We start from the raw sequence: 288,358 nt of genomic DNA, 5'->3' as shown, positions 1-288,358 counted from the left end.
AGGGTTACCAACAGCCCATCAAAATGGAAAATACCTACGTGGCTTTTAACCAGGTGTGAATGTGAATAATCAACTCATCAAGGTAAAGTCTTTAAGCTTTTTCTACCCGGTATCATTGCTATACCTAAAGCCATATTGCAGGAAGAACTGCCAAATGCATGTTTTCTTAATGCCGCTATGTGGCAGGAATTTAAAGTTATAATCTCTTTTCAAGGCACATCTTTATTAAAGGGGAATCATTCAAAGCCATCTGAGTGCAATTACTATATAAAGGCTAATTGACCTAATTAATCTAATGTGGGTCAATGGCTCTATACTACCCAAAGAACATTTTCAAATGAAAAGGGGGAAAAAAGCAACTCCAAAAGGGATTTCTTTAAGTGAACATCCTTAAATTTAGTGAGCCTGATTTATTCCTTGCACACAGATATTATATTGCTACATATTATATTGCTGGAGTGGCTGAGCTGGGATAAAAAGAGATAGACTAATTCTCTGAGGATCCTGAGGAATATTTTGTTTGTCACTCAGGGGAAGGCACTATATAAATTACATTATACCAATACTGCCTCTTTCTGATAAGGTAGTACTGAAAGAAGAATTCAACATGACAAGAAGTCAAATTTACTATCATACTGTTTTGATTCTCTTGGTGATGTGATAAAGTGCATGCTGATACCTGCTTTTTATTTGATTAACTTACAGCTCCTTTGAATGTCAGCTTGTTCCATTTGAAGTACTGGCTGCCAAATATAAACTGGGACTGATAATATCTGAGCCTTATGATTGAGGAAAGAATGTATAACACACGCCTGTGGTAGGCAAAATAAAGCCTCCCAACATGTTCACGTTTTAATCCCCCAAATTTGTAACTATGTCACATTACATGTCAAAAGGGACTTTGCACATGTGAAGTTAGGGATCTTGAGATGGAGAGAATATCCTGGATTATCCAGGTGGGTCCAATGTACTCACAAGAGTTCCTATAATGGAAAGAAGGAAGCTGGAGAGTCAGAGAAAGAGATATAAGGATGGAAGCAAAGGCCAGAGAGAAAGAGAGAGAGGAGAAAGGGAGATAGGTTTGAAGATGCTGTGCCTCTAGCTTCGGTGATGGAGAAAAAGGCTGTAAGTCAGGGAAGGCAGGCAGCTTCTGGAAAAGTCAAGGGAATGGATTCTCCCCTAGAGCCTCCAGAAGGAATGTAGCCCTGGATTTTAAAATCAAGCAACCTTGATTTTAGCCCAGTGACATTAATTTTTGGACTTCTGACCTCTAGAATTGTGAGTAATAAATTTGTATTGTTTTAAGCCACAGAGTTGGTGGTAATTTGTTATAGCAGCAAGAGAAACTACATGCCACTTTTGGGGCTCATGGCATAGAGCTACACTAGTGTCATTTTAGTTGGATTGAAATGACTTTCCCAAACTGGACCTATAATCCAAGACAAAGCTAGGGCAAACCAGGGAAGCACACAGCAGAAGCTCTTGCTTGGCCTTTTATTCATCACAAGCTCACTTTGTTCCCATTTATTCTGAGGCCTTTTAGAGAAATGGAGTATTAGTGAAGGTTCCTAAGTGTGGGAAGAAATCAGTCCTCTTATGAGTTAATTCCCCTTTCCTCAGGTTTTAAACTCCAAAGACATTTTCTAAAATGATTTGCATCTATAAACAATGTCTTGTAATCAACCTGGCCTCTGTTCTGGCCAAAACCTTTAGAAAGTGGTTAAGCATCTTCACTGGGAGTCACTGGCCCTGGACATGGCCTTGAGCTAATAAGGTAGAAAGGGTAGGAGTTTTGGGCAGCTGATCAAAATCTTACATGGGGTCAAGGAGTTTTAAAAGATAAATGGGGCACATGGGTGGCTCAGTCGGTTAAATGTCCAACTCGAATTAGCTCAGGTCTTGATCTCAGGGTTGTGAGGTTCACGCCCCATGTTGGGCTCCACTCTGGGTGTGGAGCCTACTTTTAAAAAATGGTAATATATACAGCCACTGTGCTAAGGAGCACTTACATCCATTAAGTAACATGTGCATTATCCTATTATCCCATGCTTATTATCCCAACTTTCAACTGAGGAAAGTAAAGCTGAAGAAATGGCACTGTGCCCACTGTCACCTATAGCAGGCTTACTCAAGGGCTGGGCTGTTAACCACTACTCCATGTCCCCTCTCCACATCAGAACTTCCCTGGACAATTCTTGGAACACTTGGAAAGTGTTCTATAGACAGAATCATGGCAGATTTGTTGTTTTCTTGATGTTCTGAGTGTGCCACCCCAGCAAATTCTTGAGAACGCAGGCAGAGTTTGCAAGAGGAAATGTATATATCACTACAACACCAAGCAAAGTCCTCTTGTCAAATGCAGTCAAAGAATGGGTAGGTTGTGCAGTGCAAGCTTGGCTTTCTCTGAGGCACACTAATTCTTATGGGCCTGATGGAAAGGCCTGTTAACTGATGGCATGATCATGACTCCATTAGAAGAAAGACAAACAATGAAAATGAGTAAGTGCACAGTTTGATTCTGACCATTGCAATGGACCCAATGAGGAAGAAAAGCTGGAGGAATCCAGTGAGACCATTTAGGTTGGATAGCAAGCTTTCCGATGAACATGGGTGAAAGTGAACAGGATGACACATACCCAAGGTCCTGGAATAACTCAAGTCTTAGAAGAAGGTTAATGGTCAGAAACAGGTAAAAATGCTAAAGAAAATAAAAAATTTAGAGCAGGAGGAATTCTGGGAAGGGAAAAGCCCCAGCTTGAAAATAATGACGATAAGTTAGTATATAATAACAGTGAGGAAAAGAACTTCTCCACTCGTATTTTACCATCTTTTTTTTTTCTTGGTAAGAAGATTGGAAGATTGACTGGAAAGTGTGGACAAGTGTTAGCAAAAGGAAGTGGCACCCCAACTTGTCCAAGAATCCACATCTGAACCATTGCATCCCAAGGGAAGGTAATATAATAGATTGGGAAAATAGGCTTTGGGGTCTGATACACCTAACATCTACTTTATTCTCCTGGCAAGTTACTCAACAGTTCCAAATTTCAGTTTTTTCCCCTGTAAAATTGGGATAATAGGCTGCCTCATAGGGGAGGGAAACAATGCAGCATAGAGCACTTTAGCCAGCACCTGTCACATAATAAATACTTGATGCACAGTGGCTACTCATTGTATCATTATTATTTTTATAGACTAGTTTACATGACATCAGAAATATTTAATTGTGAGGAATAAATATTGTGAATGAATAGTTAATAAACCTAGAACTAATTATATTAAAGATAGTTTCACCTGTTTCCAAGGTAAATAGTGATCTCCAGGAATAGTGTAGGTTCAGTAAGGTCATGCCAACCTAAATGCATTTTCCTTGCTCTAAAGGGATATATACTGGAAACCAGAGGAATTTTTATAGACCAAGATTATTTTTATAGACCAGGTATTACAGCCTGACCAAGAATCTTGTGATACCCTTATGAAAGAACTGCACTGGTTGCTACAGGTAGGAAAACTTTTAACTTGTTGAATAATCCTAACATTGCTACTTAAGAAATATAACTCCACTGGAAGATTTCTGGGAGGAATAACTTAGAGATTGGCCCCTCAGTCCTAAATTGTTTGACGTTTTCACTAACAACTTTTATGTTAGAATTTACAGCTCGCTGATTAGTGAAAGAATGCTAAATTGTAAAATTAGGATTCAAAAGATTCTCATATGGCCAAAACAACAGACTAAATATAACAATGTGGAATTTTCCCACAAAATTCTAGTCTTTGACTTTAGTGTAACATCAAACCCTATAAGTAGAGTATGGGGTACATGTCTAAGCAACTTGTATTATTTTTTCAAAAGTTTTATTCGAGGGGAACTTGGCTAGCTCAGTTGGTAGAGTGTGTTTTGATTTTGTGCTTGTGCATTCAAACCCTGCATTGGGTGTAGAGATTAATTAAAAATAAAATCTTTAAAGAAATTTTTTATTCAAAAACAAGCTGAGTATAAGACAACCATAATGTTTTGCTTCCATCCCTGGTAATGTTGAAACACAGAGAAGACAACTACTTGACAGAACTTTATTGAAGGGATTCCACTAAATTTGATGGGATGGGTTTGGATGGGATGGGTTTGGATTTGATGGGTTGGAAGCTTCTTAGGTATCACTATATGTGTATGATTTATATAATTAAGCATACAAATAATTTGGGGGGGACAAATTTCTATTAAAAATACATAGTACAGGTGCCAGAGAAGCTCCTAAATCACTCTCTACTGTAGTTGTAAATATACTTGGCAAATTAGTATTTAATCTCTCATTAAATAAGTCATTCAAAATGTGAAAAATTTCATGATGATGTCATAAACAATTATTCTTGTACATCATTGTATTAAAAAGTAAATCAATGTGTGCCACCCTACCCCTATGAGTATGATTACTATAGAAAAAAAAAAACCAAAATAAGTGGTGATGAGAATGTGGAGAAATTAGAATCCTTCATACTGTTGGTAGGAATGTTAAATGGTGTAGCTACTATGGAAAACAGTATGAAGATACCTCAAAAAATAAATAAAATTACCATATGATCCAGCAATTCTACTTCTTGGTATACAATCAAAAGAATTTAAAGCAGAATTTCAAAGAGCTATTTGTTTATTCATGTCACAGCAGTATTACTCACAATAGCCAAGAAATAAAAGCAACCCAGGTATCTATCACTGGATGGATGGATTAAAAGTGTGATATATACATACAATGGAATATTACTCAGCCTGAAAAAGGAAGGAAATTCTGACACATGTTACAACAAGGATGAACCTTGAGGACATTACATCAGTCACAAAAGGACAAGCACTTGTGTGACTCCTCACCTGAGGCATCTAGAGTAGTCAAATTCATAGATACAAAAAGTAGGATGATTATTTCCAGAGTCTGGAGGGGTAGAGGGGAATGAGGAGTTATTATCTAATCAGTGCAAAGTTTCAGACTTGCAAGATTAAGAGTTTTGGAAATGGATGTTGTGATAGTTGCACAGCAATATAAATATACCTAACAATGAAGTGTGCTCTTAAAAATGGTTAAGATGGTAAGTTTTATGTTAAATGTATTTTATTACATTTTTTAAAAGTATACCAACGTAAAATCTTAAATATATCAAGAGCAAGCTATCTCCCCCTTCTGACTCCTCCCCTGCTACATGTCACTCCTATTGGCTGGATTTTGAGGGTGTGTATATGATTTCAGTTATCTGCATTAATATCATGCTAGGATGTTGTTGCAGTTATAAACCTCTCTGCTAGTTCGATGTGGTAGCGATGTTTGTCTCTTTGCCAAGCTGGTGACAATTTAATGATAGTATTGTCAACCAGTGTCTTTGATGGTTATACACATTTATCAGACCGTATAATCATCTCTACTACACCAGTTGCTCACACACCAGAAATGAAGCTCCAGTAACAGTCTATTACTCTGACAAGGATAATAGGTCATTATTACCAAATCAGCAACACAGTGCTTTAAAAATAAATGACCCTGCTTCCCATCATTATTTATTTTTCATAAGTGCCTCAGATTTGTCTTAGCATCTAACAGCAGGAGACAATTATCCCATAATCATCTTCTTCTTCTTCTTCTTCTTCTTCTTCTTCTTCTTCTTCTTCTTCGTCTTCGTCTTCATCTTCTTCTTCGTCTTCTTGTTTGTCTTCTTCTTCGTCTTCGTCTTCTTGTTTGTCTTCTTCTTCGTCTTCAGCCTGTCTTAAATGGTTTTAAGTGGTAAATTAAATGTTTCTGTTGACCCTAAAGTAGAAACCTGGGTGGTTTTATAGGAGCATTAATTAGAAAATGGGTGGAATTCATTCCAAATGCATACAATCCTCCTTTTTCATCCAGTTCTGTTGAACAAGAATGGCCAGCTAGGAAGATGGTAGTGAGAGGAGAAAAGAGAGCTGCTGTGTGCTTATCACATGAATGAAGGCATTTTTAATGTGGTCTTAACACTGTTTGATTGGGCCAGCAGAGTGTACACACAGTCCCCAAATGTTGCCCCTTCTCTATGTAGAGTGTTTTCAAAGGGAAACTCGTAACTCCAAAAAGGAAAAATTCCTCTCTGCTGGCCGGAAGTTCTCCACCGCCACCTCCCCTCAGACAGGACAGCCCGAGGGAGCCTGAGAGGGTCTTCCCCAGCTGGACACCTGCTCTGACCGCCTGGCAAGAGGCTCTGCTGACAGGGCCACCCTTCTTGCACTGAAGTCTGGATTAAATCACAGTCCCTGCTGGAGATTGGACGTTGTCTACAGCTTCAATGGCAGAAGGCCCCAGGAAGGACAAGAGATTTGTATTCTAAGGAGGGAAGGAGGAGAACTGGCTGGGTGAAGATCGTGTTTCTTTGGCAACTGAGAACCATCCTTTTTAGGGGTGGCCACTAGCTTTCAAAACAAAAAGAAGCTGGTAACTGTAAAAGGCTACGATGGGTTTCCTGCTCCCCCACCCTTTTAGAGGCAAAACCTATTTATGAGGCTTTATTAAGTGCAAATAAGTCCCTCGGCTTCAACGGAGAAGCAGCAGCTGCTGAAGATGTGGTCATTTGCATATAAATGACATGATTTCAGCTCAGAGAAGAATATTGAAAAATATACATGTCGACAATGGAATCCTGATAGATTCACACATATTAAGGTCAGATATTGTAATTTTTAAGGCTGCTGCATGCTGATGACTGCATCATATAACACATTCAATTCTGTTTGGGTTATATGAGTTTTATCTTCTATGAAATGGAGGATTTTTATTGTGAATTAATTAAACTACTTTTTTTTTCCTAAACATGAGAACATTTAGGTCAATAAGCTAAACGCTCTACAAATGCAAAGACTTCGTGACAGCCAAAGTTACCAACTGCAAACTTGGGTTTTCTGTACAGCTAACAAAGAAGCATGTGTGCCCAGGAGTCTCCCGTGGAAGAGATTGTGTGGCGCTTTCTCTAATTTTAGTCTGTCCGCTGCAGGGACAACCTGTTTTTTGAAGGGCTAAAGGAGGCTCCAGTTTTTATATTCTAAGAAGTTTTCGAACAGCCTGACTATAAGATGAGTGGGGAAATTACTGTAGCCCAGAAATGACCACAAATTTGCCAAGTGCCCACTGTTGTTTCATTGCCCCATGACCTGTGGCTTGGAGTTCACAGCTGGCAAGAGACACATCCTGGAATCATCCGCACTGCTCCCAGGCAAGCATCCTCCAGGCTGCCTGGAGGAAGTAGATGGGTTTCTCTCAAATATGCCCCAAATTTTGGCCCTGCACCAGTCAGGCTGCTTGTTGACTCCTTCCCCATCTGCAAAACAAATTTGTTTAGAAACTGCTTGTGGTACCTTGGCTGCTGAGAAGGCCATAGGAATACACAATACTACCTTCACCTTGTAATCCAGCCCATGGCTCCCTCAGGGAGAACATTTTCCTCTAAATGATGATCACTTAAGTGTTAACTTTAGATTTGCTCATAAAAAATAGTAACTTTAAGTAACAGACTTGATTCCTATTGACTCAGTATTTGATCACTGAATTACTTATTAAATAAGTCAGGTAGCCAATTCTCAACATATTTTTAAACCCTACATGTGAACATTTACTAGATGAATAAAGTCCTTGGTCTATACACACTTTCTAAAAGAGATGACTAAAGATGACTAATAAATAATGAAATAGCTATCAAGGAACAAGGGAAATTTAGAAACTCACCATAAATATATGTTTTTCATAGAGAACCTTAGAGACTTTATAGAACTCGATTATGCTAACTTGAAAAACAATCCCAGTGTCAATTTGCTGATGTATTCAATATATTCTCTTAAAATAATTTGTGGAGATACATATGATGCTTTAGCTTTAAGAAAGATTTTAAAACTCAAAATTTTTAAAAGTTTAGTTCTGGTCATTGATCAAATTACACACATAGAAGGTGATTATATTATCCAAAGTTAGGCATCTGATTAAGAGAGAAGGGTGATTAAACCACCCAGGGGTGGAGCCAGTAATTGTGGGGCCTGAAGCTTATACAATTTGGAGGGCTCTCTTTAAAAGAATACAAAATTACTGATACAAAATTGGGTAAATATGAATATTAGGTTGAGAAAAAAAATCACAACAAAACTACAAACTAAAATCACAGCAAATTACAAACCTCACAAAAGCCACAAAACTAACCTGCCGTGATCGATTAGCTGGCTACACACCTCAACACTTTTCCCTACAATTGACTACCTCTAATATGACTGATTAAAAAAGGGTTTTTTTATTAATGCTAGTTTTTTAAAGTTTATATCATTTCTGCAACTTGCTACAGGAAATGTCACATAAGGTTTTAGGATTGTTGTCAAATTGGGGAAAACTTCTATTTCTTTCACACATGAGCTGTAAAATTCCAGGGAATTTCAAGTCTCCTTGTGGAATGACTGATCCTAAACACTTCCATGTTTTCAGAGTACCTACAGCCATAGGCCACACTGGTTTCCATGGTGATGCGCTCTCAAGCCCTTTGGTGTCCCTAGAAATAGTATTTATGGAAGCTGTCCTTGTATCAGGACAGTTGGTAATATCTTTACAGTATATGGAATTGACTGTAACATATATAATTAAATGAATTCGCAACTCAACTTTGGCACGGAAAACGAATCTTATTAGAATGAGCCCTGCTGAAAGATTCCTGGCCCCCTCTGCCCTTGGAGAGTCTCATGGTTCCTATGTACCTGGTCATTGCTGATTTTCATTGCCCAGAATCTGTGGTGAGAGAAGAGGAACAGAGAAAGCAAGCAGAAGACAGTTGAACAGTTTCTCTCAGCAGTACAAGCCCCTTCGAGGGAAAGAAAAAAGTTGTTTTCCAAATTCATGAAAACACTGCCCTCCAAACTCCCTCCTATCAGCATTCTTTGTTCACCAGTTCAGTTTGGCCAGACTAGACTTAAAACCACAAGAAATGTCACAAGAAATAGAAAGATAAGAGCCCCAAGTGGACGTCAGTCTCCCTGGGGTGTGATTGACTGAACACAACCAATTCTCTAGTGGATCCATGGTCCCCATCTTCTGGAAGAGCTTTGCTAAAAGCAGTGCATCCTGGATGAAATGGACACTCTGTTCCATCCTAGGAAGAAGATGAAGCTGGCAGTTTAGATTGCTGAAAAACAGTTTGAGATAAGCTTGTGGTTCCATAGAAATTAATCCATGCCTCTAGATAGCATGTAAGCCTATTGGAAAGCTTCTTCAATTCAAGCAGTTAATAATATATCAAGTCTTGTAGCTTAAGGGATACAATTTTCAAAATTATTGTACTGAGGGAATCATAAATTCCACCAAGAGGAAGGTTGTAGTCCAGATATTTTATTTTAGATTTCCATCTAGGGTGCATTATGACACGCCACATGAAAGTCAAATCGTCCATGTAAAATGGTTTCCAGGTGATAAGTTTACCCCAAGGGGTCCAGTAAAGTAATACATTCAGAGTTATATCTGACTTTCACAATCTATAAAGACTAGTTATCAATTTTTTGAAAGATTTGATAAGCAGGAACAAAAAAATAGCTTATGGATGCTGACATTTGTCTCATTAATGGGAACAGCATAAGAAGTACAAGCTCCTTCTGGATTTGGCTGTAAATACACCACTGACATACATTTTGGAAGGTTGCTATTTTGTGCTGGTGGGAATGTATTTGTCTAACCTTGCCCTGACTATAATAGACATAAGGAAGCAGTGATATTATTGTCAGCCACATTCAGCTTTTTAAAACAGGGGCACCCACTCTGCCAATATCTGTCAGATTCCAGGCCACTGCATATTAAAAATTATGTTCCATCAACACTGTCTGGCCTAGTGGAAGTTTTATTAGGAAATAATTCTCCTGTTGTGTTATGGGAAGGAAAGGAAAAAAAAACCCACTTCACCCAATAGGATTCAAAGGAATAATTAATCTTTCTTCCATCCTCAGAATAGGAATGCTTTAGCTTCTCTAGTGTTTCACATGAATACCTCTACCCCTTCTTGCAAGGGCAGAGCCCATATGCATGTGAGGAACAGGCAGGAGGCCCAAGTACTAATTAATCGCCTGTTTGAGTGTTGTCTGTGTATGGTAAGGCATTATTTTCATAAGTTATTCTCCTGTTACCAGGGAAAAAGAATTACATTCTTTTTTTCAAGAAGATAAGTTTGGTAAGTTTGCCGAAGATGCTTATTAAAACAATCATGGTAATAACAAAGTGCTTACACCTGCTTGGCTATGGTTACACTTTCAAGGTTCAGGTGCATTCCCAGGAGGTTGCTGCCTACCCAAACCACAGGAGAAGTGCTTTGGCTGCCTGCATTGTCGCTGGGGCTCATCAGTTGAGACACCAGGAATGACTACGCTCTTCACCTGTCTAGAATTCAGAACTAAACTCATCCTTCAAAAAACCCATCATGCATTTGAACAAAAGTATATTGCAGTAATCATTTATCTAGCTGGCACCATCAGTAAAATGGGTTGTTTTCTGGGAGGGTAAAAATCTTCCAAAATAACTAAATGATATTTTTATTGTAACCCACTCAGTGTAACCACATTGCATTTCAAATTTTATTTTTTTTTAAGTTTATTTATTTTTGAGAGAGAGAGAGAGAGAGAGAGAGAGAGAGAGAGAGAGAGAGAACGTGACTGGGGGAGGGGCAGAGACAGAGGGAGACACAGAATCCGAAGCAGGCTCCAGGCTCTGAGCTGTCAGCACAGAGTCCAACATGGTGCTCGAATTCACACACTGTGAGATCATGACCTGAGCCAAAATCGGACGTTTAACCCACTGAGCCACCCAGGCGCCCTGCATTTCAAACTTTCTAACATAACTGCTTGCCTCCCTAGCTTTTGGATTTGGGTTAGCATATATACCAACCTTTTCTTTGTGTAAATGAATTCTTGCCACTAGGTACCTCCCAGTGGCTGCCTGGGCTGCTGAGCTGCACATGGCTGTTCGACTGTGGCTTTCAGGCTTCTCCCTGGCCTTAGCATTTCCTTCTCCCATAAGCTTACCTATAAATCCCATTCATCACTTCTGAGTAGAGAAGGCAGAGTTTTGCAGGTGAAGCCAGGTGTTTTAGAGTCCAACATTCTGGAGTAAATTCCAGCTTCACTACTTACTACCTGTGTGAACTTGGACAATTAACTTTCTCTGTTTCCTTGTTTATAAAATGGAAAAGAAATACCCACTGTAGGGTTGTTGTAAGATGAAGGGCCCTTAGTACAGAATCCAGCACAGACTTCTGGGAGCTGAGGCACAGTTGTCAGGCTTCCATCAGGTACATGGGAAAGTAAGTCAGTACCAAGAGGACCTGAGGGCTTTGCAACAGCTCAGTGGACTTCAGGGGCCTTCTTTTCTCCCTTGTGTGTCGGCTCCTGGCTACTGGAGGGCTGATCTTGCAAGCATCTCACCCCTGAAGACATGGATAGCCACACCATTGTTGTGCCTCGTGATTTAAAGTGGCACCATCCAGGCTCAGTAGGTTAAGCGTCTGACTTCAGCTCAGATCATGATCTCATGGTTCATGGGTTCGAGCCCAGCATCAGGCTCTATGCTGACAGTGCAGAGCCTAGAGCCTGCTTCAAATTCTGTCTCCCCCTCTCTCTGCCCCTCCCCCACTCATGCTCTGTCTGTCTCTCTCTCTCTCTCTCTCAAAAATAAATAAAACATTTAAAAAAATTTTAGGTGGCACTATCCAGCCTCCTCTCTGGGCCTTTTTTGTTCATCTATCTGTATAAATAAAATTAAGTTGCTTTTTACTGTTTTCCCATTACATGGAAATGCTTGAGCAGATCTCACCAGATTTGGAGGCCTGACTGCATATAAGCTACACAGAATGCCCAACATTAACTTCAAGAAGACCTGGGGGCAGGGGTCCTCAGGTCAGAGGTTCTCAGGCTTAAGCGTCTATCAGTACCGCAGGAAGGTCCTGTTAAAACACATTGCTGAGCCCCACACCAGAGTTTCTGATTCAGTGGGTCTGCGGTGGGACTTGAGAATTTACATCTGATGGGTTCCCAGGGAAAGCTGATGCTGATGTTGCTTGTCTGGGGACCACACTCTGAGAATCCAAGGTAAAATAGGTGTTGTTGATTTGCAATCAGCCAGGAGCACTCGGCACTCCTGTGCTCATGATCCTCCAGAGGCTGGCTGAGGGCTCGCATTCTGCTGAAATAAAGCCTGCTCTCAGGGGTAAGTGGTGATTTGCAACTTGATTCCTAAAGAGTATGATGGAAGTGAGGTGTAAGGCAGATTTTCTTGTCGCCTTAATTCCTTCCCACACCCCATTGCCTACAAAATGCACAGAGCCAGAGCACCTCCTCTGGTGCCTGTCTTTCTCTTATTTCCTCCCCTAAATCCACAGTGGCTGATTGACAGGGGGTGTGAGTGGGGCTTGTGGTCTGAATTATTAGTTCTTGGGGAAGGTGGGACCTGTTTAAATTGTTCTTAATTTCCCACCACACACAGGGGTGAGAAAGAAGCAGTTTTCTAACTACTTGCAAGCTGGAAATCATGTTCATAAAACATTTAATTGAGATAACTCCAAACCATGTTCCTAAAATTCAAATCACACGTACTTAACTGAAATGGAAAACGGCTTCCTAAGACCTAGTCTCAATGTCTCTGACATTGCAGGTGAAGGTGTTCCAGGGAACTCTGTGCCAGACCCAATGAGGAAAGGTATAGCTATGGGCCAGGTTCACCCCGCCTGCGTCTGTGTGGCCTGAGGAGAAAAGTGGGGCAGCGAGAAATCGTGGGATGGAGGGAGCCGAAGAACTTTTAGGTTTTAGGAAGAAGGATAACTAATTTTCAAATTAATTGTTTGATGTGTTGTATTGATGCCTAATCTGAGGATGAGCCTGCTGTATACACTACTCTGTATTATTGGGGTTTATAGGGTTGTGGACTCCACAGGATGAGGGAGGAGTACAGCCCAAGTCGGATCCTGACACATGTCAGACACGGGTTGGCAGGCCCAGGAGGTCTGTGAGAGAGGTGACTCAGAGTATGTGGGCCACAGGGATTTACTGTGACCCTTGGGGAAGTTACTAGGCTTCCCATAGCATTTGGCCCATAAAACTTGAGGTGTTTGCATTTAATTAGTAAAGGAAAGGTGCCCTAGCAAGAGGACATCCAGGTGAAAGGCTCTGGGTAACCTGGCATCATAGGATTCTGAAATCAACAACTCTGATTGGTTTTGGCTCGATCCTTTTTCAGATTTCTCCAGTCTGAAGAAAAGGTGTCCATTATTAGTTCAGTAATATTTCCAAGTGGCTGCAGGGGGCCTGGCTGCGTGCCAGATGCTGAGGCCATCACGCCAGCTTCAAACAGCTTGTTTTACCGGCTATTCTCCCACATCTTCCTCCAAAGCCAGGTTCCATGACATCTGCATGCCACTTCCACCTTGCCCTTCTGTGCTCCCCCAAGGAGCCACCCGCAGAGCCTGTGGTATTCACTTACTTATAAAACACCTGTGCACCAGGCACAGGTTTGGGGCAATGGTGACTCAGGAGTGAATAGAAGTAGGAGGAGACAGACAATAAACAGGATAAAATAAAACAGAGATGCAATATATAAAAGATCGGTATGTTAGGCAGTGAGAGAAAAAGATAACACAAGGAAGAAGAGTAGGAGTCTGGCATGGGGCTGAGATGGGCCAGCCAGGGCGGCCCCTTTGACAAGATCTGAACACAGGAAGGAAAGGCAAAGTACAAACGGGAGGTAGCAGCTCACCGCCCCAGGCACCCAGAGGAAGATCCTGGCGGGGCTGGGGGGAGCTCTGGACAAGAAGCAGGAGAAGAGGTCAGAGTGGGGCAGGCTGGAAAGCAGATCAGGCAGGTCTGGTGGGCTTTTGTAAAGACTTGGTTTTGTTCTGCATGCAGAGGAAGTCACTGGAGGGTTTTGAGGCGAGGGGTGACGTGGCAGGTTGTAGTTTTAGCAAGGTCACCCTGGCAGCTGTGTGGGGAATGGCCTAATAGGAGAGCAAGGGAGAAGTAGGTGGCTATTGCAGAATCCAGGTGAGACACAGTGAGGGCCTGGACCAGCGTGTGATGGTGGCGATGGTGGGAAGTGGTCAAATCCAGGATATATTTTAAGGTTACGGCAACAGAGTTTATTTACTGATTATGAGATATGAGAAAAAGAGAGGGCCTGAAGAACCTGATACACCTCTTTCCAAAGGTCTGGTGGGCCAGTTGACTGTGGTCTCCCCAGGCCTCTGTCCTGCATTGGGGCTTTTTAAGAAAAATTCCTTTTTCATCTATTAAGATTGGTGGTGGTGGCCTTCTGTGATAAAAGGATTCCCTTGTCCTCTTACAGCCCTGGGAAGCATTTATTTTCTAACAGAATTTTTCTGGGGACTCTCTCCTCTCTGGGGACAGTGGTCTGCTCACAGCCAGTCTCCAGGCCAGGGTTTCTACCCACTTGTCCACACTATCTGGGCTCCTCTTCTTGAGCTGACTCAGCACTGGCTCTGCAGGACCCCCTCCATCACTGAGCAATATCAATGCAGAGAAGTCACCAGGCAGAAGAGAGGAACGGGAAGATAACATTCGATTTACTACATACACAAGAACGAGCACAAATGGAAAAGGCTCATTACACGGGGCACTGTCAGATCAAAAATACAAGAGCAATTAGGACACAGAGAAGAAACTTCTGTATGAATGTATGAATTTTTAATTGGAGTGTGGTTGATATGCAATATTATATTACTTCTAGGTATACAACACAGTGATTCAACATTTATATACATTAGGAAATGCTGGCCGTGGTAAGTGTAGTGGTGACTGCTGTCACCAAACACATTGTGAAAACATTACTGACTGTATTCTCTATGCTGTGCTTTTCACCCCCATGACTTATTTGTCTTATCACTGGATATTTGTACTTCTTTGTCCCCTTACCCACCTGCCCTCTGGCAACCACTAGTTTATTCTCTGTGTTTATGAGTCTGTTTCTGTTTTGTTTTTTCATTTTTTTTTTTTAGATTCCACATATTAGTGAAATCATATGGCATTTGTCTGTCTCAGTCTGACTTCTTTCATGTAGCATAATACCCTCTAGGTCCATCCATATTGTTGCAGATGGCAAGATTTCATTCTTTTTTATGGCTGAGTAGTATTCCTCTGTGTGTGTGTTTGTGTGTGTGTGTGTGTACCATATCTTCTTTATCCATTTCTCTATTGATGGACACTTGGGCTACTTCTGTATCTTGGTTATTGTAAATGGTACCGCAGTTGGCATAGGGGTGCAGATATCTTTTCTGATTCACACTTTTTCCTTTGAGTAAATATACCTAGTAGTAGAATTACTAGATCATATGGTATTTGTATTTTTAATTTTTTGAGGAAACTCCATACTGTTTTCCAAAGTGACTGCACCAATTTACATTCCTACCTACAGTGCATGAGGGTTTCTTTTTCTCCACATTCTCACCAACATTTGTTACTTCTTATCTTTTTTATTCTAGCCATTCTGACAGGTGTGAGGTGACACTGTGGTTTTGATTTGCATTTCCCTGATGGTTAATGATGTTGAGCATCTTTGCACATGTCTGTGGGCCATCTGAATGCCTTCTTTGGAAAAAATGTCTTATTCAGGTCCTCTGCCCATTTTAAAATCACATTCTTTGGGTTTTTTGTTTTTTTTTTTTTTTTGGTGTTGAGCTGTATGATATATATATATATATATATATATATATATATACATACACACACATATGTATACATATTAACCCATTATTGGATATATTATTTGCAAATATCTTCCTCCATTAAGTAAGTTGTGTTTTGTCTGCTGATGATTTCCTTCACTGTGCAAAAGCTTTGTAGTTTGAAACAATCCCAATAGTTTATTTTTGCTTTTGTTGCATTTGCCTGAGGACACAGATCAAAAAAAACATTGCTGAGACTGACATCAAAGAGACTACATTTTTTTTTTGTTTATTTGTGTTTTTTAAGGGGTTTTATGGTTTCAGGTCTAATATCTGAATATCAAATATCTAATATTTGATCCATTTTGAGTTTACTTTTGTGTATGGTGCAAGAAACTGGGTCTAGTTTCAACCTTTTACATGTAGTTGTCCGGTTTTCCCAGTACCATTTATTGAAGAAACTGTCTTTTCCCTATTGTATATTCTTGCCTCCTTTGTTGTAGATTAGTTGACCATATAAATATGGGTTTATTTCTGGGCTCTCTATTCCGTTCTATTGATGTTAGTGTCTATTTTTGTGCCAGTACCATACTATTTTGATTACTACAGCTTTGTAGTATAACTTGAAATCAGGGAGTGTGATGCCTCCAACTTTGTTCTTTTTCAAGATTTCTTTGGCTTTTGAGGGTCTTTTGTGGTCCCATACAAACTTTAGGATTATTTATCCTAATTCTGTGAAGATGCTATTGGTATTTTGATAGGGACTGCGTTGAGTCTGTAGATTGCTTTGGATGATATGAACATTTTAACAATATTAACTCTTCTGGTTAATGAGCATAATATATCTTTGCATTTATTTGTGTCATCTTCAGTTTCTTTCATCAGTCTCAGAATTTTCAGAGTACAAGATTTAACTTCCTTGGTTAAATTTATTCCTAGAGGGGCACCTGGGTGGCTTAGTCAGTTGAGTGTCCAATTCTTGATTTCGGCTCGGGTCATGATTCCAGGGTCATGGGATCAAGCCCCGCATCGGGCTCTGTGCTGAGTGTGGAGCTGACTTAAGATTCTCTCCCTTTCCCTCTCTCTCTGTACCTCTCTCCCTCTCTCTGCCCCTCTCCCCCACTTGCACATGCTCGCTCACTCTCTAAAATAAAAGATATTTTAAAAAATTTACTCCTAGAAATGTTTTTGTCGAATGCAAATTGATTGCATGTAATGGAATTGTTTTCTTAATTTCTCTTTCTCCTAGTTTGTTATTAGTGTATAAAAGCACAACCAATTTCCATATATTCATTTTGTGTCCTACAACTTTTCAGAATTAACTTATTCTAATAATTTTTTGGTGGCATCTTTAGGGTTTTCTCTATATTGTATCATGTCATCTGCAAAGAGTGACTGTTTTACTTGTTCCTAACCAATTTAAATGGCATTTATTTCTTTTTCTTCTCTGGTTGCTGTAGCTTGGAGAGGGAAAAAAAAAAACCTTTCTGTGGCCAAGTATTCTTTTTAAAGATGTGGTCTTTTTTAGTTACTGTTTGTAGCTCTGCTAATAGTACTCCTGTGAGATATTCCAGGGCAGAATGAAACTAATCACCATTATATGTTCATTACCAGCTACCACATATTTGGATCAGAGCAAGTGATTGCTGAGTTTTGGTTTTTACATTTTCTTCCAACACAGGTGCACAGAATTTGGTCATCCTGACCAGCAGGCAGCCCACCCTGCTTCTGCTGGGCTTTTTAGAACATGTTTTTTAAAGGTCAGGGAAGAAGACATCTCCTATGATGCATTGTGCATTAACTGCTTGAGTGTGTTTTCTCATACTGGACATGTTTCCTTCTTTTTTTTTTTTTTTTTTTTTAAATACATGTTTCCTTCTTAATGATGATGACAACTCAAAGCTTGAGGTACTTTAGAAAGTCATCTATCTGCCTCTGCTTCTGTGTGTGCATGTGCTGTCTACGTCTGTGTATGTGTGTATGTGTGCTCTGTGTACATATGTATGTGTGTTCTCCCGGGGTGGGGGGGAACCCTATCCTTTTGTTGTTTAAAGTATTTTGTCATGTGGGGCCCCTGAGTGGCTCAGTCAGTTGAGTGTCCAACTTCTGATTTCAGCTCAGGTCTTGATCTCACAGTTGTGAAATGGAGCCCTGCATCAGGCTCCACAAACATGGACCTTCCTTAAGATTCTCTCTCCCTCTGCCCCTCCTCCACTCACGTGTGTGTGTGTGTGTGTGTGTGTGTGTGCGTGTGTGCGTTATCTCTCTCTCTCTCTCTCCCTCCCTCCCTCCCTCTCTCAAAAAAGTATATTGTCATGCTACTCCTTTAAGAAAATAATCTGGGGCAATAGTCATGGAAGCAGTTATATTTAGGAGTTTAAAATTATATGAAATGATAAATGGATATAAAGCAACAGAACAGACTAAACCAAATTTTAAATTGTTTTAACTTTTATTGAGTGTCTACTAGCTATTACAGGCATTATATATATAAGAACTTGCTTAACATTTGTAATAATCCTGGTTAGGTAGGCATTATTTATTATTTTTGTATTTTAAGTAGGCTTCACACCCAACATGAGACTTAAACTCAGGACCCTGAGATTAAGAGTCACGTGCTCTACTGACTGAGCCAGTCGGGTGCCCCCTAGGTAGACATTATTAACCTTATTTTATATATGAGGCAGAATAACTTGCTGAAGAATATGCAGTTAACAAGAGACAAAACAGGTTTGAATCCAACTTTGTCTTACTTTAAAGTCCATGTTTATTCCCTAGGGGCTCCTGGGTGGCTCAGTCAGTTGAGCGTCTGACTTCGCCTCAGGTCATCATCTCACAGTTCGTGGGTTCGAGCCCCGCATCAGGCTATGTGCTGACCGCTTGCTCAGAGTCTGGAGCCTGCTTCAGATTCTGTGTCTCCTCTCTCTGCCCCTCCCCCGCTCACACTTTGTCTCACTCTGCTTCTCAAAAATAAATAAATGTAAAAAAAAATTTTTTTTTAAAGTCCATGTTTATTCCCCTATGTCATGTTGGCTTTCAAAGAGATCATACAGTCTATCTATAAGGTGAAAATGTCCTTTGCCTTGCAAATGACCCACAAGAGTTTGTGAAATACTGACGAGGGGAAGGAAGGGGGAGCACTCCACACATTCAAATAGGACAGACATTAATTCTCTGGAGTTATAGCTGAGTAACGGTCAGTAGATGGCACATCTCTCACTGTGCCAAACTTACTTCTTAGGAAGCACAAGATGAAACTGCTGGTGTTGTTTGTCTGAAGGAGGCAGAAAGGAACTAGGCATGTCTACACAGGGAAAGAGCAGGCATGGGTCGTGGATCAGCTCTGTTTAGGGGGCTCGGCTCCGAGGGCAGCCCTAGTTGAACTGTATTCTTGCTGGAACCACGCACATCTCCTCTTCACACTTTACCTGCCCGTCACAGATGCAAATCAGGAGCTGTCAACAAAGACTTGCAAGGGTCCCCCTGTGGGCACCCTACCCAGTGTCTGAGATTAGAATTATAAGTCACAGCAAGTTGTTCCTGTCTTCTCTCTGACAGTTTAAAAGAGCTACTGCCACATCTGGTTAAAGTAACTTTGTTTTTCCCAGAGGGAATCTTTGTTAGAATATTTTGCTTTCTTGCAGAATCTACTAAATTTAAAATAGCCACAGAATGAAACTATATATCTATATATGGAGATATAGCTGTAGATCAATATATAGATAATGTAGGTGATATAATTATTGCTAATAACTGAAAATTATTAACTACTATCTATGATATATTATGTGGATATAGTTATCTGTTATATATAGCCATAATGTATAATATATATACATTATATATATATATATATACACTCTATGTATCTATATAACTATAGATATATAGAAAAGAATACATAGATATAAGGACAGATATAACTATATCTGTATATTCTTACCCTGTTAGTGTTTTTGTTTATTTAAAAAAAATTTTTTAATGTTTTTATTTATTTTTGAGACAGAGAGAGACAGAACATGAGCAGGGGAGGGGCAGAGAGAGGGCGAGGCACAGAATCTGAAGTGGGCTCCAGGCTCTGAGCTGTCAGCACAGAGCCCGACGCGGGGCTTCAACTCATGGAGTGTGAGATCATGACCTGAGCTGAAGTTGGACGCTCAACCGACTGAGCCACCGAGGCGCCCTTAGTGGTGTTTTTTTAATGTTTATTTTTGAGAGAGAGAGAGACAGAGCATGAGCAGGTGAGGAGCAGAGAGAGAGGGCGACCCAGGATCTGAAGCAGGCTCCAGGCTCTGAGCTGTCAGCACAGAGACTTATGTGGGGCTCCAACCTACAAACCACAAGATCATGAATTGAGCCAAAGTTGGATGCATAACTGACCAAGCCACCCAGGCACCCCTAGTGTTTCCAATAATATAATTTAATGTAGAAACATTTCTGACTTATAATACTGTATCTATATATATAACTGTATCTATATCTATCCATATATCTATACCTGTCTATATCTATATCTTTTTTTATTTTTTATAAAAATTTTTTAATGTTTATTTATTTTTGAGACAGAGACAGAGCATGAACGGGGGAGGGTCAGAGAGAGAGGGAGACACAGAATCCGAAGCAGGCTCCAGGCTCTGAGCTGTCAGCACAGAGCCTGACGCGGGGTTTGAACTCACGAACGTGAGATCATGACCTGAGCTGAAGTCGGATGTTTGACCGACTGAGCCACCCAGGCGCCTCTGTATCTATATCTATCTATCTTCCTCTTTTAGGAGGCACTAGCCTCCTCTCCTGCTGGGTCTTGCTGACAAACACTCTACCTTCATGTATTAGCTACATAAGGATTCCACCTAGACCCCATTGTTCCCAGCCCAAACAAGACTGTGGGGAACCAGGGCTATTTGGTTATTCTGGGCACTTTGCAAAGGCCACTGCTACTAAACAACTTTGGGCAGTTGCCCAAGACTTTCCGTTATCCACACAGTAAGCCAAAACAAGGAAGTAACTCAGAGGCAGGGAAAACATGCCAAGACCCTGGAATTTGTTCTCTATTGGCCATCTTTCCTTGAAAGAGCCACCAGAGCAATTAAAAATCAAACAAAAGAGAGACCATGCACACACACTCCTGTACCTCAACGTTCCGGAAGAGACCCCAAGGGGAAAATAAAATTTAGGAGGTTTGTTGAACCCACTGTAGAGCTGATCCAGAATTTAAATTGATTCCATAATTTATTGCATTTTAATTAGCAATCACAAGAGACCAAGTATTGTTTACTCTCTTGTTAGGAGCTCTAGCTGGAAACAAATACCAGGGAGCCTTAATAAGGATGAGTTATATTTACTGTTTTCCATTTTACAGTCTTGTTATAATCATCACAAGAAGAGATTCATTTAGTGTTCATCTGTTCTTGGTATGACATTTGTTGACCACTAGGGTGACATAAAATCAGAACATACCCCATAAGCCAAGAAAGAGCCTCCCTACTCCCACCCCACCCCATGCTTACTCCTTCATTGTTTTCAATAATATAATTTAATGTGGAAATACTTCTGGCTCAGGTTAGATGACATGAGTTCCCATGTGCCATCGTCACCCAAAATGCATCTAAATGACTGCTGTTGGTTATTTATTTAGAGCAGAATAACGTTACAGACAGCAGACAGCTGCATTTGTATGCGCTACTCCAACATGGAAACATTAGCCACATCAGACAGCTGAGAAACTGTTTGCTTGGTGCACACCCGTTGGCTTATTAGATTACCCATCCAATGGCTTATCAGATTTTTGTTTGTTTCATTCTATGTTTTTGTCTTTTTAATGACATTTCCTCAGGGCCAGAGCTTTTGGGGTTTCCAAACAGCTCTTGCTAATCTAACTCAAGCAGAAAGAACCCTGAACTTCTCTATCTGTGGGATGGGAATCTCTGGGACAATGCATTTCTTTGGGAGCACTCTGGGTCCCTGTTCCTCCCTAGGAACATTCTAAAATACTTTTTAAATACCACTGTGTGTTATTGCAGTGATTCCCATCAGTCATCCCAGCTCTGCTTCTTGGATTGGGCTCCCAGCATGTAATCCAGCTCATTATCTCAACCCTAAAGGATGTTTCATTAAGCGAAGGAAAAGGACTTGATTCCAAAAGGCCACCCTCAAAACAGGGATGTTTTGTGTAATCTGAATACAGATACCCTTTTGAGGCTTTTCATTCAAAATGGACTTTCCTTCAAAAGTAGGTAAAGTAGGTGTCATTGTTTATTTATTCTTTTTTTTTTTTTAAACCCAGTTTTTCCACCCAGCCACAGAGGCACCAATCTGATGCTTGGGCTTTAATTAAAACTTGCTCCCTGTTAAAAAGCTCCTATTGTTCTTTCATTTAAATAGGATTCTTCTTAGATCTTTAACAAGACCACAGAGGAGTAATAAATCTAAGTAATTGTCCTTATTAAGAAGAGATTATTCTCACAAGACTATAACAGTCACCAAAGTAACTAAAGCCATTTCCAGGTAGCACTTAGAGTGTCCTCCTCCCACCCAAATACAGAAATGCCTCGTTAGTCACTTTCTTTGCAGCTCAAATTAAATTAGATGGCATTCTGTTTATTTTTCACACCTTTTGCTAACAGAAGAGGATTTTCCCTTTGATGATATTAATCAGGAAACCTCGAGTCCAATTGTGCTGAGTTCATGGGATGGAGATGACCTCTTCTTTCCTTCTTTCCTTTCTTCCTTCCTTTTCTCCTTCCACAACTGATGCCTGAGTTCTTGCTGTGCCAGACACTCTGCCAGACATTAGTGAGTGGTTCAAAGATGAAAGACATAGTCCCTTGGATTGTATATTATCCATTCATCTAATATTAACTAAACATCTTCGAGGTACAAGACACTGTAGTAGGGGCTGAGTTTTTAGAGGGGAAAAAAGCCAGACACAGTTCCTGCCTTCTTGGAACTTGAAATATTACAAAAATGTAGACGTCAACCCAATGATTTCATAATTGGTTAATTGCACCCCTGGCAAAAGTTACAAAAGAGGGGACAGGGTTCCAGGGAGTTACAGAATTAGCCTATCAGAATTAGCCACTTAGTTTTTCTGTGACCTCTGCTCTCCTATCATACAAAACTGCCAGGGAAGATTTCTCATTTCCCAAGTTCTAGGTAAGCAGTGGCTCCTGATGTTTTCAGCTTTTATTTAAAATCCATGTTTTAAACCAGCCTCCCTTGGTTAGAGAAAGCTTAGTTAACATGTCTAGAATAGAGTCATCAAAGAAAAAAAGGCAACAGACCAAAACACCCATCACAACTTTACTTCATAGACATGTGCTTCAGGTGTGCGTGCCTGTATACAGGTGAACTTGCCAAGAAACAGATCCCCTAAGGAGCTAGGGGAGGGGGCTTTACACCAAAAAAGACAAAGTATTGCTTGCCAACCTATTGGCCCCAGTCTTTGTTTTCAGATCTGGAAGGCACAGCATACATCAGTTCAGCTCTTATTCACACTTCGTGTTGAGTATACTGTGACTTCTGTTTGTGAATTGCTAATATGAACTGAGAAGTCTGTTTCCTCCAAAACTGCCAGCAACACACAAATTGTGGGTATTACTTGCAAAATTCATTCTCAGTATACAAAAGAGAAACACCCTAGAGCTGCACAGAGATGAAAGCTGAAAGCTTGCCGTCCAAAATAGAAAATATTCATCGTATGGCCAAATCAAGGGCTCTCTTTCATCCACCCAACAAGTCCAAAAGTTTTCTTGAGAAACGAGATCAGTAGTTCCATCTGCCGGGAAGTCTTGCTTTGTGCCCATCACTACCTTTGGGGATTGCCCAGGGGCTGATCTGGACTTCAGTGTTGCAGACTCAGTACTTTAACAACCAAGAACAGATCCTTTTTCTTGGGGGTAGAGATTCATTAGCCAAGTAGAGAGACTGAAGAATAAAGGCAATTTGCTGGGTCACTAGTCAGCAATGAGAAATAACCTCCATCAGGACCCCAGTGCTCAAAAGTCTCCATGACTAATATGTTCTTTTCCTGAAGGTAGACTCAGAGTCGTGAGCAGAATTGCCAGGCCGGGGGGGGGGGGGGGGGTGAGTAGAGGAAGGGTAATGGGATCAGAAAAAGAAGGGATAAATGACTTGAATATGAAACCAAATGAATATAGACTGATGCTTCCATCTGGCAAATGGATCTAGAACTAATTGGGGCTTGAAGACTAGAATTCAACTGGTCTCAACTCTCTGTGTTCATCTTCACATCACAGATGCCTTTGTAAATGAGACCCAGTGACTCAGTTTATTGAGTTAGACCCCCTTTGACCTGGACGAATCTTTCCCAAATAGCACTTTGCCATGCACAATAAAGTAATTGAGAGAGTAGCCTCACAAGAGCCTTGTTGAGGCCGTAAATATAAGGCTGTTTCCTCTTTACCAAAGAATAGTGTTTCAGGAAAAAAACCCATCTCGTCTTGTATTTGAACATATATGATATGTATAATAAAGTTAAGAATCAGTAATTAAGTAATTCCAGAACCATGACCTCAATGGGGTAAGAATCCTTTCCATGACTTCCTATTGCCTCCGAAAATACTGGTTTTTGGAAGAAATGGGTATAGTATTGGCTGTCTGGAGGAAATGAGGGAGAGAGGGTTCTAAAAATAGTTGAATTAGGTAAACAAGGGGGAAATAGAAAGGCACCGAAGACAAACATACCTACTTCATCACTTCAGGATCCAGTCTCAATCCCCTACACTGGCATTCAAGGTCCTTTGCTTATGCCATCAGCACATGCCCTTGATTCTCTCCTTTTTCCAGTCTTCCAGCGCTGACGAGCTGCTCTTCTAATGGATGTAGTCTTCCCCTGTGTATGTTACACTTTCCCTGTGTTCCTGGTGGGGTTTTACATTGCTAGTAGGGGCTCTCCTTCATGTGACTTTGCTTCTCTCTGATGTTGATCTTATTGTTTGGTACTCGAAGGGCGACCTTATTTCCTGGTTCTTGGGGGTGTGGGGTGAGGTTGCAGGGAGTACATACTGAAGCTCCAACTATACAAATAAAGGCTCTATCATCCTAATATATTTCTAACTACTGACATGAACAAGGTTTCGATTTGGGCAGGCACCAGAATGCACATGTATGAAAATGCATGTACCATCATCTCTACTTTGAGATCCTCTAATGGGAAAATCCTTTTGAATGAAGATGTGATGGCCTAAGGTGACAAAGGAGGACACTTGCATTTTCTCTAAGCTTAATAGAATTTATGATTGTAACTTTGTGTAGGATGCGTTTGGACAACAGATGTTCAGTGAAGAATATTTGCAGATAATGATCAGAAAACTATCAAGTGCTATATAGATCTAACCATATATTTCCAGTCAGGAAGAGAATGATGCTTTTAAAGCCTAAGACAGACCTGTAATTCAGGATATGCCACATATTCTGGGCTTATTTATGGGTCGCCGAAATAATAGGGTGGATTTGTCTTTCTTACCAGTTCCCTTTACAGAATTCTTGCTGCATATGTCATTACATTGCTTGTATTATTAGATCCATTTCTTGACAAGCAAAGAAGCTGTCCCCCCATGTGCTCCTTCTTCTAACACATACGGCTGTCCCGTGACTCAGAGTAGGAGAGGGGAAATTTAGAACACTTGCCTCAAAGGGTCTCTGGCTTAATGACTGACTAGCGACATATAAGAAAAAAAAAAAAAAAGCCTGCTGGATGAGATAGAAAAATCCTAGAAAGAATGGAAAATGACTTTTTAGTTTTAAGATTGTCTTCAATGGAAATGGCTCCCCTCTTGTGTGTGGCAGAGGCTGTCGGTGCTCATTCAGATCCCAGGTGTGTATGCCAGGCATTTGGGGCCTGGCTCCTAAAATGCCCAGCAAGATCTTCCCTGGTCCCTCACCTTGCCATCTCTGTGCCTGGAACAAAGGACTCCGCTATGTCAGAGCCACACGTGATGTTAGGAGCTGGAACCCTGACCTCATGACTTCAAGTCACACAACCAGCAACATGCACGTTGGACTTTGTGTGAATGAAGAATAGCTTTCATTGTTTGTTGTGTTAAACCCCTGAGATTGTGTAGCTGTCAGTTATCACACTCACCTAGCCCAACCTGACTATCAGAAGCAGGCAAACCCAGTGAGTAATATGTTACCAAGGTACTCCATGGATTTCATCATCAGGCACATGTATCCTCCTTGTTCTGATGTATGAATGCAGATGCACCTACAACCCAGGTCACTTTTTCCCTGGGAATCCAGCCAGCTCCCTACTTTGCAGCACATTTGTAAGTGATTTTCTTATGAAATAAATATTCCAGATGGAAAGCCCCATCAGACCTAATATTGCACTCAAACTTAACCTGGGGCCTATTCAAAATAGGCTCTGCTTTAAGGCTGGGTCTGAGTCTGAGCCGATGTCCTTGAGGAGTAGCCAGATCAAAGTTTGAACCCAAGTGTAAGCCAGTGCCTGGCACATATTGGAATCTCCACAAACATTGGTTGAACAGCGAGATCGTGAGGTACAATCAAGAAACAATGTCAAGGGTTAGAGGCTGGTAGAAAGTACAGTGGATGCCTGGGTGGCTCAGTCAGTTAAGCGTCTGACTTTGGCTCAGGTCATGATCTCACATTTCATGAGTTTAGCCCCGCATTGGGCTCGGGCTGTCAGTGCAGAGCCCACTCTGGATCCTCTGTCTCTCTGTCTTTCTGTCTGTCTGTCTCTCTCTCTCTCTGCCCCTCGCCCCTGCCTCTTTCTCTCCCTCTCTCTCTCTCTCTCTCTCTCTCAAAAAAAAAAAAAATGTAAAAAGTACAGTGGAGGGGCACCTGGGTGGCTCAGTTGGTTAAGCGTCTGACTTTGGCTCAGGTCATGATCTCACAGCTCGTGAGTTCAAGCCCCACATCAGGCTCTGTGCTGACAGCTTGGAGCCTGGAGCCTGCTTCCGATTCTGTGTCCCTCTCTCGCTCTGCCCCTCCCCTGCTCATGCTGTGTGTGTGTCTCTCTCTCAAGAATAAACATTAAAAAAAAATTTTTTTTAAAGTACAGTGGAGCAGGAGGCAGCAGTCTGAGAATGGAGTGCTACCTTGGCAGGAAGGCTTGCATGGTATACTGAGCTGCCTAGAGGTGCGTGTTTTCTTTAAGCCCAAATTGAGGTTCACAGCAAACTTAGGAAGTACAGATAGTTCTGATATGCCTCCTGCCCCCCACATGCTAGTCTCCCCCACTATCAACATCCCCCAGCAGAGTGGTACATTTGTTATAACTGATGAGCCTACATTATACGCCATCATCACTCAAAATCCATAGCTTATATTATAGTTCACCCTTGGTGTTGTACATTCTATAGGTTTTGGCAAATATATAATAGTTTCACTGCCCTGAAGATCAGAGGTACATTTTTACAGTGGACACAGGTAAGCGGCTTTGTCCACGGCTTTCTCTTCTGAGGCATTTTCCCAGCACACAGCCAAAAGACCCCCACGAATTCTTCAGAGATCCATGTGGGAAAAGAAAGCCCACCTAGGATCCTGGCAGATGTGCATAGAGAATGTGGCTCCATTCCCAGCATTCTCTGGAGTTTAGCTTGAGACAATAATAAGAATCCTATAGGATCAATGATCTCACTCGTTTGGACTACAGTAAATCTCTCCTATATTACTGCTCAGCCTCTGAGAATATTATATTGGGTCTCATTTTATTAAAGAATGTCATGCATACCCAGAAGTCGCTATTTAATTTTTAGCTGCAAGATACAATTTTGAAAAACCATTATCTAGAAAGTGCAATAATCAAACAATACAATCGTGAATGTTAAACCTCCTTGGAATATTATTTTAAATGCTTGCCTGCTGGAAGCAAGAGTTGACAAGGAAGTGTGTGACTTGGTCGGCTTTCTAATTTGTCAAAGCATCTACACTTTCCAACAAGATATACTTGTTAAGATATGGGTTTTTTTCCCCTCTGGATGATTGTTTTGAAACTATCAAAAATGCAAAATCCTTAAATAAGGAAGATAGATTTGCATTTTCTATTCATTCCTGCCTTAGATGTAGGATTAAATCACTTTAAGAGACACAACTGAATCTTTTCTCAGAGGAGCCAGACGGTCCACATACATCACCAATTGCCTCTGAGTTTTCTGGCTGCTCTGTGAGATCAGACTCGTAAATTTTGTGACATATGGAAAATATCAGAAAACCACAGCATGCATTTTAAAAGGGTCCAGAAAGCAGGACTCATGCTATCGTGATACATCCCTGGTAATTTACCATTGTTCCCATCACCCGTCCCTGACTCTCTGTGGAGAGGACCCAGTGGGTATTTGGCCAGGGACTGGGAAACTCAGGGGTAATCCAGTTGTTTGGGGGGGTTGTTCCCCGCTCCCCACCACATACTCCCCCCCCCCACCTCTCTCTCAGCACATGTTTCTTTGTACCATAACCCACATGTCTGTCTTTACTATTGGTGTTTAACTGACAGAGGCCAAGGCCTAGACCTTATTTTCCTTATATGCCCTGAACTTAGAGGTACTCAAACCAATGAATGTGTCCACCTGCTTGGGGAGCCTGGGGATGGAGCAGGGATTGACCGTAACTCCTACCTTCTTTTATGCACACTAGCTTCACGGCCTTAGGCAAGGTACTTCACCTTTCTACACCTCAGTTTCCTTGTCTATAAGATGGGAATGATGATGATGTCCACCTCCTCGGAGGCTGTGACTGTTGGAGGATTTATACATGTATTATACTTAAAATGGTATCTTGCAATCAATAAATCTTAGCAAACAAAATGAGCTCTCAAAAAATGTGAGCTGTCCTTATCAGTCATGATAAATGTCATTCCAAATGGCCAGACCCCCCTTGACCTTCCCACATTAGCCCAGGATTCTCTTCCAAGTGTGCAAGTGAAGGCGATTGGATTCATTTGGAGAAGTGATTCGCTGGGGCCGTCAGGGATGCTGCTGAACAGAGATGGGGGTGTTTTCCCTGAAGTGGCCTACCTTGGCTGTTTGAATGACCCAATAGTAGGAATTCGCCAACATCTGCTCGAAAAAAGAAGATCCTAAACACAACCTTCACACTTTTCCCAGACCCCGTCCCTAAGGGGTCCTTGGATGACACTGGAAAGGGTGGCAGAGTCCAGACCTGACCTTGGCCGGCACTTCAGGCTCTAATGTGCCTGAAAGTCCACAGGCCCAAGGACTCTGAAGGGAAGTGGGGGATGATGATCCATGAAAGCAATAAGTTTCACCCTGCAGGGAGCATGGGGAAAAGTCCTGGCCACCGGCTGAGGTTAGTTGGTACCTCAGAGGCAGAAACTATGAAATCTCAAACGTGTAGGCAAAGAAAAGACGATGTTTGGAGGAGAGGGAGAGGCAGTGGGTGGGGAGTGGATAGAGCTGGAAGTCTGTCCTAGACACAGAGGCGGTTCTCCATCCTCAGACCTGCCTGGTCCTCTAAGCAGGGGGCTGTGAACTGAGGAAGCAACATATCTGGGTGTTATCTGGGGGCTTTAGGGAATGGAGAATAAGAACAAGCCTCCCCAGAGCCATTTTCACTGGAGACTCTCCCACAATGGAGAGGCCCTCATCCATAAGAGGTTTTGTGATGTCGGCCCTGGGTCCACAGACGGGTGATTCAGGAGCAGGTCCCAACTCTCTGTCTACCTGTTTGGGGTCTTTGGGTGGTCACTTCGCCAAGCTGAGACTCGCCCCTCCTGTGAAATGGAGTTAATATGCCTCCTTCACAGAGCCATTGTCCATCTCTAATGAAATAAGGCTTGGGGCACCTGGGTGGCTCATTCAGTTGAGCCACCGACTTTGGCTCAGGTCATGATCTCATGGTTTGTGAGTTCGAGCCCCGCATCAAGCTCAATGCCGTCAGTGCAGAGCCAGCTTCTGATCCTCTGTCTCCCTCTCTCTCTCTCTCTCTCTCTCTGCCCTTCCCCCACTCATGCTTGTGACGTGTTCTAAGAGCTATAACATGATAGATTAATAACAGGCATTTCACTTATAATAATCAGTATTTATGATGGTTTAAAGAATCCTGGGTGGTAGAACTGAGCCAGGTTTGGTCTTTAGAACCAGCAGCCATGGCAGCAATGAAGGGAGAGTCCCCCTGGCTCTGATGCCCTTTTCCAACCTGGCCTCACTCCCTCCTCTATCCTCCACAGCCTGGCTAAGGCTGGCAATATAGGGTGGTAGTTGAAGGTATGGGGGACCAAACTGCCTGCATTTGAACCCTGTCTCTGTTACTGAGTAGCTTCATGTCCTTAGGCAACATATTTAACATTTCTATATCTCAGTTTTCTTGTCTATAAATGGGGACAATAGTGGCATCTACCTCATAGGATGGTTTCTTGTAAACACCAAATGGTTTATTACATGTATTATACTTAAAATGAGAGCTAACAAAATGATTGTGCAAAGAATGTGAGCTGTCCTTATCAGTCATGGTAATGTCATTCCTAATAATCCAACTCCATTGACCTCCCTCATTCGAAGAACACTGGGACCTCTCCACTCTGGCAGGCCACTGGGAAGCTGGGAAGAAAAACGTTAGGAATTTCTGCAAACGTGAAAATATCTTTCTAAGGAGAGAGAAGAGGGGCTGTTTGCGGATCATGCGTAGCTTATATGATTCACTCAGAACCAAAACTGGAGCTGTTGCCTAATGATCCAAGCTGACCCACCACAGAGGGAAGCTATGATCCTCTACCATCTTGGATCAGTGGGACCAGTTCTCCTCTGTTCCTCCCATGCGCCTCCGGTGAAGAATCATACACTTTAAGACTGGAAGGGAGGTGCCTGAATGGCTCAGTCAGAGGGCTCTTGATATCAGCTCAGATCATGATCTTTCTGTTGGGAGATCAAGCCCAACATTGGACTTAGTCATAGTCATGGAGGCAGATGAGGCTGGAGTCAGTGGAGGCAGATGAGGCTGGAGACCAGAGGGTATGAGGCTTCATGTGCCTTGTTAAGGATTTGAGCTTGGAGGATGGGAGCCACAGCAGTTTTGGGCAGAGGAACTATGCAATCAAATGTGTAATCTGGAGAAGCCATTCAGGGGCTGGCAGGGTGGAAAGTGAGTGGGGTGGGCAGGCCTGGAGGAGGTTGTCCAGTTAGCCACCTGGAGGCTTGGTCCTATACCTTTTCCTGGTTCCCTGGTGAGCAGTAGGACTTTCCAGAGACCCAGGGAACCAGAGTCACACTGACATTCTACATGTTGCCAGCAAACATCCACCAGCATGGCCCCCCCAGTCCCTGCCACCATGTTAACTGTTCTCAATCATCCAGGTATTTCCCTCACCCAACACAGCCCATGTACTTCAGGTGGAAACTTGACTGCTCTCCTGGGACATGAAGCTTAGGCTAAAGTGAATGATGCAATTCTATCCCCTGGTCACAGTGTTTGCTTTAAGAATGAGCAAGCGAGGGGCACCTGGGTGGCGTAGTCGGTTAAGCGTCCAACTTCAGCCAGGTCACGATCTCACGATCCGTGAGTTCGAGCCCCGCGTCAGGCTCTGGGCTGATGGCTCAGAGCCTGGAGCCAGTTTCCGATTCTGTGTCTCCCTCTCTCTCTGCCCCTCCCCCGTTCATGCTGTGTCTCTCTCTGTCCCCAAAAAAATAAATAAACGTAAAAAAAAAAAATTAAAAAAAAAAAAAAAGAATGAGCAAGTGATTCAACTCAGGCCACTGAGACCCAAGGCAGTAATTTTGGGGGCTCCAGAAGGTGAATTGTGCAGATCTGAGGACTGCAACTGCTATGACTGTTTTCTAACATAAGGGAAGGAAGCCCTAGGATGAAGCTAGCCAGGAATAGCAGAAAATATCAGCGAAACAGACCCAAGGCCTTGATGAGGGGGTGAAGCCAGATCAAACCAGACCTGAAGCACATCTCTCTCTTCTCAGAACAAACCTCTGGACTTTTCAATTACATGAGCCAATACATTCCCTTTGTTTTACATACTTTTTCCCCTTACTTTCAAAGCCCAGGGGCAATAATCTAGGGCACTGTGGCCAAAAGTGAGCAGCTTAAACATGTAAAAAAAAAAAAATCACTAGGAATTTTTCCTGACATCATTTTAGAAAACTTAAAGATTGCTTCAAATTAAAACCAGTTTGCAAAGCTCTCTGCTGCATGGGAGTTTCCTCTTAAATCCACTTTTCTGGGTACCCCCTAAAGCGGTGGTGCACTGCCACCTGCTGGTCACAAAACAGAACGTGCCCCAGGAAGCCTGAGAAGCTTTAATGCAGGAAAAGGTCTTAAAGATCAGGGTGGGAAATAGGGAAATGCTTTCTCTGCTAGTGTATATTTCTGAGCTGTCTGAGTTTTGATTCGTATGTGTTATTTTTATAGTCAGAAAAAAATCTAGATATTTAAATTGGGAAATACAGTATTTCATTATCTTGCGATGTTTATCATATCTAGCTGCTTCATCGATCCCTGCTGTTTGCTTTAAAAGCAGCAGTTACAACAACCACACATCAAAAACCCTTCTCATTCTCTTTTTCTGCCCACCTGGAAACACACACACATGCACACATGCACTCGCTTTGCCTTTATTACTTCTGCCTGAAGCACCAGCCATTTCTTCACTCCTGCTTCCAGCCAGCCCATTGCTAGCCTGCTAGATCTTCTAGGCAAAAGGCAGACCCCAGTCTAATATCTCTCTATTCAGGAAATGCTTATCATGCTCTCCAAGTATTCTTCTTAGAGTGTCCCTCTAGGCTTGACTCCAGGAGCAGCCACTAACCCTGGGAAGCACCGGATTTGACAGCAGCTCGCTCTAAATATTCTCTTTGCAAATCCTCCTGGTCTTTTCCTAGTGGTTAAGGAATTTCAGACTTGTTTTGCCCTGTTCTTGATACTACTTTGAGGTTTCTGCACAGTGAATCCTTTGGAATTTAACATCATGGGATTTAGTATTCATGCCTCAGCCAAAACTGAGATAATAAGAATCCCATCATAAATGCTGTTACAATACAAATTCCTCCTGGCCTCCATTTGAGGCGGACCTGACCAGCACCAGGAGACTAGCAGTAGCCTCAGGCTACCAGCAGGTGGCACCCCAATCAGCCTTAATTGGGGGGCTCCGCCTAGGACTAAGCCAGGTGCCAGTAGCCTCCACCATCATCCTTCTAGGCAAACCCTCCCTCCTCTACAGCCCCGCATCAGCCTGCCAATCTATTCACCTAATTGTTACTCGAGCTTTGGCTTCTCTTCTCCAGTGCTCTGAAACTCCCACAGAGGCCTAGTTCCTTGCTGGCTCCCTCCCCTCAGGATCTTTTCCTGTGTTGACCCAACCCCAACCCCTCCAGGGCTGGCTGGGGCTGATTTGGCTGAGCACTTTCCTCATGGACTTCCACGGTCATATTCTGCTTTGCATCAGAACATTATATGACCATGCCCTCTTGTATGAAGCTTGAATTTTCACGTTCCTAAGGACATGGCACCCTGGACTATAGCCTCATAGGAGTTTGCCCTATGGCCAAGCTAGTTTTCCCTGGCCCCTCTCCAGCTGGTCCAGGAGCCTCTTCCTCTTTGAACCAGTGGTGAGGCTGTCCCCCTCCTCCCCACATATCCCCAATACATGTGTATATACAGCCCCAGGCCTGCAATGTCCCATATGATCTGGCCTCACTCCAGTCACATCTCTTCCTTCCTCAGCCTTCCCCACAGGCTGCACTGACATTCCTTCTTTCCTTAAAAAGATATGTTCAAAGCTGCAGAAACCAAGCTCACACCTGCCTCAGGACCTTTGCACTACTGTTCCCTCTGCCTTCAGCACTCCCACTCATGCCCACCTCTATCTTCCCATTCAGGTGTCACCTCAAATAATGTGTCCTCAGAGAAGCCTTCCCTGACCATTCTATCTAGATTGTCAACTGCCATCACACCCTATGCTCCTCCCTTTCTTCTGAAATGGTCTCATGTACTTTTTGTTTACGTGTGTATTGTCATCTAGTCAGATAACAAACCCTACCTAGAATGTAAGCTCCATGAGGATGAGTACCTTGTCTGTCCTGTTCACTGCTGTATCCCCAACATCTAAAACAGCATGGCATTAGTGGGTACTCCATGTTTCTTAAGGAAGGAATGAAGTGTGTCCCAGAGCCACCCTCCTGTAGTGTCACATCCCTGGAACCTACAGTTGAGTTCATCTGCATAACACAGTGCCACAACATCTGCATCCATTGATGGTTCTTGGTGGCCACCCCCTAGTTGGTAGAACCTCGAGTGGCCCTTCGAAGCCAACTTTCCCACAATTTCAAGTTTTCGCCTTTAGCCCACAGGCTGCCAGGTGGTTTCTGACACTTTCCTCTGGTCCAGTTCCAGGTGGAGTGTCGGCTGCTGAGGTTGCTGGGGTCCACAAGCCCCATGAAGGTTCCCAGGCCCTGCCACGGCTGCCAGCCCCCTCACATGTCCCTCCACGTTGTGCAATGTCATCTTTTGCTGTGTCACAGCTCTGGGTATTAAGGGCTCAATGACACAGACAAGCCCCTCTCCTCTGCCCTCGTGTTAGCCTTCTCTGTGTGACCAGAATGTCCTTCCATTTTGTCCGTCTCTCATCCTTTTGGAATCAGTATTAATGATTGCCATGGTCTGAATGTGTCCCCGCCCTTGAATTCCTATGTTGAAATCCTAACCACCGAGGTGATGGTGTTAGGAGGTGGGGCCTTGGAGAGGTGATTAGGTCATGAGGGTGGAACCCTCTTGAATGGGATTAACACTCTTATAAAATATTAGTGCTCTGTAGGATATAAGTTCTATCCCGCCGACCACGCCCCCTCCAGCCCCATCCACCATGTGAGGATACATGTCTGTGGCCTGGAAGAAGGCCCTCACTGACCATTCTGGCCCCCTGATCTCACACTCCCAGCCTTGAAAAATGTGAGCAGTAACGTTCTGCTGTTTATAAGCTCACCAGTCTGTGGTATTTTGCGACAGTAGCACGAACGGACCAAAAGAACAACCTGTGTGAAACTGGCCCTGCATCTGGGGCGGGGGACACTGGCACACTTCCCTGCCTGGGGCTGCAGCACCTTACCTTGATTCGGACCTCCTCTCTCCCAGCCTCCTCACTGCTCCTGCCTCCCAAGCCCCACGTTGACCTCTGCTGGCCGGTTTACACCAGGGCTTGTGGCATCTCTATGCTAGGGGGCTGGGGTAAAGCGTACCTGGGCTCAAAACGTGATTTCTCCACTCGCTGTCACTGTGAGACCTAGGGCAAGAGACTGAGCCTCTCTGAGCTTCTGTTGCCCCTTCTGTAAAATGAGGTCGATAGAAGCATCTGCCCCATAGGGCAGCGGTGAGGCTCAAAGGAGATAGACGGAGCCCGTGAAGCACTCACTAAAGAGCCTGGCACGGAGCTAGCATTCCATAAATAGCAGCTATTATTAACTGCGTGAACCTAGACTGCTCCCAATGTCACTGTCATTTCTCGGCAGAAGCTACATTTAAAGACAAGAACTAATTTTCCTTAATTTGTATTCCCAGCACTTCGGATGGTGTTTGATACACAGTGGGTGCTCAAGTGTTTGGTGAAGTTATTTGAGAACATTAAATTCTTCTCATGTAGATTTTATCTTTGTTAAGGATAAAAATTACACACACACACACACATATAAGCATGATTTTTTTTGTGGTAACATATACATAAAATTTACCATTTTAACCGTTTTAAACTGTACAATCAGTAGCATTAAATACCTTCACATCGTTGTGCAACCATGTGTTTTTTTTTTTTTTTCAATCCCTCACAGCCTGCACTTGAACAGTAACAGAAGCTGAGTCTACATAGACTCACTCAGTACATGTGAATAAAGAAACCTTCCACCAGCAGGCTGGCTTTGTTCAAACAGCGACTGTGCCTGCCCCACCCCCACTCCCCAGCACAATTCCTTGACACAATAGGTGCTCAATAAATGTAAAATGAACCACCAGCCAAAGTTGCGCTCTGGCAAAGTTGCGCTCAGGAAACTGGACAGGGCTTTAAGACATGTTTAGGGCTCACAAAGTTGTTTTTGTTTTGTTCTATTTTTTTAAAGTTTATTTATTTTGAGAGACAGAGAATTCGAGCAGAGGAGGTGCAGAGAGAGAGGGGGGGACAGAGAATCCCAAGCAGGGATTCTCCTTGCTGATAGAGAGGAGCCCAGTGTGGGGCTCGATCCCACAAACTGCAAGATCATGACCTGAGCCGAAATCAAGAGTCAGAGGCTTAACCGACTGAGCCACTCAGGTGCCCCAAGTTTTTTTGTGTGTTAGTTTTTAGCAAGGTGTTTCGAATAGGTTGGAACCTCATGCACAAAAGTCCATAATGTGGGGCAAAAACTAGACAGCTATGGCAAGTGTGGACCTGCGCTCTTGCTTGGCAGGGCCCAGCTTTTGCTGAGTAGCGGCTGCCCCTGTGGGCAGGGTGTGTGCTTCCCGGGTCATGCTGTCCCTTAGATTCCTCTCCTGGTCCCTTAGCCATTTGAGTTTCAGAGCCCTGCATTAGAGTCAGAGGAGCTGGGCTGGAGACCCACCCTCTTCAACTTACTAATGGCTCAGTCAGCCCTTTGAGTCTCCATACCCTCATCTGGAGAATGGAAAAGACGCAGTGTCTTCACCAGGCTTCCGTGAAGGGCACTATGAGATGATGTAGGTGACAGTATGTAAGGAAACGTCAAGGCTATACACAAATAAACTTTAAAAAGGAAAAGAGAAAACGTCAAGGCTATCACACAAATATTAGCCCCGTATCACGGGCCCCTTGCACCCATCGTTTTGGGTTTTTTTTAATGTTTATTTATTTTTAAGAGAGAGAAAGAGAGCGCGCGTGCGCATGAGTGGGGGAGGGGGCAGGAGGGGGGAGAGAGGATGTGAAGCCGGTGCGTGGATAGCAGCGAGGCTGACGTGGGGCTCGAACTCACCAACCACGAGATCATGACCCCAGCCAAAGTCATAAGTTCAACTGACTGAGCCCCCCCAGGGGCCCCCACTGGCACCCCCACTCCTTTCGTGCTTGCACTGAGGATGTATGGAGGCATACTCACCTGGGAAGACACGGGCATCTGTAAAAGCTAGGGCACTACCTGGTCAGCACGCGGCAGCCGGCAGGTACCCCCAGACATCAGTCCGCCATCGGAGGGCTTGCACAAAGTCCCCGCCCGGGTGTGACACAGCTGAGAGCGAGTCACACAGGCATCTTCCGTCTGAGCGCCCTTCACGCACCACACAGCGGCCCCACAGGCATCTGACCACATTACACATCAGAGCAGAAATTCACTGTGCATTTGCCACATCTGAAAACCGGCTGCTAGGCGGGGGGGTTAGCATCAGAGCACCGCTCATTTCCCTTCTCCTCCCTTCCCTTCCCTTCAGAGCTGGGGCTTGGTTTCTGTGGTGACCTTTCCACCCCACAAGCCAGAGGAAATGAGGGCTCTTCCCCTTTAAGCCCCTTTTACAAACTCTCTCACAATTCACCTCAAAACTCAGGTCAACTGTGTTTCATTAGAAGCACCTTGATAGTGAAAAAGAACTCAAGGCAAGGCAATAAATAGAAAGGTAAGTCAGGTGATACGGTTTTGAAATAAAACAAGTTTATGTGGTAACCGGTTCCAGATTGCCTTACAGTCTGGCTTGGCAGGTAGAGATTTATTCCTGATAGCGAACCAGATGTCACACTTGCTCTTCGAAGACATTTGCTTTTATCTGCAGCAGTTCCTGATGGAAGAGACACAAAAGACTAGAGCCTTGTTTAAGTACGGAGTAGCGTGTTTGCATCCTGACACCAGAAAGGATCTGATCATCTGAGAGCTTCCAGTCTAGGTCTTAACAGCTTTCAAAAATCAAACACGTTCAAACAAAACAATACAAAACAAAAGCCCTGAGAGGCAGTTGCACATTTTGCAATCACTTGTGTAAAGAGATAGCATGTCTGTGGTACAAGAACTACCTACAATAAGGGATATGCGGTTTGGCTCTTCTAGAGGAAAACAAGCCTTCCAGAAATTGGCGACCGGTTTTGCAGAAAACATGAAGTCATTTCACAACATGTCATGGTAACGAAGAACCAGAAACTTCTGTGAGACTCATTTTAGCCGGGAGCGGCAGCCTTCTCCACACCAGGGCTCTCGGCCGCATCCTGTCCTGGCCTTTGCTGCACCTCCCTTCCCGCCTCGTCTCCATGGCAGTTTTTGGATGAGCGAATGTAAGTAAGTGCTCAGGCTCTTTGGCAAGTCAAACCAACCGACTGCCACCCGGTTTAAGTGAAACGTCACAGCCTGCAGAACCTCAGCAACACTAATCCACGGACCTTCCCTCCAGACCCCTGCCATCAACAGGAATCAGCTCCCGACTCCTGGCCTTGGGGACTCCTAGCTCAAAATCTAGACAGAGACGGTTCTCGCTTGGCTCACATGCCCGCACGCTCCAGGCAGCTCAGTCCAGGTAGGAGGGTCTCATGTGAGTGTTCAGAGGCTGGGGAATGTGCAGTGGGAGTGGGTCATGAGCTGGCCTGATACTCAGGGAGGAATCCCTCACTTTACAAGACTTGGCTTTTTTTTTTTTTTAAGTTTAGTTTGGAGTGAGTAAGAGAGAGAGAGCGCTCCCATGTGCATGTGGGGGGAAGGGGCAGAGAGACAGAGGAGAGAGAGAATCCCAAGCAGGCTCCGTGCTGTCAGTGCAGAGCCCGAGAACCATGAGATCATGACGTAAGCCGAAATGAAAAGTTGGATTCCTAACCGACTGAGCCACCCAGGTGCCCCTACATGACTTGACTTTTATGAGCGGCTGTGGTAGGGGTGGGGGGAGTTCTGTGGACTGAGTCCCAGGGAGAGTCATTAGATAAGGGGGATGGGAGATGGTATGGTGAACGGAGGGGCTGTGGTTGGGAGGAAATTGTTTTGGTTTTCTGTTGCTGCCATAACAAATCACCACAAACTTAATGGTTTAGAACAACACAAATGTGCTGTCGTACGGTTCTGGAGGTAAGAATTCTAACAACTGGTCTCACTGCACTGAGATCAAGGTATTGGCAGGGCCAAATTCCTTTCTGGAGCCTCTAGAGGAGACTACTTCTTTGCCTTTTCTGGCTTTTTTTTTAATATGAAATTTATTGTTAAATTGGTTTCCATACAACACCCAGTGCTCATCCCAACAGGTGCCCTCCTCAATGCCCATCACCCTGCCTTTTCTGGCTTCTGAGGCCACAAGCATTTCTTCCCTTGTAGCATCTTCCACCATCCTTAAAAGCCAGCAATGCTGCCTCTCTCTGACCTCTTTTCTGTTACCACAACTCCTTCTCACTGAGGACAGAAGGGAAAGTGTCTTCACGTTTAAGGACTATGTGATTAGATTGAATCCACCTGGATGATTCAGAATGCCCTCCCTCTTCTCAAAGTCCTTAACTTTAATCATATTCGCAAAGTCTCTTGTTATGGGTTGAATTGTGTCCAAATTCGTATTTTGAAGTTGTAAACCCAAGAATGTGAACTTACTTGAAGATAGGGTCACAGCAAATGTAATCAGTTAAGATTAGATCATTCGGGTGGGCCTTAATTCAACAGAACGGGTGTGTGTATCAGAAGGGGGTGGGGGCACCTGGGTCGCTCAGTCAGTTGAGCCTCTGACTTCAGTTTAGGTCGTGATCTCGCAGTTCATGAGTTCAAGCCCTGCATCGGGCTCTCTGCTATCAGCACAGAGCCCACTTCAGATCCTCTGTTTCCCTCTCTCTCTAAACAAATAAGCGTTTAGAAACCAGTGGGGGTGGAATTTGAACACAGACACCCACAGAAGGAGAAACACGGGGAGGAGACAGCCACCTATACAAGCCAAGGAGAAAGGCCTGGAATAGATCTCTCCCTCACAGTTTTTAAAAGAAACCAACCTGCTGATGTCTTGATTTTGATCTTCTAGCCTTCAGAACTGCGAAAGAATACATTTCCATTCAAGCCACCCAGTTCGTAGTACTTGGTTATGGTGACCTTACCAAACAAACGTATCTCTTTTGCCATGTAAGGTATCATATTCACTGGTTCTGGGGATTAGGACATGGACATCTTCTGGAGGGCCAGTATTCCACTTACCACACGTTTGAACAGTGGATCGTAGCCAAATGGTATTAACTTCACTTTGTCTTGGGACTAAGCTCAGTAGTTCCTGTACCATGAATGAAATAATGGATTGGACCACAAGCTTGTTGCTCACAAATGCTCTGCACGCATGAGAACAGACTCAAAACAATAGGTCTTTGCATGGGAACATTGTCCAACTTCAGGCACTCTGGTTTTTGTAAACCACAATGCAAGGTGCTGGCATTTATTGCCATTTTTGAAGGGCAGACATTGTGTTAGCAGAATCCAGTGAACTGAACATTGGTACCTTTTTTTCTTAGAACAAATAAAAACATGTGGGAATGACATCAGCAAAATGGTGGAATAAGAGTCTTCTTCTGTGTTCTCCCCGCAAAACAGCAAGTTTGACAATCACCCACAGAGGAGAATGCGTTTGTGGCAGTCCAGGAGTCCAGCAGAGAAGTTCCAGCAAACCACTGGAGCAAAAAACAACCAGATTGGATGCAATGAAGAGGGTGACAGAAACAGTTTCGTTTTACCTATGTCACCCCTCCCCCAAGGCACAGATATAGATCAATGCCAAGGTAGACCTTTTAGATCTGTGGCTTCTTTCAATGGGGAAACTGAGAGTGTGTGAATGAGTACCTGGCTTCCCAGCCGTGTGTAATGCTACCAAAAAGGCCCACTTCTCTCTCACCCCATCCAGAGTACAGAGGCATGCTGCACAAGTCAGGGGCAGAGAGTGGCTGGGAGAACAGACAGGGCTCTCAGAGGGCATCAGAAAGACAGGGATCTTACCAACCACTTTGCGGAATTCATCAGGAAGCACGCCCACAAGCTGCGGGGGATGTTTCATTTGAGGATTCCCCCCAGATGGCCCCGGGGGTTCCTGAACACTCCGTCACACCTCCCTCACACACACCGCACCCTGTGGCTGGCTGGCTGTGTGTGTTCTAAGAGCGGGGAGTATGAGCCTTTGTAGACAGCTGGCGAGCATGGGCAGAAAGCTGGCCCTGACTCTGCAAGCCTGGGAGAACAGAGGGGCGCCTGCAGGGCTCAGGCAGTTAAGACTCTAGATTTCAGCTCAGGTCATGATCTCACGGTTTGTGAGTTTGTGCCACGCGTCAGGCTGAGCTGACAGTGCAGCGCCTGCTTTGGATTCTCTCTCTCTCTCCCTCTCTCTCTCTCTCTGCCCCTTCCCCCACTTAGAAAGAAAGAAAGAAAGAAAGAAAGAAAGAAAGAAAGAAAGAAAGAAAGAAAGAAACTCAAAAAAAAAAAAAACAGATTGGGAGAAAACACACTAACGAGCATTTAGCACCATTCTAGGGAAAGCAAGAGAAGCATACACACGATCTTAAGAAATCCCCCTAAGAGGGAACAAGAAATGAGGAGCATGTATATCCATAGAAAAGGTCTGAGAAGCCTCAGAATCCTTAGCAGAACTGGCAGCATGTATTTCTTTCCCAAAGCCATTCAATAAAGACTACAGAAGGTAATTGGTTCTTCAGATGTGAAGACAGCAATGCAAGACTCCAAGGAATATGAAAAACCAAGGAAATGAAGAAAATCATCCCATTTACGATGCTATCAAAACAACAAAATACGAATGGGTGCCTGCATGGCTCAGTTGGTTAAGCATCTGACTCTTGATTTTGGCTCAGGTCATGATCTCATAGTTCATGAGTTTGAGCCCCACATCGGAGTCTGTGCTGACCGTCCAGAGCCTGCTTGGGATTCTCTCTCTCTCCCTCTCTCTCTCTCTCTCTCTCCCCCTCCCTCTGCCCCTCCCTAGTTCGCCCACATTCTTTCTCTCTCTCTCTCTCTCTCTCTCTCAAAATAAATAACTAGGCATTAAAAAAACCAATAAAATACTTAGGAATAAGTTTAATAAGGAGGTGAAAGACCTGCACCCTGAAACTATGACATTTAATGAAAGAAATAGAGGAAGACAGAGTAAATGGAAAGATATTCCATGCTCATGAATTGGAAGAATTAATATTGTTAAATGTCCACCCACACTCCTCAGAGTAATCTATAGATTCAATGCAACCTTATCAAAATTCCATTGACATTTTCAAAGATATAGAAAAAATAATACTAAATTTCATATTCATATCCACAAAAGACCCTGAATAGCCAAAGCAATCCTGAAAAAGAACAAAGCTGGAGGAATCACACTTCCTGATTTCAAACTACATTATGAAGATATAATAATTACAGCAGTATGGTACTGGTATAAAGATAGACACACAGATCAATGGAGCAGAATAAAGAGCCCAGGCAGAAGTCCATGCATATACAGTCAACAAATCTTTGAGAAGGGCACCAGGAACACATAGTGGGGGAAAGAACAATCTCTTCTATTACTGGTGCTGGGAAAACTGGACAGCCACATGGGAAGGAATAAAACTGGACTCCTATCTTACACCATACACAAAAATCAACTCAAAATGGATTAAAGACTCGAACATAAGACCTGAAACCGTAAAACTCCTAGAATATAGGAGAAAAGCTCCTTGACGTTGGTCTTGGCAATGACTTTTTTTTTTATTTGACACCAAAAGCACAGGCAACAAACCAAAAATAAACAAGTAGGACTACATCAAACTAAAAAGCTTCTGCACAATAAAGGAAACCATCACAATGAAAAGACAACTTACAGTAATGGGAAAAGATATTTGCAAACCATATATCTGATAATGGGTGAGTATCCAAACTAACAAGTTGATAGAAAAAAAAAAAAAAAAAAGATTTAAAAAAAAAAGAAAAACAAACAAAAACCAAATAATTGAATTTAAAAATGGGCAAAGAATTTGACAATTTTCCCAAATTTGACATAAAAATGGCCAAAAGGTACATGAAACAATGCTCAAGATCACTAATCATCAGGAAAATGTAAACTAAAACCACACTGAGATACACCTCATACCTGTTAGGATGGTTTTTATCAAAAAGACAACAGATAAAAGTGTTGGCAAGGTTGTGGAGAAAAGGGAACCACTGTGTATTGTTGGTAGAAATGTAAATTGGTACAGTGATTATGGCAAACCATATGCAGGCTCCTTAAAATTTACTACATGATCTACCGTAGTAGATTATAGTAATTCAAACTACTGCGAACTACTATATGATCCAGCAATGTCACTTCTGAGTATGTATCTGAAGAAAATGAAATCAGGATCTCAAAGAGAAATCTGCACTCCCATGCTCATTGCAACATCATTCACATTAGCTAAGATATGGAAACAATCCGAGTGTCCTTCAACAGATCAATGATTAAAAAGGTGTGGTATATACGTAGAATGGAATAATAGTCAGCCATGAGAAAGAAGGAAATCCTGCTGCTTGCAACAGCAGGGATAAAAATAGAAGACATTATGCTAAGTGAAATTAGCCAGACCAAAATAGACAAATACTCTATGGTCTCACTCACCTGTGGAATCTTAAAAAAAAAAAAAAAAAAAAAAAAAAAAAAAAAAAGTTGAAATCCAAAAAGAAAGAAAAGAAAAGAGGTTACCAGGGGCTGCTGGAGGTTGGAGGAGATAAGAGGTACTGGTCAAAGGTTCTAAGTCTCCAGTTATAAGATGAATAAGCTCTGGGGATGTAGGGACAGCATGGTGACTATAGTTAATAATACTGTGTTGTGTACTTGAAAGTTGATAAGAGAAGAGACCTTAAGCATTCTCACCACACATACAAAAAAAGTAACTATGTAAGGGATGAAAGTGTTAATTAATTTGATTGTGGGAATCATTTCACAAAGTATATGTATGTCAAATCATCGTGTTGGACACTTTAAATATGTGTCATTTTATTTGTCAATTATGCCTCAATAAAGCTGAAAATATGTTGTCAAAACCTTGACTTGCCAAATCTGAGTAACTGGTTATAGGGATTCAGAACTGTCTTCTCTTTTTTGTGTTTTTAAAACAAGAAGTTTTTAAGAGTAAATTAAAAGAAAAAAATCCTGATGTACTAAGTCACCCTCCAATGTGAGTTCACCATAAGAGAAGTCACCTCCCCTAACCATGACAGACTCTTAAATACAGGGAACAAACTGATGGTTGGCCGGAGGGGCGGGGGGGGGGGGGGGGAATGGGGGATGGGCATTGAGGAGGGCACTCGATGGGACGAGCACTGGCTGTTGTATGTAAGAGATGAATCAGAGGAATCTACTCCCAAAGCCAAAAGCACACTATATACACTGTATGTTAGCTAATTTGACAATAAATTATATTAAAAAAAAAAAGTCTCCTCCCCTCCACTATGCTGAGCAAATGTCCCTCACTAGCCCCCCAGCTCACACACGTGGACCAGGCAGAGCTCAGCGAGGACCTGCTCCCCAGCAGGTCACTGCTGCTGCTTGTTGGTTTAGGCTGGCCACCTGAGAGTAAAAAATAAAGTAAAATAATAATTAGACATGAGAAACAACATAGATTAACCAGAAAAGTAAATCTGTGACTAACAATAAACTAACAGGTTCATGCTCATTGCAGAAAGTGTTCACCGTGCCCCATTTCCCCTGCCACAACCTCAACACATTCTTGTCCTTTTGCACCTGGACAATGCCACACTCCTAGTGGTTACCTGTTTGCAGCCTCTTTCTTCCTGCCCTTCATCCTCCAGCTGCTGCGCTTGTAATCAGAAAAAGAAAAGAAACACATGCGCACACACACACAGAGTTGACAGTGTTATTCACCTGCTTAGGCTTAAAGGCATCCAGAGGCTCCCCATTACCCATAAAGTCCAAGTTTCTAACTGTGGAATACGAAGCCCACACCAGGTGGGTCCAGTCGGCATTTCCAACCTCATCTTTCACTGCTCTACACATCAATGTTTCTCAAAGTATGGTCGCTGAGCACCAGAATTAGCATTCTGGGGTGCCGGTGAAAAATCCCAGTCCTATTGATTCAGAGTCTTTTGACAAGCATTCAAAGCAATTTTTATGCAAACATAGCTGGAGGCTGCTAATCTCAAGTCACTGTACTCTTTCCCTCTGTCTCATGTGCCCTTCTCCTCCTTGTCCACTTCTTCTTTTAGGGCACTGTTCCTATAGCATCTTCTCTCTCTAGTAAGCCAAATAAATTGCCCCCCTATCTCTATTCCCTTAGCGCTTTACACAGATCTCATAATACAGCTTTGTTTCACAGATGTTTGCTACAGATCTGTCTCTCCTGCTGGATTATAAATTCCTTGCCATTAGGAACCATGCCTTATTCATCTTTTCCCCCCTGAGTGACTATGCAATTTCTTTGTTTTTACAATGGGAAATGTGTAACTCACCACGTTTCCCTTTCCCCCTGGCCACCTAATGTACTTAGAGCCAAATTCACAGCTCAAGTATAACGATTATACTTGGCTGTGTATCTGTGTCCTCTTTTCCCCCTAGACTTGACCTATTTTAATTTATATTTCCCTTGCTCTGAGTTTTAAAACCTGTATTTGGCCATTTTATTTTATATGTTTCTGCTACAAGCCACCTCAGATCCTTTCTGGAACAAGGTGAGAGAGAGATAAATTATTCATCTCACTATTCCTACCACCCAGGCCAGTGTCTGGCAGATAGAAAATACTCAATAACTGTTTGTTAAATTTAACCAAAGGAATAAAGTTATGTGGATTCTGCGACAGCTATCTTACTCATCACTTAGAACACTTTTTGCTTCTGATTTTGATCACAGTGCTCAAGAGCTAAAGCTACTGGAAGAATGCCTGATGGACAAGTGCCTGTAACTGTTACAAAAGTCACTTGATTTCAGCAATCTGATTATCTTAATTTTCTACCTTGATCCACGGGCAACCCTTTTAGGAGCTCACACTGCTCATCAACTCTGTAATCTATGACTAATGTTAAAATATAGTGAACAGGGGCGCCTGGGTGGCTCAGTTAGTTAAGTGTCAGACTTCGGCTCAGGTCATGATCTCGCGGTTCGTGGGTTGGAGCCCCACATCAGGCTCCGTGCTGGTGGTGCAGAGCCTGCTTGAGATTTTCCCTCTCTCCCTCTCCCTCTCTGCCCCTTCCCCATTTGCACTGTCTCTCTCTCTCAAAATAAGTAAATAAACTTTAAAGAAAAGAATAAAAGATAGTGAACAGGTAGAAATCCACCAGGAACCGAGAAGGGAAAGGACAGTGTGTCTCTGTCCTTTGACAGAGAGAGTTGTCATGGGAGATGGCGCAAGGATGGAGCCAAGAACAGGACACAGGACACTGAGGAGCGTGTCTCGGAGACAGGGAGGCACACAAGGAAATGGCGGTAGACCATGTGTGGAAAGCCCAAGGGGATATGCAAGACTTCTGCTTGCTGAAGACATGCAGTTGTCCTGTCCCTAGGAGCTGCTGCTGGAAAATGAGTGTCCTGAAGCACATTAAGACGATGTCAACATCAAAACACTGCATAATAAAACCAAGAAAGAAGCTAAAAAATTGGAGAAAGGAAAAAAAGTCACTTTTTCTACTTATGTTTCTTCCATTTACATCTCACGTTTCCTTCAGAAAAGTCATCTTTCCCATCTGCATGTGTCTTATCTGAAGAAATAATAGCAGCACCCAAGTCTCTCTAAATTGGAGATCTTATTTTCCCTGGGAAACACATGAACATGTGTAGTCTTGACTTTCAGTTGTCACCTCAACTTTCTACACAAGTCCCTCACGCTGCCAGTTAACTATTTGCAAACCCCATTCTACCGGATCTTTTTTTCTCTTGAAGAAAAATAAAGGGATGCTAACCTATTGGTGGTTACACATAACCAGCCACATGTAAAACCACGTCTGATTTAAATTTGCTCCCGACATCTTTGTTTCAGTTAGAAACATCAGTTTAGTGTGTTTTCTCCATGAAAACCTGGAGGCACTGAGATAATTCTTTGAATAACATAAAGAAAGGTATTATTATTAAACAGATTAAAACGGAAAGTTTGTAGGAATGGATTTGGTGACATTGTAACCATGTGACATGGGATGTGACAAAAATCCTCGTCCATTATAATAAAATATGGCTCTTTCCTCAAAAACAGTGAAACTAACAGAGAAACTTGGCCCATGCTCTAGCTGAGCTGATGGGCTCGGAAACCTTGGGTAAGTCATTCGTCTTGGTAACCTCCGATTCTTCATATGTAAGAAAATAACCAAACCTACACGACAGAACTTTTACAAGAAATATAAATCAGGTCATGTTGTGGTTTCTCAAGCTTTTGAAAATGTGTCTTCCCCAAAGATTTGGATTTAAAAGTAAAAACAAAACAAAACAAAAACCAAAAAAAGTGGGACCCAGGATTCTGTACTAAAAAGATCTTCAGGTAATTCTGATATACACTTGAAATAATCTACACACTAATAAAATGTAGGTTAAATTCTTTTAAATTGTTAAACTGCTATAGAAATATAAAATATCATTACTAATAAGTAATGAGGAAATCTAAAAATCTCATTGAATTCATATTCAAAGACTAGTCTTCCAGTAGCACACCCTCTTGGGCCCTGGCCACTAGGATGTATCAGACACCTGAAGGGCCAGTTTGAGCACAGCAGCCCCATGTGATTTGTCTAAGGGCCATGTCAGGGTCAAGCAACAGAAACAGGAAGAAAACCACAGCAAAACACATCATAATCACATTACGGAATACCAACGATAAAAAGAAAATGTTAAAAGCAGCCAGGGATGTAGAGTGGGAGGAGGAGTAGAGAAACAAACTAGATACAGAGGAACAAAAATAAGAATTACGGCAGACTTCTCATCAGAAGCGGTATATGCCCAAAGACAACAGAGCAACAACTTAAAAGTACTGAAACGAAGGGGCAGCTGGCTGACTCAGCAGGTGGAGCATGTCACTCTTAATCTCAGGCTGTGAGTTCAAGCCCCACGTGGGGCCTAGAGCTTCCTTAAAAAATAAAAATAGAAAACTAATAATAATTCAAAAAATAAATTACTGAAACAAGAAACCATCAGCCTAGTATTGTATCCTGGAAGGAATTTTTTTCAAAACTGAAGAGAAAAAAAAAGACTTTATTCAGAAAAATAAAGCCTGGGAGAATACATTACCAGCAGATTAGCATCACAAACTTAAGCCAGTTCATACCACTTCACACAAACTGATTGCTAAATATTTAGGAATTTTGCAAATTGACTGTTAAAATGTTAGCAATGTAATGTTAACAATGTAAATGATGGGAGAATTTACACCATGGAAATCAGCAAACACTACAAATCTGGGCTCTTTTTTATTTTGCAGAGAGCAACTTTACCAGCACGTCACTGAGGACAAGAGTATAAAAGTAATCCTTCAAACAAAAGAAACATGGTACCAGATAGAAATTTGGATCTGTACAAAGGAATTAAGGGCAACAAATATGTGAGTAAACATAAAACATTTTTCTTAATTTTAAAATCTCTTTAAAAGATAGTCAACTATTTAAGTAGTGAAAATGACTAATATTTGTAGAGGTAAAATCTATGACAAAAGTGGTATAAAGGATGGGAAGAATAAAAGAAAAATGTGCTTTTGTAAGAATCTTGAGCCACATGTAAATAGTATGGTAGTTGAAGGCAGACAGTATTTAGTTGAAAATGAATATGTATTATAAACTGTACATAAGTTGAAAGTGTGATATTGTATAAGTTGAAAATGGATATTGTAAATTGTATAGTTATCACACATAGACACACGAACTCAAAGAGTTGTAGCTAACTAAGTCAACGGTGGAAATGGAGATAAAATTATTAAAAATGCTTGATTAGTTCTAATGAAGACAGAAAAGAAGACAATGGGAAGATAGAAGAGATGGGGTGATGAAAATTTTCTATCTCATGACTGTAGTCATTACATGACTATATATGTTTGTGAGGAGTTACAAATCACACTACTTGGTTATATATAAACTATACATCAATAAATCTGATAGAAGAGGGAGGCAGAGGAGGAGAAGGAGGGAGAGGAGGAGGACTACCACCACCAAGTAGGAGAGTTACACTACCTGAGGGCAAGACACACTATAAAGCTATGGTAACCAAGATGGTGTATTGAGGTACTTGGATTGCTCAGTTAGCTAAGTGTCTGACTTCAGCTCAGGTCATGATCTTATGGCTCTGAGTTCAAGTCTCCCAACGGACTCTCTCCACATGTGCAAAAGACAGGGTGGTTTTGGTGAAAAGGTAGACCTAGAGATTGTCTGGCAATAAGGAACTCATCCCCACTAGGCCTACGCAGCATGGTGGTACATGCAATGGACCATGGATTAATATATGTTCACGACTTCTGTTTTTTAAAGGAAGAATGGGAGGGCTAACTATCACACCATTCTTTGTCCAACAGAAATAAACGTCAACGGTTTTGACTAGAAAGATCCACAGATGACAGTGATTATCTAGTTTACCCTGCAGGGGTGCTGGACATCTAGAGCTACAAGGGTATATAGGTTTATAAGGTAGAGAGCCCTCCTGAGAATGAGGTGAATTTACAGGGATGCAGAGCTAGAAACAGAGGGAGGGACAGAGCCTTTTGTGTCATATTGGACTCCTAGATCTAGCTATACCTGAATCCGGAATCTCTTTGGACTACCTGATTATTTAAACTAATAAATTCCCTTTTCTGTCTAAGCAAAATTGAGTTGTAACAAAAGGAGTCCCGAATAATGTATGTGTGTGCTCTGCGGTGATAGTAAAGAAACATTAGCTTATGCACATACTAACTGGGAGCCCTCTTTTAAAAGCTCTGGGCCCAGATTTCTCATTTCATAGTAGAAATAGTTAGATTAGGGCAGTAGTTTCTCAGAAGAGTTATACAGAGGTGAGGCACCACAGTGACCTCATTGGGAAATGAGGGAGAGGCACAGAAGGGAGCCTAGCATCTCTTTCAACTAAACCAGGAATAAGGGAATTATACATAGAGTTAGATTTGAAAAAATTTCCCTTTGCTTAAAAAAAAAGCTATGTGATCTCTAGTCCCCCAAATTCCAAAGTTCTTCGTGGCTTTCTGAGAGGCCATGCAACCTAAGGCATTGCGTTACAGCACATCAGACTGCCTAGAGTCTGAATCCAGCTCTACCCCTTACTAATGGTGGGGACTTGAGCAAGTTTCTCTGTTGCTTGGTTTCTTCCTCAGTAAAACAGGAGTAATAGTAGTACCTACTTCCAAGAGTTGTTATGAGGGGGAATTGACAATATTTGTTAAACCCTTCCAACAATGCCTGGTACCTCGTACGTGCTCAATGACTGTTTGCGTTGATGATGATAATGGTGATGATGATGGTGGTGATGGTGATAAGCCTGGAAGATCTCAGTGAATCTTGGGAATTCCCCCAAGGAGTGAGCTGAAAAAAGAGCAGAGACCCAAATCAGGTCACCTGCTTATTCCCTGTAATGATGTCAATAGGTTAAGGGACTGAAAGCTCTAGTGTCTATTCTTTGTTTTCTAACTATAATCATGCTGTCTGGTCACAGCTAGCCCAAATGATAATTTTGTATGTGGGTAAGTAAAATCTTTCCTGATTATATTAATAATGTATATGCAGTCATGAAAATTTGAAAAATTAATAGAAAAAGAAAATATTAAAGCATTTGTAATTCTACTACTGAAAGATAAACTCTATTAACATTTTAATCATTGCATATTTCAATCTGGAGTATTTTCTTCCAGGTTATCTTTTAGAGCATTTACAAAGAACATATAAATACATACAAGAAACTTTATATATGTGTGTGTGTACATGTGTGTATAGTTTTATGTCCTTCTTTTCTCAGATAAGGTTATGAGTAATTTTCCATGTCATTAAGTATTCTTTGAAAACAACATATGACTTCTTAATAATTTACCATATGGCTTCACCATAATTTACTTAATAACTTACTTATAATTGGACCTTTCAAAAGTTTTTAGTTTGGTTCTAGTATAAATAATGCTGTGATAAACATCCTTGGGTATTTGTCTTGAGACATATTTGATTAAGATGTTATTCCTAAAGGTGGAATTTCTGAATCTAAGCCTATATTTATAAGGCTTCTGACACATACTGTCAAATAGTCTTCCAGGAAGCTTACATCAATTTATTATTATTTTGATTACAACATATTACATGGGTCTTTCATGCCATGTTTTGTGAAGGACCAACATCCCATCACTTAAATAGTGTGGTCAGAGGGATTCTCATTATCACGCTAATTCTGACTTCACTCTAGTCCTTGAACAATTAATGCTTTCTTTTTGAGATCAGTAGCCTGTGGTTCATTAAACATGAACATTTGAATTTAAGTGTGAAGGACAATATGAAAATATTTCTTACGCGTCTTTCATTCAAGCCGTGGAAACTTCAAGTAGGAGAATGTTCTAAGGGGACAATTCTGTGGCTGGAATATTGAGTTGTGAAAAAGCAAAATGGCATCCTCTAGAATTCAAAATAATCTTTTTAAAGGCCTCAATTTCCCTAGAGCTATGCCTGTCCTGACTGACATTCCACTTCTCCATGAAACCAGAAAGTGTAGCTGATGTAATGGTTTCTTGGCCTCCTTTTTCTCAGTGTCTCTTCACCAGTATTAACTGCATTTGTAACCTCAAGGAAACAAACAGAGGAGTGAATCTGATCATGTCCCCATTCTCCACCCTGCTTAAGGATCTTGTGTAAACCTCAGCATAACACGCAGACTGCTGACAATCTGGACCCTACTGTTCCAACCCCAAAGACTGCCATCCTCTCCCATCCTTCTCTCAAATCATATCCATCTTCCCACCTTTTTTCAGCACCCACCTTGACCTTCCATGCCTCTATACCTGGGTGAGCTGTGTCCCCCTAGAAAAGTCTCCCCCCACAGAGCCTAGTAAATTTTAGTCATCCAATCAGATCCTTCCCCTGACTCTACAGCTCCAGTTCATAAGTACTAAGACCAAGATTCATACTTTGTTAGGTTCTTTTGGTTGTAAAGAATAGAAATCTAAGGTACCTCCAGTAATGGGGGGGGGGTTGTGGAGGGGGATTGTTCTTGGCGTATCTATTACATGGAGGTACTAGGTAAAGAAGCTCATGGAAACCAAGAAGTAGCACCTGCTCAAGATCCAAGACAGGCCTGATATCCAAGTGTTTTTGTCTCTTCTTCAGTTACAAGAGCCAAGTGTCTCCATTCTTCTCTATTGTTATGGTGACTCCTAATCTTGCTGGCCCTGTACATCTTGCAGCCATGTGTCTGCTCCTTTCTCCTTTCTCCTCCCTGCCTCTCTGCATTAAAACTGGTTCTCTCTCTGCCTCCCCATTCAAAGTTACCGGAAATGGTTTCCTGGGCAGAGCAGAGCTTCTCAGACAAGACCATTTCACAGATATGTATCCGTCCCCTGGATTGACTGTCTTTGGTGGCCGCCCTGCCTTGGTCCAGTCCAGGGCCCATGCCATGTTTCAACCCCAGCCTAAAGCCCTGATTCCTGCAACCCCAGCCTAAGGCCCTGATTCCTGCAGCAGGGGAGTATGGGAGGGCAGTTACCCTTATAAAGGGATAAAGGGAAAGAAGGGCATGTCGCTGTACCGCGTTGCTAAATTTGGCCCTAAGAGTATTACTTTTGTGGATAGAAGATAGGGCCATAGTTCTAATTTGCTTCATATGTTCTATAGGAGATGATTTTATAGTCATCCTCCAAACAATGTCTGATCATCCATACAATACAATGTCCTGGAACAATATCAGAGACTTTTGGAACTTTGTTTTATCTGTTCCTAGAACAATAAGCTGCTGCCCAGTGTGCACTCAATCCCCAGCCTTTAAATGAGGCTTATCCATTTACACAGGAAGTACTGTACCTAGAAAACAGCCTTGACCACAGCTCCAATAGCAGCTCTCCGCCCACCCCTACCTTTCATGTGCCTTCTGGAATGCCTTGGGTTAATTCTCCAGATCTCACCACTGTCCCCAGGCCATCCTCCTCCTTCCCATGACCCACGCTGCTGTGGCTCACACTTGCTGCTTGGCATAAGAGGTACCTCTCTCCTAGCCGTGATACACCAGCACCCCATCTCTACCCACCCTCTACCCCAGCCCTTCCCCTTGACCCTGAAGGGAGGAGATTCAAAATTTAGGGCAAAGCAGAGCAGTGATTTTAGTGAGCTTTTGGGTTGGACTGTGGCTGAGAAACCAACATATTCTGCTGACCTCAGAGATTTGTTTTGAGGACTAAATAAGATAACGTATGTAAAGTGCTTTGAGTTGCACCTGCACTTAATTATTACATCTTAGCATCTGGAATCTTCTTGGCAGCCTCCCGAGTTATTCTTCCTTTCAGAATGGGATCTGCTCTGTGGTGTAGTCCAGTTTATGCAGAGCAATTATATTCCCAAGTGAGGAGGGTAAAGCATTTAATTTAGAAAAAATCACCGACTATTGCTACTAATATTTAGTATTTGTTGAAAGCTTATTAATATCAGACTCTACATTTGGTGCTTTGCAATTTTTATGTAATTTATTCCTCATGAGGTAATTACTATCCTCACCCCACTTTACTAATGAGGAAATTAAGGCACAGAAAGATTAAATAATTTACCCAGGCCCTCAGTCAGTAAGTATCAGAGTCAGTAGTCAAACCAGACGGTCTCTTCTAGAGTCTGAATCTTCTGCTACTAAAAACCATGCTGTCTCCAATTAGAATAGCAAACATTTAAGCAGGAAATGGTCTTAGAAATCACCTTGCTTCTATTCCCTCATTCTACAAAAGGGAAACAGAGCCTGAGGCAAATGAAAGAGATTTTCCTAAGACAGCAAATCTTGTTAGAGGCACAAGATGGACTAAAACCCAGGACCCGGCTTTCATTTCAATGTGTTTCCCTCACTACTCCACTTTATAAGTTAATATTTTTTAGGCTAATTTTATTAGCATCTGCAGAAATGCTATCTTCAGATTCACTTTGCTTTGAGGGAGTTGTTTCTGTATCCTACTTATCAAAGTAAGCTTCCATATTTGGATATATTCTTGGGGCACCTGAATGTCTCAGGGTCATGAGATAGAGCCCTGCATGTCAGACTCTGCACTGAGTGTGGAGCCTGCTTAAGATTCTCTCTCTCTCTCTCTCTCTCTCTCTCTCTCTCTCTCTCTCTCCCTCTCTCCCTCTCTCCCTCTCCCCCCCCCCCACTTATGAATGCTCTCTCTCTCTCTCTCTGTCTCTCTCTCTCTCAAAAAAATGGATGTATTCTCAAAACTTGGGAGAAATTACATAACTGCTTTTTAGGAGCCAGTTTCTTAATATATTATGAATGATGGTTAAGTTTGATGACTGGTTTCTAGACTGGGTTTCAGGAAACAAAATTTTTAAAAACTTAGGGACCAACACAGAATTGCCATTTCATTTTTACAGGTAAGGTTTTTCTAAAACCCACAGGCAAAAGAGGAAAAACAAAGACACACTGCCATCTAAAGTACTATCATTGTTCTGAAAGAGAAAGACTTACAACCAAAAAACTAGGAAGACTATATAATCTTAAATAAAGGATAAGTCATTTAAAATAAATAGCCTTTCTTGTATGGAAAGACAATAAATTGTCCTGATTGTTTTCATTTCATCACAGACCAGCAACAATTTCATCAATGGATCAGCATTTAACAATCTAAGTTGGATGACACTTTGAAGTTCTCTCTAGCTTTTAAACTCTGTGATTTTGAGCATCCTTTTTTCCATTTACAATTATTTTAGAGGTTTCTAGCTGTTGAGTCTTTGTAAATTAATCCTTCTTAAGCCTGTCCTTAAAGGCTTTGTTACATTGTGTGTGGAATGACTATTGGAGATTTTACATTCAGAACAGTAATGCACGAACATATAATTATCTGTTCCCCATCTTAACACTGCACAGCTTCTGGTTTCCCTCACCCTGTTCCAGAGCAACAAAGTAATGATTCTGAACTCTGACCTCTCCTTTCTTCCCAGCCTCCTTCAGGGCAAAGGAGTCAGGCTTAAGCTGCTGTTAAAGATCTGGTTTTTCTACTGACCACAAGCCCTCTGAGATTTGACTCCTTCTGCCCAGGGTCCCACCAGGGAGTTTTGCCACAGAGGGAAAAATTCCTTAAGGAAAGAACACTTGACTCCATGTAACAACCTGGGGGCGAACCAAAGTCTGGCCCAGGTACCCCCTTGAATTTATCCCCTGGAAAATGTATTTGTTTTCTACTTCATATTGTCATGTCCTACCTATGTGCATGTTAGCGGTGAGGAGGAGGGGAGGGGGAGGCTAGAGGGTGCAGGACTAGACCATAAATGCACTGAGGGCAGAGATTTGTCCTTCCTTTTGCCTTTGCATCCTTAGCGATTTGCCTGGCCGTAGCAAGTACTCTGCAAATGGGTGCGGAATGCATCACGTTTAAGCACGCTAATTCATTAGCAATAACCACAGTGCCAGACACTGTGACCCATGCTTTCTAAAAAATGATTTCTTTTTTTTTTTCCTTTTTAAAGATTTTTTTTATTTTTAAGTAATCTCTACACCCAACATGGGGCTCAAAGCCACCACCCCGAGATCAAGAGTGTCACACCTAAAAATGACTTCTAATTCTCAGCGGAACTCTCTTTTGTAGGTGAATCATTATTCCCATTATATGGATGAGGAAACTGAGGCACGAAGTGGCTAAGGGACTTGGCCAAAGGCATTGAAGTAATTTAAGTGAATGCACCAGATAATCTTTGCAGTGTGAGGAGCCGCAGAGCTTGCACATGGGACAGGCTACGGGAAAAGGAGAGGAAAGGCAGCTGACATCTTCTTCCAAGCACAGCTGCTTTCCCAGCCAAGTCTCTGCAGAGGCAGAGAGGCAGCCGTGTCATCATCACACGGGAAGCACTTGTTGACCTTCTTAGACTCTCAGATCTCTGAGACCATTTAGGTCCATCAGGAAGTGAGGGATAGAGCCCAGACCAGGACCAGCTCTCCTGACTGCCTATCTGGTGCTTTACCCACCCTGCAGACATGAGCAAAAAAATAGAAAAGCTCATTGTACTCATCAGGATAGGCCACCTGCTATAAACACTGCCACAAGTATCAGTAGCTTGATACAATGAGAATTTGTTTCTTGTTTCTGTCACAATCCAATGTAAGTAGCGGGTGGGCCTTCCCCCTTCCCTCTGGGTGAGCCCTCTCTTAGGCTCTTGGTGTTCTTGGTGTCCTGTTCATTCAGCCAGCAAATGAAAATGAAAAAAAACAGACCAAGGATGGTACCTGGGAGGGTTTAGCAGGCCAGGCCTGGAAGTGGCCCATCTCACTTCCATTGTCTGGAATTCAGTCAGGGGGCCACATGTAACTGCAAGGGACTCTGGGAAATGTAGTCTGTGCTCTGGAAGAAGAGCACTCTCATGGACACTCATGAGTTCTAGAAGTATCTCTTGAGAGGAGCAGGATCAAGGGGCCTGTCTTCACTTTGTAATTTTGTCCTGAATTTACTATGGGCACTTGAACTTTAGGTCCCTATAATATATTTATTTAAATATGGTTTCCTTTGAGGTCACTGCAGTTAGCACACTTGTAAACAGGGGGGAAAGGAGGGGGCAGTGGCAGTTTTAAGCTGATAAAAATTTCATATAGCTTTTCAGGGTTGCTTGTCCTTTTTTTTTTTTTTTTTTTTTTTTTTTTTAAGAAAGAGATTGAGAGGGGCGCCTGGGTGGCGCAGTCGGTTAAGCGTCCGACTTCAGCCAGGTCACGATCTCGCGGTCCGTGAGTTCGAGCCCCGCGTCGGGCTCTGGGCTGATGGCTCAGAGCCTGGAGCCTGTTTCCGACTCTGTGTCTCCCTCTCTCTCTGCCCCTCCCCCGTTCATGCTCTGTCTCTCTCTGTCCCAAAAGTAAATAAACGTTGAAAAAAAAATTTAAAAAAAAAAAAAAAAGAAAGAGATTGAGAGTGAGCAGGGGAGAGGGGCAGAGTGAGAGTGAGAGAGAGAGAGAGAGAGAGAGAGAGAGAGAGAGAGTGAGAGAGAGAGAGAATCCCAAGCAGGTTCCATACTCAGTGCAGAGCCCAACATGGGGCTCAATCCCACGACACTGGGATTGTGACCTGAGCCAAAATCAAGAGTCCGATGCTCAACTGACTGAGCTACCCAGGTGCCCCATTTTGTCCTATTTTTGTTGTTATTTGGTTGACTGAATTTTGTTTTGTTTTGCTTTGTTTTTTGTTTTGTGAACATTCATTATATAGTTACTATATGCTAAGGGCTACACTAAGCACTTAACATGTGTTATCTCTGTTAATCCTCATAACAGTGCTGGGAGGTGAGTGGTATCATCATCCTCACTTTACAGATATGAACATGGAAGCTTAAAGAGGCTATAAACAGACTAAAGTCACAAAGCCTGTAGGTATGAAAGCTGAGATTTTAACCTGGGCCTCCCCCCATTCCAGACCCTATGCCATATACTCCGTCGGCCTGTGGCTGGCAAGCTTCTGGCCAGAGCTAGAGCCCAGTCCAGCTGAGACAGGCCTCTGAAGTCCAAGCATCTCTGCCGTGTGAATTCCATTTGTTGACACTGGGGTCACCATGTACCTCTCTCCTGTGGAAGCTGCCAGGGCATCCAGGCTCCTATAAACATTCTCACCACGTGAAGGGATGTCAGAGTTGCAGCAGCTCTTCCTTGAATATAAAACAAGTTATTTCATATTTACACATTTTTTGGTCTACATTTTGGAGACGAATTTCACCCAAAATGAATTAATTTATGCTCAGTCCTGTATCTCTCCTCAGTAATATTGAATTCAATGAGATATTTCAAAAGGAATCTGCAGCAGTTCTCTTAAACCTCTATGGTTCCAGGCTAGTCAGATCTTTCATTACATGCTTTTAAATACTTAGAACACCCTGGGAGTGAAGCCCTGGATCAATTAGGGCAAACTGACTAAAGGTTAATTTAACAGAGCCCCCAGCAGATGCTCTGCCTGTCCTTGTGGCTCGAGGGTCTAACAAGCTGAGCTACTTTGTGTAAACACCATTAAAAGCATAACTGGACCCGGGTTGTGTATCTACCCCACCAATAGAGAGTAGCTTAAAGAACCTTATTAGAAGAAAACCATTGGGTGTAAGGGTGGGGAGCAGAAGGGAGAGAAGGGGGTTGTTGAGCTATTGAACTCTAATTGAACAATAAACAAGGGCTTATTATAAGCTCTGCTCCCAGTACTCAGCCTGTGACTCCCTTTGGGAGTTTCATTGCAAGCAGAATTTAATCACACATCTGTCTTTCCAGGGCATCATACCACTCCACTTGCCTCTAGTTCAAGTACCTGAAAAGTGTGAACAATGGATTTTGAGATCATGATGCCTTAGAGGTTGACTATGCAGGGAGAACTCAAGCAGCACAAGGCTGAAACTACTCAAAGGTGGTCCCATGGCTCAGGAATCAGGCATGGAAATGGCTCCAGTCCTGTGCACTCTTCTCTAGCAGTGACAACCATCATGGCAACTGGAAGCCATGAAAACTTCTCAGGGACTCATTATCTGGTTTTCAGGTTATTCCCATGGAGGTAGGGGGAGCACCTGAGTCCCCTTCTCCTCAACTAGCCCAGTGGTTCTGTATCCTGGCTGAGTATCAGAATTACCTGGGGAGCTCTTTAAAATACTGATGCCTAGGGGTCTTATCAAAAGGATGGTATTTTTTTACAAGCTCCCTGAGAGGACCTAATGAGCAGCCCGAGCTGAGAAGCATGGGAGTGGCCTCGACCCTTCTCCAGCTTGGTTGAGTACTTTGGTCCTGGACATCTTGGATATAAAAAAATAGAAATGAGGTGGGCCTCAGAGCTGCTACTCATGGCTGACAGCAGCCACTGGGTGGGCCAGCTGTACCTAAGCCTCTATTGCACAAGGAAGATGGTAGGACTGTATGATCCTCATGGGCAGCCCCCAACTCAAGTTTCTTGCCTTTCTTCCCATCACATGGTCTTATTGCCACATGACAATTTAATGAACATTTACGGAATATTTTCATATGCCACGTGCTGGGCTGGGCAATATAGAGAGAAAGAGAAGAAAAAGACATGGTCCTTATCCTCAAAGAGTTTAACAACAACCTTCACCAGGGAAGCAAATACAATAGTATGGAAATCAGTTTCCTACATATTAACAGCTCTTATTAAAGGTTGAGATGAGACATAAAAGTAGGATTACATAACATTTTCAGAGATTATTGGTGCTTTTCCCCATTATAGAGTTAATTAACGACTTTAAAGTCTTTTCTCCCAGATCCATTCTCTCTCTCTCTCTCTCTCTCTCTCTCTCTCTCTCTCTCTCTCTTTCTGTCCCTCTCCAGTGCATACCCATGTGCACACAGACACATACCTTCTTCAGAAACAGGAAAGGGCTAAACATAGATATTTTAGATACCAGCCACAGGCCTGCTATCTTTTTTTATGGGGAACCTGTTTGTAGGAAAACCTGAGTGAACTAAAGTTTAATCAAGGCTGCAGAGTCCTTCTAAGGAACAGGAGCCCCCATCTAAGCTCAATGTGCCTTTGCACATGGCTGCTTCAGACCCCCGCGTTCATTTAGTCAACTAAGATTTGAGCCCTGTTATGCAGATACCATGCTAGACACTAAAAAATGTTATAGTGAACCCCTGACACCATCCCCCCTACCCTACTGGTGCTTAAAATCTAGTGAGGAAGACAAATGTGAGTGTAAAATTACTACTGTTGTAAGTGAAGGTACATTGAGGGATGTAATATTGTTAAAATGGAAACAGACCCAGGACATCGAGGAAGGACCCCCCCAGAACTTGGTCATGAACCTGAGCATCACATCTACAATGTGATGGGCTGGTGACGAGGTGGTGGTGGCATTTCATTCCAGTCAGAAGGAAAAGTATAAATCAATTAGTGAGGATGGGCTAGAATTAGCGAGGATGGGCTAGTGGTTCTCAGAGTGTGGTGTTCAGACTGCTGTGGGTACCAGAGGTCCTTTCAGAGGTTCCATGAGGTCAAAATTATTCTCATAATTATACCAGGTTGTCATTGCTCCTTTTCACTGGGTTGACATCTGCACCAATGACATAAAAGCACTGGTGGCAAAACTTTGGGGTGTCAGCAAGGCAGTGGCACTAAACTGTACTTGTAACCACTGTATTCCTTTTCCACGTACTTGTAGCTGGGAGAAAAGCCAGTTTCACTTAGAAATGCCTTTGATTAAGCAATAAAAGTTATTCTTTAATTAAATCACCACCCTTGAGTACACATCTTTTTAATATTCTGGGTGACAAATGGGAAGTACCCATAAAGCACTTCTGCATACAAAGTGCAATGGCTGCCTTGAGAAAAAGCACTTGTTTGATTTTTTGAGCTGTAAATGGAACTAGCTGCTTTCACCATGAAATACAGTTTTCGCTGGGGAAAAAAAAAAAAAAAAAAAAGAAACCAAAACCAAAAACTACTGACCATAAACCATAAACCATAGTTTGTGGTTATTCAAACTTAGGTTCTTGGCAGACCTTTGTTGTTGTTGTTGTTCTTGTTCTTGTTTTATAATGAATAAAGCCCATCTGTCACTTCAAGGAAAATAACTGAAAGTGTTTGTTACCAAAGATGAAACTCGAGCTTTCAAACAAAAATTAGAACTTTAAAACTTGTACGTACTACCATGAGCTTAATAGCTTCCTAATACTTAAAGACTGCAATGAGGTTGATGGTGATACTAATTAATGTGATTTTGTATATATTATATAATGAAATATGTCAACATTTGGAAGATGTGTTTAACTCGGTGAACCTGTCTTTTCCAAATAACCAATGCAAGAGGTTACAAAATCATGCCATGAGTAAAGGATCCATTCAAAGTGCAAGATAGCCCTAATGGGCTTAATGTAACAGAGTATGAAAATTTCATTGGTATAGTTTCAGACTCCATACTGTAACTCACTTTTAAATTAAAAATTTTTTTTTTTATCATTTGAGAGAGAGAGAAAGAGTGCGAGTGGAGAGAGGGATTCAGAGAGGCAGAGAGAGACAGAATCTTAAGCAGGCTGCACACTCAGCATGGAGTCCGATGAGGGTCTCGATGTGGGGCTCCATCCCATGACCCCAAGATCATGACATATCTGAAACCAAGAGTCAGATGCTTAATTGACTGAGCCACCCAGGTGCCTCCATATTTTAACTAACTTTTAAGAAACTGCCACTTGTGGGGCGCCTGGGTGGCGCAGTCGGTTAAGCGTCCGACTTCAGCCAGGTCACGATCTCGCGGTCCGGGAGTTCGAGCCCCGCGTCAGGCTCTGGGCTGATGGCTCAGAGCCTGGAGCCTGTTTCCGATTCTGTGTCTCCCTCTCTCTCTGTCCCTCCCCCGTTCATGCTCTGTCTCTCTCTGTCCCAAAAATAAATAAACGTTGAAAAAAAAAAATTAAAAAAAAAGAAACTGCCACTTGTCAAGTTTTGATGTATTATTCAAAAAGAATATCCACCATCATCAGAAAAGGCTATTAAAATACACCCCTTTTAACTACATGATCTGTTTGAGGCCAGATTTTCTTCACATACCTCAACAACAGTAACAAAACAGATTGCAACTGATTAAATGCAGGAGCAGAGATGAGAATCCAGCTGTCTTCAATTAATCTAGAAACTTGCAAAAATGTGAAATACTGTCATTCTCACTAGTTTGTTTTGGAAGCTAGCTGGTTTTCATAAAAATATGTTATTTATATTAACATGTAATGGTTATATTGTTATTTTAAAATGAATTAATATATCCACATTTTTTAAATGTCTCAGTTTTAATGTCTAATCTGGAAATATTGCCAGATATAATCCACATAAACAAAAGCTCTTTGGGATCATCAATAATTTTTAAGAGTTTAAAGGGGTCCTGAGACCCAAATAGTTGAGAACTGCTGGACTAGATTATTTTGCAGTAACAAAATTGTCTTAAATCTCTGGCCACACAGAACAAATGTTTATGTCTGTCTCATGCACAATCAGGCAACTCTCCAAAGACAGCTGTCTTCCATGCGCTGACTCAGCACCCAGGTTACTCCATCTTGTGGTTCTGCTGTCTCGACATATGGCCTCCACCATTGCTGTTCTGGAAAAGAAAGCTGGAAAATGGCACATCAGCTCCTAACTCTTCTGTTCTGTGTCACGTCCACTCACAGAACTGGTCACAGGGCCCCACCCAACTGCAAGAGGGCTGGAAGATGTGAGAAAGTTTGTGAATATTTGGTGAGCAGCAAATGGCTCCAGGTACCACAGACAAAGAATGTGTGGTGAGAAACTGAAGCTCCTTTGGGAGAAATGATAGGGCGCAAGTAGAGAGATGAAGCACAATGCAAGAAAGGGCAGGGGAGACCTGTAGGGCCCAGACTGTGTAGGCTGGCTTCATAAGCCATGGTGAAGGCTGTGGTCTTTCTTAGAGCAATGGAAAACATTGGATGGTGACAACAATCTCAGCTGTAGCTGTCGAAGGCCCACTGTAGCTATGGAAGGAGGTCAATGAAGGGGCACAGGAGTGGAAGCCACTAGGCTGTGCTGACGGATGGCATCTTTGGGGAAAAACAAAAGCCTGGATTTGTGGCACTTGTTGATTTATGGTGTGTAAATACTCCTGCCATGGCCAACTTCAAACTCACCAATTTGATGCTACTGAATGCAGACTCAGGCAGAGACATGTATGATCAACTCTTGTGAACCTGTAGAGATGGTTTCAGTGATGCTGAGGCAATAAAGCGAGTTAGAAAGCTACTCCAGAAAAAAAGATGATGGTAGTCTAAACTTTCGCGTCCTTTGAACACACAGCTGGAGCTAACCCAGTGTTCTGTGTATGCCAGTGGCTGAAACTCCCTGCTCCACCACAAACATCACCACCGCCACCAAATATCACCAAGATTTTCCAAACATTGCTATGACACATGAGGGTGAGGCTATCTCCCTATCTCCCTAGCATTCATGCACAGTCTTACCTCCAGGACAAAAGTGTGGGCCTACATCCTTTAAGAGTGAGCAAAGAGGGGCGCCTGTGTGACTTAGTTAAGCATGTGACTCTTGATTTCAGCTCAGGTCATGATTTCACCGTTTTAAGATTGGGCCCCAGGTCAGGCTTGGTGCTGAGTGGGGAGCCTGCCTGGGATTTTCTCTCTGCCTAAATAAGTAAATAAACATTAAAAAAAAAAAAAATGAAAACAAAACAAAACAAAAAGAGAATCAACAAAGAAATATCTCCTCCCCCTTTAGCTCATCTTCCCAGACCCATGTTTGCAAACACCCTCAGATATTCTGGTAACACGTCTCCCCAACTGTTCCAAGGAGGGGGCAGCCAGAAAGCTTCCAGAAAGGCCATACTTGGGTTTTCAACCTCTCCTGATTTCCATGAAAAGATCCACAAGAGTGAAAATAATTACAGTCTACAGCTATAGGTTGCAAATAAAAGTATAAAAAAACACTTGCAAGTTTGTGAATGAGATGAACATCTTGGTTTTTGCTGGCTGGTTTAGAATGGAACCAGGTGACTATCTAACAAGGACAAGGGGTAGAATGAGGGTCCCTACCCCAGGGTTCTCTTACTGAGTTACAGTTACCTGAGGCTTAAAGTAGCAGCCAGATATGCCCTTCATCTAACCCAACCTTGGGTTTAGTTAGTTCACCCAGGCTCTTTTTCCTTCTCCCTTCCCCATGCCTGTTTTCAGAGCGAAATAACAGCTTGTGTGAACCTGAAGTGGTGCCTGGGGTGCTGCTATTTAAATAGCTCTGCCTCTAAACACAACAGGTGTCCCTCACAATCTAGATCCCAAAGTTTAACTGTTTGTTTTGTTTTGTTTTCTCCAGAGGGCCATATGGATTTTTTATTTGAAGAGCTTGCCTGGCTCAAATAATAATCTCCACCTCTCACCCTCTTCTGGCCTTCCTTTCTCCCTCCCTTCCTTCCTTCCTCCCTCCCTCTCTCCCTCCTTCTCACTTTCTTTTTCCTCTTTTCTTTTCTCTTCATATAAAGCCACAGACTGAAGTCTTCCTCAGCAGCCTCATCCATCCCTTCTGATGGTTCTAGAAGTTACTGGCCCTTAAGCAGAGTGACACTACTGTCCTGGCTCTGAGCTCCCCTCTTCCTATTTCTACCTGCTGGACAAACCTCCCAACCCGAGCTAGAAACTTAAACAGATTCAGTCATAATATCTGCACCCTCATTAAAGGTCTTATATAATCTAAGTCACTAGACACTGGAGGATTCAAAGGAGGGCTACGAAGGTTGATGTGGTAGGCAGATGGGGAAGAAAATGCCACCAAAACCTGGATACCACCAAATGCTAACATTCTCTCTTGAGACAAATGACAGGTATGAGAGAATGAAGCATGGGCATACAATTTTGTTTTAGAAATTTCCATTTTTATTCCTAAATTAACTGAAACCACTAACTAAATAGAAGACCTGAATGCAGAAGAGGGCACACCCTTTTATTTCACTGGAGTTGTTTAATCCAAATACTTCTGCCTATGTAGGTACAAGTCCCAAGTAACTAGATTAAGAGACTGACTTCTTAGATAGCTAAGTAAAAACATTTTTTAAGTTTATTTATTTTGAGATAGAGAGAGAGAGAGAGAGAGAGAAAATATGAGTGGGGGAGGGGCAGAGACAGGAGAAAGAGAATCACAAGCAGGCTCCACACTGTCAGTGCAGAGCCCAACGGCAGGACTCGAACCCATGTACTCATCACCTGAGCTGAAACCAAGAGTTGGACAGTTAACCGACTGAACCACCCAGGCACCCCAGTAAAAACATTTTTTAAAAAATGATCTCATCACCATCATTTGACGAAATAAAGCACATTTTAGCATTCAGTATTTCAATGAATTGAACATGATGGAAACCCTCTACATTGTCCTTTTTCACCCAACAAAGGACTGGTGAAAAATGACAGCCCACGTAATAACATTTGAGAAGCCAAATCTCAGTGCATCCCACACCATCCAAGAGAAAGAGACTATATTTGGTAGTGATTCCCTTCAGACTTACACAGAAGTGAAATCTCAGAGGGGTTAAACAACTTGTCCAAAGTCACACAGCTAACAATGTCAGAACTAAAATTCAATCCCAAGATGCAACTCTTTGTATTAAGCCAAGGATAACATTTTCCAGCCCCAATATTGAATAAATTTTACTAGATATATTCTTCCTGCTATATCATTCTCTGCCTATCCTATTATGTTTTTGATTTCACAAGCAAGCCTACTACCAGGTAAAGAGATTCTGGAATAGAATAAGTCCCCCTTGTAAATTATTAGCTTCCTTGATTACAAATCAACCTCAGCAGAGTTTAGTTATCATAAGTCTATTTCCTGAGGCCTCTGAGGCACTATTGGGGAAATGAAGAATAGGTTGTGGGGTTTTTAGACTTGAAAAACCTGATTTTCCAGCCCTAGAACTCAGAGACAATGAACATGCACACAAGCACTAACAGGGCTGTGGGGAACTGCTCTGGCCAGGCTGGGACCAAGTGGGATGGATCCTCCACCTGCCAGCCAGATGGGTCTCCAGCCAGGTGACACGTGTACTGACCGTGTGACCTTGGGCATGTCACCGGGCCACAGCTTTTCCTCTATGAGTGGCAGAGATCTAGATAAAATCATCTTGAGGGCTTCTTCCAGGCTGACTAAAACAGCAGTAACCAATGTCATTCACAGGACATTTTCTGCTGCCAACCACAGAGGTCAGGCATTTCTCCCCTTTAAGCTACGTACAATCTGGGCATTGAGCAAGACTTCTTTCTTCATTGTTTTTCCAGTATCCTCTACTTTCACCAGCCTCCAGGGAGACGAATACTGGGCCAGCCCAAGCTGTTTCCCTCTGAGGAGTTCTCATGCAGGGCTGAGCTGTAACTCATGTAGCCCAGTAGCACATTTAGGTTTAGGTATAGGTTTATGTGTATTGCTTGATTGCCTCCATTCATTTAAAAGTGTGACCTCAGGGGCGCCTGGGTGGCTCAGTCGGTTAAGCGGCCGACTTCGGCTCAGGTCATGATCTCGCGGTCCGTGAGTTCAAGCCCCGCGTTGGGCTCTGTGCTGACAGCTCAGAGCCTGGAGCCTGTTTCAGATTCTGTGTCTCCCTCTCTCTGACCCTCCCCCATTCATGCTCTGTCTCTCTCTGTCTCAAAAAATAAATAAATGTTAAAAAAAATTTTTTTTAAAAATAATAAATAAATAAATAAATAAATAATAGTGTGACCTCAGTCCACACCCCCAAAATGTCCCCAGAGGGGACATGTCTCACACCCAAGTGGTCAGCTACTATTACCAGGCTGCCTCAGCCTTCTTCCTCCTCTTGTGTCCCATAGAGGTGACTCCCAGCCAATCAGAAAAGTGCCAGTGGGAGTGGACTCTGGATGTTCCCAAAGCTCCCAGTGCCAGTGACAGATTGGGTGGACTTTACTGCAGTGAGGAGGAGGAAGGGACCCCCCCCCCACCCCGACGCAGTGGGACTGGGCTCCAGGGTCTCACTCAGTGTCCCTCCCGTAGTTACATCACCTTGGTCTCTAACTTCCTGTCTCCAGAGGGAGCCAGGAGGGGCAGATGCCATTCATTCCATGGCCTCCATCCTCTTCTTCCTCTCTGTCCCTTCCCCTGTGGAGACTCCCCCACCTCGTGTGTGTGTGTGTGTGTGTGTGTGTGTGTGTGTGTGTGTGTATTGGGGGGTGGGACAGGCTGAGGTTATCCCTCACACATATACCCCTAGTGTTGGAGAGTGAGTAGTTCTTGGGAAGGGAACTACGGTAATTGAAGGATAGGGGAGAGAAAAATCAGTTTTCACTGTATCCCCTTTTGTATGGTTTGAATGTTATACCAAGAGCATGAAATGCCTTTTCAATAAAGTAAGTTTGTTTAAAAAGAATGATTTTTGAAATAATCCCACAGGGTCCTGAATCTTTTTTCTTTCTTTTTTAAAATTTATTTATTTTGAGAGAGATTCTGAGAGACAAAGGCAGAGGCAGAGAGAGAGAGAGAGGGAGCAAGAGAATCCTAAACAGGCTGTATGCTGTCAGCACAGAACCCAACTCGGGGCTCAACCCCACCACTGTGACATCATGACTCGAGCCAAACTGAGGAGTCAGATGCCTAACCAAAGGAGCCACCCAGATGTCCCACAAACATGCGTATTTTTAACATTACTTTTCCTCTAGTTTCTTTCTCTCTGTGGAGAAATTCCCTATGGGGAACTCCCTGCTGTCTAGCCTTTTTAACTGTTCTCTAAATCAACTAATGCACTCCTTTTTGTCCACCCATCACAACACTCTCATGTGAAGAAATCAACTGGAATGGCAAAAAAGGGAGGACTCAAAACTTCTCTGAAGTGGGAAGATGCTGTAAAGTGTCACCAGTCTTTCCTTCCACCCATTCAAGCATCCATCCATCCATCCATCCACTGAGATTGCTAGGTCTTGGATTGCAGAGTTGATCACAGATGTGGTCCTTCCCCTCAGGGAGCTTCCGGTCAGATGTGAGGAAGGCGTGAACTCAAGCCTGTATTGGCCTAAAATTTCTTTGCATTCCCAAACCAAAAGGCTTATAAGAAACCTGCATTTGTGCTCACCAAGTGCCCCTAAGATTGGGCTAAATGTACCTTTAGAACAGCCCCTTTAATGCCATATGTTTAAGAATCCACCTTAAACTCTGGTAAACTATGCAATTCCCCCCAGAGTCTATATAACATACAGTAATTTGTTGGTTTTTCAGGCTTTGTGGGCCTAAATGAAAGTACCAAAGAATAGGTTACAACTTTTCAGGCTTCCTTTACTCTCAGGCAAATGCTCACCCTGAAGGGATACTTGAGATTGAATGTGGCCAAGCAAGTGAAATGGTTTGGAAATAGCAAATGGCCATCTGAATGCAGGGCATTATTGCCACTATGGCAGCTGCTGCTGACGGTGGGAAGGAGCCCAGAGTCTCTTGAGGCTTTAGTGTGGGTTTGTATGACTGGAACTAAATGAAGTTACATCCCATCCATCAATCAATAGTTACAGAGTAGCCCCTAACTGCCAGGTGCTGGGACGCAGCCCTGAACAAGACAGACAAGGCTCTCCAGCCAGAAAGAAGTGGAGCTTTAAGTAATTGCTCAGGGCATGCTGACAGAGCAGAAGGCCTGGGCCAGTGCTGCCCAAACTTGCTCAGAGTGGGCTTGGATATGGTCTTCCTGTGTCTATGACTGTGCCCCCCTATTTGTTCACAAAGTTGATCAGAAAGGCAGCATGATGGCAATAGGGACACGGGGAGTCAGGAAATATGGGGTCCAGTCACAATATTTGAGGACACATTGCACTTCTTTCTATGCCAGACTTCTCAGTCATTAAAGAAAGGATTTTGAAAAAAGAAGAAAGGATGGCTAAGGACAATCTGGTTCCAACAAAAGCTGTGATTCAGGAGTCAGGGAACAGACAGTGGCACCACTCTGAGAGTGCTTACCCAGCTCTTGCACACACATGCATGCACACACACACACACACACACACACACACACACACCATTGCCCCCAAAGTGAGGACGTTGAGATCACTTGCTTCCAGTCATAGCTTCCCTCCCAGGACTGGATGCCAGCTGAGGCTCTCCTTTGCCCTCAAAATCCAGGTGAAATTGTACAGTGCCTTATACATGTCCCCAATTCCCATGACCTGTGGAAGTCAAAAGCCCTCTTGAATATTTCCGAGAACTCAGGGGAGCAGTGGGGTGATGTTCCATTTGCCAGCGCTCTGGCTCCTGAACTCCAAGGTTCTGAGTAGGGGACTTTCCCCATTTTCCACATTTGTCTTTATCAGTGAAGACACCACATCCTAACACACGTGCCTGTGAGTGATTCCCTCACCTGCACCCCAGCGTAAGGGATTGTTCATATTCATTTTCCTGCTCTTAGCACCAGCCTACACCTGGAATCTAGTAAGTGTTCAACATTATTTGATGAATAAATAAAAGGGAGGAACGAATGGTGTGAGAGGTGTCACTGATGTTACTTTGAATGGCAGGTCAAGGCCAACCCTGGAGAAAACTGTGTTAAAGTCAATAAAAGTTGCTTCTCATCCAGAGTCATTCCGGTCCTGCCTGCTTCTGATGCCCTTCTGGGTCCTGGTCCAATTCCAGTTTAACCACAAGCTGCTGAGATGTTAACTGACAATGAAAGTTCATAAAAGTTCAACACATTTGCTCCCTGACCCAGCCTGTTTGCATTGAGAGGCTTCCTCTGTCTCTGCCCTACCCTCCAACTGGGTCAAGTAATACCACTGTAAAGTTATCCCCGCTCGGACTAACCCATACCTAGCCAGACACAGAACAGAACTGACTTCACAGTTCTGTACCCTAACCCTTTATGCAGAACTTGCTTCCAGAAATGATCAGTCTGCAGCACTTTTGTTTGGTTCTCCAGCTCAGCCTCTAGATCGTGAGCATTTTTGTGATTCCTTCCCCAATTCCAGAGCCTCGCTCAATGCTGGAAACATAGGAAGACCTAGTAAATGTTTGCAAAACGAACAAAGAAAGAAAAATAAAAAGAGTAAGGGGGCAGCCATTTTGAGAGTCAATGAAGAAAAATAGCAGAACTTCTTATAGCAAACAAAAGGTGGGGGGAGTAAAAAATTTGACAGAGAGAAAGATGGAAAGTTCATTCAGCATTATTGGACAGATAAGTCATTTGGCAGAGCATGCTGAGGGAGGCCTGGGTTTTCTAAACCCCAGCTCAATGTTGTTTTCATACTGGCTTTATCATCTCTGTCACATTATTTTTGTTTGTGTTTTGCAGCCTTTTGGGGATTACAACATCAATTCGCTGTCTGCTGGGTTTCACAATTCTCCCTTCCCATCAAGCACATACCATGAGGCACATACAATAATTGCTTTTTATATATCCAAGAATTTAAATTATATTTTGCTTTGCAAACTTCATGATACCCCTTTGAGCTAACTGGAAATACCTGGTGATGTTGTGAAACCAGGCCTAAGAATGGCCATTTCCCAATGTGCTCAGCAGGGCTCCCATGGTTAAGAAACAGCACACAGTTTCAAGCTCACAACCTTCTTCTTTACTTAGAATTCGTGTTCAGCTCAGTTTAAACCTAGGGACAAGTGGCAGGATAATCCAGATTATTGATGAGTCAAAAATGTATGCAGAAGTGAGTACTTTCCTTCAAAATAGTCTATTAATTTAGTCAAAGAGTTTTGACTTGAATTAGCAAACTGTTTCTATTCTACACTTGGCTGTGTGGCACCACAAACTGTAACTACTATAACCACTAGCCAATTCCGGCTACTGAGCCCTTGAAGTATGTCTAGGCTGAATTTTGAAGGCTTAGTTACAAAACAAACAAACAAAAAAAAAACCCTCAGTAATTTTAACATTGATCACATATTAAAATAATAACATTTTAGGAGTGCTTGGATGGCTCAGTTGGTTAAGTGTCCGACTTCGGCTCAGGATCTCACTGTTTGTGAGCTTAAGCTCTGCATCAGGCTTTGTGCTGACAGCTCAGAGCCTGCTTCAGATTCTGTACCTCCCTCTCTCTCTGCCCTTCCCCTGCTTACACTCTGTCTCTCTCTCAAAAATAAACATTAAAAAATTTTTAAATAATAACATTTTAATATGTTGGTTTAATATAGTACTAAAATTAATATTAACTGTTCCTTTTTACTTTTTTTAAACATGGTTAATGGAAAATTTTATATTACATACGTGATCTGTATTATATTTCTATTGGACAGCACTGGTAGAGACAATGCCTAGATGCACTCAGTAAATATTGTAGCAAAAAAACCCCATGAAGATTGGATCACCAACAGAGTGAAGGGAGAATTCCTTACAGGGGAAAATAGTTCATTTTAGACAAAACCAAAACTTTGCTTGAATTATTAGTTCCATCATAATTTCCATTTCACAGTGCAATCCATTAATGAGCTAATGCCCAGAGGTTATAATGAATGGAAATTCTTTCTTTTATTTTTTTAAAAGATTTTATTTTTAAGTAATCTCTTCACCCAACATGGGACTCGAACTCACAACCCTGAGATTAAGAGTTGCCCACTCCACGGAGCCAGCCAGGCGCCCCAAAACTATTTCTGTATTACAGAATTAATGGGCCCAGTAAATACATCAAGTTGCCATTTCCTCCTTAATGAAACCCTGCGCCTAAATCTTTACATTGTCATGATTACTTTATGTGTTTTCCTATATCATCTCTGGACAGTGAGCTCTTTGAGGACAGAGACCCTATGTAGGTCATCTGTTAGAATGACCAACCATCCTGGTTTGCCCAGGACTGAAGGTTTTTCTGGGGCTTAGGACTTTCAGTTATAAAACCAAGACAGTCCCAAAAAACTTGGATTGGGTTGGCCACTCTACATGGAAAATATCCCCCAAACCCTTCAATATTCCTTGTGCTTGATATAAAATAAGTGCTCAATAAATGCTTTTAGTTGAACTTGTACTAAAAACTGTGAACTTGTACTAATGTTTTCTCAGTTGTGTATAGACACCCCTGATAGAACTGAAGTACCTTCTAAACCAAAGAAAGACTAGTATGAGATGTTTTTTTTAAACATGGTTGACCAGAGGTTTCATAATCAGGGTGTCTTCCCAGGCATTAGCACTGCAAGAACAATTTTTTGTCCCTGTCAGGGGAACTTAGGGGGCCATTGCCATCGCCAAAGACCCTACTCAGGTAGGGGAGACAGCTAGTTTCTTAAGCTCAACGAGTTCCAATGTACATTGTCTGTTAAACAAATGCAGCACAGTTGTGTGTTTGGGACAGGGAGGAACAAGGAGGATATAGGAAAGGCTGAAGACTTAAGGGAAGAAAGAACAATTCCCTGATCTGTTACTGGCTGCATCCAGGAAAAGTATTAGTATATGGTACCAGGATTCTGGGACCCCAGCTCAGAAACTTTTCCACAACAGACACAATCTCACAGTATGATTAAGAGCCTGGGTTCCAGAATCAGAGTCCTAGGTTAAAACCTGGCTCTGTATTTGCTAATTTTCTCTGGGCTTCAGTTCCTTATCTGTAAGTGGTAACAAGAATACTTAACTCATAGGCTTATTGTAAAGAGTAAATGAGCTGATGGATATAAAGTGCTTTGTGCAGTTCCTGGCACATAGGAAGTACTGGATGTGACTGCCAGCCATAATTATCCTGTCACTCAAGGTCAACGGAGAAAGTTGGTACAAAGAAAGAGCATGGACTTTGGAGCCAGACGTAGAAATATTTCAGTTCAGATCCATACAAATGTGGTCTCTTTGTGCTTCACTTTATATATTTGTAAGGTAGAATTCCACCTTGTAGGATTGTTATGAAATGGGACGTAATAAGTAAGGTACCCAGCTCATGGTGATCAATGAAGATGATTGATATTGATCAATGAAGATAATTGGTAAGATTCTTTCTCTCTCTTTTTTTAATGTTTTATTTATTTTTGAGAGAGAGCATGTGAGTAGGGGAGGGGCAGAGAGAGAGGGGGACGGAAGATCTGAAGCAGGCTCTGCATGACAGCAGAGAGCCTGATGCAGGGTTCAAACTCCTGAACTGTGAGATCATGACCTGAGCTGAAGTCAGATGCTTAACCAACTGAGCCACCCAGGTGCCCCTTTGGTAAGATCCTTTCTGTGTTCAACTCATCTTCTCTAATCTGAGTCTGAGAGACCCATTGGATTTTCTGTCTTCCAGTGTACCCCAAACGCCCAACTCCCATGCCTAGGCTTTACTATCTCGGTTCTAGAAACTGATCCTAAAATGCTAAAAGCCTGCCTAGCACTCAAGATCCAGCTAGAACCCACCTTCTCAAATGTCCTTTCCTCTCACCAAGCAGAGAAGGTAGCCTCGGCCAACTGTCCCCACATTTAATCTATTCCAATGAGTCAAGCTGTATTGCCCTTAGATAAAGTCAGCATTCCACAGTTCTTAGAAAGTGGCAACGTAGAGAAAAGTAATGGCAATACAGTGAGTTTATACATTTTACAATGTACAAACGAAAGAAGGGAGGTAAAGGAGATGAAGAAGGAGAGATGTTAAGAGGGACTGGTCAGAATCTGCAGTCTCCATGTGGCCACTTTCTGCTGAATAGGGGCCCCAATGGTCCTGGCTAGGTGCTATCTAGGCACCCACATGAAACAAGCTACAGTTAAGTATATGTTCATTTGTTAGAATCAATGAGTGATCATCTGTATCTACCTCCAAGTTGTGACAGGTAAGATTGGCTCCAGTTTTTTTTTCTTTTGTTTCTATAATTAAAAAAAAAAAAACTTGGTGAGGGGCACCTGGGTGGCTTAGTCAGTTAAGCATCTGACTTAGGCTCAGGTCTTGATCTCACAGTTCATGAGAGAACTGGCTCTCATCTGGCTCCTCACTGACAGTGAGGAGCCTGCTTGGGATTCTCTCTCTCCCTCTCTTTCTGCCCCTCCCCTGCATGCTCACTCTCACTCTCTCTCTCTCTCTCAAAAATAAATAAACTTAAACAAAAAATTTTAAGTAATCTCTACACCCACCATGGGTCTCAAACTCACCACCCCGAGAGCCAGTCAGGCACTCCTCCAATGGTTTTTAAAGCAATGATTTTCAAACTGCAATGTGCATCAGAAAGGCCTGAAAAGCTAGGGAAACTCTGGAGTGCTGGGCCCACCCCCAAGGACTCTGGGTCAGTCCATCTGGGGCATCTGCATTTTAAACCAGCCTTCTGGGAATCACTGGTGCTGATGGTCCTTTGGCTGGTGGCCAGCCAGATACTGACCATTCTGTTCTCTCTTATCCAAAGGCTCACACACCCCAAGCCTCTTTCCCAGCCTCTCTCCTGATATTGCATTTACTTTCACATATAAGCAACTCTCAGGCGTCCATAACACCTTTTCTCTTGGAACCTTAGAATAATGAAAAGTCTCTAATGGTCCCAGACGGGTAAGTTCCCCTGAATCAAAGTGAGGTCAGGTCGGTCAACCTGTTTAAAATTCACAAGTCTTGTGAGTGTCTCTAGGTCCTGACAAAACAGCAGTCCCTCTACCCGCTCCCCAATCACTGCCTCTAATCCACCTGCAGTGAAAGCAAAAGCTTGTCCTCTGTCCCACGGATGCTGTGCGAGAAGCATGTTCTGTTTCTTACAGCAGGTGCTTACTGGTTTGTTCATGATCTGCTGTCTGAATTCAGTACCCCAGGTCTCCAGATGTCACAGGAAAGAAAATGTGACTAGAGAAGCTACCTCTTGTCGATATAGAAAAAGCAGAGAGAAAAGCAACTGTGGAGACTGGCTCTTTGGTTTTATCAAAATCACTAATTTCACGGACTTCACCTTCAGCCTCTGCGTGTAACATTTATCCATTTTCTTGTTTTAGTCACCACTTAGTGTTGCTGTCAGTGTTATTGTCATCTTCTTGCAAAACTTCTTACCAATATTCATGCAAAAGAAAGGTAAAATGAAGTTTCCTGAGCCCCCCTCAGGCAGCCTGCATCCAGATGTTTATCCAGAATCATAAAGACTTTTGAAAGGACTTTACAAGTGTAAAAAGCTCTCAAACAGACTGATTGACAAAATACCAACTTCGGTCCAACCTCACTCCTCAAAAACTTGTGTTTCTGGAGGAGTGATTTTAGAGGCCTAGTAACAAAGCCTAGATTTGGTAAGTTTAGGAAGGATAAGTGAAGCAAAGAATTTCTTTGCTTTACACACAGAATAACTGAAAAAGGAGGCAAGTGAGTGAGTGAGGAGTGTGGGGGAAGGGTGTTCATTCCTGTGTTGAAAGAACAGAAAGGGAGCATATTTTGCTTTTTAATTTTTTTTTTTTTTTTTTTTTTTTTTTTTTGGTGCAAGGCAGATGGGCTGTGGATTGACACTAAATAAATCCTTGAATAAATGAATCTCTCAGCTCTGGGGAGGGAGTGGTGTGGAGGGAGTGGGGGATGGTAGGAAGTGGCATGTACATATGGAGCAGATAACTTTTTTAAGGAAAGAAGGATTAAAGCAAGAACCTCAGGGCATTTCATAACTGTGGCATTTTATTCTTGCTTTATGTGGATTATTGGAGATTATCTGCTAAAAGCAAGAGCCCAGTCTAGTGTTACTGTTTGACTCACCCTTCGTTTCCTCTCATTTAAAATCTGTCTCCTCTGTGATTTTCACTTGGTCAGAGACAGACGACTCTGGAGTGTAAAAGAAGTTTTCCTGATACACGAAAGGCTCCACACAACCAACCTTCTCTAAAGAACAGAAATGAGTTTTCCTGTCAAATGCCACGTTATAAAATCGAAAAGCCCAATTAGAAGCATTAGAAAGCAGATCCATACAAGACTTGGGCAGCCAACTGCAGGGGCCTATAAAGCTCAGAGCCGCTGAAGCTGGGTAGAGCCGGCTGGTGGCAGAAGCCGCGCCTCTATGGGCATGCGCCAGCTTTTCACTGCACCACGTGATCTCTGCAGGTTCTCGGGGACTTGTGCTTATGAACCAGGCAAACGCTCGTGCTTTGCCTCGAATGTTACAAATCACCTGAGAGAGAAGCTGTACTTCAAAGGGAAAAGTCTTTCCTTGGGTTTTGTGGAGCCAGAAAGCAAGGATGTTCTAAAGTGAAGCCCAGCGGAGGCGGGGTTCAGCCTCCTTAAAGTTCAGCTGGGGGATTCTAGACACAAGGGATCATCTGGGAAGGTTAAAAAGTAGTCATCTAGTAGTCTCAGGAATGATGACCTCATAGAGCAATGGCTTTGGGGCCAATTCCAAAGTGTGGATTCTAGTCCTGGTTCTGTTTCCTATTGATAGTCTGACCTGAGACAAAATAGTTAAATTCTTTAAGTCCCAGTATCTTTATTTGTGTGACAGGAATAACAACATTGTCCTCACAGGCTTGTTGTGAGTACTTATGACTTAGTACGCTGAGATCTCCTTCCTTCGATATTTAAATGCTCCAAACAAATGCTCAGTAAATCTTACTTTCATTTTCCTGCTGCTTCTGCCCTCCTCCCACCTGCCCCCAAACTCCTTCCTTCAATCAAAACTGCTGCCGTGCCTACCTGCCTCGGAGATTTATTTCATAATGTCAGAAGGGGATGATTGGATGAAACCTGAAAACGTTGATGAATTCCCGTAACAGACGCATGCATGGGTAAGGCCTATTGAGGGCAGCTATTCAGGGGTGACCACAATTTGCACCTGATATGAAGTATTTCACCACCAGAGAAACTGCCTCACAATTCTGGTCCAGGTCCAGCTGGAAACAAGAGAAGGTGGGTCCCCAGCAAGTCTGCAGGCAAAGGGTAGAGAACCAGCCCATCAAGAGAGAGCAGCAGATGAGGCAATGGGGAGCGGGTGGGCCCAGAGGAGACAGGGAAGTTGAATCAGGGAGAAATCGAGGCCGAGGGGTGAGCCAAGGGGGAGGACACTTTGACTTTACAAGCAGAGTGAAGTCAGGGGAGGGGAGAGACTCTAAAGGCCTTTCCAGGAATTCTGGTGCAGGGACTCGAGGGCAGTAATCCTGACAGAATGGTGATTTGAAGCTATGTCTACATAGCACTCTATAGTGACAAAGCCAATTCGTGTATTGAAACCCACAAAATGGAGGCCACCCCACAGTGCCCTGTCCCAGGTCACAGATCTAAAACCTAAGTCAGCCTGCATTTACAGGAAAACACCTCACTGCCAAGGAAACCTAACATACACCAATCAGAGCACCAACTCCGATTTGGCTAGCTCACCTTACCCTACAAAACAGGACCTGCTAGCCTTATAAGGAAATTCTCATCTTCTAGCCAATCATGCTGTTTCTTGTTGCCTCTTCCACTGGCTCTTGCCCAAATATCCCTCTGCAAGAGGGCTCCACTGCTCGTGTGAGTGCTGTACTCCCCCAACCCATGGATTGTTTTCCCTTAAATGAAGGACGTCATATTCATTACTAAATTGTTTTTGTTTTGTCATTTGACAGAATAAAAATAGGGGGCGGTGGATTAGACCTAACAGACCAGTAGGAGGGAGGTAGGGCTGGGGATGGGGCCCTGAGCACACAGAGAAACTTGGCCTAAGAATCTGTATTTTTTTTAAGCTTCCGCCAAGGATTCAATTTGGGAGCTCCTCCATTAGTGGTGTCATGTTTTGCATGACAGTGAGCCAGCACAACCATCTGCTAGATCGCAGTTCCTTCTCTCATTGTTATGTAAAGCTCATGTCTCAGCTCACGGTGGTTTCTTCCCGCAGGGACGTGAACAAGGCATTATAGGCACAATTCCTAAGGACCTATAAAAAAGGTTTCAGACTTAGAAAAAAAAACTGGCTGTAAACTGTACAGCATCAAAATTAATAAATGTTTACATGCCTGCAAAATGTAACTTTTTCAAGTACCCAAATATAACGCCGTTTCTATTTTGTTATACATAAACGATAGTCAAGTATTCAAACTCTGTTCCTCAGTTGCTTCTTCTATGTAATGGGTATATAATAATAGTACCTTTCTCAGAGGTATTTTTTAAGTCCTCAGTTGACATTGGGGGAATAAATGTGATGTGGAACGTGAAGCCCTACGGGGCCCTGGTGCATGGTGTGCCAGCATGACTTCAGCAATGGTGTTGTTAATGGTAAGGAAGATGACGGTGAGACGGTGAGAGCACACTTTTTCCACACAATACGTTTAAGAAATCTTGGTATACTAAGCATTGGTGGCGTCGATATTCCTCTAAAATACAGTGGTGCAGCAGGCCAAAGCCAAACCGTAGTTCTCTATAAATAGCCCCCCACCTGCGTGTTCTGGTCCGGCTGATGAGGATGCGAGGATGTGGCGTGGTGCTTTCAAGTCACAAAGTGTGCCAAGTGCTTTCACATCCTTAATCTTCTTTCCTCCACGTAGTGCCCTGGAGGAATCAGGGGTGAGCTCTGTGACTTTGAACAAGCCCTTTAACCTTTTCAGGCTCAGTGTGCTCACGGTGAATTGGGACAGAGAATTCCTGCTTTGAGCAACCCACAGTCTTGCAGGAATCAAAAGGGAGACTGTATGTTAAAGTGCTAAACCCCATGCCCACATATAAATCTCCGATCTGCCCTTATTTTGGGAGATAGGAGACTAACGTTGACAGAAATGACCTGACGGGTGCACAATCTCTCAGCTTACAAGAGGGAAAGGCGGGACGGGAAATTGGGTCAGTGTGCCTTCCTTCACACAGCACAGCTTCCTGAACGGCTAATATTCCCTGCAGGCCCGTCACGCAGAGGCCAAGTAAGGAAAGGCTCAGGTCACACAGACCCCTGCGGGCAGGGTTTTATAAAGCAGACTTGGCCAATAGATCACCGCACCCCGGCCCCATAGGTCAGGCCACCACCTCTCTGTGGGAAGCGTGGTTTCCCGTGTCAGCCTCGGCGCCAAGCCAAAGGCCTTTGGGGGATATTTAACTCTTTGCTACATCCCAATGTATATAGGGTTGTGAGGTGCAGTGGGGCCTAAGGTTCCTGCTGATGTGGTTATGAGTTGGCTAATGAATGTATTTCTGCCTGAATTCAGGATAACAGTAGCTCCCATTTCTTGAGTGTTTCATATCGGTACTTTACCCACATTATTTCCTTTGATTCTTACTATAGCCCTCTGAGGACATAAGCACTCTTATGATCTCCATCCATCAGGTGAGAAAACCGAGGCCCTTACAGGTTAAGTTACACTTCCAGCGTAATGCAATCATGTCTGTCAAAAGATAGGCAAGAAAGGGGACAGTCTGATCTTCAGTACCAAATGCATCTTTGGCAACATTGTGGACAACAAAAGCCAAGTCCCTTTTCCGTTGTAATTTGTTGAATAACCTGCACAGCTTCTCTTTAGTAGATCTGAGTGGGACAAGGTTGTTCCTGTTGATTGACGGGGATTTTAGTATGAATATTTAATGCGCAGGGCAGCCGGTACACTTGGCTAATGTAATATTTCAAGCTCTGTTTTCATACTGAAGGGATTTGCCCTCCCTTAATGCATGTCTACATCCTGTCCCAATCCTTCCAACAGCATTTTCCACACAGATAATGCCAGTTCAGGGAGCCTCTTTTTCCCAGCTCTCAGTTTAAGAGAGCACTTACTCTTATCTTGAGATAAGGATTTTTGTGATGACAGAATGCCACTGGGCATTGTCTTGATTTTTATCATTTCCTGTCCAGGCCCTCCTTGCCTTCTTGGTTACAACCCATTGACAGAATCAACTTGGCTGATGTCATTCACACGAATCGTTCATGCCTTTACCATTCTATCTCTATATCCATCTCTATCCCTGTCTCTGTCCCATTCTCTTTCTCTTCTTTCAGCCAAGCCAATTAGATTAGCAAGGACTCTATCATCAGGATGTACACTCTTGTTTTCTGTGTTTCTGAAAACTCTTGAGGAGCAATTGCATACAACTAACATTATATTTATAGTGAAAGATGAAATACTTTCTAAGATCAGGAACAAGGCAAGGATGTTTCCTCCTACCCTGTCTGTGAGGCAAATAAATGTATGCATTTAGATTGGAAAGAAATAGGTAAAACTGTCTTCATTCATGCATGACACAACATTGTATGTACAGGGGGTTCCTGGGGAGCTCAGTAGGTTAAGCATCCGACTCTGTTTCCGCTCAGGTCATATTCTCGCAGTTTGTGAGTTCGAGCCAAGCATCGCGCTCTGCGCTGGCAGCCTGCTTGGGATTCTCTCTCTCCCTCTCTCTCTGCCCCTCCACTGCTCATGTTCTCTCTCTCTCAAAACAAATAAATAAACTTAAAAAAAATATTTAAAAAAGCATTGTACGTAGAGAATCCCAAAGAATCTAGGACAAAATACTAGAACAAACGAACAGGTTGAGTTAGGTCCCAAGACACAAGAGCTAGACACAAAAACCAGTTATACTCCTGTATATGCACATCCAACAATCCAAAAATAAGATTAAGAAAACAATTGCATTCGCAATAACATCAAAAAATATATGTAGCAATAAATTTAATTTAACGGTGGAAGACATACACTAAAAAGGACAATACGTGGATGGGACACATTAGAGAAGATCTAAATAGAGGAAAAGACATCCCAGGCCCATGAATTAGAAGAATCAATCAATATTGTTAGGGTGACATTTCTCCCCAAAGTGATTCATAAATTCAACACATCCCTATCAAAATCCCAGCCTTTTCGTATGTGTTGACAACATGATCTTAAAGTTTACATGGAAATACAAAGGAACTGGAATAGCCCAAAACAATTGTTAAAAAGAACAAAGAGGACTTCTACTACTCACTCACAGAGTTTACTATAGAGACACAGGAATCACAGTAGTGAAGACAGTGTAGCATTGGTACAAGGACAGGCATGTAGGTCAATAGAACGGAATTGAGAGTCCAGAAATAAATCTCACAGTTGTGGTGAGTTGATTTTCAACAGAGGTACAAACACAATTCAATGAGCCAACTGTAACCTTTCCAATAAATAAATGCTGGGACTGGATGTCCATATGCAGGAATCCCTACAATCTGATATGCATATACAAAAAAGTGCACTTACCTCACGAAATACACAAAGATGATCTTAAAGACCTCACTGTCGGATCATGGACCTAAGTGTAATAGTTAAATATAAAACTTCTACAAGAAAACATGGAAGGCAACCTTTGTGACTTTGGATGAGGCAAAGTTTTCTTAGATACAATGCCCAAAGCAAACTCACGAAAAGGAAAAGCTTTGCCACTTCAAAAACACCATTAATCTGATAAGACAGTCATAGCTAGAATATGAGAGAGCTCTTATAACCCAACAATAAAAAAATAATGAAATTAGAAAATGAGCAAGGCTTTTGAGTGGATATTTCTTCAGACATACACAAATGGTAAATACACACATGAAGAGCTGCTCAGCATCAGTAGTCACTAGGAAAATGCAGATTAACACCTGCAATAAGATAGCAATTTACATCTGCTGGAATGACTATGATAGAAAAAAAAAAAAAGATTGGGGCGCCTGGGTGGCTCAGTCGGTAAGCGTCCGACTTCAGCCCAGGTCATGATCTCACAGTTCCTGAGTTCAAGCCCCACATAGGGCTCTGTGCTGACAGCTCAGAGCCTGGAGGCTGCTTCGGATTTTGTGTCTCCCTCTCTCTCTGCTCCTCCCCCACTCACACTCTGTCTCTCTCTCTCAAAAATAAATAAACATTAAAAAAATTTTTTTAAAAAGATAATAGCAACTATTGGTGAGGAAGTGGGAAAATTAGAACTGTCATACACTGCTGGGGGGAATGTGAAAAGACGCAGCCACTTTGGAAAACAGTTTGGCAGGTCATCAAAATGTCAAACATAGAGGTGTCATCTGACCCAGCAAGTCCAGTCTTAGATATCTACCCACAATAACTGAAAACATATGTCTATGCTAAAACTTGCACATGAATGAGCATTATTCATAACAGCCAAAAAGTAGAAACAACCCAAATGTCCATCAACTAGGTTAGTGGCTAAACAAAATGTGGTATATCCATGCAATGCCACATTATCATTTATTCAAAGGAAAAAAAAGGAAGTATTAATATATGTGACAGTGTGGATGAACAAAAACATCATGCTAAGTGAATGCAGCCAGTCACAAAAGACTACATATTGTATAATCCCTTTTATATGAAATGTCCAGAATAGGCAAGTTTTCAGACACAGAAAGATTCATTATTGTCAGAGGCTACATGGGAGGGGAGAATGGAGAATGACTGCTAATGGGTTCAAAGTTTCTTTTGAAGATGATGAAAATATTCTAAAATAAGAATATGGTGATACTGCACAACTCTGTAAGTATACTAAAAGCCATAGAGTTGTATGTACATTTTGAACAGGTGGGCTTTATGGTATGAAAATTATATCTCAATAAAACTTAAAAAAACTAATCACAACAACAAAAGACACCATTAAGAAAATGAAAGAACAAGACACAGACTGGGAAAAAATATTTGCAGATCACATATGTGGAAAAGAACTTGTATCCAGAAGGGAGGAAGAACGCTTATAACTCAATAATAAGACAAATGATCTAATTATGAAATGAGAAAAAGGTTTAAGTAGACCTTTCACTAAGAAAACTACACAAATGGCTAATAAGCATGTGAAAAGATGCTGAACAGCATTAGTCATTAGGGAAATGCAAATTAGAACTACAAATTAGAACACTTCATATCCTGTAGAATGGCTACTCTCAAAAAGATAGCTAATGCTCAGTGTTGGAAAAGATGTTTAGATACCGGAACCGTCATACTTTGCTAATGGGAATGTACAATGATAGAGCCAATTTGGAAAACAGTTTGGCAGTTTCTTTTTTCTTAATGTTTTTAAAATGTTTTTATTTATTTTTGAGACAGAGCATGAGCAGGGGAGGGGCAGAGAATGGGGGAGACACAGAATCTGAAACAGGCCTCAGGCTCCAAGCTGTAAGCACAGAGTCCGACACGGGGCTTGAACCCACGGAGTGTGAGAGCATGACCTGAGCTGAAGTCGGACGCTCAACCAACTGAGCCACCCAGGCGCCCCACGGTTTGGCAGTTTCTTTAAAAATTTAACATTAAGTTACCATATGATCCAGCAATCCCACTCCTAAGAATCTAGAGAAATGAAATTTCTCGTTCAGACAAAGGCATGCTTGTGAATCATAGTCCCAAACTGGAAATAATCCAAATATCTAACAACCGAGGAAGACATCAACAAAATGTGGCATACTCTACCAAAAAAAAAAAACTTTCTTTCTTTCTACATATAAGATTTTTTTTTCTATGGAATATTATTTTGCAAAAAAAAAAAAAAAGAAAGAAAGAAACTACTGAAATATTGTTTGGAGAAAATTCTCCATGTTCTAGGGCACTGATTGTCTTCATTCCAGACCATTTTTCCCAACGATGGTTGTTTAGCAAACAGATGGGGAAGATTGAGATAGTGCCTCCCTGTGGAGCAGAGGGAAGATATGTTTAATGTCCAGTATAATAAAGATAATGTCTCTCTCCAGGGCAAACGTCGAGTGGGTTTGCTTGCAGCCCATTACAAAAAAATTGGGATTTCCTAAGCTTAGAATCCTCAGCTTTGACATAAGCCCACTGGATGTGCATTCATGTGGCCCCACTTGCAGCATACCTGTGGGACTTGAGGGGCAGAGGGATCAGCACAAAAGTGAGCTCATGCTGCCTGCTGGGCCATGAGTAATGAAGTCCTTTCTCCCTGACCCGGGAGCCTCCTGTATCAGTCATGAAATTGTGGCAGGCTAAGTTGCTAGCTTGCAATTAGGGTAAAATTTCAGACCTTCCATGGTTCTTGACATACAAACTACAACATGAATGAATCTCAAAAATATTATAAGCAAAAGAAGCCAGATGCAAAAGACTACCCATTGTAGGATCCCATTTACCTAAAATAGCCAGAACAGGTGAATTTACAGAGACAGAAAGTAGATGGGTGGATTCCCTTGGGCTGGGAATGGGAGCAGAGACCAATTGCAAGTGAATGTGAGGAAACTTTTTTGGGGAAAATAGAAATATTCTAAAACTGGCTTGTGGTCATATTTACACAAGTCTCTAAACTTACTAAAAATCATTGAACTGTGTAGGGGGTGCCTGAGTGATTCAGTCGGGTAAGCATCTGACTTTGGCTCAGGTCATGATCTTGCAGTCTGTGAGTTCGAGCCCCGTGTCAGGCTCTGAGCTGGCTCTGTGCTGACAGCTCAGAGCCTGGAGCCTGCTTTGGATTCTGTCTCTCTCTCTCTCTGCCCTTTCCCCACTCACTCTGTCTCTCTCTCTCAAAAATAAACATTAGGGAAAATTTTTTTAAAAAGTCATTGAATAGTGTGTGTACTTATAAGGAGTGAATTCTTATGGTGTGGTATATTGGTAATACCAATAGGTATTTAATACACACAGTTAAATGCTATTTCTTACTCACAGATTCACAAAATTAAAAAGACTGTCTACCATGTGGATTGGCAAAGTTGGGAAGCAGCACTCCTGCATTGCTGGTCGGAGCATAAAATGGGGCGACCACTTCCAAAAACCATTTAGGAGTTTAACACACGTCAACCCTATGAGCCAGTAATTCTGCTTCCTAGGTATTTAGCCACAAGAAATGAAAACATCTGTCAATAAAAGGGGACAAGAGCAGGCCTCCCCTGCTCACTTTGGCATGAAGATTATTTTGAGTTAAAAAGCCATCAAAACCCAACAGATTCAGGAAAAGCCCTTTACCTCCCCTACGGTTGCCTAAAAAGAATTTAGATAGAGGACCTGCTCCACAAAGAGAGCTATCACCATAGAAAACAGCATTATAATTTTCTGAGGAACCTCCACACTGCTTTCCAGAGCGGCTGCACCAATTTGCCTTCCCACCAACAGTGCAAGAGGGTTCCCGTTTCTCCACATCCTCGCCAGTATCTATAGTCTCCTGATTTGTTCATTTTGGCCACTCTGACTGGCGTGAGGTGATATCTGAGTGTGGTTTTGATTTGTATTTCCCTGATAAGGAGTGACATTGAACATCTTTTCATGTGCCTGTTGGCCATCCGGATATCTTCTTTAGAGAAGTGTCTATTCATGTTTTCTGCCCATTTCTTCACTGGGTTATTTGTTTTTTGAGTGTGGAGTTTGGTGAGCTCTTTATAGATTTTGGATACTAGCCCTTTGTCTGATATGTCATTTGCAAATATCTTTTCCCATTCCGTTGGTTGCCTTTTAGTTTGAAAGACAGATACCATATGGTTTCACTCTTATGTGGATCTTGAGAAACTTAACAGAAACCCATAGGGGAGGGGAAGAAAAAAAAAAAGAGGTTAGAGTGGGAGAGAGCCAAAGCATAAGAGACTGTTAAAAAACTGAGAACATTGGGGCGCCTGGGTGGCGCAGTCGGTTAAGCGTCCGACTTCAGCCAGGTCACGATCTCGCGGTCCGGGAGTTCGAGCCCCGCGTCAGGCTCTGGCTCAGAGCCTGGAGCCTGTTTCCGATTCTGTGTCTCCCTCTCTCTCTGCCCCTCCCCCGTTCATGCTCTGTCTCTCTCTGTCTTAAAAATAAATAAACGTTGGAAAAAAAAATTAAAAAAAAAAAAAACTGAGAACAAACTGAGGGTTGATGGGGGGTGGGAGGGAGGGGAGGGGAGGGGAGGGGAGGGTGGGCGATGGGTATTGAGGAGGGCACCTTTTGGGATGAGCACTGGGTGTTGTATGGAAACCAATTTGACAATAAATTTCATATATTGAAAAAAAAAAAAGAAAACAACATTATACTGTGAAGTAGGTAATTGTAGATAGGGAGGAACAGCAAGGCCTGTTTGATCAAATGCTCCAGATCCCATTATTTCTGAGTGGCCCCATAAACCTTTGTTTACCAAACACTTACTCTTTTTCATCTTCCTGTGAATTGCATTCCTTCCCTTTGAAGTCGCCTCGACCCCTACCCCTTTCTCCTTAGTTCAGGAGGTGAATATATATATATATATATATATATATATATATATATATATATATACCTCACTTTGCCTACCTTTGGAATTTCCATGTCTATGCACATTCCCCATAGGTACACTATTAAATTTGATTTTCTCCTGTTAATCTGTCTCATGTCAATTTGATTCCTAGTCCAGCTAGAAGGACCTTGAAGGAAACAAGAAATTCTTGCCCCCCAACAACATATACTGGATGTTTATGGCAGCTTCATTTACAATTACTCTAAATTGGAAACCTAACTACATGTTCATAAACCGATAAAGGAATAAACAAATTATGGTTTGTTCATACAATGAGATACCATTTACACCATCCCTCACCTCCGCAAATTACTGATATATGCAACACCACGGATGAGACGCATAGCCATTATACTAAGCAAAAGAAACTAGATACAAACAATATAATGAGGAATATAATTCTGTTTAAATGAAGTTCTGGAACAGGTAAAATCAATCTTTAGAAATAGAAATCAAATTGGTGGCTGTGAGGCATGACAAGGGAAAGAAGGGACGTGTGGGAACTTTTGGGTGACCTGTAAATGTTTTATCTCTTGATGTACATTTGTCAAAAGTCAACTTATGTGCTCAACGTGTGTAAATTTTATTGTATGTAAATTATACCTTAATAAAGTAAAAAAAAAAAAAAGCGATTTTATTATTTTCCCTTGAAATTGTCTCTATCATGGACCAGAACATCCTCCAAGTTAACCAGGTTAAAAACTGTGAAGACTTTGTTGACTTTTCCTTCTTTGTCTTCCAAATCCAGTTAGCCGGAGGTCCAGTGGCTTTTCCCTTTGAAGTCTCTCCATTCGATACTCCCTTCCGTACTTCCCCATGCTGTACATCTATTGTTTTCATCTGTCTTGCACAGGCAAAAGCAGAAGCAGAGTGGGGAGAAGGAGAGAGTGAAACAAGAGGAGGAAGAGGAGGAGAACTAACAACGAATTCTTTGTTTGTTTGTGGGGGTTAGGATTTAAACTTAAGTTCTGTGTTGTGTTTCCGTTATTTGCAGCGAACGCTGAGGCAGAATGGTGTGGTGATTAATAACTTGAACTCTGGAGCCAGAGTGACTAGGCTCCGATGAATCCTGGCTCTACCTCTTACTAACTAAGTGACTCTGGGCAAGCTGCTTATTCACTCTGAACCTCAGTTTCCCCATTATCACTATACGACGACTGATGGGAAAACAGACACACCTTTCTACTGGGCATTTTTATTGCCATAACATAATTAAATATTTAAAAAACAGACAGACAAGAAGAACAATGTGTTGGATGCTATAATAGGAGTAGTGACAGCGTGCTGTGGGAGGATTGAAGACGTACACCACACAGTTAGACAAGCTTCCAAATTTGAAGGCATAGTCCCCAAGACTGCCCTCATGAACTCCATGTTCAGGGAGTCCCCAAATCATCTTCAGCTCCCATAATTCCCTGTAATGTCTCAGAACTCACAGAAAGCCGTCACAGTTGAATTACAGGGAAAGAATACAGATAAAAATCAAGTGAAAGAAGAAACGCATATGGCAGAGACTGAGAGGGCTTCAAATTTAAAGCTTCCATTGTACCCTTCTCATAGAGTTAGGATGTGTTATGCTCCCAACATCAGTGAATGACAATGCTCACAGGGGCACAGAAGCCTGAGCTTCAGTGTCCAGAGTTTTCTCTGGGGCTTCGTTACGTAGGCGTGGCCAGTTGATTGCCACACGAGTGAACTCAGGCTCCAGGTCCAATGACACTGCATGACCCAAAGCCCTGACCCCAAGTACATTGTTGGTCTTTCTTGTGTGGACAGTCCCTGCCCTAAACAAAGACACTCCTACCAGATATGACAGAGTGCATCCCAGAAGCTGAGAGCAAAGGTCAGACCTTCTCCTCAGATAAAGCCAATTCCTTAGTATACAGGACCTAACCCAGATTTGAAAGCCAGCTAAGGTTTATAATTAGCGGTGAGATAAATTGAAGTCTGTGGAAGAATGTAGCAAAGGCTACACTGGATTGATTTGTTACTATTATTTTCATGTGTTTTTAAAAAGAATCATTTTCTTTCTTATATATTTAAAAATTAATGGCAATATTTCTTACCCTTAGACTTCTCTGTTATCCTGGCCACCTCTTTCTTCATTTTCCTGTTACTTCCTTATGAATATTTTATGTTTTCCTAAAATTAGAAAGTTTTTAAGGGTTGTAAGAAAAACGGAACTGAAGGTTAAGCATATATTTTACTTGGAAGAAAGTAACAGAATGGCCAAAATTATGTTCAGGAGTTTATCCATTTTTAGTAATCTACACTTTAGTCTATATTGCTGTAGATAATTGAGAGTTGTCTAAGATTGGTTTTTGTAAGTGCTTTATTTTACGAGATTTTTTACAAGATAGTCGTTTAGCAAAAGAAGTTCCCAAATAATTCCTCATTTCAGCAGTGATAGGCAAGAAAAGAAGATCAAATCCGTGAACTATTTACCCAGATGAACAGAAATACCCTTTTTTGAAATAATGGATATGCAAGATTTAGCCATTAAAGGGTTGGGGTGAAATGAAAATCCCCTCAATAATAGTTGAAATCTGAGAAAATCTTTCAAGGAAATTAAACACTTGATCAAAAAGAGGAAAGGGTTATTGGTGCGAGCCGGAATTAACCAGCAGAGTTGTTTGAGAAGAGACCTCAATTATAAGAAGCAGGCAGTTAACAATATCCTCTCAGGGATCTGCGTTTCCTCAAGACATCTCTTTGGGTAAATGCAATAGCTTCATTTTCTTTTCATTAAGATAGGAAACAGTGCCTCACCTTTGAAAAATGAGAAGAAAACTTTAAAATTTTGAAAAAATATCAGCATCAAGAAGGAAGAATTTAAAAGTATGTTTCCAGTATAATCTAAGAGTAAGCACCACCCCAAATTGGGGTCTAAGACACTGCAAAAGCATACTTCCATTAAATCTTATTCTGGAAACTGAAATATTTTTTAAAAAGCAAAATAATGGTGATCCACACTTCATTCATGAAACTAACTAGGCACTTCTAGCATTTGAACCCTTTTTGGCTCATAATAAAATCCCTAAAATGAGTCGGTTATTTGAATCCTGTCTTTGTTAGCTACTCATCATGTGGCCTTGGAAAAAAAAAAAAAAAAAAAAAGACCACTTTCCCATGCAGTATTTGTCTATTGGAAAAAAAGAATGGGACTACTTTCTAGTTAAAATGTTACTGTTATTATCACTACCTACATCATCATCCTCACTACAAGTACCGCATATTAAGTGCTAACTATGTGCTTTCCATAGTTCCTTTATTTAATCCCCATGAAAGCCCTAAAGGTTTAAGCATTATTATTCTCACTTTATAGATGAAAAACCTGGCGCTCAGAGAGTTCAGTGGGTAAGCAACAGAGTGAAATTAAAACCAAGTTCTGCGGGGCTCTAAATGTCCCCCACACTTTATCCCTGCCCCTGTGGCTCAATAGTGTAGGGTTGCCTATGAGCAGTTGTATCTGTACAGCTGCTGGTGTTCGGGACTGGCATTTGCATGCTTGTGCTCGTGGTCCGCTCAGTACCTGGAAGGACAAGGGCTCTGCCATTTCTGTGGGCAAAGGTTAACAGAAGATGGGCCTTCACAACTCAATGGGGAAATGGTCAAGGTGAAACAGTTCGTTAGGTTTTGTTTGTTTGTTTTTTTAATGTTTATTTATTTTTGAGAGAGAGAGAGAGCATGAGCAGGAGAGAAGCAGAGACAGAGGGGGACAGAGGATCTGAAGAGGGCCCTGTGCTGACAGCAGACAGCCCGATCTCACAAACTGGGAGATCAAGACCTGCGCCGAAGTCTGACACTCAATGGATTGAGCCATCCAGGCGCCCAGGTTGTGAAGAGAATTCTGATGCATCTGGGTCAGAGCGGCAGACTGACCAATTCCTGAATTGAGCTAAATGAACTGTTTAGCTCTCTTTCACACTCTCTCACACTCTCCCCCAACACCACGTGTTAACAATAGATGCTTGATACTTCCTAATACTCAAAATTCTTTCTAATGTTATTTTAAAACCGGCATGCCTTTTATTACAGCATACTGCCTTTTAGGTAAGTGTACGCTCAAAAAATATTTCACTGATGTCTTTAGTCAGAACTCTTTAGTTGCGCAACACAACCCCCTAATTTGTGCCTAAGAAAATTGGTAAATCTATGGACTCACAGAGCCTGGGACGGGCAGGATGAAGCTGGCCTGAGGAAAGACTGGATTCAGAGACCCCAGCACCACCAGGATTGTCTCTCTTTCTCTTCATGGGAGGCACTGGCGGCTCCAGGCTCACACGCTCGGAGCACCACAACCAGAAAGGAGAAAGTATGTGTGAATCTCTGTAACTCCTCTTTGAAAAGTCCTGGGAAAACAGTTGCGATGTTCCAGCTTGGATCATGTGGATCATAGTCCAATATCTGGAACTGATCACTGGGGCCAGGGAGGCATCCTACAAGAAGATGGCCACTTCCGTTTAAACCATCAGGTGAGAGTGCAGGAAGGAAGAGTTGTGCTCCCAAAGAAGGGGATGATACCAACATGGATGCCAGTAGAATTATTGGCAGCCTCCCCAGTCGTAGTTGACCAAAAGGTCATATCTGGAGCATTGACTGGCTAGGTCCTAACATCAGCCTAAAACTACAATACCACACATCTCAAAATCATCCTTGCAAAATCTCTAAAATGGGTATACAATGCTAATTCTTAGTCACGCTAAAGATTAAAAAAAACCCCACGAAGCTTGATAGAACAAAGTAAATGTGCACTAGCTGATGTCTGGGCATTCAAATGAGCTTACTTTTAAGACCGTAATCCCATCTGTTTCCAAGAATGGGAGACACAGAGAAAATTCTAAAAGTGCCCCTCCTTATCCACAGGGTATACTTGGTTCTTTTTAAATATGAAGCTTCTGCTACCTTCGTGCATATCAGTCAAATGCTTTGTTATGACAGTGAAGAGATATATGAAAGTACATAGCCCAGGATCTGGTCATAGAAGGTACTTGGTGAACATCTGCTGAATTTAGATCCAAATCTTCCTTGAAAGTAAAGAGAAGTTTTTTGTGTTTTTGTTTTGTTTTGTTGTTTGTTGGTTGATTGGTTGGGTGGATGGGTGGGTGGGTGGGTGGGTGGTTTGGATTGACATCTCGTGCTGTGGCTTCTCCAAGCAGCAACGATTTCCTGCTCATTTGAGCTTGGTCTTCTGTCAGTGGAATCACATGCTATAGAAGTTTCTTACAGCATGGGTTTTGTGCCAGGAGAGGCGGCTTGATGGGTATAAAATGTTCTGGGATGCCTTGAGGAGTCTGAGCTCTCTGCTGAAATTAGCCATGAAACTAGGTAAATCCTCTCTGTTCCCTGGACCTCAGTTTCCTCACTGGCAAAACTGGGATTCTCATACCTCTCTACCAATAAAGCTGCTGGAGGGAGATTAAATTAGATACCATACAGCAAATAAGCAAGCTCGTATTAAGCACTGAAATAGTGAATTTCTTTCCTTTCTGGGAAGGGATTACGTTGTGCTGGACTTCAGGACACCAATACCCAAAGAGAACCCGGAACGCCCGTGGTCACATCTGGCATGAAATGGTTAAAGCAGCAACTTCTGTCTCAAAAAGAGAAAGGTGGCATGCAGCACTTCAGTGCCCCTCTTTTGGGCAGAGTTAGCTTCTCCCTGTTTCTATCAAGCTGCCAAATTATTATTTTCAAATATATTGAATTGTGCCTAGTGAGAAAACAATCATTTTTTATTTGGATTTGTATGTGTGCATGTGATGTGATGCTGTTGAAGATACTCAGCTATTGAGCTAGGAAAGCATGTGTTTTTTAAAAATATTCTGGACACGCTGTTGACTGTTATATATACTAAATATATATACTCATATATAGGACTCACTTGTCCTAGAAATTTTTTTTTAATGTCTTACTGCTGGTGGTTGAATATCTCTTTCCCGATTATGGCATTAGCCTCTTTAACCTTTCCTAATCAATTGCTCCAAAATAGTTTACCATTGTTCATTATACTGTGGGTCATATAAACATGTTTAATTCATGTTATGATTATGAGTACCCCTCTTGGCCCAGAGAAACCCAGATGTGGCACAAATATTCATAACACATGGCTTCTGGAAAATACCTGGCTTGGAGATCTAAGCCAATGTGGAATTAATTTGATGTAATTCAATCTCTTAGAAACATTGTCTGATATAATTGCCTTAAAATTATATTACTGATTGGTTAATTTGGATAGAAGTGATTTTTTTCGATAAGTATAAATTAGAATCTTATGCTGATTTTGCAGAGGAGATTAGGTTATTCATTTCATTTTAATGGCCTTCCAGGACTCCAGTTCAATTGTTGGTGAAATACAGTTGCTGCCCCGTAAATTGACACCCAGGCTTAATGAGTATCTTGGGGTAATCATTCCAAGATGGCATAGACCTAAGCAGCAGTCCTCATATTTAAAAACATTAAATCATGTGATATTTATTTTCTTGGGCCATGAATTTCCTATCATTATACCTCATCTCTGAAATACATATTGTCTAGAACAAATGGAACATTCCTGATCACTACATATGTTAAAAAAACCCACACACTAGAGAGAGGTACAGCATGGGTCCCCAAACCGTACCTAGAAGATGGCTTGGCACATACCCATCAGTTATCGTAGACCCACAGAGTCTGGGTACGCTAGAAAGCAGGACAAGAGCCTGCAGACATATTGATAACTTTAATACATAGAAGACGTGAAATTTGACAAGGCTGAGACCTGGCCATTCAGTATGCTAGACCCTACCACCTCCTTGCCTTGTTCATGTTTCCAAGCAGAGCAGCCGCAAGTGACTCATAATTTATTTGTTTGCCAGGCTGAGAGTAAGCAAGTAGAGCGATCAAGGAAAAGAAATCAGCAGACATAGAGACCTAGAGACGAGACAGAGCATGGAATACTCACAGAAATAAGTCGGGGAAAGTTAGGTGTGCAGATTGAGAAGAGTAAGGAGAGAGGCAGCATATGGAGAAGAGTCCAAGTCTGCAGGGGTTTCACCTCGTCCTAAGGGCAGTGGGAAGCCACTGAGGAGCATTAAGTAAAGAAGTCACATAATCTGGGGCTCCTGGGTGCCTCAGTGGGTTGAACATCTGACTTTGGCTCAGGTCATGATCTCACGGTTCATGGGTTTGAGCCCAGCTTCAAGGCTCTGTGCTGACAGCTCAGAGCCTGGAGCCTACTCTGAATTCTGTCTCTCTCTCTCTCTCTGCTCCTCCCCTGCTCATGCTCTGTCTCTCCCTCGTTCAAAAATTAATAAACATTAAAAAAAAAAAAAGAAATCACATAATCAGATTAACATGATTATACGTTGTTGTTTTTTTTTCCTAGCTATAGGACAGCAAATAGATTGTAAGAGGGTCAGGAGTGTATCCAGGGAACCCTTTGAAGTGATCCAGGCAGGGAGCTAGGTTTCCATGAATGGGAGCGGGGAGAAGTAGGGGAAGATTTGGCAATGGGTGATTGACTTGATGTGGGAATTGGGGCAGGGGGTGGGGGAGTTGGGGGAAGGAGGCCAGAAGGGCTCCCAGGTTTTTGACTTGAGCAACTGAATGCCAAGGGCCGTTTATGAAGCAGGGTGACACTGGAGGAGTGGCAGGAGTTTTGTTTGTTTTCTATTGGTTTTTTACTTTGCAAGGTAGGGAATATGAAGATGAGTTCAGTTTCAGGAACACTGAAGTGTCTGTGAGATGCCCAAGCAGAGATTGAGTGAAGAGTCATGGGGAGATGGGCTGGGGGTGGTGGGTGGGGTCAGAGAGAAGGGCTGGGCCAGCCGAAGTCCTGATCAGAGAGCCATTGGTATAAAAATGGCAACTTGAAGCTTCAGGAGTGAGCTGAAATCTTCCAAGGAGAGAGAATTTCAAAGAAAGAAAGGCTTTTCAGCATGTATCCTTAAGGAGAGGCTGACAAAGGAGATGGAGAAGGAAGAGTCAGAGATGGGAGGAAACCAGGATAAAGTGGTAACTTGCAAACCTAGAAAAAAAAGATTTTGAGAATATTGTGCTGTTTCCCTGTCTGTGGCCTGGAAGGCCGGAAATTCCCCCGAATATAGCATGTCTGCATCAGACTTCTGGATCTGACCCTGGTTCTACTTTTCTCACAAAGCCCGAGATACAACCCTCTAACAACAAACATGTATTGCAATTAGTATTTTAAAGCTCTAATATGGCCTCTGTAGAGGACAGAAAGAGTAGAAATAGATCGTGTGCTCAAGGAATCACTATCTTACAGAAGAGCCAAGAAACATTTTCATATAGAAATAATTCACTGGGCAGGGCCATGAGTATTAACTTCCATAAGGTTTATACACTGAATGTTGTAAGAGTTTAGAGAAAGCAGAAATTGCTGTGGCCAGAGAGAGTCAGAGGAAACGTGGCCTTGAGCTGGCAGGGACCAAGTCCTTACAGTCTGAGTAAGTTGGCATTTCAGGCAGATGGAAATTGCCTGAGAACAGAGGACAGAGATGGCAAATCAGACCCTGTGGTGGATCTGCAAGGGCTCCCTCCCTGTTGCTGTCTTGGGACTCCCAGGGGCTTCTGTGCTGTGGTCTCTGTCGGGGGCCCAGACACACTCTCATTCCTGCTCTTCCTGCTTGTGGTTCTTGACATATATACGCTCACACACCACAAGCTGTTTCTAGCTTCCATGTCTTTGTTGGCGCTGTCCCCACTGCTTTGAACACCCACCTTCCTCCCCATCTGCCTCTGGGGCTGAGGCAGACCTAAGCTCTCGCTGGTGTGGGGGGGCTCATCTGCACTCCACCTTGCCCCCCCCCCAACTCCTGCTCACTAGCAGCAGGAGCAACCACATCTCCGTGAAGACCCCTAACAACACCCTTGTCCAAATGTCTAATTGCTCAAGTGGCTGTCACCCCTTCCCCACACTGAGTTTCTGGAAGGCAGGAACTGGAGTTCTTGTTTTTGTATCTTAACTCCAGCATCTAACCCAGACAATACATTTCTGTTAACAATGTTAATGAGATAAATGAACTACAGATGCTCCACGCTGCTTCTTCACATTCGACTTAACTGGCAGTTAACCTTATACTCATTCCATTATGCAAAAAAATGCAATAAAACATTAGAGGTATAGAAGCACAAAGTAGCCAGGGGCAAGCTGGATCACCACCTGAATGGAAAGCGTTAGGTAAGCAACTGGTGCCACTAGGAGAGGGCCCTGGCTTCTGGATACTCGTCTGCTTAGTTCAGGAGCTCCAAGCAGTTCACGCTGATCAAATTTGGGAAGTGCCGAGTATTCATGAGAGTGCAACACCAATTTACAAGCATGAGAAATACATTTTAAAACAAAAAAGGAAAATAGTGAAGTATAAAAAACCATATAGCTAATTTTTAGTGGGGACTTACTACACGGAACTTACTTTTGTTAGTTCCCAGACCAGAAAAATTGGTGTCAGAGGGGGAAGGGTGTATGTGTGTGTTTCTAAAGAGTGTGAGGTTACCAACATAAAGTCAGGTTCAAGACATTGGAAAGAAATTATTACCAGTTTTTGTCATTATCATTTTAAATGGGAAGATATGAGGATGATAGAAGATAAGAGCAAACAATTACTGAATGTTAGACAATCTTCCAGCCATATTTTATATTTTATTTCATCAAATCATCATGACCATTTGGGATGTACCTGTATCCTTATCCTACTTTTGAAAAGAAGAAACCTGAGGTTTGGACTGGTTCAGCTACTTGTCCAAGTCCCCTGGTTATAAGTGGCAGGGCTAGGATTTGAACCTGGGTCTCAGTTTTTTTGTTTTTGTTTGTTTGTTTGTTTTTGATATAACTGAATGTAACTGTCTAAGTCTAAGGTATACAGTATGTTGATTTGATACACCTATATATTCCAGTACGTTTGCCACCACAGCATCAGCTAACACCTCTATCACAATGCATCACACAATTATCTTTTCTTTTTTGTGGCTGGAATAATTATGATCTAATAATCTCTTAGCAACTTTGAAGCTTATCATACAGTATTTTTTTTGTTTTATAATTAAATACATTATAATTTCCCAACTGAATTATCCTGGTAATCATTTCTTTTTTTCCCTTAAAAAAATAATGTTTATGTATTTTGAGAGAGAGAGAGCACATGCAAGTTGGGGAGAGGCAGAGAGAGGGAGAGAGAGATCCCCAGCAGGCTCCATGCTGTCATTGCAAAGCCTGATGCGGGGCTTGAACCCACAACTGCAAGATCATGACCTGAGCTGAAATCAAGAGTCAGATACTTAACCATCTGAGCCACTCAGATGCTCCTATCCTCATAATCATTTCTATTTGAGGTCACAAAAAGAAAATCACTGCATAAACATAAGGTACTCATTAATTAGAAAGTTAATACAGATTAAGACAGATTTATTTTCGCTGGTAATGCTATCAAACATTTAAGAAACAACATAAATCTTATGCAAACTCAAAAAGTATAAGAGGAGAGAATACTACATTATGAAGCCAGCATATCCTTGATACAAAAACTGGACAAAGATAAGGAAAAAAGTTATAGACCAAACATTTCTCTAGTATATAAACACAAATATTTTAAAACAACTTTCACAATCCAACCAGTAATAGCAACTAAAACAGTATTGTTGCCTATGGTCACTATGCTGTGCATTACATCTTCAGAACTTATCTGTTGGTTGATAGTTTGTACCCTTAAACAACGTCTTCTCAATTTCCCCATATCCAGTCCCTGGCACCCACCATTCTACTCTCCAATTCTAAGAGTTTGGATTGTTTATTTATTTACTTATTACTTAATTTATTTATTTTTTTTTAAATTTTTTTTCAACGTTTTTTATTTATTTTTGGGACAGAGAGAGACAGAGCATGAACAGGGGAGGGGCAGAGAGAGAGGGAGACACAGAATCGGAAACAGGCTCCAGGCTCCGAGCCATCAGCCCAGAGCCTGACGCGGGGCTCGAACTCACGGACCGTGAGATCGTGACCTGGCTGAAGTCGGACGCTTAACCGACTGCGCCACCCAGGCGCCCCTACTTATTACTTAATTTAAAAAAAGATGTTTATTTATTTTGAAAGAGAGAGCACAAGCAGGAGGGGGGCGGGTGGAGAGGGCAGGGCAGCAGCAGAGGAGAGAGAGAATCCCACGCAGACTCCACACTCATCACTGACACAGGGCTCGATCTCACAACTGTGAGATCGTGACCTGAGCCGACATCGAGTCTGACAGTCAACTGACTGAGTCATCCAGGTGCCCTGATTTTGGCTTTTTTAGATTCCATATACAAGTGATATCATGCAGAATTTATCTATGTTGATCTGAGTTACCTCACTTAGCATAATACCCTCAAGGTCCATCCATGCTGTTGCAAATGACAGGATTTTCTTCTTTCTCGTGGCTGAATATTATCCCATTGTATATACTTACCGTTTCTTCTTTATCCATTCATCCACTGACAGACACTTAGGTTGTTTCCATATCTTGGCAATTGTGAATAATAATTCAATAAACATGAGAGTGCATAATACGTCAGTAAAAATATTCTGTTTTTATTTCCTTTGGATTTATACCTGGAAGTGGGATAGCTGGATCATATGGTAGTTGTATTTTTAATTTTTTGAGGACCCTCTGTACTATTTCCCATAGTGGCAGAACCAATTCATTCCCACCAACAGTACACAAGGAATCCCTTCTCTCTACATTCTCAGTAATACTTGTTATCTCTTGTCTTCTTGATGATAGCCATTCTAATGAGTGTGAGATGATATCTCCTTGTGGTTTTGATTTGCATTTCCCTGATGGTTAGTGATGTAGAGCATCTTTTCATGCCCATTGGACATTTGGATATCTTCTTTGGAAAAATGTCCATTTGGTTCCTCTGTCCACTTCTAAAATCTATTTGTTCGTTTTTGTTATTGAGTTGTATGAATTCTTTATATATTTTGGATATTAATCCCTTATTCAATATGTGGTTTGGTTTGCAAATACCCTCTCCCATTCCAGGTTGTTTTTTTCTTTTGTTGATGGTTTCCTCCACCGCGCAGAAGCTTTTTAATTTGATGTAGTCCCACATGTTGATTTTTGCATTTGTTGCTTGTGCTTTTCATGTCATATCCAAAAATCATTGCTAAGACTAATATCAAGGATCTTCTTCCTTATGTTTTCTTCTAGGAGTTTTATAGTATCAGATCTTATGTTTGTCTTTAAATCAATTTCTGTCAATGTTTGTGAGTGATGTAAGATAGAGATCCAATTTCATTTTTCTGCATGTGGCTATCCAGTTTTTCAAACACCATTTGCTTAAGAGACTATTCTTTTTCCATTGAGTATTCTTGACTCTCTTGTCAAATATTAGTTGACATATGTGCAGGAGTTTATTTCTGGGCTCTCTGTTCTGTTCCATTGGTCAGTGTTTCTATTTTTGGGACAGTATCAGACCATTTTAATTACTATAGCTTTGTAGCATAGTTTGCAATTAGGAAGCATATGCCTCCATCTTTCTCAAGATTGCTTTGGCTATTGGGGGTCTTTTGTGGCTCTGTAGAAATTTTAGAATTGTTTTTCTATTTCTGTGAAAATGCCATGGAATTTCAATAGGGATTGTATTGAATTTATAAACAGCTTTGAATAAACTGGGAATTTAAACAATATTAACCCTTCTTATTTATGATCACGGGGTATCTTTCCATTTGTATCTTCTTCAGTTTCTTTCATCAAAGTCTTATAGTTTTCAGTGTATATGTCTTTCACTTCCTTCGTTAAATTTATTGCGAAGTATTTTATTGTTTTTGATGCTCTTGTGAATGGGATTGTTTTCTTTATTTTTTTTTTTCAGATGTTCCTTTGTTTAGGCCTGTCCCAGTTCTGAAAACCGTGTTCTCCCTATTATGCCAGACTTTACATAATCATAACTTTCCTCCCAATCACATCCTTCTTCTTCCTCTCAGAGCCATGGGAAACGCCCATAGTTCTTTTTACTTTTCAAAGAAAACTGGCTTTTTAAACTAGAAACATTACACTGCCCCTTTATTTCTTTTTCTTTTCTTTCTTTCCTTTCTCTTTGTAGCAGAATATTAAAGATTTATCAAAAAAGTAGAAGAAAGGAGCACCTGGGTGGCTCAGTTGGTTATGCGTCTGACTTCAGTTCAGGTCATGAGCCTGTGGTTCATGGGTTCAAGCCCCGCATTGGCCTCTGTGCTGACAGCTCAGAGCCTGGAGCCTGCTTCAGATTCTGTGTCGCCCTCTCTCTCTGCCCTTACCCTGCTTGTGCTTGTGCTCTCTCAAAAATAAAAAAATTTTTTTAGAAAAAGTAGAAGAGAGAATCACTAAATTCTTAAAAACCCTCAAATATCAGTGTCCTACGCTGGCTCATGGAGATGCTTTTCACTACTAAGCCCTAAACGAGAAAAATAAAAACAATGTGCTGAGTTTTCTATAAACTAAATGTAATCTCTTTATTCAAAGATTCTTTTCTTACTATTTATCTATATTAAAATATCTTTCTTTCAAGAAATGATAATGACAGCAACGGGTAATTTCTTTTTTTTTTTTTTTTTTTCAACGTTTATTTATTTTTGGGACAGAGAGAGACAGAGAGAGACAGAGCATGAACAGGGGAGGGGCAGAGAGAGAGGGAGACACAGAATCGGAAACAGGCTCCAGGCTCTGAGCCATCAGCCCAGAGCCCGACGCGGGGCTCGAACTCACGGACCGCGAGATCGTGACCTGGCTGAAGTCGGACGCTTAACCGACTGCGCCACCCAGGCGCCCCGCAACGGGTAATTTCTTTTTAATGTCATGACTTGGCAACTATGTGTTTGCCCTGCCTCCCGCTTCCTGCCTCTCTCCATAATTTTACTGCTCTGGGAACTGCTACCCTAACATATGCTTTTTTAAAAATAATGTTAATACATTTGCCTATTTTTCTCCTAGATCCTCCTGTTCTTGTTACTGCTTCTGAAATCTGATCAAATATAATAAAATCTCTAAATGTCTTTGTAATTGTGACTGTAGCCTGAACAGGCAGGATTTTTGCAAACAGGGAGATGTTGACAATACAGCTACTCTCTGAAATATTTTCTCTAAAAAGAGTGAAAATGCTGCCTGCTGAGGTATCTCACACCAAACATGGTTCTGAATTGCACCCAGTCACGATTATAAAAGCCAGACTGATGTCATTAATGTGTTAGCTCTTTTGTGGAGAGTGACTTTCCAATACCAGAAAAGTGTACTGCACAGAAGTGAAGCGAATTTATTCTCGTACCTGTACCTTATGCAAAGAACTTCAAAGAATGACAACAAAAGGATTTTTGTCTAAGTTTATTTAGTAAGCTACTTGAAAGAAGACACTTAGGTACGGGCATTCATTCCTATAGTGTAATTTTAGAACCAAAAAGAGCTTCCAACCCCCCCCCCCCCCCCCCCCAGTATCTTCCTGCCAACCTATAACAAAGCACAGCTCAGGGAAACTGCCAACAGCAAGACTCCCAGCTGGTTTTGCCTTTGCAGAGGTGACTTTCTTCTGACATTATCCAGGGGGCCCAGGTTTCCTGCCCCTGGGCTCACAACCACTCTCTCTGCTCTTCGCCAGCAGCGCCCTTCCCCCACTCTGTGGCAATCTACTCCGTCGGATCTTTATGACTATTTACAGTACAGTAAGAGACAATGGCCACAAAATAGATACAAACTTGGTAACTACTCCAATATGGAATTGTTTGACAATTGATTCGTGTCCCACCTAACACCTCCTACCCCTTCCCCAGGGTCAAGCTTTTTTCCATCATTTCCCACCCCCTTTCCCAGGGAACTCAGACTTCCTCTGCCAGGCCCAGGGGAGAGTCCTTCTGCCCAAGAAAGCAATCTAGTCACTTATGTCTCAGCTCCCTCCCCGTGCCCAGCCCCGCCCAATCGCTTAGAGCAGACCATTTCTTTTTTTTTTTTAATTTATTTTTTTTAATATGAAATTTATAGAGCAGGCCATTTGAACACGGGTTTTCTACAGCCAGTGGTATGCCTGCAGCCAGCTCAGGCTGATTGTAAAATTTCCAGGAGTTTCGCAAGCCAGATGTTAAAATAGTTATTATTAAAAATTAAATGTGTAGGGGCACGCGGGTGGTTCCCTCAGCTAAGGGTCTGACTTTTTTTTCTTTTTTTAATTGGGGGCGGGGGAGGAGTAGAGAGAGGGAAACACAGAATCCCAACCCAGGCTCGATCTGGGTCTCGAACCCACGAACCAACTGTGAGATCTTGACCTGAGCTGAAGTGGGATACTCAACCGACTGAGCCACCCAAGGCGCCCCACATAAGCATCTGACTCTTGGTTTCAGCTCAGGTCATGATCTCACAGTTCATGAGATTGGGCTCCACACTGACATTGAGAGCCTGCTTGGGATTCTCTCTCTCTGCCCCTCCCCAGCTCATGTGCATGCTTGCTCGCTCTCTCTCTCTCTCTCTCAAAATAAGTAAACAAACTTAAAAAAAATTAAGTTATATAAACTTACAAGTAAGAAAATTATATAAAACCAAAGGTAATAAATAATCAAAACTTTTTACTTCTTAATTATTTTACCACATTTTACTATTTTCTATGCGCTTATGGTTATTCATGTCTCTTGTATCTGTATGGTAGGAATACTATGCAATAGTGTGCCACTGGGCGTCTCTTTCCGAGTCTGAGTTCAGTGACATCCCATTGACAGCTTGAAGTCAGCCATAGTGGGATTGTTTACATCCCTGCTACAGAATCAGGGTTCTTCCCATTGCAACCCCTAAAGCAGTTGCAGAGTATTTACCAGGACCTCACTGTGCAACACGACAGGAGAACCCAGGTATTCCCTCTACAAAGCCTGAAGAAAACTACAGAGCTATACGTATCGGTGTTGGTATAATTCAGGGAAATCCATTTCAGATGGGCTCTCAGCTCTGCTCTGCAGTCTTGTGTTTCTCTGGTCAGTTTCCTCCTCCACACTGCAGATGGGCATTTTCCTTACCTTCTCCACTTCCTTCCAACATCTAACCCTCCCCCTCCTTCTCCAACCTCTAAGAAGACAATGTAAATTCCTACTTCACAGAAAAAACCCAGAAGTCATCCAAGGAGTGCTCCTTCAGCTTCCTGGCTCCAAATCTACGAGTGAACCTGTGTCTGCACCCTGCCTTTTCCCATTACAATTAAATAGGAGGCCTTCTTTCCCCTTGAGTCCTGGTCCCAGTCTCTTTTGCCTCTTCAGGAACTTTCCTCTCTCCATTATTCTCTGTCCTCCGTATCTTGTACCTTCCCCCTCTTCTGTCTCCTCTCCATCCAGCATTTTAACTTCCACACTTCTCTCTCCTATCTGAACAAACAAGCCTTCTCAATGCCATGTCCTTCTACAGCTACTGCCTTACCTCCTCCCTTTTCTTCATACTTAGACTTGAAAACATTTGTCCAAACTCTTCTACTTCCTTTTTTCCCCTCTCTTTCCTCAACGTGTTGCAAACTGGTTTCCCCACTCAGTTCCGTTGCAAACCTGTTAAAGCCACCAAGGGCCTCCAAGTTACTAAGTCAGATGGAAAGTTCAGTCTTTATTTAATCTCTACCACATTTTAATCACTCTCTTTTTGAAATTCCTTCTTCCCTTGGTCTCCAGGACATCATCCTTCACTGCTTTTCTTTGTACTTCTAGGGCCGCTACTGCTCAATCTTTTTGGCATTTCCTTTCTTCCTTGGGGGATAAAAGAAAAATCTAGAAAACCAAACTTCTTTGATTAAATCTGGCACTGATTTTTCTGTATTACTCTTCTCCTTACTGTGATTATCAATAGCAGCAAACCAGCCACCAGCCCTTCCAGATACAAATTTGATAGGATGAGGGGTCAAAAAATTCTCAAATGTGTCAGTATTATTAGAAAGTAGTTGGTGCACCTGGCAGCTCAGTCAGAAGACCATGCAACTCTTGCTCTCAGGATTGTGAGTTCAAGCCCCACATTGGGTGTACAGATTACTAAAAATAAGTAAGTAAATAAATAAATACACTTTAAAAAACACAAATTAAGAAAGAAAAGAAAAGAAAAGAAAAGGAAAGAAAGAAAGAAAGAAAGAAAGAAAGAAAGAAAGAAAGAAAGAAAGAAAGAAGGAAGGAAGGAAGGAAGGAAGGAAGGAAGGAAGTTGGGGCACCTGGCTGGCTCAGTCAGAGGAACATGTGACTCTTAGTGATGTGACTTGGGTAATGAGTTCGAGCTCCACATTGGGTGTAGAGATTACTTTAAAAAATAAATAAATACAGAAATAAACTTAAAAAAAGTAGTGGAAGCAAGGAAGGAAACTGATATTTATTGATATTTATTATTTTTTTTTATTTTTTTTTTTAAATTTTTTTTTCAATGTTTTTTTTTTTTTTATTTATTTTTGGGACAGAGAGAGACAGAGCATGAACGGGGGAGGGGCAGAGAGAGAGGGAGACACAGAATCGGAAACAGGCTCCAGGCTCTGAGCCATCAGCCCAGAGCCCGACGCGGGGCTCGAACCCACGGACCTCGAGATCGTGACCTGGCTGAAGTCGGACGCTTAACCGACTGCGCCACCCAGGCGCCCCAATTGATATTTATTATTAAACGCCATGCATTATGTTAGATGTTATACATATTCACATGTAACTCTATTTAATCTTCATGATAATACTGCAAAACAAATATTGTCAACCCCATTTTACAGATGTTGAAACTGTTTAAACATCTCACAAGCTAGTAAGTAGCAGAGATGAAATTTAAACCTACTTCTTCTGACTCCTAGGACAGTGCTCTTTTTGGAAGAAAGCTCTTTCAGATCTGCTCTTGGTTTATAGGGATTCTGTGGAAAACAGTTGCATGCTTCTTTTAAGTGTACTAACTTTGGGAAGAAATGTCCAGTAGTTGTTTGGAAGCAATGGGTTGGTGGCTTGATTTGATGGCCTCCGAGCAAAACTTCCCAGTGTAGCAATAACTGACAAAGGACTTCACAGGCAGGCTATGGTTTTCAGCCCTGCAGGCTGAGAAACTCTGCTCTTGCCACTGTACCCTGAAACAGTGTCTAGGGGACAGCTGCATACCACTGAACTCAAGATTCTCTTTCTTGCTGGAGCAGTTGAACTATCATCTTGCTAACAGAAAGGAGGGCGGGGAAACAAATGTCAGGTACCCTTTACCCTGGTTTAGTCTGGAGACCCCTAGAAAGTTCCCACTCTACAAGCCTCCAGGCTGGCAATCCATCTGCCTTCTGCTTACATGGTGTAATAGTTTTGTACAACTCAGATGATATAAATCTAGGCTGGAAAACAGAACAAATGCCAGCTTGTGGCTACAAGTTCTCACATAAGGGTCCTCTTTTCCTCCCCAACTCCTCAGAGCAGGGCAATTTTCCTCGTTTACTCTAGCAGTGAGGGTTGGGGAAGTTGCTTCTGGGTTATTCTACTCTAGAGTCTAGCACTTGTGAGTCTCAACTTTACTGGGGGGGGTTCCCCAGTAGACTCCCTAGCTTGAGTGTCCCATAAGCCAAAACTACGAAAACTGCCCCTCATTTTCCCCCCTTTTCAGCAAACACTCTCGGAGTAAAAGTAGCTTTGCTTCTGAGCTACACTCAGGATTCCTACCTTCACCCAGATTTTGGCCTGATAATGTTAAGATACTTTTAAGAAGATATTTTAAAACATTTTTCATCCAGAATTTTTAGTTGTTTCTAGCAGGAGGGTTAGTTCAAATAACCTGTCCTCACATTCCTAATATTAGCATACAATAAATGCTTAAAGAAGAGGTCACTAATATTGTGTCCAAATGGACTAGGGAGATCTACTAGGATCTGCTAGGTCAAGCTCAAGAGCCACAGAATTGAGACCTGCTTCACGGAGTCTCTGAAAGGGTGCCATTGTGCTAATTGCATCCTTTGCCAGAAATGCAGATTCTGGAGCCCATCCTAGGCCTTCTGATTAGAATCTGGGGGATCAAACCAGATCTGCATTTTTATAAGCTCTGCAGGTAATTCTTGTGTGCACCGAAGTTCAGAACAATTGAACTAAGGCATGGTTCCAAATTAAATCTCATACATTCCCAGAAACGCCTCTTTTCTAAAGCTTTCCCGCCTGGAATATGCATTAGCCAAGCATTCATTTATAAGAGAGAGATTATTTCTCAGTACATCTTTTCATTTTCTTCATATTTATAATACATATTCATAACATATTCTTAGTAGCATACTTAAATTACCATAAGGAGTGTATAAAACTTTAAAAATCCTGAGAATGCTTGACAGCACAACCTTCATAAAAATCTAGGAACTGGAAATCCAATTATCAGTTGAATGGGGAAGTTAGACCACCAAATATAATTTAAATCACAAACCTAGTATTCTAATCAGGATAAGGACTTATGCAGTTGCAACAAAATATGTAAAAGACAAAAATAACACAAAACAAAGGCACTTTCTCGATAGATGAAAGCATATGGATTATAATTTTCCATAATAGCATTTTTCTTTGTTTTTTAATACCACAAATATGCCCTTAATTTCTTTATTTGAGGTCTTATCAAAAAATTATATTCATATAACCTCCGATTCCAATATAAATTCGAATTTGGAAAGAGCTACAAAACAATGGTAATTTATTATGGGCGAAAAATATCCTTATTAGCACATACTTTTTTTTTTTCTTAGCGTTTAGAAATTCCTATGGATAGATATGTGATAAAATAGCATAGAAATATTAGTGGTGAGAACTGAGAAGCAGTATATGGGTATTCACTATAATATTCCTTCAACTTTTTTTTGTGTCTGAAAGTTTTCATGACCCCATTTTTGTGATAAAAGAGATCAATAGCTACCTATAGAGCTAATGCCACTCCATTGGTCGGTAGTAACTCTACGACGTGCCTTGCACACTGCTCCCCCATCCTGGGGCATCCTTCTCCTCCCTCATTCACCTGACTAAAGTCTCTGCTTCCTTTAACACTCAATGCAAAGATGAGGACTTTTCTGATACCCCCACCCCAGCCCATGGTCTGGTCACGGCCTCTCTCTTGGGTACTGCAGCTTCTACATCCCACACTTGTAGCTCTTACCACATTGGACTGAGGTTGTTGTTTACATGGCCTAGATCCCTATGTCACCGTGAGTTTCCAGAGGGTGCAGGCTGTGTCGTTTCATCCCTGTGTTCTCGGGGCCCAGGTGGGGTCTCAACTCAACTCTTTTCTCTACTTTTATTCTTCTTTTATCTTCTGACACCATAGCGTTCACTCTGAACCAATTATCTACAGGTTACACTGTTAAAGCAATCTATTTGTCTACAGCTAAGTGGGTTTTTGTTTTCCTTTGCTTAAAAAAATTAATTTAGATTTGGAACAATCTGAATTTTGATGTTTTCTCTGTATCTAGAGATTGTTTCAAAGTTTAGCTGTCAGTGGAAAAGCTTTGTCTAAACTTTATCTCTTATTCTCAACCAGAGTTTCATGAAAGATAACTTTTTGTTTGTTGTTGTTCTTGTTTTGAAGGATGACTTTTTAAATTATTTATTTCTTTTCTTCTTTGAACACTATTTAGGCACGAAAGATATCTGAGTGATCCCCTCAAACATTAGCCTTTATACTTAGAATTTGGTATGAAAAAAGTGACTTGTCCTATCTGGAAAATAAAGAGGGGCCTCAGGTTTGTCCCATAAAGTTTAATGGTATATTTTAAAAAAAGGGTGAAAAGCCCTTGAGATTTAAATTTTTCTTTACTTTTGCTGTTTTCCTGAAGTCTTGTTTAAGGCAGAAACTTTCCTGTATATTTGGTTGAACAATATAAAACTCTGATTGTCTACTATTTTTGACTTACAGAAATGGCAATTTCATATTGTTCAACCTAAAAGTTTCCTCATTTAATCACATATAATCTTGGTTTCTTTGAGAAATAGTTTCCATTGTTTTGTTTGTTTTATCTGTCTTTTCTTGGACACTTTCTATTTGGTAAAGTTTTCATGGCTATCAAATGTATTTTTTGTTCTTAGTGGTAAAATGAACAAGTTATTTCTGTTTCTCCTTTACGTTTATAAACCGATTTTTTTTAATGTAAGCCATATGCGCTTGTGTAGATTAAATTCTAAGAGATTACTTTTGTTTTAAAACCTTTCTTCCCTAAACAGTTCTCTTATTTTTGCTTCCTTCTCTATGCTTGAATGAGGGACATCTGTTTCTGTTTTCAGTCTTCTTTTGTTACACGACAAAGTGGAATATCAAAGTTCTCCTCCTTCAACAAGAAAAGAATGCTTTAGTTTTGCTTTATATTTCCTTTTATTTATTTTCACTGGTTTAAAAGTTACAAATATTATATAAAAAGGATGAACTGCTCCCTGAAAAAAATCCAAACAATAGGAAGTACAAAGTGAAAGCACCTCTCTCATCTGCTCTATTCCTACTTCCTAGGAGTAACCATCGATAACAGCTGGTGTGGATTCTTCTAGACTTTTTCCTATGCACATACATATGTGTGCATATATGAACATATATATGAGTATATCTATATCATAGAAATGGTATCATACTAAACAGGTTGTTTTGCAACTTGATTTTTAACCCACTAGTAAATCATGAATACATTTCCAGGTTATTACACACAGATCCACTTTTATTGACTACCATTGATTATATGAATATGTCATAATTTATTCAGTCACTTGCCCCATTAATGGATATTTATATAATTTCCAATATTTTGCTACATCAAATGCTGCAATGTACATTGAGATACATGTCTCTATTCTTTCTGTGGCATAGATTCCAAGAGATAGATTTAAACAAGTTGACAGTCTATGTGTTTAAACCTTTCAAAGGTGCTGCCAAAGTATTTTCCAAAAAGGATATTGTACCAGTTCACACTGTTTCCAACACTGTATAAGAGAACTCTTTTCCTCCGCTTTTTCTAATCACTTGTGAGATTAAGCATTTTTAAAGTATATTTGTTAATCATTGGTATATTTTCCTTTATAAATTGCCTGTTCATATCCTAAGAGAGTAATCTATTGATGTATAACAAATTAGCACAAATTTAATGGCTTAAAACCCACGCATTTATCATCTCCCTATTTCTGTGGATCTGGGCATGGCTTAGCTGAATCGTCTCCATTAGGGTTTCTCTGGGGTGAATTACTTCCCATTTTTTGTCTAACTATACTGCTGATGGAAAGTGAAATGAGTGTTCAGCACTGTGCTTGGTCCATACTCACTGCTCAATAAATGGAAAAGTGTTTAATAGTGCTACATGCTCTATTGCTTCTACTTGATTTCTCCCTTTCCTGTGCACTTATGGATTTGAGGAATATCCAATACATATGTTCCAACAATTGCCTATTGTTTCACATAATGACAAAATGCCAAGTTTAAATATTAAACTTTAACCAAGTCAGGAAGTTAGAATAAGTTAGACACCAAGAATCTTAACTTTAGGGGTGCATGGGTGGCTCAGGCAGTTAAGCATCCTACTCTTGATCTCAGCTCAGGTCTTGATCTCAGGGTTGTGAGTTCAAGCCCTGTGTCAGGCTCCATGCTGGGTGTGGAGCCTACTTAAAAAAAAAATCTTGAGGGGCGCCTGGGTGGCGCAGTCGGTTAAGCGTCCGACTTCAGCCGGGTCATGATCTCGCGGTCCGTGAGTTCGAGCCCCGTGTCGGGCTCTGGGCTGATGGCTCAGAGCCTGGAGCCTGTTTCCGATTCTGTGTCTCCCTCTCTCTCTGCCCCTCCCCCATTCATGCTCAGTCTCTCTCTGTCCCAAAAATAAATAAACGTTGAAAAAAAAAATTTAAAAAAAAAATCTTGACCCTAAATGAGGTTCTTTTTAATAATTACTCAAACCCAAACCTGTGTGGAAATAGTTAACTTAATTATCAGCCAAGAGGATCTACCACTTTGCACAATTCTGGGAAGCACGGCATTCACGTCCTCTTCTATGCAGAGGAGTACATTTGGAGTTGTCCATCACAGTGGCCCTTTAGAGTACAGGTCTGAGATAGAGTTCCATTTGTGAGAATTGTAAAGTTGTAATAATGTTTTCATAATTTTGTTCTAACACAGTATATTGTGCTTTGAACAGTATTGAACAATACCGCATTCCTGGAGAATATGGTTACAAGTTGGAGCCCCAGGAACCAGGGTGCTAGGTTTAGATCCCTCCTCTATCACTTATTATCTATGTGATCTTGGGCAAGTTACTTGCCTCCCTGTTCCCCAGTATCCTTTTCTATAAATTCAAGAAAATCAGGATGCTGATAATATTTGCTCTATGAGGTTCTTTGTGAGGATTAAATGAGCATATATATATATATATATATATATATGTGTGTGTGTGTGTGTACGTATATATATATATGTGTGTGTACATATATGTATATATATGTGTGTGTGTACATATATGTATATGTGTGCGTGTGTGTGTGTGTATATATATATATATATATATTCTATCTATCACTTGAGGGAACCATCATATAACAAAGGAGAATACAGACAGAACACAATTCCTTGCCTAAAAGGGTTACAATGAGAAGACATTCATGCAAAGACACTTAACAAGATGGTGTGATAGTTGTTGAAAGAGAGATCTCTACACAGTTCGGTTAGAGCATGGAAAAGAGTGCCTGAGTCTATATACCATCTGCAAACCAATGACTTCAAGTTTTACATTTCTAACCTTGACCTCTCTCTTGCTTCCAGGCATATACAAAAACTATTTGATATTTCCTCTTTGATGCCTAAGAGGCATAAATTTAACACAATATAAACAGAACTATTGATTTTTTATCCCAAACCTGTTCCTCTCCATGGTTTCCTTGTCTTAGTAAATGGCACCACCAACCATCCAGAACAAAAACTTGGACCAAGCTCTGGGAAAGGAATCAAAAAATCAGGAAACCAAGAATAAGGGCTGGAACTAAGGAATATTTAACAGATTTTTATCTTCAGGCTTATCTAACAACAAATGCCCTTGATCTCACTTCCAGGGTATCTTTCCAGTCTGTCTGCTTTGCTTATTCTCCATGGGTACCACTCTCAGCCAGACCTTCTCTTTCTCCCACTCAACCACTAGCATGGCTCTTCCTACTCCTATGTTTATATTTCTACAGTCTGCTCTTCACAGAGGAGCCTCATCTTGGTCTATAATTCCTCTCAGCGCAGCTCTCCCCCTACACTGGTAGCTTTTCTTTCCTTGGAACAGGCTATGTTCTAGGACCTTTTTACTCGAGGTTCCTCTGACTGGACTGCCCTTCCATAGCTCATCTATATGGTCAGCTCATCACGTCCTACAGATCTGCCTTCAAATCCTTTTGGGGCCTCCGTACCTAAAGTTACTGTTTCTGCATCAAAACACTGTCATGTCAACCTATTCATTTCCTTCATAACATTTATCAAGATGTGAACTTAATTATGTGTTTGCTTGTGTGTTTATTTTACATTCTTTCTCCCCTTCTTTCAACTGGAGTGGCAGCTCCATGAAAACTAAGACTTTTTTTTTTTTTAAGATTTCATTTTTTAATATAATCTCTACACCCAACATGGGGCTTGAATTTACAACCCTTGAGATCAAGAATCACATGCTTGGGGTGCCTGGGTGGCTCAGTCAGTTAACCATCAGACTTCAGCTCAGGTCATGAATTCGTGGTTCATGAGTTCAAACCCCACGTCGGGCTCTGTGCTGACAGCTCAGAGCCTGGAGCCTGCTTCAGATTCTGTGTCTCCCTCTCTCTCTGTCCTTCCCCCACTCACGCTCTGTCTCTCTCTGTCTCTCAAAAATAAACATTAAAAAAAGAAGAGTCACATGCTCTACTGATTGAGCCAGCCAGGCACCCCTAGGCTTTTAATTAATGTCTGGTTCACAGCACCTAGAACAGTGCCTGGCATAGTAGGTGTTAAATAAATATTTATTAAGTGAATAAAAGAGAAACTTCCCAGGAGTGTCACTGAGATCTTCACCGAGAAGGGAACTTCTGGTCAGGACATGAATAAGCTAAAGTCTGCCAGGTTGACACGTTCAGAATGTGAATAAACAACATGTGTTCAGAGAATTGGGGTATAAGAAGAACAAGAATGGGGAGAGAGGTAATGTTGGGAGAGCATGTGAGGTGGGTAAGCTGGAAACAGAGAATGCTGACACTTTTACATTATGCTAAGGGGCTTAGATTTTATCCTTTGTATGACTGGAACCACTCATTAACTTTGAACAGTGAACTCTTGTGTATTAGTTCTCTATTGATACTGTAGCAAAATGACCACAATTTGAAATGACACCTGAGGGGTGCCTGGGTGGCTCACTCGGGTAACCATCTGACTCTTGGTTTTGGCTCAGGTTATGATCTTGCAGTTTTGTGAGTTCGAGCCCCGCATCAGGCTTTCTGCTGGCAGCATGGAACCTGCTTGGGATTCTCTCTCTCCCTCCCTCTCTGCCTCTTCCCCACTGACGCTGTCTCTGTCTCTCCCAAATAAATAAATAAATACAACTTAGGAAAAAAAAAAAAAACACTTTAAAATGACACCTGAAAGTTAGAACTCCAACATAAGTCTCATCAAGCTAAAATAAAGGTGCCAGTTGAGCTGTGTTTCTTATTAGAGATTCCTGGGAAGAATCTGTTCTTAAGCTCATTCATGGTTTGGGCCAAAATTTAGCCCTTTATGGTTACAGGGACCAAGGTATCCAGTTCTTTGCTGCTGTTACCTGGGGGCTATTCTTAGTCCCTAGAGGCCTCTCATAGGCGCCTACTCTCAGAGCCAGTAACTAACAACATGTCAAATCCTTCTCTCCCTTGATATCTCTCTGACTTCCCCTTTGGCCATATCTCTCTTCTTCCTCTCCCACTCTACATTTCTCTGACTCTGGCTGGAGAAAGTTCTCTACTTTTAAGGACTACTGTGACAAGATTGGGCCCACACACAGATACTCCAGGACAAACTCCCTATAATGAGGCTTAGAGCCTTAATTACTCTGCCATGTAGTGTGACATTCAAAGGATCCAGGGATCAGGGCACTTTTCAGAGTGGTGACGGAGAGAACTCTACTTCCATGTTTTGTGATCATATTTTTTTGCTTGGCTACTCAGCAGGCTGTATGCGGTAATCTAACTAGAATAGAAGGGACTAAGACCAGTTAGTAATCAAATGGCTTTGGTAACTGATTACATGTGGATGTTGTGGCCAGGCAGACTCAGAAACGGCTCTCTAGTAGTGACATTTGGTGGAATAGGGTAGAAGAGTAGGCTTAAGGGAAAGATGATGGATTTCCTGAGGCATTGAAGATACCCTTGCATTTTTCTGCTGAGTCACTAAATGAGCAAATTAACTCAAATAACTATGTGGATGATTTTCAACATAGTATCCTTTGTGGGGATTCTTAGCATATTAAAAAGAGATTACTTTAAAGCACAATTAATGGTATTTATTCACTCCTTTCCGATGTGCTAACAGCCCCGATTTTTTTTTTTTTTTTTTGGCTTAGTCTGTAAGAAATTTTTTCTAGATATTTGTAAATGGCGTTGTATAATGTTTTATTTCTATCCTCTATTTAAGAGGACAAATAATTACAATAGCACACAAATGACTGAAGGGTACCATAGGTGCAAAGGAAAAGGCACAATCCTTCCTAGCCTTGATCTTTATCCTGGTCTTTGAGGGTCATAACAGGTTTGCATTACACAATAGCTGATTTATCAGAACATACTTAAAGCTGGTCACTGTGTTTCAAGGAAAAGCAAGACCAATCCAGGAAAGGATTGCAAGCTTGATGTGGAAGTGATGTCTATCCAGAAAGGACCTGTAGGTTCTAGCACAGGTATGTGTGTTTGTTTTTAAGAATAGCTATATTTTGGGGCGCCTGGGCGGTGCAGTCGGTTGAGCATCCGACTTCAGCCAGGTCACGATCTCGCGGTCCGTGAGTTCGAGCCCCGCGTCAGGCTCTGGGCTGATGGCTCGGAGCCTGGAGCCTGTTTCCGATTCTGTGTCTCCCTCTCTCTCTGCCCCTCCCCCGTTCATGCTCTGTCTCTCTGTCCCAAAAATAAATAAAACGTTGAAAAAAAATTAAAAAAAAAAAGAATAGCTATATTTTACTGGACATTTATTCTTTTTTTTTTTTTTCAACGTTTATTTTTATTTATTTTTGGGACAGAGAGAGACAGAGCATGAACGGGCGAGGGGCAGAGAGAGAGGGAGACACAGAATCGGAAACAGGCTCCAGGCTCTGAGCCATCAGCCCAGAGCCCGACGCGGGGCTCGAACTCACGGACCGCGAGATCGTGACCTGGCTGAAGTCGGACGCTTAACCGACTGCGCCACCCAGGCGCCCCTGGACATTTATTCTTAACAAACATCTCCCTTAGTCTTTATAATAAACCAGAGAAGTAGGGATTTTATAAATCCCATGTTCCAGAAGAGGAAACTAAGTCTGAGGTAAGTTATGTAAGTTGTTCTAAATCCCGTAGCTAGTAAGTAGTAGAGAGACTTCAAACCCCAGACTTTCTGATTCCAAACTTTCTGCTCTTTACTTGGAGCTCCAGGACCTCACTCTGAAACTCGTGGAGAAAAGGCACCTCCCAAACTTCTATTTCATATGACTTCACCTTGGGGACTCTTCCTTGATGTACCTAATGACATCATCTATTTCGGCAGAGCTCCACACATACCTCTTGGGGCACTTTCCACAGTTGTAATTGATTTGTTTAATTAATGTCTGTCTCCTCCACTATACAGTAAGTTAGGTCAAGTACTTTGTGGGTTGTGGTTTACCCTTGAATTCCCAGTTTTTAGCTCAGGACTTGGCACATAGTAGGTGCTCAAAAATTACTTGTTCAGTAACTGTATGTGGGCATGAATGAATGAGCACCAGTCACTTTTCTGGACCACCAATCTGTCAAATGCAAAATGAAGAAATCAGGACAGATTAATTCATCCATCCATTCAGAAACATTATTAAGGGCCTACAAAATGATCCTCCAGAAAGATAAAATACAGTGAAAAAACATACCTAAGTAGAAGTGTCACAAAAATCTATATCTGTTGCCTATCTCCTTTCTATGTACAACATTTCTTTTTGACCTATATATTTAGTTACCACTGGGCCATTAATAAAGCCATTTAGTATTAATAAATTATTAAATATGTAGAAATATTTGAATCCTAATATTTTCTACTCTAAGTAGCATTATCATAGTTGATTGTTTAGAAGTGTGTCTTTTTATATTTGAGGAAAATTTACAGATTTAAGAATGCAGTTGGGTTAGCTTTGTATCTTTCTCCTTTTTTTTTTTTTTTACTGCAGTCTTTTTATGTTTTCCTTATGATTGAAGCTGATAATATGAAGCATTGAATATGAAAGATACAAAGTGTTTATATTTGTTGCATCTCATTTATTTCTGTCTTATTCTACAGTTCTGTAATTGGAGCTACCAAGTGTTACATTTTATTTTCTGCAGGCTACTGCTTGCTCTTTTTTTAGTTTATTCTATCTTAGTGCAAATGTATTTTGCTTCCTCAAATAGGAAAATTGTAAAGAAAAAAATTGTTCTCACTCTGTACAATGGAAGGTTTGCTGTTGTTTCCTTTTCATTTATTAAAGTTACTTTATACATACATCTAGTATTTTTAATATATTCACAGGTAATAGCATTTTGAAAAAATCTTCCAGTAGGTTTACTGCATTTACAATTTACTTATATTGGGATTGATATTTGAGTGACATTCCTTAAATTGTCTGGTTTGGATAAGAATATGCATTTCAAGGTAATTTACTTTATCAACAAAATGCAGCAAGGAAAGTCTTAAATAATGATCTCTAAAAAAACAGCAATGTATTCACCTGTTATTCTTCTTGTGTTGAAAATACTATCATGAGCAATTCTTCCAGAATTTTCTAAGGATTTTACAATAACTAAAAATTATCGGGTACTTACTTTCTATAAGATTACATATTTAGTCTTCATGAAAACGGGCAAATTAAATGACTCTTTCTTAAAAGTATTGTAAACAAGTGGAAAAGAAGCAGAGCAGAGAAGATTTTGACCGATTGACCTCTGCAGCCCACTCACCACACTTTCACTGCATCTCTTTCTTCTGTAGCAAATTACCAGTGTCAGCGACATTCTGAATAGCTTAGAGTACTTCCCTGAGAGCAGCCTCCCCACCTGCCTGTGACACTTACCTTCACCTGTAACTAGTAGCTATAGGAGAAATCCATTCTCTTTTAAGAATATATGGTACCAACAACAACAACAAAAAGCTATTGGAGGAAAGGGGGAGAAGTGTTGTTGATTTTTTTTTTCTGATAATAAAAATAATGCACATAGATATCTAAATAGTTGGAGAGCTAGACCATGTTCAAGAATTAGAACACTAAATATTGTTAAATGGCAATTCTTCCTAGATTGATCTATAGGTTCGACGCAATACTTAATAAGTTAGCGGGTGTTTTTGTTTTTTGTTTTGTTTCGTTGTGTGTGTGTGTATGTGTATGTGTGTTTGTGCGTTTTGTTGTTTGTAGGTATTGAAACTGATTCTAAAACTTATGTTGAAAACACAAAGAGCCTAGAATAACCACAACAATTTTGAAAAAGAAGAAACAGGTTGGAGGACTTTTACACCCGATTTCAGAACATACCTTAAAGCTATAGTAACCAAAACAATATGGTTTGGGTGTAAGGATAGACATACAGATTAAGGAAATAAAATAGAAAATTCAGACATACGTTTGAGGCTAATTGATTTTTTTGGCAAGGTGCCAAGATAAATCAGTGGAAGGAATTTTTTTTCAAATACTGGCGCTAGTATAATTGGACATCTTTATAGAAACAAAACAAAACTGTGGCTCTTACCTCACTTACACACATAACTTGAGTCAAAATAGAATGGTTTGTAATATATAATACACCAAAATATAAGAGCCAAAACTCTGGAACTTTTAGAAAACATGAGAAAAATCTTTGTGATCTTGGCTAAGCAAAGATTTCTTAGACATGACACAAAAAGCACAAAGAGTAATTTTTTTCTTTTTTTAAGTAAACTTCTTGTCCAGCACAGAGCCAAACACAGGGCTTGAACTTATGACCCTGAGGTCAAGATCTAGCTGAGATCAAGAGTCAGGAGCTTAACTGCTGAACTACTCAGGTGCCCCAAACAATAAAATGTTTAAATTGATAAATTTAAATTTACTAAAATTAAGTAGGCTTATTCTTGTAAGACTACCATTTAAAAAACTAAAAGATAAGCCACAGACTGAGAGGAAATATTTGCAAGACACGTATTTCAGAAAAGAGTTGTATCCAGAATATATTTTAAAAAACTCCTACAACTCAATAATAAAGACAGACAACCCAATAAAAGACACGGGCAAAAGGTTTGTTTAGTTACTTCCTTGAAAACATACACAGATGACAATAAGGACATGAAAAGAAGCCCAGAATCATTAGTGATTAGGTAAGTGCAAATTAAAAGCACAATGAGATTTCAGTACACACTCAAAGAGTGGCTAAAATCTCAGACTGACAATACTAAGAGATGACAAGGATTTGAAGAAACTGAAACCCTCTCACATTGTTACAGCTACTTAGGAACAATTTAGCAGTTTCCTTAAAGTTTATTTAGTTATTTTGAGAAAGAGAAAGACAGAAAGAGGGGGAGAGAGAATCTGAGGCAGCCTCAGTGCTGTCAGCACAGAGCCCGATGCAGGGCTTGATCTCGCAAACCCTGAGCTGAAATCAAGAGTCTGACCCATAACCGACTGAGCCACCCAGGCACCCCCTTCCAGTCTTGTTTTAATGCATATTTTGACATAGTTGCAATTATGATTTTTTGAGCAAGATATATTTGGGGGAGCCTGAAGATTTATTTCAAATTATTTGATGAGGGGATCCATGCATTCAAACAATTATAACACCAAAGGAGAATAGTTCTGGCTAATACTAATGGGTAAGAACGTACATTTAGTCAGTATGGAATGCACTAAGTAACAAACATGTATTTCTTCTCACCAGTCCCTTTCTCTTTATGCCCGTAATTAGTGCTTATCCTAAGAAATGCTAGTAGGGTTTCTCTTTCTCAGATCTTATCAGTAAATAAAGGGGTAGGAATATCAAAGGATATTGAGTTACTACTTTATTTTAGGAATTGTGCTGTTGGATATGGCTGAGGATTTATCAGTGACCAAGAAATGAGAGTCTTTCAAAGTCTTTAACTGGAGGGGAAGCCATGCATTATACAAATAATGATAAATAATTACATTATTATAAGCTCTGAGACTAAATCTGAGCCCTGTGTTCACTGCCCAAAATATAAACCCACCTTTGGTCTTCTATCTCTATGCATTGTCATCTTCATAAGGCTCTGTGTTTTCTTGCCCCTTGTTCAGTCCTTCCCCATTGCTCATCTTCTAAATCCTTCCTCTCTGGGGTCTGGAACTGCTCCAATATCAACAAACTGGCCTATATTCCCAGACTTGTCTACCTCAAGCTGGATATTTAATATTCTAGTTCACTGACGCTCAGGCCTAACTTCCTTCTCTTCTCTATAATCTCTCCCCGGGTGAGTTCATCCATGCCCATGATTGACCTGTGTGCTGACAGCACCCAAATTTCTATCTCTGGTCTAGGCTGTGTCCTTAAGCCCCAGACCTGTATATACAGTTGCCTACTTGACATTTCCATATCACATTTTAAAGTTATCTCAAGTTCAACATGTCCCCAAATTTGAATTTGTGAGTTCTGACTGTCCCATTTGAAAAAAGAAAAGGAGGAGGGAAGGAAAGAAGGAAGGAAAGAAGGGAGGAAGGAAAGAAGGGAGGAAGGAAGGAAGGAAGGAAGGAAGGAAGGAAGGAAGGAAGGAAAGAAAGAAGGGAGGAAGGAAAGAAGGGAGGAAGGAAGGAAGGAAGGAAGGAAGGAAAGAAGGGAGGGAGGGAGGGAGGGAGGAAGGAAGGAAGGAAGGAAGGAAGGAAGGAAGGAAGGAAGAAGGAAAAAGAATGGCACCATAAATCATGCAGTTGTATTAAGCTAGAAATTGAGGAGTCATCATTGTTCATTGTGTACTCCCTCCCCCAAACCCCGTCTGAGATCTGAATAAATTAAGAAGTAGATTAAGACTCAGAAAGACAAAGATCAGCTTTAGTACTGATAAAGACCAGGTTGAAGAATGTGACTTAGGTACATGGCAAAAATGAGTTTCACAACTCTGAATCCCAGCTTTAGGGGGATTTACCTATCCGGTCCCAGGGAGCACCACACCACTGCAGCCCTCCCCTCAGAAGGACAATCTCTTTCTTATAGGACAACCTATTTCCTACCTGTTCTCCAGACATTATCCATAGTGATCATTTTCACAATGCAAATCTGATCATAATTTTTCTTCTCATCCTTTCCACTTTCCCCCTTATTCTTAGCTCTTAGTGTTAAAAACTCAAATCCCTTGCATAGCCCTGACAGTCTTGCAAAGTCTGGCCCCATCTTCTGCTTTGGGACATTTGATGGGTGTCCTCTTGCTCTTTGCTCTCCAATTATTCTGGCCTTCTTTCTGTTTTTAAATGCATCTAAATCCCTCCTCCCTCAGGGATATGCTGTCTTCAGGAAGGCAACTCACTTCCTCCATCCAGCTCACTGTTAGCTCCTCTTCAACCTTCACATCTGGATCAATCATCATTGCCTTGGGGATGCTTTCCTGTCCTGCCAAGTCCTCTCAAAGTATCATGTACCTCTATTTCGTAGCCCTTTTCATTGTTACAGTTTTACATTTACATGTATGATTGTTTGGTAATTTCTGTCTCTCCCATAAGGCTCTGAGCTATGTAAGGAAGGTACTATGTCTCTTTTCCCTTGCTAACATGTACCTTGGGTTCCAGTTCCAGTATCTGGCCCATAGAAGGTTCTTGATAAGTATCCACGATATTGAAACACCAGAGTCAGAGGGGAGTTAGACCCTAGAATGAGGGTTGTGAGGTTTCAGGGAGGAAAGTGACCTTTAAGTGAGACATGGAGGATGACTAAGCAGTCAGGTGAAGAGAAGGAGAGCAAAGCATTCAAGGCAGAGGGTACAACAAGTGAGGAAACCTATGAGGCAAGCAATACCCTGGATAGTGTGTCCCAGAAAATGAAAGTCACAGAATGACTGGAGCTTGGTAAAGAGTTTGGAATTTATCCTAAGGACAGTGAGGGGACTTTGAAGTGTTTAAGCAAGGTAGTGGCCTATATATTTGCACTTCTTGTCTGCTGTTAGAGACTGGATTGGGTGGGGTTGTAGGAGGCTAAATGTGGGGAGATGATCTGAAGGTCTAGGTAGACTATGGTGGTTGCAATGAACTTGGCAAGGTAGACTTGAGGCCCATATTGAAGGTGGTAGAAGGAATAGACTTGATGACTGATTAAATGTGATGAAGGAGAGGGTGGGGTCAGGAATGACTGCCAAGTTTTTAACTTGGACAGTACTTGAGTGGATAATGGTGCACATACTGAGATAGAGAACACTGGGAAGGGCTTTGGAAGAGAGGTAAGTTAGGGGCGCCTGGTTGGCTCAGTTGGTTAAGTGTCCAACTTTGGCTCAGGTCATGATTTCATGGCTCGTGAGTTGGAGCCCCATGTCAGGCCCTGTGCTAACAGCCCAGAACCTGGAGCCTGCTTTGGATTCTGTGTCTCCCTCTCTCCCTCTGCCCCTCCCCCAATCATGCTCGCTCTCTCTCTCTCTCTCTCTCTCATTCTCCGTCTCTCTCTCTCAAAAAAAAAATAAATAAAAACATCAAAGAAAAAAAGAGATAAGTTAGTTCTGGGTATTCTAATTTTGTGCATGTTCTAATTTTTAAGACAACCAGGTGAAGATATTCACTAAATAACTGGAAATATGAGTCAGAAATAGGAGAAGTTTATAAGAGAGACCTGACATGGATACACAAATTTGAGAGTTATCATTTGGGTGGTAATTAAAATCCTTAGGATATTATCGGTAATGGATGAGATGCCTAAGGGGAGGAGTATACAGAGTGAGAAAATCATCTCAGACAATCTTAAGGAACTCCAACATATAATGGTAAAGGAGAAAGACACCACAAAGGAGACTGAGACAGACCTACGAGAGAGACTACAGAAAAACCAGGAGAGTAAGGTGTCACCGAAGCCAGTGTTTTTAGGAGCAAGTATCCTCTTATACTGATGGTCCAATTTCTAACATCTACATCTGTTTCTAGGAAGAAATGATCTCAAACATTTTTCATTTACTGAGCCTTTTATGTCCCATCTCCCTGGAATGTCCTCTCTCTCCTCTCTGCTTTGGGAAAGAGAAAAAAAAGTTTCAATGTATTACTGTCTCCTAGGACACCTTTCACATTTTACTATTGTCTGTTGCTTCCATGAGTATCTTTCCTGGTATATCATGACCAGCACAAAACCTGGCACATCGTGGGAGTTCAATAAATGTTCGTTGAATGAATGAGTAAATTAATCAATAGAAATATGATTAAGAATATCTATCATTTAGGGGCGCCTGGGTGGCGCAGTCGGTTAAGCGTCCGACTTCAGCCAGGTCACGATCTCGCGCTCCGTGAGTTCGAGCCCCGCGTCGGGCTCTGGGCTGATGGCTCAGAGCCTGGAGCCTGTTTCCGGTTCTGTGTCTCCCTCTCTCTCTGCCCCTCCCCCATTCATGCTCTGTCTCTCTCTGTCCCAAAAATAAATAAACTTTGAAAAAAAAATTTTAAAAAGAATATCTATCATTTATTGAATATTTTTCTGTGTCTGGGAGCTGTGTTGGTACTTGATTTATAATAACTCTTTTAAGCCTTATAAAAACCCTACGATGGGGCATGACTGTTCCCATCTTATAGATGAAAAAACTGAGGCTAAGAGAGAAAAGTAAGTTCTCCAAAATTACATAGTCAGTAAATTACACAGCTGCAATTCACAAATAAATCTGCTTGATTCCAAAGTCCATGCTTTTAACCACCACTTCTCCCAAGAGAAGTAAACATTCACATTTTCCAGACATCTGTGGAAGAGACGTTTTTGAACTGGCAGCATTCCCAATTCATCTCAAATCATAGCACATAAGCAACAATATGCTCTCACTCCAAGAATGCTTTATTCTGGGTCCGATTGAGCCCCCACTGAGTTGCCCACCCAACCTGCCAAACAATAGGTTTTTTTCTTCATTCCCTCCCCTAAGCCTGCCTGCCTGAGCAAACCTTGGCTTCCCAAGCAGAAGGTCTGTCTTGGGTTCAATACTCTAATTTCATTTTTTTTTTCTTCTCCAAACAGTTCTTATCCCACTTTACTCATAGGATTACCTCTGAAGTCTTTGCTTGAAGGGCCAGAGTGATTTCTTACACATCAACCCCTTGTGTTGAGTTATAGTCAACATACTAGAGTGAAAGCTTCATGAAGACAGGACCTTGTTGATCTTGTTTGCAGAATTATGCCCAGTGTCAGGAACAGTGTGATTCCCAGCATCCAGTAGCACTTGATAGGTAATAGTTGACTGAATTCATTTGATGGTGATGTAGCCCCAAACTTGGCTGACAATCACAGCAACACAGATATTTGTACTCTGGCACTTGACAGAGAAGAAAATCATAAATTCACGGATGTCAAGTACCCATCGGAAGCTCAGCTGAGTAAGACCATTTTCATGAAGGTTGCCTAAAGGCCCTGCAGGCCAGTCCTTCTGGACACAAACCAATGAATGAGTGAGGAGAGACACAGCAAGTTGTCTATGGGAGAAAGGGAAATTCTTCACAAGTCATCATAAAGAATTCACAAAGTAATCGTCTTAAGAACATTTTAGAATTGGGGCGCCTGGGTGGTTCAGTTGGTTAAGTGTCTGACTTCGGCTCAGATCTTGATCTCACCACATCAGGTCCTGTGCTAACAGCTCAGAGCCTGGAGCCTGCTTCAGATTCTGTGTCTCCCTCTCTCTGTGGCCCTCCCTGCTCACACTGTGTCCTTCAAAAATAAAAATAAACATTAAAAAACATATTAAAAAAAAGAATGTTTCAGAATTATTTATATAAGTATTCTCTGATTATTTATCTAAACAAAAATACTAAGAACATACTTATAATAATAAACTTCTCAGAATTCCCTGTCTCAATAGTTAAGGTTTCAAAAAGCTGGGGGAAATGATGAATCCCAGCACCAATCTTCTTCATTTGGTGGGGCAGGTGGATGCTGATCAAATTACAGTTAATTCGTGGATCATCTCTTGTTTTCTGTTACCATTTCAGAAATTTCTTCTGCCACATAGATTTGCAGCAAAATATTAATAGTTGGCTAGATATGACCTTTACACCCATTTATGAATGGTGATCATCCTGGAATCTACGCAAGATTCCTTACCACAGATGGCTATGTGGAGGATTTGTGCATTGACCTGATTTAGGGAAATATCTGGTACACGATTACTTTTCCTATAAAAAAAATTCATTATTGGGGCGCCTGGGTGACTCAGTCAGTTAAGCATCTGACTCTTGATTGTGGTTCAGGTCATGATCTCACAGTTGTGAGTTTGAGCCCTGTGTCAGCCCCAGCACTGACAGCATGGAGCCTGCTTGGGATTCTCTCTCCTCTCTCTCTTTCTCTCTCAAAATAAATAAAAATAAACTTAAAAAACTTTATTGGGGCGCCTGGGTGGCTCAGTCGGCTGAGCGTCCGACTTCGAATCAGGTCATGATCTCGCCGTTCGTGAGTTCGAGCCCCGCACCAGGCTCTGTGCTGACAGCTCAGAGCCTGGAGCCTGCTTCAGATTCTGTGTCTCCCTCTCTCTCTGCCCCTCCCTTGCTCACCCTCTGTCTCTCCCTGTCTTTCAAAAATAAATAAACATTAAAAAAAGTTTTAAACTTAAAAACTTTATTATTACCCATAGGGATAAAGAGATTAATACTTGATCTCTTTAGGGATATTGCAGAAGAGTCCCCTTTTTCCACTTTGTTCCTTTGGAAAATTTTCATTGTCACAAGAAAGCTTCCCTCAGGGGCAATTACAAGACCATTTTGTCTTCCTGTGCAATTAAAAAAAAAGTTGCTTTTTTGGTCCTAGTGCTTCTTTCTTTGCAACATTTTTTTCTTATTAGTCAGGTTGGCTATCACTGCTCTTTTCCAAAACCTACTGCCAAACTCATCAATTTGTATCTTCAACCCTTGGGGATTCATTTTTCCCCTTTTCACTAAAAGAAACATCCCTTATGCATCTGTGTATATTTTTAATTTTAATTTTTTGGATCACAACAGTAGAGGAAATAACATGCATATATCTTTTTATATCTTGTTTTTTCTTTTATTACTGTTAACTGTCTCTTCTTAGTGCTCTCACAGACAGAATATTGACAGTCAGCTAGGTGACCACTGTGCCCTGTATTCTGGCCCCAAAACATGAGCTTATGTAAGATTTCTTACTCTACTGAAAACAGATTTACAAAAGTAGGAAGAAACTCTTGCTTTTCTGTCTTCCTTCAAAGCGGTGTGAAGGGATTCCTAACCCAATGTTCAATATGTCTAAATACACACTTGTATGCATTTGACTATTAAACATCTGATATCTCTCTTTTCAGAAGGCAAAGAAACTGATTTAATGTGTCACTTTCATTTTATGCAGTAGAGCCACATTATTTAATATGTAAAGATTTCTCAATAATCTGTTATCCAAACTGAGTGAGATACCAGGTTAGCATTCATCTTTGGTGGAAGGTCATTGTGAAAGTTTATTGAATTTTAAGGGAAGAAAATACCTGGAGCTGTTGCTGACAGTGTACTAGAGGGCTGTGTATACTTGCTTTCACCGTTGGGTCTCTAGCTATAGATCCTAGGAATTCGATATTGGCCATATACTTCTCCCAGCTCACAATACTCACCCTAGAAAGAAGGAACATAATTGAGTCCAGTTTGAAAATGGGGTCATGTGATGGAGTCACCTTGATCATGGATGGTCAAGTGATCTGCAACTGGTGTGAGTCCCATGGTGACCTATATACTTAGGTAGTGTGTGGTCTTCTGAAGTCTGCAAGGGATCACAGTAGAGCCTGGGGGAGCACATTGCTTATTTAGGCATGGAAGCCTGAAAGCAGGGACCATATTTATTTAGACTATTGTATCTTCACTGCCATTAGACGCCTCATACCTGAGTCAAAAGACTCAATATATATTTTCTGGGTGAACGGACGAATGAACGAAAAATGTCTTGATATGCCTGACAAAATGGTGGAACAGATGCCATAGAAATCTGAGTGCTCAAAAGATTTCAGAAGTTTCTGAAAGATGTGTTCAGAGAAGTGAGAGAACTGTTCCTTCACTTGTACTGCTGACTTGTGCTAGAGAAAATTACATAATTATACAGAAGTAGACATTCTTGTTCTCTAATATCAACGGAAACCCTGATGATGTCCAAATGTTAATGTCTGGGCTCACTCACTCTCTGCAGCAGCTGTTTCGGACTTGCTCCACTATCCTCCAGCCTTCTGCCTGCCTCCTTCAGGTCACTTAGTATGGAAAGGCTTGCTGCCAACTTTACAGAGAAATTGGATAACATCTAGCAAAAGAAATAATCTCATCTGCCTGACACCTCATGTAGAAATGTGTCAAATGGGGGTGTTATCTCTCCCTGTCCAAGTCTAATCTTAATACCCTTCTATTCCATTCCTTCAAGGAACTCACTCCTTCCATTATCTCTTAGAAAATTTTTAAAGTTTTTCATGGAATCTCTTTATTGAAACTCTTTTATTGAAGCAATAAACTGTACATCTTTAAAGTATACAATTTGGTAAGCCTCCGAAGCCATCGTTACAATCAAGATAATGAAATGAACATATCCATCACCTCCAAATATATCCTTGTGTCCCTCTATAACCCCTTACCTCCACCCTTGTCTCTTTTTCCTCTTCCATGGCAGGCAAACACTGATCCGCTTTCTGTCACTATAGATTAGTTTGCATTTTCTAGAGTTGTGCCTAAAGAAAATCATACATTAAATATTCTTTTGGGTGGCTGGGTTTATGCACTCAACTACTGATGGACTTTTGGGGCTATTACAGATAAAGCTAGCATGAACATTCTTGTATAAGTCTTTGTGTGGATGTATGTTTCTTCTATCTTGGGTAAATACTCGGGGATGAAAGGGATGAACCGTATTAACTACATGGTGTGTATGTTTAATTTCTTAAAGAAACCACCAAGCTTTTTTCCAAGGTTGTTGTATGATTTTACGTTTCCACAAGCAGCGTAGTAGAATTCTAGTTGCTATATATCCTGGGCCACACTTGGCATGGTCAGTCTTGTCAATTTTAGCCATCTTCCAGGTATGTTGTGGTATCTCTTTTGTGGTTTTACTTTGTATTTCACTAATGACTAATGAACATTTTTCCTGGGCTTATTTGGTGTCAGTATATCTTTTGTTGGCAAAGGAACTGTTAACTTTTTTGTCTACTTTTTATCAGGTTGTTTGTTTACTTATTGAGTTTTGAGAATTCTTTATATGTTATGAATGTAAGTCCTTTAACAATTAGGAAGTTTGCAAAAAATTTCTGCCCATCTGTGGGTTGTCTTTTCATTCTCTAAACAGTCTCTCAAAGAACAAAAATTCTTAATTTTGATGAAGTTCATTTTATCATTTTTTTTTCTTTTATGAGTAGTGTGTTTGGTGTCATTATTTCAGAAATCTTTGTCTAACTTGAGTTCATAAAGGTTTTTTTCTTCCTAGAAGTTTTCCAATTTAGGTTTTACATGAGGTCTATGATTTGTTTTGAGTTAATTTTTATATATGGATTCAAAGTTTGCATATGGATATTCATTTTTTCCAGTATCATTTGTTGAAAAGATGATTCTTAACTGAATTACCTTTTCTCCTTTGCTGAAAATTAATTGACCATGTATTTGTGGGTCTATATCTGGGCCCTCTATTCTCTTCCATTTATCTATTTGTCTATCACAATGCCACACTGCCACACTATCGCGATTAGTATTTTCCATGCTGGTTACATCATAGACCACTTGCCAGCCTACGAATTGGCCAGTCACTGCAGCCAAGTGTTAGAGGGAGCAGGCTCACAAAGTACAAAGGAGAGTTGCTGAGAACTATCCATGTGGGCTGAGGGCAGGACAGTTTCCTTTAACATGTGCTATGGTTATATGGGCACCACGTTCTATCCTGAAAATATCCCACTCTTTCTCTGCCTGAAGTTTTACTCCCTTCAATAAATTTTTTAAGGGGGTGCCTGCCTGGCTCAGTTGGTAAAGTGTGCAACTCTTGATCTCAGGATTGTGAGATCAAGTCCCATGTTGGGCATGGAGCCGACTTAATAAAAAATACAAAAAAAGTTTAAAACAATAATAAAATAATTTTTTTTTTACATAGTAGACCTTTCTAACCTTATAATTTCCTTTGAAAACTTCATCAGTCATTTCCTAATTGCCTTTAGGGTAAAATCCAAGGTTCTTGACCTTTGAGATCCAACGTCTGCTTTCCCTTTCAGTTTCAATTCTTAGCATTCCCCACTCTCCAGTTGTGCGCTATATTCTAACCATGTGAATTACGTGCCATTCCCCAAACATACCACCCTCTCTTGCTCTTCTTAGGTATTTTTCATATGCTCCTTCTACATAGAAAATTTCCCTCCAGCTCTTTTCCCCAAGCTAGCTTTTAGAAGTCTTGTAAATCTTAGCTTAGCTATAACATCAGCTCAGTTCAGCAAATGTTTGTTAAACAACTACTATGAGTTAAAAACTGCACTATGAGTAAGAGATACAATATGGATATCTAACACCCTCATGTAGCATAGAGTCTACAGGAGGAAAAGGACATAAACAAGTATTTATCTTGTGAGTCTTAGTAAGTAAAATCCATATCTATGATGATGTAGAAAATAACATCCAATAAAATCGTGTTCCCTGATAATGCAAAACCAGTGTAATACATCTGGCCATTAATCCTGTCCTCTGCCCAGTTTCCATTTTCAAATAAGTTAGACTAACATTCTTAAATTGGGATGGAGAGAGACAAGGTGAAGCGGAAGAAGTGGGATTCTGTATTCCCAACATTCTCTCAACCCAATCTTCCTGGATTAAGCAAGTGAAATGGGTGCCAAGTAACTGAAAGTAACTGAAAGTAACTGAAAGATTCCTAGAATCAGTGCTGTGATTTTGGAATTCCTGGCTAGTTACAGGACCTAGAATCACTCCTACTATATTTAAGCTGGAGAGGTTAAGTACCAGCAGATTGCTCCAAACTCTAGCTGAGCCGAGGATGAATTTTAATCACACAGCCAGACCTCTGGAACTCTAGCCAGCAAATTATACAGGCTCACTCCAGTTGTTTCATTAATCTCATAATTATATGAACTTGTAATTTATGAAATCGAATTTGGGGGCTCTATTTGTTCAGTCGTGGTGGGGGTTACTGTACGTAGAAGACAAGTATAACAAAGGGAAAACAAAGAGGTATGTGGGTGTGAAGTAAGGGAGTGGGGCAAAGCCTCTCTGAGACGGGGATATTCAACTGCAACTTGAAGGATGAATAGGAGTTAGACCAGGTGAAGGAGTAGAAAGATGGTTCCAGGCAAGGAGAGCCTTCTCTGATCCCCCAGACTAGCTTAGGTCCTCCTCCTTCGTGTTTCCAAGGCCCTACTGTGTGGTTACTCCTGTCTTACATTTATCACACACACCCCAATGGTCTTTTTCTTGGTTCATCTCCCTCCATTAGACTGTAAGCTCCTTGAGGGCAGAGACTGAGTATTTAGGACCAAGTAGCCTATCAATTCCCTTTGTGTGAAGTGGCAATACCAAGAAAGACTCTCTGGCAGAGAGGTTAAAAAGGTGATGCTCTAGAGGTGCCTGGGTGGCTCAGTCAGTTAAGCATCTGATTCTTGATATTGGCTCAGGTAATGATCTCGTGGTTTACGGTTCAAACCCTGGGTCTGGCTCTACACTAACAGAATGGAGTTTACTTGGAATTCTCTCTCTCTCTGTCTCTCTCTCTCTCTCTCTCTCTCTCCCCCTCCCTCCATCTCTCTTTGCCCTTCCCCCATTTTCACTTTCTCTCTCTCAATAAATAAATAAATACTTAAAAAAATAGGTGATACTTTGTGCAGAAGAATTATAAATGTGTAGTGCAGACCCACAGGTGTGAGGATTGCTCCACAAGGAAAGGCACTTTTGTAGGAGGAAAACAGCATCCTTTCCTGAAGAAAAATTCAGCCCTGCACTATGGGCACGATTTGGTGAGTGGAAAACAGGCTGGATTTTAGCCTCCACTTCCTGCTTGGCTGAGTATCTTTGTGTAGTGCACAAACTCCACAGCTGTACGTAGTGATCATGTGGATTTTTCACTACAGTCTCTGCAGTGACTAGTAAAAGGCCTGACATGTGGTAGGTATTTAAAAAAAAGAAAATAGTTCATGGAAATGGAAGCTTAGACTAGGGGTCCCAGCGCTGCCTTAGCACCATGTGTATTCCAGATTGACAGCTAGGCTATGGAGGTGCCTGGCAAAAAAAAAATGGTGGTGCTGTGTGGAAGGCAGTCACTTCCAGCAGAAGGCTCACTATAGCCACTGAAGATAGCTCGTCATATCAGGGGAGTGATGGGTAGTTGGTAGGACCTGTTCTTAAGTATCCCTTAAGGAACTTTGCGGCAGTTTTATCTGTCCTGCAGCGGAAAGTGGTAACAAAACCCATGAAGGTTACTTCTGGGTTACTTTAGTAGCAAAGAAAGTGCTTGTGTATGAACTATCCTTCAATATTCTGTATCTTTTGGGAACATAGCCCAATTATAACTGATCAAATGAATTGAGAAGACAAAAGCTTGACATAGGTTTTAAACTTAGTAAGTAATGATATACTAGGGCAACTGAGTTTATGAAAGTCACCTTACCAAAACAGAATTTGAGGAGTTTCTAAAAATGTCAGTTATTCTAAGGCATTGCCAGTTGAAAGGTATGCCATTATTTTATGAACCCCTAAAAAAGAAAAAAATGCCACTTGCAATCTAAGATTTGTAAAACATTTTGATTTCAGAGCTGTTACAATATTTAAAAGAAAGTGCTATAGAACTGATGGAATATGGATTACAAAACACTTCATCTTTTAAAAATTTTTTTATTTTTTATTAAAAAATTTTTTTGATGTTATATATTTTTTTTTTTTTTTGAGAGAGAGAGTGTGTGTGTCTGTGTGTGCACGTGAGCAACGGAGGGTAGGGAGAGGGAGACACAGAATCTGAAGCGGGCTCCAGACTCTGAGCTGTCAGCACAGAGCCCGAATGGGGGCTTGGATTCATGAACCGTGAGATTGTGACCTGAGCCAAAGTCGGACGCTCAACTGACTGAGCCACCCAGTTGCCCCTCCATCTTTTTTTTTTTTTGTAAGATTTTATTTTTAAGTAGTCTCTATATCCAACATGGGCCTCAAACTTACAACCCCAAGATCAAAAGTTGTATGCTCCACTGACTGAACCAGCCAGGTGCCCATCCATCTTTGTTTTGTTTTGTTTTAATATATTGTTATATATCTTTAAGGAAAATAAGTGATTTTCTTGGTGAGAACAGACTAACAGTTCAAGTTCCCTTGACAGGTACATCTTCATGGCAGAGTGCAGTTTGCTATCAAAGTTTCATGACACCATCTGTTAAGATCATTTTCATATCATTCCATGCTCACTGAGCAAGCAATTTGGTGTTCCTGGCACCCTTCTCTACAGGGGAGGGAATGTGTTGATCAATCTGTCTGAGAATTCTATTATGGTTGGCAGTCAAAACTTTTACTGTAAATTAATATATTAACAGGTGATTTATGCACTTGTCTCATATATTTCATGGACCTGAGCTTGATCAATTATGGTCTAATTGATTCCCAACCTGCAAAGCTAAGAGCCAAACCCTAGAGGAAAATGACTCCATGGCATTATCGTTATCACATGAGGCACTAGTTGAACAATAAGCTGACCTCTTTCTTTGTCAACTTTAAAATGCAAGCAGCACTTTGAGCATGTGACTTTTGATCTGTTTGACCATAAGGCATTTTTGAGAGTCGAGAGTGTTCTGTTTACTGTCATATCTTCCAAGGAGCCCAGTACATACCTGGAACATTGTAGGCACCATGTGAATATTAGAAAAGAGAATGGCTCTGTATTTTCAATACACCATTCAGGTCCTAGTAGAAAAGGATTAAATTCATTAGCTACCTGGAGACCAAAATCATTCTTCTATGTTGAAGTGAGGTATGTCAATCAGGAATGCATCTGACAGTTTGCAAGAAAAAATTTAATGTTCTGGAATAAAAAGAGAAATGGATAAGAAAAATGAAGATGACATTATTGTGTCATATTTTTAACCTGTATTTTAATTTCAGACTAAATTTTTCCTAAATCTATTTTTTAAAGATAGATTAAAGATATTTTAAAGGTAGATAGGTACTGGAGGCACCTGGGTGGCTCAGTCAGTTAAGCGTCCAACTTCGGTTCCTGAGTTTGAGCCCTGTGTCAGGCTCTGTGCTGACAGCTCAGAGCCTGGAGCCTGCTTCCAATTCTGTGTCTCCCTCACTCGCTGCCCCTCCCCCACTCGCACTCTGTCTCTCTTTCAAAAATAAGTAAAACATTAAAAAAAAAAATTTAAAGGTTGTAACTACTGGGGTGCCTGGGTGGCCCAGTTAGTTAAGCGTCTGACTTTAGCTCAGGTCATGATCTCACAGTTCCTGAGTTTGAGCCCTGCATCAGGCTTTCTGCTCAGAGCCTGCTTCCCCTCCTCTGTCTCCCTCTCTCTCTGCTCCTTCCCCCCCACCTGTCAAAAATAAATAATATTTTAAAAATTAAATAAAGGTTGTAACTACTGTTCTTTTCCTTCTTCAATATACTTATAAAATTTAAGTAATATACGATAGAGATTTTAAGGTTTATTTTGAAGATATTTAATTTAATTTACAAATTGAGCTAGAGGTATCAGAGTCAAAGTTCTAATTATTAGAATATAGTAAAAAGGAACAGATTTATACAGTTATATCTCCTAATTATTGATTACTAAAGAAATCAACACGTGTAATGCAATATATTGGCTTACTATTTTATGTTCATTTTCTATAGTAAAGCACGTGGGATGGCTGAAATTGCAGATGCCCTTTTTCCTTGGATGGATCTCAACCAAATATCCCAGAACATCTGGAATCTTTCACTGTGGAAAAAATAAACAATAAAGGCATTTCTCAAATTTAATGTGTGTGGAAATTTGATGAAGTCCTACTGAGGGCTTTCTTCTAACCAGGAGAAGGCTGGCTGGTCTGTTGCCAAGAATCCTTGAACAGTGGCATTTACCTATAGCCTCAGATTAGTCTGTCAGCCTTAGGAGTCCAGTGGCTCAGTTGCGATTTCCCCTTCTTTCCTTTTCGTTTGTTACTGAACCCACTGCCGTGACTGAGTCACTCCACTGACCTTGCTCTTACCAAGGTCACCAATGATCTTGTATACCCAGTGGACACCACTTATCTTTCATAACCTCTTTGCTACATCTTTGCAGGATGTGCAGAGCCTCTGCTTTGTGTTCGCCAGTCCCATTTCCTTTTCCTCCAGGGCACACTGCCTAACTACATTTCCTAGGCTCCGCCTGCAGTTAAGTGGGACCATGTGATTAAATTGCTGACTAGTGGAAAGTGAGAAGTGATTTGTGCCACTTCTGGGCTTGGCCACTTCAACTTACTGCACTCATGATTCTCCATGTGTCCTCTCTGTCTCTTTGCAGAGGATCTAGTAGGAGACTCTAAGACCTTCGCGGATGGCAAAGCCAAATGGTGGAAGGAACTTAGGTGCCAGAATAACTGCTTTGAGGCCTCCCCTCTCCTTCCCACTCACTGCAGTGGAGTGTGACCTGAATAATAATGAAACTTTACTGTGTGAAGCCATTGAGGTTATTTGTAATGGTGGTAAGCCGTTACCAATATTTCCTTGGCTTTGGTAATGTTACACTTGTGCCTGAATCTCCTTTTATGCCTCTGTCCCTCCATTTCTTTTTTTTTTTTTTTCCTTTGAGAGAGGTGGGGTAGGGGCAGAAAGAGAGGGAGAGAAAGAATCTTAAGCAGGCTCCGTGCTGTCTCCACAGAGCCCCACACAGGGCTCTATCTCATGAGCCATGAGATCATGACCTGAGCTGAAATCTAGAGTTGGACACTTAACCATCTGAGCCACCCAGGCACCCCTCTCCCTCCATTTCTTGTTTCTTGGACTTCTCTACTTATTCCTTAAATATTTTTTATTTAAGTTTCCACGGTCCACTGTTTTCTTTCTCTACATGTGTTCTGTGAACAAGCTTATATACTTTCATGGTCTACTTCTAAGATGTTGATGAGATAGAGTAGTAAATGTGTTTCTCAATATTATATGTAATTTTTTACTAAATATTAAAAAATACATGTTTACTATCTATCTGTCTATTGTACCATGTTTTACAAGGTTTTGTTATAACTATGACTTTGAAATCTTTGTTATCTATTTCCTCAACTTCCCCCTCCCTGGTAAGTTGAGAGTTGATTATATTTTTTGTCTAGTTCTTTTATTGGACCGTAAAAACTCCTCCTGCATTCAACTACTGTTTATTAAATATGTATGACAAATGGTCTTCTTCTTTTCGCTGCAGTGCCCGTACGGTGCTTTTCATGGAGTAAGCAATTGGTGAATGTTGGTTGAGCACAATTATTTATTTCATGCTTGCTCTGTATAAGGCTCTGTGCTGATGTTAATGTGAGACAAAATTAAATATAAGACTTGATTTCTATTGACTTCATCTTTCTCTATGCCAAACATCCTTCTACCTCCACTCCAATTGACAAACATTCTAATATTTGCAGTTCTACAAATAAGACTGCCTTATAGTCTCGGTACTCAGAGGGGTGTCCAGAACTAGTGAGGCCCTAAGATAAATCCAAAACTTGACTTTATTACTATGATAGTAGATTAATCAAGGTTTTTACTTTTTCTTTTTGCCTGAAATTTTGAAGTACTAGAATGTGGAGAACTACCTGCTTTTATCCAACATCAAACTGCATTTTCTTCTCACCTGTATCATTTGAGACTACAGCTTACTTCGGATCTTTTCTTGGGTAATTCCATTCACCGGAATAACTTTCCTCTTTCTCTCTTTCTTTTAAAAGATTCTTAGTCAGATGCACTTATCAGAGCATTATTTTATTACAGTGAGTAGAGGTGCTTTGTGAATTTTCTCCCAGGGTCAAACTGTTTACAACATCTTGATGTTTATTCTCAACTGCCATTTCCTTTCAATGTCTTTAACTATTTTGGCACTGTACTACATACCTCGTCCTTGGATTTTTCCAGTTGCTTACATATTTGTGTTCTTTTTGCACTACCTTATTCAAGCTTTCCACCCTTATCAAGCTTTTTGACATCTATTTTGTAAATAATTTCATCAACTAGTACTACTTTTACTATTATAATTACCACTGTTACTTGTACTACCATATCTATAGGATTACAATTTAATTGCTGGATTCTAGTATCAACAAACAGCATCATTAGTGAGACAAGTTCCTGATCATGGTTGACTTCTAAGTGGTTCTATTTGCTTGTGGCAAGATCCGCCTGCCCATCAGTTAATTGATAGTGTATGTTCACAACGGAAGCAACAGAGTTTGTTGGCTTTTTTTTTGTTTTTGTTTTTTTTGTTTTTATGGTAACTGCTTCTGTACAGATACAATGTCATGAAAATTTTCATAGTACATAGGATTTTTATTAATTGTAAGTCTAATAGTAAATGGAGAATGTCTGATTTTAATGATTCCGCAGATGAAATGACCCAGAGGGCACCCCTCTCAATTGGCTGAAAAAAAATTTTCATTTATATAGTATTATTTACCCATTTGTGTAAATAAAGAAGGAAAATTCACATTTTAAAGAGTCTAAAGAGCTTCGTGACTTTGAGAAAATTACCTAGCCTCCCTTTGCCTCATTAGGTTGTAATGAAATTAAATGAGTTGGAGCAATGTTTGGTACCTAGTAAGCACTCAAAAGTGTTAGCCATTTTTATTATTAATTAATGCAGCAAGTGTAAATATCTGTTCTTGGGGATCTATGTCTGCTGCTGCTGATAGTCATGATCATACAGGAAAGAGAATGTCCCTCATTCTTGTCAAATAAGCACAAATATGGTGTATTTCTCTGAATGCCAATAACATCTTGAGGGTTTGGAGAAGCACAGTTTATGATGGTTGCTAAGCTAATGAAAGGTTTTTTTGTTGTTTTTGTTTTTTAAAGAAGAAAACAGATTCAGAAAAGATGAAAAATTTATTAAGACAGGACTAGTAGATTCCTTGGGAATTTTTGGTTCATGTCAAACATGTTAGCAACTTCTTGTTTGCTCAGTTCGAAAGCAAGAGAATAGCCCCAAGTCAGTGTTTCTCAAAGTGTAGTGTGTGAAACTCTGTCCTCAGTCTCTTGGGGCGGATGCTTGTTAAAAAGGATGATTTCCAGAACTCTTTTGGGACCTACTGATTCTTTGAAGGGTTAACCAGTATCTCAAATGCTTCTTATATAACCTTAATTTGGAGACTTCTGGCATAATGAGTAACACAGGGACAAAGTATCCTCCCTGCACTTGAGATTTGAAAGAATCAAATTGGTCCAAACCCAGGGCACCTTTTAGGGCAGCCTGCTCCGCTAATTGAGTTGCCACATTTGATGCTTCGCCTGGCCATCAAGCATCTCCCAACAATTGGCTCCCTTAAGATCCAAACCTTCCTCTGCCATTACAGTTGTGACTGGCAATCTTGAGCTCCTTTGCTCTTTTCATCAACAGTAGGACAAGAAAAGGAATTTTGGCACTCTAGTGATTATGGAAATCAAATACGGGCCTGTTCCACCTTAAAGGGCCTAGGCTTGCCTAAGTGCTTGGGTCTTGCAGAGTTTGGGCACCACCATATTTGGAGCGTGCCTACTTTGGGGCGGGAACCTCCTTGAGAGTGATTAGGTCAGCGCTGGGGGAGGTGACCTTGTTTGGTTTCTGGCACCCGAGAACAGTGGTGCACTGTTTCTGCTGCCCCCGTTTGCCTAATTGGCCCAGGCGCTCCACCAGAGCAAAGCCGCCCTAGAACTCCTCGCTGGCCGCCCCCGCGGCTCGCAGCTCGGTAGAGGCGGGAAAGCAGCGCGCCTGCGCCGTGGGAACCGGGGCCGGAGGCGAAAAGCGGGGAGCGGAGGGGGGCCGTTGGAGCCGAGTAGCGTACAGAGCGGCGTGTGACGCGGGGACGCCGCGCGCTCCCAACGTCGCCCCGGTTTGACGCACACGGCACCAAACTGTGAGTTTCAGGGGTTATTTGGTCGGATTCTCCGGGACTCGAGTGGGTTTCGGGCCTCTGGGCTGTGGCGGCGGCGGGATTGAGGGTGGCGGAAGAACTTGGGGTACCCGACCTTCGGCGCTCGGGCCCGGGGAGCTACGCCCTAGGCTGGGTCCCAGCCATCCAAAAGGACGCGTTTTGCCGCACAGGCTAAGATGGCGGCGGCGGCCGAGGAGGCGGAGTTGGTGCTACACAAGGAGCCCGGGCCCCGGGTTCGGGGAGGCGGCGGCCGCGGCGGCCGCGGGGGGCGGCGGAGCCTGAGGTGAGCGGCGGCCGCCGCCGCGGGGCGGGACTCGGCGGAGAGTGGGTGGGTGGGGGGGGAACCTTTCCGCGGCGGCGTCGGAGGATCCGGTAGCGGACACAAAGGGGCTGAGCTGGGCACTAGACTTGGGGGTTTTGTTTAGTCACATGAAGCCGAGCAGCCAGTGAGCAGTAGGGGGAAGGGGCCGAGATCCGGCGGCTTGGGGAGCCTGGCGGTCGCCATTGCAACGCACTGAGTAACGGGGCGGTCCGAGAGCAGTCACCAACCCCTCTCCGGGGCTGCTCGGTTTGGGCCAGAAGCGCCAGCTCTGGCATTAACTGCACACACCCCTCCCCTTACGTGGGACCGGGACCGCATAGACCTCCCCTCCCCCTGTTCTGCAAGATCTTATGCCGCTAGGTGCCTGGGAAGTAACAGCAAGAGGTAAATCGCCCGAAGTGTTTGGGTTGCCAGGGGCTTGGTGGGTGTCCAGCTAAAGCTTTTTGCTTCTCCAGGTCTGATTCCCTGGCCTTTGTGTCCCTGGGAGCTTAATCTCTGCCAGAGGAAAGCAGGTGTGCTCCACTTCTCCCGTGAACCTGAAGATGAGTTGTCCCAGACCCTTCTCAGTGATTGGAAACTTAGGTGGTGGAGCTAAAGGTTTCTTGTTACGAGACTTCCACAGACGACTCTCGTGTTGGGATCCATCCATGGTTTAGCAGCATTAGTGGAAAACTTTCCTTGAACTGCCTAAGTAATATTGACATAAATTTAGTTGTTATAAAACTTTCATGTCTAGACTTCAAATTTTGTGTGGTCATTGAGAAGTACTCCACAAGGGGGTAAACACAATGGGGGCCTAAATGATGGTCCTGTTTTGTATACAAGTCAATAATTACAACAGGAATACCAAAACACCATCATCTCTTCTGGCCAGTTCTGACTAATGCCAGGCTTGTTGCATCTGGATGATAGATTAGATTTGCCTTAATAGTATATTGCCTCTCTGCAGTAGTTTAGTTACATTTCTTTGGTCCAAGAAGAAGGAAAGCATTTCAAAAAATAGACCACTCAAGTTACTCAAAGGAAACCTGCTGTTTGCCTTCAGTGTCATGTGTAAGTATCCAGGGAAGTTGATGGCAGTAATACTGCTTTGGTAGCTTTGGTGAGAAAAAATTGGTTTTTATGAGGAAGTTAGAATTTCAACATTTTAATAGGTGAAACATGAAGGCTTGACCACTGTTGATGCAGTGATATGTATATCCCTGTTAAAACCTCTGTAGTGTGGATTTTAGAATTGTAAAGTTACACTGCACTTACGGCTACCTCATACTTTGTATATTGGTATTAACTAATGTTTGAAGTACAGAATTTGGAAACAACTAATGTTTTGGCCAGGTCACGTTAACAAGAGTAAGTTATGTGATTGCAGGGTTAAAGCACATTTGGATTGTTAACTTTAGATCTCTGTTCAAATTAAAATTTGAATTTTTTAATATGACTTAAAACTTTCATTTTCCTTGCTTCTTTCAGATACAGATTTTCCCCCTTTAACTTTTCATCTTTTAATAGAGAACACTCTTACTGTATTAACGAATAGGAGAGACATCAACATTGGCAAAATGTGTTACTGAATCATGTGGTTTTGGAGTGGAAGGAATCTCAGGGAACACCTAGTTTTACCCACTGTTTTATAATGTATTAATGACCAAGTATGATTAAGTTAGTGAATAATGGAAAATTGTCTTTTCAACTTCTACCTCATTGCTCTTTTCGTTGATCACGTTGGTGGGATGAAAAGGTGACTGCAGCTAATGGTTAAAATAAAACATTTAAATAAGTGTACTTGAAAACACTTATTAGATACTATTATATTAATGAGAACTTCTGTGACAAGAAGTTAAAAAGTTTCAATTAACATGATATGGTGATACAGTTGTGAAAGTGACTTTCAGTGAAATAATTTCAGATACAAAATACAGACATTTCAGATAATTTGGGGCCAATGTTGCTTTTGAATTGTGAGGTTTTCAAAAAGCAGTCTTGACCCAGAAATTAAAAAAAAAACAAAAAAACAGCTTGATGAACTTCTTGGAAGATTTGAAGTAATTGCCATTACTACGAATTATTACATAAGAAATGCGATGCTGAAAACAGTAATGCTAGTGCCTTCATTTTGTAATGGTAGCTTTTTTATTGGGTGAATGGACATGACACTTAGATTAGCCCTTGTTAAAAGCAACTTTTTAAGATTTACTACTACTAAATAGTAGATCTGTAAGATCTGTTAGGAAATTCAAAAGTAGCAAAGTCACTTATGGTGGGATCCCTCAGTTCTTTAACTTCTTTGGATATCAAATATAACAAAAACTATTAAATCATATTGAGGTTTTAAAGCTTTTATTGGTCATTTAGGGTACATTTAAATTATTGATTTTTCTTTTTTTTTTTTTTTTAATTTTTTTTTCAACGTTTATTTATTTTTTGGGACAGAGAGAGACAGAGCATGAACGGGGGAGGGGCAGAGAGAGAGAGAGACACAGAATCGGAAACAGGCTCCAGGCTCTGAGCCATCAGCCCAGAGCCTGACGCGGGGCTCGAACTCACGGACCGCGAGAACGTGACCTGGCTGAAGTCCGACGCTTAACCGACTGCGCCACCCAGGCGCCCCTAAATTATTGATTTTTCTAAGAACTACTTCTTAATTTTCAACAGTAGATTTTTTTTTTTTAATTTTTTTTTTTCAACGTTTATTTATTTTTGGGACAGAGAGAGACAGAGCATGAACGGGGGAGGGGCAGAGAGAGAGGGAGACACAGAATCGGAAACAGGCTCCAGGCTCCGAGCCATCAGCCCAGAGCCCGACGCGGGGCTCGAACTCACGGACCGCGAGATCGTGACCTGGCTGAAGTCGGACGCTCAACCGACTGCGCCACCCAGGCGCCCCTCAACAGTAGATTTAATTACATTTTAGTCATGTATATATCGGATTATTCTCAGATTATTAGTAATTACAAAGTGAGTCTGTTATCTGCAAACCTTAAATATTTTGCAGTTTTAATTTGTTATTCAAGTTATATGAGGAAGAGTTTTGGTGTGGTTGAATTGAGACTGTATTGGGTAGCATGAGAAGAGGAGAGACTCAAGGACAGTCACTAGAAGTGGTGAGGGTACCTAAAATTTAGATAGATTGGTTGTCAGAAAACATCAGGTTTATCCCAGATATACTGTTAGTGTTAGGGTTACCTATTTAGACTCTTCTCAGGGTGTGGGGCCAAAGGAAAAGAGTGGATCTTATTTTTGTAGGAATGCTTTTCTCATGGTTGCTTTTCAGGCAGCCTTAAAGGCAGCAGTTTGCCCTGAATTCAGAAATAGGTATGCTGAATTATCCAGTCCTAATTTTATACCAGTCCTTTTAAAAAAGTGTTTTTAATTTAATTGATAGCTGTATACAATAAAACATGAGAATAAAGAATAGCAATTATGATATTTTGGGTAGGTATTCAAATGAGCTCTAGTTTTTTACACTTATTATCATTAATCCCTGTAAAGACTGTTTCGTAGATGGAATCTGTAAATGTTTACAAAGTTATGAGATACAGCAACGATTAAGGCAGTTCTAGATGTATTGTCTGTTAATAGAAATAGTTGCTTTTAATATTACAGACCATTTACATCTTTGAATTTTCAGAAAATTGACAGTAATCAATCTGATTCTAGCACTAGCTCACCCTGCTGGTTGGCTGAAGTATTTCTGTTCTTCTCTTAAAAACAAGTGTAAAGATCACTTGAGACCTAGAAGGTAGAATAGCAAATTAAATTCATGGTCTTTCTTCAGGAAGGAGGGGGTCTCCATGAAAAGGGTGTTTCTCATCTCTAGGGTCGTAGTTGCTCTACTGTTAATTTTTTTCTAAGATCTGCCAAATTTGAACTATGGAGTTACTATCTTTGAATTTAGGAGGAACTCTTAATTATGGGGAGATACTATGTTTTTGTCCTTTTCAAGGACAAGATTCAAGATAGGACATCCTTTGACAATTGAGAAGTGTTAGCAAGAAAAACAAAAAGTCCTGTGACATAACTTTCCAGGAGGAGAAAAACAGAGGATCTCAGGGGGAAGAAAAGAAGCATGCCAGGACAGAAGCAGCAGTGCACACTTCTGGATGGAGGAAAGTGAGGCTGGATTAAGATTAGTGTTTCTAAGATATTTCCTTTATACTCTCCCTCTACTAATCTTTGCTTTACCTCTTCTGTTTGCAAGCTGTAGCCTTCCCATTTCATTTGGGATTCTTGGAACTGTGATCTTGTAAGTAACTTTGTGAAAAGTATAGATAAGTGGTTTTTTCCTTGTAATTTAATTCTATTAGTCTAGATTGTGGTACAGTTGAAGTTGGTTGGAGTGATAAATATGATTTTAGGTATTAAGCCTTTAGTATGTATATCTTTCATTGAAGTTGAAAATACAGCTTTTAAAAGACTTTTTGTACAAAGTTCAGAAACTTAAGTCAGGAGTGAAACGAATAATTTAAAATAAAAAAAATGTAATGAAGCGTTAGGATGAAAGTACTTTACAGTTTACAAAGCATGTTTATCTGTATTCTATCAATTATATATCCTTTATAAAAGATTAACACTTTTATCCTTTCTTCTATGGTGTTTATCCTTTTATTTGAAAGCTGAATGCATATTTTTTTCATCAGTTTCTTGAGGAAGATGATGATATAACTAGTATTTTCAAAACACCATTTATTGGAAAGAAAATGATGGCCATTTGTTTGTTGAATGGTTTGTGAAGGTGGATAAAAGCCTTGCCTGTTGCTTACTGTTGATTTGCTGAGTATTACACACATACACACACAGACAAATGTGTATATATACACACACAGGAGATCATAGTTGCATTTATAATTGTGTATGAATAAAGAGATAAGATGAGCTAAGGTTTAAAAGTGTAAGCTTTGAAGTAAAACTGATGGGGTTAAAATCTAGCTGTGGGGGGGTACCTGGCTGGCTCAGTCAGTAGAGCATGTGCATGTGACTCTTGAGACTCGCTCTCAGGGTTGTGAGTTCAGGCCCACTCTGGGCATAGAGATCGCTTTAAAAAATCTAGCTCTGTGAGCATTAGGCAAGAGGATTTAACAATAATAATCTTCATAGAGGCTTAAAGTTTACATTACATAATTCACGTAAAGTCCTTAGCTTTCTGGTACACAATGGGTGCTGAGCAAATGTTAGCTTTTATAATAATAGGAATAGTTACTACTATTGTTTAATTTTTTTATAATAACTTGAAATTTTCACCTGCGAGTGATTTGGAATTACATACTTTTGCTAGTGTTCCTTTTTTAGACGCATGTCTACAAAGGGAGGGTTGTTGATAAAGGAAGTTAGATGCAGGCATCAAAGTGTGCCTTCTCCAGTTCTAGCAGCAGAAGCTATTAACCAGGTTCAGTATTTCAGGAACACATTCCCTTTTAGTACTGTCAGCTGATGAATAAATGCACTTGGGAATGAGTGCATTTTAATGTGAAGTTGTTTCCCAGCCAATGTGTTGATTTATCTTGGTTAAAACATCCTGAATTTCTTTACTGTCCTTTAAATTTTTGACCATTAGTGGCGGGAAGAGGGTGCGTGGCTATATGTATTTGTATATAATATACTTTTAAACCCCAGCTAAGAGAGAATAGCTTTAACTGCAGCTAGATTGAGGAGAGGTATGTTGTCATTTTGCTGCTTTGTCTGAGTCAGGAGAATTTCCTCAAACAGCATTTCCTTTTGCTGTTTTCCTCTCCATACTTTTCTTTGTTTTGTATTTGGGCTGGTATGGTCTTAAACTTACTTGTATCTTTAATTTTTCTTCTACCACCTATGTCCCCCACCACCAACATAGATTTTAAGCTTTTTATTTAAAAGCTAGTAAAAGTAATTTTAAGTTCATGTGGCAGAGAGGTGTGAGCATGAAAAGTTAGAATTCTGTTTCAGATATGCTTAATATTTTTAGCAGTTTGGAAAATGAAGGAGAAAAAAGTCACCCGTTTCTTATCACCATTATATAATCATTAGTATTAAAGGAAAGGGAGATGAGGGGCGCCGGGGTGGCGCAGTCAGTTAAGCATCTGACTTCAGCTCAGGTCATGATCTTGTGGTTTGTGGGTTCGAGCCCTACATTGGGCTCTCTGCTGGGCTCTCTGCTGTCAGCTTGGAGCCTGGAGCCTGCTTTGGATTCTGTGTCTCCTGTTTTCTTTGCTCCTCGCCTGCTCATGCTCTCTCTCTCTCTCTCTCAAAAATAAATATGAAAAAAAAATTTTTTTAAAGTTAAGGGAGATGAGACCAACATTAAGCATCTACTTTGTATTCCTTATAATAATGTTTGATGTATATATTCTCGTTTTATATGCAAGGAAACAAACTCAAACTCAGGTCGTGTAGATAGTAATTAGTACAGCAGCCAAGTTTGAATCTTAGGTATATCTTGATTCTATAGATGAAATCTTTCTACTCTGCTTTCCCCTCCTTTCTATCTGTACTTTAACCTAATTATACAATTTGTAAGTTTTATTTCCTACTTATAAAACATTATAAAAGCATTTTTCTGCCTACTCTTATTTTAAGCGGTGTCATATTGCCCACATTGTTTATTCATACCACCATATAAAGGCTCTTTGTCTTGGCTGCTGGATATTGGTACAGTGATATTGGTCAAAGTGGAGACTGCCTTTTTTCTTTACTGAGTGACCAAGAAGAAAAATAATGAAGGTTAATCAGAACTAATACTCTCTGGGATTAGAAATGCTACAGGTTTAATAATACCTACCTGGTGAGACATTTAACTCAAAATTGGATATATGTAAAATGTAGATGACGTTTTCAGTTTAGGCATGTGAAAACAACTTTTCCTATATTTTTATACTTTGAAATGCTGTAAGTTTCCCTGTTAGAAATATTTAAAAAGTGATATTAAAATTAAATAGGCACTTAATTTTGTTTGGTTACTATTTCTAATTCCTAATGTAATAACCTTTATAAAAGGGAAAATACTGAATTCTTATACTTTAATTGGGTGGATGACATATATTTAAAGATAATTTGTGGGGCTTTTATAAATAAATTGTACAGGGCAGCACTGACCAATAGGAATATGTTGTTGTGCTACAAATGTGATTTAAATTTTTCTGTAGCTATGTTAAAAAATGAAAAGAGGGGTGCCTGGGTGGCTCAGTCAGTTAAGTGTCGGACTTGGGCTCAGGCCATGATCCTATGGTTCTTGAGTTCGGACCCCACGTCGGACTCTGCTGACAGCTCAGAGCCTGGAGCCTGCTTCAGATTCTGTGTGTCCCTCTCTGTCCCTCCTCCACTCACACTCTGTGTCTCTCTTTCTTTCAAAAATAAATAAACATTAAAAAAATTTTTTTAATGAAAAGAAATAGGTAAAATTAAATTTATTAATGTTTTTTATTTAACCCAGTATATTCAAAACATTATTCCAATAATTGAGCTATTCTGCATTCATTTTTTTCACGTCAGGTCTCAGAATCAGAAGTGTGTGTTCTGTAATTAAAGCACATCTCAATTCAGACTAGCCGGACTACAAGTGCTTAGTAGCGACGTGGCTTTTGTATTGGACAGTGCAGATATAGTTAGTTCTGTACACGTATGGAGAAAGGATAAAGTAGGAATTGAAATGAGCCTTAAAGGGTAGCTAAGAAAAGAGTCTGCTGGAACAAATCTGTAAAGTGATGGGAATTAAAATAGGAGACATAATTTGAAATCAGATAATAGAGTGACTTGAATCTAGTTTAAGGAATTTGTTTAGTATGGGGGATGTGTGTGTATGAGATAGTGTATGTTGGAGGGTGCCTAATCTTGTCTTGTACATGAGCAGTTAATATCAAATTAATATTTAAGTGAGTTAATATGAGGCAGAACAAGGGGCACTTGGGTGGCTCAGTTGGTTGAGCTTCTGACTTGATTTTGGCTCAGGTGATGACCCTAAGGTCATGGGATCAAGCCTCATGGTGGACTCCATGCTGTGTGTGGAGCCTGCTTGGGATTCCCACCCCCCTCCCCCTGCCCTTCTCAACCCTGCTTACGTTCTCTCTCTCTCTCTCTCTCTCTCTCTCTCTCTCTCTCTCTCAAATACGCACGCGCGCACACACACACACACGCATGTGTGTGCACACACACACACACACACACGAGGCAGAACAGGAAAAATGCAGAAGAGTACTCACAAAGTCTTGTAGGTCTTCTAAGGGGAAAAAAGTGTGCTTAGGGAATATTGGTATTCTCTGATTAGCCGTATGATGGAGAATGATCAAAAAGGAATTGAATTGAGAAAAGGTTTTTAGATTTGACCATTTTTTGAAGTTATTTTTATATGTTTTATTTAGGTATAACTTACATACAGTGAAGTGCACACATCTTATGACAACACCTCAGTGAAATTTTTCATAGAAGCATACGCGACTTCTCAGATAAAGACAGTAAACATTTTCTATATGGAAAAAATTTCCAATTCCCCCTCCAAAAGTGACTACTGTTTTGGTCTCTATCACCATAAATAAGTTTAGCTTATATTTGAACTTGATTATGGCATATTTGTCCTCCTTTCCAAGGGTAGTGAGAGTTGATGACTTGAATCTCTGCCTTTTCTGTCCTTGTTTGGCATTATGTGAATTTGGAGGTAATCAGTTGATAGCTGGTTGGTACCATAGCTCTACTTTTTTTTTCCAGTGTGGTTTATACCAAGATCAGAGAGGTGTTTCTTAGTTTTCATTAATATTGATTCTTCAGAAGGTAGTTTTATGACTAGAAATTTGTTTAGAATGCAGAGATTTGAATTGCTTCTGCAGATAACATAGTTATCTGGCTTGCTTTCATTACAGTATTCTCTAGGCATATAGCCAAGAAGTAGGTAGAGGAGGTCTTGGATTGCCTCCTAATATAGAGGTCTTTTGGAACCTTTTTAATAGTAGCTTCTAGGCATTATGTAAGTTAGCTTTCAGGCATTGCAGGTTACTTAATAAGGTATTTGAGTGTTTCTGATTGTGATTGTAGGGATAAGAGTAAATTGGTGTACTTCTGTTTACAGCTAAGTATGCATTCTTAACCTGAAAGATTTTGACATTTATTTATGTGTAAAGAACCTAGAATGTTACCTTAAGGACAGTTACACAAACATTTGAATGGTTAAAATCCATGAGAGACACTTTACAAAATGAAAACTGAAGTGGAATTATTCATCATGATTTTGACTTCTACTGCTTGAATCAATTCTGTTTTTCAAACGGAATTAATGGTTACAACATTGTTTTTTATAAATACTGAGCAGCAGAAGCCTTGTTTACTACTGCAACAATTGGTGCTTTTGGGAGAAATATTTTTATTTCTCAAATACGTATTTTATAAAGTTGAAACAGTACCTAACAATGAAAATATGTATCTTTACATCCTAGTATGCCTAGTTTTGAAGAATAGATACGTTTCATAAATTTGTACAGAAGTGGACATGAAAATACTTTCTCATTAACATTTGGATTATGAATGCTTTTGAACTTATGAATGAGAATATATAAAGTTTTGTTTTTTTTAAATATGTAGTAAGTTTGCTTAATATACTGTAGCCCTAAGAATTTTATAGTTGTCTTGAAATAAAACCTTATATATCAACTTCTCTTATGTAGGTTTTGCATTTATGAAGTACAGAAGGCTAAAGCAAATTGGTTAGATTAGACATTGAAAAAGTGTGGTTATTATCTACAAAATATTAAGACTTTATATAATATCTTTTGGGCCAGATTTAGAAAACCACAAACAAAAACAACTAGAATGTTATTAATTAACAGCCTTAAGAGCTTTAAGAGCTGACTTCTCCAGCTAGAAAAAAATATTTTTAAGGGTATGTTCTATGTTTTTGTGTTGTTTTGATGAAAATGAATGTTATATTTGTATTTAGTTTTGGGAGATTGGATTTTTTTTGTATGCAGAAAAACCTTATTTTTGTGGTTGTATGTTCTTCAACCTTTGCTTGTTTTCACTGGGGTAGTTATTATACAGAATTCACTTAGTATCTTACTAGGGTAAGAATGCTAATATATGGAGTATATGCTCTGAAGAACTTATGATTTAAGACACAACTTGAAGAGGACTTAATAATGAAGCATTTGAATTACTGAGTTGACAGAAAATAAAATGAATGGTATCTAGTAAGACTGGACTAATTAATTAAGCTCCTTGGCAAAAATATTTTTCTAATCTAGGTTTTGAAGAAGTGGTATGAAGATTGGTGGAGAGGGAAGGAATATTGGTGGAGAGGTAGGGGAAAAGTTATGTGAAAAAAGCACAGAGATGGAAATTGTGGAATGTAAGCGTTTCCCTTACTCAAAATAGAGTCTATTTTAAATGAATGTAATGAAGAATAAATTTGATAAGATGTGGCCCGAGCTGGGGGAATCTAAAGAAGTTTGGATTAGAAATTAGAGATAAGGGATACTCCTTAAGGCCACTGAACAGAAATAAATGAATAAAAATAAAGAAAGATTAGCAGCCAGATAGAACATGATTTGAGAAGAGATTGAAGTGAGGAAGGCCAGTTGGAGGTTATTATCTTGGTGGGTGAGAGGGAAGAGTAAGCATGGGTAGTTTTAAAATCAAGCAAGTGAATTATGTGGCTCCTGTTTGTCATGCAAAGTTAAAATAAAAATGGAACACTTTTATCGTCTCATTGAAAATAAATTTACTTGGACACACAATTTGCAAATAAATTATTAACACTAACTGGGATACATTCACCTTGTTCTATTAAAAAACTGATGAGCTTTTAAGTTTGGTTTGAAAACGAAGTAACACCCAAGGAAGTTATGCTGTAGTGGTATTTTCTGAATTGCTAGTACTTTGAACTAAAAAAAAATTACTTGAATATTAAGAAGAGCTTGTAATTGTAATGTTGTATTCTGAGTTATAATAGTATATTTTAGACATGGTTTAAGAGACATTCTGATTGGTATAGGAGTTGGTGGGAAAACAGATAATAAAATTAATAACCTGGAATACCAGTGTTTAAATTTGTTTTAAAATAAATACTTATTTCAAAATTTAGGAATAGTTGAGAACAAGTGTGTTGGTAGGGGAAAAAATAATCCTTATAGTTCCCTCTGAGCAGTAGCATTTTTTGATATTTAAGATGTAAGATGTTTGTCTTTATTGGGATTTTTAAGGGTGTTTAAATGGAATGGATACTGTGTCTTATAGTAAGATTCTTGTTTTTTTATTTTAAAAAATTTTTTTATGTTTATTTATTTTTGAATGAGAGAGAGACAGAGTGTGAGGTGGGGGAGGGGGGGTGCAGAGAGAGAGAGAGAGGGAGACACAGACTCTGAAGCAGGCTCCAGGCTCTGAGCTGTCAGCACAGAGCCCGACGCAGGATTCTAACCCACAAACCGCGAGATTGTGACCTGAGCCGAAGTTGGACACTCAACCGCCTGAGCCACCCAGGTGCCCCAAGATTATTGTTAAAAGAAAAGAATTAGAAAAATATGAAAAAGTTTAGAAGTAAAATAATTAAAATTTTTTATCTCCCTTTTTTAGAGTTATTAAATAGAACAGAATTTGGGAGTTTATAGAGCCTAGGAACTTAAGGTAATATGTTAGTCTTAGTTTAACAAGTTTACATTTTAACTGTTCTCACAGTTAATAAAGACTTAATTTCAGTAAAGAAGTTAGTGAGATTTCTGGCAACATGATAAAATAGGCAAGTACATTTGACTGTGTCCAAGTTACCTGTTAAGACATCAACTAAAGTAAAAGAGAATAGGCTGTCCCCTATTGTCACTGGAAGTAGAGATCCATCCATCATCTCTGAAATTGGTATTTGGGTATAAAGAGTATGGGTGAGATGGGATGACAGTAGAACTATTTACTCTTCTCTGATTATCCTGAACTATTGATATGAGAATAGGAAGCTTGCATGAAAGCCCTCCCCTGAACCTCTTAAATATTTCCCTGTCTCTACCCATTTGTGCCTGGAAACTTCTTAGAAATAGACCTATTTCCACCTTTGTGCACTGCTTGGGTCTACGTAAGCTGAGAAGCAATGAAAAATCATCACGTGCTTGAGAAGAGGCAGTTTGAAAGGCCAGATTGACTATTCCGTATACATTGAACCTACTGAAAAGCTCATACAGAAAAGAGGTGGAGGAGATAGAGATAATTTGTGGCTATGATAGGATCAAAAATCTTGTGCTATGGCATTGAATGCCTTAATGGTGACTCTGCCATTAAGAGTGGTAGAAATGGCATCCTAAGAAGATGTCCTTTAGTGTGATATTGCTTGTCCACCTTCCTCCTGGTTCATCTTATTTTCCAAGACTTACCAACTCCCTGTCAAGTTTGATTAACTGATAGCCTTCCAGCAGCTTTTTTCTTAATTTAACAGGAATTGGTCCTCCTCACTCCCTGCCTTTGCAGATTGGATTAAAAATTTTTGGTGTGTAGTTTTATGAGTTGTATCTAAGACATAGTAGGAAATCTAAATCATTAAAAATAAAGGAATGGCAGGGTGCCTGGGTAGCTCAGTCTGTTAAGCGTTCGACTCTGCATTTTGGCTCAAATCATGGTGTCACAGTTCACAAGTTAGAGCCCCATATCAGACTCTGCACTACCAGTGCAGAGCCTGCTTGGAATTCTCTCTCCCTCTCTCATCTGCCCCTCCCCAGCTTGCGTGCTGTAGTGTGCACACGCTCTCTCTCTCTTTGAAAACAAATAAATAAAGTTAAAAAAAAAACAACAAAAGTACTAAAACAAGTTCATCACTATCAAGCAAAGGATAAAACCTTTTCTAGAGTAAAATGAGTGAAAAAAGAAATTTTTTAATTAATAAAAAGTTAGAACTAAACTCTATCAGCTTGAAATTGTGTGTGATAAACAGCATTGAAACATGAAGTAGAGTAAGTAATGTTTCTTTAGAGAAATTAGTAACACCAGTCTTTTTAAGAGAGTTTAATTTACCTCTCGGAAATTAATAGATCAAATAAATTAAGGATATGAAGATTTGAATAGCAGTAGATTTTATTTAAAAGATGTATGTCAACCTTTGTTCCAAACAGAGAATACAACATTCTTTTCAAATTCCTGTGAATTTTTTAAAAAATCGTGTTTTGAGTTTCAAAGAGAATTTGGGGTTCTAAATAAGAGGAATGGCGTAGGCCAGTAGTTTTTTTTTTATTATTAAACAATAAAACTAGATATTAAAGCCAAAATGATGTTAACTGCTTGTTTGGATGATGAAAACTGTGTCCTGTTGGGATTTAAGCTTCAGTTTCGTAACTATTTAGAAATGAACAACGAGTATACGACTTAAAAAAACAGATGAGATTAATATTCATTTAAACATGATGGGTTAAAAAACTTTCATTTACTTTGCTGTCCCTACTAGAATTGGAATAGTGGTTTTCGTTTGTTTTTTTAAAGGCATAGGGTGTCAGGGACAAAGAAAACTGAAAAGTTGATCACAGAAAACTCTGGAGGCTGAAACGCAACACGTAGTAACTAATTTTGTAGATCTGAGAAAACTGAATTTTCCGCTTATTTTCGGGGAAGGCCTAGAATTGGTGCCGTAGATCCTGGGGTTCTTCAGAAATTGGTAGCTTCAGGTACTTTTGAAAGAATTGTCCAAAAGTCTATGATAAAAAATAAGCAACACTCATGGTACCAGGAGAGGGTTTCTTACCCTCAAGTTTCTTCTCTGTACTGGAGAACTCTACACACAGCTTGGGTTAAGGGTGTCATACTAAATAGTATTGACTAGAAATCTACATCCAGGAATCCTCCCCAGCCTCTTTTTCTCTACTGGTCCTGAGAATACTGGGTGTTAGGCTTATAACCCCAGATGTGAGGTTGGAAGATTAATCCTGTTATAGCAACTAATGATCAGGAAAAAAGGCCAACAGATAATAACAGATGTGGATTCACCCAGAGAAATGGCCCAGACTGGTCCACATCCTACAATGACACCTACCCATTAACACAATTTATAGACAGCCTTTAAATGTTTCATTTTCAAATATGACATTAAGGATCATTTGAAGATAACCTCAGTATGAAAGAGAAAGAAATAGAAACAGTTCAAGAAGAAAAAAAGTTACTGGAATATGTTTGGAAGTAAGATAAATTCTATCTTTGAAGCAAGAAAGGATGCTTGCTTTAAAAAGAATCCTCAGAAAACAAAGAAAAGCTCTTAGACATTTAGAATATGAAATAATAGAAGGATTGAAAGTACAGGATATGACATTAATAGAAAAGCTAGAAATTTAGAATGTTAAATACTTAGTAGAAGGTTGGAAGATAAAGTTGTGGAAATCTTCCAGAAAGCAGGACAAAAAGAGATACAAAGTAGAAGGTAAGAATATGAGAGGATCATACTTGATGAATTCAACATGTAAAAAATGAGAATTACAGAATGGGGAAAAAATGTGTGGAGGAAATTAATAATTGAACAAAAAACTTGGGTTTTCACACTGACAGGGTGGACGGAATGCTCCGCATAGTGACTAGGGGGGAAGAACCCACGTCAAAGTACATCATGGTGAAATTTCAGACATTAGAAATAAAAGGAAGTTCCTAAGAGCTTTCCCGTTTGAAGCATGTAAAAGGGATTAGGAATCAGTAACAATGGAAAGTAATTGTTAATGGAATAATGCCTTCAAAGCATTTGAAGGAAGGGTATTTCCAAACTAATTCTATACCTTGCCAAGCTGTCAAGTGTGGGAGTAGGCTAAAGTTATGAAACATATGAGGTCGTTGGAATATTTATTTCAATTGCACTCTATCTCAGGAAGTTACTAGAGGACGTGGACTTTATCAAAACGATGAGGTAAATCAAAAAGAGGGATTATCCAGGAAATAGGATCCAGTACAGGAGATAAGTAAAAAGAATGCATACCTAAAATAATGGTGAAGGGAGATCCAAGGAGTGTGGCTGTGCAGCAGGTCTGAGAGTTATTAATTTAGATTGGAACGAGAAGCAAAGGAGATCTAGATGGTATGTCTTTAGAAACGTGTGTGTGCATGAACACAAAATGGGATTTTTGTGATTTTATTCAAAAGGGACATTTATATGTAGATTTCTTTTCCTGTGATGTCTTGGTTTTGGTATGAAGGTAATAATGGCTTCATAAAATGAATTAGGAAATGTTCCTTCCTCTTCTTTTTTGAGGAAGAGTTTGTGGAGGATTGGTGTCAATTCTTTAAACGTTTGGTTTAAAGGTAGATTGTACCAGAGAATCTATCTAATCCTGGTTTACTTTTGGTAAATTTTTTCCTTATTTAATCTCTTTAACTTATAATGCTATTTGGATTTTCTACCCCTTCTTGAATCAGTTTCAGTAGTTTTTTCCCCTAAAAATTTGTCCATTTTATCTAGGTTATTTAATGTGTTGCTATACAGTTGTTCCTAATGTTCCCATATAATCATTTTTATTATTATAACACCAGTAGTAATGATCCCTTTATCATTCTTGATTATAATAATTTGTCTTTTTTTTTTTTCTTGGCAGCCTAGCTGAAGGCTTGTAAACTTCATTGATGTTTTCAAAGAATCAACTTTTGGTTTCATTGATTGTTCTGTATTATTTTTCTGTTCTCTGTTTCATTTATTTATGCTGTAATCTTTATTTTCTTCGTCTGCCTGTTTTGGGTTTAGTTTGTTCTTTTTCTGTTTTTTTTTAAGGTCAAAGTTTAGGTTTTTGAATTGAGATCTTTTTAAATGTAGGCATATATAGCTATAAATTTCCCTTTAAACACTGCTTTCACTTCATCATTTAAATTTTGGTGTGTTGTGTTTTTGTTTTAATCTTAACGTATTTTATAATTTTCCTGTGTGATTTCCTTGACTTCTTGTTTTTTAGGAGTTTGTTGCTTAATTTCCACATATTAATTTCCCAAATTTCCTTCTGTAACTGCTTTCTAGTTTCATTCCCTGGTGTTTGGAGAACATACTTTGTATTATTTTATTCCTTTAAAGTTCTTGAGACTTGTATTATTGCCTAACATATAGCTTATACTGGAGAATGTTCATGTACACTTGAGAAGGAAGTGTTCTGCTGTTTTGAGCGGAGAATCCTGTACCTGTCAAGTCTAGTTAGTTTATAGTGTTAAAGTCTTCTGTTTCCTTGTGTTGTTTTGTTTGTTTTTTTTTTTTTTTTTTTTTTTTTTTTTTGGTCTGGCTCTATCCATTATTGGAAGTGAGTTAAATAAGTCTCCTAACTATTTTTGTTTGTTTTTGTCTGTTGTCTATTTTTCCTTTCAGTTTTATGTTTCTGTCATATGTTTGAGTCTTTATTCTTAGGAGTATATATGTTTATAGCTGATCTATAATTTTTGATGAATTGACCCTTTTATCATTATAAAATGTCCTTCTTTGTCGTCTCTAGTAACATTTTTTTTAATGTCTATTTTGTGTGATAAGAGTACAGCCATTCCTGGGGTACCTGGGTAGCTCAATCAGTTGAGTGTCCAACTCTTGATTTGGGCTCAGTCATGATCCCAGTGTCATGGGATTGAGCCCTGTCTCAGGTTCTGTGCTGAGCGTGGAGCTTGCTTAAGATTCTACCCCTTCCCTTCTGTCTCTCTTAAAAAAAAAAAAAAAAGAGAGAGTATAGCCATTCCAGCTCTTTTTCTTGGTTATAGGTTGCTTGGTATATCTTTTTCCATCCTTTTACTTGCAGTTTATTTGAATCAAAAGTGTCTTTGAACCTATGGTGTATCATCTCTTTTAGATAATGTATAATTGGGTTGTCTTTTTTTACACATTCTGTCAGTCACTTCTTTTTGATTGGAACATCAAGTTTATTTGCATTTAATATAGTTACTGATAAGTGAGGATTTATGTCCACTATTTTGTTACTTGTTTTGTGTTTGTCTTAAGGTTTTTTTCTGTTGTTCTTTTTTCCTCTACTGTTACCTTCCTTTGTTCTAAATAGATTATTTTGTAGTACCATTTAAATCCCTTATTAGTTTTTTTTCACTATATATTTTTTCATTGTGGTTGTCCTGGGAATTGCAATTAATAACTTTACTTCAATCTAGTTCAGATTACTAGCAACTTAATTTCAATAATATACAAAAATTTTTCTCCTGTATAGCTCCATTTCTTCTCTGTCCTTTGTGCTATTATTCTCATGCAAATTATGTCTCTGTATGTCTCTTAAATCAGAAGAAAAAAGTTACAAAATTAAAAGTTATTTAATGTTCTATATTTTATATAATATATTTTATGTATATTTTATATTGTATCTTTAATATTTACTTATCTAGCTACCTTTACTGTGCTCATTATTCTTCAGGTGGATTCAAGTTATGGTCTAGCGTCCTTTCATTTCAGCCTTAAGGACACCTTTCAGTATTTCTTGTATATTAGGTCTCCTGGCAACCAGTTCTGTCAGTTTTTGTTTATCTGGGAATGTCTTAATTTCGCCTTCATTTTTTGAAAAGTAGTTAAAGAATTCTTGGTTGATAGTATTACTTTTTCAGTATTTTGAATATGTCTTCCCTTTGCCTTTCTGGCTTCCATGGTTTCTGGTGAGAAATTATTAATTTTATGGAGGATCTCTATACATGACAGGTCACTTATCTCTTGGTTATTTCAGGATTCTCTGGTTTTTTAGTTTATTTATAGTAGTTCATTGAGTTTTTTGGATGTAAGGTTAATATTTAGGGAACTTTTCAGTCATTTATTTAGATATTGGTGTTTTTTTTAAATGTTTGTTTAGAGAGAGAGAGAGAGAGCAAGTAGGGGAGGAGCAGAGAGAGAGGGAGAGAGAATTCCAAGCAGGCTCCACACTGTCAGTACTGAGCACGACATGGGCTCGAACCCACAAACCATGAGATCATGACCTGAGCCAAAATGAAAAGTCAGACACTTAACTAACTGAGCCATTCAGGCACCCCAGATATTTTTTCTGCCCTTTTCACTTCTCTCTCTCTCTCTCTCTCTCTCTCTCCCCCTCCCTCCCCCTCTCTCTGGGACTCCCATTATGTGTATGTTGACATGCTTAATGGTGTCCCCCAGGTATCTTAGACTCCTCTTTCTTTTTTTTTTAAATCTTTGATTTTTCTTTCTGTTTTCAGAGAAGTTAATCACAATTGACTTATCTTCAGATTCACTGATTTCTTTTTCTGCCTGTTCAAATCTGGTGAAAATTTCTAGTGAAGTTTTAATTTCACTAAAATTTTTTACATTTCAACTCCAGAATTTTTTTATTCTTTATCATGATTTATATCTATTTATATTTTCTATTTGTGGGACATCTATCTCATAACTTTCCTTTGATTTGTTAGACATAGATTTCCTTTAGTTCTTTGAACATGTTTAAAATAAGCGATTTGTGAATGTGGTTAAGTCTAATGTCTGTGTTTCCTTGGACACTTTATATTGACTGTCTTTGTTTTCCCAGGTATATGAACGATTTTAAGTCTTTTTTTTTTAAGTGTTACTGTTTTTTTGTTGAAAACTAAATTTTTAATAATGTGGAAGCTTTGATAATCAGATATTCTCCCCTCCCCAGTGTTTGTTGTTGTTACTGTTTGTTTCTGTTTGTTTATTCTGAACTACTAAACAAAATTGAATTGAGTAAAATCTGCTTTCTTTAACATGGGTGACCACTGAAGTCTCTACTCAGTGAGCTTAGTGTTCAACTAATAATTCAACAACGGGGTCCTTAAATACCTGGAATCAGTGAGTCTCCCAGTTTTTGTTTAGAAGGTCTGTGTGTGTTGGGGCCTTCAGCCTTCAGAAGAGAATTTTGTAACTTTGCCTTACTCTTGCTGCTTGTGTAGAGCTTCACGTTAGCCAGAGGTGAGTGCTTAGGGCCTTCTCAGTTTTTTCCTGAGCATGTGCACATACCTGTGCTTACATATGACCATCTAGATTCTCAGGAATATTTTGGAACTTTTTGAAGCACCCAGTTTTTCTTTTTAAGCTCTTTTGGTTAGCCTATTGTTTGTCTCAAGTGTTATCCACTGCCTTGGTCAGCTGCAATATGAAACAATTGCCTCTGATAGTTTTTGACAAATACCCTTGGGGCAAAGAATTTTGTTTTGGTTTGTTTTGTTTTGCATGGAGGGAGCTCTGAGGTCAAATTAAGATAGCTTTGGGAGTGGGGTCTTCCAGGAAACCACCAGACATGTCAAATAATGACAGTCCTCTGGGAATGTAGTAGTAGAGGCAGTCCACCTTCTTCTGCCCCCCTGATAGAACTGCCAGGCTGTTAGTTTTCACCAGGTTTGTGGACTGTTGACTTTCAAAGCTACTATAAAGCTGGAGTGGGAGGCTGGGAATAGGGCAAAATAAAAATGCCACAGTTTGCTGGTCTTACTAAAATATAGCTATCTTTCTTGAATAAATTCTCCCCAGATTGCTGCGAGCCTTTGGTTAATTTCTAGTTTGGAAAATGTTGACACTGTTTTTGCCGGTGTTCTTCTTGGTTTAATGGAGATGATGCTTTTCAAATGTCCTTATTTTGATATTTTTGCTTATGTCTTACTGTTGAGTTTTGAGAGTTCTGTATTCTGTTTTAGATGGCAGTCTTTTGTTAATGTAGTTTACAAATACTTTCTCCAACTCTGTCACTTTTTAATCATCTTAACAGGATCTTTCGAAGGGTAAAAGATTTTTGTTTTGATGAAGTCCAGCTTATCAAGTTTTTTCTTTTGTGGATCATGCTTTGGGTGTTATTTCTAAGAACTCTTTTTCTAGGTCTAGATCCTGATGATTTTTCTGTCTTCTACAGGATTAATAGTTTTACATTTTATGTTTAAATCTATAATCCATTTTGAGTTAATATTGGTATAGAGTATAAGATTTAAGTTGGTATCCTCTTTTTCTTCTGTCTGTATATTCAGTTGCTGTAGCACCAACTGTTGAAAAGACATTTTTTCTCCATTGAATTGCTTTTACACTTTTGTGAAAAATTCAGCTAGCCATCCTCAATAGGGCTTTGAGGAGGTTTTAGAAAATATAGAAGGAATACAAGGAGTTAATTCATTTTCTCATGTAGGGTTCGGTCAGATCCAAAGTGAAAAATCCACATACAAGTATAACTACATTGTTTAGAAATCAGGGGTAGGGGAGGGATGGTTAGAGAAGGGGTGGTGGGTAGTCTTGATTTTCATAACAAGCTTTAATTGAAATCTTAAAATAATGTATTTGAATAATTTTAATTAAAGTAAAAACAAAATAGTATAATGCCAATGCTTTACTCAGGGGAAAATTCAAAGCCTTAAATGTCAATATTTTTAATATTGTAATGTTTTTAATGTGGAAAAAAATACTCAGAATAACACATGGTAAAAATGTACAACTTTAGAATTCAGAAGTGCATACCTTCTTAACCCCTAGCCAAGAATTTAACACATTGCCAGTCCTTCCACTCCATTCCCTCCCAATCAGCCTCCCCCCTTGTCTTTGGGAGGCTACCATCCCACCTTTTATGGTAGTCACTTTCTTGGTTTATATTTTTATTACTTAAAGATACATTTTTGAGGTATATATTTTTTCCTATTAATGAAATTTGCATAATTGGATCTTGGCTTTTTTCAGCATTATTTGTGAGAGTCATTTATATTTTCACATAAAATTGTAGTTCATTCAGTTTCGTTGCTCTACAGGCATACCTCATTTTATCACACTTTGTTGAGCCATGCAAGTGCATTTTTTTTATTTACTTATTTTACAAATTTCAGGTTTGTGGCAACCCTGTATCTGCAAGTCTGTCGGCACCAGTTTTCCAACAGCATTTGCTTTACGTCATGTTTTTGTGTCACATTTTGGTAATTCTCACAAAATTTCACACATTTTATTGCTATATTTCTTACGATGATCTGTGACCAGTTATTGTTGATGTCACTACTATAATTGCTTTGGGGTGCCAGAAACCACGATGGCATGGTAAACTTAATAAATGTTGGTTGTGTTCTGATTGCTCCACTGACTGGCTGGCTGTTCCCGTTTCTCTCCCTTTATTTGAGCCTCCCTATTCCCTGAGACACAATATTGAAAATAGGCCAATTAATAATCCTACAATGGCTTCTAAGTTTTTAAGTGAAAGGAAGAGTTGCACGTCTCTCACTTTAACTCAGAACCTGGAAATGATTAGGCTTAGTAAGGAAGGCATGTCAAAAGCTGAGATAGACTGAAAGCTAGACCTCTTGTGTCAGTTAATGTGTGAATGCACAGGAAAAGTTCTTGAAAGAAACTAAAAGTGCTACATCAGTGAACACATGAATAATAAGAAAATGAAACAGCCTTATTGCTGACATGGTTGAAAGTTTTAGTGGTTTGGATAGAAGATCAAATCAGCCACAACATTCCCTTAAGCCAAAGCCTTATCCAGAGCAAGGCCCTTCAGGGGAGATAGCTCAGGGATAGAGCATTTAATTACAGAGCAAATCCCTCTCTTCAATTCTGGAAAGGCTGAGAGGTGAAAGGCTGCAGAAAAACTGTTTGGAGCTAGCAGATTTTGGTTTGTGAGGTTTAAAGAAAGAAGCCTTCTTTAGAACATAAAAGTGCAAGGTGAAGCAGCAAGCGCTGATATAGAAGCTGCAGCAAGTTATTCAGAAGATATCTAGGTAAGATAATTAACAAAGGTGGCTACACTAAACAACAGATTGTCATTATTGACAAAGCAGCCTTCTAGTGGAAGAAGATGCCATCTAGGGCTTGCATAGCTAGAGAGGAAAAGCCATTGCCTGGCTTCAAAACGTCAAAGAACTGGTTGACTCTTGTTGGGGGCTAATGCAACTGGTGAAACCAGTGCTCATTTATCATTCTAAAAATCGTAAGGCCCTTAAGAATTACACTACATCTACTCTGCCTGTGCTCTATAAATGCAATAACAAAGCATGGTTGACAGCACATCTTTTTATAACATGTTTCATTGACTATGTTAAGCCTACTGTTTGACCTACTCCTAGGAAAAAAGATTCCTTTGTAAATATTACTGACAATACACCTGGTCAAGAGCTCTGACAAAGATGTGTAATGAGGTGAATGTTGTTTTCATGTTTGTTAACACAACATCCATTCTGCAGCCCATGGATCAAGGAGTAATTTCAAGTCTTATTTAAAAAGTACATTTTGTAAGACTGTAGATGCCATAGTGATTCCAAAGATAGATATGAACAAAGTAAATTGAAAACCTAGATTCAGGGGCGCCGGGGTAGCTCAGTCAATTGAGCATACGACTCTTGATTTCAGCACAGGTCATGATCCCAGGGTCATGGAATTGGGCCCTGCATTGGGCTCTGCACTGAGCCTGTAGCCTGCTTAAGATTCTTTCTCTCCCTCTGCACCTCTCCCCTGCTTGCGTGCGTACTCTCTCTTACCTGTCTCTAAAATAAAAAAATAAAACCTGGATTCACCATTTTAGATGCCATTAAGAACATTCATAATTCATGAGAAGCGGTCATAATAACAACATGGACAGCAATTTGGAAGAAGCTGAATTCAACCCTCATGGATGACTTGGAGAGAGGTTCATGACTTCAGTGGAGGAAGTAACTTCAGGTGTGGTGGAAATAGCAAGACAACTAGAAGTGGAGCCTGAAGGTGTGACTGAATGGCTGCAATCTCATGATAAAGCTTGAACAGGTGAAGAGTTGCTTCATAGGGATGAGCAAAGAAAGTGCTTTTTAAAGATGCACTCCAGTCCTGGTGAAGATGCTGTGCAGATTGTTGAAATGACAACAAAGGATTTACATATTATATAAACTTGATAAAGCAACAGCAGGGTTTGAGAGGACTGGCTCCAATTTTCAAAGAAATTTTACTGTGGCTAAATTGTTCTCAAACAGCATCACTTGCTACAGAGAAATAGTTCATGAAAGGAAGACTCATTTGATGTGGCAAACTTGTCTTATTTTAAGAAATTGCCGCAGCCACCCAACCTTCAGTAGCCACCACCCTAATCAGTCAGCATCTATCAACTCTGAGGCAAGACCAGCAAAAAGATTATGACTCATTGATAACTCAGAAAATGGTTAGTATTTTTTAGCAATAAAATATTAAAAATATAATATAAATTAAGGTATGTACTTTTTTTAGACATAATGCTATTGCACACTTAATAGACTATAGTATAGTGTATACATAACTTTTATATGTACTGGGAAACCAAAAAATCATTTTACTCACTTTACTATTTTGCTTTATTGTGATGGTCTCGAACTGAACCCATGCTGCTTGTCAGGTATGCCTGTATAGTACAGTACATTATATGAATATCCTACAATTTATCCATTTTGTTATTTGTGGAAACTTGGATTGTTTCTACTTTTTAGGCTTTTTAGGCTTTTATGGATAATGCTGCTATGTATTTACTTGTGCATGTCTCCTCGTGTACTCATGCACACATTTATATTGAGTAAATATCCAGGGGTTTAGTAGCTTGGTTTTAGGGTACATTTATGTTTAATGTCAGAAGATACTAAATTTTTTTCCAAAGTGTTTTGTAACAATTTACAATCTCATCAACACTTTTGCATTTCAATTTTACCAACACTTTATATTGTTAATCTTTAATTTTAGTCATTTTAGAGAGTGTGTAGTGGTTTTAGTTCCCATATGCCAGTTTCCAAATGTATCAATTGACTCCCCTTTTTTTCCTGAGTATGGATCACAATCTCCTCTTTCTTTGTGTAGGATATAATTTTGCTTGAAAACTGGACATTATATTAACATGTTTTAGTGACTCCGGTTTCTGTTAGTGTTTTTCTGAGATTTGTTGGGTAAGGTTTATAGTCTGATTTTGATGCTTGCCCTGTGGTTTTCTTCTAGGGATTCCACTAGTTTTCATCTGTTCTCCTGAGCTATGGTTCTGTCCTCTGGCACTTCAGCCTTGTAAGGCTTCACCTTCTTGTTGCCCAAATGGTGCACACTTGAGAAATGCACTCTGTTGAAAAAGCATCAGTAGTACAGCTCTGTTTTTCAAGTGTAAAAATACTGGCCTCTGCCAGATTTTTTTCCCTTGACCCCTGCAGTTCTCTTTGAATACTTCGTTCATCAGTCATCTGGTGATTTGAGCAAAGTTTATACTGATAATTTTTTCACTACTTCTCTGGTTCTCTCACTGCTAGTTCTCTCACTTAAATTTCTATTTCTATTTTCAGCTGCTTCTCCCGGCCTAAAATCTGATAATAATTCTGTATTATCTTTTTCCAGAGATAATTTTTGTTTGCTTGTGCCTCATCTGGGGTGACCAGCAATCTGGGATTACTTTATTTAAATTTTAGGGAGAGTTTGTTTTGTTTGTTTGTTTTTGTTTTAATTTGCTCAGCTGAAGTCTTTAGGTAGGGCTGCAGTACATGCAAGGACTTGTTTACTTCTGGCTCACTAGAGTTTAGTCCTTTGGAGTCTCAGTTTAATAGCAGGCAGTATTCAGTATGGCTCCCACCATTTCTGAACCTTGCATTCCTGTTTTGGTCCCCTTAGCTCTAAAACAACGTCAGAAATTATGATCAGTTTCTCAGCTGCCTCATCTGTATTGGTAAAAACCCCCAAGGCAAAGAAACATCCTTGGATGCTGGGTTTGTATCAGTAGGTTTCCATCCCATCTTGGATCTTGGCCAGGTCATTCTTTACTGTTGTGTTAACTTTTTGGTGCCTTCAAATTGATAGTTTTTTAAATATTTTGTTCAGTTTCTCTAGTAGGTACTTCAGTAGGAGGATTGATAAGTTATTTACTATTCTGCTATTACTACAGTTATTTCGAGAATGTTTGGATTGATGGGTGCATATAGTGTCATTATGGTAATGATTAAAGCTTTTGGCTTGGGTTTTTTCTATGGTGGCTTCATTACTAAGTATGTTGTGACGTGGCAGAGATGCTGCTGGCTGCTCTGACATACGTAATTCTCATGGCTGTTATTTCCACTGAAGAGTGTATCTTTCCTAGTACTTGGAAACATCCTGGGAAGGATTCCCAATTTCCCACACTGGCCTGCCTCCTCATCTATGAACAAATTGCTGTGGCTGCCTGAGGAATTCTCATCAGCCTGGATGCCACTTGTTCATCCCTCAGTCCGGAGGCCTATGGTGCCACTTTAACAGTTGAGTGAAGAGTGTTTTATTAATGGGCAGTCAGGGTGCCATTAACATAAATCGGAAAAAGATGTTAGGTAAGATAGCAGATTGCTCATTAATAGTTTTCATAGATCATTTTGGAGGACCCTGAAAATTTTCATTATATGGTTATATCTAGTAAAGCTGTCTAGCAACAGAATTTCACAAAAAATAGTAGTTGACTGGTAACATTACTTGTAAAAAGGATTTTGCTCAGTTTATATGTTTCTTGAAATTGACAAACTCACAAGATGTTTTGTAGAGTCACTGCTAATAAAAGAGTAAAAGAGACTTTTATGTCTCTTTTTTCCTTGCCTTCAAAAATTGAGGTCAATTGTTAATCTAAAATAACTCTTCTAGCGACTCCTGGGTGGCTCAGTTGGTTGAGTGTTCAACTTCGGTTCAAGTCATGATCTCACAGTTCGTGAGTTTAAGCCCCTGTTCAGATTCTGTGTCTTCCTCTCTCTCGGCCTCTCACCCACGAAATAAACATTAAAATTTTTTTTAAATGCTTAAGAAAAATAAAAATAACCCTTCTAGGGATAAGAATAATTTAATTTGGTTTCTTTAGGATTGAGTTGTATCAGTTTGCTGTTACTGTGTAATAGACTACAGTAAAACCTTGGTTTGTGAGTATAATTTGTTGTGGAAATGCTTATAATCCAAAGCACTTGTATAGCAAAGCAAATTCAAGAACCATTGGCTCAGTTGTGATCATGTGACATTCGGTGTCACCTACTACTCAAATTGCAAGACATCACTTGTTTTAAAATTTATTAGAAATGTTTGCTGGTCTTGCGGAACACTCACAGACCAAGTTACTTGCAATTCAGGGTTTTACTTGTACTCTAAAACTTGGTGGTTTAAGACAAACCTTTATTGTTAAAACAAGTCTGTAAGTCAGCTGGGCAGTATTTCTGGTCTTGCCTGGACTCATTTATGAGTCTGCATTCAGGAGCAGGTCAGGAAGGTGGCGTTGGTGCTCTTGACTGAGTTCCCTAGGGTGGCCTGTGGTGTGGGACATTTGGGCTGTCCTGTTATCCTCCAGCAGATTAGAGGAGGCTTGTTCTCATGATGGTAGCAGGATTCTAAGAAGAACCATGCAAGGTCTCCTGAGGTCTAGCTCAGAATTTGTGAACTGACGTCTGTTACATTCTATTGGTCTTCCTTATAAGGAAGCCTAGATTTAAGGGTAGGGGAAAACACTCTACCTCTTGATGGGAGAAACTACAAAGCCTCATTGTCAAATGCATGAATAACGGGGAAGTGTAGAATTGGAGCTGTTTTTGCAGACAGATTTTTGATTCATGATGTAAAATTAATATTCTATATTTGTTTAGTTCCAGGTTGACCTTTATTATATTTCAGGAGGAATTGTGTTTGCGTATAGAAGTTTAGGCAAGTATAAATTAAATATGTCAATCTGTTCAGAGGTCCAGATGATTCTAGTTACGTATGTTTCATTGGATATATCTAATGACATTCTGGAAGCATCATTCATGCATTGAATTACCAAAATTGTAGTACCAGTTGTAGATGTTGAAAGAGGATTTATTTTCACCTCTACTCTTTTTTGGTTATAAATGACAATATTCTTTTTGTATTCATTATTGTTACTCTAACTTCTTTAATTAGAGATTTCATTATTTTCCCAAGTTTATTAATATTTGTATATTGTGATCTTATAATCCGTTTTATTGAAGTGTAATTGGTATGTAATAAATCATGTTTTATGTGTACAATTTGAATACATTTCGTATCTGTGTATACCCATGAAATCATCACCACAATGAAGATTATAAACTTATCCTTTACCCTCAAACTTTACTTGTACCCCTTTTAATCCTTTCATATTTATTGCTCCTCCCTTATGCAGTATATAATCTTTTTGTCTATATTTTTTTCAGTCAGCATAATTATTTTCAAATTCATATACATTGCATGTGTCATTAGTTCACTCCTACTTATTCCATTGTAAAACTGTAAGGGTTCACATGTTGGTGGACAATTTTTCCTTCAACTTTTGGCTATTACAAATAAAGGTGAACGTTTGTAAGTTTTTATATGAGCATATGCTTTCATTTCTTTGGGTAGATACCTAGAAGTGGAATGACTGGATCATACGTGTAGTAGTTGTATATTTGACACTTTAAGAAATGGTGAAACTTTCTACAAAGTTCTCTTTCAGTTCTGGTGGCTACTGACATTCCTGACTGTGGCTGCAATCTTCAAAGCCAGTGTTTCAAATCTCTACTCTGTCTTCACCTTCTCTTTGTATAGTCACATTTCCCTGTCTCCCCTCTTTCAGGAATATATGTGACTGTACTTAGGGCCCACCCAGATAATCCAGGGTATTCTCTCCATCTCAAATTTTTAACTAATTACATCTGTAAAGACTTTTCTTTTGGGAGGAATGGTCATACAAGGTAATATTCACAGGTATTAGGATGTGCATTCTCTTTTGCAGGGCCATTGTTTTTCATCCTTTCACACTCAGCAACTCCTAGTGGACTTTTAGTCCTCTCACTTTGATTTATAGTTTAGTTTGCAATAGGTCACAGTATCCAGTTCTGGGTAGGTAAAGATTGGTGGTAATGGATGGCAGAGAGAATATTCTTGTCTCTTCTAGACATTATGTAGAAAACTCCAGGCCTGTGATTCTCAGTTGTGGCCCTGGAAATAGCAGCATGATCTTAGGAACTTACTAGAAATGCAAATTATTAGGCTCCAACTTAGAACTACTGAATCAGGAGCTCTGAGGGTGGGGGCTGGCAGTCTGTATAACATGCTCTCTAGGTGATTCTGATGTATGCTAAAGTTTGTGAACCACCTTTCTAGTTTATTGACATTATTAGTATTAAAACCATATTCACCTTCTTCTCCAACTCTTTTTTGCTTAAGTCCAATACTTTAACTAGTCCGGGAATTATAGTCCACAAACTTTGTTTTCAGTAGGGATGCAAACATTTAGAACCAAAATCTTGGTACTGATGATCAGTGAAATTAATTAATTTACTCTATAGAAGTTTGCATTGGTCTGGTTTTTGTCAGTTGTATCTTACTTAGATGTAGTTATTTCATAAAGTAATGTTACTGTATTCAGAAGTGATACGAACTTTTTTTCTCTAGTCCTGGAAATGTGAATTAAACTCATTAGCCTGAATTTTACTTATTTCCCTATGTACATTTTGGGATACAACACAAAATTTCTTATCTTTCATTCAGCCTACATTGTTGTACTTTTACCACGTACCATCCAGTGAAAATGCTGAAATAAGCTAAATGACTTCTTGGCCTCAGTGTGTCCACACTGTAGTTCAGAAAAACACACAAGTAAACAATTGATACAGAGCTATCACCAGTTGTTAATAGCAATTGAGAAACACAACATCGCTGAAGAAATTAGAGAAGGATCTTTCAGGATAACTAATATTCAAACTAATATTTGAATATTGCAAAACTAGTAAAAAATAGGTTAGCAAAGTTAGAGACAATAAGTGTAGTTTGCCATGTTAAAAAGCATGAAAGTTGAGTGTGCGTGGGAGCTGTTCTGGGAGTTGAAGGGGTTTAGTATTAGAAACCTGGAGTGAATGGGAGAGTAAAGATTGGGGATAAATCGATAAGGATGAGATCATTGATGAGTAGTGTTGAAGGACTTGAAGCATAGATGTGACATCTTCAGGATAGCTGTTTGAAAATGAGGACTTATATATATGATTCTGAGAAGGATGAATTTGAGATGATAGTCTGGAAATAGAATAGTTACAGTAATCTAGGTGAGAATGGCAGTAGGTGTGGTGGTGCCATTTTTGGGGAATAAGAATTTAAAAGAGTAACAAGCTTGTTTCAGGTAAGGAGAGGAGATGTGTAGAGTACAGAATAAGACATACTGAGTTTTCAGAATTTGTGAAATGTGAAAAATTAGAGGTAGGTAATTTTTCAAGTATAAGGGAATGTTGGGGTGGCGGTCACATTATGCTAGATTGTAGGTTAAATTGAGGAAGTAGGAGAGTATCAGTATATACTGCCTTCTAGAATCATGGCCCATGGCATTTAGCAAATAATCGTTGTTAGTCATTATTACAGTTATTATTAGTGTATACTTTTATGCCATCTCATACTGTATTTTTATCTTCAGCTTTTTGGTGTACTTTTTGGCATGTATGTAATAGTATTAGACAAACATCTAGATAGAAGTGTGTGTTTTAACAAATACTGATTTTAATTATTGCTATACTATTAAAATTAACCAAAATAAGTTATTGTAAATCTTTAAAAAAATTTATTTATTGTTTATTTTTGAGAGAGAGAGAGAGAGAGACAGACAGACAGAGTGTGAGCAGGGGAGGGGCAGAGAGAGAGAGAGGGTGACACAGAATCCAAAGCAGGCTCCAGGCTCTGAGCTGTCAGCCCAGAGCCCCATGCAGGGCTCGAACTCACGGATTGCAAGATCATCACATGAGTTGAAGTCGGATGCTTAACCAACTGAGCCACCCAGGTGCCCCATATTGTAAATCTTTTTTAAAGATAACTAGAAAGATTAAGTTTCTCATTTGAATATATCTCAGTTCATCAAAAAGGTAGTATTTAGCAAGTTTCCTAAAAGTTTAAAATGATCGTGTTTTAGTTGAATGACTTTTTCAGATAGATGTTACATAAAGAAAATAATTAGATATGCAGTTTTTAATTTAAAACAATAAGTGTGTCATAGAAATGTACTTATTTCTATCTGAAGCAGAAAACTAAATGATGGTCTTTGCATGTATTTTTTCAGGTTTGAGTTAATTTCGAATGAGATTGTTTTTGCAACGAGATGTTAATAAGACAAAATCTAGGTAAGTAGAAGACTTTGTTAAGTGTTACGTATCAAAGTAGGAATAATACAAAAAACTTATGTTTTAAAAATGTGTCTTCAAGTTCAGAATTAATGAGTTTTTCAATAAAATTTTGAAATATGAAGAACTGACTTTGATGTACTTGCTCCAGTTGATTTGGTGGAAGTAACAGTAGAGCTATGAAATTGTGGAACTAAATTCTTCATTTTCCTTCTTTTATGTTGAGTTTAATGCAGTTTCCAGTGACTATTAAACATAGAAAATTGAGTTGGCATTTGGTTTAGCTATTCAGAAACCAGTTCAGTAAGAGATTTGCTAGATTGCTTCAATGTTTTCTTAGTGGATGATAGTACTTGAGTAGTTTTTGCCTTTGTGAATTTTACTTTTTTGTTTCTATTAATGAAGCCCTTGTACAAATTGATTAAATTTGCCAAATTGTGTTTTTTTTATGTTAGTATAATGTTCAGAACTGTAAATGATAATATTTTTCTTATGAATATTTGTACTGAATGACTTTCTAATTTAGCATTGTGCTTTGCTTTAATTTTTTAAGACTGTTGATTTTCAGGAAATTGAATTGTGATCATGTACTTGTTTGGTATATGGGTTTTCAATAATATAAGCTGTTGAGATGTTAAAAGGATACATTTGCTGTCTTTTGGTAAATGAACATGGTTTCAGGATATAAGCAGATTAAAAAGAATACTTTGATAAATTGTAGTTAATTTGGTCTTTCTCCAATCTAACCAGATGTTTCAGCTGTCAGAAACTTGCTGATTTCAAAGTTAAAAAAAGAAAAAAAAAGCCCAGAGTGAGAAGTGCTGTAGTTGAGTAATGTGCAGTTAAACAGTGTATTCTCAGTAAGTGGTTTAGGCATAATTGGAAGGAGAGTTTCACTTTTATTGCTATTACATAATAATTGTAATGACAGTGTGAAGAGTTCTTACTGTGCTCTATATTGTGTTAACTGCTTCTCATGCCTTATTAATCTTTATAGTACTTCTTGTAAGGTAGGTATTGCTGTATAGAAAATTTTTATTTTTTTGTTTATAGTGAGCTATTTCTTTTCTTTGGGAAAAGTACACTGTTTTCACAGCATTTATTATAAAGAATACTTGCCTGTATATCTTCTTGTAGGGGAAAAGAAGCTAGACTTTTTTACATAACGTCTTATAGGGATTTTGTTTGCTAATTGAATATACATTGTCTGTTAGAACCTTTATTCTGATTTCTTAAAAGTCAGATATTGCTTAAGGGATGACACTGGTTTAATTTATTCTGGCCTTATTCCACCACGATTACGTATGCATTTTTTCTTTTTTTAGTAAAATATGTACATTTTTACATAGATTAAGTTGTAATTTATATGTGGTAAAATTTAAAGTATAGAGCTGAATGGGGTTTTTACATATATGTTCACACATGTAACTACCATAGAGGTCAAGGTACAGAACATTTTCATTGCCCAGAAAATTCCTCATACTCTTGCCTTTCCAATCCAATGCCTTTCCCCCTGAGGTAAGCATCTTTCTGAATTTTATCAGCATAGCTTAATTTTGCTTGTTCTTGAATTTTATGTATATAGAATTCTATGACATTATACTCTTTTGTATGGCTTTTTCCAATCAACATAGTATTTTTGAGTTTTCTCCATGTGGTTGTATCGGAAGTTCATTACTTTTTATTGCTGAGTAATATTCCATGCTACATATTTTTTCTCTAATTTTTTTTTATTCTCCAAGTCTCTGACCTCACTTGCCAGCATTCTACATTGCTTTTTTTCCCTCTAGTTGTCCCCTTCATTGTTCCCCTGTCACCTGCGCAAGAAAATGTAGGCTCTGTATTATGGCATACAATGGTCTCACTGCAGGTATTCTAGAATGCTAGAATTATCTGAGTAAAATAAGTATGATGTTTCATATATTTAGTTTTAGTCCTGATTAAATGTTGTCACTCTTCCCCAGCCCCTTGTCTCCCCAGCTGCCATTGTCCTTCCTCCTCGTTGTCAGGTTATCTCCTGAAATAGTCCATCTGAAGCATTATCTTGTCCTTTGAGCCAGACCTAACACTTCTGCAGTAGTATGTTTTCTTTACTGGACTTTGGTGAGCTCTTTGAGGGGAGACACCACCAGTGTCTTACTTATCTTAGTAGCACAGTGCCAGAGTACTGTGTGTACTTAATGAATGTTTGTAAAACATAGAACACTGAATAGAGTTCTGTCTCAGACAAGTAGGGATTGAGAATACTGGCTGGAATGGGGTGAGGACATTGGCACTTCAATTGCTATTGCGCTGTATGAAGGAGCCAATGAGGCAATACAGAAGCAGCATTATAGACATTTTGGAAGGAGAAATAAAACCTCCCTCGAGTCTTCTTTCAGTCCAGTTGAAAAAAATGGCTCGTAATGTTCTTAGTTGAGACCTTAAGGAAAACCGTGTTGGTTTTGATTATTCTTTTCAAATGAAGCTATTAATCCATGTTATGGCAATTGGAGTGTTTAGTACTAATGGTATTCTTTTTGTGAGTTTGTGCTACTTATTTCTTTAAAGATTTTTAAAGATGTATTGGACTAATACAAGCAGAAGATTAGGAAGACTGGTCACATCTAATAAAGAAAACTTTTTCTCATTTTCCTGAGGGTAAAAAAAAATATTGGAGTAGAGAAGGAAATTGAATCATAGTCTGGAACTATGATAACATTTTTGATTTCTGTAGCTTAGGAAGCTTGCTGTTTGATGAAAAATATTTTTAAAAATTTTGTTTTACCTTTGTAGGTCTATAATATATATAAATAATACACTTTCTTAAGAAATGAAGCTTTTAGAATATTTTAAAGCATTTTATACTAGTTTTTTTTCTTCCATGTTTGAAATTTGGCTAGTTGGGTTGGCTGTTGTAGTCACCTGGGGGATTTTTATGCCTTCTAGCAAGTCCAAAGCAAGGAGAGGTTCTTCCCCACTGGGATCAATTTGTTGCTTTTCCTCTCTGCAGCTTCTGCCATAAAGGTTGAACACAGAGTTGGACATTGACCCCATCTCCTGCTGTTTCTTCTGATCCCTACAAGGATTTTTATAGACATAGATCTTATCAAATGTAGAACTTCAGTTATTTGTTTTATTTTATCATGGATGTGAAGTGTGTTTAGTTTTCTTGTTGATAAAATTTGAGTATTCGGAGAGATTTAACCTTGAGGTTGTTTGACTTAACATGTATTTGAAAGATTTTAGACTAGTTTTTCTTCTCAGAAGCTGATAGGTATACCTCAGTTTCAGATTCTTCCCCTTCGTTTTGCCCTTCAATATTTTATATGGTCAGCAGCTGCTTTTTTCATTTCGCAGAGTTCCTAAGTCCAAGGATTTGAATTTCTTTATGAATATTTATCTTATGTTAGCTAATTTCCTTAATTTTCAAATTAATCTCTCTATGCTTCACTTTATTTTTTTTTTTTATTTTTTTTTTTTTTAAATTTTTTTTTTCAACGTTTATTTATTTTTGGGACAGACAGAGACAGAGCATGAACGGGGGAGGGGCAGAGAGAGAGGGAGACACAGAATCGGAAACCGGCTCCAGGCTCTGAGCCATCAGCCCAGAGCCTGACGCGGGGCTCGAACTCACGGAGCGTGAGATCGTGACCTGGCTGAAGTCGGACGCTTAACCGACTGCGCCACCCAGGCGCCCCTCTATGCTTCACTTTAGTAGCAGTGTAGTTGTGCTGCCCTTTGTTGTAATGTGAAAAAGAAAACTTTTAAATTAACAAAAATATATGTTCTTCATTCTAGATGAGATTGCACAATGTGCATTTTACCTTTTTCAAATATATTGCCAAGTAACATTTAGGATTTTGGAAATGTTACTTTTTAAAGAAGTTACATAAGCTTATTTGCATAAGAGCAAATAATATAGAAATGTTTCCAATAAGTAAAACTTCCGTCTCTCACCCAGCTCTTGTACACCCCATAAATCATCAGAAAGAACAGGTATATATTCTGCATCTTTCTCTTTCCACTTGCCAGTTATATCTTGGACATTTTTCCATATATGTATTACATTTAATATAATTGTTTCCTGGGGCTCCTGGGTGGCACATTCGGTTAAGCGTCCGACTTCAGCCAGGTCACGATCTCACGGTCCGTGAGTTCGAGCCCCGCGTCGGGCTCTGGGCTGATGGCTCAGAGCCTGGAGCCTGTTTCCGATTCTGTGTCTCCCTCTCTCTCTGCCCCTCCCCCATTCATGCTCTGTCTCTGTCTCAAAAATAAATAAAAACGTTAAAAAAAAAAAATTTAATATAATTGTTTCCTTACTGATAGAGATACTTGGGTAAATCTCAGGGTTTTTTCCTGTTTATATAATGCTGTAATCAATATTCTTCACTGTATCTATATTTCACTAAATTATTGGAATTGTGTGAGAATGTAGGATAATTTGTAGCAGTGGATTGCAGGTGAGTGTATATGTGCATTTTAATTTCTGATATATATTGCAAAACTGCAATAAGATTGTATCACTTAACATTTTTGTTAGCAGTGTTTGAGAATATCTCTTTCCCCACACCCCACTGAATTAACTTGTGTTTTAATCCATGTCAGTCTAATCAGTGAAAAGTGTATTTATTGGTGCATTTTTTTTTTTAATTAGAAGGATTTTAAATTTCTAGGTCTTTTGGGAAAGCAAAATTAATGCGACACAAATTGAAACATCAAATTAATAAATTTAACAACAAGCCAAAGTAATTTTGCTACAAAACAAACCCATTCATTATAGCGTAGCAGTGTTTCAAATGATAGAGTTTCTACTGGTCATTGAGCTCCTTCATTCTTCTGATGGCAGACTTTACTGTGGCAGTGGAGGTGGTGTTGCAGGTCCAGGCACTACCAACTACCATTTTCACGCAGGAATCCCAACGCCAGATCCCCACAGCTTGTCTTTTTATCTTGGTTTTGCCCCAGAAGGAGCAAGTGTACTTGATGTGCTGGCTTATTTCATTATTCTTCACCATTTTCCTGAGAGAGGCACCATAATGGGTCCTGTATTTATGACAATTCCGACTTTCTTGGCGTGCTTAGCTAGGTTGCCACAAACGAGGTCTGAGCCTAGAGAAGGCTGGTGTATTCCTTTAGTTGTGAGATTGCTCAAAGGTATGCTATGCCCCCTTCATCGTAACTTAATTCCATCAAAGAATATATAATTGGCAAAAATTTTTCTCCTTTATTGTTAAATCCACCAATTAACATACTATTGTATGTGTTGCATTCAGTTATTTAATATTGAATAATCAGATTGTTTGTCTTGTTTACCTTCATACTGTTTACTTAGAACACATATTTCCTTGTGATGGATTTCTTTGCAATTTGCTCCCAACTAATGCTAGTGTAGTCTGTAAATAAAAACAAAAACCATTACTAAATATTAGGTTAATTAAATTTAGATTAATAACATGCTGCTCAAAAGCTGTTGTCTCTTGTAACTAAAGCTTTAGAAAACTGTGTGTGTGTATGTGTGTGTATGTATATGTGTGTGTTTACCACCCTCAGCATGTGTGATAAGCTGTAAATGTCTCTTATCTAGCTTGTAGAAATTACTAAATTTAAGATAAAAAAAAAAAAGAGCTGAGAAAATCCATAACATTATGATGGCTTTCTCTGAATTGTTTTTATTGCCTTCTTTGGGGTGTATTTTTTTGTGTAGTATTTTCCAGTGTGATGCCTTTTCTCCTGGATATGATTATATCTGTTTGCCTAAACCTCTGAAAACTCATCCTTGGTTTCACTTTGTCTTTTAATTTGTCTAAAAGGTTAAGTAGGCTGCATTGATTTGTTTTGGAACCTATTTTCTCATTCTATTTTTTCAAAGAAAGTTTCATCTAGACCTGTACTTGTTATAAAAGTTTATCCTCAAATCTGAAGTGGTTTTCAACTTGACAGTTAAAGGCTAAGTGGCGAATGTCATTCCAGTGTGTGAACAGGGAACCATAAAACTGCCCTGTCAAACCAAAGAATTTTGATATTACTATAGTTTAACCTTCTGTGGTAGGTCTAAACTATAAATAGAGGTGCTAAAATAAAACAAGATATTCAGTAAGCCTTAACTGAAACATAATGTTCTAGGCACTTTGCTATATGTTAAGTGTGCATTGGTAATTTGAATTCTCAGTGCCATATAGCTAATTATAGCTCATGAACATAATACTGTCAGGTGTATATAGGGGAGTATAGTTGCACTAACAAGGGAATTTTGAAGGGAAAGATCAGGAAGGGCTTTGTTGAAGGAAGGTGGTGTTTGAGTTGGGCCTTGAAGACAGTAGGATTGTGATTGTAGGATGGCCTTGGGAAAATGTGGGCAGAGGGAGTATGAACTAAAAGTCTTATTTTAGTTGCTAGAAATTATTTTATAAAATGGTTTCATTTAACTGGATGTCCGTGTTATCAAAGTTACTGGCATTTTCTTAAGTGTACTAAAGTTTATAATTTATTATAGTTTTGGAAGTCATTATTTAAATGGTTTCCTTGTTCTGTTTTTCAAACTTTATTTTTATTTTTCAATTTTTTTTAAGTTTATTTATTTATTTTGAGAGAGAGAGAGTGTGCGTGTACAAAGTAGGGCAGGGACAGAGAGATGGAGAGACAGAATCCCAAGCAGACTCTGCACCATCAGCACAGAACCCGATGTGGGGCTCAAACTCATGAACTGTGAGATCATGACCTGAGCCGATATCGTGAGTCAGATGCTTAACCGACTGAGCCACTCAGCTGCCCCCTAAACTTTTTTAACAAGTCTAATTTTGAACCAATCAAGAAATAAATTATACTGTGAAAGACTCCATACTGATCATTCACTTACATATTACACTGTTGTACTTAAGAGTATGTGATTTGTAAATAATAAAAGACTAGTGTGAAGTCAGATAGAGAATTGCAAAGATAGAAGAGTTAGAACGTAAGTCTTCTGACCTCTAATCTACTGTTCTTTTGAGATGACTGACCATTAAAGAGATATTTGAAACATTTTAGGGTCTTCTATCAAGGCTGGGAACTATGGGTATATCTGTCATATGATCAGTTATCAGTATACTTAAGATTTTATTGATTTATTCATTGTTTTCTGAGTTGGTTATTACAGCTACATTGGTTTTGGCTTGTAACTGATGCTAGTTATTAGTATGAAGAGGAAAGATGACGAAACATGTGATTACAATAAAATGTGATTAGTGTTGTTAGAGTTTGTGTTCCTGGATGACAAGGACCACGTCTGTTTTATTTACTAGTATGTAAGCACGGAGTATAGCACTTGACTCTCAATAAGCATTTAGTAAAGATTTATTGAATGATTGAATGGAAATATGCCAAGAAGTGACATTTAAACTAAAACCTGGAAGAACTATTAATGATTTATCTAGATAAAAATTTGGGGAAGGACTGTTGTTAGCAAAAGAACGTGGAAAAGATGAGAGAAAAGAGAAGGGAAGATTGGAGCAACTGAAAAAAAATGTGTATCTTTTTTTAAAAAAATTGTTTATGTTTATTTTGATAGAGAAGGAGAGCATGTGGGGGAGGGGCAAAGAGAGAGGGAGAGAGAATCCCACAAACTATGAGATCATGACCCCACTGAAATCAAGTCAGAGGCTTAACTGACTGAGCCACCCAGGCACCCCAAAAATGTGGCATATCTTGGGTGTAGAGTCCTACATGGAGGGGGGGGAGCTGGTAGTGTCAAGACATAAAAGGGAGAGTAAGTCTTAAGATATTTTATTGAGGGCTTTATAAACCATTTTAAGAAGTTTGCATTGGGTTGCCTGGGTGGCTCAGTCGGTTAAGCATCCAACTTTGGCTCAGGTCATGATCTCACTGTTGGTGAATTCAAGTCCCACATCAAGCTCTGTGCTGACAGCTTAGAGCCTGGAGTCTCCTTCAGATTCTGTCTCCCTCTCTCTCTGCCCCTCCCCCACTAGTGATCTGTTGCTCTCTGTCAATAGACATTAAATAGACATTAAATAGACATTAAAGACAAAAATAGACATGCAAATAGACATTAAAAAAAAATAAAGGATTTGGATTAACTCTAATGAGAAATCATTTTAAGGAGTTAAAATGTGAAGAAGTAACATGATCAGATCTGTTTTTTAGAAAAAACGTCCCTAATTGGGGCACCTGGGTAGCTTAGCTGGTTGAGCATCCAACTCTTGGTTTTGGCTCAGGTCGTGATCCCAGGGTTATGGGATCAAACTCTGTGTTGAATCTCTCTCTCCCTCTGCCCCTCTTTCCCACGTGTGCTCTCTCGCTCTTCTCTCGCTCTCTCTCTCAAATTAAAAAAAAAAAACAAAAACAGCAACAAAAGAAAAACATCCCTAATTAAAATGTGGAGAATAGGGGCACCTGGGTGGCTCAGTCGGTTGAGCATCTGACTTCACCTCAGGTCATGATCTCGTGGTTCATGAATTCAAGCCATGCGTGGGGCTCTGAGCTGACAGCTCAGAGCCTGGAGTCTGCTTCCGATTCTGTGTCACCCTCTGTCTCTGCCCCTCCACCTCTCATGCTCTGTCTCTCTTTCTCAAAAATAAATAAAGATTAAAAAAAAAAAAACATGTGGAGAACAGATTGGAGAAGCTAGATTGGATTCAGGACGACCAGTTAATAGCAGGAGAATACTGGCCTGACTTCAGAGTGGTGGTAGGGGGGAATAAAAAGACTTAAAGATTATTGAAAAATGGTTTGCTCCTTACAGATTTATACAATGCTGTTTTTATTAGAGTTTCTGGCCTCTCCTTATTAATTAAACAAGATTTAATACCATTAATGAATAAATAATCATACTATTGATGGCAGGAATCTTACCAAAGATACTTGAGTTGCTAGGAGTATGTTAAATGTGTTAAGTCTTGGATTTCCATTAACATTGTCTAGTACATAGTAGCTAAATATGAATTCTGGTAATATTTGGTGATGGAGACATTTTTCAGTCTGGGTAGCAAAGTTTAGGTTAAAACTGTCCTGAAGATTTAAGGTTACTCATGATTCAGAAAATCATTTGGAGGGGGATGTAGGGGGGGGCAGGTAGAGAAAATCATTTGGAGAAAAGTTATATATGAGTAGGACCTTGCCTTCTTTGTTCACCATTGTATACTCACCATCTAGAGTAGTTCTTCTTACAGAGATACTCAATAAATATTTGTTGAATAATGTCACTACTTACATATAATATTTAATATCTAATCAAATTTTATTTTTAGTTAGATGACAGAGTGGCAGACAAGTTAGTTTTTCTAGCTTATAAAAGGTTATACTTTTATTTAAGTAATATTCTCCCGCTTAAATTTCCCTATAACCATACATATTTATACTTCATCCTTCTATGTTCTTCCCTTCCAACAGTGCCTAATGATGCCATTTCATAACTTACTTGCTTCCTCTCTCCCCATTCCCTAATCCCTTGTAAGCAATAATGTTTGCAATTTCTGTAATTTTTTTTTCATTTCAGGAATGTTATATAAATGGAATCATATGTATATACAAATGTACAACATTTTGGTGTTGTTTTTTTCTATCAGGACAGTTCCCTCAAGATTCATCCAAGTTGTATATATACATTGATTAGTTCATTGTTTTTTTTGCTAAGTAGTATTCCATGGTGTCAGTGTTTCACAGTTTAACTCTTCACCTATGGAAGAACAAAAGTCTAGATTATTTCCATTTTGGGGCTGTTATGAATAAAGCTCATATGAACATTTGTGTACAGGTTTGTGTATAAACATCAGTTCCGATTTCTCTAGAATAAATGCCCCAGAGTGCAGTTGCTGAGTACAAATGCTAGCTACATGTTTAGTTTTATCACAACTGGCCAAATTGTTTTTCAGTAGTAAATAAGTGATCCAGTTTCTCCATATTCTTGCAAGCATTAGGTGCTAGAAGTAATTTTGAATTTTTTTCTACTGTAGCCATTCTGAAAAGTGTGTAGTGATGTCTCATTGTGTTTTTAATTTGGATTTCCCTAATGGCTTATGATGCTCAACATCTTTTCAAGTGATTTTTTTGCATTTTTTATCTCCTCTTAAATGAAATGTCTGTTCATGTCTTTTGCTCAGTTTCTAATTGGATTGCTTATTTATTTATTTTACTGTTGTTTTGAGAGTTATATATTAGAGCTACTGGTCCTTTGTCAGATAAGGGGTTTCTAAGTACTTTCTCCCAGTCTGTAAGTTGTGTTTTTATCCTCTTAATAAGGTCTTTAAATTTTCAAATTTTGATGATATTCAGTTTATCTTTTTTTTTTTTTTTTTTTCAATTGTGCTCTCGTTGTCAGGGTCTAGGAATTCTTTGCTCTAAATCCTGAAGAGATTTCCTTATTTTTTTTTTTCTAAAAAATTTGTAGATTTGCTTTTTACATTCAAGTCTGTGGTGATCCATTCTGAGTTAGTTTTTTATGAGTTGTAAGATTCAGTTTGTGGTTCTTTTTTGTCCTATGGACATTTAATTTCTCTAGCACCATTTTGTTGCAAAGGCTATCTTTCCAAAGACAAAAAGCTCTTTGCTTTTGGAGCTTTGTCAAAAATTAGTCGGGCATATTTGTGTGGATCTGTTTCTGGGTTCCTATTCTGTTCCTTTGGTCTATATGTCTATCTAGTACCATGCTGTCTTGACGATTATAGGTGTACACTGTGTGGTAATTTAAGTGTATAGTATGTTGTAGTATACTGTGATATAATATGCTGTAATGATTTTCCCACTTTATTCTTTTCAAGTTTATTTTAGCTAATCTAAGCCTGTACCTTTTCATATAAAGTTTAAAATAAGCTTGTTTATGTCTATCAAAATCATTCCCAGGGTTTGATAGGATTTGTAATAAACCTATAGATCAGTTTGGGAAGAATAAGTCTATACTGTATTGATTGATCTTCCAATCTGTCTCTCCATTATTTAGGTCTTTATTTCTTTCATTAGCGTTTGTAATTTCAGCACACAGGTATTTTATGTTTCATTAAGGAGATAGTATTGTGATTTTAACTTCAGGTTTTGTATGTTCATTGTTAGTATATGGAAATGCAATTGATTTTTTTTTCTTGAAGGTACAGTTAACCTAAAATAAATTATTAATTTTAAAGTATAAAATTTAGTGACCTTTTAGATTTACAATATTGTGCAGTTATACCTGTAATCAGTTTCATTATGTTTCATCACACGCAAGGAAACCCTGTACCCAGTAAGCAGTCAGTCCTCGTTCTTCCCTCTACCCACAGCCCTTGGCAACCACTAATCTGCTTATTATCTCTATGACTTTGCTTATCCTGGATATTTCATATGAAATGCCTTGTATAGTATGTAACCTTTTGTGTCTGGCTTCTTTTACTTAGCATAATGTTTTTGAGGCTGATCCATGTTGTACCATATGAGTACTTCATTTCTTTTTATGCCTGAATAAGAATAACATTCTGTTGTATGGCTGTGCTATAGTTTCTTTATCCATTCACCTGTGGATGGACATTTGGGTTGCTTAAAACTTCAGGCTCTTGGGGCGCCTGGGTGGCGCAGTCGGTTAAGCGTCCGACTTCAGCCAGGTCACGATCTCGCGTTCCGTGAGTTCGAGCCCCGCGTCGGGCTCTGGGCTGATGGCTCAGAGTCTGGAGCCTGCTTCGGATTCTGTGTCTCCCTCTCTCTCTGCCCCTCCCCTGTTCATGCTCTGTCTCTCTCTGTCCCGAAAATAAATAAACGTTGAAAAAAAAAAATTTTTAAAAAAACGAAAAAAAAACTTCAGGCTCTTGTGAATAGTGCTGCTATGCACATCTTAATCATTTTCAAGTTTATGCTTCAATAGTATTAAGTATATTCACAGTATACTTATGAAGTATATTTTGTGAAACAGATATCCGGAACTTTTTCATTTTTGTAAATCTGAAACTCGATACCGATTAAACAACAGCTTCCCATTTTGCCCTTTCTCCCAGCCCCTGGTGACCACATTCAACTTTGTGTTCTCATGAATTTGACTATTTTAGATACCTCATATAAGTGGAATCATATAATATTTGCCTTTTTGTGACTGACTTATTTCACTTAGCATAATGTTCTTAAGCTTCATCCATTTGGTAGCTTGTGACCGGATTTTCTTCCTGTTTAAGGCTGTATAGTATTTCATTGTATTTATATACCACATTTCCTTTATTGATTTATCCATCAGTAGATGTTTGGGTTGCTTCCACCTCTTGACTATTGTGAATAGTGCTGTTATAAACATGATTATGCAAATATCTTTCAAGAGTCTTCCTTAAATTTTTTTGAATATATACCTCAAAGTGTTGTTATGGCTGGATCATATGATAGTTTTATTTCTAAGTTTTCTAGGAGCCTCCATCCTGTTTTTGCACCACTTTACAGTCCCCCAAATAGTTCACAGGGTTCTAGGTTGTCCACATCTTCACCAACATTTGTCATTTTCTGTCATTTCTTTGAGGGAACTATCCTAATGGATGGCAGTGATACTTCATTATGGTTTTGATTTGCCTTTCTCTGATGATTAATGATGATGAGCATTTTTTTCATATGCTTGTTGGCATTTGTAGATTATATTTAGAGAAACATCTTTTGAAGTCCTTTGCCCATTTTTTAATTATTTGTTTTTTTTGTTCTGCAAGAATTTTTAAAATATATTTTAGACATTAACTAGTTACCATGTCTACATTTGGTAATATTTTCTCCCATTCTGTAGATTACTTGCCTGTTCACTCTGCTGATTGTGCCTTTTGATGCATGGAAGTTTTTAAGTTTGATGTACTTCCATTTGTCTGTTTTTGCTTTTGTTGTCTGTGTTTTTGGTATCATATTCAAGAAATTATTGTCAAGTTAAATGTCACGAAGACTTTTTCTCTATGTTTTCTCCTAAGAGTTTTATAGTTTTAGATCCTACATTTAGGTCTGTGGCTCATTTTGAGTTAATTTTTGTTTATGGTATAAAATAAGGATCCAGCTTCACCCTTTTGTATGTGTTTATCCCATTTTCCCAGCATCATTTGTTGAAGAGAGTATCCAGTTTTTTTTGAAAGGTTTTGGCATCCTTGGCAGAGATCATTTCACTGTTTTGTGAGTGTATTTCCAGACTCTCTTTTCGGTTCCTTTGGTCTGTTTGTCTTTATGCCAGTACCAGAATGTTTTGATTACTATAGCTTTGCAAATTTATTTTGAAATTAAGAAATGTAAGACATGCAATTTTGTTCTTTTCAAAATTGCTTTGACTTTTGAGATCCCTTGAGATTTCATATGAAATTTAGGGTAAATTTATCAACTTTTCCCCCAAAAAATGCCATTGGGAATTTGATAGTCATTATGTTGAATCTGTTGATTGCTTTGGATAATATGGATAATATGGACTTATTAATATTAAGTCTCCCAGTCCTTGAACACTGGTTATTTTTCTGTTTGTGTTTTCCTTAATTTTCTTCGGCAATGTATTATGATTTTCAGTGCACAAGTCTTTCATCTCCTTGGTTAAGTTTATTCCTGTTTTTTTATTCTTATTGATGCTTTTGTAAATGAGATTGTTAATTTGTTTCGAGGTTGTTTATTGTTAATGTATAGACACAACTGATTTTTTTTAGCATTTATTTATTTTTAAGAGAGAGAGAGAAAGACAGAGCATGAGTGGGGGAGGGGCATAAAAAGAGGGAGACACAAAATCTGAAGCAGGCTTCAGGCTCTGAGCTGTCAGCACAGAGCCCGATGTGGGGCTTGAACCCACGAACCATGAGATCATGACCTGAGCTGAAGTTGGACACTTAGCCGACTGAACCACCCAGGCGCCCCAAAACAACTGATTTTTGTGTGTTAATTTTATATCCTACAACATTGGTGAATTTGTTTATTTAGTTATAATAGTTTTGGGGTTGTTTTTTTTTTTTGTTTGTTTTGGTGTCTTTTGGGTTTTCTGCATAAGGTTGTCTATGAAGACAAGATAGTTTTATTTTTTCCTTTCCAATTTGAATGGCTTTATTTTTCTCTTGCCTAACTGCTCTTGTGAGGACTTCTAGTACTATGTTTGATGGGAGTAGCAAGAGCATACAACCTTGTCTTATTCCTGATGTTAGAGGAAAAGGTTTCTTTTCCATTGAGTGTGATTTTTACTTGTGTGCTTTTCATAAATGGGCCTTATTATATTGAGGTAGTTTTCTTCTATTCCTAGTTTTTTACCATGTTTTTATATCATGAAATGGTGTTGCATTTTGTTAAATGTTTCTTCTGCATCAATTGAGTGGTTATGTAGTGTTTGTTCATTGTGTTAATGTGGTATATTACACTGATTGATTTCATGTGTTCAATCATCTTTGCCTTCTGGGAATAAATCCCACTTGGTCATGGTGTAATAATCCTTTCAGTGTGCTATTGAATCAGTTTGCTTTTATTATGTTCAGGATTTTTTGTATCTGTATTCATCAGAGATACTGGTCTGTAGTTTTCTTGTGTCTTTGTCTAGCTTTGGTACCAGAATAAGTAATGTTGGCCTCATTGAATGAGATTGGAAATGTTTCCTCCTCTTCAATTTTTTGGAAGAGTTTTAAGAGAATTGATGTTAATTTGAGTCTTCTGTTTTTCCTTAATTAGCTCGCTGAGGACTTGTCAATTTTGTTGATCTTTTCATAAAGCCGACCTTTTGTTTCATTGTTTTTACTATTGTTTTTGTGTTCTCTATCCACTTATCTCTGCTGTAATGTATATTATTTCCTTCTTTCTTCTAGCTTTGTGTTAATGTTTTCCATTTATAATTTCTAGAGTTGTAAAGTGAGGTTGTTGATTTAAGATTTTTTCTTTTTTTAAACTTATTTACAACTATACATTTCCCCTGTTAGCATTGCTTTCATTGTGTTCCACAAGTTTTGTTATGTTGTGTTTTCAGTTTTCTTTGTCTCAAGGTATTTTCTAATTTCCCTTTTTCTCTTTGTTTTGACCCTTTGGTGGTTTGGGTGTTGTTAAATTTTCACAGATTTGTGGATTTCCAGTTTTCTTTGTGCTATTGATTTCTAGTTTCATTCCATTTTGGTCAGAAAAGGTATTTGTATCATTTCATTCTTGAATATTTATGACTTGTTTTGTGGCCTAACATGTGGTCTGTCCTGAAGAATGTTCCATATGTACTTGAAAAGAATGTATATTCTGCTGTTGTTGGGTAGATTATTCTGTATATGTCTGGTACGTCCAATTCGTCTTATTGATAATCTGTGTAGTTCTATCCATTATTGCCTTTTTTGTGTTAATTGGTCTTTGTGTTGTGCATCATTTTCATTTTCTCTCATTTCCTTTTATGTGTATTTTTTAGTTGTTCTCTTGTGTTTACTTTGGCAATTTCAATTAATATCTTAAGATTATAACATTCTAGTTTGAATTAATACCAGCTCTGTATCAGTAGTGTAAAAACTGTTCTTATACAGCTCCATCGTTCTTCTGTTTTGTTGTTACTGTCCTAAGTTACTTTATACAGTAGTACTGGCTTTTATGTTTACACATGTAGTTGCCTTTATCATTGTTATTTTTTTTTGATAGCTTTGAGTTATGATATGATGTCCTTTCATTGTAGCTGAATGATTCCCTTTAACATTTCTTGTGGGGCAGGTCTACTAGTGGTCAACTATCTTCAGCTTTTATTTATCTGAGACTGTTGTAATCCTCCTTTTTTTTTTTTTTTAAGGATAATTTTGCTGGGTATAGAATTTTTGGTCAATTTTTTTTCTTTCGGCACTTTTTTTTTTTAAGTTTATTTATTTTGAGAGAGAGTGGGAGAGTGTGAGCAGGGGAGAGGCAGAGAGGGACGGAGGAAGAGAGTGAATCCTAAGCAGGCTCCACTCTGTCAGTGCAGAGCCCAACAAGAGGCTCCATCTCACAAACCATGAGATTATGACCTGAGCCAAAATCGAGAGTCAGATGCTTAACCAACTAGCCACCCAGGTGCCCCTCTTTCTTTCTCTACTTTATTATGTCAGTGCTTTGTGGCTTCCATGGTATAGGATGAGAAACTAGCTTTTTTTTTTTTTTTTTTTTTTTTTTTTTTTAGAGAGAGAGAGAGAGGAGGAGAGCATGTTCAAGCAGAGGAGCGGCAAGGGTGGAGGGGAGAGAGAGAGAATATCTTTTTTTTTTATAATATGATTTTTTATTTTATTTTATTTTAATTTTTTTTAATGTTTTTATTTATTTTTGAGACAGAGAGAGACAGAGCATGAGCAGGGGAGGGGCAGAGAGAGAGGGAGACACAGCATCTGAAGCAGGCTCCAGGCTCTGAGCTGTCAGCACAGAGCCCGACGCGGGGCTCGAACTCACAGACTGTGAGATCATGACCTGAGCTGAAGTCGGACGCTTAACTGACTGAGCCACCCAGGCGCCCCCAAGAGAGAGAATATCTTAAGCAGGCTCCGTGCCCAGTGTGGAGCCCTACATAGGGTTTGATCTAATGAGATCTAATGAGATCATGACCTGAGCCGAAATCAAGAGTCCAATACTTAACTGACTGAGCCACCCAGGTACCCTGAGAAATTAGCTTGTAATCTTACTTACAGCCCAATGTATATGACTTCTCTCCTGTTTCTTTAATTATTCATTCATTGTGTTTGTGTTTTGACCATTTTATGTTAATGTGACTTAGTCTGGATCTATTTGGAGTTTATCTTTCTTGGAGTTTGTTGAATTTGTTGGCTGTTCAGTTTCATGTCTTTAATCAGATTTTGGATATATATGTCCATTATTTGTTGAAATATTCTTTCTACCTCTTTCTCTCTTTCTTCATCTCTCATTATAAATAGATTGGTACATTTGATGGTGTCCACAGGTCTCTTAGCCTCATTTTGCTTCATTCTTTAGTCTTTCTACTTCTCAGACTATGTAATTTCAATTGATCTACTTTCATATTCACTGATAGTCTCTTCTACTTGCTCAGATCTCCTTTTGAAATACACTAATGAGTTTTTCATTTTAATTGTTGTTCAGCACCAGAATATTTATTTGGTTGTGTTTTATAAAGTTTTCTCTGATTCCTTTTGTATCTGTTTAGTGAGGTTCTCTATATTGAGTCATTATTCTTCTGGTTTTTAAGTGGCTCTTCTAACACTGTCATGCCTGCCACAAGTAAATAGGAACATTTAATTTGCAGGTTGGAAATTACTTTAAATGTCAATGGTATAAATATATCAATCAAAAAAAAGAAAATGACAGAGTAGATAAAAGACACAACTCTATTATATGTAGCTTACAAGAAATTTACTTCAAATTCAATGACATAAGTAGGCTGGAAATAAAAAGATGAAAAGGATATACCATGCAAATATTAACTTAAAAAAGAGGCAAGAATGGTTACATTAATTTCTGTTAAGTTGACTTCAGAATAGAAAAAATTACTAGAGACCAAGAGGTACATTAAATAATGATAAAAGCATCAATCTACCAGGAAGACATAATGATCCTAAATGTGTATATACCAAATGATAGAGCCCTAATCTACCCTAAAAAAAATAAAATAAAAAAGAAGATAAAGTTGAAAAAGGAAGAGATAAATCCACAGTTATAATTGAACACTTTAACATTCTCCTCTCAGCAACTGATAAAACTATTAGACCTAAAACCAGCAAGAATATAAAAAATCTGAATACGATAAACCAACAGGATCTAAATGACACATATAGAACATTCTACCTAACCACATAGGAATACACATTTTAATCAAGTGCCCATGAAACAATCATGAAGATAGACAACCCCTTTCAGCAATGAAACAAGCCTGAAGAAATGTATAAGAATCTAAATCATATAGAGTGTTCTGTGACCATAATGGAATCAAATTAGAGGTCAGTAATAGGAGAATATCTGTCTATTGAAAATTAAACCTGCTTCTAAATAATCTATGGCTTAAAAATTCTCAGAGAAAGAAATTTAATGGAAATGAAAATACGACATAACAAAATACAAGGAATGCAGCTGAAGCAATGTTGAGAAATTTATAGTGTTAAAATGTTACATTTGAAAAGGGAAAGATTTCATATAATAGAGAATGAAAAGCAAACTAAGCCCAAAGTAAACAGAAAATGAAAATGATAAATTTAAGAGTAGAAATAAATGAAATTAAAGAGAGAAAAATCACTGAAATGGAAAGCTACTTATATGAAAAATCAATAAGCTTGATAAACTAGCAGGACTGATAAAGATAGAAAGTAGATAAAAATTACCTATTTAATAATGTAATGGTGGATATCACTGTAGACCCTATAGATATTACAGGGATGATAAGAGCTTACTATGAACAATTTTACAGACATAAATTTAACAATTAGTATAAAATGGCCCAATATCTTAAAAACACAACCAACTGCAACTTACTCAATACACACTTAATGTTTAATAGACCAATAACTAGACCAATAACTAGGACATTGAATTTAGAATTGTGAAACTTCCAGAAAAGAAATCTTTAGGCCAAGATGGAAGTTTAACTGGAAAATTCCAAACTGGAGAATTATTTTAAACAAATTTAAGAAGAATTAACACCAATTATATCTAATCTTTTCCAGAAAATGGAAGAGGGAACACTTTCCATTTCATTTTATGAAGCTAGTATTACACTGATACCAAAACTAGGCAGAGAAAGTACAAAAACAAGAAAACTGTAGACTTAACATCTCTAACCTTAGACGCAAAAAATTCTCAAGAAAATATTAGCAAATTGAACCAAATAATGTGTAAAAACAATTATATAGTACAAGCAGGTGGTATTTATTCCAGGTATATGATGTTGATTGAACATTTGAAGGTAAGAGTCCAAGAGTTCATTCTTTTTCATGTTAATTCAGATTTCTCAGCATTATTTTTTGAGAAGACTGTCTATCCCTTTGGATATGTTCTTGACATCCTTGTCAAAAAATCGTAAGATCTTGACATCCTTGGAATGTTCTTGACATCCTTGTCAAAAAATTGTATGATCTTATATGTGGGAGTGTAGTCTGTAGTCTGTACCACTACCACACTGTTTTGATTACTGTAGCTTTGTGTAAGTTTTAAAATCAGTAAGTGTGACTTGTAACTTTGTTCTTCTTTTTCAAAATTGTTTTTGCTATTTAAAGTCCCTTGAAATTCCATGTGAGTTTTAGAATGAAATTTTTTGTCTGCAAAAATGCCATTGGGATATTGATAAGGATTGGATTAAATCTACCTTGAGTAGTATTAATATTTTAATGTTATTAAGTCTCCTAATCCATGAACACTGGATGTCTTTTATTTTTATCATCTTCAATTTCTTTTGGCAATGTAGTTTTTTCAGTAGTAAGTCTTTAGCCTCTTTGATTAGGTTTATTCCTAAATACTGTATTCTTTTTGATGGTTTTTTAAATGGTATCATTTTAAGTGTTTTTTTTTTTCAGATTGGTCATTGTTTATTTTGAGAAATGCAGTCAACCTTTGCATGTTGTTTTTCCCCCCTCTATTGTTACTTTTAATTTTTTCTTAGTTTTATTGAGATATAATTTGCATGCATCACTATATAAACTTCAGGTGTGCAGTATAATGGTTTTACTTACATATCCAGTTGATCCTTGAATAACGTGGGAGTGAGGGGTGCTGACCCTGTCCACAGTAGAAATCCACGTATATACCTTTTGACTCCCCAGCAACTTAATTCTAATAACCAACTGTTGATCAGAAGACTTACCGATAACATGGAGAGTTGATTAACACACATTTTGTGTGACATGTGTTAGGTACCATTCTTGCAATAAAATAAGCTAGAGAAAAGAGAATGTTATTAGGAAAATCATGAGGAAGAGAAAATACATTTACAGTATTGTACTGTGAAAAATCTGCTTATAACTGGGCCCACACAGTTCAAACCTGTGTTTTTCAAGGGTCAGCTGCATTGTCAAATGATTACTGCCATTAGTTTAGTTAGCGTCCATCATCATATAGATAAAATAGAAAAAGCAAAACATGAGAAAGAATTTTTTTCCTTGTGATGAGAACTCTTAGGGTTTACTCTCTTAACACCATTCCTGTATGTCTTAAGGTGGTGTTAACTATAGTCGTCTGTCTGTAGTACTTATTTATCTTGTAACTAGAAGTTGTATTTTTTAGCCACCTTTCTCCAGTACCCTCCTCCCACCACCACCTCACCTGTGGTAACCATAAATTTGGTCTCTTCATGAATTTGTGGGGTTTCTTCTCCTTTTAGATTCCACATGTAGATGAGGTCATACATTATTTGCCTTTCTCTGACTTACTTCACGTAGTATAATGCCTTCAGGGTCCGCCCATGTTGTAAATGGCAGGATTTCCTCATTTTTTACAGCTGAATAATATTCTGTTGTATATATTTACCACAACTTCTTCATCTGTTCGTCTGTCATTGGACACTTAGGTTGTTTCTATGTCTTAGTTATTGTAAATAATCTGCTATGAACATAGGTAGCAGATATCTTTTCAAGTTAGTGTTTTTGTTTTCTTTGGGTAAATGCCCAGGAATTGCTGGATCCTAGGGTAGGTCTATTTTTTGAGGAGCTAAATGCTGTTTTCTGTAGTGGCTAGGCCAGTTACATTTCCACCACCAGTATACAGGGGTTCCTTTTCTCTATGTCTTTATCAGCATTTGTTACTTGTCTTTTTGATCATGACCATCCTAACAGGAGTGAGGTGATACCTCATGTGGTTTTTAAAATTTTTGTTTAATGTTCATTTATTTTTGAGAGAGAGCACATGCGTGTGCATGGGGTAGGGGCAGAGAGAGGGGGAGACAGAGGATTCAAAGTGGGCTTCGTGCTGACAGAAGAGAGCCCGACATGGGGCTCGAACCCTCTAACCAGGAGATCATGACCTGAGCCGAAGTCAGATACGTAACTGACTGAACCATCCAGGCACCCCTCTCTCATTGTGGTTTTGATTTGCATACCTCTACTCACTAGTGGTATTGAGCATCTTTTCATGCACCTGTTGGCCATTTATACATCTTTTAAGAAAAGTGTTCAGTGGAATGTGATAATATATCTTTCAATAATCATTCATACATACCAATATTCTGTTGCACATGCCTCACATTAATCACAACATATAGTCATATGCTACCTGGATTCCACACTATGTTTTTCAATCATGGTTGCACCTTTAGCTCCCTAGGAGTTTCTTTAATATATATGTGTATTCTTTTAATAATTCTTTAAATATAAGTTTAAATATATATATTTAAATATATAAGTTTAAATGTATATATTTAAAACTAACAGTGCCAGAGCCACATTCCTAAATTCTTCAGAAGGAGACTAAGTGTCAGTAGTTTTTAAAAGGTCTCCAGGTGCAGACGTGGTTGAGAAACCTGTTTTAGATGATTCTGACTACATATTAGAGCTACTATGGAAAATGGAAAACTATAGCAAAGTTGAATCAGAAACTCTAGGGAAGAAGTTCTGGCAATCTGTTTTTGAAAAGTCTCAATTTTTCCAAAGCACGTTTACGGTTTTGACCACTAGTTCACAATTTTCTCAGCCATAGAAAAGGACAGTTGGCAAACTGTTTTAATTAAGGTCATTTACAGGGACTTCTTATGTAAAGCTTTTTATATTATGGACTCAAAAGAGATCCATATGTTTAATATATCAGGTAATAATAGCTAAGTTGTTCTCTTCTGACCATTAAGGAAATTGCTGTCGATATCTAGGTAGAAATATATCTCTGCTGCATGGGGTGCAATAATATGAGTAGGCAGGACCAAATTTTTTCTTGGGCAAGGGTGCTCATATGCCCAAACAGATATTCTTTTTTTTTTTTTTTTTTTTTAATTTTTTTTTCAACGTTTGTTTATTTTTGGGACAGAGAGAGACAGAGCATGAACGGGGGAGGGGCAGAGAGAGAGGGAGACACAGAATCGGAAACAGGCTCCAGGCTCCGAGCCATCAGCCCAGAGAGCCCAACGCGGGGCTCGAACTCACGGTCCGCGAGATTGTGACCTGGCTGAAGTCGGACGCTTAACCGACTGCGCTACCCAGGCGCCCCAAGATATTCTTTTTTTTAAGCCCCAACATTTAGCATAAAGCATGGCGGAGGTAACCTCAGTTTGGTGTATTCATAGGGCAAAAATAACTAGTTATTCACATATATTACAATAGATCCTTCAAATACAGTGTAAGTGTATTCGTCTACTAGGGCTGCCATAAGAACATATCATGGACTGGGTGGCTTAAACAACAGAAATTTATTTTCTTACAGTTTTGAGGGCTGGAAGTCCAAGGCAGGTTTGGTTTCTCCCGAGGCCTCTCTCCTTGGCTTTAGATGGCCATTTTCTTGCTGTGTCCTTACATGGCGTTTTCTCTGTGTGCATACATCCTTGTTGTCTCTCTGTATGTCCTAATCCCTCCTTTTAAGGACACCAGTCAACTTGGATTAAGACTTACCCTAACTGCCTCATTTTAGTTACCTGTTTAAAGGCCTTGTCTCTAAATATAGTCACAATCTGAATACTTGGGGTTAGGGCTTCAGTATATGATGGGGGTGAGGGCACAATTCAGTCTGTAACATTAAGTGGGTTCAAGATGTTCTGTGTAACTGAATGAATTAGTGAGTTGAATGAAATTATTTGGAATTGTTTTTTGCAATCAACATTTTACCATATCCTTAGAGTGCAATACCAACCAAGTCCAATAAACAACTTTGGTTTACTGTGGCAGGTAGGTGTGCACCTTTGCCATCTGAAGGTATTTTAAAGTATTTAGAAAAAATGTCATAAATCTGAGAGGATATTGTAGCCTTACTTTATATCATTTATGATATGAATTTGTTTGAAAAATTCATTATGACCCATTTTAATTACTGTGATATTAATAATTAACAGTATAGAAACAGTAAAAGTGTGTTCCTTTGTTGTTTAAAGCGCCTGAAAGCTAATGATATAATGATAAATGTTGCAAAGATTTATATTATTCTTACTTTCCAATTAGTGGAAATATTAAATAAGTTTTTATCTTTTGTGTACACACTGATGGCTAGGGAGAGGCAGTTACCCAGAAATAAGAAGTGTGTCTGGATAAAACAGTTAACGTTAATAAAAAAGAAAGTTTGCTTTGTTGAATTCCCATAATAATTGCAGGCTTTATTATTCACTTATAGTTAGCCTGCTTTGTCTGTGTCCCTTCATTTAGGTATTCAAGCACCTTCTAGTTGCTTAAAACACAGTATATACAGCAAAAACATGGTTCCTATTCATTGGGAGAAATACGTTTTTCAAAAATTATATCAAATATTTGAAAGGCAGAGCTCTGAAAGAAACAAAAGCATATGACAGAGGAACTTGACACAGAGTTTTCAAGGAGGGCTTCCCAGAGTAAGTGACATTTAGAGCTGTGATCTGAAGGAAGCTTAGGAGTTAAGGTTAGCTAATTTATGTGATGGAGGGGAACAGAGGATTCCAGACCAAAAGAACTGCATGTGCAGAGTCCCTGTGATGAGAAGGAACACAATGGGGAATTTGAGAGAGGGCCAAAGTAGTTGAATTCCCTGAGAACTGTGAGGAGTAAAGAGATGGGAAGGTAGGCAGGGCCCAGCAAAAAGCCTTTTCAGGGGCGCCTGGGTGGCTCAGTCGGTTGAGCGTCTGACTTCGGCTCAGGTCATGATCTCACGGTTCGTGAGTTCGAGCCCCGTGTCGGGCTCTGTACTGGCAGCTCAGAGCCTGGAGCCTGCTTCAAATTCTATGTCTCCCTCTCTCTCTGCTCCTCCCTAGCTCATGCTCTGTCTCTCTCTCCTTCAAAAATAAATAAAAACATTTTTTTTAAAAAAAGCCTTTTCAGCTGTGATAAAGATTTGGGACTTTGTCCTGAAATAGAGGGAAATGTTGTGTTACATAGAGGAGGGTAAGCTTGAAAAGGTCACTCTGCCTCTAGGCATGAAGAAGTGATTAGAAAGAAACCAACAGATCCAATGAGAAAGCAGATGGATTAATTTTTAAAAATTATTTCTGCTTATGATCATACACAAAAAAGCAGTCACACTGGTACTGTATTAGGTGCTAGAGGTGCATCAGTGAACGAAACGTTAGTCTCTGCTCTCAAGCTTACTTTGTGGTAGGGGAGAGGAAACAGATAATCATATAACTATATAATCTGTCAGCTACTAATAAGTAATGTGAAGACAAATAAGACCAGAGAGGGGGACGAAGAGTGACTAAGGGTGCTGTTTTATTTAGGAACTGAGAAGATCACTGGAACTGAAGAATCTGTGGAGGAAGAACTCCAGGCAGAAAACATTAAATACAAAGTATGTGGGGCCTGGTCAAGAAATAGCAAGGAGGCCAACATGGCTGGGGTACAGTGATAAGAAGAGTGTTAGGAGATGAGGCCTAGGACTGTGTACATTATAATTGGGTTGTACATTAACCAAATGACACTTACTACTAATATCAAAGAGTGTGTGTGTGTGTGTGTGTGTGTGTGTGTGTGCGCGCGCGCTCACGTGTGTATAGCTTTCTACTAAAATTTAGCCATTTATTTTGCTGGTAATAGTTTACCAAAGTAAAATAGTATTATTAGGTTCTGGAACCATTTCCAGTATATGGAGGGTTGATTTCTATGCACACACCATGCAGTTCTCCAGATATCAGCTTCGTGTCCTACAATTCAGCTCATTCTGGGGCGCCTGGGTGGTTCAGTTGGTTAAGCATTAGATAGACTTGATTTCAGCTCAGGTCATGACCTCATGGTTTGTGAGATAGGGCCCTGTGTCAGGCTCTGCACTGACAGCATGGAGCATGCTTGGCAATTCTTTCTCTCCTTCTGCCCCTCCCCTGCCTGCTCACGCGTGCTCTCTCTCTCTTTCTCTTTCTCTCCCACCTTCTGTCTCTCTCTCTAAAAAATAATAAACATTAAAAAAACAATTCAGCTCAGTTCTGATACTATTTCACAGGTTAATGTTACAGCCCTCTAAGACTCCCCCCACCCCTAAACTTCAGATGCCAGTTGCAAGCCCAGGTTGTGGTCTGCTTCTGATTAACTGGTTACCAGTTAGAGGTTCCCATGACCCTCTTCTTGAATTTAGGATGCAAGTTACAAGTCTGGGTTGTTACCTTGTTACTTGTACTTCAAACCTACTGGCTCTAAATCACAAGTTCCCATGATCCCCTCTTTGGGGTTGATTAATTTGCTAGAGCAGCTCACAGAACTCAGGAAACCAGTTTACTTACTAGATTTCCGGTTTATTATAAAAAAGGATATTATAAAAAAGGATATAACTCAGGAAGAAGTGTGCAGTTTCCATTGTCCTCTCCAGGCACACCACCCTCGCAGCACATCCCTGTGTTCACGAACCCACAAACTCTCTGAGCCCCATCCTTTTGAGGTTTTATGACAGCTTCATTATATTTACAGGATTGATTAAATCATCAGCAATTGATCTAACCTCTAACCCTTCTCCCCTCCAGAGGTCAGGTAGGTGGGACACATGGTTAGCATGGCAACCTCTGGCAAGCAGTCCCCAGTCTTAGGTGATTTCCAAAAGTCACCTCATTAACATAACGAAAGAATTTTTTTATAACTCCTTATACTTAGGAAATTCCTAAGGGTTTTAGGAGTGCCAGAAACTGGGAGGAAGACCAAATGTTTCTCATATATCACACTATCACAAGTATTCATCATTTAATAATTCCTAAGAGCTATTTTTCTTCTTTTTAAATAAGAAAAATAGTCATCAAAAATATTCAAATACAAAGGGTTAGTGTTACTGCTCTCCCAATCCCCAGTTCACTTTTGAAGTCCTAATCCCCATCACCGCAGAGTAGGACCTGAGGTAGGTATCTCGGAATACCTCAGAGTAAACCTTATTTGGTGATAGGGTATTTACAGGGGGAATCAAGTTAAAGGTAGGTCACTAAGGAGGATGGAGCAAATCCACTTATAACTGATGTACTTATTAAAAAAGGGATATTTGGACGCAGACATGCATATAGAGGAAGACAGTTTGAAGAGACATAGGAAGATGATCCACAAGCCAAGGAGAGGCCTGAAACAGATCATTTACTACTCTCCTTTACTGTCTCCCTGTCTTTAATGAGGGTAATACTGTTGTAAAACTCAGGTGCCTCCCCTGCATGTGTTTCATTAATTTCTAAAGCAATGTAAGTCTTTTTAAGAAAATCTGGAACTAAAAAACAAGCAACGAAAAGTAAACAATGTGGCATTATATTCATTGTTTGCTTTCTAAAAAAAACTTAACTTTGAAACGGTAGGTTTCTTCAGGGTAATACATACAGCTGTTTTCCAAAAAGATTGACCTTTTCGGTTTGTTTTCAGACTTTGTACCAAAATATTTCACAAACTTACTTACTTAAAATTTATTCTCAGATTGATTTTTTTTTTCTATTCTAATAATGTATTTCAATGTAACTTTCTGTTGCTTCAGAGTGGTGTTTTATGAAAAAAAATTGCCACCACTTGGTGGCACTGCTTGGCTTAAAAATGAATCAGATGGTCTGCTTCTGCTATTAACTGCTGTTCTGCATAAATCATTAAATTCAGAGGGGAGCAGCTTGATATTAAGCAACTTAATATTATAAATTTTATTATTTTGTAAACAAAATAATAATAGGTGTTGTAAAATTGAATTGTATTAAAATGTCATATGGAATATAAAAATATAAACCAAGGCTTAGTTTGGTAGAGAGGGAAGCCTACGAATTTTTGATAGGATTGTCTTTTAGTTCAGGCATCATCTTTATTTTTTGCCTTAATCATCTTTGTGTCTAAATGTCAGAAAAATATTTTTAATATTAGAAACAAACATCTTCAACTTTTCTTTAGTGTTAGCATTTTCTTTTTTTTTTCTTTTTTTTTTTTTTAACATTTATTTATTTTTGAGGCAGAGAGAGACAAAGCTTGAACAGGGGAGGGGCAGAGAGAGAGGGAGACACAGAATCTGAAACAGGCTCCAGGCTCTGAGCTGTCAGCACAGAGCCCGACGTGGGGCTCGAACTCACGGACCGTGAGATCATGACCTGAGCCGAAGTCGGCCGCTTAACCGACTGAGCCACCCAGGTGCCCCTAGTGTTAGCATTTTCTAAGATGTGTATTTTATTTTGTCTTATATAAAGCTATGAAATTGGATTTTTTTCTGGTGATCAAGGTTAATTAAATGTATAGGAAAACAGAAAGTATAAAGGTGTTTCATTATGTCTTTCTGCAGCCAATATGCAGAGGATCTAGAAATGTAAGATGTGGAAAGTTATTACACCCCAGACATGACTTTTCTCCTAAGCAATTGATACCTAATATCATAGTAGCTAAAATATTTGTGTAATTATTGTGTTCTAAGTTGCATATACAGCATATAAAAGATGGTGATCCAGGTCTTTAAAATTCAAATATGATACATCAGGAAAGTGCACAAAGTGTATGTATACAGCTCAGTGAATCACCACAAAGTAAACACCCCACAGCCACCAGAGATCAAGAAATAGAATACTGCCAGCAACCCAGCAGCCCCTGTGTTTCCTTTCCCGATCACTCTTACTTGGAGTAACCACTGGCTTGACTTCAAAGAATATGTTTGTGTTTTTGTTTTTTTTTAACCCCACCTTTGTACTTTTATATAAATAGAATTATATAATAGTATTATTTTGTTTTTGCTTATTTTGCTTAACATTACATTTGGGAGGTTCATGGATGTTTTCATTATCAGATAGCTCACTTGTATTTCATCAGTATCTTTTTTACTTTTGGACATTTGGATTGAATAATACTGTCATAACATTCTTGTATGTGTTTCTTGGGGCACATGTACATTTATGTTGAGTACATACCAGGGGTAGATTAGCTGGGTGATTGGTGTATATGTGTTTAAATTTAGAAGATAACAGAATTGTTTTCAACATAGTTGTACCTGTTGTTAGTAGGATATGAGTGTTCATGTTGCTCTGAATTTTCACCAGCATCTGGTATCAATAGCCTCTTTAATTTTAGCCCTTCTGGTGGGTGTATTTCCCTGATTACAAATAAGATTGAGTACTTTTTCACAAATTTTTTGGCTGTTTGTATATCCTTTGTTGTGAGGCTTCTTCTTTCCCCCATCTTTTTATTATTACTATAATTATTATTATTATATTCCTAATATATTCCTAATTTATACGAGTTACATAGTTTATGGATATGAGCCCTTTTTTTTTCCTTTTGGAGTTTCTGTCCTTTTTAAGAGTTTTTTTTTTAATTTAAAAATTTTATTAATGTTTATTTTTGAGAGAGAGAGAGCAAGCACAAGTGGAAGAGGGACAGAGAGAGAGGGAGACACAGAATTTGAAGCAGGCTCTAGGCTCTGAGCTGTCAGCACAGAGCGTGACGTGGGGCCTGAACTCAAAGAACTGTGAGATCATGACCTGAGCCAAAGTCAGACACATAACCAACTGAGCCACCTAGGCACACCCCTGTTTTCATATGTGATAGATATAAGACCTTCATTTAGTTAGGTTTGTTAGAAAAATATATACCCACTTTGGCTTGATCTTTATCCTACTGTTAATATCTTTTGATGAAAGGAAGGTCTAAATTTTAATGTAGTTCAGTTTATCATTGTTTTCCTTTATAGTCAATGTTTCTTGCGTTCTGTTTAAGAAATCTTTCCCTGCTGCAAGGAGGTGAAGACATCTCTTATGTTACCTTCTAGAACAGTGGTTCTTAACTAAGGCAATTCTCCCTTCCCTCACCCCACACCTTCCCTACCTGTGCAGGAAATTTAGTAACGTTCACATTTTTAGTTTTCACAGCTAGGTGACTGGGGTATTCCTGGTGTCTAGTGGGTTGGCTAGGGATGCTTGCTAAACATCTTACAGTGCGCAGAATGCTTAAACGTCCAGCAATGCACAAAACAGTTACCTAGCCCAGAGTGTCACTAGTGCTGAGGTTGTTAAGACACTGTGCTAGAGACTTTATTACCTAAAACTGATTCTATATACACTTGACCCTTGAACAACATGGGAGTTTGGGGCACTGACCCCTGCATTGTCGAAAATTGCTATATAACTTTTGACTCCCAAAAAACTTAGCTACTAATAGCCTACTGTTGAGTGGAAGCCTTAATAAAATAAGATAGTCAATTGACACACATTTTATATATGTATTATATACTGCATTCTTATATTAAAAGTTAGCTAGAGAAAAGAAAATGTTAATAAGAAAATCATAAGAAAAATAAATTCATAGTACCATAGTATATTTACTGAAAAAAATCCATGTAATGAGTGGACCTCTTTGCCATTCAAACCCATGTTGTTCAGGGGCCAACTAAATGTAAAGTATAGAGGTCACCTTTTTTTTTTCTTAGGGGTACGCATTTTATGAGGCACCATTTATTGAAAAGATTGTCTCGCCTCTGCTCTACAGGATCACCTTTGTCATAAATCAGGTGACCATATATACATGGGTCTGCTTTGGGGCTCTATTTTATTTTGTTGGTTTACTGTATCTACCCTTACACCAAAATCATGCTGCTTTAATTTATGTGGCATTATAGCAAGTCTTTGTATTTAGTAAGACAGATCTTTCCACCTTGTTCTTCTTGACTCTTTGCACTTCCATATAAATTTTTGTAGTCACGTGGTCAGTTTTACAAAAATTGAATTTATTCATTAATTTGAGATAGAGTTGACATCTTTATGGTAATGTCTTCCAGTCCATGAATGTCATATTATCCTTTCATTTATTTAGGTCAGGAGTCTCAAATTCTGCATTCTCAAGACCCATTTATACTCTTTTTTTTTTTTTTTTAACGTTTATTTATTTTTGAGACAGAGACAGAGCATGAACGGGGGAGGGGCAGAGAGAGAGGGAGACACAGAATCGGAAGCAGGCTCCAGGCTCTGAGCCATCAGCCCAGAGCCCGACGCGGGGCTCGAACTCACAGACCGCGAGATCGTGACCTGAGCTGAAGTCGGACGCTTAGCCAACTGAGCCACCCAGGCGCCCCCCATTTAAACTCTTAAAAAGAACTTTATTTGGTTATATCAGTGTTTCTCAGCCTTAGCACAGTTGACACTTTGGGTCAGATAATTTATTGTTTGGAGGAAGAGTTTCCCATTAAATGCCATTATAAATAACATAATTTTGTGAAGAGCATACTTTCCAAAACAAAACTTAGTGGGAAGAGTAGCATTGTTTTTACATTTTTGCACATTTCTTTAATATCTCACTTAATAGAAAACAGCTGGATTCTTACACGTGCTTCTGCTTTAATCTGTTGGAATAGCACGAGTCCTGTAGACTCTGGACAACTCCATTTTACAATTTTGAGAGAATGGGAGTGAAAAAGGCAGATAAGGTCTTCGTGTTATTATGAAAATAATTGTGATTTTAAAGATCCCCTAATAAGGTCCCAGGGATCCCTAGAGGCCTGTAGATTGCACTTTTGGGAACAGGTGCCCTAGAGTTTGCAACATGCACTGTTGACCTGTAAGTCTAATTAAGTTATTTTATATTTTTTAGACAATACAAGGAAACTAAAACATTAAAGATTCCATTAACTTCCTCCCCTTCTTAGTTTATTTCCTAGAATACGTATTTTTGACTGCATATGTGTTTTAAGCCCCAAAATCATCATTGTTTTATGCCATTATTTTAGATTTACCCACATAGTAACCATTTTTGTTGCTTTTTATTCTTTCCTGCATCTTCAGTTCTCCCATCTATAATCACTTCCTTTTTTTGAAGAACACTTGTACTGAGAAATTGTCAGTTTTTGTTGTCTTGTCATGTTCTGTATTTCACCTTCACTTTTGAATGATAGTTTTTTTACTAGTTAGAATTCAGGGTAGGCAGTTGTTTTCTTCTAACTACAATATTATCCCTTTGTGTTTGGGCTTCTTTTATTTCTGTTGAGAAATTGGTTGTTACTCCTGTCAATGCCTTCCAGCCAAAAAGACCAGTAAGAACACAGTTTTTTATACTTGTTGCAGTGAAGGATTCTACACGTATTTATAGGAAACCTTTGGGTGTTTTTTTAAGAGGGTATTAGAAAGAACCTATTATAGGATTTGGACTTTGGTTGGGTAATTTTAGAGAGAGTCTAAGGAAGTAGAGGTTTGCTGTGAATTGATTGTTGTCAGAACATGGGAACATTTTAATATTGCTCTTTTTTTAAATTCAGGTGAAATTTATGTAGCACACAATCATTTTAAATGCACAGTTCAGTGGTAGTATATTCATAATATTACACAACCTCCAGCTCTCTTGTTTCAGAACTTTTTCAGTATCCTGTAGCTATTATGTAATATTTCCTATTTTCTCCTTCCACTATCACCTGATACTCTTTACTTACTATCTGCATCAGTTTGCCTATTCTGGATATTTCATATGAAAGGAATCATGCAATACATGACCTTCATGTCTGACTTCTTTTACTGAGCATAATGTTTTCAAGGTTCATCCAAGTTGTAGCATGTACTTTGTTTCTTTTTTGCTATTATGAATAATGATGCTGTAAACACTCATGTACCAGTTTCTGTGTATACATAAGTTTTCATTTTTCCTGTGTATATATCTAGAAGTTGAGTAGCTGGGTCGATTGGTAATTCTCTGTTACCTATTTTTAGGAAACACCAAACTGGTTTTCCATAGTGGATGCACCATTTTACAGTCTTACCACAATTGATAAGGGTCTCTATTTTTCCATATTCTCATCAACACTTGTTATTTTTCATGTTTTTCTTTTTTTAATTAAAAATATCTTAATGGGGGTGCCTGGTGACTCAGTCAGTTAACCATCTGACTCTTAATCTCGTCTCAGTTCTTAATCTCAGGGTCATGAGTTCAAGCCCCATGTTGGGCTCCATACTGGGTGTGAAGCCTACTTAAAAAAAAAAAAAATCCTAATTGGGGTGAAGTGGTATCTGTTCGTGGTTTGCATTTGTATTTTCTTAATGACCAAGATGTTGAACATCTTCCCACAGATTTGTTGGCCCTTTGTATATCTTTTGAGAACTGTCTGTTCACATCGTTTGTCCATTTTTTTATGCTTCTTACTTTTCTTACTCTTGCTTATATTCTTTCCTTTCCACTCAAAGAGTCCCCTTTAACATTTTTTGTAAGGCTGGTGTAGTGGTGATAAATTGCTTTAACTTTTGCGTGTCAGGGAACTTTTGCATAACTCTCCTTCTGTTGTGAATGATGGATTGCTGGATAGAGTATTCTTGGTTGCAGAGTTTTTTTCTTTCAGCATTTTGAATAGATCCTGCCTCTCCCTTCTGGTCTGCAAAATTTGTGCTGAAGAATCCACTGATAGCTTTTTGGGGTTTCCCTTGTATGTAACTGTTTTCTTTTCTCTTGCTTCTTTTAAAATTCTCTCTTTATCACTCTGCCATTTTAATTACTATGCTTTTTCTTGGTACGGACCTCCTTGGGTTGATTTTGTTGGGGACTCTGTGCTTCCTGGATCTGTATTTCTGTATCCTTCCCTAGATTCATGAAGCTTTATTATTTCTTCATATAAATTTTCTGTCTCCTTTTCTCTCTGTCCTTCTGGGATCCCTATAATATGAATGTTATTACACTGGGTGTTGTGGAGTTCCCTTAATCTCGTCACATTTTTCCACTTGATTGCTTTCCCTTACTCTCTTCTCCAGATTGCTGATCTATTCTTCTGCTTTTTTTAGTCTATTTATTCCCTCTAGGGTATTTTGAATTTCAGCTAATAGAGTTAGTCATCTCTGATTATTCTTTATGTTTTCTGTTTGTTGAAGCTTTCACTGAGGCCTTCCGCTTTTTTCTCAAGTCCAGTGACTGTCTTTATGACCATTACTTTAAATTCTCTATCAAGCATATTATCTCTCTTTTGTTTATCTCTCTTGCTGGGATTTTGTCCTGTTTTTTCATTTGGGTCATAGTCCTCTGTCTCCTCATTTTGACTAACTTCTGTATATGTTTCTGTGTGTTAGGAAAGTGATCTATATCTTCTGCTCTTAAAAGTAGTGGCATTGTGAAGAAGAGGTCTTGTGTCCTGCAGTGCAGTGTCCCCAGTTCACCAGAAGCTGACACTTGAGGAATGTCTCCTGTGTGTGTTGTTTGCATCCTACTGTGGCTGAGCCACGTTTGCCTTCAGTCCAGTCATCTGCAATATTGCTCTTTGCCTGTTTTGGGCAGGGTTTGGTCCCTGTGGTGTTAGTGGGCCAGTCTCGGCCACCTTGCACTTGAGTTGAGTCCGACCAAGTGTTTGCCAGAGCTGTGGTAGCACCAATCTGCAGGGTTTCCCTGTGTTGCCCCTGAGAAGCTTTCATTGGTGGGAGGAGCCTACAGTCAGACCAGGTGTCTGCTGGCAGCCCATGCTGGGGCCACAGACAGACTGGTATGTGTGGTTTATCTTCCCCTCTCCCTGGGGCATGAGTCATTTTAGAGTGGTGCTTGTCCCTGGCGAGGCTGCTTGCACACTGCCACCCTTGTGGTATTGCTTTGGGTGGACTCCTTCAGGTCTGCAGGAGAGCGTGGGGACAGGGGTGCCAGCCAGGTCCATGCCAGTCTACTGTAGGAGAGAACTTAACAGCTGCCAAGGAAAACACTTGTCCAGGCTGGGATGGAGGGGCCAAGTCTAGAGAAGAATGCAGGGGTAGGGCACCCTGTTAGCAAGCTTAGGTTGAGAGTATTTGTGCTACACTGGTTCCCACAGGTTTACTTTCCAGGCTGGGAGTCGGGGGAGGGAAGAGGGAAATGGTGCCTGCCAGCTCTTTTGTTGCTGGAGAAGTCTCCCAAAGATCCCTGCTCCTCCAACACATTCTTTGAGATTAGTAAACAAATCTCTTTCCTGTATGCCCTAGGCATTTTTCAAACTGCTGGTTCTATGTTGTATCTCATCAGGACTGTTTGTTGTGCTGTCTCTTTTAGGGAAGGGACTCAGTTCCCTTTTGTCCTCCAGCTCTCTCAGCACCAAGCCTGCTGAGTTTTAAAGTTCCAGTCCTTCTGGTTTTCAAAGCCAAATGTTACAGGGATTCATCTTTCCAGTACAAGTCCCCCAATGTCAGGAGTGCTTGGCATAGGGTCTTTTCCTCATGCCTGCAACATCCCTCCCATGCATGGATCCCTCAGATTGGTCAATTTGGCTCCCAATTGTGTCTCCACCCTACCTACCCTCTTCTCTATATTTAGCTGTGGAGAGTCTGTTCTGCTAGTCTTCGGATAATTTTTTGGGTTATCTACACTGATGTGGGTGTTATCTAGTTGTATGCATTGGACACAGTGACCCTAGGATCCTCCTCCTTTGCCATCTTAACACCTTAGTTCTTGGCTGAGCCTTTGTCCATTTTTAAAACTGGGTTGTCTTTTTGTTGTCCGGTTGTTTATATATTCTGTATTCTAAACCCTTATTAAATATATCTCAATAATGTCCTTTGATGGACAAAACTTTTATTTTAATGAGTCCAGATTATCTATTTTTTCTTTTGTTCATCATGCTTTTGGTGTGAAATCTAAGAATTTATTGCCAAATCCAACATCATGAAGATCCATCCCTAGGCCTTCTTCAAAGAGCTTTATTGTTTTCAGCTGTTATATATATAGTGTTGATCGATTTTGATTTAGTTTTTGTATTTGTATGTGATATGAGGCAGGGATCCAACTTCATTATTTTGCATGTGATTGTCCATTTGTCCCAGCACCATTTGTTGAAAAGACTGTTCTTTCCCCATTGAATGGTGTTGGCACCTTTGTTGAAAATCTGTTGGCCACAGCTGTTTGGGTTTATTTCTGGATTCTCAAATCTATTCCATTGGTCTTTATGTCTACCCTAATGCCAGTACCACACTGGTTACTATAGCTTTGTAATAAGTTTTTAAATCAGAGGGAGTACCCCTACTTTATTTCTTTTCAATATTGCCTTTGCTTTTCAGAAACCTTTGCAGTTCCATATGAATTTGAGTATCAGTTTATCCATTTCTGAAAGAAAAAAAAGGCCATTAGAATTTTCATAGTGATTGTACTGAATCTGTAGATCACTTTGGGAAGTTTTGTCATTTTAACAATATTTCATCTTCAAATCCATGAACATGGGATGTCTTTTCATTTATTTATACCTCCTTTAATTTCTTTCACCATTGTTTTGTCGTTTTAAGTATGTAAGCCTTTTACCTCCATAGTTACATTTATTCTTAGGTATTTTATTTTGGATGCTTTTGTAGATGGGATTTTAGTTTCTTTTGAGATCATTCATCAGATCATTCATTGATGGCTTAGAGAAACACAACGGATTTTTGTATGTTGATCTTACAACTGCAAATTTGCTTGATTTTGTTTATTATATTATCTCTGGTAGGGTTTTTTTGTGTGTGTATGTGGAGTCTGTGGTATTTTCCAAATATATAAAATCATGTCATCTGTAAATAGAGATAGTTTTATTTCTCTCTTTCCAATTTGGATGCTTTTTATTTATTTTTCGTGTCTAATTGCTGTGGCTGGGACTTCCAGTACAGTGTTAAATAGCAGTGGTGAAAACAGGCAGTCTTTTACTTGGAGTGAAAGCTTGGTTTTCACCTTTGATGACTGTGATGTTAACTCTGGGTTTTTCATGGATGCCTTTTATTATTTAAGGAAACTCCTTTCTTTTCCTAGTTTGCTGAGTGATTTTGTCATGAAACAGTGTTGGATTTTAGTAAGTGGTCTGTGTCTGTTGAAATATTCATGTATTTTTTTTTCCTTTGGCCTGTTGATATGATGTATTACATTGGTTGCTTTTCTTATATTGAACTGTCTTTGCATTCCTGGGATAAATCCCACTTGGTTATAATATATAATCCCTTTAATGTGCCATTGGATTCAGTTTGGTAGCATTTTGTTGAAATTTTTACATCTGTATTCATAAGGGGGTGTAATTTTCTTTCAGTATCTTTGTCTGGTTTTGATTTTAGGGTAATGCTGACTTATAAAATGTGTTAAAAAGTGTTTCCTCTTCCACGGGGCACCTAGGTGGCTCAGTCAGTTGAGTGACTTTAGCTCAGGTCACGATCTCATGGTTCTATGAGTTCGAGCCCCACACTGGACTGTCTGCTGTCAATGCAGAGCCCACTTCAGATTCTTTGTCTCCCACTTTGCCCCTCCCAGCTCACATTCTGTCTGTCTCAAAAAATAAATAAACATTAAAGAAAAAAAAAAAGAAGTGTCTCCTCTTCCACATTTGGAAGTTTGTGAAGGATTTGTGTTAATTCTCCACATGGTAGAATTTATTAGTGAAACCATCTGATCCTGGACTTTTCCTTTTTGAGAGGTTTTTGATTACTGATTCAGTTTCTTTACCTGTTACAGATATGTTCAGATTTTCTATTTATTTTTGAGTCAGGTTTGTGTTTCTAGGAATTTGTCCATTTCATCTAGATTATCTGATTTTTTGATATCTAGTTGTTCATGGTATTCTCTTAAAATCCTTTTAATTTCTCTAAGGTCTGTATTAATGTCCTTACCTTTGTTTCTGATTGTAATTATTTGCATCGTCTCTTTTTTTCTTCTTAGTCAACTTGTTAATTTTGTTGATCTTTTAAAAGAATCAACTTTTTATTTGTTTTATTCTATTTTTATATTTGCTTATCTGTGCTCTAATACTTATTCCTTCTTTCTGCTGGCTTTGGGTTTAGTTTGCTCTTCATTTTTCTAGTTCCTTAAGGTGTAAAATTAGGTTATTGATTTGCTGTCCTTTTAGATGTAAGCATTTATAGCTATAAATTTCCTTCTCAGTATGCTTTTGCTGCATTCCATGTTTTTGTATGTTGTGTTTTGTTTTCATTCATCTCAGGATTGCCATCTTAATAAATTAATTATTAACTAATTAATAGGGAAGGCACATTGAAGCTGGGATAAACTTATAATTGGTAAAGAATTGATAATAGCAGTCAATTCATTTAGTGGCAGAAGGTCATATTTGATTACTTTGTGTTACACAGTAACCTTGTCTGAAGTGATTATTCTGAGATATTTTTATGTTCAACAAGAGAACAGTATGATTTAGCCGAAAGCATCAGAGTAGTTCTTGGACTTCAGGAGCTAGCTGCTTTTTTTTCCCCCCAGTCTAATTATTGTCTTTTTGTATCCTTTTTGCTGCTGCAACTTTTAAGATTTTCTCATTGTTTTGCATTGTCATCACTTTTACTGTGATGTATCTAAGTGTATTTTTCTTTTTATTATATCCATCTTAAGAGTTCCTGGTGCTTCCAGAAACTGTGGTTCGATGTTTTTTGTCAGTTTTAGAAAATTCTCAGCCATTATCTCTTCTAGTATTGCTTCTGTCCTGTTTTCTCTCTCCTTTACTTCTGGGATTCCCATTAAATACATGCTAGATCTTTTTCCTGGGTCCTCTTTTGGCTCTGTTCTTTCCTCCATTTTCTATCCTTTTGTATCTCCTTTCTTCATTCTTTCTTTGTTCTGACCCTTTCCAGTTCACTCTTTGTTTTGTTTTTGTAGATACTCTTTTTCTCCCAGTTTTACTGAGATATAATTGACATTTTAACTCTTTAATTGTATCTAATTTTTAGTTTTATTGCATGGTGACCAGAGAATATGGTCTACATGATTTCTGTCTCTGTTGGAAATTTCTCCATGGTCATTATAATATATAGTCAGACTTTATATAATGTTCCACTTACGTTATAAAATAAGAATGTCTATTTCTTGTTGTATAGGGCTATTTGATCATTGTCTTTACAGACATTTATCTTTTATATCTCCTAAGAGAATTTTGGAAAACTGGCATTTGGATTTTTTGTCATGAGTGAAAATAATTATCAGCATTTATACGTATGTACATGCTGTAAATCTAATTTCTTCAAAACCTTTGTACTGTTGATTTAATTCATTAGCTTACAGAAAATGTTGGCCATATAACAATTTAACGAAGCCAAGTCTTCATAGCTAAATCAAAGTGTCAGTAACAAGGTGGCTTTACTTTTTTAGATTTAACTATCAGACCTGCCACTGTTGACAACCTTTTCATTTCTGAATTTTAATTCTAAAACTGAGAAATGGAATGAGAGGGGTATGAGAGAAAGGAAAGTAGGTATAGAGAGGTTGAAGGCATAGTGAGAGAGACAAGACACTGGAATCTTGAGTTGTTTTTCAATGAACTAAGACTATGTAGCCTTTCTATATTGTTTGCTTTGCTGCCATAGCAAGGAAATTTGTATTTCCCAAACTTCCTTTTATTTGGTTGCCAGAGGCTTTTACACAGAGTATTACCAGAGCAGTGTACAATACCAAGGTTCTGGATGATGGCATTCTTCTAGACCTTTGAGAGATTCAGTTAATAAATACAATGATCTATGCCCTTGTGACTTAGTTCTACAGGAGGGATACACAAACGATAACCATAATAAATAAATATATTACACAGTATGTTAGAAGGTGTAAGTGTTTTGGAGTAAAAAGGGGTGAACCAGTGTAAGTTTACTTGAGAGTGCCAGCAGAATAGAGAAAGTGAGGGAGTTTGGGATGTAATCTTAATCAAAGTGGTCCAGGTAGGCATTATTCAAAAGAAAATGGTTGATCAAAGGCTTGAATTAGGGAATTTGTCATGAGTATCTGGGAGACAGAGTATTCTAGCTGGGGAATGGTTAATAATACTAAGACCTTAGCATGGGAGAGAATGTGTTCAGGAAATAGTAAGGAAGCCAACGTGACTAGAACTGAGTGAATTGGGGAGGGGAGTAAGAAATGAGGTCAAAATGTTGCTGAAAAGGATCTTCGTAGGGCATTACAGGCTATTATAATGACATTGGTTTTTTCTCTAAGAGGGAAAGACAGGGAGCCATTGAAGGATTTTGAGGAGCATTATCTGTCTTAAGTTTTAAAACGATCCCTCTGGTTGTGGTGTTGAGAATAGACAGTAGCTGGGCAAGGGCAGATGCCCTAAGACCAGATTAGGAGGCTGTTGAATGAGTATAGGGGAGAGATAATAGTGGAGCTGGATGTAGCAGTAGTGAGAAGTGATTGGATTCTGGATGTAATTTAAAGATGGTGGCTGTAGGATTTCTTGATGGTTTTGATATGAAGTATGCATAAATGAATAAGGAAGATTGACCCAAGGTTATTGAGCTGAACAAGTGATGGAGGTGGGGAAGGTTGCAGATTTGTATTTGGTAAACTTTCTTTTGTAAAGCGAGAGAAGGGTGATCTTGAAAGAGGAGATGGGCAAAGAAAACTGGAATATTCTCGGTGTGTTGACTTTTGGGGAGAAGTGTTTCAAGCCTCCCTCTGTGACGGTCAGTTTCTCTTAATACTTGTAGATGTTCACAATTTATGTATTTTGTAGCCATTTTGTTGTGTGCAAAGGGGTTTGTGAACATTATATCTTCTTGGTGACTTGTATACTTTATTATATACAGTATTCATATTTAGCAGGTGTAGTGCTTTTTTGCCTTAAATTCCATTTGATTTTTCTGATAGTGAAGACATCTATTTTCTTATTATTAACATTTGCTTAGTTTATCTTTTCATCATCTTATTTTTAACCTTAACATTTCCTTTATAAACAATATATAGCATACTTTAAAACAAAACAAATACAAATACCTTTTTCTTAACTTACAAACTTTCTTTTTAAACAAAGTATTTAAGAATTTTTTTTAATGTTTATTTTTGAGAGAGAGACAGAGTGTGAGCGGGGGAGGAGCAGAAAGAGAGGGACAGGCTCTGAAGCAGGTTCCAGGCTCCCAAACTGTCAGCACAGAGCCCAGCGCGGGTCTCGAACTCATGGACTGCAAGATCATGACCTGAGCCAAAGTCACTTAACTGACTGAGCCACCCAGGTGCCCCATAAACTTTTTATATTTATTAAGAGGATTGATGTGTTTGGACTTCATTCTGCTTTCTTGTTACTTTCTCTTTGCTATCTTTTATTGTTACTTTTTAATTTAATCAGTCAAATTTTCTTTACAATTCCAGATTTGAAATTATATATCTTATTTCACCATTTTACTTGGTTACCCTTAACATTTTAATACATTTAAAAAATTTTTTTCTTTGGGGCGCCTGGGTGGCGCAGTCGGTTAAGCGTCCGACTTCAGCCAGGTCACGATCTCGCGGTCCGGGAGTTCGAGCCCCGCATCAGGCTCTGGGCTGATGGCTCGGAGCCTGGAGCCTGTTTCCGATTCTGTGTCTCCCTCTCTCTCTGCCCCTCCCCCGTTCATGCTCTGTCTCTCTCTGTCCCAAAAATAAAAAAATAAACGTTGGAAAAAAAAAATTAAAAAAAAAAATTTTTTTTCTTTGAGGGGCGCCTGGGTAGCTCAGTCAATTAAGCATCTGACTTCAGCTTAGGTCATGATCTCATGGTTTGTGAGTTCGAGCCCCACATTGGGCTCTCTGCTGTCAGCACAGAGCCCACTTCGGATCCTCTGTTCCCCTCCCTCTCTGCCCCTCCCCTGCTTGCACTCTCTCTCTCTCTCAAAAGTAAATAAACATTTAAAAAAAAAAAAAAAAAGGTTTTCTTTGAATCAGTATCTACCAGTTTGAACTCTTTTAGGCTTCTTTGTTCCCATATTATTAAATACCATATAACCCTCTTTTCTTAGGAATCCTTTTTGAACAATTATCAACAGTTAAGACATTTAGTTGCCATTTTCAGTGGTTTGGTTGCTCATTAATGCTTATTGATTCTTAGCTCTTTCTTTTTATATGTTCTTGTGTCTCTATGCCTGAGAATTACTCTATGAGTAATCTGTGCATGGTAAACTTTTGGAATCCTTGTTTGTCCAAAATGTCTTTTTTGTTGTTGTTATGCTTGAGTGGTAGCTATAGAATTCTGGGTTGAAAAGTATTTTCACATCTTTCACCATGATGCTGGCAAAAATGGTAAGACTGTAAGGAAATAGGCATTCTTACAGACTAGAAGTAGATATGCATATTGATAGAAATTTGGGGAAATGATCTAGAAATGTGTATTAAGCCAAAATACACATGCAGCTTTGAAAAATCTATACTATTGAGATAAAAACAGTACTATAAGGCTGTCTATTCAAGGTTATTTACTGTAAAATGTATATTGTATGATCCCATTTCTATAAAGATAATCACAAAACAAATACATATATATGTATGCTTGTATGAATAAGAAAAAGGAGTGGAAGGATATACCAGACTCTTACATTGGTAACTGAAGTGGGAGAGAGTGGGAAACGTAGAGGAGGCAATATTTTCAGACAGATTTGATTTTAAAATACCATTTTTCCTCAAAAATCTGATGGCATTGATGAGGAATTGTGTATTCTTGTTTTTGTAGATAGTCTAGTTTTTGTTTTTGTCTTGTTTTCTGAAAATGAGCAAAGTTCTACCTCTTATTCCTAGAGATCTGAAATTTCCCCAGGACTTGTCAAGAAGCATGTCTTTTTCTTCATCTGCTGAGCACTGATTGAGCCCTGTTAATCTGAAGATTACTGCATTTCTTGAGCTCTGACATTTTTTTTTTTCTATTGTGTCCTCTTCTTCATTCCCCTGGGGTGCTTTTCTATAGCTCCTACATGATATAATTTATGGATGTAGGTTTCATATTTATTTTCTCTTCTTGCTCTCTTTTTAAGAAGTCTTTGTTCTTTAAGAATACCTCTCATTTCATCAGCCATATTCACTCTGCTCTTCAACTCCTCTATTGAGAGTTGTTTTGTTGTTAATAGTTGTTGTTGCTTAGTATTTTTTTTTATTTCAGAGTTCTTTGTCACCCTTTCACTTAGAGCATATTGTACTTCTATACTTCAGACACAATAGTTTAGGGGCACCTGGCTGGCTCAGTTTGGTGGAGCGCACAACTCTTGATGTTGGGGTTGTGAGTTTGAGCCCCACGTTGGATGTAGAGATTACTTAAAATCATAAAAAGAAGCTGCAGTAGTTTATAGAAATTGAAGATATTATGAATATTTACTTCTTTTTATTCTAGTGATTAACCTTATAATACATTTAAATTTATATATTTCAATCACTTGTATAAAATAATAAAAAACACACTTAACACACCAATTTTAGCCATTTTTAGGACATACCTCCCCTCCACCTTCAGCCTTTGGAAAAACTTTTCTGAGTGGTGAGTAAGTGGTAAACTTATGGACTGTATGCCTTTACTCTTGAATACTATGTTATCTGTCTCTGTATAAGATTCTACAGTCAAAATAATTTTAACCCCAAACTTTGAAGTTATACCACCTTTGACTGAACATTTAAGTCTTGACACTAAAAAGTCTGTTGCTTTTCTGATTCATATTTTTTGGCATAAAGCCTATTTTTAGTCTTTGGTGGGTTTTTTTTTTTTTTTGGGGGGGGGGTTGTCATCTCCATTCTTTCCAGCAGTCCTCACCTCTATTACCGTTCTCATTTATGGTTCTATCCACCTTGGTATGCCTCTCTGTTCTTGTTCATTTCTTTTCATTTCATTGGCATTTTATGAGAGAGGAAAAATAAATGCACGTCCCTGATAGACCCTAAGGAATCAGAAACTCTTAAATCCTGAGTGGCCACTTCATGTCCTTTTTCCTTGGCGCACTGGGTCAAGCACTGTGATTCCCCTCTTTATTGCTCATTTAATATTGTTTTACTGAAACCCTGCTTTATCCCTGCAAGAGTGTTATTCTTAAAGCCCCAGCAACTCTTAAGACATACTGCTTCTTTCTGACTCTTTAGCTTCTGCCTGTTTATCCTGTTTATACCTTAGGAGTGGTAGTAAGGTACCAGGTACCAGAATAAATTTCTGCTTGTAAGGGTCTCCTGCTTCATTCAGTAGGAGCAGTATACAAACCCAGCATCATCATTCCATAAATGAAACAAGTTAATGGCAAGCATCATAAAGAATTAACATTTCATGAGTAATTACTAAATGCTAGGCCCTGTGCTATATGTTTTATGTTGTCTTATTTAATCCACACAGTCCTCTTAGTAGGTTTCATACATATTTTATTGATGAAGCAACTGAAATTTAAGGAAAGTTGGAATAACTTTGCCCCCAGGTGGAAGGTGTGGAACCATTTTTCAAACCCAGGCATGTGTGCGACCAAAAAGTGATTATTTTGGCATAGTGCACTATAAAATTTAGCTAAAACCCTCGCTTTTCTGAGGCTTTTCTTATCCATGGTATTTTATAGGACCTTCTACTTTCTCTGAACTATAGAATGTATAATCCATATTACTCACTTGGGACATAATGTATTGCTTTTTATTGATAGCAGTTTTTTATACATATGTGTCCTGTATTTTAGGTAGAAATACAATTTAAAAAAAAAACTACCAGCAATACCATTTTATTAATCTTAAGAATAATTAAAATTTTCCCTGAAATGATCTCAGTTTTAAATAGCTTTAGTCTCCTTTTATAAAACAATAGTATAATATTCATAACAATTTGGTTTTACAGATATTGGGTAAATTGCAAAGTATGTGTTCTATAAGTCTCTTATGGTTCAAAATTGCTACTTTTAAATGACACTTGTTTGAATAGAGCTGTGTACATTTGATTATTAAGTATTTGCATTTTCTAAATATTACATAGTGTTTAACATTTTGGTGAAATTTTGTAATTATTTAAATTCACAACAGATAAATATCTTTGGTTTTATAAATGAAACTCCAGAATTGAATATTTAATAAGGAAAACTTGTTAAATCAGAAAAAAGTAGTGGCTGGTTTGTGATTTTCCATCACAAAAATATGTTCCTTTTTGTTGCTGTTGTTGTTGTTGTTGTTGTTGTTTTTAAGACATTGGTGCAAGAGAGATGCATATTCCTGTGTAATTTGCTTCAAGGAGAGCAGATTTCTTGTATTTGAATTTTTACCTTCCTGAATGAAGATAATTGTAGAATAGTGATTACTTTGGAATATTTGTCTTAGGAGATAATTGTATTTGGGGGGCTGACTTTAGAGAAAGAAAAAAAGGTAAGTTGAGTAAATGATAGCAGTAAGAGAGTTCATATATAATGAAAATATTTTACAGAAAATAAAACTGGTTTTGTTTCAGTTTTCTAGTTCTCAATGAGTATCAAACTTATCCATCTAAATATATAGAAGTTTAAATTTACATACTACAGTTTAAATGTACATAATACAGGTAAATGGTTAAGTACTTGTTACAGATTATTGTAGAATTACAGAATTTTTCTTTCTACAGTCTGAGCCGTTTTCAATAAAATTATAGCTCAGTGAAATAATTTGTTTTCTTGATGTCATAATGTTCAAGTTTATTTCTCATTAGACTATAGACAATTTCGTATTTTCAAAATATGACTAATAGTATGACTACCAAATGAATTAATGGCACCTTTATAATAAGAGTTTTACTTTAACTATAAAATCTACCAAATTTTTTTTTAATGTACATAGTTTCAGGGCGCCTGAGTGGCTTAGTCGGTTAAACGACCGACTTTGGCTCAGGTCATGATCTCATGGTTTGTGAGTCCTGGCCCTACGTCGGGCTTTGTGCTGACAGCTCGGAGCCTGGAGCCTGCTTCAGATTCTGTGTCTCCTTCTCTCTCTGCCTCTCCCCTGCTCACATTCTGTCTGTCTCTCTCAAAAATAAATAAACATTTTTAAAAATTAAAATAAATGTACATACAATTCAGTATGTAAAGTTTTGAATTTGAAAGAGCAAAATTGTGTGAATATTAGAAGGAAACATTTATTATGTTTCACGCAGTCTTCTAAGGCCAGATTATCTCTTCAACTGTTGTAAGGAATTCCTTCAAAGCCCAGTTGTTTGCATTTGCTGTCCTGTCACTTACTTTGATGTGCGTATTCTACTGGACCTTGGTCCTGTGGAATCGTCATGTGTTTGGGGCAGAAGTTTTATCCACAGCACTTTGAACATTCTTATCTTTTAAGTGCTTGAACAAATTCCTAGCCTTTTCTGAAAACCATTAGGCAAGTAGACATTGATGCTGATTTTGTACTTAAAAACTTCCTTTGTCACATTTCTTTATATCTCTTGCTGATTATTGTTAAATGTGTAAGCACAGTAATTTCTTAATGGCAAAATTTCTTTGCTCTTCAGAATTATTTCAGCTCTCAAGCAGTTCATTCCATATGCATATATAATATTTATATTACCACTTTAGGTGTTTTTATTATCTATCTTCACTTCTAATACAATTGTGTTTTGTCTTCCTAAGACTTTTAACACTTGCACTTCTTTTGCATTTATTGGACATGATGGGTTAATGTTTATAAAATAACTAAAAACTAAGCACAGAGAGTAAATTCATCATAGACTGAAGAACACTAGAAAAGCCAAAGTAAAATAACGATTAATGGCAGTTAATTGGTTGAGAGCAGAGTTGACACACTACCTTTGGAGTGTAGAGCTGACACATTTATGTTCATGTTAATTATACAATTGTGGTCAAAAATTTGGTCTGTTTGAAAAAATATATAAAGAGGTTATCACTCATTTTAATTTTTTTTTTTTTAAAAACATGAATTGTTCTTGTTGGAGCTATGTGCATATGCACATCATATATCCTTTCAAAGCTGTGATGGTCACTCTTATCTTGTTCTCACTATATGAACGTGTAAACAATGCAGCAAGCAGTCATTCCGTAGCTGAGTAGGATTTAGCATTCTCGTTTGGTTGCAACTGTAATTTATTGCGTTGCCTCTTCTGTTACAAACTCTTCATTAGGAAATTAGCCTTTGATTAGTGAATATCCATTTGTTTTTCTACTACTGTTGTTTTTCATTATTTTATAATTTTGCCATGTTGTTAAAGTTAGGCCTTTATAACTTCCCCACCACTTTTTGTCCTTCTTGTAGTTACCTGCCTCTTGAGGTAGGTTAGATAATGTTTACTATTTAGTATATCCGGCAGTAAGAATCACTTTGTGTTATTAGGTGTTTATGATCTTACTATTTGTAGCATCTTCCTATTAAATAATGAGGATCATATATGGCATCAGGAATAAAACTACTGGACAAGTTCAATATAATTTTATGGTAGGTGGTAAAATCACATATAGATCTTGGTTTGTAATGACAGTAATGACAGGGCCACATGCTGCTGGAAGAAAGCATTATGTGCCGAATGTATTTTATTCTTGTTTTATTTTTCTGCTCATTATTTATGTATTTTCTGTTTGTTTGAACTCATTGAAAATTTTTGAGGGGGATATTACCCATACAAAAAACCTTTGTATGTAGTTTTCATGATGCAGATAGCTCTGTGGCCTGTGTGTTAGTCATTTAGTGCCATATTTTCATTGTTCAAGAATCAGCTTATCAACATACTACAAGTTAACTAAAGGATTATTTCTTTTCTTTTTTAATTTTTTTAAATGTTTGTTTATTTTTGAGAGGGATCAAGAGTGCACGCAAGGGAAGAGCAGAGAGAGAGGGAGGCAGAATCCAAAATAGGCTCCAGGCTCTGGAGTTGTCAGCACAGAGCCTGACGAGGGGCTCAGACTCAGGAGCTGTGAGATCATCACCTGAGCCAAAGTCAGATGCTTAACCAACTGAGCCACCCAGGAGCCCCAACCAAAGGATTATTTGAAGTAATTTTTGATTTAGAGAATCTTTTTTAAATTAAAGTCCCAGTAGTATAATTTTCACTCCCATTTTTAGCTCATTATTTCAAATAACATTAAATGTTAATAATATAATAACCAAGCATTTAACATATAGAGTAGATATCAGAGAGGATGTTAGAAAACATCTTACCCAATCTCCAGTGCCATAGTTCCTTCTACTGTGTTCTTGACAATAGTCCAACCTGCTGAGCCATTCAGTTCACTGTTGTGTGAGACAACCCTTTGCATTGTTGAGTGGTTCCTGTTTTTAGTTTTTTCTTAATCTTGAGTTGAAATCCATATCTTTATAATTCAAACATACCATCTTTTGTATGGCATGCCTTCAAACATTAGAAGACTATTAATTCTATTGACTAATCATTAGACTAAGCATACCAAATTTTCTCTTTATTTCATTACATGGTGTGCTGGATACCCTTATGAATTTCTGTATTTTTTTAGTGTTTCCTCTCAATGACATCCAGAGTAGGATACTACTGGGGTGGTATGGTTATACAGTATACTCTGTCTTCACTTGCATTGTATACTAGGTGAGGCTTGAGTATATATATATATGTTTGAACATTGTGTACGGTATATATAGACTTAACTATCACAGTAATTGTAGATGTAGTATTTCAGTTAATTAAGATTTGTTTTTGCAATTAGAATGACAGTTGTGAATGTTTTTTTTTCTTGACCCAATCTCCTATATGACTAACTGAAGTTGTCATGTGTTCTCAAGGATAATTTAAATGAACATGGGGTTTGTGAAAATCTGACAGATCTTAACTATAACTCAGCTAGTGGGCAACATTATAATTTATTTATAGCTGTGTAATATAGCTATTAATGAGCTAATGTAGAATGAGGGCAAATCGTATTATATCTTTGTATGAAATTATACTACATGACAAAGGTTGGTATTATGTAATAAGTACCCACAAAGTATTAACCTATTTGCAATAAATACAATTAATAATGTACATAAAAGAATGAAATTAAGCTAATTTTATCAAAAATTATTCATGAACAGAAAGTGGACAGCATAGATTTGATGACAGGAAGGTTGTATCTAATCTGAATTACTGAGTGACCTAGGAAGCTTGCTTAGAGGGATTACAGAATAATTATGTTAATATGCAATTATCACCTCATTTCTTCTGTAGTAACCTCAAGATGTAGTGTAGTGAGGGTGTTATAGCAAGTGCTGATAGTTTGCAAAAATACTGATGTTTGAAATTTCTAAGACAATAAGTCTAGCTTGAGGCATAAAAGTGATGATCTGTCATCTTGAAGACAGATCTGACCTTTGTACTGTTTTTTTTTTAATGCTCACAGTGTATAACTACAGGCAGTTATAGCTGTAGAACTCATTATGATTTTCTAGAAACCGAAATATGTTTTATGTAGATTTAAAGTTCCATTTGCAGCTTTTTATAAGTGTGTGAATTTTTTTCAAGAACATTTTAAAATTCACTTAAAAGAAAAATTCTGTGGTTATATGATGACATGGAGGAGGACATAGTAATACTGTCTAAGCATTTTATTAAAATATCCTATTTGATGATAGCAAATTCACTGAAATTTGAGGAGTCCAAACAATATAACATTAGTTTGATTATTTTAATTTATTAGCTTCCCTTTTTTGAACTTTATGAATGATGTCTACCTTCAAATGTGTCCCCTACTTAGTTACATTAACATAAACTGGTGTTGATGGCTCTGTTACATATATTTGACTATATAAAGATAGTTGGAAGAACTTTGAAACAGTGTGAAATTAGGTTATTGGTCAAATGCTTTCTTGCTTAGATGCCAGATAACCATCCGTGAATGTAGGGAAATAAATTTTGGTGTCAAAATTCTAGATCCATTATTCACTATAACAGATTTTGATGATTCAGCGTTCTGCATTATATCTCAATGCAACAGCTATGATTTTAGAATATTGTTAAGAAAAAATGTACTTGGAACATGTTTTGATTAAGATATATTCTGAAAATTAAACCAGGAAAATTTTTTTATTATTGCTAAAATACTAGCTTACTGAAACAGTTTCTTATAGCGTATTTTTTAAACTGATGGAGTAGATTTTTTAATATCAATGTGCTAAAAAGAAATTTTCTGAAAAAAGAACAACCTCTGTTTTTGAGTAGAGAGATCATTAATTTGGGGACAAGTTAGGCATATTTCTTTAGGTGTGAAGGAAAACTTTGTTAAAGTCTTCATTTTATATTTTAACAATATCTCATCTGATCTTTTGTTTTTTTCCTTCCACTAGATGTGTTTAGAGATAGAGGATATATCACATACATATATATGTGTTTTTGTGGCAAAACAGTTTGGTATCTTTAGAATGTGAACTTATGGAAGGCTCATATTAAGGCCATTCTGGTAATGAGAATGCAGTCTCCAAGCAGACATGATATTCTCATAGTTTGTCACCCTGCTGTTCAGGGGGTACCAATGAAGTTGCTTTAAATGGGAAGCGTCTGTTCCATCTCTGAACCTCTAACACCAGAACAGATGGGTGGAACATGGAACATAGAAGGTTGTACCTCTGAGGTGGTAACAGTGAAGCCACTCATTAACACTGAATTTACCACTTCGTTAGCAACATTGCTTCCTGTTGAGAAAAGCTAATATAGGCTTTCAAATTGACTGAGCATATATTTGTCTACCCCTGTGATTATAATAAGTAGGAACACTAAGTGTCTTTCAGGCTAGTTTTTTAAAAATTCTGTTGTCCATTTCAGATTTATGAGATCGTTCCTATTTGGACATTTTACCTTTTTATGTAGTTTAATGAGAAATGTCAGGAATGGGTAATAGTATAGCGTCAAGATTTGCTTTTCTTCTTCTGCTGGGTTTAGGCTGCCTTTGCTGTTCTGCTTCTATTTCCTTTAGGTGTGCTGTTAGATTTTGTATTTGGGATTTTTCTTGTTTCTTGAGATAGGCCTGGATTGCAATGTATTTTCCTCTCAGGACTGCAAGATTTGCTTTTCTTTTCATTGACATTTACACACTCTTCCCTAACACATGTTTATGTGCTGCCCATTTTTAACTTCTGTGTATGTGATGTAGAGACTCCTGCTGGGTGCTGCATTAGCACCATTTTGGGGTGATAGCATTGAATATGATCTTATTGGAAGTCTATTTTTATTGCTGTGGATGTCTGCCAATCTCAGAACAGAATTCTGAGACCTATGAGGGGCAGAAAAATTGTTGGTATACATAATAATGCCAAAGAAAAGATATTTGCAGTATTATTTATAATATTTGTTGTATTAAAGAACACATCTTGTGGAAAGAATAAGCTCGTTATAAGCACTTGTTCTCAGTTGTGAAATATGAAAGTAATTAGAAATAATTCTTTTATTCTTTAACTAGACTTAATGTTTTACAGCACATGTAGTTGGTACCATAAGAGATTAGAAATAATGAACTGTATTGAAAATGTTTTAATTTCTAAATATCAGATTAAGTTCATGCTGTCTTAAAATAGTATTATTACTTGTCATTCAAGTAATATACAAGTACAAATTTAAGTACTATGAAGGAGAAGAAGAGAGCAGAAACCTAGCATGTCTTGTTTGCGGTTTTCCGAATAATAGAGCAGTTCCTGGCACATGGTAAGGGCTCAATAAATATTTAGAGAATGAATAAACTGTACTTACTACCATGTGCAAAAGGAAAAGAAATAATGGAATTTTATGCCAGTACTTCAGATAGTTCATACCTAGGGTTGTCAAATTTCAGATTCTTTAAATTGTACTTGAGGATTATTGGATATTTTGAAGGCCTTGCTATAATTGCTGAGTCAAGAAGTCAGAACCATGGTGGAATTTGCATTATTTGAATGGGGTATCTGAGTTTCATGGGAAGAAAATTGTCTCCTCCTACACACTTTTGCTTTGATTTTACAGCTATGTTTTTATTCACTCAACATGTTAGTCCTTTATTCACCAAATACTGCCTGAGCACCTTTGCCAAGCACTATGCTAGCTTCTAAAGATATGAAGGTGACTAGGTATAGTCCCTGCCCTCAAAGAGTTTACATCCTCCCTACCAGGGAGACAGGTAGTTCCAGTATAATGTGCCCATTTCTAATATTGCTCTTCTCTAGATGTTTTGTATATATTCAATATTGGTTGTTGTTGCTTAGCACAAAGAAAAAAATTAACCTAACCTTTTTTAAAGTTTTTCTTCATTCTTGGAAAATTATTAGGACCTCCACATAAAAAGAATGGAATTATGCTAATAAAAATGTGTACTTTGAACTCTCCATACATTCTACTAGAATTTTTTTTCATGCAAATCTAAATTTTTTTTCTTCCATTTTCTAGACTAAATGTGTTAAATGGGCTTGCCAACAATATGGATGATTTGAAGATAAACACCGATATTACTGGTGCTAAAGAAGAACTCCTAGATAACAACGGTTTTATCTCAGACAAAGAGAGTGGAGTTCATAAACCAAAAGATTGTCAGACATCATTTCAGAAAAATAATACACTCACTCTGCCTGAAGAACTGTTAAAGGACAAATCTGAAAAAGCCTTAAGTGGAGGCCAGTCTACTCTATTTATACATGCTGGTGCTCCTACTGTTTCTAGTGAAAACTTTATCTTGCCTAAAGGAGCTGCTGTTAATGGACCAGTTTCACACTCCTCCTTAGCTAAGACTTCCAGTATGAATAAAGGCAGTGTTTCATTAACCACTGGACAACCTGTGGATCAGCCAACAACAGAATCTTGTTCAACTTTGAAGGTGGCACCTGATCTTCAGCTATCTACACCACAGAAAGCAAATCAACACCAAGTTTTATTTTTGTTATCAGATGTAGCACATGCTAAGAATCCAACCCATTCCATTAAAAAACTACCTACCTCTGCTTCCGTTGGTTGTGACATTCAGAATTCAGTAGGGAGTAGTATAAAGTCAGATAGCACTTTAATAAACCAAGTAGAGGTGGGTGAGGATAGTGATGATTTATTGGTAAAAGATGATTGTGTCGATACATTAACAGGAATCTCCTCAGGTACAGATGAATTTAGGTCAGAAAATGAGACAAACTGGGATCCCCAAAAAGAGTTCATTCAGTTTCTTATGACTAATGAAGACACAGCGGATAAAGCTCCAGTTCACTCCAAAGTAGGTCTAGAAAAAAAGAGAAAGCGGAAAATGGATGTAAGCAAGATAACTCGTTACACTGAAGATTGCTTTAGTGATTCAAATTGTGTACCCAATAAGTCAAAAATGCTAGAAGTAGACTTTCTAGAACAGAATGAAGAACTACAAGCAATAGACTCACAGAAATATGCATTATCAAAAGTGAAGCCTGAATCAACTGATGAAGACTTGGAATCTGTGGATGCTTTTCAGCATCTAATTTATAACCCAGATAAGTGTGGCGAAGACAGTTCACCCGTTCATACTAGCACTTTTCTTTCTAATACCTTAAAAAAGAAATGTGAAGAAAGTGATTCCGAGTCACCTGCTACTTTCAGCACCGAAGAGCCATCATTTTACCCCTGTACAAAGTGCAATGTGAATTTTAGGGAGAAGAAGCACCTCCACAGGCATATGATGTATCATTTAGATGGGAATAGCCACTTTCGTCATCTTAATGTCCCAAGGCCATATGCTTGTAGAGAATGTGGACGGACATTTCGAGATCGTAACTCACTTCTAAAGCATATGATTATTCACCAAGAAAGAAGACAGAAGTTGATGGAGGAAATTCGCGAATTGAAAGAACTTCAGGATGAAGGAAGAAGTGCACGATTACAGTGCCCTCAGTGTGTGTTTGGTACCAATTGCCCTAAAACATTTGTGCAGCATGCTAAAACCCATGAAAAAGATAAAAGGTACTACTGCTGTGAAGAGTGTAACTTCATGGCAGTGACAGAAAATGAATTAGAATGCCATCGAGGCATTGCCCATGGAGCGGTGGTAAAATGCCCTATTGTCAGTTCTGATATAGCCCAGAGAAAAACGCAAAAAAAGACTTTCATGAAAGACTCTGTTATAGGATCATCCAAAAAATCAGCTACCTACATATGTAAGATGTGTCCTTTTACGACTTCAGCCAGAAGTATTTTAAAAAAACACATGGAGTACTTGCATTCATCATCATGTGTTGATTCATATGGTAGTCCACTTGGACTTGATAAAAGAAAAAGTGACATTCTTGAAGAACCTATAGATATTGATAGCACTAAACCTTTAATTAAACAACAGTCAACCACATTTCCAAAGAACTCTGCTTTAAAACAAGATGTAAAGCGAACATTTGGATCATCCTCACAATCAGGTAATTTTTCCAAATTCCATAAGCGGCCACACAGAGTACAGAAAGCTCGGAAAAGCATTGCCCAGTCAGGTGTAAATGTGTGCAATCAAAACAATTCTCACAAGACTGTTATGATTAAAAGCAGCACTGACCAAAAACCTAAGTATTTCCATCAAGCAGCAAAAGAAAAATCTAATGCCAAGGCGAATAGCAACTATTTATATAGACACAAATATGAAAACTACAGAATGATCAAAAAATCAGGTGAATCATATCCTCTACATTTCAAAAAAGAAGAAGCCAGTTCACTAAACTCTTTACATCTGTTCTCATCATCAAGTAATTCTCACAACAATAGTTTTATTTCAGACCCTCAAAACTCTGACACGAAAAGGCCAGAAAGCTTCAGAGAACACAGGCGTGTAGCTGTAAAGAGAGTAGTTAAGGAATCCAAGAAGGAAAGTTCTGTTGGAGGAGAAGACTTGGATAGCTATCCAGATTTCTTGCATAAAATGACTGTTGTTGTTTTGCAAAAACTTAATTCTGCTGAAAAGAAAGATAGCTATGAAACAGAAGATGAAAGTTCCTGGGATAATGTTGAGCTAGGTGACTACACTACACAGGCCATAGAAGATGAAACCTATAATGATATTAATCAAGAACATGTAAACTTATTCCCGCTTTTTAAAAGCAAGGTAGAAGGTCAAGAGCCTGGAGAAAATGCTACCCTTAGTTATGACCAGAATGATGGCTTTTATTTTGAATATTATGAAGATGCTGGAACTAATAACTTTTTGCATGAGATACATGATCCTCAGCATTTAGAAAATGCAGAAACTTCATTGTCAAAGCATAGTTCTGTTTTTCACTGGACTGATCTGTCTCTTGAGAAGAAATCATGTCCTTACTGCCCAGCAACATTTGAAACAGGTGTTGGGTTATCAAATCATGTTCGAGGACATCTTCACAGAGCTGGATTAAGCTATGAAGCCCGTCATGTTGTATCACCGGAACAAATAGCCACAAGCGACAAAATGCAACATTTCAAAAGAACTGGCACAGGGACACCTGTTAAGCGAGTTAGAAAAGGTAAGTTTCCACGTGGATAATTTGGGTTACTATGTCTATTCACATTGAAAGAATTTGAAGGTTTTGTTCAAATTTGGTCTTTATTAGAATAAAGAAAAAATAATTTTATTTTTCAGAGTTAATTGGCTTTAAGATGATCACTTTACAAAAAATTCTGATGTTACTCTTAAAAAATTTTTTTTTAGCTATAGAGAAGTCTGAAACCACTTCTGAACACACTTGTCAGCTCTGTGGTGGTTGGTTTGATACTAAAATTGGATTATCGAATCATGTTAGAGGCCATTTGAAAAGACTTGGAAAGACCAAATGGGATGCTCATAAATCTCCAATCTGTGTTTTGAATGAAATGATGCAAAATGAAGAAAAATATGAAAAAATCTTAAAAGCATTGAACAGTCGTCGTATTATTCCCAGACCATTTGTAGCTCAAAAACTTGCATCAAGTGATGACTTTCTATCTCAAAATGTTATACCTCTTGAAGCATACCGTAATGGCCTAAAGACTGAAGCTTTATCAGTGTCTGCATCAGAAGAGGAAGGGCTGAGTTTCTTAAATGAATATGATGAAACAAAACCAGAACTGCCCAGTGGAAAAAAGAATCAGTCTCTTACACTGATAGAACTGCTTAAAAATAAAAGGATGGGAGAAGAAAGGAATTCTGCTATTTCTCCTCAAAAAATTCATAATCAAACTGCAAGAAAGAGATTTGTTCAGAAGTGTGTTCTTCCATTAAGTGAAGACAGTCCGTTGATGTATCAGCCACAAAGAATGGACTTGACTATGCACTCAGGTAAGAGGATGTTTATGACTATTGTGTATAATTTAAACAGTTTAATTATGCTTACTTTTATGGAATATTTGTAGGAAATACTTCTTAGAATGTTTTTACTTAAGCTGCTTTTTTTGCAGAGCAGAGATTGGTTATACTGTCATTTCTATATAAATCATCAGTTGATGCTCATCAGCACTGAATTCTCTGTGCCTCATTTCTTGGTCAGAATGTAAGGTGAGAACAAAAAACAAAATAAAAACCAAAAAGCTGATCTGTAAAAATAAAATCTGCTATGGCTGGGGAATGGTCCTATGGATGGGAGGTTGACGTTGTTCAGAAGCATAGCATTACTGGAATGGCAAACCTGTTCTCTATTTGCCAGTGCTCCAAGATGATAATGGTTTCAAGATTTAGCTCTTGGTTTTCCTTCTGCTTAGGTCAAACAAACAAACAAAAATGGATTGGTGTCTGTTGTGTGTTGTGATTAACCCAAAGAAACTTCTTCTCCATTTCCTCGTTGTATTGTGGGATAGTTCGGTTTTGGAGAACTGTTGTGAGTATAAAATATTTGTTTGGGGTTTTGCAGCGGTGGTCTAATGGAACAGAACAGATGTTGAGGTTAGTGCTTGTGCACCAATAGTTTTTCCTTTTCAAAAGAACAGTTTGTATTGGCAAATGATGTAGCAGATAAAATAGCCTAACTATATTTGTTATTGCTAAGTCTGATTTATACTTTTAGATTAGAAAAATTTTAAGTGTCTTTGTTGGTTTCTTTTGGAGGTTAAGAATGTCGATGATTGATTAACTTTGTGGTCTCGTAATTTTAGCCCTGAGTTGAACGTGTCTGAGGTAAAAGTAACTGGTCAGTGGGTTAATAATGAATACAATTACTATAATGTTGATTTGTTTACTTGGGACAGCCCAGATATTTGTTTGCAGTTTTGATTTAAGGAAAGATTACCTTGTGTTGTAAGTGGTCTGAAAAATGGTCCTGTATGAATTTCTGGTTAATACGGTTCTTTTGTACGAAGAGAGTCTTTCAAAATCAAATTTTGAACATTTTTCAGAAGAAGAAAATGTAAGAAAGGTGTGTCAGCTGTGTTGACTGAGGTGTAGTACACTTGAGAGATGGAAACCATATTTGTGGCTATCATAGCTCACGTTGAAGAAACCAACTGAAACGAGTTGGGGGAGTGAGAATTGTCTTAGAAGTTAGGAGTTTCTTATTGTTTTCAACATGTTTTCTTTCCTGTGATGATTAAGATGTTAGCTTGTTGATCATTTATTTAGCACAAAGATTTTAGCAAAAAACTTCAAATCATTAACTTTCATTATTGATTGCGCATTCAGAGTAATGAACATAAAATTCCCTGAATAAAATGTTGTGTCTAACAGCTGCTCAGTGGTGTGTTTTACCACCTTTTCTCCCAGCCTTCATCAGAAAGCCTAATTTAGTATTGAGCCTTTTACGGTTTTGTGGGTAAAACACTTTAATTACCACTTTGTCAACTAGACTTTTTAATTCTTTGTATTGGTAAGTTGCAAGCTTTGAAACTTCTCAACTGAACAGTGCTCTTCAAATCACAGGATTGTATTTAGGTTTAGGAAATGATCTGCGTAACACAGAAATCTGCAAGAAAGTGATAATAGGTGTTAAATCCAGAGGAGCTTAGAGGTTCAAGGCACTCCTCTTCCACCTTTCCAAAGAGCATGGGTTGGCTCTAAATACTAACTACAAACTAATAACATTTAACTTAACCCCCCCCCCCCCCCCCCGCTCCTTATTTTAAGTTAAGCTAATTCAATGAACGTTTTTTAAACCATCTTTATTGTGGTACTTTTCTTCACGCTTTTAGCTAAGAAAATTTCACTTTTTGAAGTGAGAACTGGATTATAGTTTTCTTTTGAATGATAGGTATGCCTGTGAAGCTTAGAACATGTGTGCATTGCAATACGACGTTTACAAGTGCTGTTAGCCTGTCCAACCACTTACGCGCTTATGCACGAAAGAAGAGTGCTGGACTTTTGACTGGTACAGGTATGTTTGAACAGATAACACAGCAAGTCTGCTTGATTCAGTACACTTTTTTTCCCACCAGACTGGTGCTAATTCATATGATATTTATAGCTTTCTTTGGTAAGCACAGTTGAGTCTGAATATACATTAAATTTCAGCAACTTGTAAACTGTTAGATATCATTTTAAGCAAGTTCTTCTTTTTCATTTGGCTTCTATTGACTTGATTTGGGAAAAATAAATAAATAACCCAATAGAAGTGTGGGACTTTTGAGTCTGCCTAATTCCCATTGATTTTTAAATTACACTATTTTTTGATTTTTAAATTTATTTTTGTGAGTAGATTCCAGTAAGGCAACCTCTCTTTAGTAAAAAGGATTGTAGTTCTAGCCTAACGAAATGCTTTATTAGGAAAGAAAATTATTGTGAAATTTCAAATATGTACCTTAAAACTAAGGAGTTTTCATTAGTCTGTAGATCACATCTTTAAAGGGATAAGCCTTAAAAATGGCCCATGTTGACAACTGAATAGATTTTTCTTTTAATACTCCTAAACTATGTTTAGGATTAATAAATACAGCCAACACATAAATCTCAACATGCACATTTCTGTGTTATTTTTGGTTGGTTAGCCCAGCCTTGCAGATACTCTTCATATTGCCAGCCTGTGAAAAATTGTGTTAGCTTACTCATATGTAATACTGCTTCTTACCCTACAAAACGCCTTGCTCTTTTCATTTGTAGCCTTTCAAGCTACCCTGCTTTAGCAAATCCCATTTCTCTCATGTCTTAAAATATACTCTTTTCTAAATATATCTACATAAATCCTTTTGCCTAAAACTCTCCTTCCAGTCTTTTTATTTCTCTTGCTCTTTTAGATCACTGCCTTCTGCTTCCTTCTAGTTGCTGTTTTCCCAACTTTTTTGTTCTTCCTCATGTCTTCCCTTGGCTTACATCCAATATGTTCTTGCTACCAAAGAAACACTTGTATTCATACTAATGTCTTTCTTCTGCTTCTTTGCTTTATCCTTTGACTTGATATACAAATGACCAGGGATGACTGTTGACTGCATTAAAAGAAGAATAGAGTGAGTTTTACTTTACTGGATTAGTAACCTCCTACGGTGAGGTTTTAGTTTTTATAATATTACTCCTACCTTCATCAGGCTTGAAAGGGGATTGCAGACATTAGAGGCAGGGAGGCAGTGAAAATAAAAGACTGTAGAAACAGAACTTCATAATTATTGCTACCACAGTCACTGACTTTCACTGTACACTTACTATGTGTCAGGCTCTGTGCTGTGCAGCCAAATTGCGTAACATTTAACCTTCACACCGCCATATGAGTTGTAAGTGCAATAATTCTCTCAGTTTTACAGAACACTAGGTCTTAGACAAGTCAAGACTTAAGGTGAAGTTACCCAGATTTATGTAGTTATTAATAGCAGAGTGGAAAAATCAAGGATTTCTTATCCTAGACTTTTGTTTTTAATCACGATGGTCTGCCACATACAGAACAAAAGCCGTTGAAAATCCTAAAAGAGGTTAGGTTTACAGTGGGGAGCATTCTGGTGAAGACTGAATAAATGAGTCTTACAAAGAGCCAAGGACCCAAGAAACAGGCCTGGATTAGATTTTCGAGGACTTTAAAAAATATTTCAGTCTGACAATTCAGACAGATAATTGCAAATATTCAGTGAGGCGCATCTCTCCAGTACAGGTTTTGTAGGCCATTAAAAAATGCTTTTATTTCGTCTGAAAATCTTTTAAAACATAGCATTAATTCTTTATAAATAACTGATTGTAGCCCTCCACTGACCAGGGGTGCATTCTAATGAACACTTTATTGTCTAAACAATTTCATTATTAAAGAAAAAGTTAATATAGGATGAATGGGGATAGATTTCTTTGGTCATCAAGAAAAAAAGAGAACATTACTTTTTAAATATCATTAAATACTAACCAAAATGTCAGAAGAGTTAGAAAATAAAAGGTGTGTGTTTGGCAGTCCTAAGGCAAAGAGAAGGGAAATGAAAAGCTGAAGAAAGTCTTAGGGTGGTATTTTCCACAGCACATAACCACTTTTAACAAAAATAAAAAACTCATGCACCTTTTCTTAGAAATTCTGAAACATCCCCCCTCGTTTTTGAAAGCTTCTTGACCAGTAGAGCTATACAGAAGATGTCTTTGCTGCTTGCTCATGCCAACTACAAAGTTTTTTTTAATAAGCTTTCTTATTTTTTGTTTTCCAAATGAAACATTCTGTATTATATTTATAAAGTCCACATGCCTGTTTGCTTCCTCCGTATCAGTTGCAGTGGTGTAAGTCAGTGGTCCCAACCTGTAGTTTCTGGAGGGTTCCACCAGGTTATTGTAAGAGATTCATCAGTTCATATGAGTAACAAGCATTACTTCTCAAAAATAGGTAGATGTTGTTTTCATGAAAAAAGTACAGAATCATTTGAAAAAATCTTTACCTTAATCTAAGTATATCACAAGACTGAAGCAATGTAAAAGGAAAATAGGTAGGACTAAAGCCTCCATAAGAATGTCTGGTACCCATGTTCTTAATTCAAGTAGTCTTCATTCATGTGGATTTTATTTATGTGGCCTACTCTTGAAGAAAAAGCTTAGGTATCCCTACAGTATGCTAAAGGCCGGCTTGGTTATGATAAACCCCAAATAAACCCCAAAGCTTCCTTAGAAAACACCGGCTCCTGGCCTCTTCTGTGGGAACTAGTGGTCTTTGGAGGGAGAGAAATATTCTAGCTAGCCTGAATAGACCCAAAAGAATGCTCCTCTACTTCCCCAAATAGCTGCCTTATGAAAGCTGTGGACCCCATCCCAGAAACATGCACTTATTTCATCCACAGATAAAAAGTTTTCTATATGTATGTTTCTGTATTTAGGTATATCCCCTAAAGGTTATCATCTGTGGACACTTCCTCTAGCAGAAAGCTGAGAAAGGGGAGATGACAAAATAAAAATGAAGCAGACAGAACTGGGAATCGGGAAATCTAAGAAATCTAAGCCCTAAGAGTTAGAAAATGCTTAATATGCCAGAACTGTGTAATACCAAAACTAATGTATATGGTCACAAACATAAGTAAATAAATAAATTAATAAATTAAATAAATAAATAAACAACATGGTTCCTAACTTTAGTAAAAGGAAATGATGAATAATAAAGTAGGAAAGCTTGGAATTAAAGACATAGAAGGGTAGCTATACCTGGGACAGAGTTCAGTTGACAAAAAAGAATAAACTTCACAGATTAAAATTTTGCCCAGAACTGACCCAGTTTGTCATCCATTGGGCAGGTTCCAATAATTGTTTAATAATTTCCATGTGCCTTCCATGGTAGATGCTCATTTATGAAACTTTTTTTTTTACCTTTTTTAAAATGAATTTTTGTCTAAAGAGGCTAGTGCCAAAGGGTTTACTTTATATTCTGTATTGTAAATTCAAGGCATACTTATTATTTTTTAAGGCATACCTATTAAGAATTTATTACAGTTAACATAGACTGCACTATTGGTAGACTTCTTTTTCAAGCTTTATTCTCTTTAGGTTAACTTTTTATGTGGTCATACAGACTTTTTCCTGGGTAATTCTTTATACAGTCTAATAATAAGAACATTGCACAATTTTCATTAAAAATCAGAAATTTCATGTAGTTCGTATTAAATGCTTTTGGACTTCTAATTTTACTATTGACTTTTTTGTGTTTAATAATATTTAAATTAAGTGATGCCCTTTTTATACTGGCAGTATGAAAAACACAGTATCACTAAGTTATTAATAGAGCAACTGTACTGACTGGGTTAGCCCTTTTGTAGCAGCCGAGTAATAGACAAGTGCCTCTTTCATTGGTGTCCTGGATTGGACGATAAGTTATATGGTACCTTGGTTATTAAAATTTCTAAAATATTTAAAATTATTTAAGGCAGAGTATATTCTGTCAACTTAATCTGCAGTTAGGAACCAAAAAAGAAAAATATTTTGAGGTCAAAGCAAGTGAATTCCAACAGGTGAAGAAAGGGGAAATAATTAAAGTCCGAGTAGGTTGTTGTGAAAGGAAATGTATCAGTTAAGAGGAAAGCATGTTTGCACAATGGTGCACAGTGGTGCAGAGCCATGTTATCTCTTAAAAAGCAGAAAGAATAACAGTGGTGTTCAGCATTTGTATTGGAATTCCATTTTACATCTTGACCCTGTAATACAAATGCACATTAATACACATACTCACTTGGTCTCACTCATTACTCACCTGAAGTGATTGTGATGTACTCTAATAATTTCTATTTTATTCTTTTTCATTAAAAATAATGCTGGTCATGACCCAGTAAATTGATTTACTACTTACCAAGAAGTTACTTCCCACAGATTGGAAACACTCCCCTCAAGTGACTCTTTTGCTTAGGGACTGGTATTGACCAGAATCAACAATAGTAACATGTTAGAAATCATAATACTACTTCTGTGGCAGCATGTAAAATTATTTTACTCATTGTATTCAGGTGTTTATCGGTAGATCATATTTTTTAAATAAAATGCTGACCTGTAATATTTAAAGTAAATTAAAGATTCCTAGTTATTTTAAAAAGTAATGCAAGAAAAACATTTTTATATGCAAATGTATTTGGGGAAGGGGTTTCATTTCATTATCTTCAGAACACTTCCGTGAAGCATTTTAGAAGTAAAGCAGGATTATTACTATTCTACACCAACAGACTCACCACCATCATAATTAATGCATAACTTTTCCAGTGAGAAAAAGAGAACTTAAAAACTTGGCACTAGAGTCTTTCAGTCAATACTACCAGTGCAATATGTCTGCATTCTTTTTTTAGTAAAGTCAGTGTTTTATTTTTCATACCACCCACTTTTAAATAGAATAGTAGATTGCATGTTACTTAATAGGATCTTTTGCCTGTTTTCAGCTTTAATGATCTAATTGGCCACAGAGGCCTGCAACAACAAGTGCTAATGAATGTGTAACACAGTGCCAGGTGCTGAGCGGGTGTATAAGCCACCAGAAAAGTAATTCTTATATTGTGGAATGTGCTATAGGAACACTTTTCTCCTGCGGTGGAAAGAAAAAAATAGTATTGTGAAAGCTTCTCAAGATGCATTAAATTACTTGTTTTTTCATGAGTGTCTCTGCAGTGTCTTTTAAAACATTTTTGTAATGTTGCATCTTGAGGAAATTGCATGCTCTTATAGTGATGCATTCAGCCTGAAAGAGTACAAAGAGAACATTTGTATCTTCTTATTATGATTAAACTTTAAAGGAGCAAACTAGCTTGTAGTTAAAGCAAATACCTTGATAATTACTCCAGAGTAGGCTATCTGGAAGATACCTGGGAAGCATGAAACATGTCCCTGTCATCAAAGAACTTAGGAAAGCATTATTGCAACACATACAAAACTATCAAAGTTAGAGACCTATGCGAGATAGTATACAAGTAAATGGAAATAAAGTATTAAGTGCTGTAGGAGATAAAGGTGTTTATTTTAGTCTAGACCTTCTTTTGAGGGGAGCTGGGAATTAAGTTGGGTCCTTTTTTCCTGCTGCCATTATAATTTGTCTCGTTACTAAATAGAGCCTCAAAAGGAAGGAAAAAATGAGAATAGTTCATGCACATATGTTTCTTGTCATTATGTTTGAAGTGAGAGAAAGTAAAACCTAGTAGTCAAAGAAAATTTTCATTCATTCAACAAAATTTTTAGTTCTTTTATCATACCAGGACTGTGCTAGAGACTGTAAAGACTGCGCTTCAGCTGCATAAACATACTTAGGATCCTGTGGGATAGGTACAAAAGTACTATTATGGTGGAAAAACTTTATAAGGTTTCAGCTAGACCCTGAGCTTGAAGGATGGGTAGTTTTAGGAAGAAGAGACAAAGTGGAACGTTCTCGGTAGAGAAAAGAATGTAGTTTAGGCACGAAGGGATGAAATTTCGAGTTCAAGAGGTACTGAAAGATTCAGTTGCGGGTGTTTGGGAAGATGGTAATGTCAGAAAGGTAAGGTTGATACTTTTGGATGCTTGCTAAAAAATTTAGGAAATCATTGAAGAATTTTTTTAAATAAGGGAATAATGTGGTCAGACAGATGGGTTTCTGTGTTTTCATGGTTATAACTTATCTCTGTAGTACTATTCTTCATTAAAAGTCTATATCTGTACATATTTATGTGCACAGTAATGTATCGTTATTTGGGATTAGCACAGTAATAAATTGTTCAAGTTGAGTAAATTTTCCAGGTAATTGAAGACTAGTATCAAACTTGATTTTACCCTAACCATTTTGATGGTTATGTTTCTAAAATGTTGTTCTTATTTCTGCCTTGTGAAACTGTAGACTGAGTATAATTTAACCATTTGAGTACATAAGTGTCATCCTTATGGATACTAAATGTTTTATTATGCCAGCAAGAAATGGGCTATTTGCCCACAATATGAAAAATTGATTGGCCATTTGCCCACAATACGAAAAATTGATTGATTCAGTAATTCAACAAGCGGTTCTTTTAGCTCATGCTGTGGTTTAAGCATTGTGGTAAGTACTGCAGAGATAAATTGCATCTTAGAGTAGAACCACATAATATATAACTTTAATACAAGGCAAATCGTAAGTGCCATTGGTACTTTTGGCTAGACCAAGACTCAGCAAGGTTTTAGGAAGTCACATTTGATTTGGACCCTGAGGATAGCTAATTGAAATGGAAATGGGGTTAGGGGTAGGGAAGGAGCATACCTATAGGAGGGAGCAGCTTGGGACAGTGTGGAAGTTTATTGCAAATACTTAGGAAGTAGGAGATAACAGGAGTAGAGGTAAACAGGTAAAGGACATGGAATGCCAATCTTATGGTGATGGAATTAGCTTTGTAGTGAGGAACAAGGGAGGATTTTTTTGTTTTTGTTTTTGTTCTTTTTTTTTTTTTAAGAATTTGAGAAACGTTAAAGGATTTGGTGGGGAGGTGGAGAAATTATAAGTGAGGTCATTTTAGGAGTCTTGAACCAGGACAATGACAATAGGAATGTAAAGGAAAGATAATAGATGCACAGATAATACTATGGAAGTAAAGTAAGCAGAACTTGGCAGATTAATTAGAAGTAGAAGAGGACAGAGACAGAAATGGCTTAGGTTTTAAATCTTGTTACTAGGAGGATGGTTGTACTAAAACAGTTAATGAATCTGCTGCGATGGGGTTTCCTAAAAGGTTAGGCTTCATTACTTATCCAGCAACACCTAATCATCCAGCTATCCACTGTAATAAAGCAAATAACCACACGTACTGAATCGGTTAAGTTTGTGGTTAGGAAAATGGAACCCCGAAAAATGTTGTACCCTTGTAGCACAAAATATTTACATTTTACGATGCCCTCTTTAGATGTCATTAGTTATAAATTTTAGGGATTCTCTTTGATTGATAATCTTTTTTGACCAGCCACTTGTTTTTCATAAAAATCCTAACGAGTCCCCTACCATTCCTATTGGTGCTGTTACTAATTTTCTGAGTTTTGCTTTTTATATCTTGTTTTGATCTTTTTAACAATTGAACTAACCTGGACTGTTATGTTTTGGGATTTTTTAACATGTCTAATATCTTTATATCATAACTTTGTTATAATCTTTTGTGTTCGTTATGATTTCCATTCTAACATGAATTTTTTAATGCTGTTTATAATCTGGGTTAAGATATAGTTAGACCTTAGAGTAACAGGGCATGTTCTAGGCAGAGCTGAATGTAGGTAATCAGCATTAAATGGCTTTATAGAAATAGTAAAACAATACACAGACTCTCTCTTTTGGAGGTTAAGGTGAGAGGATGACTTGTGGAGACTCTGCTGGTCACTCATGTGTCTAAGAACTGGAAAAAATAGGTCTCACTATTTCTTTGTTGTGTCTGGGATGTAAGGGATAAGGTTAATTCTTGCTCTGCAGTGTTTAGAGTGTCTGTTTAATTGTGGCCTTAGCTGGAAGTTAACTCAAAGTAGAGGATACCTGGTCAGCACCATGTTTGATTTTAGTTTGGATTTTGGCTGGAATGTGTAAACATGTGAAAATTATAAGAAAACTGAATCAGAGATCTGTTGGGGTTTGTGCGTTTGTGACCTTTAGATTTACCATTATAATTATTGTGCGCCCTATGTAAGTTGAACATGATTATGTTGAAAATAATTTAATGGCAATATTAAAGTAAGGTAGATTCCTTACCTAATTTACTTTATAGTCAGAAGCAGTTAATTACTCCTACTAAATATGAAATGATATTTTGGAAATACTGAGACTTTCAGATGTCGGGGAGTGTGATTATATTCAAATAATTCTAAACAAAAGTGATTTATAGCAGATTAGTTATGTATTTTAATGTCTATTCCAATTTCAGGTGTGTCTTAGTCTTAGGAAAGTGGTCAGTATTGGTAAGTGCCTATTTGGCTTTAGTAAAACAGCATGCAAGTTCAACCCACATTAAGGAGGAATTTTAAATGTTTTTTTTCTTTACCTGTTGCCACAGAGAAATAATAAATTTGCTATCTTTAACTCCTAACTGACTAGTAAGCTACTCGTAGCCAGAGTATTGTTAGTGTGTAACTTTTGACAAGCTAGAAAAAACTTATATGCCTCCAGTTTCTCTATTTATAGAAATCTGTGATAAAGTATCATACTTAGGTATAGCTTTTCCCTTTAAGTTTTAGGGACATAGTACTCAAAATATTCTTTTACTAATATCCCCTCTACTTTGAAATAGCAGAGACTTCTACAAGTTGAATATACTTTTTTTCTTCCAAGTAGACCCAAGTTTAAATAAAGGCTATCTTCATTTGCTTGAACTCATTCTCTGGGCCAAACATAGATGCCTGGCTATTGCTGCCCTTAATATAACTCTTAATTTGTAGGGCAAACTCAAGGTACCTGCCTTTTCTAGACTAATACTTTAAGCAATAAACCTCATACTTAAAGCAAAGGAAATCTGCTTTTCAAGTATTTTTGCATTCCATCCTCTTCTAGGCAAAATGTTAAATCATGCAGGATCTAATTAACTTTGCTATGATTGTTCTGTGATTCTATGTTAGTTACTGTTTTTAGTCATTGAGAATGGAAACTCTAAAAATTGGTGAAAGTACCTTAGAGTACTGAAAAAATATCCAATTTTGGAGGGAAAATGTCAGGAGAAAATAATGGTGAAAATACACTTCAGAGGTTGCTAATTGTATATCTTATCTATATGCTTAATTCTGATTAGAAGGGGAACATTGCTTTTCATAAAAATAAACCACTTAAACTGCTTTATATGTATCTTGGGAATAATGATTGGTTTGATGATGGCAGTATACCTAAAAACAAAAAAATTGGTATTGGGAGTAGGGAAGTCCTTTTCCATTTTAATGGGTTGTAGAGAGTAAGATTTAACAATTCTTCTCTTAATAGCTATTTTTTTTTATGAGCCAAGAGATTAAGAAGTGGAGCTGAGGGCTGCCTTTCTCATTTAGAGTGGTAGGTACTCAGGACCCAGAACTGGTTACACAATTTGTAGGGTCCCGTGCAAAATGCAGATGTAGCGCCTTGTGTTAAAAAATTAAGAATTTTAAGACTGTGTACGACAAGAGCGTTAAACTGAGTGTGGGTTGCTTTGTGACTGCTCAAGTCATATACCCATGAAGGCTGTTTTGTAGGTACTTTATGCAAAGATAAGAGTGTACACTGAAGAAATAAGAATTTGGCTCTCTCTATCCCCCATCCCTACTTTATCCAAGGTAACAGGTTTCTTCCCCAATTCTTCCCCCCCAAAATGCCATGTTCCTTTTTCAGTTGGGACTGAGGGAAAGAAAATGTTCTTTGCACAGTCTGTTATGTGCTTGGGACTTACGAACTGTGAAAGATTAATGACGGCAACTAGCATTGAGTTTATCAGCTCACACTTGTGTATCCCTTGGGACAGGCATATGCATTCTCCTCCCACCTCTCCACTGCCATTACCTACCTCCTCCACTACCAGTGTGTTAATGGTGGTAGAATGATGATTTAACCTATTTGTGTCTTTTTTTATCCCTCCTGTCTTCCTGAATGAGCTCATAGCTGCTATTGCCTACCCATCTTATACAGACCAACTAGATGGAGAAGAAATTTTTCTTCCCTCTAGTAGGGCTATACCATACCTCTTATTTTGGATAGGTATAGCCTGGCCATTATATTAAGTTTCACTTTACCCCAGAGATACCAACAACCAGTTAGGAGCAAAACTGATGAAATGGGACTTTTAAATAAACAGGCAGGGGAGGATGATTGCAAATGAAAATATTTTGGAGGTTAATGTTAATTTAGTTTAGTTATAATGTGCTCCTTTACCACACTGAACTTCAGATGTTTCTAAGAAATAAGGGGCGCCTGGGTGGCGCAGTCGGTTAAGCGTCCGACTTCAGCCAGGTCACGATCTCGCGGTCCGTGAGTTCGAGCCCCGCGTCGGGCTCTGGGCTGATGGCTCAGAGCCTGGAGCCTGTTTCCGATTCTGTGTCTCCCTCTCTCTCTGCCCCTCCCCCGTTCATGCTCTGTCTCTCTCTGTCCCAAAAATAAAATAAAAACGTTGAAAAAAAAAATTTAAAAAAAAAAAAAAAAAAAAAAAAAAAAGAAATAAATCCTCATTTTTTGAGATCATTTGTGTAGTGAACTAAAAAGAACATGAAATTAATTGAAACAATTGTATTTAATGGGCAGTAAGGTGGAAAGGGCAAAAGTACTTACTTAATAATGTTAGAGCCTTAATGTTAGAGCCTAAAGTAAATTCTTTTTCTTCTGGGTATAAAACTAAATAATGCTCAAAAAAACAAACTTGAATTTGTATCTCTTGTGTTATTTATTAATTTGTTTCTCACTGATCTGGTTTAGTGCTTTAGACACACTGTTGTTGTTGTTGTTGTTGTTGCTGTTGCTATTGTTGCTGTTGTTGTTATATTTTGTAGCATAGCAGTTTGGTGTTCTTTTTGAGGGTTCATAAATCTATTGTATTTCTCTTTCATTCCTATTTGATCAAACAGCTGTTCTGTTATATACTGAAAGGTATATTCTAAAACTTTGTATATGGCCTTACAGTATAATTCACTCTCTTTACAAGTAAGTTAAATACTCCCAGTAGCAAATTAGATCCTTTATAAATCAGATAACTGCAAAGGTGTTTTTAACAGTTTTCTGATTAAAATCAATCACTTAAACATTTTTTGCCACCCTGAATAGGAACCTTAGGAAGGTTTGAATGACTGAATTTGTTCCTTTCTGAAGATGCAGTTTTACTCAAGAGAAGAAAATTAAGAATTTCTAAAACCAATGTAGTATTTTGTGTAAATACATTTCAAGTACAGAAACAATGTTAGATTTAAAATACTTTGGAAGAGATAAAAGTGTTTGTGTTTTTATTTTTTGACACTAACAAATAAGTGCACACATAAAATCCTATTACGGGGTGCCTGGGTGGCTCAGTCGGTTGGGCGTCTGACTTTGGCTCAGGTTATAATCTCATGGTTTGTGGGTTCGAGCCCCATGTCGGGCTCTGTGCAGACAGTTCAGAGCCTGGAGCCTGCTTCAGATTCTGTGTCTCCCCTCTCTCTGCCCCTCCCATGCTCATACTCTTGTCTCTCTCTGTCTCTCAATAATAAATAAACATTAAAAAATTTTTAAATCCTATTACAAAGAAAAACTTTGTGTAAATTTATGTATTCGGCAGATTATTAATGTAAATAACTTTGTTAAACTTTTGACTATTTATCACAAATATTGATAAGCCCCATTATACTAAAACTGAATGTGTTAGTGTTGTGTTTTAATGTTCCAGTGACTCCTGGTACAGTCCAGAATAAAACTGCTTTTCCCTCTAGATATAATAAAAACTGTTGAATGAGAACATTTGTGTAATAGATATGTTTGTACATCATCTATTTCATTTAGTGGAACATTTTGTGTAAATCATCTTTTTCATGTAGAGAATACCATATGGGTGTCCCTTTTGTGTGCATATTAATATGTTAAATACTCATTTTTTTTTTTTTTTTGCAGATTTTTCTAAAATGTTTGGGCTGTAATGCAGGTGTGAAGTTTGGATGTTGGTATTAGAAAAAACTATTCCTGTAAAATGTATTCATGTTTTATCATCTAAGATAAATAAGTGACATTTCAAGGGATAAGAAATTTAAAAGTGATCATGGAGGGGCACCTGGGTGGCTCATTCGGTTAAGCATCTGATTTTGGCTCAGGTCATGATCTCATGGTTTGTGAGTTCGAGCCTTGCGTCCAGCTCTGTGCTGACAACTCAGAGCCTGGAGCCTGCTTTGGATTCTGTGTCTCCCTCTCTCTCTGCCCCTCTCCCACTCGCGCTGTCTCCCTCTCAAATATAAATTTTTTAAAAAAACAAGAGTAAAAGTGATCATGGAGATATTAAGACACCAAGGTATTTAGGTATAATTACCAAAGGCCCTAGGTTTTTTAATATACTTACTTTATGGACAAGTTTTCCAAGGGATGCTCAGTGCATGTGTTCTCTGAACTTACTTGGAACACTGGGTAATGGAGATTCTGTCATATGCTGGGAGAGTTGTCCTTTCTGAAGTCATAATTCCTTTAAATATTAATTACTATAAAAACTATGGCATTTTCATTTAAAATTTAGATCTGATCATTCATAAAATAGACTGAACCTCAGTTTCTAGAGTCCATATAACATCAAAAGTCAGAAAAATTCTTTTTCCTGTATTAAAGTCAAAATTCTTTCTACACCTCAAAGCAAACATGTCCAGTTCCATTTTTAAAGAACCACAGCATCTAAATATATAATAAAACATTGTATTGCATACTTGCCTATCACCCTCTGCCCTTATCCCTCAATTTGCTTTACACCCTTAACGTTAGCATTCTGTGAAGACATTTTTAAAGGATTGTTATAATGCATTCTGTTTGTATCCTACAGTAATTTATTTACATTTTAAAAGGAATTTGAATACAGTGTGGCAATTTTGACAACCAGCAAGCTCATCAAAGTAAGATTCTACCTATAATCTCATGATAAACCAAATGCTTACTCTGTTGCACATAACAAAGACAGGGATTGTGTGTGGTTTACCTTATAGATAGGGAAAGAAAAGCTGACATCTAGTAACACTTAGCCCTTTGAGTTTCCTAAACTCTTTACTTCTGTCTAGTGTATGAATTGCTTTAAAGTCCATTTAAATTCAGATTGTTCACCAATGCAACTAGGGGGAAAAAGGTGCTACTTGCAAAGCACTTGGTACCTCACTCTTTCTGCTGGTTGTGAAGAACTTAGTTTCAACATATAAGCTAGACTGATCAATGAAGAATATGACTGCTAGCAACATATTCATTTAAACAAATGATGCAGAGGTGTGCTACCGGATGCTATCTGTATGGCATAGTAGAACAAATTTCCATTCATATGCTGTCTAAATGTCAAAGGTTCAATTATTGGGTTTTCCTTTGAGTATTTGTTGAGTTTCTACTATGTGCCAGGCTCTTGACTGAGAAAACTAATGAGATTTTTCTATTCCAGATTTTGGTTGTTTAGTTTTGAATTAGCCATTCTTTAATACTTAACTTGATTTCCTACAGTTCTTTACTTACTAGATTCTTCTTCTGAGCATAAGCAAAGGAAGACTCTGGGCCCAAGCAGGATTTTACTTTTTAAAAGGCAGGTGACAAGAAGCAGAAACCAGTGGCTTGAATGAGATTTGTCTAGGCTTCTCATGGATTTTAATTTTCTATATGACATTTCTGTTAGCATTGCTACTTGACTGTAAGGAACTGTGTTTACTGGTTTTGTAATAGTAGCATCTATTCTTTTGGAATCTGGACTTTGAACAACTCATTTCACAGAGTCATTGGATAGCCAGTTCCTATTCTTTCTTACCTAGAATTTTTCCAGGGGATTTCACATGGCAGGTTAACAGAAGAAAAGCCATTTGTGTAACTCTTCTGTTACATTTGTTTCCCTTCCCCTTGGATCCCTAGAGATAACTCTTACCTTCTCTTCCTGCTAATTGACCAGCAGCACCCTGGAATACTGTCATCCCTTTGTCCAAAGGAATGGTGTAGTTGTATTCAAAGACCAATAAAATGTTACGTTCTGTCTATTCCCCCTATAAAAAATACCTTTTTTCCCCTTATTAAGTTAGATTTTATAGAATAAGTGATTGAAGGAGAAGTCAAGTAATTGAAAAATTTTTAAAACAGCACTACAATTTTGATCGACTTTAATATAAAAATCTTTTTTCCCATTTTAGTCACGTTTTAAAAATATAGATAGGAGATAATGTAAATTGAAAAAAAAATGTGAAGAATAGTTAGCATTACATTTCTGGTCCATTTGTAAGCTTTGTGAGATAATCTGGATTTATATTTCTTAGTAAAATTAAACATATATTATTGTACATACAATACAGGTTGAGTTAAAATTTGAGAGTTGAGCTTTTTTTGCCCTTTCATGTATAGGGCCAGCATATAATTTTAAGAGCTATTTGCTATTAATAGAATTCAAAGTGTATTTGCCCTAAAATTGATTTCTCATTGAGCTTTTTTATTTGTTGGTGATGATCTTTTACTAGGTTTTCAAAGCATGTGAGACCTACTTAATGGAATAGTAATCAAATGGAAATTTAATATCATGATCTTAATTAAGTAAAAGATTATAATTTTCCTGAAAATAAGGAAGATTAATGAGATATTAAAATAATGGACTTATGGCCATAAGAGGAAAGATTACTATTGTAATAATTGACCAATTCAGTAATTTTAAGCTTAGTTACATTTTCTCAGTTCTAGTTTGGTATGATAAAGCATTATTTGAAAAAGTAGTACAAGAAGAATGTATGCAGGTAATATCACTGTAATTAAAGACCCCACTGCAAGTTAGTGCATGCTTCAGGGTACACAAAAGAATGTAGACTTTTTCTAACTTGATTTAGATGGTCTTGACCTCTCTAGAAGTATGTATTTATGTTTTGGAATATATAAGAAACGTTAAGTCTTTCTCTTCCCTTTTTTAGCCTTAGATTGTAAGCAAAAGAAATCAAGGTCAAGATCTGGAAGTAAGAAGAAAATGCTAACGTTACCTCATGGTGCTGACGAGGTTTACATTCTCCGATGCAGGTATATGCCTATTTTGCCAAGTCTGCTCAGTTTCTTCAGACTTGCTTTGAGACATGTTAGCTGACTTATTTGGGATTTTTAATTTGTGGCAGAAGGTGCATTCTCAACAGTCAAGTTCTAAATGAACTTTTGGAGACAGACTTAATAATACACTGTATTTCTCATAATACACTATATTTCAACAACTGATGAATAAATTTTTTATATTTATCTCAGAGTCTCAGTGATACTGTTGATTTATGAAAGTAGCTTTTTTTTGTTGTGGTATTTATTTGCTTTGTTGGGTTTAATTTGATTTGGTTTGATTTGTTTTCTCCTTAATTGTCTTGAGTTTCTGCTTCTTGGGAATGCGTTTTCTCTCCACTCATACTTCTAACTAAGTATAGCTATACAAACTCATTCCCACCTCCTTCTATACTCATCCTCATGCAGTTTAAGGAGTTCTGAATTGGGGAAGGGTCTTTTGAAAACAGTGGTACATTTTGGAATTATAGTTGTTTTAAATGTATTGAGATGTATAGGCATTAAGACCTTTTAATTAATTTAATTTAATAGTAATGTTCCCACCTCTACAAATATTACTAGAGGTAATATAGCTGTTAAACCTATGAATTGGCAGTTTTATATTGTATTAAATCATTTTGACTTTGTATGTATTTAAAAACTGTTGTCAAGTGCTCCAGTATATGGTAGCATCTCCAGGCTATGGTAAACTCTACCTCTTATGTGTATGGATTTTATGTGACTTGGTTTTAAATAAAGGGAATTGGTCATGTTAAGAGAACTGTTATCAACTTCTTCTATAGGTTTTGTGGCCTAGTCTTTCGTGGACCATTGTCTGTTCAGGAAGACTGGATTAAGCACTTACAACGACACATTGTAAACGCTAATCTTCCACGGACTGGAGCTGGCATGGTGGAAGTCACGTCACTACTTAAAAAGCCTGCCTCCATTACAGAAACTTCATTTTCTCTACTAATGGCAGAAGCAGCTTCATAGAACAAGGAAACCTTTTAAATAGCAAATTTAAATTGGATGTACATTTGAAATTCTTTGTCTTTTTTTTTAAAGCCACGTTAAATTATCCGTTTATAAATACTAAAGCAGGAATATGGGGAAAAGTGAATTACAGTGACATCAGAGCAAACTGAGTACTTCAAACAGTAAGTAGTCTATATATTTTATATAGGACGGAAGCTGTGTTTTTAAGGTTTACTAAGTTTTGTCAGTTAATGGTGTTCACTCGATGAAAGATCAGTACGTGTAAGCAGTCATTAATAAACTGTTGCACATGAATAACTTAAAGACAGACTTACTGGAAAATTACATTTTCTGCAGTGTTACCAGAATCAAAGTTCTGTTTATTCCCCACAAGACTTGCATTGAAAAATAAGATATTATATTTTGTTTGTATGTATTTAGTGTTTTGTATAATACCAGGAACCGCTAAACTAAATTTACTCAACTTAGGGCATTAAATATCATGTACTTCATAGTTTGAGACTGTTCACTCAAATAGGGCAGAGTACTATTCTATCTAGATGTGTAAGTGTTTTTTTAAAATCACATGGAACGGTTTTTTTTATACTAAAAAGTGGAGGGAGATTTGTTTAAACAAGTATTTCTAAAAGAAATATGTACATAGTCCTGGAAATTATTTGTGGTAAGGAAATATTCTTTACTCCAGTTGCATTTCTCAGACAATAAAGTGGTGCATCCATGCTACCTCCTACTTTGTCAACAAAGATGCTATTTACCCTTTACATTTTTTGTATCATAATAGATTTAAAAAATCTAATGTTCTTTATTGCAAGACATCCCTTTTGTTAACAGATTTGTTTCTTTTTAATGTTTTACTTAAATTTTGACATGCTTACAGGACAGGTTTGCCTCTTACTTTATTTAACATTGTAGAAATGTAATTAATGAACAATGCTCACTACACAATTTAGAATAGGCTTTCTCATTTATATTCCAAATTTGATCAGTTAGCAAAACTTAATACACCAATTGAAATATTTCTACATATGATGAGAATGTTTACAATTTAAATTTTAGAACTTGTTTTGGATGTGACTATATGTACGAAAATCGTGTAACACTATGCTCATGCTAAGAACCGACATAACGGAATTACTGAAATAAATGTGCTGTGAGGAATGGAAAATATGGTGCAGATGTCTTGGTCATGATAAATTGTGATTCTTTTAAACTCTTTCCAAAAACAAATTAGTTCTTTTAACCTGCAATCAGATTCCTTTACAAATAACAGTTTTTGTATGCAAGCACCATTTCATTTTATTTCATGTAGTATGGCTAATACTATAGTTGAAACAAGGATATGCATTGATAATTTTCTTCGTATGTAAATAAAGTTAAAAACAGTTAAAATAAGGAGTATTTTGGTAGAGTATATACATACCTCACTGCCAGTGAATTGCTTTCCTATGGTATATCTCCTTACCAGAAAAATCTCTAAATAAAAAAAGACTTAAAGAAAATTATAACGTCTATATTGTGAAGCATTTCTTATTTTTATCACTGGTGGAAATAGTCCACTTGAGGTTGTGTTTTATGTTGTTTAAATTGTTTATACTGAGCAGGCTACTTTATTCACATACCTTATATGTGAAATTAGGAAGTGGGCTTAGGTGGAACATTTTCAACCAAGGGTCTCCTTATCTCTGGGGTACTAGATAGAGGGAAAGTACTTTCAAGTTATTTTTGTTTTTTGAAATCCCTGATAGAAACTGTGTATTTCTCTGTAAAGATGAGGCTAGCTAAAATTTCAGATTCCTTTACTTCTGACTCAAAATATACCAAGTCTGTGTATACCAGTTGTCTCTTACTGAGAGACAACTCTTACTGAGCATGTTTCATTGATAGTTATAAATGAATATATTTTTTAAATTGGAAGACATATTACATAGCCTGCAGGATTCACTAATTAAAAAAAATGAGGATTCCTCAAGGGAAGACTAGCATCACTAGAGTTGAGTCCCTTTCAGCTCTCATTTTTATAGTTCTCTGATTTTATCTTATTAAGCAAACTGTCAAGATGTAAGAATACAAGTAGTTTGACCACAAATTTTATAAGCAAACCTGGATTATAATTTTTATGTTAAGCTATATTTAAAATAAATATTTCTTTTTCTTAACGTACATAGAATTCAATCTAAGTAGAGTAATTCAAATTAAAAACAGTAAACTATAGGGATTCCTAAAAAGTAAATTAAACAAAAAATATTTTTCATGGTAAAGATATTTGGGTTTCAAAATTTGAAAAATTCTTTAGGAAGCCAAGTTTATCCGTTATTTGACAACTAGGAAATTAAGACATAATTTTCATTTGGCTTCTACTAGAAAAAAAATTCATATTGTCTCAAATTATGGGATCACAATATAGCCTGATTCAATATTGAGTATTGCCTATTTTCTTTTAACTCTTTTTGTTGTTGTTGTTACCTAAAATATTTGAGCTTCTTTAGTGTTAGAGCTTTACTTTCTTTTTTAAAAATCTGGTTAAAAGTGTTTATTTAACAGCATCAAGACAAAAAAGTTAACTTCTCTAAAAGTAGTACTTTCTACTATGCTTCTTTAGACTATATTAGAACCATGGTGTAGCGAATATCTCTATTTTGGATTTCACGTATTTAATTATGGGTTAAGGAGATGATAGTTTTTCAGTAATAATTTACTTATTTATTAAATGTGTTATTTATTTTTGAGAGTACAAGTGGGGGAGGGGCAGAGAGAGAGGGACAGAGGATCTGAAGCCGGCTCTGCGCTGACAGCAGCGAGCCCAGTGTGGGGCTCGAACTCATAAACTGCGAGATCATGACCTGAGCCAAAGTCAGACACTCAACCAACTAAGCTGCCCAGATGCCCCATCAGTAGTGATTTAATAGATAGACTTTTCTTTTTTTTTTTTTTTTAATTTTTTTTTTCTTTCAACGTTTTTATTTATTTTTGGGACAGAGAGAGACAGAGCATGAATGGGGGAGGGGCAGAGAGAGAGGGAGACACAGAATCGGAAACAGGCTCCAGGCTCCGAGCCATCAGCCCAGAGCCTGACGCGGGGCTCGAACTCACGGACCGCGAGATCGTGACCTGGCTGAAGTCGGACGCTTAACCGACTGCGCCACCCAGGCGCCCCAGTAGATAGACTTTTCTTATGGACATACATATAACCTCTCAGGAACTATACCGTTAAAACATATTAGTCTAAACAATAGCTTTGGGGGCGCCTGGGTGGCTTGGTCCATTAAGCGTCCAACTTCGGCTCAGGTCATGATCTCACGGCCCGTGAGTTCGAGCCCCGCGTTGGGCTCTGTGCTGACCGCTCAGAGCCTGCAGCCTGTTTCAGTGTCTCCCTCTGTCTCTGCCCCTCCCCTGTTCATGCTCTGTCTCTCTCTCTCTCAAAATAAATAAATGTTGAAAAAAAATTAAAAAACAAACTAAGAAAGTGTAATATATGCTCATTTTAGAAATATTATGAAAATGCAACAGTAAAAAGGGGAAATAACCTTGGTATAATCACTCAAAGACATTTACTTTTACAGCTTGTTATATTTCTTTCTCTTATTGTTTCAGTGAGCTTGTGATTGTATGTATTATATAACGTATACTGTTTTCCAAATTTTTTCAAATGTTTATTTACTTATTTATTTACTTATTTTGCGAGAGATAGAATCCCGAGCAGACTCCTGCTGTCAGCACAGAGCCCCACGTGGGCCCAAAAGTGAAATCATGACCTGAGCCGAAATCAAGTCAGACCCTTAACTGAGTGAACCACACAAGCACCCCATGTTTTCTCAGTTTTAAATTTGAGTGGTGCATTGTGTAGACTAACCTTTGAATATTAGATCTGGAGCATTTTCTAGTACAAACAGCCAGTTCTCTGATTCTTGAGACATCAACTGGGTATCCAAGAATTTGATGCAATTCTAACATTAACTACCTAAAGTTAGCATCAGACTCCTTAGGCTCAGTCCCACAACACCCACACTTCAGATGCCAGTCACAAGTATCAGCTCACTTGTACTTCTCACAATCTGGCTATAAATTGGGGTTCCTGCAACATCCTGTTCAAGTTCAGTGATTTGCTAGAAGAACCTTATAGAACTCAGGAAAATACTTGACTTTGCCAGTTCATTTTAAAGGATGTAACTCAGAAACAGACAAATGGAAAGGGATGCATAGGGCAAGGTATGCATGGAAGAGGGTGGCATGGAACTTCCATGTCCTCTCTGAGTGCACCAGCCTCCCAACATCTTGATGTGTTCACCAACCTGGAGGCTTTTTGAACTCCATTGCTTAGAAGTTATTATAGAAGTTTCATTACATAGGTATGGTTGTTTTAATCATTGGATGCTGATGATTAGCTCAATCTCCAGCTCTTTTCCCCATCCCTGGAGGAGTTGGTGGGACCAGGGTGGGGTCGGGGTCAGAAGGGGTGCTGAAAGTTCCAATCCTTTAATCATGCTTTGGGTTTTCTGGTGACGAGTACCCATCCTGAAGCTCTTTAGGGGTCCCAAGCCACCGTTTCATCTCATTATTCCTGCAAGTTTAGCTGTTGCTCCTTTTAAAATAAGCTGTTCTGTAGTTCTGGCTCCTTTTTAACATATTTAATTTTATCTCTAGTTTTCTAAAGTTTTACTATCATATTTCTAGATGGGAATTTCTTTTTTATTATTGTCAAGTTTGGGATCTCTGATGGGCTTTTGGAAATTTCCTAGCTGTTGTCTCCCAGCTGTTTCTTCTGCCTCATTCTCTCTTCCCTTTGTAACTCCCAACCAAATCTGTTTTAAATCCTTCTCACTGTGTCCTCTAGGTTTTTTACCATTTCTTCTCAGTTTTCTCTGTTGGTGTTTGCTACATTTCAAATAATTTCTTTTGACCCATCTTCCAGTTTGCTAATTTTCTAAGCTCTAGTATACTAAATCCCATTTACTGAAGTCTTAATTTTGGTTGTAATATTTTTCAGATCTAGAATTTACATTGGTTCTTTTTTTGGATACACTTTTTATTGTTTCTATTAGCCTATGTGGCTGTTATTTCTTTGAATATGGTCTGTATAGTTATTTATATATTCTTCTGATAATTCCAAATAATTACGTGTCTGAGCTTACTGATGTTTTCCCTGCATCTTGTTCATGGTATCTTGTTTTCTTACATGCCTAGACGTCTAACAATATGCTAGATATTATATTTGGAAGCTGTTAATAGAACTATTTTGAAGCCTAGGATAGTATCATAGTATCTTTCTCTGCCAGAGAGTAGGGTATCATAGTATCATAGTATTTACTTCTGCCAGATGAGTAGGGGTTCTACCAGTAACACTGTAATTCCAAATTCAAGATTTATATTTTCCTGGTCTACCAGATGACCCAAATCAGGCTATAAAAGCTACATCATGGGAAGGTTCATACACCCCTAGTTCATGTTTTACCCTGTGAATGTAATTTTTTTTGTACAAGTTCCCTGCGACCATTGAAATTGCAACTTAGTTTCATAGCTATTTCTTCCAGATATGCTGTGTCCTCTGCAAAAGTAAAAGGTTTTATTGCAGGGTGACCCCATAAGGTTTCTTGTCTTCTCTTAAGAGTTTCACCAGATAATTCTTTACTGTCTTGTTATTTCTTTGCTGCTTATATGATGTTTTTGTTTTTATTAACCCAACCTTTTTAGTTGACCACAGTGAGAGAAATTATTGAGATTATGTAGTCCACCATTATCAGAATCCAAAGTCCTTACATAAATTTTCGAGAGAGGGGATTTTATATGTTTTGTTCAGTTCTATTTTCCTATAAGAGTTCTGTTATATAGTATGCATCTAGTCAATATTCACTGAATGATTAAGTGAATAAGCTATTATTTTAAAGCTTATTTAGGGGCACCTGGGTGGCGCAGTTGGTTAAGCGTCCGACTTCACCCGGGTCACGATCTCGCGGTCCGTGAGTTTGAGCCCCGCGTCAGGCTCTGGGCTGATGGCTCAGAGCCTGGAGCCTGCTTCCGAGTCTGTGTCTCCCTCTCTCTCTGCCCCTCCCCCATTCATGCTCTGTCTCTCTCTGTCCCAAAAATAAATAAACGTTGAAAAAAAAAAAATTAAAGCTTATTTAAATACTTTATGGGATATGTTCCCGTTGTTTTTCTTCTTAAAAATAAATTGTGGTTATTCTTTTTTTTTTTAGTTTTTATTTAAATTCTAGTTAGTTAACATACAGCGTAATATTAGGTTCAGATGTACAGTAGAGTGCTTCAACACTTCCATATAACACTCGGAGTGCTTCCTTAGTCCCCACCACCTACTTAACCCATCCTCCCCCGCCCCCAACCTTCTCTCTGGTAACCATCAGTTTGTTCTCTATAGTTAAAAGTCTGTTTCTTGGTTTGCCTCTATTTTTCCCTTTCCTCATTTGTTTTGTTTCTTAAATTCCACATAGGAGAGAAATCATATGGTATTCTTGTGTTTTGCTCTTCCTGATATATTTTAGGATTACTTTGTCAAAATCTCTTTGAACTCTGAGATCTTGTTTTTAAAACTGCACTGAATTTATAAATTGTGGAAAATGGGAAATATGAGTCTTCTCTTTTAGGGATATGGTATGTTTTTCCATTTATCTTCATGTCTTACAGGTAAGTCTTATAGTTTTCTTTGTGAAGAATTGCACATTTAAAATTTATTTCTCTGTATTTTAGTTTTGCTGCTGCTGTGAACAGATTTTTCCCAAAATTTTTAGTTGAACGTTACTGATATAAAGGGAAATTACGGATTCTCTGTGTAGCAGTCATTTGTATCCTGTCACATTGCTGAACTCTCTTATTTTAATACTTTTTTTGGTTAATTTTTTGAAATTTATGTAGCCAGTCATATCCTCTGCAAATTGTGATATTTGTCTCTTGCTTTCCAATACTTATTCCTAGTCTTTTTCTTGTGTTCTTATATTATCAAGAATCTCCAGTACAGTATTGAATATTAATGGTGATAGCTTGCATTCCTCTCCTGCTCCTAATCATATAATGGAAACTTTTGTTTCATCTTTAAATATAATTTGCTGGGAGTTACTTGTAGACACAGTTTATTGAATTAAAAAGAGTTTGTTTCTTATTGGATAAGGGTTTTTTCATTTTCTTTAAAAAATTTTTTTCAACGTTTTTTTTTTTTTTGAGAGAGATAGCATGAGTGGGGGAGGGGCAGAGAAAGAGGGAGACACAGAATCCAAAGCAAGCTCCAGGCTCTGAGCTGTCAGCACAGAGTTCCACGCTGGGCTCGAATTCATGAACTGTGAAATCATGACCTGAGCCGAAGTCGGACGCTTTAACAACTGAGCCACCCAGGTGCCCCTTTATTTTCTTTTAAATAAAAAATAGACTCTCAATATTAGCACATTTCTCCAGCCTCTGTTGAGATTTGAATGTGCTTTTTCTCATTTAATCTGTTGATGTTAATAAAAAACATTAATAGACATTTAAACATTGAACCATCCTTAAATTTTTCCTTAGTCTTGATGGATTCTTCATACTGTGAACTTAATTTGCTTTTATTTCATTAAAGAGTTTTTTCATGTATGCCTATTAGTGATCATGGACTTTTCTTCTATATCTCTCTGGATTTGGTATCCAAATTATGTTAACCTCATAAAATGATTTGGGAAGTCTAAATTTACCTATGCTCTGAAAGAGTTTTCATAACATGGACAATTTTGCTCTCTTAAAGATCTGGTAGTCCTCATCCATAAACTCAGGAGCCTGTTGCCTTGGAGAGACACATCTTTTGACTACTTTCACTATTTATTTTATAATCGTAGGTTGTTAGATTTTTTTCCCCCCTCTCTGAACCAATTTTAGTTTATTCTCTTACAAGAGTACGTGTTTCTCCTAGATTTTCTAAAATTCTGGAAAAATTTGTACACACTATTCCCTTCAAGTTATTGTTTCCTCACATTACTAATGTTTACTTCAAGCTTGTATTAGCTTTTTTCCTTAAACTTACTGAAGGTTTTTATGTTTTGTTAGTCTTTTCAGGAACTTGCACTTGGTATTTTTTTCATCAACTCTATTTTTCTACCTTCCACAACTTAAGGCTTATTTTCAGCCTTTTGGTTTTCTAATACCTACATGTAAGACTACATGTTTTTACATGTATATCAGATTTGACCATTTCCCATGGATTTAGATATATAGAGCTATCGTTGTTTGTTTATTACCTTACATTTCAACTTTGATTTCCTTTTTAGCCAATTTCTACCTTTTGGGAATTTGTTGAAATTTTGTGTGGCCTGAGATACATGGTTACTTGTTGGCAATGTCTCAAGTGTGAAAAAACAATGTGTAATCTGAGTTTTGGGGTACAGAATTTTATAGATAGATATATTTGTGATATAAATCATATATTAACATGCTATGTACATAAATTATATATATAAATATATATTCAGGATTTAAATGATGCTATTTAAGTTATATCTTACTCATATGTACTTCACCTTTCATATTCTCTGAAAGATATGTTAGCATCCCAGTATGGTTGCCACAGTGCCTGTTCTCTTCACCCTCAGTTTTTGCTTTCTGTGTCTCCAGTCATTGTTCTTAAGTATATGAAGGTTCACGATGACTACTGAATCTACTTGGATTCAATAGAAGCACGAAAAAAGCCCTATTTTTAATTTCTGTTATTTACCTGATAGGCATTTCCCCCCTCCTTTCTAATGTCATTTTATTTTAGATTTTCCTCTCGTCAATGACATATAGCTGGATTTTCTTATCTAATACACCTAGTTTGAGATGAATAGGTGAATATAACCATTCATATTTTTGTGCTTATGTATATATTTATACTTATTCTTGCCATATTATCTTATGCTTTCTGTGTATTGTGCTTTCTTGATGTTTCTTTTCCTTTCCTATCTTTATTGAATTGAGTTTTCTTTGTTAATTTTTTTTTAAGTTTACTTATTTATTTCGAGAGAAAGAAAACACATAAGCCCAGAAGGGGCAGAGAGAGAGGAAGAGAGAGAATCCCAAGCACGTTCTGTGCTGCCAGCTCAAAGCCCAACTTGGGGCTCGTTCTCACCACTGTGAGATGACCTGAACCAAAATCAAGAGGAGGAGGCTTACCTGCCCAAGCTACCCAGGCGCCCCACTTTGTTCATTTTTTTATACATATATATTTGTATTGAGGTCATATAGGACAAAGAAAAATCTCACTTTCCTTTAATGCAGGTAGTTTTCTAGATTTTCTTGGAATATATATTTTTTTCAAATTAAGTCTTTGCTATGGTCTCTATTTTGTGTACCCCTCCTCTCCCCTTCCACCAAATTCTTACTTTGAAATCCTAACGTCCGATGGCGATGGTATGAGTAGGTGAGACCTTTGGGGCTGATTAGGTCATGAGGATGGAGCCTTCGTGAGCAGGATTAGTGCTTTTGCAAAAAGATCTCTAGCCCCTTCCACAGCATGAAATATCTGTGACGTGTGAGAGGGCCCCCCTCTCCAATCTGACCATGTTGGTTGGCATCCTGATCTTGGACTTCTAGCCTCCAGACCCATGAACAATAAATGTTAGTTATAAGCTACCCAGTCTGCGGTACTTTTTGTGGAATGGACTAAGACTTCAATTAATTAAATCTTTAATCCACTTGAAATTTGTTTTTGCTTATGTTATAGTGTAGGAGTCTGTGTCTCTCTTCTTCCAGAGTGGATAGCCAGTTATACCAACACCAATTTATTATTCTATACTTTGTCCCACAGAACTGAATACTACTTTTGTCATATATCAAATTTCATGTATTCTGCAATCTGCATCTGGAATCTCTGTTTTGTTTAACTTTTTGTCGGCGGGGGGAGGGTGGGTGGGGGAGGGTGTCTTTTTAAGGCTAGGTTCTGGTAACTGGCAGAGAAAAATTCCCTGTCCCTCTTTAGAATAAACTGTACTTAGCTTCTTTACTGTAAGATCTTTAGAGTGATTTTACTACCTTTCTCTTCTGTTTCAGAAAATTCTCTATTTTACAACACTGAGGACTCTATCCTCATCCATTTATATTTAATTTCACATGGCTAACCAGTGTTTCTGTTTCTCTTATTCCATCTTGAGGTCTCTTTTCTAGTTTGTTTTTTTTACTTTTGCTCTGAAAGGTGAATAATAAGTTTACTGAGCAAAGGATCCTCGAAGACAGTCCTCTCCTTTCAGGGTGGTAGGTGCTATTTGTCTCAGGTGCATAGACCAGCTATTTCATTGCCAGTCTGAGTTTTTTCCTTTTAAGTAACTTGTTCTTTCTGTTTATAAGATTGTCTCTTTATCCTTAGAGTTCAGGAACTTGCCAAGTATACCCAAATTTGTGCTTTTCTCATTGGTACAACCTGGAACATAGCAGAATTCAGGCTTTCTATAACTCAGGTAAAATTTTTTACTATTCTCTGTTGAATAGTTTTATCTTTTCCATTTTTTTTCCTCCTTTCAGAATTCCTATTATCTGCATTTTGTATTTCCTTGACCTATTTTTCAAATCTTCTCCCTCATGATTTCCATTTATGTGTTTGCTTTGTACTTTGAAATATTTCTTGCACTTACAGTGACCAACCTCCTCTTCAATTCATTGAAAATTTTATTTCAATAATAAAATAAAATTTTGTTTCAAAAATGTTACTAAGCTTTCAGAAATGTGTGTGTGTGCACTGCAGTTGAATCTCAAATGATATGATTATTTTCATTCACGTTTTCATCTTCTCTAGTATTTCTGTTTTACTGAGTATGTATTTAATTATTTTGCTGATTTCCTCTCTAGTTGCTGAAATGCCTTAAAGGAGTTATTTTTCTTTTTCAGCTCATTGGATTCAGATCTGTTTGTTGAGATATCGGGATATCCTACATGTTAATAGTCTTCCAAGTAGTGAAAAGTGAAGTGACAGTCCCTTGCTGAGGTACCTGAAGGACATCCCTGATATCTCTCAGGCCTCTGTAATCTCTCAGTGTGTAGGGCAGGGAGGATTCAGTCTACCCATTTCGTTCCTTTGGGGCTTAAAAAAGATGTAATATGCTTACGTTGGGGCCAGATATCTCTGATTGTCAAGTTCCTTCTAGGATCCACCACCCTCTCGTCCTCACCCCTGAGCTTCACCACCTGGAAAGAAAGTTCCATATCAGTTCCCTTTTCTCTCAGGACCCTAAGAGAGCCCCATGCCTCACTTATATTTACACCAGTTACCTCTTAGTCTCAGCAGTCATTTGGCTTATAAAAAGCTAAAAGCTTAGTCGTATTGAAAGTAGAGGAAAGGAATTTGTTAAAGTCACACCTGTTCCTTGGGGCACTAGGTGGCTCAGTTGGTTAAGCGCCCCAAGTCTGGTTTCAGCTCAGATCATGATCTCACAGTTCGTGGGTTCCAGCCCCACATGAGGCTCTGTGCTGACAAGGAGTCTTGCTTGGGATTCTCTCCTACTCTCTCTGCTCCCCACCCCCCAATAAACAAATACATACATACATACATACATACATACATAACTTTTAAAAATCACACCTATTCCCATAATTTCCTCACCCTGAAAACTTTTAACAATTATTAACCTAATTTTTAATTAGCATCTACTATCATCAGTATCTGCGTCTCTTCCCTCCAATACCACAAGAACCTTGGCATGTTTTATTTCCCATTCAGCAGCCTATTTTTTCGATCCCCTGAAATTTGGCTTCCATATTTATTAAATTTGATTAATTATATTAAATCTCTATTCTTCAGTACACATCTTTTATAGTCTGTGTGAAGAATACATAAAGCACGGTGTACCAAAGTAAAACACTTGTATGTAATTGTTTCACTTCCAAGGTAGACTTGTTACTTTTTTCATGGAAAATTTTTAATTGAGGTAAAATTAACGGTTTTGTTTTATTTTTTTTAATGTTTATTTGTGAGAGAGTGAGAGAGGGAGCACAAGTGGAAGAGAGGCAGAGGGAAAGAGAAAGATGAGAAAATCCCAAGCAGGCTCTGCACCGTCAGCACAGAGCCCCATGCAGGGCCCAAACCCACGAACTGTGAGATCATGACCTGAGCCAAAATCAAGTCAGATACTTAACCGACTCAGCCACCCAGATGCCTCTAAAAACAACTATTTTGAAGTAAACAATTTAGTGTATTCACGGTGTTGTGTAACAATCATCTCTCCTTAGTTCCAAAATATTTTCATTACCCCAAAAGGAAACCCTGTACACAGTAAACAGTTGCTTGCTCCCCAGTACCCCCATCTGTAATCCTGGTCAACCTCCAATCTGCATTTTACCCTCCATGGATTTACCACTTCTACCTTAGTATCCTTTTTTAATCAGTCTTTTAATTTAACCCTTGAATATGTATTAGTTTCTTTGTCACCTGTGGTTTTATATATGCATGTCTTCCTCTTGGAATTATTTATCTTTTGCTGGAATACATCCTCAAGGAACTCTTTTCAGAAAGGGCTTACAGGTGATAAGTTCTCCAAGTCTACATATCCGAAGATATATTTATTTCCAGTTTGATTAGGGATAGAATTTTCATAGACTTTTGAAAATACTATTCCATTGCCCTCTTACATCCAGTATCATGGATAGTCTGGTCCCAGTCTGATCTAATCCTGTTTCAATCTTTTTTTTCCCCCTCTATTTGGAAATTTTAATATTTATCCTTTTTTTTTTTTTTTATTTTTTTTTTCAACGTTTATTTATTTTTGGGACAGAGAGAGACAGAGCATGAATGGGGAGGGGCAGAGAGAGAGGGAGACACAGAATCGGAAAACAGGCTCCAGGCTCCGAGCCATCAGCCCAGAGCCTGACGCGGGGCTCGAACTCACGGACCGCGAGATCGTGACCTGGCTGAAGTCGGACGCTTAACCAACTGCGCCACCCAGGCGCCCCTTAATATTTATCCTTTTATACTTATTTACCAAGATATGTCTTTATTTTTGATTCATCCTGCGTAGCACTTTATGGACCCTCTCATTTGAGGATTTATGTCAATTTTCTGTCCTGGGACATTTATTTTTATTTTTATTATTTCTTTGCTTATTTGTTTTAATTCTTCTTGCTGTATCCTTGTGGAACTTAGAACTCCTGAATCTGTCTTCCATGTGTCTTTTTTTCCTTTTACACTTTTTATCTCTTTTGTCTTCTGTATTTTCAGTTCACTCTTCCAATACACTGACTCTAAAACTATGTTCATTCTGCTAATCAGCCTACCTGATGAGTTGTTTCAGGGGTTGGTATTTTGGTTTAAGTCTTCTTTTTTGCTCTATTAATTGTTTTGTCAGGGATTAGTTTTATTTGTTGAGCTTGATGCCTTTCTTTCACGATGTTAGTTTCCCTCAAATATTTGGTGATTCTTGCTTGTTCATCTTAAGTTTCAAATTCCTTGTTAGCCTTCTGCAGTGTTCTATGAATTCAGCCTATTTCTGGTTATCACAGGGAAAGAGTACAACCAACATCAAGGCTTCTAGATGGGTGGACTTAGTTTCTTTTTTGGTATTGTAGAACAGTACCATGCCTCTGCCCTGGCTAAACTGAAAACACCTTAACTCTTGGCCCTTTCCACCATTAGTAGCCATCTATCTTCCCATGCATACTTTGGGTTAAGGTTTCCCCTTTCAGTCAGATTCCATTTATCATCTGTGTTTTCGGGGATTACTCATAATTTCTGATTAATCAAAATATACTCTCTTCTTCCCAACACTGTTAAAGACTTTTACATTTTTTCCTTTTTATCATTTTCCTAAAAACTGGAGGATCCTGAAATATATGTTCAATCGACATCTTGATAAAAACATCAGAAACTAATCCATATATTATTGTGAATATGTAACCCAAATCACTTCTCCAATGATTTCTTAGTCACTGGGAACTTTCAGTATGTTGCACAGTCTATAAGACATATTTACATGAAAGCCCTTTTTTGATTAATAGGAGAAAAGTTCATGTAATTGGAGTGGTATGTTATTTCCTTAAGCGCTTCTGAAATCATGTTATAGGACGTGGTAGTTATGTTCAAAACAGTGTTCTTTTTAGCTGCCCCAAATCCTCAAATTTTTTTTCTGAATATAGCTTATAATCAGTCCTTTTAGAATATCAGAACAATGCTTTCTACTCACTGCTGTCACTAGATACATATTTTATGGAGATGCATTAGGAATAGATAAGAAATGAAAGTATTTTATTTTTTTTTAGAAATTAATCTGAAACATGGATTTTTTTTTTTTAAGTAATCTGTACACCCAATGTGAGGCATGGACCCACAACCCCTAGATCAAGAGTCATATGCTTTACTGACGGAGCCAGCCAGGGGCCCCAATAGATGATTAAATGAGTAAATTTTTTACCCTATGATTTAAATTTTATATTCTGCTTTTAATTTTTTATTTGTTTTTAGAAGGTGACATTTATTGTTGCTCATTTCTCTTTCCTCAAAGTGATGAAGCTGCTGATTTGAAATGTGTATTTTGGTGCCATTTCAGAACCAAAATGTTACTTACCAAAGGTGATTATGTGAATGTGGTTTCCCGAGATACCTGCTCTCCTTTTATATAGTATATTCAAGCCCTTTGAGAGGTCTAAATATTATAGATCATAGCTCATGAGACCTCTTCTCACCCAGAAGGGCAATATAATAAGGACTTCAGGCCATTCACTAAAAAGATGGAAGAAACATATGTTCTCTTATATATAACTGTAAAAGTCCATTTTCTCTGTTAGACATCTGCTACTGCTGTATTTTCTGCTATATTTCAGGAGGCAAATGTCCTTAAGACTAACGCTAATGTGGCTGTTTGAACTGGTGATCAGGAACTCCACAAGGGTATGCAGTCTGCTATGTGGTTTTGGGCCCACACAGTTTTTAAAAGGAAGTCAATTCCTCACATAATTGCAGCTAAAATCAAAGGGTTCTAAATAGTAATACTAGCACAGCAGTAAATGTTATTTTATTCTCATGACCCGTTTTCTTGATGATCCTCTGAATTGCCTAAAAACACATGCCAAATGCAGTTTGTGCAGTTAGCAGTAAACAGATTCAGTTAGGGCTCACTTTATGTAAGATCTACCAGTATCTTTAATAAATTACATACATTTTTATTTAACTTTTCAGAGAAAAGAAAGGTGTGATCCCATTGTTCTTCATTGCTACTTCTGGATTCCTCCCTCTCTCCTCTCTAAAATCCTCTGCTTTGAAGCTCAGACTGTCCAACAATTCACTCTGCATCCTTGTTGCAGTTAACTGACAGTTCCCCAGGATACCACAGCCTTGAAGGTTTTTAGCTCCTCGTCTGTCTTTGCAACACTACCCATGTTCTAAATCTTGAAGATTTCAGTGTCCATGAGAAAATGACATTAGAAAAAATTGCCCAAGAAGGTGAGGGAGCTAGTTATATAATTATCTTGGGGAAAGTGTAATGGGCTGAGGGAACAAGTGCAAAGACTGAAGGAGAGCATGCTCGGTGTGCTGAAGAACCGCAAAAAGGCCATTATGGCTGGAGAAAAGCCAGGGACAAAGGAGGAGATAAAGTCTGAAAACAGAGCTGGGTCATATAGGGCCTCTATGCCATTGTAAGGCATACCAGATCATAAGATTTTTCTAGCAGATTTATCCTTCACTGTATTTCAGGCTCTCTGATGATCATGTCCTAAACCTTGTCTGTATCCATAATTATAGGCCCATCTTTTTTTTCTCGGTTTTAGTATTCATATTCTCTGAATTACCATTTATGGTCATTCCAATTTTACTCTCCCTGATTTCAATGATTCTTCAACCCCACCAGGGCCTACAATCCATTGATCTTTTATCATTTTTTATTGACTCCGCCTCCCACCCCTCCCTGTTCTTCTTACTCCCTTATCAAAATTATATTCATCAGCCCTTCATCAGGATCACCCTGTTGTAGTCACTCGTCCTTTGTCTCTCTCTCTCATTTTGTGTACTCTCTTGACAAAAGTCTCAACCCCAGCTAAACCAGCTCTCCACACTTAAACATTTTTTTCTCCCATATTAAACAAATTGTTTAAAATAAGAACTTTTGGCCTCCATTAGAAATGGTGGAGGCTGGGGCGCCTAGGTGGCTCAGTCAGTTGAGCATCCAGCTTCAGCTCAGGTCATGATCTCACAGTTCGTGGGTTTGAGCTCTGCGTCGGGCTCTGTGCTGACAACTCAGAACCTGGAGCCTGCTTCGGATTCTGTGTCTCCCTCTCTCTCTGCCCCTCCCCTGCTCGCGCTCTGTGTCTCTCACAAAAATAAATAAACATTAAAAATTTTTTTTTTTTTTTTTTTTTTTTTTTTTTTTTTTTTTTTAAGAAATGGTGGTAGCTGGAGAGCTGGCTCCAGCTACCACCCATTTCCTTTTTTCCTTTTTAAAGCAAATTCCTGTCAGAGCCATATATTATAACAATGATAACAATAAATAACATTTATTAAGCACTTGCTGTATGCCAGGCATTGTTCCAGATATTTTACATATATTAATCTTGTTTTATTCTCATAGCAGTCCAATGAGGTAAAAAAAAAAAAAAAAAAAAAAAAATACCACTTTTTACAATGAGAAAAAGGCATGAAGAACTTAGTTTCCCAACTACTTGCTGACAAATAGTGATCCTGGAATTAAAATCCAGGCAGTCTGTCATCAGAGCCTGTGCTCTCAACTAGACCAAAGCAAAGCAAATTATGTTCTAAATCTCAGTTCTCAGACACATTAGCAGCACACTCCAGTTTCCAAGAATGAGTGTATCCTACCCCAATCCTCATTCCTCCTGAGCAGTATTATAGTTAAGTTCTGGCTGCAAAGCCACGATATAATAATGGGGAGTTTTCATGTAACCAGAAGGTTCAAAGTGATTACTTTTAGGCAAAGGACTCTTTCTCTTGCAACATTTTGACTTTACCCTTTTTTGGTTTCCTTGTGCTTTGCATTTCTCCTCTTGCCTCTCCTGTAATTCATCGGTAAGAGGCTTAAGGCTGCCTCTCTCTTTGGTAGAAGCTCATGCTCATAGTATGCCAAACAGGAACCAGGTGGGGAAAAGGAGTTAAAGGAGAGACTTTTCTGATCCTGATCTCTAGTCCGGGGGGGGGGGGGGGGGGAAGAATACCTGAGCTGCATCAGATTAGTAATAAACAAGATTTCTTTGTCTGAATTGCCCCCTTTTCAGTTGCTTCTTTGGAATATGTGGTGGCAGATTTTAATCCAAAAAAAAAAAAAAAATTAGGGACTTTGCACTATTTATCAAAGAGGAGGGGAAAAAACCTAATGACATGATTTTAAATTCGTCAATTGGAGTTGTTTTCTCTAGACCCTAATCTAATATTCCCAGAGAACTTCTTACTCAAAGAACTTCCTATGATACATTATTAATTTGTCAATTCTTTCTTACATCGTCTTTGGGGAGAGAGCAATTCAGTTAAACATTTAGTATATTTTTTTAAATAACTACTGACTTAGAAAATTTTAGATAGTAAATCATCAAAATCAGTTTTAAGAAGAAGGAAACATCAGAATCACTCTAGAATGCCATTCTCATTGGCAGAGGTCACATGCCCCTTCCTAAACAATTGCTGGCAAGGAGAAAGGGTTTCTATGATTGGCTTTTCCTTTTCTGGAAGGAAGGTTGTGGAGTCAGCCACCATCCCAAAGAGGAGTTATGTTTCTTATTTGATTTTCGTTTGGTTGGTTTTTTGGTTCCTTTTTGAAAGTTATCCTCATGTTAGAAATAGTTTAAAATTCCCACTCTAAAGAACAGGCAAGCTTTTCCCAGCCATGTTGCCCATCCCAACCGCCCCCATACCCATTATATATAGTATGTATAGTGTATATAATTCTGCCTCTCTGTAACCATGTTTTAATTATATTCAATTTGCAAAAGTGTTAGAATTTTATTCACAGTGAAAGGTCTAATCTGTGAAGGGAACTGATGTTGATGTGAAATCACTAGAAGAGAATAAAAAAAGAATCGGCCTACAAACGACCATGGCAAAATGAACTTCTAAACATTCCCAAGTGATTACTTTTTACCATGGAAGTTTTATTTCCCAGAAAGCATAAAGCTGAATAGTCTTGCCAAACCAGCTGAAGCTTAATGAACAAACTCTATTGGCCCTTTAATAATAATATCTGAACCGTTTATCTCTTCAGTTCTAAAAATGCATATAAGTTGGCAGAGATTTGACTTAAGAGTTTTAAGTCCTATATATAGCTTTTGGGTGACTTGATCTCTTTTTCTAGACATCTCTCTGCCTCAGGGCTTTGGTCTAATTACTTTTAGTAAGTAAACTATTTTCATATAAATGGTTTAAAGAAAAGCAATATTACTAGGATTATGAAGACCAAGAGTATAATGTTACAGTCTAAAAACCCAAGGTTTTACTGTGATACTAAATGTTTAACTGAGTTGCTGTTTCCCCAATTGTACCTGTGTTGGATGTTGCCACTTTTCTATTGCTGGAAAGGGCCTTTTACAAAAGCATGTTCAACGTGAATACTAATCCTTATAGCAAGTCCTTCAGGTTAATGCCAATAGTGTGCATGAGGACAAAATCGTATTTATACCATGTAATACTCCAGAGGGATTAGGTACTGAGCAGCAGCTGTAGAGAAAAAGATGATAGGTCTGACAAGGCAGAACAGGCTAGAGAGTCTGATTTCTGAAAGTGGAGATCAGAGAGTAGAACTAGCACTAGGAAGTATTAGGAGATTTCAGCTTAGAGCAGTTTCAGTCCAAACCCAGTGGGGTATGCTTAAAGAGCCAACCAGGAAAAAAAACGAAAACAAAACCAAAAATATTTGCTTCCTTATATGGACTTAGGGAGGTATTCTGGGAAAAAAGCATGTTGAAACTCCTTCAGGAAGGAAGAGGACTTCTGATTCAAGAGTCATTCTGTTTCTGTGCCTTTGCCACCAGTTTTCACACAACTGCTTTCTCTGATACTACACTGTCAGAGACACCCAACTGATAGTTGGCTTTTTCTTTTACTGAATAAATACAACTTTTTCCCCGACCATAAGAAAGAAGAAAACTATGAGATAGAAGATCTGTTTCCATGGCTTTAAAAAAAAAAAAAGGTAGTATTTCCCACTGTGTTCAGTTGATGATGCTGAAAGGAGGAGAAGGAGGATGACAATTAGAAAGGCATTTTGAAGTTTAGTGGCTGTTAGGGGAAGGAAGTTGGGGATAGTGGAAAGAATACTAAACCAAGTATCGTAACTTGATTTTTAGGTCTGGGTTGTTCCCTACTTTAGCCAAACGTAAGACTCTGAATTCATATTGGTTTTAGTTTCTCTATCAATAGGAAGTAGACTATATGATCTCCTTGCCCTTCTACCTCTAAAATTCTGTAATTATGACAGCAGTATCTACACTAACGCCTGAAGCAGTATCGAGAATACGAAAAACAGTATATAGAGCGAGGTGTCCTTTTATAATTAAGTTTATGCCTAGTTATAATTGGTTTATGGAACAAAATTTTTTCCCAGACCCACTGTACCTCAGAAGGGATTGAACAGTTCATTCTGGCCAAGAAAAGGCAAAACTGTTAGACATCATACTGCCACATGAAGGCTAACAATTAGACATAAAGCCAGACAAAATCACAAGGAGAGCCATAAATAAAAGAGAGTCTTAATGTGATTTAAATACCGTGACTGAGTTGCATTCAATGTTAGCCTGGTCACCAAGTCCAATGCGACATTATCCTCTATAGAGATGTATTCTAGCAAAAGACTTCTGCATCCACCATCTGGCCTTGACTCAGGGAGCACATCTCACTGAATGACACATAACCCAGTGGGATGCACCAAATTTGCTTAAACATGAGCACATCCTCTTCTCATAACAAAGGCTGGATATGACCCTAATTTTATATTCTATAAACTGTGTTTGAGGAAGTTATTAAACAACAGTCTTCTGGGGAGGCCTATAACCATCTACTGATCATGTTTTCTTTGTCACAGCCACAGTTTCAAGAAATACTGTACATTTCAGCTTAAATTGAGAAGCAAATTAGATGTGCTTTAAATTTAAAAATTCATTATGAATTTAGAAGTAAAAAAGTGAACTGTTTGTGACTAGATGATCTGACCTTACAAACACAAGAATTTGAGCAGAGTTCCAAAAGTTAGAGTTTGTGTTCTCTGCGAACAGCCTTCAGGGAATTGTGCCAGAGGAGCTCTACTTAAGAGAAATGTCTCTGAGGTTCTGATTTTTTTTTAGTTTATACCTTAAACGGTGATTTCAGACATGTTCCAGAATAAAGGCAATCACATCCAGTATTTCCTGTCTCTAAGATAGAGTCTACTGCACTGCTTTTATTTTATATTACTTGAGAATTATTTTCCTTTAGAAGGAACAGTATGATTTGCCTAAATGGAGAGTATTTTTTTTTTCTTTTAAGTATATCTTTGGCATTCCTCAGAGTGTTAAATATTTTATTGGCTATTGGGAGGAAAGGATTCTCTGTTATGTAAATGGCACCCCAAATCTACAGATCCCAAGTTAATACTGAAGACTTTTTGTTAGTCTCTGGTGCCCTTTCTGGTAAGATAAATGCTAAAGAAGGGGCAGTATGTGGAAATAGGAATAAAACTAAAATGACCATTTTTCTTCCAAGTTATATAACACTATAATGCTTTGTTGCAATAATATGAGGAAACCTTATGCAAGAAACTGAGCTGTGATTAATAGAAGCAAAAAGAAGTAGAAACATCATTCCTTAAACACAGCAAACTCAAATAGGAAGGAAAATAGTCTTTTAATGAGAAGCAAAAGTTGTATGGAAGTGTTGAATCTTATATTGTACACCTGAAACTAATATTACACTGTCTATTAACTGGAACTTAAGTAAAAACTTTTTGAAAGTTCAAAGTGATATGAGAAGGAAATATTAATGCTAATGCCAATATCATGTGAACTGTTAATTAGAAAGTAAAGTGAAAATGGAGCATGTGACTAATAAAGTAAATACCATGAAATTCTGGGGAAAGCCTAGTTAAGCTGACTTCTTCAGGGCTACAGCACTGAGGGGATTTTCTCATGTTTCATGAATTGACCCAAATTATTATGGAGTGAAATGATAGTGGAGGTCACTATCGTGAAGGGTAGTGAAATGAGATGAAAGAGAGCCTCATAATGCTGACGTCAGATGTCCAGCCACGTGGACTTGTGAACCTGGCAAATTGCTGAAATTAGTATAGGGGGAAGAAATCTTGAGTTATAAACTAATTTAAAAATGAGAGCAATAAGCTAGGCAATGGCAGTTTTAACATATTTTAAGAACTGAACCTATTCATCCAGTTTAGTACCAGGCCCTAAGCTTCTGCCTCGAGTGTATGGCCCACCTGAATATTAAGGGCCATTATATGGAAGATGATGACCAGCTGTTCTCTTCTCCCCTGAGTTCCAACAATAAGAAATGGTCATAAGCTTTGGTGTGAAGGATTAGGCAAAGAATGAGGAAGAATATTGTAAATTGAAGTGCATTACTGAGTGAATTTCATTCTGTGGAAGTCTTTTAAAAAGTCATTACTGTCACTCAAAACACAGTCTGTCTGTGACATACATAGGTAGTCCTACAGTAAGAGATGTGAATAATTACACAATTAGAACGTCTTTGAGCTGGAGAGTAATCAGCCCAAACACCAACTAACGCAAGAGAGAAGCATGAAAATACATAACCACAAAAATGAGAGAGAGAGAGAGAGACTGTATAGATCAACATAACGACAGCATTTAGCTAATTAAACTCTCTGGAAATGTTCTGACTGCTTTTGGAAAGCAAGAAGTCTTCATTTTTAGCTTTGTCAGTTGACATAATTTTGAATTGAGTCTGATTCTCATTGGCATCTATGATCTATGTATACAGTTTCTGGAACAGCCTTTTCCTGGAGAAAATTTTCAAACAACATTTGGCATCAGTGGAATATTTTTACCACACCATCAGTAATTTTCATTGTACAGCCTTTGACTTCCAGAAGATTCAAGCTGTCTTAGAGTCTCTGAGAACCCTAGGGCATTAGATGAATGCCAGGTATATTATACTGAGAGATTAGATCCCAGGGAACTGGAATTCTGAGAACTAGGATGCCTGACTGAGATTGAACTATCTATGTATCCTGGTATAGATACAGAAAGATATTAGTGGTATTTTAGATTAGAATTTTTAGACTTCATCCAAACAACCTGTTAATAGCCACGTTCTCTTGTACCTGTGAAACCATAGATTCAGTGTAAGAATAATGCGTTCAAGAAGATTTAGTCCTATGCAGTGGTGTGCTAATGTTTAATTCCTGGTTTTCCGGGCAAGGAGTGTGTGGTTTTGGGGGGTGGAGGATTGGAAGCAGAGGTGGTAAGCAGGTATCTGATTTGTAGCATTGGCCAATTTCTGTGATGCAAATGCCCCCACCACGGCCAACTGTAAGCTACTAAAATGACATCAGTGAAAACAGAGTTGGGAAGAGGTTGCCTCTCGTTATTCCCGCACATGAGTGGTCCTACATCAGGTATACATAAAACACCAAAGTTCAAAAATCTCACTGTGTCATTCAGTGCCAAAGCATTGTCATCATGAAGTAGAACTTCTCTCTTCCACCTTCTGGCAAATGATCTGAAAGCATACCTTACAAATACATGGCTTCTCCATCTGAGAGCTGTGATTTTTTTTTTTTTTATATTTATTTACTTTTGTGAGAAAGACACAGCATGAGCAGGGGAGGGGCAGAGAGAGAGGGAGACACAGAATCTGAAGCAGGCTCCAGGCTCTGAGTTGTCAGCACAGAGCCTGACATGGGGCTTAAACTCACAAACCATTAGATCACGACCTGAGCCGAAGTCAGATGCTTAACCGACTGAGCTGCCCAGGTGCCCCGAGAGCTGTGATTTTTAAATCCTACTAAAGACTTTATTATTTAACATAAGACTCCCCTGTGATACTGCTCTTTTTAGCAGTGTCACCCAGTCCTTTGTATGTTCTAATTGCTATAAACAGCAAATGAAATGTTTATAGGTCAACAGAACCAATTCTTAGGAGCAGTAAGCACAACCTTCAGATTAGAAAAATAGTTTGGGAGGCATGTTTTATTTTGGATTTTAGTATTTTTGGTGTTAAAAAGACTGATAACACACTGAGAAACAGTAATTATCATTCAACACGAGCCTGGCTAGAAACACATTGCATAGCAGTTCAAGAATTTATTTGCTTATTTTTGGAAACAGTAGAACTATTACATTAACCTATCAGTTTGTGGTCATCTCCTCCTTTTTTCTTTTTTTTAAGTGTCTCAGTTTTTGTTTTGTTTTTGTTTTTTATGTTTATTTTGAGAGAGTGAGAGAGCATAGGGGAGGGGTGGGGAGAGGAGAGTGAGAGAGAATCTCAAGCAGGGTCCATGGTGTCAGCGAAGAGCCCAGTGGAGGGCTTGAACTCAGGAATGGTGAGATCATGACCCAAGCCAAATTCAAGAATTGGAGGCTTCAACTAACTGTGCCACCCAGGTGCCCCCTCCTCCTTTCTTCATTCACTGACCTGCACATAGTTTGTAAACCCAAGATACATGTGTCTCATCCCTTTTGTCTCTCTGTGAAATAAGAATTGTAAAATTGTAGAACAAAATGGCATTGCCCTCCCCTGTGCCAGAATTCCCAGATATCTCGTGTTCCTGACCGAGTAATTCATTTACTTACGAATTCCTGCTCTTTGTATTTAAAAGACAAAACCATTTGGCAAAAACCCTTCCGAACTTCAGAGAGAAAGCAAATGGATTCTTAGGACACAGTCATTCCAATCATGCCATGGTTAATATTCATTCTAAACTGTTGATACATTTAGGATAACACTTATATTGCTATTTACAGTGAACTTTCACATGTATGTCCTTCCCATTACATAATACTGAGTAACATTATTGGTAACATGAAATGTCACTGTCCAGTCTTAGAGCCTCTGCCAATAATTAATATGTATTTATTCAATAAGTAGGTGATAGGTGCTTTCTGTGGTGAGCCATTATGGAGTCTGTCAAGATGAATTAAGACCAGTCCATTAGTATTTGACTTAAACTGGGCAGGGGTTAGAAATGCTTGCATGTATTTAAACTATATGAAATTCTTATTTTCTGTCATCACTGGGAGAGAATTTAAGCTCAAATAGGTCATCACCATGGCCCTAATAAAATTTTTGTTGTTGCTAGGTTGGTTGGTTTGGTTGTGTTTCTTTTTATTTTTTTGGATAATTGTTTAATATAAACAATAATTCAATCACAGTTGAGAAACACATGAATAAGTCAGTGAACTGTATGTGCCTGCCACGCATCTAAGGTCATTCCCAAGATATACTTCTTCAGTGAATTTTTCCCTGACAGTAACAGTTAATGACAGTGTGACCCCAATCATCTTAATTGCTGAGAGTTAGCACAGTTATTCTGCATTGCTATTGGCTAATGAATCAGATTCATTGGCTGGTTCTGACAGGGCTGACATAACATGTCACTGACAAAGTGACAGTTCTAGAAGAGGACAGGAAGAAGTATGAGGAGGGAAGCAAACGTTCGTCAGTACACTTAGACAAACTAGCACAACAACACAATCTGTGCTGAAGCAGGAAATGAAAAAACACACAGAGGGCCTCCTGATCATTTGCCTTAACATCACATTTTTATTCTCTCATATTCAGAAGAAAAAAAATAGTGGTAGAATGATATTTCTGAATCTGTCATTTATAAATTGTAGTTGGGAGAAATTGAAATAAGTTACATGGGGGTGAGGAAGAGACAAGTGAGATCTTAAATATTAAGTTGGGGTGGGCCAGGGGGAAGCATCAGAAGGTAAGTAGAAATACAGAGGTAAATTGGGTGTTTCCACCAAATACCAAGCCATCTAAGGAGAGACCATCACTTCTTATTCATGATGTAATTAAGTGGAACCATGTGAAACTGCTGATAGTCAACCATCTTTGACCTACAAAAATGGTCATGGGTGTGGTTCGACCTATAAACTATTGGAAACAAGGTATATTTGTAAAATATACTTTAAAAAGCACACTAAATTATCCCATGGCTTGTTACAGAGAACAAGAAAAACAATAATCCAAGAAAAAGTTAGTTTTTTAAAAACACTATAGTCAACTCCTTAACGTCAAATACCTATGGGTTTTTAATCCAAAATACTCTATATGCTTGGGGATGATGTTTGCAAGGGTTTTTTTGTAAAGAAAATAAGCTAGTTAAGAAGGCATTTTCTATTAGCTCCAAAGGAATGTAACACCAGGCAGTTTTTTTCATTTTTAAGGATCTGAAGGACGCTAACTATAGGAAAGATCAAGAACAGCCACGTGCTGGTGAGTACTAGCCAGTGTTTCTGCACTGACAGTGTAAAACGTCCTCAGCTGTGGAGTCTCCCACCCACGATGTAACTTTGACCTATGTTGCTGTCCACAGGTCCTCCACCACCCTATAGCAAGCAGTCCATGGATGTCTGCAAGCAAGCATTGGGGCCTGGCTGTGCCATCCTTACCCTGGCCCACCCCTGGGCACAAGTGGGATGTGGACTCTGAACAGAACCACCAGTGTATTATTTCTGCCACTTCTCATCCATCATTTCTGGGTCATTTGAGACCAGCTTTCTGTGTTTGCTAACAGATCTTAATATATATATAGGAATATCATATATATATACACACATATATATCATCCAGCCTTATAAAGGAGACTCTGCCATTTGCAACGACACAGATGAACCCGAAGAGGACATTATGCCAAGTGAAATAAGCCAGACACAGAAAAATACTGCATGATCTTAGTTACATGTGGAGCCTAGAATAGTAACCCCACTGGTTACCACGTGGGGAAAATAGGGAGATGTTGGTTAAAGGATATAAAATTGCAGTCTACAGGATGAATGAGGAAAGCTAATGTACAACATTATGACTGTAACTAGTAATACTGTATTGAAACGAATCTAAGAAAATAGATTTCACGTGCCTCTGACCACACACAACACACACACACACACAGGTAACTGTAGGAGGAGATGGATATGTTAATTTGCTTGACTCTAGTATCCTATCATTATGTAATCAAAACACCAAGTTGTACATCTTAAATATATACAATTAAATGATAAAACAGGAACAATGTTTTTAGCCTTGAAACTGAAGTTTGAGCAGGGCTCAGTAGGGAAGCACTCTTCCTTCTCCCAGTTAGTGTTAACTAGGGCTGCTCAGTGTTGAATCTACAGAAGGCTCATTCACTCATGTGTCTGGTGGTTAATACTAGCTGTCAGCTTTAGCTGGGCTGTTGCCTTGAACATCATCATGTAGCCTCTCCATATGTTCTGGGCATTCTTCCAAAATGGTGGCTCTCACCATTTATCACTCACGCCAAGTTTAATTGTCTCAAGAAAGAGCTGGGTGGAAACCATCACCTTTTTCTCCTTACTCTGCAGCTTAGCAAGTAGCCTTGAAAATAACAACCCACATTCTAGGTACCTCAGGGAGCAGAGTGGACTCCATTCACAAAGAATTGTCATTACTTGAACTGTCTGGTGGCTCTGTGGGAAAACAAATAGAAGCTTTACCTGTTCATACCTCAGAATTCCTCCAGTGCTACAGCTGCTGCACAGGTGGGGTTTGTTGAAATATTACAGGGAGGGGCGCCTGGGTGGCGCAGTCGGTTAAGCGTCCGACTTCAGCCAGGTCACGATCTCGCGGTCCGTGAGTTCGAGCCCCGCGTCGGGCTCTGGGCTGATGGCTCGGAGCCTGGAGCCTGTTTCCGGTTCTGTGTCTCCCTCTCTCTCTGCCCCTCCCCCGTTCATGCTCTGTCTCTCTCTGTCCCCAAATAAAAAAATAAAAACGTTGAAAAAAAAAAAGTTTAAAAAAAAAGAAATATTTACAGGGAAATATTTTACTTGCTGCTGCAAGGGGTGATAACAGGGCAAACAGTATATTGATGAAAAAGCTTGTAAGAAAAGACAAATACAGTGACCATAAAGGCTTTGAAAAGTTCTTGACATGGAAATTTAGAAGGCCACACACATGCACAGGGTGTGCATGCTTAGGAAGGCCCAAGAAGGCCCTAAGCTATCCCCTCTGGCTGACCTTGAGGCTCTATAAAAGCAGAAAGTGAAACCTAAGGCACAGTTGTAAACTGCCTGATTGAGTACTGAAGGTATGCCTCAACCCACACATCAAGCCCCTTGGCAAAAGCCAGTATTTGTGGGTTCCAGGCATTTAAGGAAATCTCTGTGCAATTAACTGATCACTAAGCCAACTAAGAAATTGCAGTGGTTTCACATAGGAAGGGATACAGCTTTACAGGATTAGTTCGGAAAAGTCACTAAATAACAGACCTTAAGATGAGAGAAAGAAACCCAGGTTTGCCACATAATAATCAATATATCCATTTCTCTAAAAACAGTGCATGCTATGAAACAAAGTATGACTCCTCAAAACAAAGCAAAACAAAAAAATAGCCAATAGGAAGTGTCCAGGAAAAGCCCAGGTATTGGACTTTGTAGACAAAAGTCTCAAATCAGCTATTTTTTTTTTTAATGTTTATTCATTTTTGAGAGGGAGAGCACAAGCAGGGGAGGGGCAGAGAGGGAGAGAGACACAGAATCTGAGCTGTCAGCGCAGAGCCTGGTGTAGGGCTCGAACCCACGAGCCATGAAATCATGACTTGAGCTGACTGATAAGATGCTCAACTGACTGGGCCATCCAGGCACCCCATTTTTTTTAATGTTTATTTAAAATTTTTGAGACTGCCCAAGTGGGGTAGGGGCAGAGAGAATCCCAAGAAGGCTCCATGCTGTCAGTGCAGAGCCCGACGCGGGACTCCCATCTCATGAACTGTGAAATGATGACCTGAGCCAGTATCCAGAGTCGGACGCTTAATCAACTGAGCCACCCAGACACCCCTCAAGTCAGCAATATTAAAAATGTTCAAAGGAAGTCCCATTTGAAGAACTAAAGTATCAGAATAATGTCTCACAAATAGAGACTATTAATACATAGAAATTATAAGTAAATGGAAATTTTAAAGTTGGAGAGTGTAATAAATTAAAAATCCACTTGAATGGCTCAACAGATTTAAGCTAGAAGAATGAATCAGAAAGATTCAATAGAAATCAGTAATAGAAGGAAAGTTGGGAAATTCACAAATATGTGGAAATAAACACATTTCTAAATAACCAATTTACACAAAACTGTAAAGGAAATTATAAAATACTTTGAGATCTACAGAAATGAACACAATATAAAAAGTATGGGATGCAACCAAAGTGGTAAGTAGTAAAAGGTAAGTGAATAGGCACACCTGGCTGGCTCAGTCGGTAGAACATGTGACTCTTGATCTTGGGGTCATGGGTTCAGGCCCCACATTGGGCATAAAGTTTTTGCCTTTTTTTTTTTTTTTTAATATTTTATTTCTGAGACAGAGACAGAGCATGAGTGGGAGAGGGGCAGAGAGAGAGGGAGACACAGAATCAGAAGCAGTCTCCAGGCTCTGAACCGTCAGCTCAGAGCCCAGCACAGGGCTCGAACTCACAAACTGTGAGGTCGTGACCTGAGGCAAAGTCAGTCACTCAACCGAACCACCCAGGTGCCCCAAGTTTTTGCCTTTTAAAAAGAGGCAAATGGATAGCTGTACATGCCTACATTTAAAAAGAAGAAAGATCTCAAATCAATACCTGTCTTAAACTAGAAAAAGGAAAACCAAACCCAAAACAGGCATAAGGAAATAATGAAGATAATAAAATAGATGACAGAAATACAATAGAGAAAATGAACATAACTAAAAGATCTTTCAAAAAATCAACAAACGACAAAACTCTAAATAGATTAAGAAAAAAAGGCTGAAACTACTAAAATCAGAAATGAGAGGACATTTCTACTGACCTTACATAAGTAAAAAGGATGATAGGAAGATACTATGGACAATTACATGTCAACAAATTAGATAATTGGATGAAATAGATTAACTCCTAGAAGTACTTAACAGGCAAAACTGATTTAAGAAGAAATAGAACACTTGAATAAACCTGAATACAAGAAAAGAGATTGAATTAGTAATCAAAAACCACCTAATACAGAAAAGCCCAGGACTAGAATTCACTGGTGAATTCTTCCAAACATTTATAAATGAAAAAAAAATTTTTTAATTTTATTTATTTGAGAGAGTGCTAGCAGGGGAGGGAGGGAGAGAGAGACTCTCAAGCAGGTTCTGCACTGTCAGCGCAGAGCAAAGCCCAAGGCAAGGTTCAATCCCACAACCCTGAGGTCATGACCTGAGCCTAAATCAAGAGTCAGACACTTAATTGACTGAGCCACCCATGTACCTGAGAATTCTTCCAAACATTTAAAGAAGAACTAGCACCAATCCTCAAAACTTCCAAAAAACAGGAGAGAAAATGTCGTAATTCATTCTATGAGTCCAGTATTACCCTGAAACCAAGGCCAAAGACATCATAAAGGAAAGCTATAGACCAAATCTGTTATGATGTTAAAAATATGCAACAAACTACTTGCCCAATTGGAATTTATCCCAGGAATGGAAAGTTGATTCAAAATATGAAAATTATGTATTACACCATGTTAATAAACTGAAGGGGAAAAACATCATCTCAACTGATGCAGAAAGAGCATTTGGCAAAATCCAAAATCCTTCTGTATAATATAAATAGATGTAAATTATGACACTAAGAGCATGTAGTTGGGGGCGGGGGAGAGGTAGAAGTATAGAGTTTTTATATGCAAATGAAGGGAACAGCTTAAAATAGACTATTATAAATATGTTTTATGTAAGCCCCATGGTAACAATAAAGATACCCCTAGGAGTTACACAAAAGGAAAAGAATCAAAGTCTATCAATCCAGAAAAAGAAGGGGAAAAAAAAAAAAAGGACAGCAAGGAGAAAAAGAAGGATAAAAGAACTACAAGACAAAACAGTTAAAATGGCAAAAGTAAGTCCTCTATCAATAATTACTTTAAATGTGAATGGATTAAATTTCCCAACCAAAAGACAGTGGCTGAATGGATTAAAAACAAAAAAAAAACCTAGATCCAACTATATGTTGTTTACAAGAAACTTAACATTAGGACACTCATAAGCTGAAAGTGAAGGGATGGAAAAAGATTAACCCTCAGCTAGACTAAGAAAAAGAGGAAACTCAAGTAAAACCAGAAATGAAATCACAGTGGATGTCTCCACAGTAAAAAGAGACTATTACATACAATTATATGTCCATAAGTTGGATATCCTAGAAGAAACGGATAAATTTTTAGAAACATACAACCTAACAAGCCTTGATCAAGAAAAAACAGCCTGAATAGACCAATAACAAACATGGAGACTGAAACAGTAATCAAAAACCTACAATAAAAGAAAACCAAGATGGCTTCAAGAGGAATTCTAACAAACATTCAACAAATACCAATTCTTCTTAAACTCTTACAAAAAGAAGAGGGAACACTTCCAAACTCATTTTATTAAGGCAGCATCACAGTGATACCAAAGTCAGACAAAAACACTGCAAGAAAAGAAAACTTTAGGTCAATATCTCTGATGAATATAGATGCAAAAATACCCAACAAAATCTAGCAAACTGATAGCACATCAAAAGATCATTCACCATGATCAAGTGAGATTTATCTTTGGGATATGAGGATGGCTCAACTTAACAAATAAGAAAATATGATACAAAACATAAACAGAATGAAGACAAAACCCACATCATCTCACTGGATACACAAAAAGCAAGAATTACAAAGCTGGAGCTATCATACCCCCTGACTTCAATATATATTACAAAGCAATGGTAATCAAAACAGTTTGGTATTGGCATAAAAACAGACATATAGGCCACTGGAAGAGAATAGAGAGCTCAGAAATAAATCCACATATTTATGGTCAACTAGTCTTCAACAAGGGTGCCAAGTAAGCACTATGTTCCCAGGAAAGGAAGGTGCTTCTTGCATTTTACCTATGTTATCTTCCAGTAGTTTTATAGTTTCAGGCCTTACGTTTAAGTCTTTAATCCATTTTGAGTTGATTTTTGTATGTAGTGTGAGATGTCCGATTCCATTCTTCTACATATGGATATTGTTTTTCCAACACCATTTATTGAAGAGACCTTCCCACTTACGTATTTTTGCTTTTGTTGCCAGTGTTTTTGGTGTTTTGTAACCAAGTGGGATTGCATCTAACTAAAATGCTACAGAGCAAAGGAAACAATCACCAGAGTGAAAACGCAGCCTATAGAATGGGAAAAAATATTTGCAAATCATTTATCTGATAAAGGTTTAGTAAGGGTTCAATAAGGAACTCCTACAACTCCATGGGAAACAAAAAACAAAACAAAATTACTTTAAAAAATGGACAAAGGACCAGAATAGGCATTTCTCAAACGAAAACATACAAACATAAATGGCCCAAAGGTACTTGAAAACATCCCTAATCAGCTGGAAATGCAAATCAAAACCACTAATCTCTAATGATATTAGAATGGCTATTATCAAAAAGACGAGATAACAAATGTTGGTAAGGATGTAGAGAAAAGGGAATCCTTGTATCCTGTTGGTGGGAATGTATATTAGTATAGCCATTATGAAAAACAGTATGAAGGTTCCTTTAAAAATTAAAAATAGATCTACCATATGGTATGGCAACCCATATTTTGGGTATATATCCAAAGAAAATGAAATTGGTATCTCAAAGATATCTGCAATTCCATGTTTATTGCAGCATCATTCACAATAGCCAAGATATGGAAATGTGTCTTTCAACTAACTGGATAGTCACACACACACACACACACACTGGAATATTCAGTCTTAAAAAGGGGCGGGTGGGTACCTAGAGGGCTCAGTCGGTTAAGGGTGCAACTCTTGATTTTGGCTCAGGTTATGATCTTATAGTCTGTGAGTTCAAACCCTGCATCAGGCTCCACATTGCCCTATTCTCTCCCTCCCTCCCCACCCCCCGTCTGCCCCTCCCCAACTCGTGCATTCTCTCTCTCTCAAAATAAACTTTAAAAAAGAACAAAGTCTTAAAAAAAGAAAAAAGAAAGAAAGAAACCCTGCCATTTGCAAAAACATAGATGAAACTGGAGGACATTATGCCAAGTGAAATAAGCCAGACACAGAAAGACAAATACAGCATGGTCTCACTCTTCTATGTGAAATATAAAACTGTTGAGCTCATAGAAGCATGGTTGCCAGAGGGTAGAATGGTGGGAGGAGTGGGGGGAAATGGGGAGATGTTGATACAAAGTTTCAGTTATGTAAGATGAATAAATTCTAATGTACAATATGGTGACTGCAGTCAACAACACTGTACTGTGTATCTGAAATTGGCTAATAGAGTAAATCTTAAATGTTCTCACCACACACACACACACACACACACACAAATGGCAACTAGATAGGATGATAATTTGCTAATTGTTTTGATTGTGATTATTTTACAGTGTGTATCTACCTCAAGACATCAAGTTGTATACTTTGAATACATACAATTTTTATGTGATGATTATACCTCAGTGAAGCTGAAAAAAATACATCCTTTAATGATAAAAACACTCAACAAACAAGTAATATAAGAGAACTTCCTCAACCTAATAAAAGACATCTATAAAATATCTACAGCTAACATCATACTTAATAGTGAAAGACTGATAGTTTTGCCCTTAAGATCAGAAACAAAGATGTTTGCTTGTTCTCAAAATTTCTATTCAACATTATACTGGAGATTTTAGCCAGAGCAATTAGTGAAGAAAAAAAGTTAAAGGCCTTCATATTGGGGAATAAAAGAAGTAAAATGATCTCTATTTGCAGATGGCATGATCTTATACATTTGGAAAACCTTACACCCTTGACATACATGCCAAGACCATTCAATGGGATAAGAATAGTTTTTTCAACAAATGGTGGTGGAACAATTATCTATCCTCATGTAAAAGAATGAATTTGGACCACTGCTTCACCTCATATACAAAAATTAATTCAAAATGGATCAACAACCTAAATTTTATCAGAGCTAAAACTTAAAAAATCTTAGAAAAGGGTGCCTGGGTGGCTCAGTTGGGTGAGCACCGGACTTCTGCTCAGGTCATGATCTCAGTTTGTGGTTTCAGCTGTGCTGACAGCTCAGAGCCGCATTCGGATTCTTGGTCTCTGTCCCTTTCCTGCTCTTGCACGTGCTCACTCTGTCTCTCTGTGTCTCTGTCTCTCTCAAAAATAAGTAAACATTAAAAAAACCTTGGAGGGGCGCCTGGGTGGCGCAGTCGGTTAAGCGTCCGACTTCAGCCAGGTCACGATCTCGCGGTCCGGGAGTTCAAGCCCCGCGTCGGGCTCTGGGCTGATGGCTCGGAGCCTGGAGCCTGTTTCCGATTCTGTGTCTCCCTCTCTCTCTGCCCCTCCCCTGCTCATGCTCTGTCTCTCATAATTAAACATAAAAAAAAAAAAAAAAATGTTAAAAAAAAAAAAAAAAAAAAACCTTGGAGGGGCGCCTGGGTGGCGCAGTCGGTTAAGCGTCCGACTTCAGCCAGGTCACGATCTCGAGGTCCGGGAGTTCGAGCCCCGCGTCAGGCTCTGGGCTGATGGCTCGGAGCCTGGAGCCTGTTTCCGATTCTGTGTCTCCCTCTCTCTCTGCCCCTCCCCCGTTCATGCTCTGTCTCTCTCTGTCCCAAAAATAAATAAACGTTGAAAAAAAAAATTTAAAAAAAAAATAAAATAAAAAAACCTTGGAAACATAGGTGTAAATCTTTGTGAACTTGGATTAGGTGACACATAAGCAATGAAAGAAAAAAACATAAATTAGACTTCAATCAATTAAAAGCTTTTGCATCAAAGGACACTATCAAGAAAGTGAAAAGACAACCTACAGAATGGGAGAAAATAGTTGCAAGTCATATATATCAGAGGATCTAGTATCTAGAATATATAAAGATCCCTTACACTTCAATAATAAAGAGCCCAATTTAGAAACAGGCAAAGAATTTGAATAGACATTTCCCCAAAGATTTACAAATGGCCAACTAGTACATGAAAAGATGCTCAACATCATCAGTCTGGAAATGCATACCAAAACCACAATGAGATACCACTTTACACCCACTAAGATAGCTGTAATAAAAGACAATAAAATGTGTTGGTAAAGATGTAGAGAAATTGGAACATTTGTATATGTCTGGTGGGATTATAAAATGGTACAGCCACTTTGGAAAACAGTTGGGCAGTCCCTCAAAAATGTGGAAGTGAAAACATGTTCACACGAAAATGTGGACGTTAATTTCATAGGAGCTTTATTCATAAAAGCCAAAAAGAAGCAACCCAAATATCCATCAATTGATGAATGGAAAAACAAAAGGTGGTGTATCTGTACAATGAAATGATACCCATAAGAACAAACGAAATACTAATACATGCTGAAATGTGGACGTATCTTGAAAACATTATGCTAAGTGAAAGAAACCAGACACAAAAGGCCAAATATTGTATGATGCCAGGGAATTGAGGGGTGGGGTGTGCAGAAGGAAGAAGGGGAAATGGGAGTGACTGCTAATAGGTATGGAGGTTCTTTTTGATATGATAGAAATGTTCTGGAATTACTATGAATATACTAAGATCCACTAAATTGTATACTTCAAAATGGTGAATTTTATGTATATGAACTATATTTCAATAAATAAATTACAAAATAAGACATGAAAAGGGAGTCACTAAATCCAGCCCTCATTCAAGGAGACGGGAATAAGACTCCACCTTCTGATGGGAGGAGTGTCAAAGAATTTGTTGGCCAAATGTTTCCAAACCACGCCTCCTACATATCCATCAGAATGACTAAAATTAAAGACTGGCAATAAATGTTGGCCAAGATGTGGAGCAACCAAACTCTCACACATTGTTGGTGAGAATGTAAAATGATACAATCACTCTGGAAAACATTTTGGCCGTTTCTTATAAAACTGGATATATGCTTACCATGACCCATGACATACTTATAATGACAGTCACATCCCTGGGTATTTATTCAAGAGAAATAAAAACATATATCCACACAAAGGCTTGTATGTAAGTATGTATAGCAGTTTTATGCATTATAAACTACAGCTGAAAATAACACAAATGGCTATTAACAGTATTGAATAAACTGGTTTATTCAAACAATGGGATACTAATCAGCAATAAAAAGAATGGACTAGTGATACATGCATAAACACAAGTAAACTTCAAAAACAAGCTGAGTGAAAAAAAAAAAAGCCAGACACAAAAAGGAAATAAGGTGTAGTTCTAATGCATATGAAGCTATGGAAAAGACGTATCTAATGTATAGTGAAAGAAGGCAGATTGGTGGTTGCCTGAGGTCAGGTGGCACATTTTGATTTCAAAGGTCACTAGGGAACTTTTTTGGATGATGAAATTTCTGTATCATTTGTGGTAGTTACACAAATTGGTCAAAATATATAGAAATGCACACCTGCATGGATATATTTCATTGTATATAAATTCCCTCTCAAAAAAAAAGGAAAAAAATTCATCCAGAATCTAGTCCTTTCTTAACTATTTCTATCCTGATCAAAACCACCATTATTTTTCACCTAGTTTATTGGAACGGGCTTCTAACTTTTCCCTATTCTTGCCCTCTTTCTGCCTATTCTCAACATAGCATTCAGGTAATGCTATTAAAACACAAGTCATACCACACTATTTTTCTGCTTAAAATCCTCCGGTGGCTTCCAATCTTACTTTAAGCAAATGCCAAGGGAAACTAATTTACAATAACCCTTTATGTGATCTGCCTCTATCTTCCACCCCCAACATCTGTCTGCATCCTTTTCCACTCCAGCCATTCTGGCCACTTCATTGGTTTTTGAACACATCTGTTACATTCCTATCTCAGGCCTGTACACTGCTGTTCCTTTTGTTCTGAATGCTTCCAGCATCCCCACATGGCTCTCTTTCTCACTTCAAGTGTTTACTCAAATGTCACCTTTTCTGCAAGGCCTTCCTTGACCACTTTATTTAAAATTCCAAGGCTTCTCTCTGGGTTTAAAAACATTTTGGCAATCATTTGGGGAGGTATTTCACAAAGCAAATAGTAAATAATGTGAAAATAATGATTTTTTTTTTCCTTCATGAAGGAAATGTTTATTAGGTTTGCCCAACATCTGCATGGGGCTCAAGTTCATGCTAATTCAATTTGCTGACCTGTGAATGCAGGCATGCCTCTAACACACTCTTATGAACCTCAAACAATTTTACCACCTTGAAAAGCTGCAAGGAAAGAATAGGTGTTTAACAGTGATGTGGGAATCTTGTTGAAAGTTGCCAAATGAACATAATGGCTCATTGATGAGAGACAAAGGACTCCTGTGCCACATAGAGTTGGGCTGGTACTTTCAAACAGAAAGGTCATAAATTGACCAGAAACTGCTTTTTGTAAACAAAGATGTTTGCAACTTATGCATAACTAAAAAAAACTGTTTGCAATGGAGTGACTTCCTTCTGTCTCTCAGCCCCTCACCCCCCCAAAGTTTGGTCAACAGCCCAGGCTTTTTGTTTTGAACTTATTTTTAAAAAATTTTTAAATAAATATGAAAAAAAATAATAAAATTAGTTAAAATATACATTTAACATTTTTGGTAAATGGCGATTTGCATGTTTTCGTTGAAAAATTGCTCATTTCCTTTGACCATTTATCTTTTTTTCTATTAAGTTTTTATTCATTTTTTTTTGTTTTTAAATAAGAGAGATGCCTGTTATAAAAATTTAAACAAAATAGAATTCTGAACAATCAAAATACAAAAATTACGTTCTAAAAATTTTTTTATATATTTTTTTACTTTTATGTAATCTCTGCGCCCAACATGGGGCTCAAACCCACAACCCTGAGATCAAGAGTCACATGCTCCACCAACTGAGCCAACCACGCATGCCCCATTAGCCAATACTTTTAAAAAACAAAACAAAAGAAACCTTCAAGGACTGTGGGTCTCAGAAACCTGTATGTTGGAAATATTAGAGAAATCTTTGCCTTTTATTGTAACAAATAGAAAAACTGTGAAGGCCAGACTTTCCATGGAGACTGAGAATAAGGTTAGGCTTAAGGCCTGCTGAGAAAAAAATCTATGCTGTTAAGGGCATATTTAATCTGAATGACTTCTGAAGTGTTAGTAATTTTTCAGTTTTTTCACCCCTGAATTGTATAGAGTGCTGACTGGTGTTCTCAAAGATAGAAGTTATTCTCAGAAAACAGTATCTCCTTTTTAGGGGAAAGAAGGGCCCAGTTTTGCTACAGCAGGAGTTCTCTACTTACTTTGGAGTGAGGTATTCAGTGGAGGTGGTGGGGCCTTCACATAAAGTGACCTGAAAAAGGGAGAGAAGGGGCACAAGGAGAAGACAAAGGGGAGAACAATCTCTGATTCATCAGATACCAGCTGGGGGTCCTATAATTTAACTCACTTCTGACACTACTTACTCTCTGCCCCTACTTCAGATTGTCAAGTACAGGTTATCATCTGTGCATCTGACTGACCAGCTATGAATTGGAACTTCCCTCAACCCTCTCCTCGGGTTTGATCATTCACTAGAATGGCTCACAGAACTCAGGAAAGTTCCCTCACTAGATTAGCAGTTTATTATAAAAGGAGCAGCTCAGGAATACAGATGGAAGAGATGCATAAGGAAAGGTATGGAGGAAGAGGTGTAATGCTTCCATGCTCTCTCTGGGTGCACCACCCTCTCAGCATCTCCATGTGTTTACCAACCTGGTGAATTCTGTATGGGTGTCCAGTCCTCCTACATACACACACACACACACACACACACACCTATTCCAACTCCCTCTGCCCATCCCCCATACTTCAGAATTTTTATAAAGACTTCATTATGTAGGCATGGTTGATTGAATCATTGGCCATTGGTGAATGATTTAATCTCCAGACCCTCTTCCCTCCCTGGAGGTGGGGGGGCAGTAGGGGAGGTGTAGGGGACTGAAAGTTCCAGCCCTCTAATCACATGGTTTCCTGGCAACCAGCCCTCATCCTGTGGTTATGTAAGGACCTTTCAAAAATCACCTCGTTAACATAAACTCAGATGTGGTCGAAAGTAGCTTGTTACAAATAACAAAATATACTCATTTTACCTTTATGCTTTGGAGCTATTTCAAGAACGTGGTCAAAAACTAAGTATAACAAAAGATGCCCTTGTAGCTCTTATCATTTAGGAAACTACAAGTGTTGCACAGGTTCTGTGTCAAGAACCATGGGTAAAAACAAAAACATTTATTTCTTATATCACAATATCATAGTTGCTTAGTTTGCAGAAAATTTTTAGTAAGAATGTGGGTTAAATTTCATCAAATGCTTTTTCTGTATATATCCAAATGTTTAAATTTTCTCATTTATTTTAATGTGCTGAATTACATTGATTTCAAGTGACAGGCTAACTTCAATTCCTGGGATAAATTTTGCTTGGTGAGGGTATGCATCCTTTGTATATATTCCTGGATTTAATTTGTTAATGTTTTGTTAATGAGTTTTGCATCTATGCTCATAAGGGGTATGTATCTAGTTTGCAATTTTATCTCTAATGTCTTTTAAGGTTTTGGCATCAGTTATATTGGTCTCATAAAAGGAATTTGGAAATGTTTTCTCCTCTATTTTAAGATTACTTATTACTTTTAAGATGTGATGGAATTCATCAGTGACACCAACAGACCTGGAGTTTTGTTATTGTTTTTGTTGTGGTAATAATGAATTCAACTTCTTTTTTTTTTTAAACGTTTATTTATTTTGGGGACAGAGAGAGACAGAGCATGAACGGGGGAGGGGCAGAGAGAGAGGGAGACACAGAATCGGAAACAGGCTCCAGGCTCTGAGCCATCAGCCCAGAGCCCGACGCGGGGCTCGAACTCCCGGACCGCGAGATCGTGACCTGGCTGAAGTCGGACGCTTAACCGACTGCGCCACCCAGGCGCCCCTGAATTCAACTTCTTGAATAGATACAGGTTTATTCAAATTTTCTATTTTATTACACATCAAATTTGGTAAGTTTTTTTAAGGAAATTTGTCCATTTCACTTATGTTGTTGAATATAAAGTCTTGAGGGTTATTCATAATATTCCCTTACTATCCTTTTGATAGTTATAGGATCTGTGGTAATATCCCCTCTTTCATTCCTGATATCTTAAATTTGTGTTTTCTTTTTTTTCTTGATCAGCTTAACTAGAGTTTTATCAATTTTATTTTTTTATTTTTTTTTAAACTTTTTTTTTTTAACGTTTATTTATTTTTGGGACAGAGACAGAGCATGAACGGGGGAGGGGCAGAGAGAGAGGGAGACACAGAATCAGAAACAGGCTCCAGGCTCTGAGCCATCAGCCCAGAGCCTGACGCGGGGCTCGAACTCACGGACAGCGAGATCGTGACCTGGCTGAAGTCGGACGCTTAACCGACTGCACCACCCAGGCGCCCCATCAATTTTATTAATTTTCTCAAAGAGCCAAATGTTGACTTTGTTAATTTTCTCTATTTTATTTTCCTTTGTGGATTTCTGCTTTTGTCCTTATTATTTTCTTTAGTATTTCCTAAATAAAACTACTTACCCTGGGTTTATTTTGCTCATCTGTTCCCAGTTTCTTTTTTTTTTTTGAGAGAGAGAGAGAGACAGACAGAGAGAGAGAATCTTAAGCAGGCTTCATGCTCAGTGTGGAGCCTGATGCAGGGCTTGATGCCACCACCCTGGGATCATGACCTGAGCCAAAATCAAGAGTGGGACACTCAACCGATTGAGCCACTCAGGCTCCCTTTTTCCCAGTTTCTTAATGGAGAAACTTAGGTAATTGATTTTAAACCTTTGCTTTCATTATCATTCAGTTCAAAATATTTTCTAAATTTCCTTGTGATTTTTTTTTTTCTTTGGCCATGGGTTAGTAGAAGTGTATTAACTTCCAAACATTTGAGGGCTTTTGAAATCTCTTCCATTGTCATTGATTTCTAATTTCATTCTTTTGTGGTCAGAAAACATATTTTGTATGATTGCAGTCTATTCAAATTTATTGAGACATATTTTATGGCCTAGCATATGGTCTATCTTGGTGAACCTTTTATGTGCCCTTGAAAATAATGTGTATTCTGCAGTTGTCTGGTAGAGCATTCTATAAATGTCAATTATGTTTATGTTTTTCTATATTCTTAATGACCGGGGGTTTAGTTGTTGGGAGGCACTAAAATCTTTAATTATAATTCTGGATTATCCATTTCTCTCCTTATTTTTGTAGTTTTTGCTTAATGTATTTTGAAACTGATTTAGATACATACACACATAATTGCAATGTCTTTCTGATTAATTGGCCATTTTATTATTTTAAATTATTACTCATTATCTCTGACAACACTCCTTGTCTTAAAGTCTATTTTGGTCTGATATTAATGTAGTAATTCCAGTTTTCATATGCTTACTGTTTTCATGGTATATTCTTTTTCATCTTTTTAAAAAAATTTTTTTAATGTTTATTCATTTTTCAGAGAGAGAGGGAGAGACAGAGCATGAGCAGGGGAGGGGCAGAGAGAGAGAGAGGGAGATACAGAATCTGAAGTAGGCTCCAGGCTCTGAGCAGTCAGCACAGAGCCCAATGCAGGGCTTGAACCTACCAACTGTGAGATCATGACCTGAGCTGAAGTCGGACGTTTAACCAACTGAGCCACCCAGGTGCCCCTATCCTTTTTCATCTTTTAATTTCAACCTATTAGTACCTTTACATTTGAATTGTGTCTCTGTTCAAGACATTTTATGGGGTGTTCTAGTTATCTATTGCTATGTAACAAACTACTCTAAATCTTAGAGGCTTAAAATTACCACAATTCTATCTGAAGATTCTTTGGGTCAAGAGTTTGGGCAGGGCTTGGTTGAGCAGTTCTGTTCCTTTGTCTTGGATTATTGACTTGGGTACATCCATTTGAACAGACCTGGAAGGTCAAAAGAGTCTCGTTCATTTCTCTAATGCCTCAGTATTTCTCCAAGTTCAGCCTTCCTTAGTATGATGTCCTCAGACTATTTCAACTTCTCACATGGTGGCTAGATTCTAAGAGGGAAGGTCATCAAAATAGTTTTTCTAAGTTTATGCGTCCTCTTCTCTTCCTTGTTAAGAGAAACTTACTTTTTTTCCTGGTAATTTATTTTCAGGTTTGATATCCTTTAGGGGAAGCTGTTCCCTTCTCTATTCCCAGTGGGTGGATAGAGACTAGTTTAATAATCCAATCATGGTAATCCAATCATCCAATCATGTTCCTCTTGCCAGTGATTATTTGGAGGTGGGCCTGGGACATTACTCTGGAAGAGGCTTGAGGTAAACTCAAAAGGACTTTTGGGAAGGTGTTCATCAAGGCTTAAAAGGATACAACAGAGGAATGTCCCCTTTCTCTGATGCTAATATTATCTGCACGTGACCATGGAAGTATATGGCCATATTGCCACCATGAAGGAAAGACATAAAATTAGGAGAAGTCAACATGCTGAGATGGCTGAAGACAAATTTAGAAAAAAAATCCTTGATGATATTACTGAGATACTAAATCAATCAATACGGGAACCACAAGATTCCCCTCCCTCACCATTTTATTGAGACACAACTGACATATAACATTGTAGTAGTTTAAAGTACACACCATAATGATTGTTTTTATTTTTTTTATTTTATTTTTTTTTTTAATTTTTTTTTTTCAACGTTTATTTATTTTGGGACAGAGAGAGACAGAGCATGAATGGGGAGGGGCAGAGAGAGGGAGACACAGAACCGGAAACAGGCTCCAGGCTCTGAGCCATCAGCCCAGAGCCCGACGCGGGGCTCGAACTCACAGACCGCGAGATCGTGACCTGGCTTGAAGTCGGACGCTTAACCGACTGCGCCACCCAGGCGCCCCTATGATTTGTTTTTATATTGCAAAATTATTGTCCCAGTATGTTAGGTTAACATCCATCACACAATTTCGAAACATTTTTTTCTTGTGATGAGAACTTTTAAATTTACTCTCTCAGCAACTTTCAAATATACAATTAAGTATTGTTAACTGTACATTACATCTCCTGAGTTTATACCTTTTGACCACTTTCACCTATTTCTCCCACTACTGACTCCCACCTCTGGCACCTGCCAATCTGTTTTCAATTTGTATTAAGTTTGGTGTTTTTAGATTCCACATACATGTGAGAGCATATAGTATTTGTCTTTCTCTGACTTATTTTACTTAGCCTGATGGCCTCACGGTCCATCCATATTGTCACAAATGGAGGGGCCATGAGATTTTTGCCCTTCTGCTTTATGAAATAACTTTTATTTGCAGCCTAAAGCATTCTGAAAGATAAGAAGCAGAGAGAGGTTAAAACAGAGATGATAGTGGACCCAGAGCTTTTAATCTTCTATTATTAATTTTATGATTGGTTATTAGAGGGAAGATGCTTAACACATTTAAATCTATAGCACAAGTTACAAAGCACAGCAAAGCATGTAATATGGATTTAAATGTGCACTTTATAAATCAAATTAAAAAACAAAATTTTTTTTTTTTCTCCAAACGGCATCATTTCTGTGCAGCTGCTGCTGGCAACAGAGCTGACATTGCATAGAGCTGGAGGTAAGAATCATGTTGTCAGAAAAGATTATGGTGAAGTTAAATTATGATGAATAAGATATTTTTGGCATTTTAGTTGAATCACAGATTTGGGTTTAAAAATCCATAACTGGTTTGTAATGACAAAAAATAGAAGAGAAACCTAAAAGAAGCCCCAAATGACTTTAGTCCAGTGTGGTCCACTTATCATAATTAGGGCTGTGTGTCTTAATCACAAATATTTCTGTTTATTGACAGTCAGATAACTGTAATTGTTTTAATTTTATAAGGTGTATGAATAATGAATATTTAGAATCTCTCATTCTTTTGGCTTCTACAGAAGTGTCATTTTTAAGCTACTGGGACCAATGAATGGTTTTGCCCACTTTTTATCTTGGCTTGTCAAGTAAGGATACGAATTAAAAGTATCTTTCACCTCTAATCATAATTATTTGTGAAAAGAAACAACGTTCAACACCCCCAAAAGATGTAATTTTGGAATTTCTAAAAGATTTAATTTTGCTATATAAATCACATAACTTAGCCTTCTTCATATTTTCACCACAAACAAGTGCAATTTCTTCACTGATTGGCACGAACCTGAAGACAGGCACATGGACAGGTACCATGATTTCAATGATTTTCTTCAAAATGTATTACAAACTGGAAAATGCTTACCTTCGTCCTTCTCTACTTAAAAGTAGCTTTTTTGGCTGTTTTTTTCAAAGACTATCGTGTCTGTGACATGAAAGGCCTTGTGGCAACCACTCTGGAGAACCCCAAAACATGTAAGACCTAGCCCCTGAGTTTAGCTGCTGATACCTTGGCTGGGCCAGAAGAACATGTCACAGAAGCAGGCAAATCTTGTGTTTCTCTGCACCAAGTATTTTATATTTAGTAAAGTCCAAATGCCAATGGATGGTTTTTGCTTTTTGTTTTTTGGGGTTTTTTGGTCTAGCTTAATTTCTTTCAGGTCTTATCCTTGTGTATCTTTACTAAGGGCAGCCAAACAGCAACGTTGGTTTTGATAGCACTAGGAAACCAGGAATGTAGTGTTGTAAGGGGTGAAGCTGATCAAAGGCCATAAAGGGACCATTACAGGAGTGTGTGAAGATTGTTGGATCCTGTGAATAGGAGCCCTGCTGCACATGGACTTGTCACCTCTGGGGTCTGTTCTTTCCAGCTCCTCACTGAGGCTCTCTCTCTAGCCCCCTGTGAGCAAATGGCTGAGGAAGCACCCCTGTTACCTCTGTGCTGTATGATTTTTCAACCAGCTCTCAGAACCGTATTCTAAGAATGTCTGAATCTGATCAGTTCCATAAGATGATTATGTTCTCACTACAAGTGAATTGTGAACTAAATGTATTGAGTTGGCAGCCAAGATCAATAACCTGCCTTCTTTTTTTTTTTTTTTAAGGAAGTTCCCTTCAGCAGAAACCATTATCAGACATTCTATCCATAACTCAGCACAGAGTTCTCTGGATTTGTCTAGTGGGAAAAATTAGATCTAACGTACTGCTAATTTAGCTCAAAAAGAAACAGCTCTTGTTTCTGAAGAATACACTGAGCAATGCTTGAGTATTTTGAAATAATCAACTAAGAAAAGGGTTTGAAAAACAAAATGAAATAGTGATTTCCCTCAACACACACCCAAGGCATGTCTGCATCGTCTTCAAGCCTTTCTTTCTACCAAACAATCAACTCAGGTCAGCAGAGACAGCCCTAATCGTTCTATCCTAATTTCATATATAAAGATCTTTGAGAGCCGGTATATTTTGGTTTAATCCCAACCTTTTTTTTTTTTTTCTTTTCTGTGAGTTTGTTTTACAATAAACATTTTGAACATTTCCTTTCTAAAGTGCCTCTCCTCAAGTATCTTGTCTAAATGGTATATCAAGTTCCAGTTTGGCCGATTGGCAGTGCTAAGTCCCACTTTATTTAACATGCAAGGGTAGGAATTGAAGCCTTGCCTAATTGGGGTCATTTAAGGAAAACACACAGGAAATGGGTTTCTTTTACATATACCTAGGGAGATTTTGAAACACTATTGTCAGGCAATACAAGCAATCCCTGAAACTTTTTCCCTTGGGTTATCAGAGTCCGAGACAATTGATGACATTACATCGGTCGTTCATTTTAGATTCGTGGAGCCTACAAAAATCAATAGTTTTCCATTATCAGGTCCAGCTGGGTCACTAGCCTGTCAATGAGCTGTTACAATTGCTGTACAGGGGTGAGCCTGACAGTCAATTGCTGCTGACAAGAGGAAAAACATGCTGACAGCCACAGGAACAAGTCAGAACACAGATTTGCACTTCAGTTTGCCATCCAAAGAGACTCAGAGCAAGGCCATTTTCAAGACACGGGGCACACTCTGTGGGAGGCTTGGGGGAGGGGCTACCGCCTGGTTTTATAGCACAAGCGCCTAAGGGCCTGTCGTAGCTCCAGCCAACCATCTCCTGCCGAGACTACCTGTAGTCACTGTCTTTGTTAGTAAGAGGGGCTGTACCAGCCAGAGTGGTCCCTAAACACCATCTTCTATCCCATGATGTACCCAGCGTAAGAGTAGGAGGAAGGAACTGTACTTTTACTACCACCAACTCGATGTAATCATGTATCTCGGAGAATGTAAAAACTTAAAAGAGGCCATACATGGGCCAAAGTCAGCAAATATAAACCGATATGACTAAACATGTTGCAAGTAAGTATTGACCGAAGGACAGAAAGAAGGTCCTCCAATGTTGATATATAGGCTCCCTTGTTCTGTCATTATTTATAACATTATCTATATTTTGATCTCAACTTGAGGTATTTTTTTTTAATTTTTTTTCAACGTTTATTTATTTTGGGACAGAGAGAGACAGAGCATGAACGGTGGAGGGGCAGAGAGAGAGGGAGACACAGAACCGGAAACAGGCTCCAGGCTCTGAGCCATCAGCCCAGAGCCTGACGCGGGGCTCAAACTCACGGACCGTGAGATCGTGACCTGGCTGAAGTCAGACACTTACCGACTGCGCCACCCAGGCGCCCCTGAACTTGAGGTATTTTACTAAACCAAGCATCCTTCATTGGGGTCTCATTCACAGATACTCTGTCAGATTCAGTGCGGGCAAGCAGAACTGAGTTCAACTTGCCCTGCCCATAATTAGGAAGTGGGGGGTACAGTGGTCAGCTTCAATAAATATCTTAACTGCCCCACATTAATAAAATGGAGACAGGCTTGCCTTGCCTACTGTGAGAGGAAGCTCATCCAAATAAGTGACTCTGTGTGTGTGTGTGTGTGTGTGTGTATGTGTATTTGTGTGTCTCTGGAAACTATCTATGCAGCAAGAAGTTTAGAAGCAACTGAAAGAAGTCCTTTCTCCAGAATAATTCATTTTGGGTCTAGACAGAATGCTTTCCTTTTTTAGTTGAATACATGAAAAATCTATCACACATTCCATTATTAGTGAAACCCAGAGTTTAGAAGGCAGCTCTGAAGTTTTACTGGGTTTGGTGGCTCTCCTTAGTTCATAGAGAAAGGACTGAGATGCCAGGAGAGTAAACACACACTGTCTGGGTTCCTGCATGTTGATGGACTTCGGAAGCAACGAGAACTTGTGCTCTGCTCTGGTCTCCTCATGCTGGTTTTATTTCAGACATCAAACTTATGAGCTCAAAAGGTAATATTTTGAATTTGTTTCAATATTATGATTTTTAATGTTTCACTTGTATTAACATCTTTCAAGTATTAAATTCTAGCCCCCCCCTTTTTTCTTAATGCCTCCAGTCTTGGATTTGATTCTTTTAGAAGTCAACATTCACTTGTGTTCTATCATCAAACAAAACTGGTAATCTACTGTATTACTGGAAGCCAAGTAGCTAGGCTTTTCTTCTTCTTTTATATTACACCACCAAAAAAAAAAAAGCATTTTCTTTAAATGAGTAAAAAAAAGTAGTTTTAACAAGAGCAAATTTGCCAGTAATTAGATGAACCAGTCTTATGTCTTCCAGCACTTGGAAGCATGAAATTCATCAGAACTCTCATAGCATTAATTAAAAAGAATTTATGTTTTTTTAATAAAATGCTTCATGTTTTAGCTCCTTTATTCCTCTACCAAATGTGATTATGTGGGGGCTGAAGGGAATTCAGGTTAATATGTTGACACACTTAACAATGCAGGGTCATGTTGCACAATACGCTTCACTGGTTTAGTTCAGTACAACCCCCTGACAGGGCCTAATCATCCCCTGCCCTAAAGGCAGAGGGAAAGAGAGGATTTTAATTACTGCTCTGTATGCAAGTTTGCCAGCATTAAATTGAGACATAATTAGGCCTCTGAATTTTAATAATTGTCCTAGCTAATTGGGCAGACAAGTACGTTATGCAGCATGGCGTGATTAGATAATTAGTATTTCCAAATGACAAAATTGGGCTCTTGATTACAAATTCTACATGAAGGGGGAAAAAGGTAGCAAGCAGATCTTTACAAGTCTATTAAGGGAGAGTTTAGCGATGTTGGTAATTTAAAGTCCATTAGGAAGCAACATTTCATTCTCAGAGCTGGGGGTCTGGGACAAGGGCCTCTGGCCAACACTCGCCTCTCACTTAAGTCTCCTCCCCAGGGTGCTGTGATTTCTCTGGGGTCTGCTCATCCACTCTACCCATCCAACCCCCCACCCCAAGCCTAGCAGTCATCACTGACCTTGGGTAAGGTCTCTTTGGCTAGACCACCAGATGGCAGGTGATAACTCTGAAAAAGAAGTCATGGGATGTAGGAAGGGTAGAACAGAAAAGGGGTAACCTACCCAGTAAGGGTATATGTATCTATTGTGTCTTTCCTCTGCAGGCAGCTGTTCTTTCCTTCTTCTCCCAGAATTCACCACTTTCATTGTGTCATCAGCTCCACTAGAATCTTTTTGGTGGAAAATCCTAAGTCAAAATCTTAAAATTTTGAGGTATTATATTATTGGGGTAAAGAGCATGGGCATTGGAGACTGGCCTGGATTTGAGATCATCACTCACTAGGAGTTTGCTCTTGGAGAAGTTACTTAGTTTTGCCAAATCTCATTTTCTTATTGCAAAATGAGGAACCTTCCCCCCATAAGTTTGTTGATAGGATAAAATAAGATAATGCGTATAATTTAAAGCACAATGCCTGGCATAGAGTAAATGCTCAATATTAGCTACTAGCTGTTAAATGCAAATTAAGTCAATGACTTTAGAACTATAAGGTGGAAGTGCTGGGTCTGGCTGTTTACTATGCTCTTCACTCACTCAAATGAGGCAAGGCTCCCTGGTTCCTGTGCTTCCTAAAAGAGGGACATCGTGTTCCATTTATGCTGGAGGATGCCCAATGGCAACAGTTGCCTTTACAACTCAAATGCCCAACCAGTTTTCCTTTCTGTCCATTTTAAGAGGTTAGCATTGCAGCAAGCCTGGCCATTCAGAAATCATGGGGCCAGTTAATCTAGAAGAATGTGGTATAAACTCTGGATCTTACCCCACCTTGTGACTCACTCTTCACAAATGTAACTTTATTGCCCATAGAGGCATGCTCCTGGCAGCTAAACTTTTCTCACAAAAATCAATAGGCTGGGCTTCAGAGTTGTTTTTCAGGCAAAAGGAATATTAATTGGATACAAACCAGAATCCTTCTAAAAAAATGATTGAGGGGCACCTAGGGGGCCTCAGTTGGTTAATCCTCCGACTTCAGCTCAGGTCATGATCTCGCAGTTTGTGAGTTTGAGCCCCATGTGGGGCTCTGTGCTGACAACTCAGAGCCTGGAGCCTGCTTCCAGTTCTGTGTCTCCCTCTCTCTCTGCCCCTCCCCTGATCATGCTCTGTCTCTGTCTCTCTCAAAAATAAATAAACATTAAAAAAAATGATTGAAAGGTGGTTGATGGATGATAATGTGATGATAGCTTGTTACAGGAAACTCACAAGTTCTGGATGTATATCCATGTGTAGTCATTAAAGATGACTGTAAGGGCAAAATAACCATGTCTCCATAGTTTGGTCCAGTCAAGACTGTCTACCAGACTGAATGAGAATTTTGAATGACTTTCTCAGAGTTTGTGCGTTGTGGCAGATTCCAATTCAGAATGCAGAGTTCTCTCTGTAGGTAAACTTTATATCACCATGGCATAATCTCTACAGTACATAACACCTGAATATCAGAGAGAAGAAGGCAACAACCTGAGACCTGAGGAAGACAAGGCACTTAAGATTAAGTATAGAATGCAACCATTCTGCCATAAGTTTAAGAAGGGAAGAATAAGATATTATTCTCCTGGGTGGGAGGAAGGCCAGAGAGAAAGAGTGAGGATTCTTATGCCTGATCTCTATTTACACAGCAAGGTAACCACTCCTCTTGGGGCTTTGAGCCTCTGTTGTTCACAGGGACCCTTCTCTCGGGGTCACACGAGTGGCCTGGAGAGTTGGTGCAGAGTTCTAGCCTCACTGCACTTCCCAGATGCCAAGAGGAAACATCACCGTGGGCAGAGGGTGGGAGAGTTAATAACTGTCATAAGACTTTTCTTCCTCTGCCATACAATGCTAGAGCTTCTCTCCAGCTTTTTGAAGAAGTGCGTTTATGACTGATCGCTCAACACCTTGTTGGTTCTGATTGCAGAAAACACACCTTATAAATATATGATAACCATCCTGTAATAGAGAGTGTGACAATTTACTTCACAGTGCGTTTCGGGCTGCTAATTGATCGTTTCAGTCCAGGGACGATTTGGAATAAATTATAGCCATCAAAAGGATATCACAGCTCATTTTGGTGGAAGGCTTTCCATGTCGCTTCGCGTACGTCTCCAGGAGAGCGCCGATTGCACCAGCTGGCGGAGAGGAGGGGTGGGAGCCAGCGGCGGAAAAGGAGGCCAGCGGGGCGGGGCCGGCGGGGCGGGGCCGGCGGGGCCGGCGGGGCGGGGCGGGGCCGGCGGGGCGGGGCGGGGCCGGCGGGGCGGGGCGGGGCCGGGCCGGCGGGGCGGGGCGGGGCGGGGCCGGGCCGGCGGGGCGGGGCGGGGCGGGGCCGGGCCGGCGGGGCGGGGCGGGGCCGGGCCGGCGGGGCGGGGCGGGGCCGGGCCGGCGGGGCGGGGCGGGGCCGGGCCGGCGGGGCGGGGCGGGGCCGGGCCGGCGGTGGCGCGCGCGTGCGCGTGCGCCCGAGGCAGCTGCAGGTCCGCGGCCGGACGGTAGAGGCCTCCCTTCTGAGGAGACGGCGCGGCTGCAACCGGCTGGGGCTCCGCTCCCCAGCTCGCGGGTCCTTCCCGACGAAGTCCCTGCGCGGCCCGACCCAGTGTGAGTATTCCCCACTCGCTCTCTTCCTCCCGCAGGCGGCACCGCCTGTTCATTAGAGGTGAGAGCGTCCGCCGGGCAGAGGGCCCTGCTGGGGGCGGGGGTGCTCACGTGCGGAGGGGCTCACCTCCGGCTCGCTGCTGCCCCTCAGCGGGGCTTCCCCAGGGGGTGGGTGGGGGGAGGGAGGTAGAGGTGCTTTCGCGGGGCGAGGCTCTTAGCTCCCGGAGCCGGACTAGCGAAGCGTGGAGTCGCCGCGGCCCGGTTGGGGGCTTTGTGTGCAGTTTAGAGTCCGTAGCTCTGCTTTTCACGGCGCAGTTGGGGAAGAGGGCTCGTGACAGACCCAGGCTCGCGGGGAGTCTTGCCCACCGCAAACCCCAGGGGAGGGCGAGGAGAGCGCGGGTCGGGCGGTTGGCAACGCGAGCCCGCGTGGGGTCGCCCGTGGCCGAGGGTCGCGGGGCCGGCGAGTCCCTCGCTGGGGATGCGGTGACAGCGCCGGCCAGAAAGGTTAGGTGTCCAGACACTGCCCACCCCTCACCCGAGGGGTGTGGAGCCGATCGCACCCCCAGACCCTCGTTTCGTTTTTATTTCCCAGCAAAGTGTGTGCCGTCGCCTGGCGGTCATGGAGAAGGGGACCCAAAGGCCTAGCCCTGGATGGGATTCGAATTTGAAAAAAAAAAAAAAAAAAGTTTTTCCTATTCCTGTCGCAGGCACTTGCCTTTCTGGTCTCCCCGCCTCGCCCATGAGACCTCCAGGCAACTTTTATTCTCTTCCTAAGTTGAAGCGGAAGCAGGGTTGAGGCCCTTCAGCTCACACGTAACCAACCCCTCGGTCCCAAGTGCTCAAAGTCGGGGCTTCGCGCGGTGCTCTTAGTTGTTTAGTCCTCTGTCACGCTAATACGTTATGTCAGTCTAGGGCACGGATGTTTCCATGCAGGCGATTTTGACAGCAATCACCATACCAAGCTATTATGAAGTGTGATGTCAGTGCGTTCTGGAGGACGGATAATATATAAGCCAGTTCTTGACACGCTATCTTACAAGGAAACATCTGAGACCATCAGGAAGAGGCATTTTAATTCACACACCAAAAATATTTTGTGTTGGTTGACATCTTTCAAAATGCTGAAAGAGGTAGTAACATTTACCATTTGTAGGTATTATCAATATACT

At 38.9% G+C, this 288,358-nt stretch overlaps 1 protein-coding gene, 1 long non-coding RNA gene and 1 pseudogene across 10 annotated transcripts in view; 2 read left to right on the top strand and 1 right to left on the bottom strand.

The window, feature by feature from the left end:
* The first annotated feature begins 134,055 nt into the window (after positions 1–134,055).
* On the top strand, positions 134,056–238,827 carry ZNF644 (zinc finger protein 644). 9 transcript variants are annotated; one of them, XM_030323687.1, is made up of 9 exons: positions 134,056–134,326; positions 135,122–135,719; positions 157,025–157,633; positions 164,489–164,549; positions 215,343–218,380; positions 218,566–219,171; positions 221,069–221,191; positions 236,221–236,323; positions 237,130–238,827. In XM_030323687.1, the coding sequence occupies exons 4-9, from the start codon at positions 164,506–164,508 to the stop codon at positions 237,320–237,322; spliced, it is 4,107 nt and encodes a 1,368-aa protein (XP_030179547.1). In that variant the 5' UTR covers positions 134,056–134,326; positions 135,122–135,719; positions 157,025–157,633; positions 164,489–164,505; the 3' UTR covers positions 237,323–238,827. The 9 variants fall into 9 exon arrangements, with proteins under 9 accessions (XP_030179547.1, XP_030179548.1, XP_030179551.1 ...); XM_030323688.1 differs by lacking the exon at positions 135,122–135,719; XM_030323691.1 differs by lacking the exons at positions 135,122–135,719; positions 157,025–157,633.
* On the bottom strand, positions 169,340–209,263 carry LOC115521403 (annotated as a pseudogene).
* Positions 238,828–287,092: 48,265 nt separating the features above from the next.
* The window catches only part of LOC116738234, an 18,959-nt gene continuing 17,693 nt past the window's right edge, over positions 287,093–288,358 (top strand). Inside the window, exon 1 of the long non-coding RNA XR_004343932.1 lies at positions 287,093–287,192. This is a non-coding gene — a long non-coding RNA (uncharacterized LOC116738234). The remainder of the gene's footprint in view (positions 287,193–288,358) is intronic.

This window comes from Lynx canadensis, chromosome C1 (genome assembly GCF_007474595.2).
Source record: "Lynx canadensis isolate LIC74 chromosome C1, mLynCan4.pri.v2, whole genome shotgun sequence".
Lineage (NCBI taxonomy): Eukaryota > Metazoa > Chordata > Mammalia > Carnivora > Felidae > Lynx > Lynx canadensis.
This window is presented reverse-complemented; position numbering and strand designations above follow the sequence as displayed.

Excerpts from the sequence above, each read along its gene's own strand:
- ZNF644 (XM_030323691.1), top strand. The coding sequence starts at position 164,506 with ATGAGATTGTTTTTGCAACGAGATGTTAATAAGACAAAATCTAG. Across the intron at positions 219,172-221,068 it reads GGACTTGACTATGCACTCAG|GTATGCCTGTGAAGCTTAGA; the intron begins GTAAGAGGATGT and ends TTTGAATGATAG. Across the intron at positions 221,192-236,220 it reads TGGACTTTTGACTGGTACAG|CCTTAGATTGTAAGCAAAAG; the intron begins GTATGTTTGAAC and ends TCCCTTTTTTAG.